Below are 258,988 nucleotides of genomic sequence, written 5' to 3'. Positions count from 1 at the left end.
CAGATCCTTGTAGCTTGCACCATTAATCATTTGCTGCAGGTCAACTAATTTCCATGCAATAAATGTTTTCTCCTGGTGACAACAGCTGAGTTTTCAACCACCAGCAGCCTTTACAGCTAAGAGAAAGTTTACAAAAAAAAAAAAAACAACCCACCCAGAGCGTCTTCTTATTGGGACTGGTGTAACCTGAGTTTTGAGCCAAATTGTCAAGGCCAACCTCAATGCTGGTGCTTTCTTGCTTTTGGACTTGCCTTGATTGCAGATTCATGCTTTGAAGTTTGAAGTGGTTTAACTAAAACCCTGTTTCACTAGTTTTTGATTGTTCATTGTACATAAAGCAGCCTCTATGGGACAAGACAGTTCCTTCAGTTGCAGAGAAGCAGCTGAGATTTTTTTTCCACCCATTTCCTTAGCAGACAACTGAAGCAATATTTATGGTTCCCAAAGACTTTGCTCTTGGAGAGAAGTAAATAGAAGTAATATGAAACAAACTTATTTTACAAATATTTGCAAGATTTTGAGCCACTGAGAAGTTTAATTTATTTTAAGTTGGAGCAGAGTGTGGAACACAGCAGTACACTGTGTGTACAGGTTCTGGTTCTCAAAGGGAAAGCAGAAGGTATTCTTCAGGAATTGCTTTCAACAAACAGCAGTTTCCTCCTACCTTGGCAGGGCTGTCAGTGATAATACATGGTAAAGCATTAGTAAGAGCATTGGTAATTTGTGAAACTTTTACTTTCAATGTGAGATGGTTAATGAGTTAAAATCGTGCTTTCACTCCAAGACTTTCCTTCATTGGGTTTGGTATAAAGCACAAACCTTTTTTGTACTACAATTATACCTCAAATGAGTTACAAGGACAAGGCCCTTTTTAGTTTCGCTGGTAGAAAATCCTAAATGTGGATGAGTGAGAAAAATTTTCCACCCTGTGGCAGAACTGCCCTGAGGACCAACTTTTTAACGTCACATTTTCGAAGGGGTAACTTGCTCCCTGTCCAGTGGAAACTGTGCTCAGGCCACACATTATTCCCTCCTCTCAGCGCTGCTCTGAACACCTTAGGGTCTGGCAGGAAGTGTGGTTATACAAACAGTAGGATTTACAAAGCACTTGTTACACAGGTTTCTTCTCATGAAGAGAAAATTAATTCTTCCTTTCTGTGAGATTTTGCTCAATGCACATGTGAACAATCAAATAAATCCCTGCACTCCCTAAAATGGGAAGTGATTTGTGCCCACAAGTTTAAAATAATGAAGTTAGTAATGCGCTGAACTGATTTAACCTTAGATCCCTCTGTTGATGATTTCTTACAGATTAAACTCTCCATTTCTGTTGCCCTCTTGGCCTCCAACAGCTGTTGATGGCATGAAAAATTTGCTGAAGTGCCAGTTGCATGCAGTCCTGCCGGGACTGTGTATCACAGTTTGTTGCACGAGGCTCTTTGCCTAAAGTGCTTTTCACTTCTGTCCAGCTTTGGGAAGCTTTGGGACTGTGAGAATAAACCGCTTGTCAGTGTTAGGTTGATGGTTGGACTAGATGATCTGAAAAGTCCCTTCCAACCTAGACATTTCTATGATTCTAAGGTCATAATTTATTAAACGAAGCACATATAAAATCTGGGTGAAGAGACATCCGCTTGGGTCAGGTACCTTCGCCTTGGGCTGTGGCAGAGGTATTTGTAGCAGGATCTGTGGTGAAACGCCCCACGACTCGGCGGTTTGCATTTTGACAATTTGCCCTTTGGTCATGGAGCAACATATTGTTTTCTTGTGGTCAGCCGAGCCCCATGTACACCCTTGCAGGTGTGTGTCTGGTGATTGTGGAGTCACAAGTCAGCAACAGGATGCTTTCTGTGTGTTTTATATACGAATGTGAAGACATTAACTAAATAACACATTTTCTTTCTTAGTCAGCACGGAGGCTCCCCCCTCTGAAAGCCCTAGATAAATGCAGAGGAAGCCACATGGATTAAAATTATATCCAAGATTTAGTTCAGCAGATGTCCCTTTCAGAGCATTCGCAGGCTATTATGGGATCAGTACATGACAGGGCAGATCTCTTGCCCCGTGATTCCCGAGGCATTGCGGGATCCCGCTGGCTATTGACTTGCGGCTGGCCCTTCCACACCTCTTCTTTCCCAGTCACTGCTTCACCTTGCACCCTGATATTCATAGTTAAGCAGAAGATTTGAAACAAGACACAGCCTTTCATGCTTTTGCCCGTGTTTTGTTGTAAGTCTTTATGGTGAGATAGCTGGCTGACTGCCTGTGTCAATAGAAACATCGGCAGCAGAAGCGTTTCCCAATGGCTCGCTTTGGGAACAGTAAGGGTGCGGTTCCCCTCCGGAGCTGAAATGGCAGTGCATGACCACACTGCAGGCTTTTCCTCGCTGGAAGAGAAGTCCCAATCAGGCTTTTATGGGAAGAGAACTTTTGCAGTAGACAAGCCACGACCATCTTATGGAGACTGGTAAACCGCAGTTAGTGCATCTACTTGCCTGTCCAGGGGAATAAATCCATTTGAGCCAGAAGTGTCACAATAAATTTACATAAAGCCATCATGTTCACTTCCTTAGCAATTTCCTCACCCCATCCCTGCCATTTTATTTTATTTTATTTTTTAATTATAGTGTTATACTGCTATTACAGACTTGAGCAAACAAACATTTAGAATTAGATATAGGAAGTGAATAATATTATCTTTCATCATTTTTAAGCCCCTTAATGAAGGATATTAGGTCTGTATTTAGAAACTTTTAAAGGCACTTGACTTTTTATGTTTATATGTAATAGAGCTAAGCAATTTGCCTTCTCTTTCAGCAAGCAGTAAATTAAGCCAGAGAAATCCACCTTCAGACAGACCTAATGTTTGGCAAATGCATCTTTAGTTTACAAACGGTTTTGCTCAAAGATGTGTCGTGGGCCGATTGAAAATACCAGGTATTTATTTTTTGAAGAATTGACATGTTTAAACTTTTAATTGTGAATTAATGTTCTCATTGCTTTTTTTTTCTAATTTGAAATATATGAACCATATATGAATCAATATATACATGAACCATCAAAAAAAAAGCTGTGTCCCTTAAAAACACCATCTGTGTGAATATAAGCACATTCTAACATTTACAGCTTGCTTTGTTTGTGCATATTGCATGATATGCAATGTTTATGATATTTTGTAAAACGTGTACAGAAGGGTCATGAATGCATTTGAAAGAAATCATCCATTCTTAATCAAACATCTATCCAGTGTTACTGTAGCTCTAGTAAAAGGCAGTGTTTAATGATCAATGAGATCATTAAACGAGCAATAATAAGATCTGCTTTTGAAGCAGAGCAGCTTAGACAGGTAATCAACTACAGAGAAGCCTGCAAATTGAGGGGTTTGATTTTGGCTGATAACTTTTTTCCTCTGCTTCTGTCAGCAGGGAGCTTTTGTGCACAGAAGAGTGAAAAGCGTCAGCTGAAAGACTGATCTTCAAAATGCTACATGGAGAGCAAAAGCAGTAAAAAGCAGACTGTTAGAAACAATTCTTCGTGTTCAGAAACGGTCTCTTGGGTTTATTCATAAGAAGTAGGAAAGTTCACAGGTACAGGTGGCTGTATATGAAAGACCCTGAAACTGGCTTAAGGAGTTGTGCTAACTTCAGCAGGCTCTTGTCTCCAGTGCTGCTTTTGCACTTGAGAATATGAGCAGGGTTGCAATGTCTCATTTGTTTGAAGCATTTGCAATTATTTTTTCTAGTGCATTTGCTTCAGTTTTTCATGTAAGTCATGTTCAGTCCTCAGTTAACAGGCAGACCATTTACTTGCTTTATCTTAGCACTCCTATTTATGAGAAACCGGCCAAGGTAAGGAAAACTCAGTTACCCTATGGAATGCATCTATCCTAACAGCTCCTCTGGCTTAGCAGAGGAGCAATGGCACTCTTCCCAACTCATAGGGAGTTACATGCATATGTGACATTTAAACGCAAATTCTTGATGAATAGCCAGAGGTTCCACCTGTTCAGAAGATGGAGTTCAGCACAGAGACAGAGAGCAGGAGGTCCTTGGCATGTCAGCTGATGGCTGATCCCTACCCGTTTCTGGCTTTGTACTGATGCTTTGTTTCCCATTACATCCTGCAGAAATTCCCTCATGGAACTGAAAAAACCACATAGCCAAGTCAGGACCGGTCAGCTGCTTCTCTTATTTCAATTAAAGTTTTGTTACCCCTCTGTAAAAGGGACGTAAGAGTAAAGAATTAAATATCTGTGTACAAGTTGCAGAAGATAAGACAGCTTTGTTACTCATTTTGTGCACGTGGTCCAAGTATTGATGAAAATTGGAGATGCTGCCTGCTTATGTTTAGATAGTTAAATCACGGGGTTTTGTCCACTTGTGGACCCTTGTAATTGTATCACATTGCAGGAACGGCTACGTAAAGGAATCAGATGTGCTTTATGAGCAGGAGAATAATCTGTAATTCACAGAAGTAGGCCAATGCAATTAGTGAAATGTTAAGCCTCATAATGTAATGTAACATGTGCTGTCTGCCCGATTCCATCCCCATCAGTTTCAGCATTACATTACACAAACGTGTTGCTTAACAAGCAAATATCAAAATCTTTTCAAGAGAAACCTTCTTAAAAACATTAAGCTGCTTCATCTGATGAACAAGTACTGGATGGTCTCACTAGGAAGCCCCTGACAAATCCTGAGGAGGTGCAGGACCTGGGCAGGGCAGGAATACTCCCTGTTTACAGATATGCACTGAAAGGCTGAAGGAGGAGAAATCCTTCACTTCAACCTTTAGAAATGTGAGAGTTCCCCCAAAAAATCATCTCTCCATGCTAGCCTTTGTGATTCAACAAAATGAATCATTCGATCTCACAATCACTTTCAAGGAAACTCGAGTGGATTAAGAAGAACTGGGTTTTAAAACTTTGTGGTTTGTGTGGTTTTCTTTTTGATTTTCTTTTCTAGATTATTGCTGTAGGAGAAGTTTTCTGTTCCTGGAAGTATGTGGGGGTGATCGGGCAAAGTGAGCAAGATGAGAGGATCAATATCTAAGCCTTTGTTTTGCTACCACACAATAGAGCTGCAAGTTTCTTGTGAAACACTTGAGTGAAATACTTCATCCTGCCCAAAATCCAGAATTCTACCTTTAAAGAAGCAAGGCATTGCCCATGGTTGCAGTAGTGACTTGCTAGCAGCAACTATTCAATCATGATAGAAACCAGTACTGGTAAATCCAACGCAAACACAGTGGGGTAATACTTGCACTTGTTTCCAAACGACAGGACTTACCCAGTTCCGTAGCTAGCCTACATCTAAAGCTTGCTGTGTCCCCAGTGTATTGGTATGCTGAAGGAGGTTAGAGGAACCATATGTAAAATGTATGTAGGAAAACCCTATTAAAAATACTAGGTGAGGGATGAACTTGTTTAGCTGAAACACCAGGTGTCTTTTATTAATGGTTAATCTTGAGGAAGAATTAATATCCAGTGACTGAGGCAGTTTCTGGAACTGATTGCAGAGACAGGACAAAAGAACAGTGAATCTTTGTCTCTGTGCACCGGAAACAAATTTTAACAAAAAAAACCAGTGAAGGTTTGAGTGTGGAAGTCAGTAGAAAATGAACAGAAGTGAACAGAAAATTGTCTTGGATTTATAAGTCAGGAAATAACCCATTTATTCTTTTGTGTTTAAGGAGAAAGGGACCCTGCAAAGGGACTGCTTCTCAAAGATCGTGGCAAAATAAAAATAATATCATATTTGGATTACTAACTGTTCTCCTTCCTCCTTGAATGGTCTGCAGTGCGATAGTCTGAAGTGCTTAAACTGAAGTTTCCCAGGTGTTTTTGTCTGATTTTATACTGGGCATGGAAAAAGCAAAGTAGGTAGGTAAAAAGGTGTTTAGCCTCCTCTATTCTTCACCCCAGTCATCTGTCTGATGGTTTCTGAAGCTGCAGACAGACAGTTATTGCCCAAGTGCAGCTTGATCATGTGGAGGGTGTGCTCCCGGACGAGCAGGGTGTGCTGTCATGAGCCACATGCAGCATGTGGTGATGCTTCTGGCTGGCTGAGGCTTATGGAGGCTTCAGTTGATGTGTGCTGCCCCATGGCGCAATCACTTGGCCTCCCAGCCTTTGGTTTGTGTCCTCTTTTGGGCTGATGCTGTCTTCAGACCTGTGGGCCTGTCTTTAAGGGTACTTGCTTCCAGCTGCTTGAAGCTCTGGGTGCAAAACTCGGGTAACACTGTGCGGTAGGCAGCTGCATTCCTGATTTGCCCATAGAAAGCAAAGAAGCACAAAGCTACGTGCGTAGACCTGGAGACCATTTCTGAATCTAGCCATAAATATTTTACTGCTTTGTCTCTGCCTTGTGCTTATTTGCAGTTGTTGAGGCCCAGGGGTTAAATATGTTAAAGCAATGTCTTTTGTTATCATGGCTTTAAGTCCAGCAGAAGGGGAAGGGAGCTAGTATTTGTTTGACAGGTGTAAACTGGAAAAACTAATTAAAAATTAACAAATAAAAGGCATGATTAGAATGAGAATCAGTTGGGAAAAGCTCTGCAGAGAGAGCAACAGAGGTTGGCTTTGGCTTCTGGCTCTTCCCTCGCAGCTCCTCAGACCAGAGGGATGTCTGCCCTTTTCCTTTTTCTCAGGGGCCAGAGAGCATGAAATAGCCCTGCCTGTGTGGTGCATGGAAGGACAATCTGGGTCAAAATGCAGTATCCAACAGCAGTTGTGCTCTATGTTCTCAGTTTGATAACCGGACACTGGTAATTATGAAAGTGCCAAGCAAAACTGCAAACATTCTTTCTTTACACTGCTTTTGTAGAGGCAAAATGGAAGAAATACTATTTTTTCTCGTAACATGCTTATTTTAGCTTTGGGGAGATATTTGCAGATATTATTAATTGCCTCGGATACATTTAGGTAGATGAAATTTTTCTATCAGCAATCAGCCAGAGGTATTTGCTCATAATGGCACAGTTTCCAAAGTGACAGAGATGGCACTGAGCAAAGTGACATAGCTGGAGGAAGTCACTTTTGGGTAAAATGATCTTATATAAAACCAATTCAATTACTGTTTTCTGTCAGTGCAAAATTATTCATCAGCTTCAGTGGACTGAGCTTTAATTCATATGAAGACCAGCACTTGGCCTGTTAGCATTCCTGGGTTTGTCATCTTTTCTCCTCCATGTAACAGAAAATAATGTGAAATGCCTCCAACTTTCCAGAGACGAGCCTTTCAAGGTCAATATCAGCACTTTTGTTGCCTTGCCAAAGTCAGAATGTGTTCCACCTTACTGTTGCTTCACTTACAGAAGTCTGAAATGATGGAGATTCCTGTTTGGTGAGTTGTTCCTAAGAGTTTTCTGGTTTTGAATGCTTGGTCCTCCATCAGTCATGATACCGTGAAAATGTTTATTTTTGCCTGCCCTCCCTCTTCCAGTTCTTTTCTCAGGAAGTGCAGATAGCAACAGTCCTTGAGAAAAATTAAGACTTCCGAATGGCCTACTGTCCTTCAGTTATTTGTCCCTCTCCTTTTTTCTATAAACTGCAGACTTTTAAGGAGTGAAAATCAGAAGAGAGCCTCCTGCTTTTGACAGATAGTGCCATATAACTGACTTCACGCGTCCAGCAAGTACTAATTGTGAGGACTCTAAAGGGTCTTACGTATATTTTGCTGTTAAATTTATAGCACTTTTTTTGTTGTTGATTCAGAAATATGGAAACTCTTACTGGCAAACTGCAGAGGTATTTGCACAGCGGCTCACTCTTTGTGTTTGTTGCGTGTACTGGGAGTGTTACCATTGCACTGCTTCGAGGGTTAAACAAGCACAACTGGCGCTTCCCCAAAAATGTTTCTGGGTTTGGGTACAACTGGTGTTTGAGAGTTCTTTGTTAACGGGAAGGAAAAACATAAATTAAAAGTGCACCATGTGAACAGACTGAGTTCTGCAGTGTTGTAGACATTAACATTTTTGTCATTGTCTGCTGAGGGAAGGAAAAATACTTGAACGTCGATATAAAACATTTGATTTACTCGTACATGCTTTGGACCATTCCGTCTACCCTCATAAAATCATAGGAAACCATAAATTCCTTGAACAACAACTATTTTGTTGTCTTATCCAAAATATTTGCTGCAATCTTAAGGCTTTTGCAACATCATCTTTATCTGTAAGTGTGTTTTTCTTAGCAAAAATAGATTTTTCCAAGAGCGTTAAGTGTCTGTGTAAGCTGTCCTTGTCGCCATGGTGGTTTTTTTTCACTGTTTTGATAACTAAGATAGTTTCTTACCTGAAATTTCGTGTGGAGTTCTGATTTATTTAGGAATGTCTTACTGCATGGCACGTGGTTTGACATACAATGCTGTTTTATCCTAAGCATCAAAATTGTGAACATGCAGCAGCCCACAAGCGATGGAGGCTCCCCAACCCTTTGTATGTTAAATAATCATGGCACTTCTACGGGGGACTGAAACTGAGACAACATAACGTGTCTGCCTGTTTTCTTTTTGAAGTGCTCAGCTTTTCTGGAAGTCACGATGAAACCACTCACCCCTTCAGACAACGTGCCCTTTTGTTCGCACTGATTGAGTGCCAGGAAGAGAGGAAAGCAGGTTGCAACATGGGGCCTGGAGGAGCTGACTGTGCTGTTAGGGTGGGGTGGGATATCAGATGTACAGTTGCACCAGGCCGGTTGCATGCCTAAAGATAAAGCAGAGGTATTTGTCCAACCCTAAATGTTACTCTCTCAGTCAGACAGCTTGCCTGCAGGCAGCTTTCTCACTGCTTTACCGATCTCCTGACCTGCCTGAATGAGTGATTAGGGGAGCTTTTGCTTATCCAGGAGTCTCCTGAAGTTGTTAGAAGTCACCCAAGCCATCCTTCTCTCCTTTCCATCTCTGTTTCCCTGCTGATCCACATAGAGCAAGAGCTGCTTCTTTCCCATCATGCAGCAAATGCCAGTAGCTCAGACATGAGATCCCTCCTCGAAGGGTGGCAGTCAGAGTGGGAGAGACACAGCCTACACTCATGGCCAAGTGTGAGGTAGGGCATTTGAGATCTCACAGGCTGTGCTGTGTCCTGCACAGATCATTGACTGTGTGCAAGCAGGCTTGCAGTCTTGGTGTATGCCTAAGAGAGAGAGGGACAGAGAGCATTGCTCAGGTACCGCTGTCTATGGTCAGATGTGATTTTCCCCTTATTCTCTTTTCCCGATTGTTGTGTTCCCCAACACGAGATGATACTCTATCATTTCCTTCTGTGCTGAGTGTGAAAAGCGTAGAGTCTCCTTAAGAGGTGAACAATATCTTCTTTTCACTGCAGAATACGTAATCCTGATAAATGGATTTCCTGTCTTCAGGCAATAGAAAAACATTGCAGAATATGTTCACCACGTTGCGTGAGGCTCTTCTTCCACAGTAAAATGTTCTCTATCGAGTACTTTCTGCTCTGAAATTTCCACTTTTGTTAAGATGTCAGTAAACTTATTAAATTCCTTTTAATTTTTATTTTAGCCAAACTCTGCTATTATACAGGCTTTCAGTAATACATTTCTGTTTTTCCTCCAAAGAAACAGCAAAAACTCTGGAGAGCTCTTCTGACTTTTTTAACCAGAGTACTGAAAGAAATGAAAGTAGCTTTGTGTTCTTGATAGTTAATATAATATTTTTGCAAACTTTTGAAAGCTGTTGAGTTAAAGTAACTGAAATTGAAGTTGTATGTTCATTTAAGGAAGTCAATATAAAAAAAAAAAGAGAATCAGTGTTATCTGCCTACACCTTGCACTGCTGATCTCTTACCGTGAATGAGGATAATTCTGTCCAGAAAGGAAATGAGAGGAGTCCACAGATGATAAAATCCATTTGGTGAGGTAAGGATCCCTCCTTTCTGAACTGGCTGTGGAGATTTCTATCCCCAGTAGAAGGTGAAGAGTGACATTTCTCTTTCCAACCTGAGATGGATCAGTTACCTTCTGATAGAAGTCAGAAGGGGTATGGGCTCTGAGGACACTGCATGAGACAGCGCAGTTCTCTGGAAGTACAGTAAGAGTTTAGCTGGGAGTAGCTGTATGTGTGTGCCAGTGTTTGAAAGCATGGGAGAATTTTGTGAGCTGCAGAAGTACATTTGTTCGTTGAGTTGCTCAGTGGCTCAGGACCGTATTTGCGTTCTTCAGGGGGAAAAAAAAAGATGAATGATATTGGCACGCATCCTCTAAGTTTAGCATAGTTTACACTGTCTCACAAGGTTTATTTTACATAGGTCCTGCTACTCCTAAGCAGAGAACTGAATAAAAAGCAATCACAGGCAATGCAAGGATTTTCCCTTTTAACACAACGAGTTGCTGTAAAGAGGATTTGCCCTTTATATGACTTTGGTTGCAAACACTTTAGCTGACCACTAATGCTGCAGATGACGTGTTTGTTCCATTGCTGAAGCTATCTTTGACCTGATTTCCTCGCATTATCCACCAACTAGAGGCTAATCAATAGGAACTGTTTGCAGTTACTTGTAGTCCAATGAAAACTACAGATGATGCAAAAATTGATGTTATATGTGCAGGAACATAGCAGTAATAGAATAATTTTTTAGTGTTGCTGCTGCAGATTATGATGTTAATATTAGAGTCACTTAGCTTGGAAGCGACCTATTGAGATCGTCTAGTCCAGCCCCCCTGCTCAAGCAGGGAAAGCTAGAGCCAGTTGGTCACAACCACGTCCAGTTGGATTTTTCATATCTTCACAACCTCTCTGGGCAATGTGTTCCTTTGTTTGACTACCTTCACAGTAAAAAAAAGTGTATTCTTGTGTTCAGATGGAATTTCATGTGCTTTAATATATATCCATTGCCTCTTGTCACTACTGAGCAGTTTGGCTCCTTTATCTTCACTCCCCTTCCCTTGGGTATTTATATATGTTGATAAGATTCCCTTGAGCTTTCTCTTCTCCAGGCTGAACAGCCCCAGCTCTCTCAGCCTCTCCATGTATGAAAGATGTTCCAGTCCCTTAGTCATCTTTGTGGCCCCGGGCTGGCCTTGCTCCAGTAAGTTCATTTCTTTCTTCTACCGGGATGCCCAGAACTGTGGCTGGAGCTGGTGAAGGTACACTCACCAGAAGTGACAACCTAAAACTGTTTGTGTACTTGTGCTATCCTCCGTTGAAAGTTTTGCTGCCTAACTAAATTATGCAAATTTAGGATTTATTCCAGGAAGGTGTTGCAAAATCTCAATTTCTGTAGCACTTGATGTGAGCTCTTAGCACTAAGCAAAAGACTTTTGAATCCTACACAACAGAAATGTGAAAACAGCGTGGCCTGTTTGTGATTAAGTTATACTTAAAACCACTTATTCCTAAGTGGCATCCTTGCAGTGGTCAAATGGTGATATTAATTTTTAATAGACTGAGCAGAGAAGACAGATAATGGATGTCAAAACCATTGACATTATGATCTGTAGCTATTTTTCTCCTCTTCCCTATTGGAACACAGTCCTGAAAGTGGTCTTTTGTCTGAATTTGAAATCGGTGACTATCTTCCTAGTCACAGGATGTGAGGGTTATTTAGCAAGTCCTGAATCACTCTTTGATTCTGAAGTGAAGGCTGAAGCCTGAAAGTAAAGTTTCTTTTTCTTTTGGATGACATACATGAGGAAATGTAATTCTCAGCTTATGAGCACTCTGTACAATCAAGCTAACTTATGGAAGTTTATGAAAGTGCTGCTACGTAAGTAGATTTGCCGGAAGAAATATTTTACCTAATTCTTAGAGATAGGTATCTTTCAAGCAAAGAAAACAAAGACTGCTGAATAAGTAATCTAGCTGTATTAGACCTCTATGCCTCAGAGAAATATTGGAAATTTATATTTAAATAAAATCATCTCCTAGTAGCACATAGTTTAAATAAAAAAATATATTAAATCCCTCAGCAAGTCAATGGAAACTATCAGTAATTTGGTGAGGCCAAGTGCTTGCTTGTAATGTGTGCATCCTCACTCCAGAAGAGTAATAACTTTCACCTTCCAGAAGCTAAGGATTTGCCAAATTGGATTATCTGGTCTCAGGTGTTCAGAGTGACACTCATTCCTATGAGACTCTATTTTCCAGTGCTTTCCAGCTGGCATTTACTACACTTGTAGCATGGAAGTTTTGCTGTCCTTCCACTCCAGGAGCCCATGGGGTAGGTAGGGCTCTACACAACACGCCAAACATGTTAGACCCCTTGGAGTATGAGAACAGAGGCTGTGTGTGAGCTGGTGGAACATGTCCTTTGAAGGCAGGTTCCCTAGCAGCAACCAATCATTGCAGTGGGCTCATCCCATTCACAGGGCCCTATCTGCCACAAGACATGGTCCTCCTCACGTGACCTCAGCTTAGGCACTTGGGATTTTCATTAGCTGGACAAATTTAATTAAGGCAGTTTCTCAGCAGTTAAGCAATGCAGGTGAATGTATTGGGCTTTGTACTGGGAAAGGCAGACAAAGTAGGAGTGAAGAAGCTTCAAGAAATATAACGTTTGTGTAAGGATCACTTTCCAGGAATGGACAGACATGAGACCCTGACCAGCAGAAACAGACCTAGCAGGGAGAATGTGAAACACTGTGGACTCCAGCTACCTCTGTGTAAAAGATAGAGGAACACCTAAAATGTAAGATACCTTAAGCTAGTTTGATATTAATATTTCCCCCTTGAATACTTGTGTTCTTGGTGAATATTACTTGAAAGCCATCCAGTCATTTGTAATTCCAGTCATTCCCCTGCATTGCCAGTAGGGTACTTGACAAACTGAGGTCAGGTCAAAGAATATTTGTAAATCACAGAAGAGAAGACCATGAGAGATTATCAACAAATAAGCCTAAGGAATAGTGGATAAAACTACACTGTATAATTTAAATCCAAGGTAAAAACCGAAACATTTATTATAGGAGCACCTATTCAGGAAAGCTAAGGTGAAGTGCTTTTTGGCATATGTGCATGACAACTCGGACAAAATTTAAGATAAAAACAGAAATACAGTTTTCCAGCCCGCACCTGTCGCAATGACTGTCTGAAGTAGAAAGATATAGGCATATTTTTTGCAGGGTTGAAGCTTAGCGAATTCCTTCTCTTATTGCTAATGTTACAATCTTGTTTGTCCGAAATGAATGTTTCTAGCTATATATTCATGGAAGTGCATCTTGCACTCAAATGCGTCATTCTTGAGTGCTTTACTGGATCTAGATGTAAATGAAAAACTTGATAGAGTAAACTATAAATAACTTCCTTAAGAATAAACTTTATTTGGAAACTCATGCTTAAGTGAATGATTCCTTTTTCCATAAACATTCACTCAAATTTCCAAGCTGCTTGGAAAATGAAATATTTATTGCAAAGCAACACAAATGCCTCATTGTGACTTAAATTTTCCACATGTCCAGCATGCTGTAATGTCTGTATTAATTAACTTGGTGTTCTGTTCTTAGTTTCAGCTTCTAAACTACCTCACTGCACTGAAGATGTTTCGGTTCTCAGCCCTAAGGAGGTTGAGGTCTTCTGTGGGGAAGTGCAAGTGCACTGGCAAAAGGTGATGCTGAGGATGGATTTGTGAACGGTACTTCTCTCTTTGTGAAAGGCTGTGAAGTCCCAGTGAAAGCAGGGCTTTTAGGCGTGCAGAAAATGCCCTTGGCTGGTACAATTGATCACACCACTTTGGATGATCAGGTGAACTCATTCATGGCATTGGTTTATATGTGCTGCCTCTTTTTAAAATAATGTTTTTTTCTATGCCTACTGTTTGGGGCTAGTACAAAATATCGTGACTGCCTGCTTTCTTTTGAATACCAACACAATGTGTTTTATAAATAACATCTAAAATGACTAGGCAATGAAACAATTAATCGATTTTATAATGAAGCATGAAATCAAATAGACTTTGAGATAGAGTTGAGAGAAGCTGGTGTCTGATCTGATTAAGATCAATGTCATTTTCTGCTCATTATAGCCCCAGGGGCTGCTGGTGAAGAAGTCATTAGTCTTAGTTTAGCGGTCATAGAACAGTTTGACAGGTTTTACTTAGTGATACACGAGCGATAGCTCAGTCTTAGGGGTCATCAGTGCAATAGTGACACAGTTGTTTTGATGTGGCCAGATTTATATCATGGGGAGAAAAATGGGACTGCAAAAAAACTTCACTGGGTGCTTTACCTTTTCATGACAGAATAAGTTCTTTGCTGAGTGGGAATGGTAATTCATTGTGTCCTTATGGGTAAATACATGAGGGTACTTGGTAGAAACTTTAGACTTCAGTAGACTCCTGAATTTCTTTGGTTTAAAATCACTTCAATGCACAGCACATCCAAAGGAAATTAAAATGCCCAACTGCTTTTGCTCTGAGATGTGGTTTTGTTTTGATTTCTCCATGATGCTTTCCATGCAAAAGTCAGCCTGAGAAGGATGAGTTTGAGAGGGCAAGGCTTCTCTACCTGGGAGAGGTTTTGCATCCCCCTGGTACCCCATGGACTCATGTTTGCACAATCAGGATATAGTCGAGAAATGTCTTTAAAAGATTTCTTGGATTTATAAAGTGATATGCAGAAATCTCAGCTTCAGGAAGTTGCAGTTATATCATTGAGTAGTAGCCTGAGTGCGGAAATGTTCTTTACCTTGAAGCATAAGCAAAGTGCTAACAGAAGAATTTCTAGGAGAGTAATAATTACCCTCACCTGATGCATGCTACAGAAATCTCTCAGACTGAAGGGGACTATTATGAGAGCTAAGCAGGATTTGGAATTGCCCTGCACAAGAAAGCCCGGTATTTGCATGCAGAGCTTTGCTGGTATGAAATGCTCGTGTTTCAATGTTTTTTTCCTGGGAATCAAAGTCCCCCAAAATCAAGAATTACCAGCGTAGAAATATTTTCAGTCTCAACAAGATACTTTAATACTTCAAAGCTCGTAAATTGCACGACTCGAATTACTGAAATCTCCCAAGGTACTTTGTAACTTCATTGGTTGTCCAGATTTTCCCATTTTGGTTTTGTTGGGAAAATGTCCTTTTAAAAAAAGTAATCTTTAATAGATATGTTTCCCTTACCAAAATAATTTTCCTGTGAACCACCTACTTTTATGTGTCTGCCACAGTTCAGCCAGAGAGAAGCTTGTAATGTCATCCCTAGATAAGAATGGGAGTCACTGTGTTTCCTCTGCGACAAAGGCAGAGGTAGTTGCCTGTTTTGTTAGCTGCCAGAAAGTAAATCCTGTCAGTCAGCTCAGCAAAATGAAATACACTAATTTTTGTATGAGCCAACCTGAAATTAAATACTACTGGGTTGGTTTTTTTTTTATATTCTAGATTAACACAGAAAATTTTCCATAAAATTTGTTTTTGCTTGGAAAAAGTTAACTGACAATGCATTTCTGTTTGAAATAACCCCAATAAAGAGCTTTAGGTTAGTTCTACATAATACATTGAAGATGTATTTAGTTCTTTGCTGAATTCTTGTTTTTAGCAAAACTTTGAATGTTGAGTAATATTAATATATCCTTGCAATATCACACTGATTATTTTTTTTTCATTGCATTACTGACTTTCTAAGTAATAACTAAGAAGCAGCATGAAATGTTTTAAATTTTTAGCCAGGATAGGAAATGGAAAAACCAACAACAGAGTAAGTATAGAAAATGTCTGTGAATACATTTTGTAAGACAGCTTAAGAGACTTCTTAAACAGGCAAGTCAAAGGGAAAAGTACTTATACAATCAAATATGGCTGCCAAAATTAATCTATTGAAATAATTTCTAGCATGTTAATACATTTTTAGTTGTGATAAACTTATAGTGATTCTATTCTTATTTACCCACAGGCTTTTAAAACTAGGCTGGATGGGATTTTGCTACTGACGGACAAGAACATGCCAATAATGCTCGGATGTAAAGTTAGCAGCAGTCCATTTGCCAAGGTAGGATACCTGTCATCTAGGCATGGGCTTTGAAGGGCAGACCATGTGATGTGTAAGGTGTCAATTCTTTTGTGAAAAGTCCCTCACAAAGAGTAGCACTATTTTAGCAGTGTAGCGTAGCAGATGCTTTACTATGAAAGAAGCAAGTGCTATCTCCGTAACTCATTGTTTCTTCACTTTTCTCAGGTTAATCAAATTTCAACAGTTCTTTACAGCCAGGTGAAATCATCACACTATATTTAATGAAGTCATATTGCTCTGTATTCACATTTTGAGCTATGGGTGAGTGCAAAGGAGTAGGTGAATGTAATACCATTTTATGAATGTAATACCATTTTACAAACATAATACCATTTTATGTTAGACCTTACAAACAGAACAGCAGTAGCTTTATTAACAGACTTGTTCTTTATACTAAGCAAGAATCTTGAGGGTTTAAAGTGTCATGCAAATCTGTTAGCTAATATGTGCTGGCATGTTTTAAGAAATGTGGCTTTTACAGCAGTAGTAACACTTTAAAGGTCTAAACAATTTTTTGTATAGTTAACCTTAGAAGTACATATATGGATAAGTTTTTGTTCTGAGCAAAATTAATTCCATTCTTGAAAAGCTGCAAATAAATCTCTGCAGTAAATTAATAGTTGGAAACCAGTGGTCTCATTTTGGGAATGTTTTGCTTTCTATAAAATGTGAAGGACACACCCCAGCTAGCATGCTCGCATTCAGAAATTCTGCTTTTATACTTCTCTCCAAAGTCTACAAATATTGATTTCTCCAAAACAGTGAAGGTTTAACAGTGTTTTTTTTTAACCTGTTAACCATGAAATTTATTTCTCAGTATAAGCACTGGGATAAAACATAGTTTTGGAAACTAAATCTAAAGCCCAGGCTAAGTTTGGTAGGTAGCTACTTCTCATACCTTGAAGCCAAAAGTTTTTTGGAAGATATTTTTGTAGCAGCATTTACAAAGCTAAAGTTATCCGTTTTGTGGCATCCTGGTTGTTAAGTGTGTGGGGTTACCACTTTTAAACAAAAATACTTTACAATCATTAAAGTAAATGTTATAAACCAAGAAATTGTTCTATGTTTTCAGAGTTTTGACTGTAGTACATCTTCTAACAAGCCAACTACTAAACTAGGTAAGTGGTTGTAATTTTTCTGCCACAAAACAAACAAACAAACAAAAAAATGCCTTCATCAACTCCTTTTCTTTGACTTTAATTCTTCTTTTCAGTTCTGCCTGAGATGCATTTTGCCTGCAATCTTTTCATGAGATGTATGACATCACTAGGAAATACCATGTCCAGAAGCAATCATATGGTATCAACTCATGCTTATATCTCCTTTTCAGATGTGACCACTTCAGTCAGGTGGATGTAGAGCAGCTGTGGGCTCAGAGGAAAGAGTTAGGAAATCCTGTGGAGAAAGCAGGAGGAAGCTCTCCAGGTGACACAAAGGCAGCAGTGATCTGGAGGCTGGGAAATGTTTATGCCGGGAAGGGACTGTAGAAATTGTTATACATGCCAAATCTGTCAAGACTAATAATTAGTATTAGCAATAAGTTATGTGATTATCATCAGATCACAGTGAAAGAGTGACAGCAGATTTAACAAGATGTTTGTGTATTTAATCCTTTGGTTGATGTATGGTTTATAAACATATGGCTACAATGGTAATGAAAATGTCATGCCTTCAATGAGGCCACTTAAATGAAAAAAAAACAAGTTGGTGCATGGGTAAAACTGAGGTTGTGCAATTTTGCACAGTGCTGCGCTATGTACCATGCTACGTTCCTCCTAGAACAAAACAGGATCAGGGAGGTCTGACGTGACAGGTGCTGAAAGTAATAAAAAGCAGGGAGAAGATCCAGCTTCAGCTGCATCTCAGGCAACACAGCCCAGGTGCCTGTTACACTGAAAAGTCAGCTCCAGAGGATGGTGCCCAGGAGGCAGATGGGTCTGGAGCTTGCTGTCTTGGCTCTGTGGGCAAACAAGGCCACAGGTCAGCTCTGGCAGACAAGACAAGATGGTGGAGAAGGTACACTGAATCACTAGCCTAGTTTCCCAAGCCAAGATATGCCTTGGAGAAATCTCTGGTCAGGCTAGAGGAGCAGACTGATGTTAGGTCTGTTCTAAGTGCTGTCATGGCAGTGGTTTTCTTTTCTAGCATTGTTTCATGCTGGTTATCCAAAATTTAAACCATGGCTTTATTGACTAAGCTCAGTGCTTTTCCTTTTATTTTTTTTTTCTCCAGCATTTAAAGTCAAGTCAGGTGACTCATGGGTTAGGCTTTCCCAAGCCCCAGGGTATGTGTTTCCCATACCACTTACTGGTAGGAAAGCTGCTTTGAGGCTCACTGGTATTTACATACTGTGAAACAACTCCCAACAGGAGACCAGGCAGTCAGCTGTTGCAAGAAGTTTTCCAGTTGTTGGGAGACTGAAGCCCACCTGGGTGAGGACCATTGGGAACTCCCAAGTCAACCACTTGAGCAGCCCTTTCTGGCTAGGTTTAGCTAGTATGAAGAGCCTCCCCAAGCAGAGGGGAGGAACTTCAAGCTGGACCCAACCGCAGATGGTGGAAACAGACTCTCAAGGGCCTGTATCACGTCCCTGTCCAAACAGGGACACTGCAGCTGACCTGGTTATTGTAACTTACCATGTTATAATTAACAGAGCAGCTGCATCTATGCTTCTAGCCTATTTTGGCTGCAAATTACCATGTGTGAATATGTATTAAAAATGAGATCTGGATACACAATGAACCAGGAGCAAAGGCATGAACAGCTCGTATTGCTCAACTGAGTCAGGAACTGATGAGGCTGTGGTAACGCTGTCAGGTGCCGTTGCTTCCCTGTATTCTGAGAGGCAGTCCCATGGCCAGTTGGTCCTCTAGGATCAGCAGATCATAGACATCCAGCTGCCTGCACCAAAATACATTTCTTCACCACCCAACATCACTGGGATTGAGAGAGCCTGGAACATTCTGGTCAAATTTCCTTTTATCAACTCTTGCTGTTAAAACTCTCAAATCATTTTGGATGCACACAGAGCTTTGGTGGCACCGAACTATCATCTCTGTGATAATTATGCGGTATTTGGTCAAGGGGAAAACTGGATCTTACATATATGGGAGTATTTCAGATCTCTATGGAGTTATCCATGGTTACAAAGGAGACAGAAAGCAGAGGTTTTTCTGTCATTCCATTATAAGTCTTACATAAATATGATCTTTTTGGCAGACTCATTTCTGAGGTGGCTGCTTTCCGAAGAGCAGCAATAAAAGATATACAAGGATGTTACAACCCATATTTGAATAGTCTTCGCGTATTCCCATGCTTGACCATATTTTCTCCTAACCCTAAATTTCTTCTGCAATCTGCTGCTTATCTCTGTTTCTTTGTCAGTCAGACAGAGGTTGCCTTGTGCTCAGCTTTTTCTCCTTACAGTTTCTTTGTGTCATGACTTTCACTTCTGTATCCAGTCCACCAGCCCAGCCAGCTTGTAATTTATCTCCTCTTTTCACTTCTTCCTCCTCCTTTACATACCTGGTAGGCTTTTTCTGGCTAGCTTTTCAAAGGCTTAATCTGCTGGCCATTTCATGTGGTACTTCAGTTCCTTCCAGTTACCTTTTGTAGTCCTGATCCTAGAGCCTTGACTCTCTTCTGAAGGATTCAGCTGTCTGTGGTCCAAGACCTTGTTGTGATAAAGCACAGCTGCAAAACCTTGGCTTGGACTTCTGAGAAAATTGCTTAATTCTGAGAAAGTACAGAGATCAGAGCCATGCAAGATAAGAAAGGTAAAACTGCAGACAGAAGCAAGATTAGCAGCTCAGGGGTTCAAGAAAAAAACACAGTCATATAAAGAGAAACAAAACGGAAGAAGAAGATGGGGGGCTGGAAGTTGTTAGGTCAGTGGTCTCGGGGACCAGCCTGCCCAAGCTGTGATGGAGGCTGGTCCTTACCCACCTGCCCGGCAGATCTGGCAGCAAAGGCTCAGTGGGCATCTTACTGAGAGGGGAAAGCGTAGTAATCCTTATGCTAGTAGCTCCTCAGCCCTAGCTAGCTACTGAATGGATTAGTTGTGTATGGGCTGCTCAACAGGTTTCTTTGTAAAAGTTGCCTAGAGGGGGGTGGCTACACGGCACGTACAGGATTTTGTCTCACTTCTAAAATCTGCACGGCACTGCCATGAAACATGAGCTGTAGCAAGGGCTTTTTTGTTGTTTTACAGCCAGTTTTTTGTAGCCTAATGTATTACTTTTCTTCTGCAATGCCGAGTCACCAAAACCCTTCTGTCTCAGGACGGTGGTTTTTACTGTGCAGTCTCTGTATGAAACCTGACCTGAGCAGATCTCGCTGGTGATGGACTGAAGAGTTGTTTGCCGGTCACTGAATAAAGATTTAGGGCAGCATACTAGATATACCAAGGAATCCCGGGCTCTGTTGGCAGGCAGCACTGACTTAGGTTTATCTAAAACTTTGTGTTGAAATTCAGAAGCCCTGAGAGAGCAATCACATTTTTGGTTCCTAGCACAGCACATTACTCCACAATAACTTTTAATTCCTTTTGGCAGTTAACTGTATTAGCCGAAATCACCACTTTTGCAAGCATCTCAGTATCTACTTAGGGTCTGTTGCTTCCTGGAAAATTTGTTTCCTCTGAAACTGGTGGTAGATTCTCATTTTCTTTCAGGACTGTTAGCTACTGCAATGCCCGAAAGTCCCAGCAGGGGCTTGATGAGAACAGCTCTGTCTTGGGCAAACTTTTGACTTCAGAAATTAAGTGTGGAAAAAAGCGAGCAGAGTGGAGAAGTTAGAAAAAGAAGGGGCCAATACTCTCTAAGTGAAGGCTAACAGTTAGTGATTTGTGCGTAGAAATAGACCCATCAGCAATGTGAAAATAGAATAAGGCTGTGTTTTTAATGTATGTGTGAAGATCAATGCTGTAGACCAACCTCCGTTCTCACTACCCTAACAAAAATACATAAGCCAAATGAAGCCTGTGATATAACAGTAGAATTTGGTTCCATGATTTAAGGAAAGTGATTTGTTACTCAGGGCTTGATGGATAAAGGAGAAACCGGCAGAAGGAATAACAAAACTGAGTTTTGCTGAAAAACATCTTAATATTTCTTCCATATCTCATACCAAACCCAAATTTGCCATCATTTGGCTTTATAGATTGAGAGATATTTTAATTTAATTTTTATTTTATTAATAACAAAAAACCCATGGCAAATCTTGCCAGTTGAGTGCAGGACTTTTTCCCTCCCTGGCTTATGAAACTACAGAGTTGCTGTGATGCTGCATGACGGGTCTTCATCTATTTCATTGGCATTATAGGTGTTGGTTTCTGATAGACCTGGTGCTGACCTTAGTGGTGTAACTGGACAAATACTACAACATTAAACATGCCTGAGAGCTCACAAACATGTCGTCCATCTGAAAGAATCTGCATTAGGCACTGGCTGATTTGGTACCTCTGAGGTAAATTTGGTAATTTCTTGTATTCCAGTTATAAAAATGAACAGTTCCAGCCTGTCCTTGAATGATGGCAATACTCTGTTTTGACTGACAGAGCTGACGAAAGAGAATTGAATGATTTAGCTGAATTTTTGTTTTCTCAGTGTTCTACTCCTTTCCTTTCATTGGGAAATTAGTTTGGGTAGAAGTAGAGCTGTTGCTAAAGTGTATAAACCTCAAAGACACATGCTTTGCTGCCAAAGTGTATCTCTGCCAAAGAAACATTCAGTTCCTTTTCTTTGCATCATTTGGGAAAGGGTGGTGAGAATACTTGAAAGCGTTGGGATAAGCTTAAAAAGAATAAAAAGAATTTACTAAATTCAAGAAATATAGCTGTATAGGATGACAGGGAAATAGTATTAAATAAAGTCTGACATCCCATTACTTTTCTGAGAGAGCAAAAAATATTTTCTTCTCTAGGCCAACTTTCTCCTAAACTAAACAGTCAGATGGAGAGTTCAAAATTGCAGTTGCCAGAAGAAATGATCATTAAAGGCACACTTAACTTCAGGAACGAGAATTATTCACTATATTAGGAAATAGGTTTTTTATTAAAATGATTTTTTATTGAAGTCTATATACGCATGCACATACATGCAGGCACTCCCAGCAGTTTTGGTTATATAATCTGACCTGCTTATAGCTCTAATCCAAAATTTTCTGTAACATTTATGCATAAAATTGTGGTCTAAAAAAACCCCACCCTCTATTTAAAATGTTTAAAAGAAATCTGAATCCTGTTTCAGATATACCTGAAGTGATCCTCAAAGTAGCCCTATGTAATTCCCCACGTCTCTTGACAAAAATCTCTTTTTAGCCCATTGTTTTAACGTCTTACTCCATCCAGTTCTCTCTCTGCCCTGCTGTTTTGAGCTTGGGTGAAGAGTATCTGTCTCTGAAACTCACCTAGAGCTGCTAGCTGCTTTTACATTCTGGCTATTCCTTATTCACTCTGTGTTTGGGGAAAAATGTTTAACTCATTTCAAAGCTTTCTTCATGAATTATTTCTAGAGGAAGTAAAACTTTGTCTCCTTCTCAGGCAACATGTACCTTTCCATTTTGGTTTCTGTGAGAAATGTGGTAAAGAAGCTCTGGAAGTAGCTGTTCTTGCTTATGTCTGTTGCAAAGGGAAGGAGGACACCAGCTGGTCGCAGAAGCCCAGACACTTGAGTCTCATTCCAACTTCCTTCGTGGTATTCATCACAGCTCTTTGTTTGCATGCCCTGCTCTTAGGAAAGAGGTTATATCTTAAATGTTTGATTTTAGTGAAGTGATGGATTTTCAGTAATATGTATTTTGCTGAAGAAGGTAACTGTAGCCTTATGACTTCTGAACCAGATGGGGTAGGGATTACAGAAACTCACGTGGCATTAGACCAAGAAAAGCCCAGAAATGGGCTCAGTCCGTGACAGAGAAGAGATTATAGACCAGAGATTACATGCTGGAGGGAAGAACAGGGTTTGGAGTAGACCTTTCATTCGTTTCTTCTGAAAGAAAAAAAAAAAGTGAACTCTCTTTCTAAGATGTTTCTTCCAAATTGTGTTTCTTTCTTTTCTGGAGCAGAATTGAAATTTGTGAAGATAAAAATCACAGAAGATCCTGCCAGAAAGAAAGATTAGATAATTTGAGTTTGTTTTTCTTTAGTTTTAGTACCCACATTTGAAAAACAGTCTCAGATTTATATGTCAAATTGTCATCCGGAAGGTATTACTGATGGTTTATTTTCAGAGCAGAGATGACATCCAAGTTTCTTCTCACTTTAGGATAAATGTAATATTATGAATCTAATTTAGTTAGGGTAGATGGTTGGACTCGATGATCCCAAGGGTCTCTTCCAACCTGGATGATTCTATGATTATTGCTTCTGTTTTCTAAGGTAAGAGTCAACAGTGTTTGCCATTGAGTCTTGAAGATATTTGAAACAAGACTCTAACCAAAACTTTAAAGGAATTTGTAGTTTAAGTGTTATTTTATTCTGAGTCAGACTTTGGTTTATGAAGAGCCATTCAAATCATAGGATTACTGGGCCTAAAATGGCTGAAGAAATTGTTATGTATTGGTCTTTGCACCACAGTAGATCTTGAGAGCTTCTGAAATTTATTAGCATCTCATACCCTTATTTTTTATGGGAACTGGATTTTAATTTCCCTGGTTTGAGAGTTGGCTGGTGGGAATAGATCATGGTGAAGGACCTGCAGAGCTGGAACTGGTGTCTGATCGCTGAGGTACTATCTGTCAGGGCAAAGCTCAAGAAGGTCACATCACAAGTGCTTCCATCCCATCGCCGTACTCTGCAAAATGCCATAGTTGGAACAGAGCAGACCATTACCTGCAAGCGTATTGCCCAGCGCACGCAGAGCCAGAGTGTTGCAATGTTACCAGGGACTGTCAGAGCTGTGTTAGGTGCTGTGGTGGATCCCCTGGAGCCATACTTAACAGGGCAGAGAATTTTCTGTTAAGTGTTCGGGGCTGGGAGGTCGGGGCGGTAGCATGGCTGCTGCCTAACACGTATTGCTTCTGGATTTTAACAGTTGTCTCCCTGGCTTTTCAAGGGCGTGCCGGTCATAGCTACTTTACATCTGAGTATATTCTTTCCTCCTTTAACATATAGAGACTGCAGACCTGTAAGTGCTTCTTTTTTTTCTGTGTGTCTCTTTTTAAAACATTGTTTGAATTAGGGAGTCAATACCAAGTTTGGGTTTCTTTTTCTTTAACCTCATTATCAAGAGCCTTTGTAAGCGTTGATAGGACTCTGATGCATTCAACTTCCAGGATGAAATTCTCCAGGCTGGCTTTTTACACAAAAGGATTTTGTTTCAAGCCTTTAAAGTGTGAAAATGTTTCCATTTATAGAAATAAGTCACCTTTGACCAGGAATGGAAAACTTCACTATAGAAGAAAACAGTACAACAAAAAAACATCTGTGTGGCTGTCACTGCCATGACTTTGACGGCAAAAGTTGTGTCTTTTTGGATTTTTCCATAAGTTGTTAGAGAAAACTTTTTGATTGAGTGGGGCCAGATGAAAACTTGTGAGTCAGTAAAAAAATAGCATGACTTTTCTGTGGAAAGTTTTGGTATAATAAAATGCATTTTTTCAACCAAAATGGGGATTAAAAGTAAAAATATTGTATTTTATTTACTGAAATTTTGTAAAACAACCAGAATTCAGGTTTGATTTACAGAGTTGGTAACACACTGAAAGATGTTGATCTGAGAACCCTGTTCCAGGTCAGGCAATGTATTTCCAAACCAGTTCAAACAGCCTCTCTAGAAGACATATAACAGAGCCATAAGAATCATAGAATCATAGAATGGTTTGGGTTGGAAGGGACCTTAAAGACCATTGAGTTCCAACCCCCCTGCCATGGGCAGGGACACCTCCCACTGGACCAGGTTGCTCAAAGTCCCATCCAACCTGGTCTTGAACACTTCCAGGGAAGGAGCATCCACAACTTCTCTGGGCAACCTGTTCCAGTGCCTCACCACCCTCACCGTAAAGAATTTCTTCGTGATATCTAATCTAAATTTTCCCTCTTTCACTTTATAACAGTTACCTCTCATCCTATCTCTCCACTCCCTGATAAAGAGTGCCTCCCCATCTCTCCTGTAGTCCCCCTTTCGGTACTGAAAGATCACTATAAGGTCTTCCGGGAGCCTTCCCTTCTCCAGGATGAACAACCCCAATGCTCTCAGCCTGTCTTCATAGGAGAGGTGCTCCAGTCCTCTAATCATCTTCATGGCCCTCCTCTGGACCCATTCCAACAGGTCCATGTCCTTCTTGCGTTGGGGGCCCCAGTGCTGGACACAGTTCTCCAGGTGGGTTCTCATGAGAGCGGAGTAGAAGTGGAGAATCACCTCCCTTGACCTGCTGCCACACTTCTTTTGATGCAGCCCAGGATGCACTTGGCTTTCTGGGCTGCCAGCGCACATTGCTGGCTCATGTTGAGCTTCTCCTTCACCAACACCCCCGAGTCCTTCTACTCAGGGCTGCTCTCAATCCATTCTCCACCCAACCTCTATTTGTGCTTGGGATTCCTGTGGCCCAGCTGCAGGACATTGCACTTGGCTTGGTTGAACTTCATGAGGTTCGCACGGGACCACCTCTCAAGCTTGTCCAGGTCCCTCTGGATGGCATCCCTTCCCTCCAGTGTGTCGACCACGCCACACAGCTTGGTGTCATTGGCAAACTTCCTGAGGGTGCCCTCAATCCCACTGTCCATGTCACCAATGAAGATGTTGAACTGGTCCAAGTACTGACCACAACTAGGAATCAGCATTTCTGTCACCCAGGATATGAAGGTGAGTGTCTCCCCAGGGGACTATGGAGTTGAATTCCTCTTCCCTCACCTTCTGGCCTTCTGATATCTGTATTTCTTCCATTGATGTTGTCTGTCTCCAAAAGAGATGAGATAACATCCCTTGGCTGTGGTGTAGTGCTGGAGTCCCTTTCCTGGGAGGAAAGGGAGCTTCAAAGGTCTCTAAGACCATAAAATGCGGCTGAAGCTTCTCTGCTGTACCTGAGAAAATGAATGTCCTCACCTGAGGAATGAGAGATTGAGACTGCATCTTGGCCAGGTTGTTCTTTCCATGGAAAGGACTCTGAGAAAGGATGAAGTTTCGAGGAAAAGTTGTGGCTGAGTCCTGGTAACCCATTCGTGCTGGTGGAATAAGGGGATAGGAGGGATATCAGGCCCTAATGGGGTAAGGGGAAAGAGACTGAGAGAAGGAGATAGGAATTATGCTGAAGCCCCTGTTTGAGCAGGGGCCATGATCTTAGATACCTCCAGATTCTCCCTCTCAGTGTGTCAGCAAGCAAGGGTTTCTGTCAGCTTGGCATAGGCAAAGTAGAAATAAAAGGCAAATGCATAACTAAATTCACCATTGGCATTAACATATGTACTCTGTTAGTGGGGAAAGAGAAGAAAAGGGTCAAGCTTGTACATCTTTACACTTTTGCTATGGAGGTGACCTGTACATAAGATGTATCCTAGATAAGCAGTGCCATGTCTTCTTTGTCACTCGTGAGCAAAGTGTAACAGTGAGACATGTTCTAATCCCGTGATTGAGTCTTACCTGTACCTTGATGTTAACGGGCTTCATTCATATCCTAAAGCTTAGATTATACTTTAGATGTTCAGCCATTGAAAAATTGTTTTTCCATGATGATTAACCCTACCTGAGACGCACTTTTCCAAACCCTCAAATTTCTACAGTTCTTTCATTCACAAGACAAGCTGGCCTGGCCCATGCTAACTCTTCATTTTTCTTTACAATTAAAGTGTTTCAGCTGCCCATGAAATATGTGAGACTTTTCAGAGTTCTCAGAAGCTCAATAGGGTGACATTGAGTGTTTGCGCTGCAGTTTATAACAATCACGAGATTAATTCCCAGATCAACATTATAACTATTTTGAAACAGTGGAAGATACGGACTGCTGAATGAATCCATTTTGCTCATTGGCATGTGATTCCATTCCCACTTTGTGTTTCACCCTTCCTTCTTCTACAGCTCAAAACACATTTCCAAACATGCCTCCGTGCTATCCCAAAATGAACATGTGACTGTAGACTATCCATCAGTCTTTGACATCCTAGCCTTTCTTTTGGTCTGACAGAAAATCTGGAAAAGTCTTTGAATGCAATTTCTTTTCCTTTTAAAGCTAGAATATACCAGTTCAGTGGCCGTGTATTTCTCTTTCATTACACTCTCTTCTTTCTGCCAAATTTTTGTTGGGTTTTTTCTTTCTTTTTTTTTTTTTTAATAATCATACTCTGCTCATTCAGTGATCATAGTATCAGTGGCCACAAATATGGCCATAATTCCTTAAAAGGACTGAGATCCCTGACATGGCTGTGAGAGAGAGGGAGTGTGAAACTCACTCCCATCCCACTGAAACTGTAGCCTGGGGAGCTTTTTGGTGCGACTCTGCTTCCTTTGACATTCTAGGTAATAGTCCTTAATATACACTGAATTTAGCCTGCTTTGCTACTCTATATTGCTAGTGTTCACAGATTTCTGAGGAGCTGGTGAGGCAGGCTGTTGTCAGACCCATGTGCCCCCTAGGAAGCAGCACTTGTGAATCGCCTGTTGGATGTAAAACACCTTTGAATCTCACCGTGTTGCCAGAAGTAATGTTTTTTTCTGGTGTGTCTATTGTTAGGCTGCAACGGAGGTAAGATGCTGCTAGTGAAGGAAGGCTCAGATCAAAGCAGCTGTTGAAGTGTGCAGCGCTTCTGGATTCACCACTGTGTCTGGCTTTGTGCCTGGATGTTTACACTCAGTCTTTGCTCTCTCCTTGTCCAGTGAATATAACACTCAAATGTTGCAAGTATGGGGGCTACGGGTTGTGAAGGCACCTCGCGCTGAGACAGGTACCCCGAGGAGATGGCTCATGAGAATGCCTGCCCTGGGCATGGCAGGTCTGCAAGGTTTGTCATAAAGTCTTCATCACCAGTGATAACTGGAGAAAATACTAGCAGCCTTTTCCCAACAACTGCTCAATCCAGGATTCAGCACCAGTTCCAGCTGTTGACAATTATACTCTCCCTGTAGCTTTGCTTAGATGCCGTGTTTGTCACAATAAACAGATACTGCTTTTTGCCTCAGCGGGGATGCCTTTAGTGACAGATAAAATGATTTCGGTGTACAGTAGATAATGTCCCTCAATTTGTTCAATTTGCCAAATGCTTTGGGGAGCCTGTGGGGGATGAAAGGTGTCACAGAAATGTAAAGGGCTATTATTCATCCTAAATGACTCTGCTCCATTTCCTATTTAAAAAACAAAAAACAAAAAACAAAAAAACCCAAAAAAGCCCAAACTAAAACAACAGGGATGTACACTTCTTTCCCACATTTTGTTCAACATTTGGTTGGTTTCTTTAAGTCCCTACATGGAACTATGATCATTAGTCCCTTAGCCTAGGATCTCAACTACCCTCAGAAAGGATATTTTTCTAACCTTTTTTAGGCAGTTATTTACCTTACCTATTTCTTTAGTTAGTAGAGCAATCTCTTTTCTGTGACTAATTTTAAGGCACCGATTTTCAGTGCTTTTTACTTAAACACATGGTGAGTTTTATTATGCAAATGCAGTTCAGAATGCACAATGAGGCCAAATTCATTGTCTGGTTGTACTCACTTGGTTGATTTACCATATTTTCCCATGTCCCAGGATTAATTACAAACAGCTGAAATAGCCTGACGAAGAATTAATCTTGGTGTAAGTGCAGGGAAGAGAGATGTGTGAGACAGCAATCCGGTAAGCCTCTAGCTGCAGGTTTAGTTTCGCCTAAACGCTGTCATTCATGGAGCCAACTCAAACTATCAATCAAAGTCCTGTCAGTCCAAACAAGTCTGAAGCTTGAAAAAGTGCTTTAGCCAGCATTTAATTTTCCCTTGACATCCAATTCTTAGCTTGAATTAGAATATCTCACACAAAATAGGGTTCACTTTGAGTCCAGCTCTGTGCGGTATTGTGTGTAGTGGTCTGGCCTCAGAGAAGTTTCAGCTCCACCTTGCAGATGTAGGAAAGAACGACAACATGAGCAACGTGAGCTGCTCCTCAGAAAGGACATCTCAACAGTTTGTCAGGTCTCTGATTGTTTCAGAGAGCAGCATTTCCACATTTCTGTAAGTAAAGAGAAAAAATGGAGCCCACCTGTGGACGTTAGAGGGCTGATCATTTCTCATGCAGCCTCTATTGCCTTAAAAAATATTTAAAACATGTTACTGATAAAATATGCTATCCGCCAACAAATTATGAATCTACAGGTTCTGAAACTGCAAAGACAGTATATAGTACTTCTGAAATTGTGTATATATTTTCCTCTGATAGCCAATCTTTATGGAAAAATGTTGTAAGATAAGCAAAAACTTTACGCCTCATCATACATCTAGAACATCAACACAATATTTTTAAGGGCAACAAAGGTAATCTAATGGATCACATCATTTAGGTAATAGAGAGACGCAATGAATAAAGAAAAAATAACTATGTAACTGTTACAATATCTACGGTATGTGCCATTTGGTGGATTTGAGGGTGGAGCATATAAAGCAATAGAAAGAACTGTAGTTTTCTTCCAAACCTGTCTGCAACAGGTAGGTCACAGAGATCAAATCAACAGGTTGACCTGAAAAATAAAGCATCAAGATGCCAAGGTTCAACTAACTGTAAGAGGCAGCAGCTAATACTGATCTTTTGTTTTACCGGACATCTTCAGAGGAGGGAAGTAGAACCTGTCAAGTCAAATAATTGAATGGAAATAAGGTGGTTCGATAAGGAATGAAAACCAAGGATGAAGTAATAAAGATCAACATACAATACCAATGTCTAAATATTTATGTATGACAATGATACCATAATTTTGGTTTTTATAATACAATGCTTAACAGCATATTATATTTTCACTGAAGTGTATATTATTTTTTTCTGTTCTGGTACATTATTCATTTTATTGTAACATATCCATCACGTCTTTGGGATTTTAAATGCCAAAGCAAACTTTGTTTTGAAATCTAGGCCTTCAAGTTAGGAAATTATGCTGTATTCTCTAACATTTACAGATTATCTGTATGCTATATGTTCACCATACTTGTAAGTTTTATGTCTGTAGTTGAATTTCTGTCATCTTTAGAAATTCTGTCATCTTTAGAAACACCAGTCAAAAGAACTAATCTTTCAGCAGAAATACTTTAAAGCTGAGACCACTGTAATGCCCTAGGTGGAGGGGGCACGTAAGTCCCTTGAATAACATGTTTAAATTGCTGTTTCTGCTCCTCTCTCTACTACTTCGAGCCTTTTTTTTTTCTCTCCAGACAAAGCTCTGTCTCACAAATCCTCTTCAGTCAGTCTTTCAAAAGGGGAATGCTGAAACCAATTATGTTGAAAATACTGTCAGTGCACTGAAGAAAAAAATATAGGGATAGCAATGTAGCTATTTTTGTGATGTCTTTCTGGCCAGAATGCAAGAGAAAGAGGCTCTCGAAGAGCATGCCTGCCATCAGATCCCTGCTCTTTTCATCACAATTCAGTGCCTCGGAAAAGCTCAGCGTTACAAACGTGACACCAACAAGACACTGTGAGGTAAGACATTCCTGTGTCCCATTCGGTGCCCTTCACTTTCTTTTCTGTGGTTATTCAAGCATCTCTGGGACAAGCAATGCTTTGAGATCGAGGCATATGCTGCAGAGGAAATTTCAGTAACTCCAGGGTGAGTCGCTGGGAAGTGATTTGGTTTTATACCCTGTTCCTTGCCAGCCCTGCAAGAAGCCCAGCTGTGGCTTTAGGCGTGTGACTGCTCTTATGTGGAGCAGGGCAGAGCCACCCTAACCATGCCGTGGGGTCTGTGGGCCATGAGGATGGAGCAGAGGACACATAAGGAGAAAGCCAGACCCGGCCTGCAGAAGCCGGGGGGGGGGGGGGTGGCACGGGGAGGGGAGAGGCCAGCTGCTGTTTTCAGCCACCTAAGGGGGTTTTACAGGGAAGGCAGATCCAGGCTCCTCATAGCAAAAGCATAAGAGGCGACGGGTGCGAGTCGCTGGGAGGGAAATCCCAGATGCCAGCTTCCATCCCTGCCAGCCCAGGCTGCTCACCCAGGACTGCGGGGAGCAGGTAAGGGGCAGGCGGGACACCGGGCACCGACCTCCCGAGGATGCACGGCCTCGGGGGTAGTGCCCTCGGGGGTGGTACTCGGGATGCTCCCGGGCTGGCCTGGGCAGAGGTAGCTGGCTGGGATGCCCTGGAAACAAGCTCCTCCCAGTATCCATCCTTTTTAAAAAAAAAAAAAAAGAAAGAAAAAAATAATAAAAATTGTGGGGTGTTTGGTTTTTTGCCTCTTTTTTTTTAAAGTAGTCTTTTTGCATTTGAAACAGTTGTGGTGGGGCCAGTCAGGCTGAATAACAGCATCTGTGGTTTGCTTGGGGGTAGCGCTGTGGTTCGATATGCTCCCAGAGCTGTCAGGCTGGGAGCGGAGGAGGGCTTGCTTGCGAGTGGCTTTTTAAACCCTGGGATTTCAAACGCTCCTCGGGATGAGGCGCAGCTCGGCAGTCCTGCATGGGGCGGATGTGCGGAGGGAAGGGAGATGCTTTCGGCTGAACCCAGAAAGTACGTGCCAGGAGGAAGGCTTTGGAAAGTGGGAGCTGGGCAGGGAGAAGGGAAGGGAGCGTTTCTCTCCTGTTTTGTTTCCTAAGGAGTGATTTAAATTAATTGCTTCTCCTTTAAAATGGAAAAAAATCTCATTGAAGTTGTTTTGATGTAATGAATTTTGGTTTATTCTTTTGTGCGGCTGACCCAACTCTCCCCAAAGGGAAGTGTATTTTCTCTGTGCTGTTTTGTTTACATTTTTAGGATAGACTTGGAGTTTTGGGTGATGGGAAAACTCTGGTTGTGTAGGGGAGGATGTAGCGGGTGATTGCTTATGATGGTACTTGTCACATCATTGAGATCTAGTTGCTTAAGCCTTATTGTGATCTGGTCATTAATAGCAGAAAGATTTCAATGAAAAAGGAAATATAAATGAAGTCCTAAAGCAGATTTCAGAGTTGTTATCTTTTTGTGGAGCTGATTAATGTAATGTAAAGTGACCTAAATGATGTGCTGTTTGTCAAATGTTTATATGTTTAGCTAGGATTATTTGAAAACATTCATAAAGAAAAGAGGATTTTCTTGTGCATTGCAAAGTAGTCCTGATGATTTGGGACAGAAGACTGAGGTGGGTCAGCAAACTACTTATTAAGAATTTGTGTACCCCTATCCGCTCACACACCCCCACCCACCCTGTCCCTGTATACCCGTGACTTTATACCATTACAATACTTTGTATGGATTTTAGGGTAAAAGATTTCCTCCTAAATCTTTGAAAACTTGCCTGGACTTAAATTCATTAGCCAGCCCAGCCCTGGCATTCAAAGAAGTCTACCACGAGTAATTGTTTCTTTTTCTAGCCTTGAGTGGAAGAGAAAGGGTTACGGGAATGGTATGGGAGAAACTCCAGCTTGGGAGGGAAGCTGTGAATGTCATCTCATTGCAACAGGTCATTGTCCTGGAATAAATAAGAAAGAAAAAAGTTAGGCACGCTTTTTGTAGAGTCCTGTTAAGTAATAAATACATGGCAAGTAAATCGGAGTTTGAGCACGTAACTCATAACTCCAAATCATTTAAATGCACTGAGTGCACTCTGGCACTGCTGCAGGTCTTCACTTCTAATTGATTTTGTCTTTTTAATCACAACTTTATCACGGTGGCTGTGTGGGTTATTTTTGCTGTTAAACTTTCTCTGAAGTATCATAGGAAGTCCAAGTTTTGTTCCCTGTCATTATTTACTTGCTAATTTTTTAACTAGTTCACATTCTGTATAACTTTCTCTTGCCATAAACTTATCTGTACAAAAAAATGAGTATATTTGCACATACCTCAGTAAGCTCATCGAGGGATTTAAAGCTGAAATATTTTGACATTGTTTGACTGTCTTCAGAGGTTGCAAATTACCCCCCCCATGATGTCCTGCACTTCCAGTGTGCCAGGGTGCCAGCCTGCAGAGAGAGTGTGACTGCTGAAGATGGCTTGCTTAATCCAGCAGCTCTTGGCCAAACAGTTTGAAGCAGAATCCATTGTACAAGCCAAATTGGGCCCAGAATAGAAATATGTATCTGCATATTGTTGCACGTGATTAAATGATGCTGATAACATTCCTGAACTACCAGAACATGGCAAAGTAATGTTACTAGATGATATGATTCAGCCTTTGGTATCGATGTACCCAAGAGTTTCTCAAAGTTATGTAAATATAACAAGAAAACACGGAATTGCAAGACATGGCAGCTGCAATACAAGTTAGGTTATTTGAGCCCTGAAAAGCAGGAAATCTTGCAATACTAGAGCAAGTGAAGTGAAGGAGTTACTTATAACACACCTGAGAGGCAACTGTCAGACTGACTTGCACAACATTACTATACACTACTAAAGCACTCAAGAATATGGCCACTAGACACCTTCTGTAAATACTGTGATAAGGAAAGTTACCCTGGGAAACATCAAAAGAAAAAGACATTTTTCAAACTTCACGTGTGGCCGTGGTAGATACTGGGACATGAGACGACGCTTAGCAAGTAGATAACTAAACAGTCAGAAATGTGCGATACTGGATGGTAGTCAGTAGTTCAACACACAATGACACGCCTTCAGGATGTACGGCATGGGTCAAGTGTGTGGACATGGGCTGCTGTGCAGCTGGACCACTACAGACCCCGCTGGGGCAGCTGGTTGCAGTGAGGTCCAAGCCTGGGGTCACCAAGCTCTCCTGCTGAGAGCAGACCCAGGGAATGGTATCAGCTGCTTTGTTTGACACCGTTTGCAAAGCTGAAACATACCCTAGTAGAAAGCCCAAGAAATAGGCAGACGGACCTTTCTGATGTTTGCTGTGAAAACAGAGAGAGCACTGCGAGGGGCTGCTGAGTTTAATGGAGATGGTAGACCAGAAGACTTAAATGTCCATAGAAATTTACTGACTACCATCAGCACAGCTGTGTTGCCAATGAAATGACTAGCTAGAATCCACCAAATCCATGTTGGTTAGACAATGATACAAGCAACTTAATTTAAACAGTTACAGTTAGTCTAGAGCTAAAAAAGCAACAGGAAGGAGCATGCTTTCTTTGTGCCCCATGAAGTCAGCAATGCCTGAAAAAGAACTTGATCTGAGGTGAGAAGGAAGTTTATTTGGGGTTTTTTTAGTTATAAAAAGACAAAGTACTGCCATTGAACTTTTGGCAAACTATAACCCTAGTGGTCAGGAAATTACTTGCCTCTCTTTTTTAGAAAGAAAAACATACATACTTTCTTAAATACCTGATATCTTTTGCTATGATTTCTATACTGAAACTTGTGATAATATTCAAATAACATAGCTGACTAAGCCTTCACCATTGTAGAGAAAGAGTGCGCATGGCTTAGAAACGCACAGCGTTGCCCTCACCATGCCCTCGCTGACATAAGAGGCTCCTCCCTCCACAGCATTGCGGTAGGGACCATCGCACAGAAGATGAGCATTAGCGAACGAAGGTTAGCGGTGACAGCAAGAGCACCAGGGAGCCCCTGGACTAATGCTGGTTCTTTGGAAAACTCTAGTGGCTCTGCTGCAGGTAAGTGCCAGTCAGTTAGTCCTAAAGGAGCTGATGAGGGAAGGCAGGTTGTCTTAGGCGCTGGAGGGCTTCAAGATCTGCAGTGTTGGCAGTGCCTCCTCAATAGTGCATGAGGTAGCAGTCTGATGGTGGCCTGGGTAATGCTTCAAGACCCTTAGGTAATCCATTAGCAATAGAATTATTTTGCATTCAGCCATAATGGCTGTACAAGTGCTGTGAAATTGCTTTTCAACTCTGTTATTAGCTCAGTGTTTACCATTTGATCACAACAAAACTAATAGCATTGAATTACTGTTAAATGTCAAGACAAGTTTGCAATTAACAGTAACTACTCGTTTTCAATGAGCTCTTTACTCGTGGAGGAATCTTAAATGAGTCTCTCTTACCCCCACAGCTGTTGTGAGCAGATTGTGACTTCATCTCTTTTTTGGTGGAGAGATGCTCTTTAGTGCGATGCTTTTATGGAGTTGGGTGGACTGAGAAAGGCCCGGTGTAGGCTTAAATATAATATGAACATGACTTGAGACACACACAATGCTATATCAGCCTTAATTTTGTTTGATTTGTGAGATTCTCAAGTGCATATTACTTTTCTGGATTGCTTCTATGCTTTTTAAACACAAAAGTTGAGAAGGAGCTACTTTTTGTCCGAGATGAGAGGTAGGGCTCTGCAGAAAAAAGCTTGTGTGGACTCCCTGGGGCTTTCTGACTTGGCACAGTAAAAACTGGTTTAAACATAACTGGCTTGTGGGCTTCTCTTTTTATAAAATGGCACTGTCTTCTTAAAACAGGAAAGGAAGCTGACTTGTGCTGGGATTTTCATTTCTGGTAGTTCATCATGGTTCCAAGCTGATGTTGCAAAGGCAATGTAGAAGTTGCTTCAAATGGACCCCAGATCTGGAGATTATTGTGAGGGTGAGGGGAAGACGATATTTCCTAATATAGATGTGCTAAACCTCTTTTACCTTTTGTAAAGTCTTGAAAAGTGGTCTGTGGAAGTTATTCAGAGTTAAAGAAAATTCTCTATGTAATTAAAAAAAGAGAATACATTAAAACAACCACATTGTCCCTGTTTCCAGTGTGCTACAGACGACAGTGGAGAGGGAAAGGATGAAGCTCCTTCACTGCTCTATCAAAGTTGTCTTGGTGCTTCTCCACATCAAAGATCACTTGCTTTTGTGGGAGATCTTCTTTCTTTCTCCAAGATGAGCACTGCCATGAGATAATTTAGCTTTCTGAGAGATACAGAAGTTGTTTTTAATATACACACCTATTCCCACATAATGTGTCAAAGCATGCTCCATTATTTCAGTATTTTATAAATCTGGGAGTCTTTTGATGGCTGTAATTGCTCTCTAATTATGCCCATATTGCAGTTCCTTGTTAGTTTGCCAGTGTTGCTTCAATCTTCCTCTGAAATAAGTACTGCAGGAGCTTGCTAATTGTAAATGGAGTTGCCAGTTTCACTTGTTCATTGGATGTTTGTCTGTTTGTTCCTTTAGCAATGCTAAATCCACAAGGAATTCATAACTGTTTCGCCCTCCAGGCAGCTAGAAAAGCAATGATCTCCTTCCTGGATGAGAGTTCATTTTACTCTTGTTTTGGAGAGTTAGGGGAGGTTGCAGTAAAGATTTGCCTTTCGCTGCAGAGACGGGTCATCTTGCACATGTCTCACCTGATAATTTCCCTCTCTTCCCAGTCATCTCCATTATCTCCATTACCCGTTGTGGTTAGGTGCTTTATTCTGAACAGAGTATTTAGAGTATCATCTAGTGTGAATCTGTTAGACTAAAAATGGTGTAGGCCATTGGACTAAACAAACCATTAGTGATCTGGTTAAATTCTCTGAAATTAATCAGAAAATATTCCAAAGCCAGATTTTCATGGTACTTAGGCACCTAACGGTGCAGATAAACACCAAGGACTATTTTCAACAACACAGGAGAAGAGTAGGCGTATTGCCACCAGTGCAATCAATAGATGTGAAGTGCCTAAAAACCTCTGGGAATCTGTCTTTTCATGTGAGACTTAAAGCCACAGTAGGAGAAACTGTTACAAATGAAGCGGAGCACTGGCTGCAGCTTTCCTATTCAAGAAATATGGTCCCAGTACAGATTACTTATCTATTAAAGCTAGGTGAAAAATGTACATATAGGTTCATTTGGCTTTTGTTGTGTGGCCCCAGTTCCTCATGAAAGTAAAAGAAGGTAGGGTAGGAAGATTTTCAGTTTACTGAGACAGCATACCTGTCCCCAATAACTGGAATGGTATTTCATTTTACTTATGGACTAAACCCATATTTTTTAAGTATATGTTTTGGAGGGTTTTACACCTGGCATCATGGACTATCTTAGGTTGGAAGAGTGGTTGTCAAGTCCCACCTCCTACTGCAAGCAGTGCTGACTTCAACATTTTGAAATTCTCTATGGATGAAGATTGTACAGTTTCTCTGGACCCCTGTTTCAGTGCTTCACCAATCTCGTTGAAAATTTTGCTGACTGCAGCTTGTGTCTGTTGCCTTTTATCTATTCACTGTGGACCTCTGGGGAGAGTCTGGCTCTGCCTTCTGCATTACCCCCTTCCATCCACAGAGGAATATTAAACAGAGGCAAGCAGATATTACATGGGAATAATCCTTGGCTTAGAGCGATTAGACATTTCTTTGATCTATACAGAAATTGAATGCTACAATGTTCATACTAATATCCACAAATATGCTTGAAGTTAACAGATGGAGAATGTGCACTTGCTGTATTCTCCATGTTCTTCCCCTAAAAGCACCTGTTGCCAGACACTCTCAGGTGTAAGACACGGGGGTTGGTGTAACTCTGGCCAGACTCATTTTAGCAGTTTCCGTGTATCTAAATGTACATCACGGAATGATGCAAATGGCATCAGGAGGCTGGAGGCTGATTTAAATTACCCTCCACCCTACTAGCCAGAAACACAATTTCTTGTTGAAACATGGAAATTACTCTACTTGATGAAGAATGTCTCTAATTTCATTTAAGAATATTTCCTGCAAAAGAAAAATCAGGTTTTTTTGTAAATAGGGAAATGTAAAGAGTGAGGTGGATTCTCTGGTAAAACTGCAGTTCTTTACACTCAGCTAATAAAAATTGTAAATAAAATTCAACTGAAATGTAGTTAATAAAGGAAGTGTATTTCTACTATTATCATCGCACTTCCTTCATCATTCAGTACAATTCATCATAAGTTACAGAATAGAAAAAATACAGAGCAGAGAATCCAGCAGCAACCAAATTACCATGTTGATGAAAAATATTAACTATATGTATTTTTAAAAGTAGCATTAGAAAGGCATATAGGATTAGTATAAGTTATTAGCATTTTGCCTTAACTATTTTATTAGTATGTATTTTCATTTTGTAATCATCTTTGAAAAGCTGATGTCAGTTCTTGACTTTTTTTTCAGAATCCTTAAAAATAAGCACGTGTTTTCATGGGATCTCTTTAACATGCAGGGCCCACTTCTCAGAGCAGTTTTTGCACACAGATCTTCTGGCAACAGCTGAAGCAGCTGGGTCTCCCTGAGAAGCAGAAGAGTGCCATGAAAAGACTAGTAACCTGTAGTCGAGATGCATAAAGCCAGAGGTGGCTGGTGAAGGATTCCCTCTGTTATCAACAGTAAGGAAGAAAATATTTTTTTTTCTTTTTTTTTAAATAAAATATAAAGTCTAGCTGTCCATAAGTGAGGGCAGGATGTTAGATCCACTGGCAGAGATCAGAATTTCAAAACGTGGTGCCAACATTCATGGAAAGGCAAAGACATTTCTTCGTGTTCTTCTGTTAAAACCAGTAACACGTGAGCCTCACCTAGCAGCCACTTGTTAGTGCTCAGCCTGAAGTCTGGGTCTGCGGGAGCAGGAACGGGCTCGGTCCAAGCAGGTGATGGGTGCTGCAGCACTGCGTTGCCATCAGCAAACAGTGGTATCCCATGAAATAGCTTTTGATGTGTGGTGGGCAGGCTGGAGCAGGAGCATCCTGGTCATAGGTATCCATGGCTGGTGAAACTTGAGCAGCAGTTATCTGGCAGCCTGGGATGAGTAAAATGGACCAAGAGAAGCTACAGGAGCTCAGAGGTGGTGGAGAGGGGAGAGCAGATCAGGCGAGGAGCACGTGATATGCCAAAGGGTTGCAGTGCCAGCGAATTCAGAGAACTCTCACCACGGAGTGGCAAACATGGAATAAAGGGGTTTGGGAGTTTTTTAGGTGCACTTTGTATAATTACTATAGAGTAGCAGTTAACAGTAAGATGCACAGAGGGAGAGAAATAACCTGTGAAAGTGTATGATGCATAATGCATGGGAAGATAAAATCTTAAATATTTGCTTTTGAGTATAAATTATTTCTCCCTGAAGGCTGCAAGATTTCCTATACCGAAGGAAATAACTCTGTTATTATGTTTTGACTACACATGCTTTTCTTTAACGTGCTCTAATGCTCTGAAAAATATATCCTGAGATTTCTGCCTACTGCTTTGTTGTTTTACCATGCTAAGTCATCCATTCCCTTGTGGACAAAACAAATATGCACTGAACTGTAATAGTCCAGATAATTTCGATGCACTGTTAGCATCGATTAGATTTGTTCAGTGTGCTGCCTGCCTAGGCATGCATAGCTGGTGCTGTAATTTGGGGGAGCATTTGGTCATAGCATCAGCCAATTTTGAAGGCATTTATGGCAAAGGGGACAATATGGTGAGTGTCTCAGTGATCGTGTTAAGGAAGTGGCTGTGCTGGCATGTGAGCCTGCTAGGGGTGAAAAGGGGAAGATGGACTGAGTCCCCAATTCAACTGAATACCAGCAGAATCTGGTAGTGGGATTTTATTCGCTTGTTTTTCCAAAATGCTAAAGTCATGGTTGAACTTGGTTCTTAGGTTTTGCATTCTCAGGTTAGATTCAGATGTGCTTAAATAGAACATAAAATTTCTGTGAAGGAAAATGGTGTGAAGACCTGGGATGATTATAAAAGTACACCAGTACTGGAACAGAAATGCCCTCAGAAAAGATGGCTCTGGTATCTTGCTTTAACACTTTCCAGTCTTTGGAACAAAATCCATTGCCCCAAGGTTTGATTATAGAAACTCAGATTAAGGCAGGGCAAAAAAAATGTACTAGTTAACTTGCCAATGCTTCCCCACAAAAACAAGGGAGCGAGTAACACAACGTTCCTACCAAGGCCAGGTTGTGCAGGCACACTCAGTGGAATCACTTGTAAGACTTTGAGTAAGCAGTCACATTTGCTAAACCCTACCCAAGTGGCACAGATAACACTCGAGCTGGAACACAAGCCAGCTTCTTGGTTTTCAGCTGGGCTGATTTTGTTGTTGTTTCATTATTATTATTTTTTGTACTCGGAGAAGGAAACCCGCCTTTTATCACTGATTTCAGCCATGCAGTTCAGGATGTACATGGAAAACTACGTGCATTTGCTTCCAGAATAGACTTTACATTTTAAGGTTCTGCTAGTCAGTCTCCAGAGAGATAAAAATATGCCCTTAGATAACGTTTTAATGAGCAGACAGATATTAACACTTCACTTATTTTCACTTTTATTGTTTACTGCTGATTGTTGTATTATTTGCATGTGAATAATTTTTATATCATGTCTTATTAATTATAAAACATGAGTTATTAATAGCCCTTGCTTACATCGACTCGTAAAGCTGGATATGTAGGCACCTGAGTTTGCCTACATTGTTGAGTATCTACCTGGTTTATTTTCATGACATTGAGAACTTGATCAGGGTTAAGAAGTTTAAGCAACGGATACTGAGGATCTGAAAGCAAGCATCTTGTCAAAGCAGGGGCTGTGGTTAATGTAATATCTTGAGGATATATACCCCAAGTGAGTCTTGAGGTCACCTATTACATGGCTGTTTTTGCAACTGGCTGTCCATCAGCTCAACAACAGCCCAGAAGTGTTCACTGTAATAGAATTAATTAGGTATATATTTTATTATAGAAAAAATTCTCTTTTCTTTTTCCTACAAACTTACGATCTCAGTCTGGATAAACACCTGCCTAGGTCTGGAGAAGGTGCCTGACTTTGGTACCCAGCTGCCTTTGCTATTGGTTGTACACATCGCTGGCAGTTCCTGTTATTGTTTGTCACTTTTGGATGAACTGCATCAAATTCACAGTTCAGTTTGCTCAAACCAATTGTCTTGTTGATTAAGTGCATGCTATAAATATGTGTTTGAATGCTTCTGGCTTTGCCGTGTGAACTGATTGGAACGAGCTGTGGAAGAAGAATGTCGCCTGGAGACTGATAAGAAAAGTCACTTTCCACATGTGGATGATTGTGGTTTGATTTGACTTTCTGAGGACTGAATTAATCTGTACTTACCGTGTGGTGTTGTAACACAGTTCAGTTAACCAGAGCAAGCAAAGTTGTTGTTCTGGGTTTTTTTTTGTTTAGTTAGTTTTTCAATATCCAAAGGTATTAATATTTTCTGTAAGTATTAAGTACATCATATTTTGAAAAATATCTGACCATCACTAGCTCTACCATAGTTGCCACATAGCAGTGGTCTTCTGTTTGCTGATTCAAGAATTCATATGTACAAGAAATTAATTAAACCCCAATTTTGTCATTTCAAACCAGATGGTGCTTCACACTGAAATTACCTCTTATATTGACCATCAATGAAATCACAAGGAACGTGGCAAGTATTACTTGGTAACTGCTTCAGTTCGATGAACTGCTTCAAAAACATCTCCAGACTGGCACAACACCTAAATATTGTTTATTATTTTTCTTTAAAATTTGCAAGCATGACTGTATAGACTTAAATTTTCTGTACAGTAAAATCAAACTTCTGCTCTGTGAATTCATGTAGCAGCTCAGCATAGGGAGGCTGCTATGCTGTTAATTCACTCTCTTGTTAGGCCACATTAATCCCCCATGTAAGCAAGTCCCTACTTAAGCTCATTTCAATGTAAATCATTTCCACAAGATGAGCTTGCATCCGTGACCAAAATCAGAGTATAAATAAGGCTTTAGATACTCTTATATCCACCTAATGCCAACCATACCACCATTTCTGAATTCCATCCCTTGTTTCCTACCCTGCCCTTGCCCTCCTTTTTTTTAATCACAAATTTTTGTTTTCTGCATTGCAATCTTTATTAATCTTACCAGACGGAAAACAGAAACAGATGGCTCTAATTATTTGGACATCTTTTTATCACTAAAAATCAAATTACAAAAGTTTTCATAGAATAACTTTCCTTCTCGGTTAGGTTTTCCATCTTTATTCTGGGAGAAGTAGACCAAGTTTATTTTTATATCTGGTGCCTGCTTCCTTTGCCAGCTATTTGAGGGACAGCTGTTAATTGTTTATCCTCCATTTGCCTGCAGATCTGTTAGTTACCCTGCCAGAAAAGCCCTCTAAGCAGCCATGTAGGTGACAGCGTTTTGATGTTGTAGTCACATCGCATATAAGGGTAAGGCCACATCATGATTTATGTGAGTTGTCAGGTCCAACATCTCATAGAGTGAAAACACAAGTGATTGTAGCATTAATTTAGAAGGAGCCAAACAAAGCGAGTACAGGATAGGCAAGTATGCCAGAAGCTGGCCCCAGTGCAAGTACTGGCATCTTCATGGGCTGCTTGTTTACATTTGTATTTTTGAGTGAAACAATCAGGTCGTTCTGGACAGTGTCTTTAAAATCTTCATTTAGGAAACAGATCTGTCTGCAGTAGGGTGCTTGGGATCCTGTCCCAGGACCACAAATGGAGGGAGGCAAAGCCAGCCTGGGAGAAAAAAGGACAGGTAAACACATCTCTGTTCAGCCGAGCCTTTGAAAAATCGCTTCATCCATTATATATTCAATACATCAGTTGAACAAAATGTAATGCCTTCCTTTATTGCCTCTGTCTTAAACCACATCATTAAAGAGAAGGAGCCAGGCTGTGCTTTATACAGAACAGGCTTTTCATTCTGTGTTATGTGGCTGCGGTGACACTGAGCACCCATAGACACAATTTATCGAGATAGATGTGCTGAATCCAGGGCAGTCGTGCATCACCATGGCAGTGTGAAAGAGCTGGAGCTGGGGGAGCATCTCACAGCACATCTTTTAGCTTTGTAAGGTTTCGGATTGCATTCTCAAGGGGTCTAAGTTCACTGTTAATAAAATGAAAATGAATAGCTTGAAGTATAACTGCACGGTGTATCCTAGCAGTTAGAGAGCGGTGGTGTCAGATGGATACAAAATCCACGCTTTGCTAAGTCTGAAAAGCAGGACCCTTCCAGTAGTATAAACTGATTTTTTTTTTTTTGCTGATTCATACCAGGTGTCATTGACCATACATCATTTTGGTGGTAAAAGAGGCTAATATAGACATATAACCTGGTAAGACGCAACGGTGACTATACCTATTGCAACCTGCTGTACTTAGCCACTCTCCTGGTTAGTGTGCCATTTGGAAAGACTTGTAATAGTTATTTGGGTTTTCTTGGGTTGGAAAGAGTCACAGCAACTTGAAATGTTCTTTTAGAGTTTAAATTTATTCTTATTACTTGGGAGAAACTAAAACCAGAAAATACATACAGTGGTAACACCTTTTGACACTATCAGCAAAATCAGCTTCTCATTAGAGTGTGTCAACCAGGCTTCAGAATTATTTTTGCATATTTCTAGTCCTCATCCTCATACAGTAAAATATTTACATTAGTAACTTAGCTTGTTAATCAAAATTAACAAAAAGATCAACTTGTTAGATGTGATCTTGTAGGAAAAGAGAAAAGGCTTAAATTTTGTGAATATCTCAAATCCTTGATGATACTAATGGTTTGTCTCCAGTTGGATGTTATTCTCTACAGAGAAAGGGTCTGTACTGGAAAAGCAATATTTGTTCAACAGAGTAGCCTTTAAATTCTCAACCTCAAGTGTATTTAAATCTTTATTCTTAAACTTTTCTGTTGTGAAATTATGAAAAATTAGTGAAATTGATTGTGTGACTAAAATGAGGTATAAATTCTCTTTGATTAACTTGTGCCATTTGTATTGGTTTAGCCTGTTTTCTTTAGAAAGTTTCCACTATTTTAATGAAATTATTTTTTATTGAAGTTGAGGTTTTCTGTTGAAATATATATATATATACACACATATAGATATGCATATTTATCTTCTTAAATCCAAACTACAGTGTTATAAATGGTTTTCTCTCTTTATCAGCTTCCCACATTTCACACAGCTGGATGCCTGCCACATCCCGCTGTCTCAGGGTAACGCCGACAGAGTGAGTAAGTAGCCGTCTTTTCATTCAGCTCTTAAAGTTGTTCTTACTGATATTAACATCACAGCAGAAGTGGCTGTGGTATTTTATGGACTCCTCTGAAGGCAAGATCCCTACTCCAAAGTCTGTGTTAATCTAAACATCACTCACTTCAGCTTCTCACTGAGATTGCAGGCTCTGTGTAATCCCCAGTATTTACTGCCTTCCAAATTCCGCTCTGTAAGCATCAATAGTTTATATTTCATCCAGTATTTCCAGCAAACTGTAATCTGAGTTTACAAATGTGTCACATGAGACATTTTTCAGCTTTTGACACAGCTCACCCCTGGTAACTGGATAAATGAGACTGTAACATCCAAGTCGGCTCCTCTTCAGCAGAGAGATAAGGCAAGACACCTTTGGGTGTGAAATTCGTAGTCTACTTCTCAAATGAGTTTCTGCAGCGGTGAGTTCCCATATGATGAAATAAAGCATAATGCATACAACAGGCAAGTGTCACTTGCCCTGAATCACAACATCTATATAATGCTCCTCTATATAATAGCCCTCTCATAGTGGTAAATCCGGAGCACGCTTAACAGATAAGCTGGAAAGGAAGCAAAAAAAGACCTTTCTCCTTTCTCCCCAGTTTAGCCTCTTCGGTATGCATTGCCAAAAACGAGGGAGGGTTCTGATTTAGCGCACACACACTACTAGGAAGATTAGGTTTGAGGGAAGAGGAAAGGAGTTAATCATGGTTAATTTGAGTGCCCAGGCAGCCCCACTCTGAAAGCACGGCGCCGTCTGTGCCTGGTGCCACTGAACAGCCATGGCTGTGCTTCCTCATCAGGCCACCTCCCCGTGTGCTGCCCGCTCTTACACTGCCTCTCACACCTTCTTCAAGGGTAAATGCTTCACAGGGTGAGGGTGACATTTTTTCTTGCTGCTTAACTGCTGGGAATGGCAGCGACAGCCCCCTGGTGCAGCCAGCACCCGCAGATGCTCCCTTTCGTTTCTTTCTACTTTTATGGCAATGTTATATTCAGTGAAGTGTCACGTTGGCAGTAGCCATTCTGTTACAGGTAGAGTCTCTCAGACCACTGAGAAAGCTTGAAAGCAGATTTCTGCTTTGAAGCTATAGCTTTTGTACCATTTACAACGTCGTTTCAGCCCTGGGTGCTTTGCTGTCACTGTTTCTGCTCCAGACGGGCTGGTTTCAGGGTGTGTTATGCATCTCCACAGGTGGTTCCTATCACCCAATGCAACCTGCCCTGGGAGCATCCCAGTTGGACTGAGCAGTCAAGGAGATAACGCCCACGGCTAGAACTGTTGTACAAGAAAGGAGCTGTAGTGCATGCACGTACAGATGAGCAAGGAGTAATAGAAGGCAGAAAGGCGAAGCAGCAGAGCAGGAGATGAGTAGCTAGCAACAGCAAGGGGGGGGAAAAAGCCATTCTCATCGTTCTTACCCCTTAAATGCTACCAGTGAGGGGGTAGTTATCATCTTGAACCTGTTCTGTCACCCAGCTCCTGCCCTGCAGGCCAAAATCAGCCTTGTCCCACACCCTGCGCAGTAGCGATGCAAAGCAGGTCCTCAGCTGTGACAAGGTGCCATACCTTTGACTATGCCATCCAGATCTGACCACATGTGTGAGCGCTCTGCATGGCTGAGCTGCTTTTGACTTGGTAAATAAGTCTGTACCAGGCAAGTCAGACTCTTCTCATCGATAACGCTAATGAGAGCTGAGTAGATTAGCTGTAGGCTGCCCTGCTGCTGAATTTAGCAGATGATAAATCTGAATTTGTTTAAAAGTAAAAAAATATGTAGCGAGTTGGTGGAGTTTTATTCATGTGCTGGAGATAAAGGGCAGTGAAAGAGGTGTCAAGAACATTTAATGTATTTGTGCTTACCCAGGCAATATTACTGCTACTGTTTTACCTCTGGTTTCCTACCTTTTCCGTGGGGACTTCCCAGGTTTTGCAGCACTAAGTTAGCGGATAGGGAGGTTGGGGAGACCCAGGGGATTTAATGTTTGTAAGTGTGGGATTTGGTGTCAGTGCTCCTAATAAAGTTGAAGTATGACAGGCTGTTCCTTGTTGAACTGAAGGTTGTGTTGTCAGCTGGCTCTGAGCCCCAAAGAGCGGCAGTTACCGAGAGCGAGGTTTAAGCTAGCAGGTCTTTGCCTTTTTCGCATCATCATCGCAACTTCCCTAGTATTTTTTTCCAGTCTGTTTTCCCTGTTTTGGTTTGTGTTTTTTATTTATTTATTCATTTATTTTTAATATAAACATGTACTGTTAAAGTAATGAAGGCTACTTGAGGGAAATTTGATTACAGAGGATGTGAAAAGAGTGCAGAGGTGTCTTTTGATTTGCATGAACTGTGGAAGCGAGTGCTCTGCCTTCCTTCAACAGGCTGATCATGTGTCCCCTGTGATAACCATCCTAAACGTGCTACGCTCTCCTTTTCCTCTGTTTTCCATTCAGGGTTTGAACATGGGCACCCAGCCACACCCTGTGACCAAGACAGAGGTCCCTGACCATGTTCTTTATACTGTAGGAACATGTGTGCTCATTATTGGCTCCATTGGCATCATCGGAAACCTCCTAGTTCTCTACGCGTTTTACAGGTACAAAAATTCCTTCTGTGGTTAGTCTGATTGGCCTTGAGTTTCACCTGTGCCTGTGTGCAAATGTTCTGCATTGGCTTCCTCTTGGCTTAAATCTCCAAGCAAAGGCTGATGACATCAAAAGGGAGAAGGCAGCATAACCCCTGCCCCCCTGCATCACTGATAACCTCAGTGTTAATTCCTTGTGTTTTAAGGAACCAAAGAAAATGAGAAAACAAATACCATGTTCTATTAACAATTCTGCTGAAAAGTTTAAAGAAGAGTTTAATACTCTTAATGATAGAAACAGCAGACTTCTTCACTCGCCCCGTAGAATTTGCAGAAACACTTGACAAAAACTGACGCTCTTTCCAGCAGCCCAGATGTCCTGGAAGGACCAAGAAAACAATGCACTACATGAAATGAGCTTATGCCATCAGTGTATTCCCTGCTTCAGGCAGATCATAGGTTTTCTGTCAGTTTTGTGCCCTCTTGGCTTCTGAGAGTGCAATAGACAGCCAAAGCTACTGCAGCCAGAGCATGCAAAAATCTTATGGAAAAAGTAAATAGCCGCCTTCTATCCCACATTGTGATGCTGGATTTCAAAATCCTTCTTGCTCACTGCTTGCTGTCATCATGAATGTTGATGCAGCGGTGGTTTACAATGCTAGAAACACCGGTGGGGTTATGAACCAAGCGTTATTTTCCTATTCTTAAATGTTTAAGAGAAATAAATTAGTTTAGTCATTTTGAATAGCTGGCTTTTAACATGAGATAGAGGAGAAATTGAATTCCCTACAACTGAAGGTACGTTTGTGATTTTTGAAATGCAGCACAAGCTCTCAATTTTTCTTGAAATTTGCTTGTTTTAGCTGGTGTAATAAAAGCATTAAATTGTCAAAGTAGAAATAATCTCCATGGGAGACATTCCCATGCACCGGTGAAGGTGCGAGCTCTGCACCCCCTCTCACCCAGTTGTTGCAAGCAGTTATGAGACCCAAGATTTTGTTAGAATTGCAGAAGTATCAAGATGGCTTTCTCAATTTCCTTTTCAGTATTTCTTTATCAGCCTGAGGAAATTCATGTTAGCTGCAAATATTTTAAAGCACATCAGAGAGGTTTCAGTTTTTCAACTTTCTACACTGAAGGAGGCATTTGGAGGAAAATTAAAAATTATTTCAAACTATTGAGAATTACTGCATGCAGGTTCCAAGAACAAAGCTATTTATAAAATTTTGCTTCTTCCCCATGTCTCACAGAGTGCGTCAAGTCAGTTCTTCTTGTATTATATATACCTGACACTGTGAAAAGTCCTGAATTCAAACTCTAGGTATCAAAGCTCTCTACTTTGGCATGCAACCAATACAGTGGTTCACGTTGAGGGACTACTAGTTCAGCGTTACACCTTCTCAGTATATGCCTCGAAAGTGCCAGTTTTAAGGCAGACTTGGGTGAGCCGAACTCACAAATCAATTTAACTTTCATAGTGGGACATACTATTTATCAGAGCAACAAGGGCACATTCCACCAAATAATCCTGAGTAAAAGCGAGAGGTTCTTTATCACATTACCAGTATCTTTATTCCTCTTAGCCAGACCCAAGGGCAATATTGAATACCAGCTGAAAGTTTCCTAGGAGGTTGTAACTCCAGATATCCCTAAGAAGTGAGACTAAGTCAGGTGGTGAGATGTGGGGGAAAAAATCTGGAAGAGATGTGTTTTTTTTTTTCTTTGGTTAAAGTTTGCTTGCAGGCTGGCTGATGCTTTTAAACTCCTTGTTGCAGCATTTGATGTTGCCTGTTCACCTGCAGCTGAGTGGTTTTGTTATCTCTTGTGAGATGCGTATGAACAAACGTACTTTTTCGAATCTCTGTGCATGCTTTGCTTGTGCCATAGCACTTTGAAAAGGGCTATTTAGTTGGTGGTGACTTTTCAGGCCAGCAGCTTTTGAAAATTCATTAAAAACAGGTCCTTTGGCTCTGCAACCTGCTTCAGATCCTGGTCTTGTGCAGTGCAGGACACACACTTAGTGTTACTGCTCTTATAGGGAACTGCTCCTCTCCTAACAAATCCATATTTTTCATCACAGCTGGAATTCTCCTCAGTTTGAAGAGGAAACAATCCATTTTATCCCCCCTGCTATTGTCAGTCACCGATTTGAAATTACTGTATCTGTAGCTGCAGTAATTGACTGATGATTAGCAATTGATTGACTGTAAGTAACCACTGATTCCAGCCTGGGTAGTATTTGTTTATGCTAGTAGGCAAAGTTATAAAGTTAGCTGTTCACTTTGTCTATTTACAATCACATATTTCTCATGTTTTTAAGCAACAAGAAGCTGAGGACTCCCCAAAACTACTTTATAATGAATCTGGCGGTGAGCGACTTCCTGATGTCGGCTTCTCAGGCACCCATGTGCTTTGTCAACAGCTTGCACAGAGAGTGGATACTTGGAGATATAGGTACTTTTCAGCACTAAATCGTACCTCACCAGCTCACACTGTCTGCAGCCTATTTTAGCCATAACAATTTCAGCTTGTGCCGTGGCGACAGCAGTACAAGACTCTTGAGTGACAACCCAGGTTCTCGGCATCATCAGTCAGTATGATGGGATGTGTTTTGTTTTATAGGTTTGATTCTTTCATCTTATTTATTTTGGAGAGAAAGAAGTTAGCATCAACATGTAATAGTGTTACTGTTTAGCTTGTAAGGGCAGATGTTATGGATGAAGGTGGGTAGAAAAGTTTTAAGTCATAAATATTTTTTCTGTATTAGTTTAAGAGGGAGTTAATATTTTTATTTAGTAATGTATATTAATATCCATTAGCATACTTCTAGGAATCTCACATTTAATTAAGAGATTTAAATAATGACAGGCAGTTGAGGACTCTGCAAATTTAAGCTCATTTCTTTCCAACTGCAAGAAAGAAAAGGTGAGATGCAGGCTCAAATTGTAGCTGAAATGTGAGTATAGCAAGTTCCTCAGAAGGCTTGATACTCTGCTTGCTATCGCTCATCACATCATTGGGTGAAAATTTGCACCAAGTAGTGGTCGTGTATGTGTGGAGCAAGCCCAGAGACCGTGTATTATTTCGCAGCACAAAAGGGCTCTTCTTTAGTTTGAGGATGTTTTTAGTCTTGCTCATCCCCTTAGATAAAATCAGTGTAAATTATCATGCCACCACAATGAAGCAATTGATTTGGGTTCTGTGAGATTTGATCCTTAATTGCAGGTTACTTATAAAGACTTTAGAAGAAGTCCGCTTTGGGGTTGAATCTGATCTGGTGTTTTGATTGCCTCCCACTCCCAGTGGGCTGTTGTCTATAACCACATAGGGCGATGCAAGATCTCAAAAAATGAATGATCATTCAACAAAGGTTTCTGGATCATATTAGGGACAGTGTAACTCTACAAATTTTCATCTGCTAGCACAATGCCTGAATGTAAAAAGGGGAAAACCCTGTTTCATGTAAAACTGTCAGGCTTTTAAGAAGTGCTGCTATTAAATATAGGAGCTGGAGCTATGTTTTACAGCTCATCTTTTAGCCATCAAATTTAAACCACTTTTACATTTTTAAGCCACATAAACCAAAGTCATTTTTCAAAACATCCATCTGTCATTAGCAGACAGATGTCTGCTGCAGCCTGTTATGATCAATATATTCGGCAACAGTCCAGGAAAATGTAACTTTAATTAGATTGGATTTTCTTTGAGGCAGTTTTCCATTGACAAAAGGTTCCCAGTTGCTGCCCACAATGGGGAGTAGGACTTGTTAAACACATACATTTGTATTTTATTAATATTTGTGGGTTTTTGTAAATATATATTAATATATATTGTATAAAAATATATTAATATATTCTATATTAATATTATATATAATATTAATATATAATATTAATAAATATATATCTTAAATAATAAACAATTAATAATTATGAAATTGTGAGGCTAAGAAAATTTTTCTAATGGAAGACAAGTCCTGAGCCAGGAAAAAATGGGAAGTTTATCATGTTAGGCTCAGACAGAAAACATGCATCTGTTTTAAGAAAATCCCTGACATTGCCATTTTCTGCTTCAGGCTGTGACTTGTACGCTTTCTGTGGGGCACTCTTCGGAATAACCTCAATGATGACTTTATTAGCTATTTCTGTTGACCGCTACCTTGTGATCACTAAGCCCCTGCGATCCATACAGTGGACTTCAAAGAAACGCACCATTCAGATCATCGCTGTTGTATGGCTGTACTCGCTGGGATGGAGCGTGGCTCCACTCCTTGGGTGGAGTATGTTGTCTGCTCTCTATTTCTTCTAGTGTTCCCTGTGTGGTCTGTTTCAGCCTTGCTCGGGGTATTAAAAAAATGAGATTTTTTTAATAAGTTCTCTGGTGGATGTCTCGCCCGCACTTGACGGTTCGCTGTCGTACCATGTATCTGCACTTACTGCAGTGCAGATACCCTCCTCCTCCCTACCCCCAGGTGGTATTCAAGCAGAACAAATTGAAGATGGAGTCTTAGGTGTATCTCAGAGTCTGGCAGTCAGAACCTCCTCTCCATGTGTGCATTTGTATTCTTAGACCACACATTTGATACAGCATGCATAGCTCTTGGAAACTATATCTACAGTACGGGGTGTATTTTAATTGCTCAGTTGTTGGATGAGCAACTGTGCAAGCTCTGGGTGTATAAGTAAATAATGTATTCCATGTATTTCATAGGTTCCTATGTGCCTGAGGGCTTGATGATTTCCTGTACGTGGGACTATGTAACCTACTCCCCTGCAAACAGAAGTTACACCATGATTTTATGTTGCTGCGTGTTTTTTATTCCCCTGATAATAATATTCCATTGCTATTTATTTATGTTCCTGGCCATAAGACGTACCGGCAGGTAAGCAATGCAACTGAAATAAGTAAATCTCCGTTTTTGTGTAGTAAAAGATTTTCTCAATTTCTTTATCTGCAGAAAAATCTGAATCAAAAATTAATCTGAATTGAAATTGGAAATAAAGTGGCAGATCATTAATAGCTGTAACTGGAGAAATATTTTTGCCAATATAAAAACTGGAATGGATGTATGTAGTTTGGAGTAGGGAAAGAAGTCTCTGGTGGTTCTAATCTTAGCCCAGAGTGTGGTAATTAATAGTGTATGAGATAATTTGATAGTTTGGATTATTTGTATTTTAGATTTACAATACAAGGAACACAGTCCCTGTGCATTCCAGCACAGTTTTCAGCCCCAAGGGATGATAAATAGCATGTAGCAACAGGGGCATCATCTGCCTTTAAGCTGCTCTGTAAACATAAGAGTCTTCATATTTTTTGACAGTTTTATTTAAGGCAGGCATCCCAGAAAACCTTGTGGTTCACTCAAGCATCACAACTGCACGCACAATATCTGGCTATGCTTGTTAGGACACTTTTTTTTCCCCCAAAATTCTTGGTCTATATTTGAAATCACATATCAGCAGGGTATTAGATCTGTAAAGTAACTTCATTCAGTCATTTATTTTTCTCCTAATGAGCACATGACTTATCTTTGGTCTGATCCAACACCAGCTGGAGTTGTGAGTCCTTCCCACTGCTCTCAGTGTCATCAGCTCTGATGGCTTTTCTTTGTGCCTATCTGTAGGCACTTGTTGAAGTCATTTGGCTTCACAAGGCTAAATTCCATTTTTACAAGCATGTTGAGATGCATGCCTAAATTGGAGTTCCTACTAAGCTGTATTTTTGGCCTTAGTCTTGGTTTTTACTTGGGTTTTTTTTGATACCAAGCGAAGCAGCAAAGAATGCATCCTTAAAACACTGGTATCCTGTACACCCATGAAGGACGGCGGCCGCAAGATTTTTCTAGGCCTTTGCTGTGGTTTAACCCCAGCCAGCAGCTAAGCACCATACGGCCACTTGCTCACTCCTGGTGGGACGGGGGAGAGAGAATCAGAAGAGTAAAAGTCAGAAAAGTCGTGGGTTGAGATAAGAGCAGTTTAGTAATTGAAATAAAATAATAAAAATAATAACAAAAAAAAAAGTAATGAAAAGGAAAATAAAAAACAACAAAAAAAGATGAATAAAATTCAAGAAAAGACAAGTGATGCAAACGAAAAACTATTGCTTACCACCAAACAACCGATGCCCAGCTTGTACCCGAGCAACGGCCCTGCCCTGGCCAGCTTTCGCCCTAGCTTATGTATTAAGCATGATGTCATACGGTGTATGGAATATCCCTTTGGCCAGTTTGGGTCAGCTATCCTGGCTGTGTCCCCTCCCAACTTCTTGTACAGCCCCAGCCTCCTCGCTGGCAGGGCAGCTGAAAAAGTCCTTGACTTAGTGTAAACCGCTGCTTAGCAGCAACTAAAACATCTGTGTGTTATCAGCATTATTCTCATCCTAAACCCAAAACGCAGCACTTATACCAGCTACGAGGAAGAAAATTAACTCTATCCTAGCCAAAAGCAAGACAGCCTTTTGCTCACTAGTTCGGTAAACTCACTTCATGAGTGAAGTAAACTCACTTCATTTCACAACACTGATATGTAAAAAATGTTATTTCTGTGCTAAATTATATACAGTGCTAAACCATTTAAAACCACTTTTTTAATAAAGTGTTTATCTGATGTTAGAAGATAATTTCATTGGACATTTTTGGCAAAAACATTAGGACTGCCTGTTGTACTCACCCCTGAAAATACTCTTCTCCAGTGAATAAATCTGCAGGGAAGTAAAAATGTCCTTGTAAGCATTTGGGGCCATGTTTCTCAGAGTAGTCAGGGTATTCCAGCATATGTTACCTTGTGAGCTGGAATTTCTGCAAGGTGCTCCTCCCTTGAAAAGGAAAAGCCATCAGATTTGATTTTGCATCCTGCTGTGCCTTTACTTGCTCCACCTCAACGAGCAATTAAGGGCAAGGGGTACCAATTTTTCACCCTCCCAACTTGAAACCCTCCTTGTGTCAGGATAAGGAGATGGACATCCCATCCTGTAGCCCCAGGGGTTCTTCTGGCTCAGTCCCATATGCGTTCAAAGCTCAGACGAAACACATGGGACCATTTTACTACATTAATTACATCCTAGATTTTTAAAGATCAGAAGACAAAAGAATAGAGCAGGGAAAGATGAAATCTGCTTCATTTTGCCTATTGTTGAGAATGCATTAGAGATGTTGCACCTTGTTTTTTCACCCTCCTGCTGAGATATCTGTATTTTTTGATCCTCATAGAGATGTTCAAAAGCTGGGGTCCTGCAGCCGGAAATCCTATCTCTCTCAGTCCATGAAGAATGAATGGAAACTGGCAAAAATTGCTTTTGTGGTCATCATTGTGTTTGTCTTGTCCTGGTCTCCATATGCTTGTGTCACCTTGATTGCCTGGGCAGGGTAAGTGGAAACGTAATCCAAAGAGCATGGGTTATTCTGAAGTACGGACAGTACTGTCACCCATAAGAAACAGATCTCCATTTGGAATGAGTTTTAAATAGTTATTACACTAGAAACGATGTTGTTTTCTTTGATATATCTTTGTAGATAAAGCCAGGAAAGGGGTTGTCTATGTATTTTTAAACTATTATGACTTTTTAGCTACTTTTTGGGTACACATTGTTCCCCCCACACAGACACCTTTCTCTTGTGATACTTTATTTGAATTAATTGGAGGAGTTACCTCTTTTCTCTCCTAGCACCTGTTCTCTCAAGAGGTTTCCACCATATACTGCTGCCTCTGACAGAGGGCAGGAAAGAGGTTAAATTCCCAGATTCACCCCTGAGCTCCCTTCTTCCTCCAGACACTTTCTGTTCCCTAGGGACCTGTTGTCTTGACATTGCATGTTCTTGATTTCAAGGTCAGGCTGGCCGGGACTTTAAGCAACCTGATCTAGTGAAAGATGTCCCTGCCCATGGCGGGGGGGGTTGGACTAGCTGATCTTTAAAGGTCCCTTCTTACCCAAACCATTCTGTGATTCTATGATATTAATTTTGATTATCCTGTTCCAACATTGATCACACATGAGTGACTGTGGGTGGTTAAATTCAAGAGGACAATATTGGTTTCAGACCATTCTAGTCCTCTCTTCCTTCTACAGTGTTTGCAACTCAGTCGTTGACATCGATTACCGTGGAGCACAGATGTTGCTGCTGAAAGATTTTTAGGTTTTATTCTGGTTTCTTTTTTATCACCATTCCCTTTTCCCAGAGGGTCACAATGGGGATTGTTTGGTTTTTTGGTTTGTTTTGGGTTTTTTTGGATTTTTTTTGCCTAGTGTAGAAACAGGGAAGGTGATTCTTTGTGTTCCTGCTCATTCTCAAGTAGATAACTAATTACCTGCATGTCTCTCATCTTCTCCAAATGAATGAAACGAAGTACACGCTGTCAAATGCAAGCCTTTCATCTGAGCAAAGAATGCATTTGAATGAATTAACATTTCAGGGGTATCTCTTATCAAGAGATCACAGCACAAAAATGGTCAAAAAGAGTAATGTGTTTTAATAATTTAGTATTAATTCATGGCATAGCTGTGTGTAATGTTTTTGCTTTGTTTTAGTCGAGGCAACACCCTAACACCATATGCCAAATCTGTGCCAGCAGTTATTGCCAAAGCTTCTGCAATCTACAACCCCATCATATATGCAATAATTCACCCAAGATACAGGTACAGTAAACATATAGGTATGTGTATAACTGTACATGCAAATGTGTTTTTTACAATGAACGAGCTACCCCCATTGCCTCAGCCTTGCCCCATGCAATGCATGTTCCCACTCTGACCACCCCGTAGTGGGATCCAGGTGGTCAGACCCTGCACCGCATCCACCTGATGCAGGGCAGCCCAAACTGCACATGGAGCTCCAGACATAGCCTCAGGGGAGCAGTCCCTTCCTTCATCTTTCTTCCCCCTCACAACCCTGACAGGAGGAGGAGGAGATGCTCAGGGACATCTTTTGCCATATCAGGGATGGCTGCTAAAGAGCACTCTCCAGATAATGGGTTCCAACCGGCGAGGTTCAAAAGTAATATCTTCCTCAATTTAAGAAGCTATATATGCATACGTTCGAGGTTTGGTTTTCTGAAGCACTGAAGTTATTCTCTTCACATCAACTTCAGTACTAATGTAAACAAGTTGCTGGCATTTTCATAGAAGTTCTGAGAACTGTGGGAAGCCAGTAAGCCAGACAGAGCTCCCTGCAAATGAGAAAGTTTTTCAAATATGCTGAAAATACTCCTTTTTCATTAGCAGGCTTGCTAACTTTGATCAACAAATATTTGCCTTCAAAAAACAAAGCAGATGCTTCTGAAATACTCTGTGCAAAAAAGTCTCTTCTGAAGGCTGTTTTCATATTTGTTGCCTTTAGTTGTTTCAGGGAAAAAAATTTCCATTCTTTCCCTTTTCCAAAAATATTAGCTTTGATTTAAAAAAAAGGAAAAACTTTTATACTACACTAATGGGGTTCAATGGGCAAAATGTAATGTTGATTATTTCTCTGAAACACTTCAATTTTTTTTTTCAGATTTGAAAGATTTCTTAACCTATGCCTTCATGAGCAAACTATACTATATTTCAATTCTAGTTATAATTACAGATATCAATTACTGTATGTTTTAAAACAGAACACTGTGCCAACCCAGCACAATTTCACTAACAAATACTCAAACACTGTTCAGTCTCAATAAACTGCATGGTTAGCCAGCTTTTCTTGCCTTTTATTTCCTTCTCAAGTCTCTCACAGCTGGTGAATGTGTTTCTGAGCTGAAAGGTATGAATTATGCTTTTTATCCAGGCCCTCTGACTGCAATAAGGTAAGGGATAGAGAGCATAAAGATAACTTGTTCCCACAGAGTAGATGATTAGAAAAGTAACAATGCATTGTAAAAAAAGATTTCTATACTGTTGCTTTGATAGGAAACCTACAAGATTATGTGAATAGAATGACAATTTTGCATACCATAAAAGACACTCTTCCAAAGAATCAGAAACTTCCCTTTGCAGAAGAAGGTCCACTAAAACCCCCTTTAATAACTTCTCTGGAGCACTCTAGTTGGTCTCCAGAGACCAGCTCAGCAGTCCCCAACATTTAGGGAAAGCAGGAGAAGGAATCATCTTGCATTTCAGAAAGATCATCTGCTCTTTGAGCTAGCTAGGACTGGAGGCATACATAGTATGGAGACATCAAAAATTATTATGTCTTCAGCCATGTGGTCCTAAAAGGACTTACAACATACTTTTGCAAGGGAATAAGCTGGCGCAGTGTTCTGCTGAATGGTTTCAAACAAGGATAAACTTACCCTACATTTATTTCCCAGACCCTATGCAAGCCAGAACTTCTTTTCTTGAAGTCAATGTTTTACTTAGAAATGTCCTCCCAGCTTCAGCTGAGAAACATGTACTGGCTACTGGCAAAGTAACTCACTTCTGTTAAAACTTCTAAAACACTTGGTTTCCAAAAATCCAGCAAAAATTGGTTTTGGGGGTTTGTTTTTTGAGTTTTTTGTTTGTTTAATGTAAGGAAAGGGATACAAATCTACTGTGTTCTCTGCCCTATCTCCAGCCTTAGGTGGGTTCCTAAATATATTCTTTTCACCTTTATGACTCACAGCAGTGTACTCAGAAGCAGCTATACCTCACATAGAAGATACAGCTTGGAGCCTGCAATTTCCTCCTGTAGCTGTACACAATGTGGTTTTGAAACGCTGGCAGTGAAAAACACTTTATCATATAAAAGGAGAAATTCTTGTAACAGAACTGTTATTCAGTGTATTTCGAGATTTTTCTGCATGTCTATCACAAAGGGATGCTGTATCAAAAGTTCAGATGAAACATGGGGATGCTGTGCTGATAAATGTATAAATGCCACTAGATGGCAGGGTCAGACATTGGTATGAGGTTTGTCTCACCTATGAAGAGGAAAAGTTGCTAGGTTATATTGCCTGAAAACTAGGATTTGGGAGCTGGAAAGAGAATTCATTGTTTTGAATGTCTCATGAGTGAAGTTGTGTGAGAACAGTTAAAGCTCCTCAGAAGGCTGGTAGAAATATACCCAGAAATGGTGAAAACATGTATTTTGTTTGAAAACATCTGCGATCATAACTAACATGGTTTTGCATCCTCCAAAAACCTGAGTCCTTCTTAGTTTTTGAAGACTGTAGAGTATTTCAGTTCATAGTAAGAGCATGACTACTCTCCAAGGGCTTGCAGAAGTTCAATAAGAAGATTTGCATGGCTGGCTGGCACAGTATGAATCTGGTATTTTTTTCTGACCCAAAGCTGTTGCGTTCAGTGACTCCTTATGTCATTTTTGCAAGGTCAAGAGAATGTTTTCAAAGCACATACTATATAGTGAACTTCTTCAATTAATGTTTTTTCCTACCAGCATGAGTTTTCCAAGTAGACTGTGTTAGGAAAAAGGCTGGACTCCACAACAGGATTTCAGAGACTCTCTTAAACTAGATCAGGGAGGGGGGAGGTTCCTGCTTCTTAATTTGTATTTCTAGACATATCAACAAGATGTGTGTTTATGCAGTTGTTTTGAAGACATTTTATACACTTGGGCATCATCCAGTCAGGAAAAATGTGTCCCTTGAGATGAACCAAGCATGCAGTTTTGAAACTGAAAAAGCAGCTACAATACTCCAAAAAGTTAGTTGGTGAAAACATGTTGGCAAGACCAATTTTGCTTGAACAGTGAATGATGAATATGTATGTAAAGATCAGCATTTCTGGATAATTTCCATATCTTCTAATAATTCACATTATGCTTTCAAAGTCATTTATACAGTGATGGATAATGGGGCAGTCTGTTCACGCCCAAGAATTAAGGCTTTGTGGGAGAATGAATTGCCATTTTGTATTGCAACTACTGAACTGGGTTAAATCTAAATTCTTTTCCAAGCCTTTCTAGAAAGAGGCACCTAGAAATCAGAATCTAAAGAGTTCTGATGTGGCTCAAACTGATGATGTAATGCTACCAAAGTTGCTTTTTTTTTGCACAGAGAATTGCTGTTGCTGCATCTTAACACCCCAACAAATCACACAAGTCTTTTTGTAGGGTTTTCTTACCTTAATCAATGAAAAAAGCACATTACAATGAGTGTAACTGAAAATGTAATAGTGACTTTTGTGCTAGCGTTTGGCGTTTAAGAACTCGTCTGAGAGGTTGTCATATACCCTCTTGCTTGCCCACTCCCCACCAGCATGAAGGAAAAAAACACTTCTTTCCCTGACAGGTATCACTGGAAGTAAAAAATGGGAGTGAGTAAAAAAATATATACAAAGTTTTAATTAATTAAATGCTGGTTTGTGGCGACCAAATAATCACAAATAATCTCGATTTGCAATATTTTCTCAAGAAGTAGTTTGCAATTTATTACATATTTGACTTTGGGTGACTTTTATTTTAGAGGATTATAAAAATACCATTAAATAAGCACCTCAGGTTTATACCTATTTTGTATTTATGTACAGTATTAAAACTCCCTTCAAAATCTGTACTTTCTTCTCAGCCCACAAAATGTCCCTCAACAGTCCTCCCAAATACTTGTAAAATTGAAACTCTGGTCCCTCAAGACATCAAAAATGTTCTTATGTTGTCCTTGAATTTTCACCATCAGACATACATTTCCTGAAACTCCAGTGTGAGGAGGTCTCTGCATGAAATCCCACTTAATAAGCAGGAGGGTATGTTTTACACCAACTTCAAGTTGTAGTTTAGAGCCCCAGGTAGGCTGTGACAGACATCAAAAGCTACGTCTATGTCTGAGGGAAGTGGTTCAGCTTCCCATCTGGGGAAAAAGCTGGCAGCTGCTTTTTCAGCACCAGCCTGAGATTTTCCACAAAAATTAACTTCTGGGGGCTTGGCATTTTCTTGTGTTCTGTAAATCCTTGCTGATTCTTAAAACTTTTTATTTTCTGCACAACGTCAGCTCTTTTTTATTTTAAATCCAGAACTATGGGGGCAGCCTCCTGCACCCCAAGCAGCTTGGTGGGGCTCTGCCAGCTCACAGGCAGGAATCTCAGCAGAATCAGGAATGCTGGTGTGGGCAGAAAGCCTTCTTCAGTCCTTTTCTACTCTGTAGGCACAGAGCTCCTTGTTCAGTTGCCTCTGAAGTTAAAGACATGTAGAAGTCTGGTATACTGAGAGTGCTGATGATGCTAAATACTGTGGTTTGGTGGTGGTGAGGTGTTTTGTTTTGGGTTTTGGTTTTGGGTTGGTTTTTTTTTTTGTATTGGCAAACTAGTGATCTCTGAGACTTTAACATGCGTGATCTTTTCTGAGAGTATAAATTATGATTTGTATGTTCTAGTTATTCAACAAACCTGGTAACTATAGAAGCAAAGACTTTACAATATACACCCACTTGGCTTGCATCTCAGTGTAAAGTCAATATACTGCCATCCTCCCCTGATCCATAAGTCCCGCGTATCAGTGGTTTTCCATATGCCTTGTTGCTGCCTCACTTCTTGACCTGTTTATTTAGCTTTGTGCCAGTATTAGCTTCATCTGTTGGGCTGAAATAATGGGTTGGGAGTCACTGAGGAAGGTGTTATACCAACTGCATCGCCCTGCCAGTCCTTGGTGGCAGTGAAGATCTTTCCGCAGCTGGCATTCTGCAGGGGAGGCTTATGGGCTCTTCTGCTCCATGCGGGGCTAGGGCTGGGGCCAGGAGGAATATACTCATACAACCATTACTGAGATTTTTGTTTAATGAATAAGGCAGGTTTTAAGTTCTTTGGGGCCTACGTTATCCTTCTCTTCTATGCTTGTACGGAGTGTTAATTTCCAATAGGAGTTTACAGGAGCTGTCACAATACAAATAAACAGTAATATCTGATTCTTCTGACCCTCTCCTCTTTCCTTTTTTCCACTCTTCCTGTGCCTTTGCACAGAGAAGGCCTTCATACCAGCTAACCTGAAAGTTTTCTGGTTAACTTTTTATTAAATCAGAAGCAATCATGCTTTTCAAGATATTGTCAGATCTTACTACTTATCCATGCAGCTCTTCCAGGCGTGTTTTGATTCAAGGCCCAGAAGCCACCTGCTATTTTCCTTTCAGCCTGTTGAGTAGTTTCCACTAGATGTACCATGCTGTTCCCATGTCATCTTTAAGACCTCCTCAATCAAAACAGAAGCTGTGATGAGGTTATGGAAAGAGATGGTATTTTCACCACAGGATTTTCAAAGCTGCCTCGTCAATGTGCCTTTTTTTTTTTTTCTTCTCCTGTTTTCCTTCAGAAAAACCATCCACAATGCTGTCCCTTGCTTGAGGTTCCTAATACGAATATCGAAGAACGACCTCCTGAGAGGCTCCATAAATGAATCATCATTCAGGACCTCTCTCTCTAGCCATCAATCTCTTGCTGGCAGGACCAAGAGCACTTGTGTTTCGTCAGTTTCCACTGGAGAAGCTGTAAGTTTTTTATCGTTTCCATGAAGGAAAGTGAGTATAATGTTCCCCTGACTCCCAAAATTAGTGAGTCTATAAATACATATTCAAAATTAGAGAATGGAAAAGAAGGAAGGGGGGGTAGCTAAATTTTTTTAGGTTGTATGAGGTCATTTCTGCAAAGCCTTTCTGGGACTTTCATGCATTATGATTTCTGATCAGCAAAAGCATCCAGGCCATCATATCTGCATGACTCAGAGGCTTACTGAGACCGTGGATATTTGGGGTAAGTCTTTAACGTGAATTAGAAAGAGCCATTGTCAGGCACTCCCCATTTCATCAACCCTTTGCTACATAATCCAGTATCTGGTGAGGCTGGAGGACAGGAAAACCATTTCCATCCAAAGTTTTCTGACCTATCCAATAGCTGTTTTATTGTTTTAAAGGAAGTCCATTTTCTGTAGACAGGGAACTTTTTTATTTGTTTCCCTGGATTTTAACTGTGAGGGGTGGAAGTTTCCCACACCTGGAGTTGGTGGGGTGTTTTGCAAGCAGCGTACCCCAAGTCCCTGTAAGGCTAGCAGTGGGGCTGAATCGTAGTCTGAAGAAGGAGTTGCCTATAGCCTGGTGGGTTTCTCTGCTGAATAGTCACAGGTTAGAAACTCAGGATGTGTAACCTGTTGGTTTGGGTTGCATTAGAGGTGGAAAAGGTGGAGTGAGCCCTTTCCCTCCTTCCCAACCAAGCAGAATTAAACAGAAACCAGGTCTCATAACAATAGGATTGAGGGAGTTAGAAATAAAAAGATCCCTTGGGGTTCTTCCCAGCCCCTCTTGGCATGACCTTGGCTGCCTCTGTAAGTCACAAGAAGATGGCCTTGCTCACAGAGGTGCTGGGGAGGCAGCTCCCAGGGAAGGATGGTGGCCGCAGCAGGGACTGGGCTGGTGTTGGACCTCTCAAACAGCTTGGGAGGTCCAAGGTGGGGACCTGCACCACTCAGCACTCACCTTGGGCGTATGATACCTCCGAGAGCGATGGCTGCAGTCCTTCCACGAAGATGTAAATCACTGTGACGGGCTGAGCGGCAAGCTCATGGCTCTCCCCTTGAGCCAGGTGGCAGAGGTCTGAGAAAGGACAGGGCTCGGTTACTTGCGTGCTGTACCCTTCAGGCTGCTGCTTTCAGGGTGCTGTTGCCAAGAGCTATGTTTCAGTGAAATCATAACTTTGTATTTTTGGAAAGACTGGGGTCCTTGGTTTGGAAATGGGCCTAGGACCACCAGGAAAACCAGCATGAGGAGTGCACCATTCTCGAGCAATGTAATTTTGCACTGAAGTTTCTGCTGGTTCCTTTCAGATAACAGCACCAGGGAGATTTCTGGACTCTTTCATGGCAGACAGGCAGTAAACACACCTGAGCAAAAAACTGTACTATTCACTGGGAAACCAGGCAGCCCCAGTCAATGCTAGCATGGTGCCCAGGGTGCTGACAAGAAATTCAGGCCTTCTGGCTGTGAAATCAAAAAGCAGAACTAAAAATCCACTTGAAGGGAAGGCTCACTGCCTAATGAAAAAAAATCTGACCTATTACAAGACAGGCTACTTTGCAGTCCATCCTGCTGCCTCTCATGCACAGTAACCATACAGTTGCATCAGGTAGACTTCCAGTTAAAATGATTAATTGCACACTACTGGGTAGCCTCAGCTGTACAGCTTGTGAAGTTGTGAACTGTTCGTGGACGGGGATCCTCTTCCACTTTGTGACTGTATATCACGTATCCCAGCAGCATTTCCTGCTGTCACGAAACAGCCTGCAGGTTAATGTATTACAGACAAATAATAATGATGATAATTAAAGATCATGTAATCACTTAAATGGGGTGTGGTTCGTCATTCAAAACTAGCAGGTGTTTAAATACCATGAAGTGGACAAGCTACTTCTCAGGAGAGACCTGGTCTAGAATTGAGAAACTTTTTCTCTAGTGTTTCATAAAATGTCTACCATAAAATTTCTTTTAAATTAAAACAATAAATAGAAGAGTGAAAGGCCTCTCTTAGCCTAGGCAAAGCCTTTTTTAGCAGACTGTTGTTCAGATTTGAGTTCAAGTGAATTTGAAGTGTGCGATTGGACTCTTGTGGAGTGTGACACTACTGTACCACACCACAGAGCATGAGGCCCCCCAAATTTGCTTGCCTGGGCTCTCATAGTCTTCAGGGCATGGGGAGCACTTTCATGTTTACCTCGTTGCTGCTATATTAGGGCAAAAAACCTCAATGAGATAGGAAAAAAAAAAAAAAAAAGAGTGACTCACTTTGTATGGGCTATGAAATTTAGCATTTGTCTTGTCTTTTGAATATGTAAATAAATGCATAAATATTTCTGTTGCAATGTAAATGAAAATGAGATAATCTATCCTGCTGATTTAATTCCATTCACAGACCACTGGTTACACAATGATGCATGAGGGTACCGACTGTGATGATTTCATGAACTGTAAAATACCCAGATCATCCTTGCAGTATGAGGTTAGTATATGTAACATGCCAATATCCTATCCAAAAAAAAAAAAAAAAGAGTGTATTTTGTTTGGGATTGCTTAACAGCTTGAACAAACAGAGCATCCACACATGCCTGTATCTCTCTTGAGATCATGGGGACTACTTGTCTGCTTACACTTGTGCTTCATTCACTGGTTGTAGATAGCACGTGTAGTGACATGGAAGTGTGCTGACGTTAAAACAGGGAGGGTCCTCATTTACTTATTTCCAACCTTTTTTGCCCCTTTAACTTGATTATCTCCCCATTAATCCTTGACTTGATTATCTCCCCATTAATCCTTTGTTTGATGTCATATTAGGTAATTTCTGCTGGATCACCTAACCTGATCCAAGAAGCTTTCTGTTCTCCACTCTTGTTCTTGACTACTTGGTTTTGGTTAATTAGGGGTAGCACGTTATTGTGTGTGCGTGGTTGCGGTTGCTGCTTAGAGGCGGGATAATGTGGATCAGAGACTTCAGCCTTTGGCACAACTTTGTCTTAGGAGTCTCCAATAAAACACCTGCTGTTAGCTATGTGTGGCACCATGTTGTGATGAGTTGACACAGCCAAAGGTAATTGTTCTTGGGGCGAGTGACAGCTCAGTGCAGCTGTACAGATTTTAGCTGAAACAGCAGCTGCTGGAATAAACACTAAGCTCAATGACTCTCTCATGACAGCAGCACCGAGTGAAATTTTGGAATGCTCCAATAAAGTATTAATGGGCAGGAATGACACCAGAAATACTGTAAAAGATGCAGCTGTTGCCACCAATGCTTTCCTCTGTGTCTTGTACACGTTAATGTAGGGAGCCAACATATTTGTCAGTCACATACAGTTGTATTTACAGTTTGGTGCTACAAGGGAGGAGAAATAAACAGGTGGCAAGACATAGATGTGTGAGCAAGGTGATGCAGTGGAATTATGCACTAGCTTCCCGCTTGTGTGGAGCCCTATCTATCTATCTATCTATCTATCTCTAAAAGCTGGTGTGGAAAATAGTGGAACGATCTCATCACTGATACTCAATGAAAAAGTCACCACAAAGTTAGGGGCAATGGATGACCTCTGCCCAAGCCTGTAAATAGAACAGCCTGGTTGCAGTGTCACAATTGTGCTCCATTACTGGCATGCTCTTGGAAAATTAGTGTAGAATCCACCGATTGCCTCCCATCCCTGGAAGTGTTCAAGGCCAGGCTGGATGGGGCTTTGAGCAACCTGCTCTAGTGGAGGTGTCCCTGCCCATGGCAGGGGGGTTGGAACTAGATGGTCTTTAAGGTCGCTTCCAACTCTAACCATTCTATGATTCTATGATCCACTGATGACGGTTCAGAAAAGAAGCAAGCTCATGGGGCTTGAGAAGCCCTGGGTGTTCTGGGTGTCCAGCTGGGATGTATACAAATGTGGGTTTGCACCTGTGCACACCCATGGTTTTGTACCAGCTGATGGTCATACAGAATGCCATAAGCCATATTAAACACATTGGTTGTACCTGCTACCATCTTTAGACTTCAGGTGCTATGCAGCCAAAAGCATTGCACAGGCAATGAGCTAAAAAAGGCTGAAAAACATCCTAGTGAAAAGAGATTAAGTAATTTTTCATCTTTTCAAAGATTTTTTTTGTTCAGAAAAATAGTCCAGGGCAAGTGACAAGATTAAAAATCAAGCCTCTCCCCAGGGGAATTTTGAGTGTGAGACCTGCGTTAGAGCAGCTTAACTTTTCTCTAAGTGTAGATGGTTTCTGCTAGATTATGAGAACTTCTAGAATTTGAGAAAGGATGTAACTGTGTGAAATCCTTCATCATTTATGATTAGACCTGGAGCGATGTAGAGCTTGACCCTGTAGAACCAGCCCATAAGAAACTGCAGCCTCGACGAAGTCATTCCTTTTCAACAAGTGTGAAACAGGAGAAGAGAGACCAGCTCCCAAAGACCTACAGCTGTGATGCAGCATCTGCAGAAAAGGTAAGGAAAAAAGTCTCTGCTGGGGACTTGACACTTTCCTGTTAATCTTGCTACAGTATGTTATCTCTGGAATAATAATTCAGCCTTCATACTGATCTCTTTCATCTGTAGGCTTTATTTGTACTGATTCTGATGTCATTTTCAGCTTTGCTGTCATTTCTTATCCTTTGGTGATTAACAAAAATGTCAATAATGCCGTATTAACTTTTTTCACTGATATGTTGCCTGGTTTTGGAAATCCAGCATGAGTTCATAGCTCTAAAGCTGCATTAAAGCACAGTCAATAGCATCAAATGTAAGAAGAAGTTGTCTTCTTTGCCTCTTTGCATGTGTATCTATCCGAGCTCTGGTTCCTTCCATCCTGACCCTCGTGTCTATGTTCTGACAGCCTCCTCTTATTACAAAATCAGGGCTGCAAACCAGAGTTCGACATAATAGAAGCCACCCTTCTTCCTCTTTTCAGTGTACATTAAAATGTTTTATTTTTGTTGAGGGGGAAGACGAGAAAGAAACTCCCATTTCTCCCTAAGGGTGGGAGAGTCTGGCAGCTGCCACCCTTCCCTCACTGAAAGAGGAGACGGTGAGTACTCAGCGCATCTTCTGCAGATGCATCACACTCATTGCCCAAACCGATGAGGTTTGGTGTCATGCAGTTGAGGAGCACCCCATTCCCTAAGGGAATGCTGAGGATGGGAGCAGTAAGTCACCATGAGTCAGCTTCTGCCAGAACCGTAACCTCAGTTTCAAAACGAGTATTTGTATGGGTGGCGCGATGTCAAGCATATATCAGTGTGGCATTTTCGAGAAAAGGCAGGACTTGCAATCCCCTGTGTGTGGCTGGACTGAGTAGCACCTGCTTTTTGATGGAGGCAGTCTTTCATGGAGTTACTCTAGTGTGTGTAAGCAAACACCCGCACCTTGGGCAGCTACAGCATCTGGTTCTGTCCACTGTGCTCCCCTCCAGCTCTGAGGCTAACTGCCTAGAGAGAGTGTAGTTTAAAGCAGGAGCTGCTCTGGAAATTTCCAGCTGAGGACCCCATTCCTGCATGCGTCTGCTCTGTCTTCTTTCATGTGTCTCCTTAAGATGAAGTCCTCTGAAACGTTGGTCTTTTCCTATAACTAATAAGTTGTGAATATAGTTTCCTATAACTAATAAGTTGTGAATAATATTGATGGAAAAAAAACAGCTTAAAATGTGGGGGCAGGCAACATGGGCTCAAATCTACTGCCCACCTCCACTGCCCTCCATCAGTGTGTCCAAGGTTGTAGGCAACTGGCAAAGACAAGAGATTGTCTCCAGGTGCTGGAGAACCACTGGCTTTCAGTTTCACAAGGAAGTAGAAGGAAAATAAATCCTGGTGGTTGCATAAAAGAATTCATTACTACAATAAATATTTCTGTATTCTGTAATGTAGTAGCTGTGTAGCCCACAAAAAGGCTCAGACACACTACTTTGTCTTTGAAAGACCTGTGTTGGATTATTTTGATAAATAACCTTTAAATGGAGTACCTTCATGCTGAGGCTTTCAGTGGTGTTCACTGAGATGTGTGGAGTTTATTTACATTGAATAATCAAAGCCTCATTTGCTTTTCTCAGTATTTTCAGCAAAGATTTCTGTGTGGTGTGAAGCTCCTTTGTGTGCTAGCTAAATGCATGAATATTCATTCTATCAGAGTAAATATTTATTTGTCAAGCTCAATCAGAGTGTTTCACCATAAGGCCACCCATTTACCAAAAGCCCAACCAACCCTAAAGAAACCCCACTGCATTTTTAAATATTTATTTTAAGGTTCAAATAGCGTTACTGGATTGCCTATGACTGAATTCCAGTTATGGCACTTCTAAAAGTGCCCACTTATGGAAATGTAAGTGTGAATTTGGTAAAGAGCCACCTGAATTTTTGATTTAACAAAATATGATGATTTTTTTTTAGGAAAAGTATCTTACACTTCCTTCACTTTCTTTAAGTAGATGATCTCACCAACATCTAAAAAATTGATGTACCTCTAAATTCTTTTCACAGACTGACATCAGATCACCTTAATGCACAGTTGCAGATGGGTTGACAAAAGAGGAGAGTCATCCCTCAAGTGAAAGTAAAAACGCTGCTCAGTAACCTGGGCTTGGTGCTTACCAGAGCATAAAAATGCACAGGGCTGTTTTCTGTGCTGCCACAAAGATATGATCCAGCCCCGTGACTTATTGCTGTTAGTTAGGATGGTAACAGGCTTGATGGACTGACACCTGGAAACCTGGCATGGCAGTGAAGGGGCCTTTATAGAAGCATTAAAATGCAGGCACGCGTTGTGAGGATAAGATAGGTTTGGATACTTGATTTCAAAGGAGAGTTGCCAAGTGTGCTTTCTGCATCCAGGTTTTGTGTCAAGCAAGGAATTACCCAGCGAGAAAAATATTAAAAAAACTTTGGAAGCGGTGTCCAGCCCACAAGCCATATCCAAAAGAAACCTGTCCTTCTGCTATGATGAAAACAGCACTTGAAGCAGGGAGGAGTGGTTTTAGTTTTGGGGCTTTTTCATTCTATTTTTATTGTTGGTTTGGAAGAACAGACTTTTCTTCTCTGTCACTTTTTTTTAGCACATTGTGCTTCCCTCCATTTGGGTAGGTACAGTGGCTGGAGAAATCGTTGTCTATAGGGATTAGTAAATGATTCCTGCTTGTGGAGCAGAATTACATTATGCTGCAGTATGTACCAATAACTAATTTTAAACCCAGACTGGCAGAGATGGGGGGAAGAGAAAGAGACCAAAAATTCTGGGGTTGTTCTTTTTTAAAAAAAAAAAAACAACCCCAAATTGAGTGAAAAAAACCAAAGTATTTGGTTTTCTGTCTCTAAAATCAGACATATTCTGACAGAACTACTTGCTCAGACTGGGGAGATGACTCCTAAAAAAAACCAAAACAAACCAAAAACAACCAAAAAAAACCCCCCAAAGCCCTTCCCTTTCTGATATAAGGAACCATTTGTCAGTATAAAGGCAGTGTCACAGGCCATGGACTAGGTGGAGATAAAGGGGGCCAAGATTACAGTCCCTGCTGGGCTCTAATCATGCTAGAAATTGATCTAACATTTTTAAAAGATGTTTCAGCCCCAAACCTCTATAAATCATGGGAATTACATGCCTGAACACTTCAAGACGACTAAAGTTGAATTCATGAGGATTATGACTGGAACAGGAATATCTACAATAGAGGAAAAAAATTTACAAAACTATTATGGGTAGCTGAAACTATGGAGAGACTCTGTAGCTAATTAACACACTTTACAATCATATTTAGAGAAATAAACAGAACTATGGTACTGAAAGATGTTTTATAACACTTTGGTTAAAGCTTAGTCATATTCTGAATTCCATTAGGCTTCATGTGAATACACATAATAATGAAGTAAAAACTGCATTTTACTTTAAATGTTGATTTTCGCCAGGAAGGAGGGACTTCTAACTTCACTCTATATCTGATTTTATAACCTTATCTGATTTTTATAATCTGAACTGTCATTTTCTAAAGCAAGCCAAAATTTATCACTCATGCCTTCCATTGCTGGTGTATTAACTAACATGTTCAAACTTTACTTAGTTTACTCTGGTTTTGCATATTGTGCACAAAGCATTATGGAAACGTGACAGGGGAGTTGCCATCAGAGCCAAGTTAGGAATTAGAGTTCTCTCAAAACAGGCAGATGAAAAACGGTTAGCAAAGCAAAATCACAGTCACTGTTTTTCCCTTCTTTGTTGGTGGAAGTACTGTCCAATGTATGAATGCGATCCCCTAGCTGCCCCAAGGCAGTGCCAGGAACCATTTGGAGACACCATGATAGAGATTGTCACAAGAAACTTTAGGCAAATAAAAAATATAGTATGCTTGAGGCTTATCTGAGATCTCTTTCATATGAGAGAGAGAAGTACAATTATCCAGTACCTTGAGACGTGTTAAAAACGGACAAATAAGTCAGATATAGGAATGGGCTTTTCTCTTCTTCTCTTTTTTTTTTTTTTTTTTTTTTTTTTCCTTTTTGGTCTCTGCTGATATTTGAGCACGTCTTCTTTTGCTTCATTTAACATCTGGCTTTCCAAGCTGTAGATGTTAACACTTCATGATTTTTCTCTCTTTCTAGTCGAAGGTTCAAGTGCTTAGAAAATATGACTGGTGACTCAAATAGCCACGAGTGGTAATTAATTTCAAATACTGGTTTCAATAGTCATATGCTGTATGACAACACTAAAGCTTATGTCTCCGTTCTAGGTTTCCCTCTCCTCCAGCTGCTTGGAGAAGGTGCTTGGGCGGTCAGTCCTGTGCAATCCCCCAGCAATGCTCGTGACCAGCTCCCTAAGAGCAGCTTCTCTGCCTGTGGGTTTGAATAGCAGCAGTGTCAGCAGAGCAGAAGACCCGGACACTTCACAGATGGCAACACAAGGAAGTCAAGCTAATGGACTCCTGGGTTCTATCATTAGCAATACAGTCCCTCGCATCATCATCATCCCTACCTCAGAGACCAACCTATTTCGAGAGGAACTAGAAGAGGAAGATACTGAATTATTCCACTTTCATGACAAAAAGGGCAATCTGCTGGACTTGGAAGGGCTTAGCTCGTCCACGGAATTCCTTGAAGCTGTTGAGAAATTTCTGTCGTAGGTTTGTCAAAAGAAAACTTTCCGGTAATTTTTTTTTTGGCATCTTCTCCACTTAAATATACCAAATAACCAAAGCCTTGTAGGTTAGATATCAGACTTTTTGTATGTTTATATGGTAGTCACTAGGCAGCCTTCAGATTTATCTTTGTCCAGACCAGCTCAGGCATGGGAACAGGCTTTCTTTCAGATTGTGCTGCAGGAAATGAGCAGTGGAAGATCTGGCAGCGTGATCAAGCAGCATCGGTTGAGTCGGCCACATGCTTCATGGGGCCCTGATTTGTAACCACAGATGGAGGTGCCAGCAGAAGGAAAAATGACTGAGCGAGAACAGGAGCAGCTGCTCAGTGTTTCTGCTACCTGTGCATGAAACAGCATTCCTGTTTTGGCAGCTCTCTTCTGGACAGTGATGGGAAGCGCCATGAGACCACAGCTTCCACCAGCCCCAGCAGTAATGCGGACAGCTAGATAATTGGAAATACCTTTTAATCAAATTATTTTCAGCATTGCTTTTGGTTTTCTTTTCTTTTCTTTTCTTTTCTTTTCTTTTCTTTTCTTTTCTTTTCTTTTCTTTTCTTTTTAAATAGGCAGCTTGCTAAACATAAATAAACAAACTAATGGTGTAACTGGGAAGTGACTGCTTGCTTTTAAAATTAGTGCTAGAAGTCTGAATTTTATCTCAGTATTAGTATGATCACTTGAATGTTGAAATGCAAGGTGCTATGTGCTAAAACACACATTACTGCCTGTAGAAGCATTTAGAGCACCTTCAGAGTTACAGTCTTGATTAAATATGTATGGATCCTAATGAGTCTGTGACTAAAAGGGTGAACATTCACAGCTGGCTTGACAAGTCATTGATAAAAGTAAAGCCTTGGCTGCTATACATTCACTTGTCTCTTCAGAGGAGATACTTTTCCTCTCCTCCTCTAAAATGACCAAGCAGATACCGTCTTCTACAAGTCATTTACCAGAGGCCTTCAGAGCAGGTAAAACATCATCCCAGGGAGAAAACTCCACTGTACTGTGGTGTTTGCTACCAGATCTGCAGTCGCATCATCATCTGTGATTACTGATTGTGCTTATTGTATCTGTGCTTCACATTATGGCTCAGGCTCACAAGACCCTCCCAGCATTTTATTCCTAAATGCATTCTTCCTTTCGTTACTCATTTTCCCTTTTCATAACATGTTCCCCACATCCTCCCTTTCAGTCTCTGACTTTCAAATGTAGACAGCAAGTCAAACTACATTGTTCTCCCCATAATATCAGTGTATCTTAGTAGAAAGCAGGCATTTCTCTGGATATAATAGCGCAAATATTTGGTCCAGTGAGTCTAGTAGCATTCAGACTGTGATTCTGTGATTCAGATATCCAACGAGAGAGTGGGAGTTTATGTTCATAGTCTCAGTTTATCCCCTTGACTGCATCGTACACTGTACAGAGACCACTGAGAGCATTTTCAGGTTTTGTGTATGCACTGCCTGGTCTCGAGAAGTAATTTCTCTTTTCCTGTTCTCCTGATGCAAAAAACAGATGGAAAGCATAAAAGTATTTTTTAAATTATTTTTTTTTATTACAAAAGAAGATAACACAAATCTTGTTTACAACTAGCTAGACAGGAACATCACTGAAGAACAAACTAAAACCCAAAGCAGCGCAGGAGAGAGAGGAATGTCTCCAAATTCGCAGGCTCAAGGCTTTGCAGGGTGTCAGCACAGCAGACCTTTGGGAGGACTGAGACACTTGCTTTTGGTATAGGCTCTGCTCTTTTTAGGAGAACAACCAACTCTCATGAGTTATAGAGGTGATTGCTGAGACAGGCTGCCTATTGCAGTGCTCACGTTCTTACTGCTGTTATTATTTGAGGTACTCTGCTGTCTAGAAACGAGGCCATCATGCCTCCTTACCTTGGGGAGAAGGGTGGGAAAGGGTGGTGGAACCATGTCATGCATGTGGTTGTCTGGGTGCAGCCCCACTGCGTGGCTCTGGGGGCCTGGGCTCAGCCAGGGCATCACTGCGCTGCGGTACCTGCTGCCAGGCTGCTGAAGGCTGTGCCCACCGGGTGCCAGCTTTTCCACAGGGGCCAGGCATCATGCCAAGGTTGTCTTCAATCAGCTCAGTATTTCCAAAGGCAGTTCATAGAATCATAGAACAGTTAAAGTTGGAAGGGACCTTAAAGATCATTGAGTTCCAACCCCCCTGCCATGGGCAGGGACACCTCCACTAGAGCAGGTTGCTCAAAGCCCCATCCAGCCTGGCCTTAAACACTTCCAGGGATGGGGCATCCACAACTTCCCTGGGCAACCTGTTCCTCCATTCCAGGACTGGCGCAGTGAGCAGGCAGCATGGGGCAGCTGGCGGGGACTGGGACAGGGACACGCTTGCCTGCAGCTCCTCAGTGCCAGGCTTTCATCCAGTGCATGGTTTTGGCCACAATGACTAATCAAACATTAATTAAATACAGTGTTCATGGAAAATGGGGGAGGCTTAATCCTAGGCTAAACTTAACTGTCCTGATGTCTCTGATTCTTTTCATTTTTTTGCTGAACCTGTCCTCTCTGATTTGGTGGTTGTTATTTTTTCCTACGTCATCTGTACAGTCAGTGACCTTTCTTCTTGCATTTAATATCCTCAGCTGCTGTATCTCCTTTCTTCTCGAGCCAGATGTTGGGAAGCAAGTATTCCTATAAGGCTTCCAAGTCTTATACCTGACTTTTACTGTTATGATTACTCTAAATAACAATAAGAAAATGCATTTGGCATTCCAAGAAATAAAAACATGCCCTGGAGCAGATTTTGCACTCAGACGTTGACAGACTTGTACTGGTAAGACTGTAAGCAGGATATTGCCATAGTTTCCAAAGGGATGAAGAATGTAAGACCTAAAATAACAGTTAACAGACTCCTGTGTATCCAGATAAAGTTTTGCATTCTAGTTGTTAGTCTAAAAGATGACTCCCCAGTGATGTCTTGCATATGTGCTGGTAATAATAAAGTGTCTCAGAAAACTAGTGGGCTTGAGGTATATGCAAAATATTCACTTTTATACTGTTAATGTATTATACTATTAGTACCGTTGCTTCTGAAGGTAATGTCAAGATTACTGCTTACTTCAAATGATGTAGGCTAGAATGCCAAATGAGATAGCACTAGAGAGATAAAACATAGAATTGTATGAAACAACAGATTTATTACATTCACTGTGAGATTTTTGCAGAAACATCAGTCACAGAGTGAATCTTAAATTGACTACCACAATGCAGAAAATTTTTGCAAACTTCTCTGTTGCCACATTAGAATAGACAGCACATAAAAATGTACAATATTAACTGTTTCTTCCCTTTTCACAAAGGAATGTATTAGTTCACTCAAATGGAATAAAAAATTCTCAGGTGTTAAACTAAACTATCTATTGTTTGGTTTTCTTATTTAATCATTAATTTCAGGAGCCACGGGGAGGAACAAAAAAGCTGAGTCAAAGCTTCTGAAACCTGTGCTCTGATCCAGTGAATAGTAAGTTATATATATAGCTTTATTTATATGAGCAGCTCCTTTCAAGTCATTTAGACTGCTCCCATGCAACCAAGCACCTGCCTACTTGAGTGCAGAGCATTTACAACGAGAGTTCACTGACTTGCTAAAATCTGAAGTTGCTCGGCAACTTTTGAAATATGATGACTTCAACTGAGATGTCAGGAATTGGGTGAACAAAATTGAAAAAAATTAACCAAGGTCAATACATTAGAACTGTGACAGCAGTCTTTGATCTTTGTCCTAAATCTGAATGACAGTTAACCAGCAATTGTTTGTTTCTGCTAAATCTTTGGATAACACCGTTAGAGGGTATGTTCCAGTTTTCATGAGTACAGAAAGTTCAGACCACAAGTGTAAACATTTTCTTTTACCATGGACAATGAATTTATTTTTTATAGTTAAACCAATGGTTAGATAAATGTTTCAAATAAGAAGGAAAAAATTACTTACTTGAATATTAATGAATCTTTCTGCCTTGGCTTGGTGTGAAGCAGGACCTATACCACTTTCAGAAAGCTCATTCAGTTCCCAGACACCCATCCTTTCAGGAGGCACTTCTGAACAAGAAAATCCTTCCACTCTGCTGTCTGAAAAATGCTTATGTTCCAAAGTGACATGTGATGTGCAAAACTGGAAAATACTGGGAGACAAATATACAAATATGCTCCTTTTTTATTTCCTTACTCCCCCCCCCTTTTTTACAATTGCTCTTTACTGATTCTCTGTGTATATTATCCTTGCTATTTTTTGTCTAGTTCTTTCACAAATACATAAAAGCCATGCAAGATAGTGGGGAGATGTGTATTATGCAGTCTTTTAAGTGTGGACTGCTTTATCACATAGGAGTAGATCAACAGGTAACTGCAGGATGAGGTTGGACAAGGTAGAAGCAGCTGAGATGTAACTGTCCCTCCTGGTCATCTCAACACAAGCTGGTGATTATTTCTTGCTTTTCATCTCGTCCATAGCCTCGGTCTATACCTCAGTGTTCTGGCTGCACACCTTGAATGGACAAGTATTTAAGTGGAAAGTTTGGTGCTGGGATGCTTTTATTGTGTCTGTCACATTTACTTGCGATTTAACATATATTACAGCTTACTAAGATTTCAGATATATGTCCATATATTTTATTTGCTTTATGATGTATCTGGGTTGCACTCATGTCTGTGCTCTGGTTGCACTTATTAGGGCTACAGGTGGTAGCAGTACATGAAAAGCTAACTGTAAAATGTCAAAGTCAGGTGTAAATCCACCGTTACTAATTTTCCCCTGTGCCAGTGTGGGATATAACTGCTTGTCAGCAATCCTGGTGCCAATACTTCATTGTAAAAATTCCTGAGAGAAAATTTCTGGTAAAGTCTTATACAATACATTGAAATTTTTATTCTGAAACATTTTTACTTTTTAGTTTGATCCCCACGGAACAGTCAGACACATGTGCTAGTGGGTGCACATGAAAATGTTATTTTCCAGAAATTTATAGGGAACCAAGTGTGGGTAGATTTTCATGGGGACAGCAGAAGATGTCTCCCTAGAGTTTCTCCTTGCCAATTTTCAGGTTCCTTACCACTGCAAGCAGGTGGTAAAGCTCTTCAAAGGAACAGATGGATGTATTTAACGTTAACAGCTAATTTTCCACAGGCGTGCTCTTGGAAACAAATGATCCTTATTTCCTGAGATGGAGAAAAAAAAAATTCCAGCCCAGAGCACACTACAAGTGTGGAAAATGTGAGACTGAACACATTTGAGTTCGGTAAATGTAAACCAAATGAAAACAGCAGCTTATAGTGGAAATTGTGGAGCCACTAGGAGTACAGCGAAATGGCCAACTCCATCTTCATAAAAGATGTAAAAAGGTGTATCCAACCAATTAATACACTCAGGTCTTTTTGTCTAAACCCATCTACGGGTAACCCAACAGAAATGAGATTGGAGCTACTGGCATTTGGTCAAACCTGGGTCACTGTCACCAGACTTGACTGCCTGGGCACCAACATGTGGAGGAAAGGGCGATGAAAAGTTTCTCTTACAAAAGCAAACTTCGTTTGCCTTGTTAAACGCAGCAGAAAAAGACTGAGGGGGCTATGACTGCTATCTTTACATGTGTCTTGGGAGGAACACAGGCTGTTCAAACAAAGTGTCAATTTTGGCACAGGAATAAGTTAGCATAAACTGTCTGAATTAATGTATTTTGAAAATTACATGGGGTTTTAAGTGCTGGGTTTTGTGGGGTTTTTTTTTTTCAGCCTGGGTCATGTGCATTGTGGGGACACAAAAGAAAACTTTGTTTTATACTGAGCTCAAGCCTCATACAAACGGTGCCATCCAGCCAGCTGTAGCCCCAGTGGCAGCCACCAGCAGCCAGTCTCAGACACTGATTGCTTCAGCAGAATAATAATAAAATTTTTAAGAATGCAAATACCCACAGAATCAAATTGTCATATTAAAAATGTCTTGAGATGACTAATTTGCTGATGGTTTTAAATAGTTTGGGGTTGTTTTGAGTGTCAGTGCATGGGTGGCTGTCAGGAGAGAGGACAAGGCAGGAGTCCCGTGGGGCAGATGCAACAAATTTCCTGACAATGTACAGCCGTCGAGCAAGTAACTGCTTCTGATTTGCTGAGGGGAAAAATTGCTGAGCGACTGGTAGGATCTCTTTTTGCAAACTTTAGTGGAAAAATTGTGGGTCCCCTGAGGTATTTTGCGATGTGGAAATAACTCGAGCTTCCATTGCCTGGAAGGGCCAACTCTGCGTTTTGTTACATTTCTCTTCTCGCCGTCATGCTGCCTAAAACCCACATGCTTTTCTGGGGCTGGGACTTGAGCTGGTTTGGCCTTTGCCTCCTGGCCCCAAATTGTGTTTACAATCACAGTGTAGCTTAAGACCTTATTTTGCATCATCAGAGAGTCCAGCAGCAAGTGCCGAACCCCCTGACAGGCCCCTCGGGCTCTCTGCTACATGCCTTATCCTCCCAGCCTTTAGTCTACCAGATGTGCTGGTCTGTGAGGCCAAGGGAAATGGGCAAGTGAAAAGAAGCCTTCTGTGGTTTTCCATGGTTTCACTATCTTGCCTATTTAGGGAGTGACTGGTTGTTTTTTTTTTTTTTTCTTTCTTTCTTTTTTTTTTTCTCATGGATGCCTTGGCATGCATCCCTGCTGGCATAGGATGCTTCCTCAGAAAGCCTTTGTTTTTGCGCTGGTCTGGATTTATTTTCCCTGTGTGATGATTGTTCCTGGAACAGCTTCTGAGAACTGCTGAAGGTGTCTGGCAGATGGTCCTTTACGGTTGGGTTGTTATGCCACACCCTGGTGCTGCTGATGCACCAAGACACTTGCTTTTAGGTGAAGCTCTTCCTGTCCAGCAAGAATTAGCAACTAAGATTTCCAGAGGAGAAACTCCCATGGCATGTTTCCATTTTGACTGAGATGCTGTTTCCAAACTTGTGTCAGAGAAGGGTTGAAAATGGAAAAATAGGAGGGTGGTTTTAACTATCCCACAAAGTCTGCTGGTTTGAATCTCTCTTCTTCACGTGCCTCTATTTCAGAAAAGGCTGTTGTGCCCTGCTGCAACGTCATCAGTGCTAAAATACTGAAAACTCTGATACCACAGGCTACAGAGAAATCAGCGCTTTCAATAACCCAAGGGAAAAAAAGAGAGAATATCAGTCTGCAGATGGAAATAAGTAGACATGTCAAGGTAAAGGACAGGTAGTAAAGAAATCTTCTCCGTTGTGCTCCTGAAGTCCAGGCCTGGACTGCAGTGGACACAGTGAGGCTCAGGATGGGTGACTGCAAACACTTAAACGAGACAGACTCTAAAATAATCATGAAACTGGTTAAAAAGCAGCAGACTACCAGAGTGAATTTTCATGAGTCTTGACCTTTACAAGCTTTTTTTTCCAGCCTGAATAGACAGAAACATAATTTTTTGCACAGAAAAATGAAGAAAAAGAATAATCATACAGACTCGGAACACTTGGCAATATCCTGTCTCCAATAGTACCAACTAGTGTCTAGGAAGAGATGCAAAATAGGAACCGATACTTTCCTGCTATGCTCTCCCAGCCTTCAGAAGTTTCACGCCAGAAATTGTATTTAATAAGCCTTCACAGACCTATTTTTCTTCCATGGATTTATGGGACTCATGTGAAAGCCTAACTATCAAAACATCCCGCAGGCTCTGTGACTTAATTGCAATTTACATGAAACAGAGCCTTCCTCTGCTTGTTTTGAGGTAATGCCTGGTAATTGCATTTGGTGCCCTCCAGTTGTTGTAGGGTTTCGAGAGAGCGGATGATTGCTGCCTTTGGACACCTTCCCTGGAGTTCCACTGAGGCTACATCATCTCCGCTGATGGTCTCCTCTCCCAGGTGAGGGGTCCTGCTCTGTCTACGTGAACTCAGGAGCTCCATCCCATTGGCACAGCAGTACAGTGAAGCCATGGGATACCACGGGTGAACTGCAAAGCTGCTTTGCTTGCTCATCCCAGGAGGAGGTCCTGGGTCATTTGTCCTTGTCCTTGCCCTTGCCCCTGGATGCCCTGCCTGGACCTTTGCCCTCTTCTCTCCCACCCTGGTGTACTCCTGCCTTCTCCTTACTCTTCTGACAGCATTGCTGGGAAGTCGGGAAAAGGCCTGAAAAACTTGGAGCAGAAATGTGATGTGCTCACAGTTAAAGAGTATCTGCAAAATATTTACAGACTGTTTAAGCAGTTGGCAAGCACTTTGGGGAATAACTTGAATAATTTATCAACAGGCTGTCTCCCAGCTCTTCTGGGAGGGAAGAAAATGTAATTATCCTCATTTAACATCAGCAGAGACTGGGACATAGTGTGAGAGTGTGCCCAGACGGTAGCAGCGTTGTGGCAGTCTCCTCCTCTCCCCACCCCAAGCCCAGAGACCAGACCCTTCACCCTCCCTGACTGCAGCATGTGGTCAAAATCACTAAAATACTTGGGTTTCAGCTGTAGCTATTACATAAAAAATACAAACCAAACCTCTAGATCCAAATACTGCAGCACTCGTGATGTTGGATCTCAACTGGGATCCAAATTTTGCCACTTAATATTTCTACCTGGATAATACGGTGAATTTCAATGACAGATGCAAACACATAGCTGAAATTCTCACCAAAACGTATGCCTGGGACCCACTCTAGGACATGACTAAATAGCAGGCACTGGAGTAATATTATCCTCCCTCCTTAATCTGGCTTGCTTCATGGTGGTAATGAGAAATTAATGTAAAAATGGTATTTCTAAGGGCAGAGTTTCCAAGCCTTCTCTCCCAAAGAATATAATTTTTTTAATAACCAATTTGGAAAAAGTGTTGCCCACGCTTCTCTTCCAGCCTATACGATGTTTCCTTTTTTGCATAGTAATTGAACTTTCTAGTCTCAATATTATTAAATACAGGGAATGACAGCTAAAGTCCCAGTATCTTGAGTGTGCGCTGGATGGGATGCCCTGTTAGAAAATCAGTATTACGGCTACATTGCCTTTGAAAGGAAACGGCTGAAGGGTGGCATAAGGATGAGGTCGCGCAGTACATCTGCCCGAATGTCCTCATACTGCCCTGGTGAAGCATGAGGAGCACTGTCAGTCCCAGCACTCGTCCTGCCTCCGCCAGCACGGTGTGCCCTGCCAGAGCCACTGCTGCAGGCAGGTGGACGAGGAAAAACCTTAGTCTATTTTTGGTGCAGCAAACCCCCAAAACCCAAAAGGTAAGTGGCTATAAGCCTGGAGTGTTTTTCTGCAGCCCAGCTGGGAGCATGGGGTGCCTTGGCAGGAGGTACTGGTCTCCCCAGGCCTGAGGCATGGGGAAGCGACACTACCCAGGGGCAGCCTCTGGGCCGTTCAGGTCAACTAATAACTTGTGAATGTATTTTCTCCGTCTGCTGCAGCTTAGGGAGAGACCATTGCTTCAGCATGCGTGACCCTTGCTTCCCTCTGCCCATGCGGCTCGCAGGGCTCACCCAAACACAAGCCAGCAAGTCAAGTCTTTCCTCCCGCGGGCTGGAAGGAGAGAAAGATAGGAGGCGAAGCTGCTCTATTTTTAGCTGCCTGAGACATGCAGACCTCATGGTGTTGGGGGGCAGATAATTACGCAATAAGTCATACTAAGATTTGCTATTTAAGTCGATCTGGCCTCTTCCTTATCTCAAGTGCTGTACTAGCAGTTCCCGCTCTGAATGCCCGTAATCAAAATATAGCGTGTTTTCCTGGAATTCATTACATGAAGTAATAGCCTATTTAATGAGTGGCTCTTCTCCACATGGCGTTCTTCCTGGCCAAGGCTTACAGCTAGGTGCCGTGATGGTGGCTGGATTGGTATTGCCAGATCTGTTGTAGCCCCACAAGCAAAACCGTGGAGTGAGCTAAAGAGGGTCATGAAGTGCCGGGGAAGGGGGCTTGCCTTTGAGGAGACTGTCAACTATTGTGATTATTGTCTCCACCCCGGTGCTGCCACCCCTATCAAGGGAAAGTGTTTGACAAAGAAAATGCACCTAAAAAAACCTTTTGGTCGATAACTTCAGCTTCTGTAGCTGCTACATCCAGGGTGCTTCCATGCTGCTGTGACCCAAAGTGCACCTCTGCACCACCAGGCTGGCTGCAAAGGCAGCCTGGGGCAGGCAGGACCTCGGGTTTAGTCTCTTTCCTTCCACAACAAGGGTATTTCAGGTATTTTTAAAATTTCTCATGATTGATTTAGAGATACTACATCATGCCTGAACCCCTGGCTATGTCCCACTAAGCCCCTCTCTACAAAGAGGGTGTCTCCACAACTACTTCATGGGGGTTTTTGCCAGTAAAAACACCTTTTCCAAGTTCCACTAGCAGGAAAAGAGGGGAGCGGTGAAAGCAAGGAGGCAGTTTTATAGACAAACGATAAGGGAAGCTGTCAGGCCCTTCAGTGGCATTATCCAGGGAAAAGCCACATACGTTACTGCAATTTGAAGCGGTGATATCTTTTAAAAATGTAACCTTTTATTCTCATGCTGCTCTAAAGCACTCAGAGGAAATAAGCACGTTAAAAATGAGGCACCAGCCTGCAGCTCCCAGGAATGTCTTGTGCCACATGCCACAAGGGTGCTCTTGGATTTCAGGTGACGCAGAGGCTATATCCAGCTCCCGGGCACTGGGGTGAATGGAAACACTTCTCGCTGCATTAATACTGAAGAGCTAAGCTCCAGCCCTCTAAACACAAGCAATTGGTTGTTTGGGGAGAAACCAGAAACACTGGCTGCAAAGATTTCTGTTGTATTGCACAGGAGCTGCCAGAGATTAAAAAAAAAAAAAAAAAAAGAAAAGTGGATGAAAGGTCTCTCTATTTTTATATAGCAGAGTGAAAGTGTTAGGTATCTGCGGTAATATTTAGTCTGAAGAAAAGTGAAATTGAATCTGAGTGACATACTGAGAAAGTGTCTGGCAAAGCCTGGTCCAGAGGAAAAGCAGTAGGGATCATTGCCTCCTTAAATGTAATTTTTAAGATGGATATGCAAGCGAACTGAAGGCTGTGGTATAGCTAACAGCTATTGTGTAGTGGAGGAACATTGTTTTGGGAGGAGAGACAGAGGTGTTGGCATTTTAAAGCATGAAATATATGGACCATGAAGCAAGAGAGAAAATTTTACCAGTGTCTGTTGAAACTTGGAGGAGTTGCACAGAAGAGAGAAGCGAGCAGGAATACAGTGGGGAAGAACCAAGTGCAGAATAGAGGGAAGCAGGATGAAAAGTGCCTAAAACTGTCAGAGTAGGGTAACTTGGAAAATAATTCCGTTGGTTTCAGGTCTTGAGCCTTTCTTTCAGACATTCTTCTGCTACAGCTCTGCCACTGTGGCAGGTGTCTCAAGTTAACATCAGGCAACAGCAGGGTAGTTTTGCTCCCCCTTGCAAACTGGGGCTGAGAGGGGCACTCCTGCAAAGGAAGGGTTTGAAGAAACAGCTCTGAGTCAGGTAACGTTTCTTTTTATTTCTCTGAGTTCCTACAAGAGATAAATAATGGAATATTTTAGTGTGAACAAGATGTGACAAGTGAGAAATCCTTCAAATATACTGCAAAGAAAGATTCAAAAGAACAGGCAAATTTGAGGGGGCAGATAATGTGATTACAGGTAGCATCCCTTCAGCAGGCAGCAGTCCAAGGACCTGCCTGTCAGTGCAGCCTTTCAATGTTGCACAGACATATATATATATATATATGTATACGCTCAAGTGATGCAATCAGGGAGAATTTTTTGGAGGTACTGATTCCCCCCTGGTTCTCTGTCTGGCTGAGCAGCATGCTGTAGGTCATTTTACCATGGACTGGTAGTTGCTACAGCCCTGCTGCCCCTGTTATTGCCTCCGCGATGGCCTGATGCAGGCAGCAAGGGGAGTTTGGGGGCACGGGAGCCTCTGCTGTTCCCCAGCTTACACAGGCTCTGGTTCGTGCTATGCCTCACTCTTTCCTCCTCCCAGCATAGATTTACCTCCCTGAGGCCCAGCAAATGGTGCTAAGAGGCTACAGGGCTATTTTCCCAGGAGAACATCTTCAGTATGCGTCTGTAGTTAAGCCCCTTTTCTTTTATAGGAAAGGCAACTCCCGGGTTTCTCAGCTCCTTTTATTAGTATAGGAGATACGGAAGAGATGTAGTGCTTTTTTCAATGTCACTCATAAACCACAAATATGAGGCCTGGAGAAAATCTCCAGTATTGTTTTCTAGTCTGTCCTGCAGCCCATGGTATTTTGTTACACCCGGACATTATTTATTTACATCTGGATTCAAAAATGCTTGGTGTTTGCTACCAGATGAAAAAAGATTCTTTCAATTACTGGAGCTGCAGGTGATAGGTGAGTTGAATTTCTTCTGCAAAATCACTGCTAATGATAACTTTTGCTGCAGCCAGCAAGAACTACAGAACTGGCTTCTAGCAACCTTGTTGCTACAAAGCAGCTTGGGAGAAAATGATCATGAAAATTATTAAATCCTATAAACAAGGAAAAAAAACCCCTTTTTTTCTGCTGTGGCTTTGAAAGCTTGCCTTTGAAATACTAATAGTAATACATGAAGCCATAAATAGGTCAGTAACTGTGAGATGTACAGGCAAATGAAGCTTTAAATCAAGATGCTCCTTGGTTATTGTGCTCTGCATCCCAGTAATTGATGTGCTTTGCAAAGCTGTCTTGCCACTTACAGTGCCATTATCATATTATTACTGCTGTCAACATGTGGTTGCAATCATACCAATGGGAAGTATGCTGGCAGTGACGAGGGGAAGACGAAGGGCAGATGAAGGAGTTAGACAAAATTTATGAAAAGACAGAAAGGTTACTCTGCAACTCCACTTGTCTGCTCTCCCAAGCAGTACTCAGTGCAGTACAAAAATCCCAGTCCGATCAGTATTCGTGGCCACCCATCATGCTGCTAGAAGATAACGGATGAGATAGCAGCAGTAGTTGTTATTAAAGCAGTAGGTGTAGAAAATGCAACTATTAATAACAGTTACTCATTTTTCCACTAATTGCTTTTGGGATCTTTTCTGGGACAGACTGCAGCTCACCATTAGTGTTGTTCAGAGATACAAGGGAGTTTATTAAGAGAAGAGCTATATGTGAATTGAAGAGCAATCGGTCTTCCAAAACCAGACTTTTTTGAAGTGGTACTTGATACTCTATTCCCAGTTTTGTGTGCTCAGACCTGTAGGAGAACCGATAGTGGCTGCACACCCTAAATGCAAACTGAGCACAAGCAAGAAAATGTTGAAATCAAATTGCTGGTTCTGGGGTTCTGTGCTGTGCTCTTTGAGGAGGAATCTTTTTTCTTTTTTCTTTTTTTTTTTTTTTAATAGAAGTTATTATTTGAGCATATTGCCCAAAGAGAAGCAATATTTCCGTGGGGATTACCAGACCCCCCCTCTTTTCCATTTTTAACTGGTAAAAATGGAAACATTGCTCCAAGAGTGTCTCAGGATCCCATCTGTTACCTCAAGTTGAGAGATGGAGGAACTGGAGGTCAAAGTTCGAGTTCAGCTTCCTGTGAGAAACCAGAGCCGAGATTCCTTAAACATGTTAAAGCTTTGTTTGTCTCCCAGTTCTCATGAAATACTCCTAAATGAAGTATTTACGTCTTAAAAGCATTCTTCCTTGGTTTTCATGCTGCTTCACTAAATGTAACAGAGTCAATTGCATCTATGGATTTGGCAGTTCTCCCTTTTTTTAATTTTTCCTTTTGCTATTTTCCAATGCTTTCCTAAACACAGCCAAATTTTGAAAAGCTGCAGCATAACAAAGCAAACTGATGGAAAAGGGTCTCTGGGCCACATAGCAGAGCGAAGGGGGCAAGCAGGAGGAAAGAGCACAACAGAAAATCTAGCCTTTTCTGCTTGGATGGAAAACAAAACTTAAAAAACCTCTTCAGAACAGAGTTTTATGCATTCTTTGTTCGGGTCTTTTTTTTTTTTTGGTGCAAAAATGGGATAAAAGAATAAACAAAAAAATAAGCCAGCTCTTATCCTGATCCATGAAATCTCAGCTCCCTTAGAGTTTGATCAGGAGCAAATTGAGAGGCAGTCTTAAAATGCTGATGGCCTCGCATGATTCAGGCAGCCGAACTAAGCTGCCTGGTTACATTTTTGCAATATATTATATACAGCATTGACTACTCAATTGCTATTTGCCTAACAGAAAAGAAAATGGAGAACACATGGGCAGACTAATAGGGAAAGAACTGGACTGTTTTTTCTTTTTCTTCTACTGGCTTGGTTCCACCTACTTTGATGGAGTTATTAATGATTTATGTTACCATGTAACATATAAAGCTAGCAGAGTAGGACTAAGGTAAAAGAACAGCGGGCATTTGAAGTGTACAAGACAGTTTTGGCCAGGGAGAAGACCTTAAAATAGTAGAGGGTACTAAAACTGTGCCTGAAGTTTGCTTTTCTATACAATAAGAAAGAAATTAGATGATACAGCATCACCTTCTCCCTCCTGTTATCTGGGAGAGGAGACCCTGGAACCTCTCCTCTTCAGAGATGGGCTCCAGGGCACCTGGCTGCCAAGGAGGAGCTGTACGTTGCAGGGAAAGAAGCTGTGGAGGGAGGCATTTCTTTCACTTAAACCGCAAAAGTTGAAAAGCTGCACCTTTCAGATTTAGTTTGCTTAGTTATGAAAAAACTCATGGGTTGTTAATTGACGTTGATGGGCAAACAAGAAAGAACCCAGTCTAACTGAGTTATTTGTAAGTTTGTGGCTTTTTTTTTCCCTAGTTCATTTGATCTGGAAATCAGTGAGATGCAATAAATAGAAAGCCATGAAGTTATCATTCACAGAGTCACTTTTCCTAGTAGAATCATGCTTTAAATCAGCAGGACTGTCAACCCCCTGACACAGCCAGGCTGTAAATACTCAGTCATCGCTTCACTCGGGGTGCAGGGGAATGGTGAGAAATGAATGACCAAAAGCTTTCCCAGAAATACGCTGCCCTGAGGATTCATTTGTTGAATAGAGGCTGTGCCAATGCAGTGCTCTGCCAGCCTTGCACCTCTATTGAAATGTCTCCGCTGATTTATTCTCAGCATATGCATTCCCACTTGTGAATTCTGTATTTTTCTTCATTTGCTTTCAAGATCTATAGACCTAGGCTGAATTTTACAGGATGCTGTGTGCAATGGTGCAAGGCAAAAACAAATTTGCTCTCTCCCCTTTTCAGCTAGTCTCAGTGCTCTTCTTTTAGGCTTTAAAAACATGTTGATTTGGGGTTTTTGTTTTGGTTTGGTTTTGGTTGGTGTTTTTAAGTTTGTAAAGCTTTATCCACTGTCTGTAACTCTGCAGGAATTAGCCTGGGTACCAGCCTTTTGCAATGCATGTGACTCGTCCTGTTTGTTTGGGCTGGTGCCTGAGGATTAAGAGATTTGGGAAAACTCATTTGTTCTTTCATTCTTTCGTGATCCTCCCAGTGGCTTTGGCTGGTTTTCTGCCTGCCCGAAGTGGGGAGATGGAAACAAAGATGTGTGACTCTCTACACCCATGCTCCTCACAACCAGCAAAACCTTCCACTTGGCAGGAAGCAGCAGGACTCCTATATGACAGGCTTGCGCCCAATCTGGCTTTTTCCTAGCTGCGCGTTTGGACTTCATGTCATAATATTGATGTTGAGTGCTTCACATCAGCTGAAAAGTCTGACTCCGATTTTTTTTTTTTCTACTATGCTATTGTACAGCTGCTAAATAGGCCCTGTCAGGAAACACAGTTGTATACCTGCTGCTAAAAGTGGTCACTGTTAAATTCATTATAGCTGCTTCTTCAAACTAGTTAAAAGAGAAGTTTCTGCTCTTAGGCTCATTATACATCCACAGTCAGAAGCCCATTTCTTCTACTGAAGATCAGTAGAAACCACTTCTTGCACCTCCAGTGGTTTTTATTACCAGACGCTGTTACGGGTTTACAGCAAACGTAGTCAACTTGGAAGTTGCATGTTACTGTATCCAAGGCTGTGATTCGCTTTTTATACAAGTGAACCTCCTTGCACAGACATCCTGTAGAAGAATTGGTTACCAGGTTGCTGGGAAAATGGCAAAGCTTGTAATTGGTGGAGTTTCGTGCTTTGTCAGCAGATGTGAATTCCTTGAGGTTCGGTCTCCTTCCCCGCTGACATGATGGCAGCGATGTGGTTTTGGTAGCTATTCTTCATGGACGTAGTTGCGAAAAAGTGAGCCCTTCAGTATAAACTGCAGCTTCACCCACTGGTTCTCTTCTTCCAAGGCCACCTGTGGGAGGAGAGGCCTCTTTGGTACACTTTAAAGAAATCTTCTCAACTGTGATTTGGGAAAACACTAGGTGTCATCAGTGAGGTTTCTTTTTCCAGCAGTAACATCTGCATTTGAGAACCCACAGCAATGGTCTGGATAGAGTAGCCGCCCAGGATCATGATGCGTTTTTATAGGAAAGCCAGGAAGAGTCTCTGAAATCCCTGTCTCAGACAAGTCTAGCCAAGAGTTCAGGTTGTCCAGTAAAAACCATGTCAGGATCAGGTTGACTTTAAAGTGCATAGAAGGCTATTGTTTAAAGCCTACTTTTATGAACAATGAAAACATTATTAAAATACCAAGAGAAATAGAATTTTTTCTTTATTTGTTTTTCAGTTATCAGTTAGATGTTAGTGAAGAATTTTTTTCCCTTTTTCTCTCTGTTGCTCTTTCTCCTCTCTGCATGAATCTCTCCCTGTTGCAGTACTGTGTCCCTAAAATAAAATGGGAATTACCTTGCGGTTCAAAGAGGCTCTTTTCTGTCGTTGAGATGTGAACAGCAATGTACCTGCACAGTTCAGCCTCCTGGTCTAATAGGAGGGCAGGAAACTCACTAAAAAACTAATTTAAAAAAAAAAAAAATCAAACAAACAAGGAGAACAGAGACAAATGCAAAGAGCTGAATCTGCCCCAACAACTTTCAAAGGGGTTAAAACTCCTCAGGCAGGAAAAATATCTCCTATTTCCTCTTCTCTGACTTCAGACTTCACTGTCCCCTGCTGAGTCCTCTAAACCCCAGAGAAGAAAAGGGGCTTTTTGTGATCACAAGGAGGAGGTCACTTTTTTCATTCTAGATAATGATCCTTTTTCTTTTTCTCTCCCTCTTGGTCATCTGTGGTGCTAAGATTACAAGAATGCAAGCGGCAGCCAGAAAGAGACAAATTCCAAAAAGGGAAAAGTAATTTTATCTTTTTTCTACTTCTTTTCCTAGACATGTACGGGTATTATTAATACGAAATAGAAGAGTCTTTTCAGTATACTCTATGTAGCTAGGATTTTCATTTTTCTTTTTTGGGGAACCGCTTTCTGAGCTGCTAGGAATGAGTGAGTTTCATCTGTTTGTGTTTAGGGATTAAACCCACCACAGATGCTCCAAATCCTCAAGTAAGTTCTTGCAGGTGTCAGCTGTAGTGCCACTAGAGACTTCCAAATCCTGGCACCCACACAGTCTAGCCATAATTTAGATGCAAAAACCTCCGTTACATCACATTTCACAAGACAGCATGCACTCTGGGCTAGAAGAAATCCCTTTTGCCTCCCCTCCAGCTTTGGCAATTACCTAAGACCCCTCTATAAAAGGAGCATGGCTCAAGTGGCAGCATCTATACAACTAAGATCTATATTTAAGTTAAAATCTAATCTAGCTTCTGTGAAACTAAAGCAAACTCTCTTCACAGAGTCTGAAAAGTAAATATATGGCCTAACACAGTTGCCCTTAGCTGACTGGCTCAAATCCTGGATTAGAAAGTAAGAATACACTTAATTCATGAACAAGCAAGAAGCCATTCAGGAAATTGCAGTGCATGAGGAATTAGCTGTAAGTAGAGGAGATGGCAGCATCCGTGGGAGAGAATGCTGAAATGCCACAAATAGAAATTCGCAAAATAAAGCTTGGAGAGTTGCAAATGATAAAATAGCTTTCTTTCCATTGTGGTTAAGCAGAGAATCAGGTTTTGGGTTGACCCTGTTAGGAAAAGGACCACCACGTAGAACATTGTTAACTGATGTGATCCTGCATCATGCTCAGCAGTTATCATCCAGTATCCATAGCTACTTCCCAACTAAAATGGTTTCGAAACAGCAGTTTTTCCTCCCCATCCGATGAAGAAATGGATTTTGGTCCATAGTGTGCTTCACTTCTCCAACCTGAATGATGCTAAGTAGTAATTCTCAGCCGCATGTGCTGCTGAGCACTGGCTGTGCTTCACAAAATCAGAGAGAAGGTGGGCAATGTGGCTCTTGAGATGCCTGCAACTAAGCATTGAGTTAATTTCAGGAAAAGGTCAATGCTTCTGGATAAGGAGGGATGGGAAAAAAATCATGATTCACTGTTTGCCTCTTGCTCTGTTGTAGATCTGGCCATTTTTTTAGTTCTTTGCCCTTATGTCTGTCTCTGATTCGGCTCTCAAGATAGTCCTTAACTAACAATGTGACTTACAAATCACTCATAAAACAAGAGCTGCACAAAAACTGTTGTGGACCTATGGGATGCATTACCACAGCCTTTTCTCAGCTGCTTTTTTCTCCTTTAAACTTAGCTGGAATAAACTTTTTATTATTATTATTATTATTGCTCTGAACTCTCTGTCTACAGGGATGATGGGGTTGCCCCTCACTTAGATGCCCCAGCTGGAGAACAACAGACAGTGGAGTGAATTGAACAAATTTACTTCCAAACCCTGTGATGTCTTCTCCTCCACCCCGACATTCAGCACACAGGTAAGAGGCTTTGTTTCTCTGATTCTCATCTGCATCTTCAGCCTGTTTTCCTTTTCCCTCGCTCTGTTGTTTCCATCCTTGTGCAACTGCTTCCTTTAGCATTTTAATACAAACAAGAAAAAAAGCTAAAAGCCCTATGACATGATCCTCCTCCTTTCTTATCTTTCTAGTAAGCAGTCCCTACTTTTAAAGTAGGAAGCATTTGTGTTGGACGTAGGAAGCCCTTTGCTGTTGTTCCTCTGTTCCTGCTGAGGTTGCTGGGGTTGGTCCTTTAAGGTGTAGCTTTACTCATCTGCAGGGGGAAGAAAGCAGTTAGCTACCTTTGAAGGTGCTCAAGATCCATTTTTGAGAAACACCTATGCGAAAAGGAAGAATTTCATTCAATTCCTTTTTCACCTTATCTACCCCAAGAGACACTGGGGCTGGTGGCGAGACCTTGGGAAGAGATGACTGTTCCTTGGTAGAAGGGCTTGTAACCAAATGTCAACAGAGTAACTTCACCCAGTCCCCTTCAAATCTTAAAACTGGTACTTTTTGCCTTGCTTTTACTGTAAGCAACAGGAATTTATGGACATTTATGTACATGGCCTAAACATGCCTTTGAGTGGAATTGAAAGATGAGGGTGAGCGAAGACATAAAGAGTAAACACTGAGAGCCTAAGGAGATGTCTTTTTTTAAAGTACCAAGGACCTACGTCTATCTTTCCTTTAAATTCCTTTTGTCACTTGGATAGGCTATTATTAGAATAAAGGTACACAAAGTCTCCTGCATTCATTACATAAAGGCCACTAATATAAATCTTGTTCAGTTCCTTGCTGGCCAATGCCATTTCTCAGTAGAGCAATTTCATTATTGCCCTGGTGGTTGTTGACTGCGTCTCTGGCAGTCTGCAGTGGGAGTAAAATGCTGCCCTTCTGCTGTGGGATCATTTGGCATTTGCTGTGGGGATGTGTCCAAACGAACGTGCAAGCAGCAAATGGAGACTCACAGCCTCTGCCTACGCATGAGCTTAGATCAAGCAGCAAAACTACCCCCAGTTTGTATATAAATAGAATTGTATATAAAATCCCAACACCGTTAGCTTACACAAATTGTGTATGCCAATCACTCTAAAAATTCTTTCCAAGCAAGCAAATCCTCCATAAATCTAAGAGATAATCAAATACAATATCTTGCGGTCACTTTACACCTTCGGTGACCCCATCAAAGCATGCCAGTGCTTTGCCAAAATCCATGACTCCGTTTGCAAACTTTAGCTGTTCCAGAAAGTTTGTGCACCTGATGCAATGTTACTTTTATTAAAACTTGGTTTAGTCCTCCTTTTAATTTAGTTAGGGTCAAGCCAGGTTTCTAGCCATCGGAATAAAGTTGAATGTGAGGAATGATCACTACTGGAATGATACAACCTGTATCTTGTCCTTAGCTAGAGAAATTGATACTTTCCAAAGATATGGGAAAGAGGGAAAAGCCATAAACTAATATCTTATTCCTGCTATTTTAAATGTTTCAGGATTAAAGATTATGTTCAATATCACAAACTTTTAAGACAAAGTAAAAATGTAAAATTATTCAAGGCCATTCCCCCTCTGAAAATAGCTGTCCTCCAAAACCAATTAATGCATATTAAGGGCAAGTGTATATTATTATTCCCAATAACAGATACAACAGGTTCCAGTTTTATCAATGCCTGCGGTCTGAATGATATCTAAGTATCTCACAAGGTATTTGTCAGACCCTATTAACACCATCTCAAGCGACTGATTACAATCCCTGTCTGCTAGGAAATGTTCACAATTTTGGTAGTCGCATTTTGGCATGCCCACCTTGCCCAAGGCTGCTTCAGTCCCAGTGGCTGGCTCTGGTGATGACAGCTGTCCCCAGCAATGCAGGGACCTGCCCCAGCCCCTGGATCTGCACCTACACAGGGATTAGGGCATTCTTGGTACAGACAATTTCCTAGGAAATCACTCATCGATTTAGCCGGAATATGCAAGTTGTGCAGGTGGACTGCCCAAATCATTGAACAGCGATCAGCGAGGCAGGGTGGGGAAAGTTATGCAAAAGTTTGGCTAGACAGACCCGAAAAAAAGAAAAAACCATAAGCCCACACCCTCTGTCTGGCGGTCCTGATGACTGAACAACAGTGGAAACACATTTAGTTGCCAAAACGAGAGCTTCACTCCTTACAAGGAGCTGTGTGCGTTCATCCTGGTCTTTGTGGTCCTCTCAAGCGCTTCTATCTCCAGTGACAGGAATGAAAGGCTGGTGGAAATTCGTCAGTGGAATGAAACGCGAGTTTCCTGCCATCACTCATCCTTTACATCTTCCTTTCTTGCTGAATAGATAAGGAGGTGGTTCACTCCAGAAGGATTTGTTTACTTTATGAGGCATTTCTAGCAGAGTGCCCGAGGCTGTGAGGTTAACGCTGTGGGACAGGGCATATTGTTCTCAGCAGTCAAGTTCTGATTTGTGCAAGGAGGAAAAAAGTAATTTCTCATGCTGTTTTCCCTCCTGCAAACAGAGCTGGTTAGAAGCAATTTTGCAAAAGTTTTGGTGAGGAATGGAAAATGTGCTCGGTTCTCTCTTCTTGCAATTGGCTCCTCTCATCTTTTTTTTTTTTTTTTTTCTTCTAAAAGCAGCTATTTGGAAATAAGTCTGATTAGCCCGCTCCTAGGATGTATTTTGACTTAAGGCATTTCAAAATGTTTTATGGTATGCATGTACCGCATACATGACGTGTTATTTTCTTAAATCTATCATCAATTATTTTTTTTTGTTTTAATTCTGCCCTTCCTGTCAGTTAAACAGAGATAACTGAATCTGGATGTAAATTCTATGGGTGGAGAGGGAAGGAAAAGAGGAGGTGGAGGTGGAAGGAGCAGCAAATTGTTTTGCAAAAAGCCTCTGGGCTGGAGCCATGCTTTTGTTTGAAAACACAGATATATATAACCAGTGACTGCTAGTGTTAAAAATAATGTAATGGTAATAATCTATGAGAAGGCCTAAGCTATATAAATTAATGAAAAGCTCCTATAGTTCCTAGTGCCTTTTGCAATGAGTTTGGTTCACAGTGTCTCAGCCCACACAGTTTGTGGGACAAGGAAAAGTAGCCCATTAGAGGCTAATCTGGTAATTCTTGTATGTGCCCCTGTCTCCCCAGAGAATTGTCATTAACCTGATGGCTAATCCACTGAGAAACAGGAATTGAGGTTTGGTTAGTATTGCTGCCCTGCTAGAGCTGCCCTGGTAGCAGGCTGGGGTGGGAACAGGAGAGCAACCTGCCTTGGAGAGGGCCAGGGTCCACACTCAGGGTCTGGGTCATGCCTGCGGAGGGAGGCTTTTCAAGGAGATTTTTCCCTGCTAGGCAAGGAGTGGTGGAAACCCTGCCCACAAAAGAGGGGTGAAACTTTTTATAGCCGCTTGTGCTTGCAGTTCCCTGGATTATTCAGATACTGCAATGTTGAATGCGGTAACGCTTGCAATTTATTCAGCTACTACGGTGTTGCAAGCTATATGAGGTAATACGGAAATATTCCATTCATTTCCAGGGACCAGCTCACTGGCCCTATTCCAGCAGCACTGTAAACTTGTAAAACTGCTGGATCGGTTTCCCAAGGGTCTTTATTACTGAGACTTCTGACTTCTCAGCAACTGGAACAGCCTTGTAAACTATTCAGACCATGTAAAATGCTTAAAATAAGCCTACAATTAGTGTTCCCTAGGGTATTGTGCTGGGCTTCTTTTCCCAAAGACTCTCTTCTGTCATATTTAGCACAGGAGAATTGGATGCAACTCTCTTGGGGCTTATCTCTGTTGACAGGAAAATGACACTTTTGAATGAAACTAAGCGCTACCGCTCCCTTCCTCAAGGCAGAAAACACTGTAATGAGTGTAAATTATGTCTCAGGCCAGTTTGACAAATCCCAACCTTTGAGATGACTTGGACCTGGTTCCAATAAGGCTTAGCATAAATACGTGTATAATTGAGTTTCAAAATTAGTTCTGCACACGAATTAAACTCTACGAAACACTGTTAACTTGATTTTTGTCATATAAAATCTGGACTGATGCGTGCCTTGTGTCTCCCTCAGCTGTTCTGCTTTGCTATCCCTGTCCCTCCATGTCATTCAGGCAATCAGTTCCCAAGTGATGCAGTCTGCTGTTTGGTGATGTGCAGAGCACAGACCAGGTACAGCACCGTTACACATGGGATACAGGATTTATTGGGTCTGGTTTTTTTGTTGTTTTTTTTTTTTTTTTTTTTTTAAAGAAGTGTTGTCTTTAGTGCAATTCCAGTTTTGAAAGATGAAGCAATATTTAGATATGTATATAACATAATGGTATAGTGATAACTTTTTTTTTTTTTTTAAGCAAAAAGGTGGTGGTGGGGGGAAACAACACTACCCATGCATGTTTCTGGATGATAAAAGCTGTCCCCCCTCCCCTTCAGTTTCAGTCAAATAAAAATAAAATGGGAGCAGAGAAACCACTTTGCTCCTCTGCCCTGCCCCTGGGTGTATAAATAGCAGGCGTCCCTGCGCCCGGGGTGGCTGCTGAAGTGCCTCTCATTCCAGAGATCTTTGGCTACCCTCTTATCAAAACAGAAAGGCTGACTTCACTCCCGCTCTCCACTGATTGATTTCATGTTGGAAACAGGTAACACGACAGCCTCCATTGTCCTTGAATTAGCCACCTACTTCCCAGAGGTCAAACAAACAGGCTGAAGGTCCAGAAACTCACTTCAGCTAATTACTGCCAAAATTCCTTCTCTGTGAAATAAGCAGGGGCTGGAGCAGTCCTGGGCGACAAATGTTCTCCAGAGAGATGGACAGAAACCATCCTGGGTGGGCTAACAAGGGGTATCGAGCTACAGGGCTGGGGAAGAGGCGAAATGCGAGACAAAGCCCAGTGCCAGCTTTAAACTTAGAGCTGCAGAAAGTTTCTACTTGATTTTAATAGGGTTTGAAGTTTCGATCAAGCTGATGGTAGAGCTGAGCAGTAGCATTAGGATAAGGCTGGCTGATTCCCTCCTGGTACTCAGGAGGCTCAGTTTTACACCGGGCACTGCCATGGCCCTTTATTTGCTGAAAGTTTTCTACCAGCATCAATGTTTCCTACCAGTTTTCTGCTTTTGTATTTTTACAAATAATAGGAGTTTAGAGGCAATGGGTGGCGGCTGAAACTTTTCACTTTTTCTCTTCACATTTTTTTTTCCTTCCACCAGCTTTCTAGCTGTTGCTTTAATTAGTCTCTAATATATGTTTCTATCATGTAGCACAGAAACCGTAGCTACTGCTGTGCAACCTGGGTCACGCATTTGAAGTGTATGCCGTGCCAAAGATGATTGATGCCATCCTCCTGTCACTGTCATATTTTCTTTAAAATGAAAGCTTAGAGAATGAGGGGATTGTATTGCTGTGCTTTGGAGAGTTGTCCTCATAGGAATAGATGGAAAGCACAGGCCCGTGCCCGGCTAATACATTGCAGGCACTTCACGCTCCTCCAAAGTACTGTCAGCTCCTCTTTATCCCTAGATTGATTAATCTGACTACATGTCCCACCTGTAGCTGCACAGATGCTGTGGACTGCACAAGGCAGCACGTAAAGCAAATTGCATTAGGTCCTGCTTCACTTGCGGTTATTTAAATAGTCTGTCCTCTACAGGAACTGACTTGTACATTTTTCCACAGGTGGGTATTGTAAATAAGCTCTCAGAGAATAACCCAGATATCCACAATTTTGATTCATCCATGTTAGGCCACCACCTTGCTGATAGGAATCATGGATGAGAGATACTTGCCTCTCAACAACAGCTTTTTCTTTCTTTTCCTCTTTCCTTAACATGTGTAAGGGAGTTTTTTAACCTTGTTTTAACAAACCTAAACCAAGAATAAAATACTGTTTTCCCCATCTTTCTTTTGTTCCCTGTCCTGTTTTGAAACAAACTGCTGTTGACACCGATAAATTCTCTCCTTCTGCTGCCTTGCCAACATTGGCACAATAAAGTTTTGTATCTAAGACATCATGAAACTTCTCTGTATTTTAATACTGACCCTCTCTCTTTCATTCTTCATTCAGACCTCTGAGTGGCCTTTGACTTCTGCTGGCTCCAGTCTGGACATCATTACAGACAGTTCTTGCAGCACTTCTGTACTTTCCTCCCAGCAAGGCTTCCTGGACTCTCCAAGGGCAGCAAGGTGTCCGACTAACCTTACAGCTTTCTTCATCACTGTGATTATAAACAAAAGGAATGTGTCAGATCCCATTTGTCTTGGCTTTAGGACAGCATCTGACATCCTGCTTCAATCCTTATGCTGCTAAAGGCCATCATTTTTATGCAAGGTGAGCAGAAAGCATTACGTGCTGCAGTCTGCAACAAAAAGTACCAGGCAGAAAGGTAGTTAATGGAGTTTATATATGTGCATATATATAATTATAAAAATACATGGTTATGAAATTAAAAGGTCTTGGCATCATTCCTGCTTAATGTTTTCATCAATAAACTAGGCACAAAGACTACAAGTTTTCTGATGACATTTGTGGATGACAAAAAGTTGGGAGGCACTATCAAGAGGGAGGAAGATCTGGAAAATGTTATAGGAAGAACAGAAATGCAGTTAAGATAAATTCAGAAGCATATATGACAGAAGCACACATATGGGGATTACTTATTAGTAAGCTGAAAATGGAAGAAAAGTAGAAAAAAAATTAATCAACTGGCCAACTCTCTTGTGCCTCTGGAGCACAGACAGGATTTTCTTTAGACAAGAAGGAAATGTCATTCTGGGACATGTCAAATGAGACGTTTCCAGTGGAAACACTAAATCCATTACAGAAGATGACATTGGTAAGGTGTCCTCAGGACACTATATATATTTTTATGTCTTGTGTCCAAGGAAAATACAAATCTGAACAGGTGTAAAGAAAGGCTACTGAGATCACCATGAGTGCCACAATCTTTCCTCACAAATGGAGGCAAGGCAAGTTCGATTTGTTCAGCCCAGGAAAATGAAGGTTGACAGGGGATACAGTTTCCATCTAAAAATATCTGGGAGTAAAACAGCAGGGAGGGAGAAGAACTATTTAAATTTGTCTGTGACTAAACTTAGTCTGGAAATAAGATGCAAGTTGCTGGCCATTAAAACAAACAGAGGCAAGGACTGCCTTCCGATGGGAACAGCTGGGACCAGAAAAGTGCAAGCGCTTTTAAGATGCAAATTCGATTGGGAAGAAACACTATAGCACCTCAGGAGGGAAAGGCTTGGGCTGGTTGACACTTCATGTTTATGTGACTCCTGGATCCACCCAGGGAGTGCGTAGAGAGGTGACAATTCCCGACTGCCAGCTAGAGATGTAGGATGCTTTTTGGCGCCTACGGTCCCTTCCATCCCTCCTGCTCTTCTTGATTTATGTATGGTGTTTCAGCCAAAAATATTGGCACAGTGTGGGTTTTGTTCTTCTGCTGGTGACACCCAGATCTATGTGGCAGCCAACCTTGCAAAGCCAACAAGGAACCAGCGTTTTCACAAACAGTAAGAGGGCTATAAATCATTGTAACATGTCACACATAAAAATGCCGCTAGTGAATGTAAATTTGGTCCAAATTCTTAAAATGTATAAATATGACCTTCTCTGGTAGGATTTTTTTTTTCTCCCCCTTCTCTGTCAGTTAAGATTAGACGTGTTTTATTTACTGTGGGAATAGCTATTAGGTGCTTTAATATTTTTGGTGGGCAGCAGCTAAAATAAGATCTCCTTGATGTGTTCTCAGATTGGTTTCATTATTATTATTATTTCCTAGAGAAATATAACTTTAACGTTGGTTCTAAAGGCCAACGGTGGTTTCTCTGCATGCAGAGATTTTTGTATGGATTTACTTAATTACAAAATCCAGGTCATTTAAGTCAATGCAATAGGAAAGCTATGTTGATTTTTTCTTTCTTTTATGTTTGTAAATGTATTGTTAGACCCATTGATGCACTGGAATTTCACTAGTTTGGACTGCATTGATTTTTTTTTTTTTTTTATCAGTTCCATTACATGAACTGGCTGAAGTGATTTGACTTGGTGAAGGTGACACTGGGGCGTGGTGGCGTCTACCAAGTGCCTCTGCCTGAGCTGTGGAACACACCTGTCTTGTGAAAAGGCTGTGTGAATTAGCTGTGCTTGTGTGAATTAGTGCTGTTGGTAGGAATAATGAGGGGAAGCTACCTGCTCCCCTCCTGCGAGGTCTGTCCAAACCCATGTTGCCGGGCTGCTCTCAACCCGCCAGGCAAAGCGCTCTTCGTGCCACAGCTTGCACCCGTTCCCTCCCTCGCTAAGGCAATATATTACATAAAAGATTATAGGCAAAGCTGCACCTCTTCTCCCATGACATTAATTAACATAAATAACTCCAAGGATCACTCTGAAAGTTTGGCTGTTTAACTGCCAAACCCTGCTTAATTGGTGTTCATGGTGTATGTCAAACGTAGCTCAAAGACATCAGTCAGCAAGCCTTTTCTGCACAGCTGATGGACTGTAATTAAGCCATACCAAGCCACAGATTTCTGCATTAACCGTTAAGGAAAAGGAAATTTAAGCAGGCGGCGTGCTTCAAGAGGTAAGTGCATGGATGACTGAAGGTGTCTCTCCTGTAACATGTGTCGTTCTGTCAAGAATGGTAAATCTGAAGTCTGTTGGGTTTTTTTTTATTTTTTTCTTCCCGTGCATTGCTGTGGTTGAAGCAGCAGGAAGGGCTATGTCAGCCTGGGGTGGGGTAGGGTAATTCAGTAGTTAGGAGCTGTGCAGGAATTTGGAAGAACTGGTTTCAATTCTTTATCTGACAGTTGATTCCTCACACATATAAATGTTTATTGCCTCTGGTCACCATCTGTAAAATGAGGCTAATGCTTCACAGCGGGGCTGAGGATGAAGCTGTCCAGGCTGTGATGTACTGAGAGGTTGCAGATTGGTTTCAGGCCTTAAAACGGGCTGTGTTTAACATGAGAAGTACATAACCTGGAGTTCCTCAAAGGCGTCTCATGTTCCCTGAAATTAAAAGATTTAGTTGCTGTTTCATTGATTTGGACTCACAGGGAGGAAACGTTTAACCTGTAGCACGGGCTGTGGCCCCCAGATAGGTGGTCCTTCTTTTACCTGAGAAGTAGGGAATAAGCCAGATTTGCCTAGCTTACAGCTTCTCCATGAATGACCAGGCTCTGGATGTGTCCGCTCAGTCACTACAAAGGAGTCCAGTAATAACATACACTTGTTTCCTTTGTTTACACAATTTACCAAGATTCTGGGGGACATTATAAATAAGGAGTATTTTATGAGTAAATATTACTTTTTCTTTAAAAAGAAAAGCATCAATAAAGAAGAATCAAAGAATAGTTGATAAACTAAAGTAAAGAAGAAACCAGGATACAAAAAAGACCATAAATCTATTTATAACATTAAGGGCTTTAATGGCTAAATGTCTAGAGTGGAAAGACCAATGCTGTTAACGTTTCCATCTGACGAAAGCCATGGGCTTGAAAACTGGCCTGACCACCAACGTGGTGAGTGAAGTGCAGGCAGAGAGGACGACAGCTACAGAAGAAGTAATGCAAGAAAACGTGCCTGGTGGAAAAACGGGCTGATGAAAAGTGAAGATGGCTGGCACAGCTGGAAGAAGAACCAGGGCTCTAAGAGGAGACAAAGGGCGATGACAAGTAAGAGTAAACTTGACCATGGGGGTTTTTTGGCTGACAAAGTTGACCCAAAGTGAATTGGTGGGTGTAGCTGTGTGGTGGTGTGCTCTCCCTGTTTTTCCCCCTTCTTCCTCCCCCAGGCTCCTGCTCAAGCCATAACCATCAGTGGCAGTTGTGATGAGTTGCACCTGGACTTTGGGGGATGGCTGGCAACACAGTGACAAGCTGGCCATACCCTGATCCTCTGGCTGGCCACTCTGTGCCCCACCGCTCTCCCAGCAGCTCTGCGCGAGGAAGTCCTTATGCTAACTGGAGTTATTGTGGTGGACAGGATGTATGAGAGAGGATGTAATTCAGCACTGGGTATCTTTCCAATCCAGGGACAGGAAAAAACAAAACAAAACAAAAAAAAAACCCCAAACAAACAGAAAAATAAAAGTGTTTCTGTGATACCAGTTCAAGGCAGTTTGGGCTTCACCTTGACCAGCGCATAACAGCTTGCCCTCTGTAGCTGTCAAAAGCCGACTGCAGTCCCTGCTTCTCAGAAACACTCGGAATGTATCTAATTTATTTCGTTGTTTGGCCTGAGAACTGTCTTGGAACTGGAAATAAACTGTGAGGCTATAAATGATAATCACAGTAACCTCTCGTAAGAGAGGGTTACTTTATGCTGAACTCCCAGCTATACACTGAATGTAAATATTTTGCCTTAGCTTTACCTCGGGAAGAAAAGCAAAAGTGAAAGTAGGAGTGCAGCAAAAGCACAGCTGGTAGTTCAGTGCCTTAGCACACAGAAAGCTAATGTTAGATCGCTGCTTAGTTGAGAATCATTTTACTGTGCGTTGTTAATCTGTTCATAATTTATGGGCTGCTTTTCCCATTTATGAGTGCCTTTCTGTAGACCGCAGGTGATATTCTGTCAGAGTTTTGCAGTGCCCATTATCTGGCACCTAAGGCATTTCATTAGCATTTAAACAAGACTTAAATGCCTGAATAATTTTGAGATAGGCTGTATCTGCATAGCTTGCAGATTACTGCATTTAATTAATTTCCAGACGTCTTCCTTCCTTGTTTAGAGGGGAAAAATGCAAGCTCTGTCTAAAATACGGTGGTGGTAGGAAGAACAGGCAGGCCACAGTTCTGGCTGCTGCTGAGGTTTCTTGCTCAACTTGCTATCTCTTATTTCACTATTCAGCTCTAATGAAAAGCTTTTTCTCAAAGAGGGGAATATTTGAAAAGTGACCAAGAACGGAGAGATCTTGAACTAGTGAGCTGCCTCTAATTTCTGTACCCTGTCTCTGGAAGCAAACAGATTTGTTTGTCGCAGACTGATCACGCTGCAGAGAAGCGACGACAAACTTAAGACCGGCAGCTTTGGGCTGGGAGCGGCACTGGCCTGGGTGCAATGGGTGGGTATGGTGCAGAGTGCATGCAGTCCCGCCAAGGGCGAGACTTAACGGCAACGCCTACCAGCAGAAGTCTCTCTGCAAGTTCTCCTTTAGTCCTGGTGAATGAATGCAAGCTGGCCTTGAGACGCTGCATGTTGCAGGTAGCTTGGGCAAGCTACTCTTCCATCAAGAGAGGCTGAAGGCCTTTAAAGAGCTGAAGTGGGAAAGGATGTTTTTCGCTGATGTGGCTAGCTGGTATTCCAGGCTAAGACCACAGGCTGTTCGTTCTGGTGAGTTGAGAGCAGATTGCTGCCCAAGCAGTCAGCACAGGGACACGCTGACCTTGAAGATGTCACGTGAGTCATGTTGGGGAGTGGGGTCCTGGAGCTTTTTCTGCTGTAATAAATAAAACAGCATGAGAGTGACCTAAGGCCCTTGTGACACAATGAAAAATCCCTGTGTTGGGGAATTTTTACTTCCATGAATTAAAATCATGTGAGAGATCTCACACACATCATCTGTGTGTGTGATGGGGATTTTCAGTTTTGCCTGATTAGAGATACTTAATAGGAAAAGTGCAGAGTAAAGAAGAAAGATTTCTGAAAGAGTGGTTTGGCTACATTAGTGTGGGACTTAGATGCTTTTATTTTTGAGATGTGTTTGGCCTAGTCACAGCAGCTGACAAGACATGCAGCTCAGCGGAACAGTGTTAAAATACTCCTATTAAAATTCACAAAACTAGGTACTTGCAGAACTGGGCTGGCTCTAGTTTCATGCACACTGAGGCACCTACCCCAGCATCACCTCCAGCCTGGGGAGGTAGCCACTTGGGGTAGCCTGTGTGGGCATGGGCATAGCTGGGCCAAACTTGGGCTCCGGGTCTGTGCAGGTGACACGAAGTGAGGGATAGGGCTGCCCTCCTCCTAATGGGGCAGAGGGGCTAGGCAGGGCCATCTATGATAAGGACTGCCTGTTGTGCCAGCCGAATATAAGCCAGCAGTGTGCCCAGGTGGCCAAGAAGGCCAACATCATCCTGGTCTATGCCAGAAATAGTGTGGCCAGCAGGACTAGTGAAGTGATCGTTCCCTTGTACTTGGCACTGGTGAGGTCCCATCTCGAATACTGTGTTCAGTTTTGGGCCCTTCACTACAAAAAAGGCATTGAGGTGCTGGAGCCTGTACAGAGAAGGGCAACAAAACTGGTGAGGGGTCTAGAGCACAAATCTTATGAGGACCAGCTGAAGGAACTGGGGTTGTTTAGTCTGGAGAAAAGGAGGCTGAGACTTTATCACCCTCTGCAACTACCTGAAAGGAGGCTGTAGCGAGATGGGGTTCAGTCTCTTCTCCCGAGTAACAGGTGATAGGACAAGAGGAAATGGCCTCAAGTTGCACCAGGGGAGGTTTAGATTGGACATTAGGAAAAATTTCTTCCCCGCAAAGGCTGTCAAGCATTGGAACAGGCTGCCCAGGGAAACGGTGGAATCACCATCCCTGAAGGTATTTAAAAGATGGGTAGATGTGGTGCTCAGGGACATGGTTTACTGGTGGTTTTATCAGTTTTAGGTTAATGGTTGGTGTTAATGATCTGAAAGGTCCCTTCCAACCTAGAGGATTCTATGATTCTATGAATTTAAAGCTTTCTTCTGCACTCTTTCTCCAGAGTAAATCTATGCCTGAAGAGAGGACTGAAATCCTTAGAACTGTACTGCTGATGGTAGTGTTAATTAGATGCACATTGTTTTCCCAGCCACTATTATTTGTAATGACTTTTAACACATGTGATGTGTGACAGCTATGAACCTCACCTGGTTATGAACCTTCATCCAAGCCTCACCTGGCTGTGCGGTGCAGCTAAAGCTGAAACTGAAGTGCTATGGCTTCATCTTTGCCCTGTTCCTCCCTCCGGCGTGGCGGTGGCTATGCCCAGCTCTGTGAAGCTCAGGCTCCCAGCGAGTCTGTCCTGCTTCAGATGCAGCAAGCTCGTGGATCATCAAACCGACAGTCTCCGTGTTAAATAATTGTTCTGCTCGCAGGCAAGAGTACTGTATAAAGTAAGCTAATCAAGCGTCACCTTTAGAACCGGTTTGATTTCTTGCATCCACTCCTACGGCAAGGCTGTGCCAGAAACCTCCCGTTCCTCCTGACTGGCGGACCCCTACTAATTTCTGAGCCCAATTTAATTCATGGCCACTTTACAGCCATTTGTTCTTGCGCCAGCATTGTCTTTTAGCTCGAACAGCTCTTCTGCCTCACTGGCGTTTCCCGCTTTGATGTACTTCGGGAGGCGAGCGGTATCTCCCCGCCGGTCCTCGTCTTACTCCACGTTAAATTAACCAAACTTCCTCTTTTTGCAAGGTCTGCTGCAGGCTGTCCCTGCAGCCGTAGGGGCTGTACGTGGGGGCCGTGTTGAAGATCGTACAGCTGACACACTGGGGGCTGCCTGGGGGGCACTTCGGGGGCCGGGCACCGGCACAGCAGCCCCTTCCCTCAGGCCGAGGGCAGCGGCACACGGAGACGCGGCATCCCCTCCCGCCTTTCACAGGTGCGCCTTGATTATTTCTCTCTAAAGCAAAGCGGGGGGAAAAGTGTGCGTTTCTCTATTAAAAAAAAAAATCGGGACCGGCCGGGAACGGTGTTTTTGCGCCTTCCCAGCCCCTGCTCGGCCCCGCACCGCCGCCCCGTCCCGCCGCTGCCGGGCAGGGCCGGGCCGGGCCGGGCCGGGGGAGGAGCGGCGGCGGCGGCGGCAGCAGGCGGAAGTGAAAACAAGACCGGGGGGACGGGGCCGCCGCCGCCCAGACGCGCCGCCGGTGTCCTCGCCTCTCCGCGACCTGCGCCGCGCCGCACCGCCGGGGTGAGTGAGAGAGTGAGAGTGAGGAGAGGGGGGGAGCAAGAAGTCAGCAGGTTGGACGGAGTTTTTAAAGCCTCATGGTGCTTATTTTATATTTTTTTTTCCTTTAATTTTTTATTTTTTTTTTTTTTTCCTTTAAGCGGGACTTGCGGGGTTGCCGGTGGTGTCCCGGGCCCGGGGGCAGCGCCCGTGGGGCGCCTCGCCCCGGGCCGAGCGTGCTGGGGTGCCTGTGGGGCTGCCCGGGGCTCCGGGGTGCCGCGGTCCCCAGGCTTTGTGGCACCCGTGGGTGTTACACGACAGGCTGCCTGTGGGGCTCCTGGGGCTGTGGGGACGCCTCGGACCGAGACTCAGCCCGCTTGTGGGGCTGCCGAGTCCGTGGGGCTCCTCGCCCCGCGGCGCTTGGAGGGTTTCGTTGGGGCAGCTGAGCAAAGGGGGAGCAGGGGGTACGGGGCGCTGGCGCTGCCCCTCCCGGGCACAGCCACTGCCCCTCCCGGGCACAGCCACCGCTCCTCCCGGGCACAGCCACCGCTCTGCCGGGGGCAGGAGGGTCCCGCTGGCCACCGCCTGGTCCCTGGGGCTCGGCGCCCTGGTGGCAGTGGGCGAAGGCGAGCGTTTCTGCCAGGATTTTGAAATTCCCCCGTTCCAGAAGCAGATCCACCAAGCGTTTGATCGTCTGAGTGAAAGTTGCACAATTCCACCCGTAGCTGGTTTGTTTGCGCAATGTTGCCCACATGAAGCCGGGTTGGTGGCTCGCAATACCTTCTCTTAGATGTTGCTCTAAGCGCAGTTTAAGAAATTTGCTAAATTAAACTTTGAAGGGATCTCCTTTTTCTGTTATTCCTTGCTGGTGTATCTGTAAGCCCAGAGATGCAGACACGGCAGAATCGAGGGGGTGAGAAAGGAAAGATGAGCGATGCTGGGAGTGATGCATGGCATTCCAGCACGCAGCCTCTTCCCTCCTATTTGTAGTTGCTACAAATGAAAAAGAACAGTCTCCTTTTCTAATATAACAATTTTTCCTAGATTTTATGTTGTAACTAGCTGTTACTCAGATTTGTTTGTTTGTTTTAAAAAGGGGCCACACTATTGCTTCAGTTTTAACTGGTAGGTAAGGCTTTCTGCCTGTGCCGTTGAACGGCGTGTGTGCTTGTCGCTAGATGTGGTTTGCTTTTTGCAGTCTCTAATTTATAGTGACCTGTCACTGCGGTGGATTTCATTTAGAGGGAATGACAAGAATTCCTTTTTTTTTGGTACGGGAAGAAATCTGTGACTAATTTAAATCCTCTTTTTATAAGGAATTTGGTGCACAGAGCAATTAAATGAGTCGTAGTTCTTGCTTTAGTGGTGAGCGAGTCCCCTAAGAGTCCTAGCTCAGACTTGGTGAAGGCTTTTTGCTGCTTTTTTGTTTGTTTGTTTGTTTGTTTTTCCCCCAGCCACATGAGAGCTCAGCCTGTTCATTTTCCCCCTCTGAAAGCTGGTACTTGTTGAGGCTTTTAAGGGTGGGTTGAGTCAGCACCTGGGGCCAGAGCTGCCCCTTTGCTGGGTACCACCAAGCAGGGGCATGTCAGAAGCTGCTGAGGAACCCAGGCACCTCTCTTACCAGCTCTGAATTATGCTTTTTAATATATACCTTGTTCTGCCCAATGCCAGCAGCCCCATTCTGGTTACCTGAGCCGGTGTGAATAAAGTTTGCCATTTGATTTAGACACAGGTCTGAGCAGCGGCTCTCTGTGGCTCTGGAAGGTGAACCCAGAAACATGTGTGTTACAGGCTTTCTCCGGGGGTGACATTAGATGTCCTTCCCTGCACCCACAGGGGCTGTGGGACAGCCCCGCTCTGAAGGTGCGTGACGCTGGGCTGTGTTTGTAAAAATTCACTGCCTCCAAAAAAAAAAAATAGCACACACACACCCCCACACACCCCTGCAGTGTATGAACAGGTAAAAGCGGGCTTTGCAGAGCTCGATGGGGCACGCAGCCCGCTTGCTTCTGCTTGACTGAAGGTCCACCTTAAATGTCCCTATACGAGTATGGAATCTGGCTGTGCCCCGGTGTAGTCTTACACCAGCCCGCCCTGGTGTGCTCCTGCCTGCCTTCAACCATACAAAAATAGACGGGATCCACTACCTAAGATGTCATTGTAGCACTACTTATCTGAGGTGAAACTGAAGCCCTTATCTTTGACGCTGAACAGCAATTAAGTGCTTCTGTTGCCTTTTAAAGGTAATTTGTTGCCCGCGTTTGTGGGGAGAGGGGGGAGATGCTTTGGTTTTGCTGCCTCAGCGTTAAGTTGTGGCTGTGTGTATTTTGCTTTAGTTCACAGCTTTCATTTGAGGGTTGGTTTTAATATCAGTTTTGTCTGTAGCATTGTTCTACCAATATGAAGCTATGCTATAAAAATAAAGAAGTCACAAGGATTTTATTTTCCTCTGATTAACTTCAAAGTTGTAATGTTTTGACATCGTTTTGAAGCTGTCAAGACATAATGTGTTTAGAAACAAGCTTTGAGCTGATGACATGGCAGCATATGATACTCATTTTGTTAGAAGTGAATGTGCCAGTAGTGCTAATTTCTTCCATACTTGGATTTAAGGGATACTATCAATTCATGCTTGTCTCAACATTGACTTTTTTTTTTTTTTAAGATGAGCTTTAATGTTGGGTGGTTCTCCCCCCAGCCCTCCCACAGTATTTTGTTAGTGAGAAGTAGCTGCCAAACATCTCAGCGCCAGAAGTTCTCAAAGTCCCAAATCCATGTTACCAGTTCCCTAATTATGTTTCTTCCTAAGGTATGGAGGAAAACAGGTGAGGAATAAAAGCACAAGTGATGACAGACCTGGTGTGGGGTTTTTGGCTGTTTTTGTGGTATGCAAAGGAACACAGACAAAGAAAGAAGGCTTTCAGAATGGTAGACAGTGCCTTTTGTTTTTATCGTCTTTAATTTAAAGCTCTAATCCTCTTCCGCAGGCATCAGTTCTTTGGATTTGATCCTTGAATACCAAACACCATGAGCAACTACAGCGTGTCTTTGGTTGGCCCGGCTCCTTGGGGTTTCAGACTTCAAGGGGGCAAGGATTTCAACATGCCTCTGGCTATCTCTCGGGTAAGTACATTTGCCTCTTTGCCTGCATGTGGGTAAGCTATGCTGTGGCCAACCTGCAACCTTCAGACATAAGTATGCAAAGCCATTAATTACAGATGCTGGGGCTCAACTTGTCTTGTGGCATGGAGGGCTGTTGGGGAGGAGAGGGGGGCGCAAAATGGGGAAATAAATCTTCTTTATTGTCTGAAGGCTCTAACAAAATTGTCCTAGGAAGGATGTGTTCATTTGAACTGGTTGTTTTATCTGCACTTATTATGCAACAAACAAAAGAAACCACGCTTGAATTGCCCTCCCTGCTCTCACCCAGAAGACAGAGATGCAGAGGTTGGAGGCTGGCAGGAAACAGGCAATTTTCTGCACAGGGCTGAGCTTGTGCAGTTCAAATGGGAGGCAGTGGGGAAAATCACTCATGTTACCCTTGCTTATTCAGCAGCTCTTAGCAGCTTGAGGATCTTCTGATGTCTGTTTTTGTAAATCCCAATATTTACAATAAAAAGACACTTGAGTTACAGCAGTTGTAAATAGCTGTTCATCAATATGTGCGTGAGTGAATATGCCGCTTTCTCACTTTCTCTTTTAGAGAGTATGTGCTCTAAACACATTCAAAGCATTTGAGGAACTAAGTCGAAACAAATGTGATCTTTGTACCTGGGCACTATCTAGGTAGTTTCCTACTTTGAAACCATGTTTTCAGGGAGGACTCTTTAAGCGTGGGCCAAGTTTCAAAGCCTTCCTCAGATGGCTGAAGTACTTACATGTAGAATATAGGAACAAACTTTGCAGTATTGAATTTATAGGATCATTGGAAATCTCTGGGTGAAGAAACTGGCTTCTAGTGGCTCTGTACCCCAGCAGCTTTAAGTTTAATTTGCAGAGTGGAAGCATTTATGCACAAATGGCACCTTCCCTGTCAACAGCTCTCCTCCCCCTCCTGCATATTCATGTAGTTTAGTGACAAACATGAATTATTTTTTACACCTGTTAGGACTGCAGAATTGACACTGCCCTGGGAGAGGGAGCAGGTTTCTATTTGGGTTTATGCATCATGGCAATATTTTTAGCTAATCTCAACTAGCAATTCAAACTGTGCCAGTTCATTTAGACTTGCCTTGTCCTATTCACCTGCAGATTATGGTGGTGAAATAAAAATACAGTTTGGCTCTGCAAAATTATTTATATGGCTAAAATGGACTAGAGAGCTGTACCAATGCCTGTGTACATTTGAATACAGCTGATAGCTGAGCCAAAAAGGGTTTGAGAAGCAGTTTATTCCCAAACTCCGGGGATTTCCAAGTTAAACTGTAATTCAGTTTCTTGTTCGATAGCTGATTACTCCTACACTAATGAGAAATTTGAACTGGGGATGCAGATAGCACTGTTCTGATTTGACAGTACAAGTGCTCTCATGATTTGCAAAAGCATAGGTTCTTGCCCACACAGGGTACTTGTGCATGGTACTGATGAGCAATTAAATGCTGTAGGTGGTAAACCGTAGTAAACAACTGGTTTTAGGAAAAGGTAGTACTTTCTTGTAGGAGCTTCTGCTGTCTGGGAGATGCAGAGTGCAGCCCCACTGTAAGCGGTCTTCCCATCTAAAAGCTTCTAAAGAGGAAACACACGTTGAAATTAGCCTAGACTACTACTTTGTTGCAGGAGTCAAATATGCTGTTGCAGGGAATAGCCTAGGGGAATTGGTCTAAATAGCTACCTATAAAAGCCTTAGTTATGGGATTCCCTAATGACAGATGTCAGCACCCGCAAGAGCAGAACATAATGAAAGATGGGGATCGGAGTGGTTTTAGGACTTTAATTTGTGCACGGGAGGGGGAAGCACAATGTCCAATTCACCTATTATACCTCAGCACTGCTCCTCAGCTGAACTGTTTCTTCTTATTTGCGGATAAGAGTATGCAAATATTAGATGACTGCCTGCTGCTTTTTCTTTTTTTTTTTTCCTTTGGATCAAAAAAGTGCTTAGTTCTGGTATGCCAATCCAGCTTTGGCCCGGTAGCTGGAAGAATTCAATGCTGGTTCCTGGTATGCTAGAACAGCATGTACCATTCACCTCCTCAGTCCTTCTTTTCCTGATGAAGCATAAATGCCTTCCTGTATTTGAAGATTGCTAATTAAATTATTTTAGCAAAACAGTAATGAGACAGCAGAATTATGTTCTTTGGCAAGGAGGACATTTTTGGTTTTCTTTTGTTTTTAGTTTGTCCTCTAGATGCTGAGGATGAATCTGGCTGCGCTGCTGAGGGCTAATTTCCTGCTTTAGTTTAAACTCCTTGAAATCAAGTTCAAATAAAGTACAGTTTACGAAGAACAGAAAACATAGTGGTTTCTCAAGCTGTTTATCTGCAAAGCTAATCTCTTTTTACTAATGATTTGAGCAAATTAAGATGTCGTACGGTTCCTTGGAGAAAGTTGTTAGTAAGTCATTTGGCTTTGTACAGAATGCAGTTTAAATGGGCGTATTCCTTGTTGCCTATGTAAAGTAAAATGAGCCTGTTTTGTGTTCTTCAGTTGAAAGTCTTAATGTCAGCTAAGGTGTAACAGGTTAATATTAATGCAGTAACATTAGATTTCTCATAAGCTGGTATGTTGTAGACTAGTTGCAACATCATAACTAATAGCAACAGTTATTAGGGGGTTATGTCAGCCACTTAATAGAGCTCTCATTGCTTTAAAGTCGCTACATATACAGCTGTGCACATTTCATGGTAAGTAATGTATGTGTGTTATAGTTAGTGGCTTAAATGAGTACAACAAAACCATGTGCAGTACTTGTTACATATACTTTTATCTGGCTGGACTTCACCAGGATGGCTTTTCACAGTCCACCTCCTTTCTTTGCAAAGGCGCCTGTGTGAACCCTGCAGAGTGCCACTGCACGGATTGGGAATTCCACGCCAGGAAGCTGATGTGGGGTGGGAGCGTGGTGGGTGGTATGGCTCTCACGAAAGAGGGGTCAGCGGGAAGGAAGCTGCTCTGAAAGTAAAACAACTTGATCTTTACCCTTCAACCAGGAATAAAGGGTGGGCTGAGTTTGTAGATCTATATCTTTTTTTAACAGCCAAGTATCAAAGTGGCTCAGACCACGACATATAACCATCGTGTCAGGCTTCCAGGTAGTTTATTCTGTGGTGGTACTTGTGTAATGAGAGATTGCAAACTGTGACCAGTTAGCCTGCAGTGAAGAAGGCAGAAATTGCTGGAGCCGAAGTATGCAAATTTAGATTATTCTGAGTTGCTGTTCTTACTTTTTCCTCATGGCATTTTACCTTAATTAAAGAAGCAATTGTTCTTATTCCTTCAAAACCTATGTTGGGATGCAAAACTGAAAAATGGAAAGCTAGAGCAGATAAGAACAAATTACTGAGATGCAAGGTTAATTTTGTTCCGGTAGCTGTAAAGTAGCTGTTATAGGAAATGACTAAGATTCGGATGTTTCCCTGTGGAAGAAAAAGCTTAATGTCTAGTCATCCACCTGTAATATATGTAGTCACATGAAATGATATTTGCCATAATGCAGTTGTCTTCATATGAATGAATTGATTGCTTCTGAATCAACACAGACCACTGAAAAGGCAGCTACTTAACGGGTATCTCCACCTGGAAGATTTGGGAGGCATTGTCCCAATGCTCTTGAGTGTTGGCTACACTGCAAGAATTACATCATGGGTCCTCCTTGTTTCTCAATTATTTCCAAACAAAATTTATTTCCAAGTTGCAGGATGTTCTGCTAAACACCAGCTGGGTCAAAAAAAGACTACTGGACCAAAATAATTGCAGTTTATTTTGTTTTTAATCAGGATTGCCAATAATAAGGGATCTGCTATTGCTGATATCCATGTAGATCTACGATCTTGGATAAATTCTACTGAAGCTACAGATGTGTCCAGTTTGGGAATAACATTGGTCTACACTCAGTAGATCTTTATCTTCTAGATTTGTTTGTGCAAGTGTTTGTTTCTTCTGCTGAATTAGAATAAAGAAATGCGGTTTTGGAGGTAAAGTAGTCCAAACACACTACTAGGTAGGATTCCTGGAGTGGCTCTTAGGCATGCTAATTATTATATCTATAGAATTTGGAGTTAATGATATCTACAACATGGTCTATGTTGTTTACGTGCAACACAGAAGCTTTTAAAATGATGCACACTTCTTTAGAGTTGGAATTAACATTATATTTGCTTTACTTTTTGGGGAGTTGGTTAGTTCCCAATGCTTAGTTAACGTAACCAGAATGAACTCAGTAAGCATGACTGTAGCATTAGAATTGTCAAAACTGCTGTCCTCTGCAGATTGAAATAAAGTGTTTGGTATTGATGATGTATACATTATGTTGTGATGACTTGGGAGAGGCTTAGATATTTGTTCTAAATGTATGCTGGAAATGTTTATAGCCTATCAAAAATGTTGTGGTGCAGTCTCTAAACAGTGCTTGTCTCTGTTTTGTGGCGCTATTTACCACTAGAAACAAGGAAATACTGAAGTGAAACTATAGTTTGAACAGTAATGTAGCCTATGTGCAATATATACCTTCACAACTAATGCAAATACACACAATGTTTTCTTGTATTTAAAAGTTACTTTTTTGTTCAATCCTGGTGGCAACTCTAGATATCTTCCTTCAGAAGATGTTTCGCTATTTGTCTTTCTCCTCCTGTAAGAATTTAATGGAATACAGTTTTCTTGAAATCCTTGACCTGACTGACAGCTCTGTATTTCTACAAAACTTCTTTCAGTGTCCCCCTGCCAGCTGCTTTTTGCTTCAGTGGTCACTTTGCCCCTTCAAAAAAAACACACCAACAAAACCAGAACAAACAAACAAAAAAAAAAACAAGCCCCTTGGAAACAGCCCCTTCTTTTTGCAGTTTTCCAGTTTTCATTATTTCATCTGTTTCAGGTATTTTTTTCTGTGTTGTCGTCACAAGCTTATAGTTGATGGAAGGCTCACGATAGTGAACCTATCAGCAAGCAGTACACCCAGGGAGTACATGGGAGAGCAGCCCACCTTGGGATGAAGTAGGGAATGCATGTGCAGCACATCAGCTGCTCAACATTCATCCCATGTGAGCACACTGGCATTCTTCATGCTGGTATCAGGAGGTCACTATCAGAGAAGTCTCCTCTGATCTCCCACTTTCCTTCCTTCCTGCCCGCCCAGGTACATACCCACTCCCCAGCAAGTTGTCCACATGGACACAGCATGTATGATTGGTTTTGCACAGTGTTTGCTTATTCAGGGGTTTGGCCTTTGGCTGCCTTAATATTTGGAAGCAAGCTATTTTAAAGTCATTAACATCTGTGAAAATAATGGGAAGAGAATAAAGGAAAATGGTGCTTTGAATGGAACTAGAGCATGTCAGCTTTGATTGACTAGAGTCTGGCTGAGCCTCTTTCCCTTGTGTTTGTGTGAATTATTTTATTAAGCCATATGTGTCATTTCCAGTAAAATAAAGTTTTGCAGAAGTATGAAATAAGTTATTGCAGCAGAGGACTGGGGGAACTGTCTTGCAAGTAGGCACGTGAAATAGGAGAGAAACACTAGAACAACTGCTTGCCTGGCCAGTGATAATTGTGTTGGTAACTTTATGCTTCGTCCTGGAAGCTACTGAGAGCTACTAACTAAGCTCTAACTGGCAGCTGCTGGCATTGCTGTGCTGGTTTGATTTGTTACCGAGTTGTGGTTTGCACAAAATACAGCTGCAGATGTGTTCCACCACTGCAACTTCCTGACCCAGGGTCAGAGACACTGGCAGAGGTCACAGCACTGACCTGCTGATCCTGCTCCTAGGGCAATAAATGCTGCATATTACAGGAGCTATCAGTGCTTATGAAATGGATGGGATTAGCAAAGACATAAAGCAAGAAGTGTTACTCTGTTCTGTTTCATTCTGTTTACAAGATGTGGTTTACTGAAAAAAAAAATAAAATACTAAGAATGACAAATGAGCTGTGGGTGCCAAAGTCTGTATCCTCTCCACTCCAAGGCCTGAAGGAGCAGAGGGTTTCTTTGGGAACTGAGTGGAATATGGACAATTAAAAGCTCCCAGCTGCACAACTGGTTTAATATGCGTGAGTTTTCTGGAAGCCTGAAGAGTGATGGTTAGTGCCTCGGAGTTTGCATTAGTTGTCTGCAAACAACATCATCCTTTAGAGAGCTCCTCTGTTTAACTTGAAGATGGAGAGATTGGTTGGTAGAAACATAATTTCTTGATTGTCTCTTTTCCCACCACTGTTTAACCTCTTTATGCTGAAAATTGGGAAAAGGGCCATGTTTCCCCGTACCATTTGTTTTCCTTCCCTTGTCTATTCTGCTATGCAGTTTAAAGCAAGGCAGACCATCACTGGAGTGTGGTTGGGAAGAAGGGAGGGCATGGGGAAAAAGAGGCAGAAGAAAAGTGTCTGCATCTCGTCTGTTCATGACCTTATTTGTCAGACAACCTCCTCAGACCAAGTAGGAAGCTAACTTATTTTAAAATAGTTCCTCTACTGATGTCATTCCCCCAAAAGCGAACCTGGCTGTACTGGGGGGAAAAAGGAACCAATGAGTTTGTAGCTGAGAGATATCTGATGTGATGTGTGAACATACTCTTTCTACGTTAAAAAATGCTGGTAATTCATTTTCCCCTTATAAGTGACAGTTTAGTTACAGTATGATGAGTACAAGCTAAATATTTCATAATGGAAAAACTAAAGTATTTGTTTGCAGTGTCCGCTTCTTAAAGACAGATGTAGTGAAAAAATAAACTCTGATTAGATGTTCAGAGCAGATGCAAAATTGGCAGTCCTTCTTGAGGCCAAAAAGTGGGACAATTTATTGAATGGTAACTGCAAAAAAATTAGGCATGTTTTCTTTGCAAGTATCTGGCCCTGGAGGCCTGACAACTTCTGTCGACTTCCCCGCCATTTAGAGATGCTATTTTTAGTGTAACTGTTTTTCTCATTGTTCATTGGCTGATGGCTATCAGAAGGCATTGTGAGAAGAGACATGGCGTTGAAAGGTTTGTTTGTTTGGCTTTGGTATGGAGCCAGGAGATAACATTGTTGGCTTTTCTTCATTTGTTTTGACTTTTTAAGAATAGATTTCATATGTTATCAATATAAGGGAAAGTGTGAGAGAAAACTGTCTCTCATGTTCCTAAAGCAATGGAAATATGTGAAAGATGATGGTATTCCTCCTGCCAATGTTCAAAAAGAAAAAAAAAAAATGAGACTGAGGTTTGTTTGAACAAATATCGGAAATAGAAGTACACTTGCTTCCACAAGTGGCTGCTACAGGCATAGAGACAGAAGGAAAGGAGGCCACTGCTAAGGCTGGTATTACATGAGTCTCTGACTCAGGTCTTCAGGGCAGTGGAAATAGGGGGAAAATGTTCATGTTCCCTTTCTGTAAGAGGTTTTCAAGCTGCATTTGCAGAGAGGTACTATCTTTTCTTAGATGAGTTGATGTGGGTGGAAGACAACAGCTATGAACTTTGGGCACAGAGTCCTTTGAGGTGCAAGTAGCTTCAGTTACCATATTAACTTAAAGCCTTGCTTGTATTAAGGAGTTTATACTGTCCTGCTGCTCTGATGTGTGATGATGAAGACAGAGCTCATGGGTAAGAATTTGAGTATCACTAACTGTGCTAGACTGGTTTAAATGCAGGCAGGCTACTGCTGTCAGTGTGCCAGTAGGTGATTTTGGGCTATGCTGGTCTAGATTTGGACTATGATGGTCTTCTCGGACAAGTTTGCTTCCAGGAACTGTTCTTGAAAGGGTTTTCTTCAGGAGCATGGTCATGCTGGTAATGCTGTGCTGTGGGAATTCAGTCTCCTCCTCTTAAAAGGAGAGAAAAAAGTAGGGAATAGGAACTTGCGCTATGTTTATACTGAAGAGCAGCCCCTCTAATGACTTACTTAAAACTAGTTATGTGTGGAAATGAAGTTCAGAGAAGAGGAGGAAGATGCAACAGAGGAAGAGGGAAACGTGTGGGTACTGTTAGGTTTGGTACAGCTGTGAGGAGGGGCGGGTGCTACTCTGACTGCTACTCGAGCACCAGCCAGCTGCATATGCCTGTGGCCACTAAACACTTCTGCAGAACAGACTTAAGGTTTCAAGATGGGGAATGAAAGCCACCCTTACTGGACAGGCTGTAAAAAAAAATCTGATTTAAATGACTTGAATAATACTGCATAGGGAAATTGCCACTATCTTTTTCCATTTCTCTGCTTCGTTCATCACTCACCTTTCCCATTAACTGTCTGTTAATGGGATAGTGTCCCACACAGAGTAACTCTTCATCTTTTGTCAACTTGAGACACCAGTGCAGTTCCCACCACATAGTCTCTTGTGTACGGTGGCCTAAGGAGAGAGATAGTAGCGGGACAAAATAACATGTTATAATGAAGACTGTATCGTGATGCACACCCTTGAAGCAAATAAGTGATGCGCTAATGGAATATGCTCAGTGTAAAGCATAGTTAGCGGCAACAGAAGCTTCACCTTAAACAGTTAAACTTAGTAAAAGTACAAGCAAGAGAAAATTGTATCTGAGAGGTGAAAGTATTTGCAAGTATGAACTCTTGCAATTGCTGTCAGCTGTGCCTGTAACAAAGCCCTGTAGGAAAATGTAATGCCTTGTGTGGAGTCCCATAGGCTAAAAAGCGGATCTTGCCAGGTCTTTAGTAGTCCTGTTGGAAAGGTCAAATGGTTTGCATGTTAACTGGATATGAAAGAAGTTTGGCTTACCCTCGTCTATATTAAGGGATGACTTAATGTGGTATCTAGTTCTTTCTCTAACAAGTGATTGAACAATGTGAAGTACTTACCATGGGAAGGCAACAGAAACATTTTTTTGGTGTTAATTATTTCATAGTTCTTTTGAAGGCTTGAATAGCGATTTACATGCTAAGCCTGGATTAACGTAGAGTGTGTCAGTTTCAGGAGGGTAAAACTCCCTGTTTGTTAAGCTTTTGTGTTTATGAACGTAATCCGATCATCTTTAGATATTCTTACACTCAAAACTTATTAAACCTGTGGAGAAAATAATCGAAGTGTCTTGATTAAGTGTGATGCAGTATTGGCAGAAATAGCATTTGCGATTTTTAAAAAGGAATTGTGTAGAGCAAAGGCAAAATGCTGTAAATGAGACAAATTCAGACATAAATAAAAATACACTTTTGTTATTAAAAAAATTGTATCACCTTGGTTGAAACTATAGGACACTTTTGTTCAGAACCCTTATAAAAAAAAAAGGCAGCTTTTCTGGGCAAATGCTCCCTCTGCCAGACAGAGCAACTTAAACTCAAAGTTTATGGTACATCTGCTATTAATGCTTTTTCTTTCTGATGTATGTCTTACATATGATAAGCCAGGCATGGTCCTGAGTCAAATGCAGCTAGCAAATGAAACTTTTCTTTCTTTCCTGTGAAGTAAGAGGCCAAAATTGTTGTGTTTTTGGTTTTGGTTTTTTTTTTTGAGTTAGAGTGAGGCTCCCTTGCCAGTGGTTTCTACCTCTTCTCTTTGTGGTTCTAGACTTGGCTTGGCATTGCACAAGACATGGAGAGGTAAACTAATGGAATTGCTTGTCTCCAACTTGCCTCATGTATCTAAGCGGTTCCTTCTGTGCTGTTCTATTTTTCTTTACCTAATGCTTTTAAAAGGACGAAGAATAAAAAAAGGAAAGCAAACAAAAAAACCACAGTGGAGATGTACAAACCAGAGAGCTTGTAGAAGTTGGGTTAGGCTTGCTTTTATTAGACTGATAGGGAAATGGAAGGCTTGTAAAGCTTTAAACATCAAAGACATCTTTGGCAGAGTAAATTTTCTTGTTTCCTGTCAGCTCGCTGCAGCTCCTCGTCAAATCACAGTGTTTTGAGTTCAGACCAAATAAGAGTGTTCTCTGCCTAGTGTCTGAGGTGGCTTGTTAGCAATTATTCAGGAATGAAAAGGCATCCCCCAAAATATATATTCTGACAAATTGATATATTCAACCCTCAGGGGACAGTGTACTAGTTCTTTTCGAGATACTGATGGTCTGCATTCATGGCTTGATCAAATGTAATGTGGATAGTGATCAGGGGACGCAATCAACTTCAAAAAGGAAGCAGCAGCGGTTGGAGAGCAGACAGCATTGCATTGTATCCTGTCCTCTTTAAATCTTTTCTTAAAGCATGGGAATGGGGGGGGGCACCACAAAACATTGGCAGTTCATTAAAATGGGAATAACCTCCTGTAATATCTAACACTTTTCTTGTACGTGAACTGGCCCCCTCCCCTCTGTCAGTGGTGATCACTGGCCAAAGGAGGGTGGCAGAAAAAAAATGGTGATTGCATCTCCATGTCGGAGTTCAAAGCCGGCTCCACGGATGAAAGTTTTCCTCCACCGGTGCCTTAAGCAGGGATGGTAGGTGGGACTGGTGCAGCAGAGGCTCACACAGACCAGCAGACCTGGCTGCAGGAGCTGGGGCTGCTGGTATGAAGGTGGGGGCAGGTACCTGGGGACTGTACAGTCTAGAATTGCCGAAGCCAGACTTGCTAGGACATGTCTGTCTGTATACTAAGCTGTGAAAACCGCCACTGAATGCTTATTAAATTACAGCTTTTGTCAGCTATGGATACAGTCTATTCTCTCCACTTTCCAGCTGTCGTATTTTGGCAACTGGCTATCAGCAAAAGTCATTGTAGCAGGGGCTTACATGAATCTCCTCTGAGAGCATATTCAATTTGTAAATTAAATTATTTTTCTGTTGTCCAGATTGAGCATAATCCTGTGAATGCTAAGAAACCAAGCCTTGGTGCTGCAAAAACACTTGAGCAAAAGTGTAATTTTAAGCATATTAAGTTGTCTCCATAAGATGACTCTTGCGTAAGGCTCAGCCTATGTTGATGTGCATTGCTGCTCAGCACCCTGCAGTGTTGGGTCTTCAGACTGTTGTTGCCAGAAGGAAAGAAACATTGACTTGCTGGGAGGAGACAATTGACCTTGCCCAGCCAACTTTCTACTCTCTTAGAGGCACCACCCAGCGATTGTTAGCCATAAGAAAAATGGCTAGCAGAGATATTTGTATGACATCCTGAGAGCTAGGTTAGAAACAGACCTTAACCAGGCTTGGCTGGTGCTGGTCAGTCTCCATCACTAAAGCTATAAGGCTAAATCAAGTGGTTTAGTAGCATTTGGGGATGAAGAGTCTTTGTTTATTAGGTATGTGGTGGTGTTTCACTATCCGTTGCTCTGGAAATGCTGTAGAGATGCTCTACCTCCTTATCTCTCTTTGCAGCATGCAATTATTGCACTCTTAAGCTAGAGATTAGTACCTCAGAACAGGTCCTTTTTTTTGGGGTAGTTTTGTAAAACTGTCTCTTCTGAAATATTGATGAAAATAATTGAGCTTATGCACAAAATACAGATAAGTAAGTTTTTTGACAGAAAGAATAAATTTTGTTTTTATGTCTAGAAATGCAATTCACTTTCAATGTGAGAACCTGAAGATGGTTTCCTTGAGGTGTGCACTTAAATACCGGAGACTTGAATATCTCTCTGGATAAAAGTATCACCATCTCTCTTATGTCAGAGGGAACGTGATACTCTCTGGCCGGTCGAGTAGCTCCTCTGTGAGAGTATTTTCTTCCATTGACACATCTACACTTGAACTTTGAAATGTAGAAACTGCTGATTATTAAAACTTCAAATGACATTAATTTGTTTTGATACCTGACCTGATGAAAACTGCTGCTGTTGCAGTTGACAGCCCAGATCAGTTTATAACTCTGTCCTGGATGGTGTGGGATTAAATAACTGGAAATTGCTCACAGGAAACTCTGATCACAGCAGTCAAAGTAAGGATTTAGGGCAAACCAGTAGGTGTTGATGCTTTGCTTTGCAACCTCTTGCTGTTGGAGAGTGCTGGTGTGTTTTCCCCCTGCTTCCTCCTTGCAAATGTAAGGCACGCTTTTGGCATACTGATGAAGACAGACGGGTATACATGATTACATGATATGCATGATGGAGACAAATGGGTATACGTGATATATGTGATAGGTACATGATTTTTGGATGCTGTAGCCATTGACGTCAACTGGTTCCTGACTTCATCAACAAGATGGCTTGCCTTGAGTGCTTCTGGTAATTCTGAATGCCTCCTCTGTCACTGGCTTGCTGTGTGTGCAACTCTGTACTTTGTTTCATTGCATACCCTAATCTCTGCCTGTTTGGTTAGCTCAGTGGTTACCCATTCCTGCTCTCTGGCTTCTGTTGCACTCTATAGCAAACAACATATCCCTAGAGAACCACACAAGGTTTTGTAGAGATTCTCCTGTCCTGCTTTGCCCTGATAATGATTACCTAATACAAGTCAGCCTTTATCCTACAGCGTGGACTCATTCCCTTGAAAGAAACTCCTGTATGATTGAGGGGGATAGGGGACACTGAATATGGGGGATAGGTGAGACCTCACAAGAGGGGATCCCTCATGAAGAAAAGTATTATCCAGAATAAGGGGATAAAGATGGACTTTGTGGGTTGCATAGCTGCTGTGTTTCAGGGGAAGCGTACACTTGAGAGGGGTGGCATGCAAATAGTTTAGACTTAGATGCAATGGCATTTATGTAATGTTAGTATCAATTCTGGGAAAGGTGATGCATAACAATGGCCATTATGTGTTAGGAAATACCTCACTTCGGTATTTAAGATTGCTAACCACTCAAATTGGATCAGTTGGTTTTCTAGTGCCATTTTTTGAGTTTCTGCCAAATAGGTTTGAGTCTTTCAATTTGTCACCTGTTTTTCTTTTAGCACAAAGAAGAAGATAGTTTTGCAAGAACACAATTCGTACAGCCTTCAGTTTTTTTCCTCTTGTTTTCCTTAGCCTGAGGACATCTGTCTTACTGCTGAAATAAGTCTACTAGGTGTTTTTTCTGTTAGTTATCATTTAAGAGAAACGCCATTCAGAAGCCATTATTAAACAGGGTTTAGGGTTCAGAAAAGTGTATGACGGGCTAGGCATGAAGTGAATAATAAGAGCTAGATATCAAAAAAACCCCACCCAAACCCCAAACTATGAAACTGCACAAAACTATTAAAATCAAATATATAGGATATTTGTCAGAAGGCTCCAAATGACAAATGATGAAAGCTTTGGACCCTGTATACCAGATGGTAAAAGTATTTATAGGGATATCTTTACTCTGTTTTAAATTGCTTAAGTACTGCATTGTAAGTTTGTAGCCATCCTTTTCCTTCCAGTTTTTCCTTACTGTGGTATGTCCTCACTTTACTGTGCCCAGCACTGGGTTTCTGTTTAATCAGAAAAACAAGGCTGTGTGGCAGCTTTTGCTTTATTGGTACGGTTGCAGGAAATGCTTTAGCATCAAGAGACAAGCTGATCTTTTATGCAGAAGAGAGCACTTGGGTACCACTGGATTCCTGAACAAGCATAGATGCTGTTAGCAGCACGCGCGCACTTTGGGTTGCCAGCCCGAAAATCATCGCTGGATTCTTCAGGGAAAACTCTGTAGCTGGTGTTACCTGGGAGGTGGTGAGATGGGTCTAGAGGTGGCTTCTGGCTTTCGATCTCCTGACAGTGCGTTGGACAGGTGGTGTGACCACCCTGGGGTGTGTAGGCTTGACTACGTATTTCAGTTTCTGGCCACCCTGTGTGTGGGACTATCTTTCAGAGCCTGTCACAAGATCCCCGCTGCTCTCCCAGCTTCGTGCAACAGTAGCAGCTCTCCTCCTTCAGCCACTTTGGGCCGTTCTGATTCAGGAGAGCACAGAGGGTTTAGGTTTCACTTGCCCATGAGGCTGTTACGATGCCATAGGGCTAAACTGCTTTGTAAAGAAAGTAGCAGCTTCCTTGGGTTGATCTGTGTTCAGCAATAAATGTAGTCTAAAAGTGAAGTAGTGGTTAAAAATCACCCATAAGATACAACTTTGGCCATCCCCATCCCTTTTCTTCTCAGTGGTAGGAAGGGTAAAGGTTGAGTTGTTGTTGAAAGGCTTGAACTAAAACAAAGCCAAAATGTAAGTCATGAGAGGGGCCACACTGCAGTACAACAGAGCTGAGTTTGTTTTACCAGCCGTTCCATAAGGAGGAGGAAGCGCTTTGGGATCCTCACCAGTAACCCCAGCTGGACATTACTCAGGACCACCCATAGCTGCCTTTCACCTCTTTTACTGTCTTCCTACATGCTGGAGTGAATATTCCTAAAGCAGCCTTTCCAAGGAGGAGGGTCCATGGGACGATTGCTCCAGTCAAGTTTATAGAGGAACCCAGGGTTCCTTTTGCTGGTGCCGTTCTTGAGTGCCAGAGTAACTGAACTTTTGGGAAAGGAGTGGTGAGGGGTGCTGTTAAGCTCCCATTCCTTTGCATCGATGTGCTTGTATCAAAATCTGGATTCAATTTAAATCATCGAAATAATCCCTCAGTGTTGCATTGAAGATTCAAGAAAAGTAAGTTGAAAAACCCAGAGAAACCTCAGAGTGTATCTTGGCATTAAAATCGTGAGATTAAAAAACACTCCTTATTTCTAGGGCCTGACTCATGGTTTTTGAATGCGTGAGGGTGGCAGCGCTAGCTCCTATGGTTAAGTAGCATTATAAATATTTCAGGACTTTAGGGCACAGAGCTGTGCCAAATAGTTTTCTCGTGTTTGGGGTTTTTTTCTAATTCCCGAAACAAATTTTTGCAGATCTCTTATAACCTGGGTTGCATGTGTAATTACAGAGACAACATGTTAAATCTCCATGTTTCTGAAAACGGTGCATCAAATCCAAGTATTTAAATCAATTACGTAGTGACCAAAGTGTTGCTGACTGTCTAAAAGCTGTTTTATTGGGACATAGTGTGTGCAGTTTCATGTATATGCAGTAGAGGAAACTGAATTGCAGAGCAGCTGACTTGCTAGAGACCTTCTGAAATAAACAGTACGTGGCATGTGTAATAGAATTTGACCCTGTTAGGAAAATAAGTAGGGCAAAGTGTCTCGTTATTAGCGATGGCACCATAGGCAAAGCAAAAGGAAGGATGGGGGGGAGAATCAAGTGGGATTTGAATAATTCTTCCTGCCTTCCAGGAAGCCCTTGGTGCCCTAAAACTCTTTCGGCCAAGTCATAAATGAATTCTCCTCTGACAGATTGTGCTCTGGGGAAAGTATTTTTCTACTAGCTTTCATGAGGCATTGCAAGTTGCTGCGGGCCCAGAGTGTTAAAAGGCAGGGAGGGGCTTCTAGCGGAGGTGTGCAGGAATGTCTTGCTTGGGACTTCTTTGAACGCTGTAGGGTCACCTCTGGTGGCATGGGCAGGAGCGGGCAGCTGGGAGTGTTGTCCTCATGAATTTCTTGATGTGACTTGCCAGAAATGCTGAATGAGATCCCTCCATGCTTTAAAATAAGAACTAAACTGCTTATTTTCTTTCTCTGGTTACTGAACGTGTGGGTGTGAACAAGCTGTCCAGTACCCTGTTCTGTGCTGTGATGAAATAATGAGGTTGAGCACTGTGGATGGAAGGTGGTGGGTGGTGGGTCTCCTGCAATATGTCCAGATGGAAAAAGATGGAGGATGAATATGTGCACTTATTTCTCTATTTTTTCCATCATGAGCGTGCTGAATCCAAACTACTGTGCTATGTGGAATAAGCCCTTTAATGACTGAAGCTTTTGGCTTCTTTGTCCTTCAAGAATTCCTGGACCAGCCTCACTGGTTTCTTACAATCTGGGGGAGACAAGTCTTAAGCCAGTGAAAACTCTGGAAAGCTCCTTTGCTTGTTGTGTTTGCTGCCCTTTTTAAAAAAGTGTGTGTCATGTGGGAAAATCCTTGGAAGTAGGGGATGGAGCCGGGCAGACAAAATCCCAAGGAAATGTCAGAATAAGTAGATTAATGGATAATAGTGACCTGGACCTCTCTTGAAGATGTGTAGGAATTGTATTGCTTGATTTAGAAATTTGTAATACTTTCAAAAGACACTAAAACATAAAGATGCTGGAAGAAGGTACGGAAAAAGTCTGTGTCGTGTAGTATAAATATCTGAGCTGGGCCCAGTCATTGTAAACTGCATGGGTTTGTAATATAGGTAAACTCTCTTTCTGCTGAGGAGAATGATGTTTACAATACGTGTGTTATGTCTCCATATGCTATTGTTTAAAATGAGGTAACTTAGATAAGAATGTAACTAATGTGTAGGTACGGTACTGCACAGTTATCACTGGGATGTAATTTCGATTGGGCATCTACATGTCTAATGCATTTACTTTGAAAACTTAATTTCAGTGCGGGAATGAGCTTTATATCCTAAGTTAAACTAACTTTTGGATTTTTAGCTAACACATTGTGGAAAGAAAAATGGAATGAATACATTCCCCTTAAGTGAAACTCAATCTTAATGTCTTTTCCTTTCTTCATTTGGTTCACTCTCTATATACAGGAATATGACAGCTGGCCTGACGCCTCCTTTTTGAATTGTGCCGTTTAGCATTTCTGGCAGCTGGATACGTGTGGAAAGCTGTATAGTGACAAATCTGTTTCTCATACCTTTTGTAGCCTGTTTTTCATCAGATAGAAAAATGTTAATACCCACTGAACTTTCCTCCTTTGGCTCACCTAGACAGTAATTTACTCGAGCATTTCCTGTATGTTGTCTCTGGGTACGATGCTTGAGCTTTCCATCTCTGTGGCGTTGCAGAGCTCCACCGGGGTGCTGCCTTGGCCCCAAGCTTCTTGAGGCATTTCCTAGGACGTCTCAGACTTGTATGCTGTGGCTAATTGGGACAGTGGAACTTGTGGAAGGGAATTTATCCTGAATCCAAAACAAAATCTGAAGTGAAACTTGGAAAAATGCTTCACTTTGTGTATTTGATGCAATGCTACGGGTGTTTCCTGTGTATCTTAGCAGACTTCCATAAATTTCCTGGTCAAGCAGAAGTCTGCTTACAAAGAGTTACTGCTTAGAAAAGAAAAGCTTAGACAATCCTGTTTTTTCCACATGTTAAAATATATTTTGATGCTAGTAAATGAATATTTTCATAACTGATGAATAGAACCTTTGTTTTCAAGAGAATTTTCCTCGCTTTTCGTAATGTGCTTTGGCTTCAGAAACCTGCAGACAAATGAAGAATATGGCATAGAGCTGATTTGGCTGTTGAGTGAATATTTTCTGTTTCTTCAGGCTGCATGAGGAATTTTGTGTGATTTGTGGGCAAACTCCTGATTCTTATCAACTCTGCCCGTTGTGCTTTTATATTGAAGCAGGTGCTGAATTTTGAACTCTCGGACATGCAGGTATTGGGATCCATACGCATGGTCTGGAGTAGTTGCCTACTGTAAGCAGTCACCATAATGATTTTACCTTCTACTCCTTTTCTTCTTCACTTGGGCACTTAATACTAACCATGCCAGCACTAATAGTTCAGCTCAAAAGATTACAGTTACAGCTTTCTCAGCATCCCAATATGCAGACTTGCTGCAATACAGAGTGGTTTTTTTGCTGCTTGGAGGTCCCACCTTCAGCGCATGAATGGACACTAGTGATGACAGTGCCTTTTCTGACAGCAGATGGAGAGCCTTGTCTAAAAGTTTTACTTGGCTAACATGCTTTAACCACTTATTTATTAAAAACATGCAGCATTGAGCCCAGAACTTCAACATTTTGCTGTTGAAAAGCAACAGATTTTTTTTTTACTCAGATTTTCTTTACTAAAGCCACGTTTTTCTTTACTCTCCCTTCACTCTTCTTGCTTGAAAAGCTACTCTTTTTTTTTCTTCCCTTTCCCCACCCCCCACCCTCCATTATAGCAAAGCTGAAATAAGGTAGTTTTATCCTTGCAAATATGCCTTGCCCTTCCATTTCACTGCTGGTTTTGAATGCTGCTGAAACTGTAATTTGTTCCTCCTCTTGTCTCCTCCCTGCCAGTTCTTTTAAGACTTGGAGTTCTCCTCAGACCTCAAGTATTTTCACATTGGGGAAAAAAGAAAATCTTAGATTATTTAAGCCAGGCTAAAAAAAAAAATATAAATAAATATGCAAGGACCACAATGCAAACAGCCACACTCTTGAGGGGATGATGAAGTGTTGTCTTTCAACAAGCTCTTCCTCCTCAGCAGTTCACTGAAAAATTTACTTTGGTTCTCCTTAGAAAATGATTAGAGATACTAATGGACTTTGAAACTTTATTTAAGACACTATTTTCTTTTGTTAAGGTTGTCTTGAAGTTCTTCAAAAGCTAATTTGTAAGTTATTGCAAGGATTAAATGCTCAGGTTGACATAAGTAGCCTTTTATATTTATTATGGTTTAATGTAGACGTCAAAAATGTGTATGTGCATGTCCTTCTGCATGTTTTATTTTAGTGCTGCGGAACGATGAAGAGAGAGATGTTGCAACACTGAGTTTTTGTTCAAAGTACAAGCTGAGCTCGTGCCAGCAGGCACTGGAAAGCTGTCATGCAAGGCTGAAAGGGAAATCAGTGGTGGTTTCCTTAGTACAGTGTTTTATTGATGCATACCAATGCTGGAACAGAGGTGGTAGCAAATATCTGCAGGGGTAATGCCTTTAAAAAATTTTCAGCGCAGCACTATTACTAAAAATCTTCAGGAGCAGTACGTATTTATATTCTTCCTGAAGATTTGAGGGGGGTGGGTGTCTATGTGTATACTGCAAGCACCCACCACAGCCCTTGGTCCAGGATCAAGCACTTGCTCCCAAGAAAGCAGTATCTGTGCTGGCACCTTTCCGGGGAGGGGGTAAGGTGTGACTTGGGTCACGTCCTGTAGGGCAGCTTCATTCATGCAGCCGTTTACTATGGCCTGACCCTTCTCCTACTTGTCAGCATCGCAAAAAACGGCAATTGCTATATTGTGCTTTAATTTACTGTGAAGAAAACCAGCCTGGTTTGTGTGTTTGCATGCCCCTTCCCTCACTGGGGTCTCAAACAAGGAGTGGTGAGTTTCATTGTCAAATTAAATGCCGCTTGTAAATGAGTGGCAAAGGTCCCCTTTTTCTTTTCTCCTTTTGCTTGTTATATTGTACGTACCTAATGGAAGCACAGCATTTGTTATCTACCACACAAAGCAGCAGTGGTCTGCAATGTTTTGGTATTTTGTTCTGTTTTCACGTTGCCCTTTAACATGAAGTCTGTGGGCTGGTAATGCCATTGCTATGGGACAGCATGTCCCTCATCCTGCTGTCCTGCCTGACCCAGGTTTACGTGCACGCTGCTGGCATGGGTGTCCCCAGCCCTCCTGGCACAGCACTGGCACTCTCCCTCCCTGCCTCTTCTGCCCTCCTGCATTTTCTTGTACCTCTGGCTGAGGCTGGACCCGGGAAATCACACAAGCCCTTCTTTTTGTGCTAAGTATAGACCAGGTGGATACCTGGATGCTTTTCTTATTTCTGCATTGAAATGGGGTTTCTGTTTGTGGTTAGAAAGCAGTGAAGACTGAAGCTGTAAGTCAGATGCAGAGGCTTTAAATCAGAGTTAAGTTCAGTTGCAAGCTCAGTTTATTTCACTTACTCACTGTAAATTTTATCTCTGTTCAATCTGAGACCCTTTGCCAAGTACCTATGGCATTTTTCACATCCAGATTTGGCAGAAACATTAACTAAATCCTGTCATTCTTAAAACCCTAAAGCTGTGGCCCTCTGTCTGCTGCATTTCACCAGAGAGGTGGAGATGAAGCTAAAGGTTCATTATAAAGCAGAGCTGTAACATAATCTATAGGCAGCATATTAAAGTGACGTGCCAGCTCGATGTGCCGTGGTTTTAAATAACTTGCATTCATCTCCTCCGAGTACTAGATGAAAGTTTAGACCCTGGCTGAGCAGCCCACACCACGGTTGGAGCTTGCCATTTAACACGTAGGCTCTGGGGCGTGTGTGTCCATTTTGGAGGCTTTCCCCTCTCTCTTGCTCTTCTATTTCTCTTTTTTTTTTTTTTCTTAATCAGATTTTAATTTAGTTTTAAAAATCAAACACAAGTCACAAGTCTGGAGACAAACCTCTCATTTCCTTTGCCATAACTACTTGTAGATAAATGACTGTGAACCTTTTTCATTTCTGTTCCTTACCACCCTACTGTCTTTGGTATCGCTAAATTAGGCTGCAGTTACTTTATTTTTACTTTCAGATGTTTCATATAGAGGGAAAGCATTTGGCTGAAATTTGGTTTTTTTGGGCAACTGTATTAAAATATCTTAACCGGGTGACATTTAGATACTCTTTTCAAATTGTAAAATTACTTAATTATGCAGAACTAAACCAGAAGACTTTTATGCCAGTAAAGTTATCATCATCATCAACCAAAAAGGAGATCAGATTAGTTGGGTAAATAAATAAAAATGTTTTTCACTGAGGGTACAGTGTTGGTGAGCTGTGTGACTAGTATTAATTTCTTCATCCAGTGTGTCCCAGAAACTTTGAGTTGCCTGGGATTGCTTTTGTAATGATTTGTATTTATGTGGTTTACAATGTTACTCAAAATTCCTTTCCAGTTTTGGGGTGTTTCCTCCAGCATTGCGAGTTTTGCCTTTATGGCTCAGAAAGCTCCTCAGCCCCATCTCCAATAACCCTGAGTAGGAAGGCACAATCTCATCAAACCAGCCAGCATCAGTGTTGCCCCAAGCCTCCCATGCCCTTGACCCCATGTACCACCCCCAGCCCCTAGGCTACTACCACTGTTCATCCATTCACATGCTGTGCTGAAACAGCAGAAAGCATACTTTGTTTTCCTTTTGTTGGATAATATTGTCAGCTTTTCAATTAGTGTTAGAGATATGTGTATCCTAAAAACTCGGTCTCTAGGAGAGAGCTACCTGTAACTGCAGGGCATTGTGTTATTAAAGTGTCAAGTTTAATTATATAAACTGGATGTTAGAGCACATTTTTGTTTTGTTTTGGTGAGGTTTGCCTAATCCCACCCCAGGGACATAAAAGTTTCCCCATCTATACTGGGAAATTAACTTTGACTTGTTACTGGCATAAGTTAGATTTGGTGATATAAAGGGAGATGCTATGCAGCATATCTAACTAATAACTCTTTACTTAACAAGTATTTTCTTCTTCTGATACCTTCCTCTTCATCTTCTTGTGCACCCTTTTATATGCAGTGATCTGGGTTGCCCTCTCTTCCCTGATCTGTAATTAGCCAACTCTGATGAATGTGACAAGTTATTTTGTTTTCCAGGAGATTGTACTTGATCGCTGTTGTTCCAACTTGCCCCTTCTGCTGTTGAGTTGCTACATCAGTCTTGTACTCCTCAGGATGATGAAAACCAGCCTGCTTGTGTCTTCTCTGCAACAGGGGGGAGGAATGACAGCTATTTTATGTTCAGTGGGCGCTGTGGTTAGTGTTTAGGAAGCGCATGTGACAGTAAGGGAGAAACAGGGAGGTCTGGTGTAACCTCAGGCAGGTTAATCACTGTACATGTTGACATTTGAATGCAAACTTTCAGCTGCACTGGGATTTTCATATGTCTGCTTGGTATTTCTTTCATTTTTTGTTTGCATTCGTATTTTGGTCTAGTCTGGAACAAAACAGAAAGATCATGTTCTGCTTTAAGCTTTGTTTATTCGGAAAAGACATTTTTTTTCCCCTCAATTTAATAGGAATGTGGAGGAAACTCTCCCCTGGTTCACATCTTGTGCTGCTGTAATTTTTATCTGAGTTTTATGTGCTTTCAGTTCTCAAAGGCTTGAGCTTCCTCACTCCAGTTAAGCACTGCAGATTGAAGGGGTGAACTCAGTTTGCTTATGCATCTGAAGGGCTTGAAATGCAACTTCTTCAGCAGTTAATTTAGTGGTATCATGCTCTTCAATATGAGTCATTGCCACAAAATACAGCACTGCCAGTGCTGGTCTTTCCCCTGGCATGCTTAGTTTGTTTAGTTAATGAGAGAAGCATTTCATAGGTAATTAAACACCTTGTGAACTTCATGTTAGTAAGAAGCTCCTATAAATGGAAGGCTGAGGTGCTCCAGGGTGGCAAAATACCCAAAGGTACTGAGAGTGGCTGGGCTGTTGGCTACTGTGGATAAATGAGGGCCTGTCCCCTTGGGAGGACTGCTCTCCTGGGGATGCCATCCATATCTGGGAGATAGCAGGGCAAACACCTGGGTCAGAGACTTTGAATTCACCAGGTGACTGGTCCCAATGTGCAATGGGGGTTATTTTTGTGACTCTGACACAGGCTTGCATTTGGCTGGTAACTCTTAGGCTAACAAATATCTTTTGCTGCATAAGTGACTTCTTACACTAGGAGTAATTGTGGGAGCTCAATCACCCGCACACACAGACATGGGAGGGGAGGAAAGACCCTGTTACTGTTGCTCCAGTCAATGTGCATCTGAGTGAGAGTGCTAAAGTTCCCATAACCATCATCCTCCACGTCTGCTTTACCGTTTCATGCGTTTGAAAACATTTGCAAGGCTCCAAATTTCTCCCCTTGCTCTCCCCACAAGTCCTGGGATGCTGCTATTTCCCAGTCTTTAGGAATATGTGCAGCAACACACTTGGCTTGGTGTGTGGCCCTGGAGGAGACTGCGTTGCCTTTCAGTATCAAAATCCAGTACGCATAGATATTAATATTTTTTGTAGCCATGTCAGTGCTTATGCTTTTCTTCAAAATCTTATCACAATGTGCTCTTGTTCTTATTAATGTATGAAAACACTATCAAATGTATGTCTAGGTGTGCTATAATTGTGCTATGTCATCATTTAAATTGAGCAGCTTAGAAGATTGAGAAAACATCCCTCTGCTCTCTGGAAAAGCAAACCTTTTAGCGGATTAGAGGTGCAGGCTGTAACTGAACACTAGCGAGAGATATGAAATGCTTCCAGCCCCTTCAGTCTCTGGAAGAGCTGCTCAGGGACATGTGCTGTAAATCTAGGGCCTCCCTTTGGTAGATTGCGTCATTTTAAGCTATTTGATGCCTTCTAATAGGTGGCCGGAGAGGAATGTATGAAGGTGTTAATTTCAAGGAAAGCATGATGGATGGCTGTGTGAAGAGCTGTGTGTGAAGAGCTGTGTGAAGAGCTGTGTGAAGAGCTCAGATCCTTCTGTAGCTTTTTCATTGTCCCACTGAACCCTTTGGGCCTTTAGAATAAATAAAAATTGTATATTTATGAGGAAAAACCCTTCCCCTAAGGTTGTTTGTTAAACAGGCAGTAAATATGCAAACAGTGCATTTTAGGATTGGAGCAACATGACCCTTGGTGTCATCAGCTCATATGACATGAGCACATTGCTTGCCAAAGGTCACTGGCTGCACGTTATGTGTCACTTTCCACTTCCATGCCTGTGGTTTATTCCTGCATTCCACCTGCAGAAGCAGGACCAGGGATGCTATTGCTGGTTGGTGATTGATAAAAGCGCACCTTGAACGGTGGTCTTGGATGGGGAAGCTATCGGACCCTTCTGGTTCTGGTGGCCAAGCCCGATTCTGTGATGGCCTTTGAATAGGGCATCTTACCCTGGCTGTTAATGTTTGAGGAGGTGGGGATCAGACAGGACTGAAATATTTCTACTTTTTTTTTAATGTTCCCATAAACTGAAGGTGTAACCTCAGCAATTTTGGAGATGGCATCCCCTTTCCCACTTCAGTATAGGGGGGGTGGTTCGTCCCTCCATACCAAGTTTTGCAGCCAAAAGTTGGTTTCTTTTCTCTTGAACAAACGGTTTTGCAAATACTCAGTGCACCACTGCTCAATGAAGTCTTATGTCCCACCGAATTGAGTTACCTGCTTATGTGTCTTGTAAATCATGTTTTGAACACTGTCAAGTCACAGCAGATGGATGCATCTCTCTGTTAGCTATGGGGAAGGAGCAGATGCTGCGGAGACTCGCAGTGGGGGCTTGCTTTGCCATCCTCCCCATCATTGGCATCTCCTGTGCAGCAGTACTGACCTTGCCAGCAGTCCCAGCTGTGGTAAGCCTCCAAGCAGGAAGAAGCATGATGGCAGAGTAACCCTGCCAGGACAGTTCTCCTGCCCTGCTTTCCAAGATATTTCTTGGATATTCTCACTTCCTTTTTTGTTTTTTTTTTTCTAGGTAGATTAAGAGCTTTTTCTTACTTTTGAGAGGCTGTATTAGTTGCATAATTTTTGTAGGATTCGGACTGATGTGGAAAATCTCTTTTGAGGATAAGCTTTCAGCAATGAACATCCCTGATGATTTATTCTGAATACCTTTTCAATTTGAAAATGTCTTTCCCATTTTTCTTCTGGCAAAGGGTATGTAATTGCTCACACTCCCAGCTCTCACCAGAGCTTTGCCAGTGACCTACACAATCTTGAGGTACACAAAATCCATTAACGTTCAGGGTAGTATGGCAAGACAGAAAGTATTAGTCTTCATGGCTGTCACCAAAATAGTGGTCAAAAAGGACATTATTATAAAGGTCAGAAACTTTATTCTTCACTTGATACAGTTGATGCAGAATCCAAGCAAAAGCTTACTGAAAAAACCAATATAATTACTGATTTTTATTTATTAACTTATTTATAAAGCTCTTCCGAAGTGTTATTTCCAGAATTTCCAGAAGTTCTAGAAGTAATACGCTTACTTCTAGAAATTATTTGCAATCTAGCATGAGTCTTCCTACAGTAAAATTTTTTGTTGTTGTTGGGTACTTAGTGAAAAAATCTGAAGTGACATGCTTAAAAAGAAATTGCATGGATTTAGCAGGCTTGAAGGTAGACTCTATCATCATGTTTATCAAAAGCCTCCTGCTTGTGTGATGGTCAGGCTTTTATTCTTAAGTAGCTTTGGAGGCATTCAAGAGGCTGAGGTAGGTCTTAGAGGTTACGAGAAGAGCGTAAATCACATGGAAGCCAGTGACTCCTATGCAAGTGATCACTATTTCGTACTGTTATCAGCAATAACAGAGCAGAGAAGAGAAAATAAATATTAAAAAAAAAAAGCTACCAGAGAGCTAACATGACTACCAGGCTCTATTTTACAGGATTCCTTTGCAAGTCCAGGCATTGAATGGCCGGACACTTTCCACTACTCAGTGACAGGCTGAGAGCAAGTGACAGATAGACTGTTGCAGGGAGTAAATTTGAAGGGTTGAGTTTGCTTCATTGTTTTTACGGAGCTACTTGATAACCAGCCTTATTCATTGTTTAGTTGTGTGTGTAACTTTTGGATCTCCAGATGTCCAAGTGAGAAAAAACATGTTGCAGCAGAACTCCAACTTTAGGTTATTATGACTAGCGATTGCAGTGCACTTCTCAGCAGCGAAACTCAGAAGGCTGTTAAAATACAGCAGCAAGAAATTTAGACAAAGTTTGTAGTGGCAACGAGTACACTGGTGTCTTCCTCCCTGGAGCTCTAGTAAGGAGGGTTTATATTCAGTCTCAAATGTATGCGATGCATTTGGCAATTGAATGGTAAAGAGAACATACTTAAAATGAGGGTCTTCATTTTGCAGTCATGGTATTTGTTCTGAATAGCTGCCTGTTTTCTCTGGACAAGTGCCTTTTGTCATGTGCTGCCGAAAAAAAAATGCTGATAATCTTCATGTGGTCTTCTTGTATAGGTCCCCAGCAGAGAGGACAAATGCCTTTTTATTTATATAGGGGTGTGTGTGTATAAAATAAATATTTATACATAAATATTTACTTGAAGAATATATGTGTATAACACCATCTGTAGTAATACATCCAGTGTCTTAAATATGTCTATAAATAAATGTATATACAAAATGCCCACACCTGGACCTGTGTAAACAAATGATGTAAAAGTGATGTTTAAAGTCAAGTAAACGAAAACAGTATGGTGTGTATATATATATGTAATTTAGAAATGGAAAATTAAATTTGAAATTGTTATATATTCCCATGAGCTTTATTAGCTTGCAGTAAAGATTTTTGTGTCTTAGCTATAAACAGCTGGTATGAATTTATTAAACAATGTGCAACTCCTTTAAAATGTGTTTCTTGTTTTCTGAGGATTTTTTATTAGACTTTTTTTACCGCAGTATTTTATACTTCGGGGTTTTAGCCAATAAGTGTCTGGCTTAAAATAAATGTCTGCTATAATATTCCCTTGACATATAAAAGGCAAGATATCCACTAGGATTTATTAGTGTCTCCTATTTCTCTTTTATTTCTTTGTGCTAGAAGTTTGCGTTGGACTAATCCTAAGGAGTTTTCTCTCCATTGCATTAAATAAAGGCACGTACGTATAGGACTGTGCTTTCATTGATCAGGAGTAGTTCTCGGAACATCAGCATGTTAGCCATAATTGGTTTAATTTTACTTTCTATGCACTTCAGAGTATGCTTATTTAATGAGCTGAGTTGTCATCTTTCACATGTTTTAAGGTTGCCTTTTTCTTCCACCTTACCAAAGGGAAGTGCCGTAAACATTAGTGCCTTTATACTTACCATGTGAACCCTCTATTGATGGAGGATGGTTGAGTTGGAGAAGCTTCTGCACCCTGATGCATTTTTTCTGCACTCTCTCCTTGGGTGCTGAGACCAAAGGAGAGCTGACAAAAAATGTAGCTGAGTCCCCAGCCTTCTAGGCTGCTGGTTATAATGCTAACAGAATTTATTTTTTCATTTTTTTTAAATATGTGACTTCTAAGTGTGGCAAAACTGTCTGTGGGGAGTGGATCTGTTGGGCTCTCATTGCTGAGCTTGGGTTTCACCTTGAAAGTGGATTTCAGCTACAGCTGTTGCAGGAGGCCAGTTTGGGATTGCATTCAGGTGAGCTGTGCTCCCTGGACAGGTGATTTGTGCCAGTAAGCAATACTCACAGTGCCTGAACTTGCCTCCATTTTCTTCTTATGTGCTGCAGCTTATCATTAGCTCAATTCTTTGAACCAAGAGGGTTGTTTCTTACGTGTTTATGCATGCCTGGTTTGTTTCTGGATAGAAGAAAGTGAGACAATGGCTAGTGTATCACAAGTGATTCAATTTGTAGTAGCATTTTCTTGCCACTGGCTGTTTTTGTCAGATGAGTTTTTGGTTCACACTTCCCTACTTAACTGTCTCTCTGCTTTGCTTTCACGTGTGGGATTGCTTCATTAGTTGCATTCCCTTCTCACTGCTTCCATGTACGAGGCTTCTCTTTTTCCTGTGATAGGTACTCCAAGGCAAAGAAAAAAAATCAATACTTTTAAATTACACAGTAAAATATATTATTCTATTTGTATTCCTAAATTGCATGTTCTGGAAAGCGTGGGGCAGTTGCATCACATTTGATACAGGAAAGGCTTATCCCATTAAGAGGAACTAAATCATAGACCATGAAAACCAGGTGACACATATTGAGCTACTAAGGTTATTAAGGAGATGGATGTTGAGTTCGTGGAATTTATTTTATCATTTGTAAATGAATAAAAATAATCCTGTTTGGGAAGGGAGGAAGTACACCATTATATGCACTGCAGACATCTTCATATGTATGGCTTTTACAGTATGGAAGTGAATTTCTTCTTTGGAGGAAGCTGAGCTCAGTCCCTTCTGCCACTTGACACTTAAGCTCCATTAGAGAAAACTAATTGTTCTTTGGGTTGGGTTAGTTCAGGAGGCCCCAGCAACAAAACTTTACTTAGTAACTTTCCAAACTCTTTATTCCAAAATGGACAGACACTTAAAATTCTGTTCTGATGCAAATTGCATGGCTGCCTAGATGATGCCTCCTCAGCAGTCCCAAGTACTTGCATGCTTTGGTTGTGGAGTTAATTTGTGTTGGCTCTCCAAAAAACCCCAACCTATAACTGCAAGAGGGAGTCTACAGACTTGCAGCTCCCGAAAGCTAAAGCAGCCGTACAAAGTTTACATTGTGTTTCCAGCTACATTTTGATTCCATTTCCTCTTTCTGTCTCTCTGAGAAATTAAGTAGGCAGTAATTTTTACCCACTGGCATATAGTCTCCCAGGGAGAAATCTGAATTAGTTCTGTAAACTCTCCGAACAGAAGAATAATCTTCAGAGAGAAGACAGCCAGTTAAAATAAATAGGGCTCTAAGGCACGCTGGCAGCACAAGAACATGACTGACCTCCTTGAGCAAAGGCTTAGTGAAAGCTACTAATTTAGGGTCTTAAATATCTGCAGACATTGTGGCACTTGACTGTAAATCATTTTCCACCACTTAAATATTTGGAAAGCATATATTTTTTGGAATTGCCCATGTTCTTGCAAATATGATTTTAGATATGATGTCTGAATTATTTTGCCCTAGTCCTTTTGACAACTTGTTTTTTGACTTTGTGACATTATTTTTTCTCCAAATCAGAACATTAGTTGTCTCCTGTTAGGCAGGGGACCCACACCTATGGCTCATCCCATCTTGGGTCACAATCCTTTTATCTTTTTGTCCTCTTCAATGCTTCAAGTGGCTTGGAAAAACAAGACCAGATGTTTAGTCTTGTTAGATGGCAATAGAGATACACTTGCACAGAATGGTTTCTATATTCCTCATGCAAAATGAGTGTGAATTTTTACTCACTTTAATAATCCTTTGAATTCCAATTTTAACTGGTATGTCAGTACATGGGAAAAGTTTAGGCTACAAGTAAAATATGTGAAATGTATCCAAATGTATTTGTGTGTGTGTAGTTAACTGCTTCCATTTCATATGGGCAAGTTCAAAAGCAGGGATCGTACTTTCTAATAACTACTACTGAGTTTGCAGTGATCATGCTGTATTGGTGTTAGGTCAAAAATTAAAGCTGAAGACACCTTCTGTGATGTTGTTTGTCTCTGCTTCTTTATGTCCTGCAGCGGTTAGGCTGCTGTAAGGGAAGGGGGAGAGGTAGCAGAGATGAAACCTCCTGGAAGAGTAGAGCTGCAAGGAAACCATGTTCAGTCAAGCCATGACAAGTGAGAGATGGCACCAGCTAATAACCCTTCTGGCATCAGCATGTGGAAACTGTTCCTGCTCATTAACAACCTGTTCTGGGGCAAGCAAAGGAAGCTGAGGGCTGCTGCTTCTGCTTCACTCCCCTGGCATTGAAGTTCATCTGTTTAGCCTTAGTTGATTGAAAAATAAAAGGGCATGTATCCAAAAGGACAATGCATTTTACTCTATTTTGTAAATTTAGTTTATATTTTTGGATCTTTTTCTGCATCAACCCAATTGTGTGTAAGAATAATTAACAGTACATGGTGCCTCTTCTGTTTTTAGCAGCTAACGTCCTCTTGTGCTCCTCTGTAGGTGCATAGCTCCATGTCTGGTGCATGCAGGGATGGATAGAGTGATGGATGTGTATGTGTATATATAGCAGTTTATTTACAGTACAAAAGCAAGTTAAAATTTCTTCTTTGTGGAGGGCATTAGGTAAATATTAAGGGCTGAAGTACAGTAAGAGGAAAAATGTTAAGAAGAAAAGAGAGACGGTTGAAACTGAATCTCTTTTTCCTACGACCTGTGAACCCACAGGCATGCTCAGCCATGTTTATGTTGAGGGAATGCTCAAACTTTGTGTTAGGTTTTGCTTGATGTAATTTTTAATGTGGAACTACATGGCGCAATCACATTAAAACGTATGTTGTTGTCAGGGTTACTGCTGAGGATAAGTAGCAGAACTGAGAATGAAATGCAAGAGATGGTTTTGTGGGTTCTTCACTGGCAAAATGGCTGAGTGCCTGTGGGCTCTCCCCATCCTTTTCCCGTGAGCTGTAATGAGTCGAAGAGCTGGCTTGGGTCTGCTGCAACCAAGCCCCTGCTGTGCCTCAGTGAGGGAACTGCTGTGCGTGGAGGGAAAGGGATGAAGTGAAGCTGGAGGATCTGGGAGGACAGGCCAGAAGGCATAGGTAGCCCTCTGGTCAGGGCTGGGGTGGTATCTGCTGTTGGGATACGCAGCCAGACCAAGAAGTACAGTGAATTCGTACATTGCTTTATGCTTTTCTTTTTCTTACATGTTGTATTTAATGATTATTGGCGTCCTGTCCGTGCCTTGTATTATGGCTTAATAGGTCAGGATGGAAGCACCTTAAAGTTAGGAGGAGAAAATGAGGGAAGCGAAAACTTACAGGAGCATTCAGGAGTACGGCCTCATAGTGAGGTAAAGGCAAGGTTTCCTGGCAGTGATATGTAGCAAAATACTCTGATAATCAGAAGGATTTTTTGACCTAAGCTAATTTTGGTCCCTGCTTGGTTTGAGGAAAACCTTCAGCTTATTTGCAGGAGTGCCTCATAACCCCTTTTATAGCTGGTTGTGTCAGCGGTTTCCACTGCAAACCCCGCATTAGGGTTCTTACAACTCAGCTGTATGAATTTGATCTGGACTTTAAAATTGGCGTGTACATTCTTGATTTGGAAGCAAGTATCGAGGCTGGATGGCTAATCTGTTGGCTATGCGAATAATATTGCTGTAGTAAAGGCTGTGAGGAATATGATACAGCTCTCGGTTTCCATTGAGTGCAGAGGAAGCTTATTTGCCACAAAGAGCAGGTGCTGCCATGGTTCTTTTTTTCATGCAGAAGTGGTAAGCTAGATCCCAAGTGTATCAAACCTGTCGGGAGTCTGCAGTGTAAGTTGGGTTTTTGCTTCCTCCCTGGAGGGAAGGAGGTGAGGAAGGGCTTTGGCGGGCCGCCCCGTTAGGTAGGGTCTGCTGGAGCACACGGGTACAGGGGAGGTTTAGATTGGATATTAGGAAAAATTTCTTCAGTGAAGGGGTTATCAAGCATTGGAACAGGCTGCCCAGGGAAGTGGTTGGGTCACCATCCCTGGAGACATTTAAAAGAGATGTAGATGTGGTGCTTAGGGACATGGTTTAGTGGCGGACTTGGCAGTGTTAGGTTAACGGTTGGACTTGCTGATCTTAAAGGTCTCTTCCAACCAAAAACGTTCTATAATTCTATGATACCCGATTTGAACTGGTGATGTTCAGGTGTCAGAGTGGAGTACAGGGTGCTGCTCCCTCTGCGGGTTGCGTGGTGCTGGGGCCACTCATCAGGAGTCAGGTCAGACAAGCACAATTCCTGCGAGGGAGGCAGTGCAGCTACGGAGCATAAGTGTACCCCCCCTCATGTTTTGGGGCAAGGTTGTGTTCTCCAAAAATACAGTAAGAGCTGCTTCTCCAAGCTTGCAGTGATTCACTGAAAGGGTGTTTGCTAGCATACTTTGAGCTCTATGTATGTTTGAGAGCATGCTGTTAAAATACTGGCTATTGGTGCAAGGTGGTACTTTGGTCAGGTGAAATCAGGTTAGGCATAAAAAAGGCAGTAACAGATAATGAGTGTAAATATTTGCAGAAAGTGTACTACAGCAGGGGAGATAAAGCCCTTATGGTTTGAACATCTGTGTGAAAAGGCAGGGCGTTACTTGATAAAAGACTTATTTAATACATTGTATTATTTATTTAAGAAGAGGCTATTTTGTTTTGTGATTCTGCAAAGTTCTTCTGTAATGTTCTTTAATATAGGGAAAGATGTAGGCTGAAAGAGAAGCAAAAGCAGTAATGATACAAAGGTCATTGTCTGGTTGACTTTCATTGATTATGCCTGTCTTTAAACTGAATTGCTGAAGCCGACCACTTATCAGAAATGCTCGAGGGGTAAAAACCTGGAGAGATTTCAGATAGCCCAGGGAGATTTAAATTGGGAGAAATGAATTACATTCTAAGAGAAAGTTGCAGATGACATTGAAGGATGTTTGTATGATGGGGAGACCATTATTTACTTCAGACTATGAAATAGTTTCTTTGGGTTGTGACGTACTATCACACAAGCCAGTTTGATTCAAGGCAGACTGCATTGGAAAGATAAAAGGCAGCTTCCACCTCTAGACAAATAGACTTTTGTCTTTAGAGTAACTGCAGTTTAAGGGTTTCCTTTATTACTGCATGAAGGCTAAATAATGACAGTTCAAAGAAGAGATGCTTGTCAAGTTTTCTTCTTAGTCATGTGAGGAATAGATGATTGTAAGTTAATTAGAAATTAGTTAAGCTACAAATTACATTCATTCAGAGATAGATATACATGTGCATGCTTGCAATTTTTCTGGAAAGGATCTTTTAAAATATCTCATTAAAGCTTGACAGTAATAGTAAAAAAGCTTTTTTTTTTTTTTTAAATGTTGGCTATTGCAAAGTGAAATAATAGGCTGGCTGAAACTTAGCTCAAGAAAACAGTTGTATTCCAGCATGTTTGGGGCTGTTTCCTTTTAAAAACCTGAGGCGTAGATCTGTTCTGAGATTATTTTTTATACTGTTGCTTTTGAAGTTCATCCTGGATCGAAAACTGGTTTACTTTTGGTTTATCTCCATTTGGAACTTATTTTAGAACAATATTTGCAGTTTTGGAATTCTAATGTTTAAAATAGCAAGAATTTTTTTTTTTTTTTTTTTTTTTTTTTTTTTGTCAAACAAAACCGAAATCTAATATTGGATGGGTGATTTTATTTATGTTTGTTAGAAAGTGTCCTGAGCATCTCTGGATGGCATAGACTGGCTTTTGGCTTTCGGCCATGAAGCTGGTCACTGCTGAGGGGCGGAAAAGAGGTTTGCTGCTGGGGGCTGCAGGGGTGATTGGCCTCAGCAGGTGCCTGGTCATGAAATGTCCCTCCTGCTTTCCTCCCCCTCTGTCTCTAAATGAGCTTCCCAGAGTAGAGAGGCATGGAACTAAGTAGGAGGAAACATTCCTGGTTTGGCAGTTTTGTAGCTTTAAAAGCTGGTGGTTGACACTAGAAAAAAAAAAAAGTCTCATTATTTTGTAGCTTGATTCATGCTTGATTTTAAAAACTTGCCTCATATTGTAAATACAGAATTGAAACAGATCCATCAAGGATTTGAAGAGTATTTGTGGTACTTAGAAGTCAGTTTGGTTCGCAGGTAGACAGTTTTATCATTTTAGTGCTATACTCTTCTGTGCATACATCGTGTTGCATTGATTCCATTTATTTGCGCGTGTATCTTTATTAAAGGTATGTTTTAAGGATATGCTTTTTTCCTACTAGGAATTAAGTATTAGATGTTATTTTTGCTTTTGTCCACCAGTTTTCTAGTCTTTTGGTATTTAAGCATAGGTAATACTGTAATTCACAGATCTGACTGATGCCAGATAATTTTACTAAGCTAAGGTTAAATTTGCAGTGCAAGGATAAAATCACTCATACAGAACAAAAAAAAATTGTGGTACAAAAGTAGTAATAATTTATAAATACCATTTCAAAATTTCCTATTTATTAGCACCTATATCTTTTTCTTTCTTCATCTGTTGGATTTTTCAAAACTTAGGTGAAACCAATGAAAATAAATGGAGTTAGTTGCCATTGTGACAAGGAATATGGGGAACCTTTCTTTCAGTTTTGGTTCAAATACGTGCACAATTTTGCATGCATAATCCCAAGTATGTATCTGAATTTATAGAGTGTAAGAAGTGTCAAAACTGAGGCTCCTGGGGTATAAATATGTCTCCAGTGTGGAAAAGATCCTTTTTTGAGTGTTCCAATTCCTCCTGTTGTGTTCAGTGTAGATGTTTGTTTATTTTTATATACTTGTGTTTATATTCCTGTCGTGTCTGTGGTAAACTTTGCCCTTGTAGCTTCAGTCCCACTTCATTATAGGTGCCTCACAAGCCACGGATGCTGGCTGTGACTCTCAGGGAAGGCTTGTGCTTTGGCTGAGATTTCCTGGAAGTACCAACCTCACCTCTCTTGGTTAGTCACATCTCTTATCCGAAATCAGTAGGTGTTACTTGGAAGTCTTATTCACTGTATCTAGATAAGGAGATTACTACTCTGGCATCCCTCTGCAGTTCTTCACCCTCTTGTCCAGTAATTTGTTTGTTCAAGTGTACCTGTGACAGCCTCACCTCTAAAGCAGGTTCAGTCCCCTGCCTGCATGGCTTTTGCAGTCTTACTGCTGAATGTGTGTGTGTAGGTTGCTTTTTCCATCCCAAATTACAATGCGTGAACATCATGCTCATTTGTGTATGTTAAGAGAAAGCTAGGTTTTTATTCACTTCAGCAGTCCAATCACAAAGCACAGCAATCCGTTTGACCTTTAGCTTTTAGTGCCCTTATGTTCCTCTCCCTTTTCCAGATCTTGCTGACAAATGTCAGCATGCCGTAATGTATCGGTTTAGGGATCTGTTTATGGCAGGTTCCATCCCTCACCCAAAGGTTTGAGGAGCTTCTCTATAAATAGCTATGTACATCATAGCTTTCTATATGCTTTTAGGGTTCCCTGATCTACGTTTTATAGTAACTGGGTCTCTTAGCTCAGAATTTGGGTATGAACACTAACTTTTAGAGGAATGTTGGCTTTATTGTTCAAGCCTTTTGTAAAAGGATTCACCATTCAAGTTGAAATTCTGATAAATTTAGCAAGTCAAGAAGTTTTTCTAAAATTAGTGCATCTCTTTTTTCCCCTCTGTCTTCTACTTTTCTTCCTTGCATGGGACTTGCTCTGCTAACTTTCCGTTGATAGCACCCTTCGGTTTCAACCCTGGGTAAAATCGCTCTGTTGATCTATAACCCTGAAGGACTGGCTGCTGTTTTGAATCTGAGAAGTGACAAATCTTTCTACATCCCAGGCCTCCCCTTTCACCAGAATAATGTACTTGATAGCACAGGATTAACACCAAATGGAAGGATTTTTCTGGTTTTATTTGAATTTTTGAGTATTGTGTTTAGTTGCTAAAGATTGCTACTGCAGACGTCTGTGGGACATAGATTGGTGTTGAAAAATGCCAGCCATGATCCACTGAATGTGAAATTTCCTGCTTTCAGGCTATATGTTGTCAAATTATACATTTTTGGAGTATTGCATTTGCATTTGTCTTGCAGCATTAGGTGATACTTTTTCCTCTGTTTTTCCTCCAAGTATTTGTCTTCAAGATGCTGTCCAATCTGTGTGTCACAGCTGTCATGTGTTATAGTCTCTGAGGTTGTAGGAAAGCCTTAACCATATCAGGTAGGCTGATGGGACACTTTGCACAGGATTACTGACAAGTGACTGTTCATACATAAATGCCAAGACTGAGTCCCTAGCATTTCACTTATTTCTACCCCTTTGCCATAGACAGTTTTCAAGACCTAGCCTGACTTTTCCCTGTTGGAGAAAGCTAGGTGTGGAGACTGGTGACTGTATTCTGTGGTTGGTCATCGTCAATAGGAACCGCAAGGAATCAAAACTTCTTGGTCCCTACTGAGCGAACTAAAACAGAGGCAGTTTAAAAATACCAGAAATGAAAGCCTTCCTTCTGCCTCCCTTTGAGATGTCGCTTACTAGAGCATGACTGTGGCCCAAGGTGAACTCCACTTTTGGAAATAAAGATTAAGTAATTCTGCTGTTTGCAGCACCTTCCCTAGAACATAGCACTTCCTTCAAGGAACGCACCCATGCTTGCAGGCAAAGGAAAGAGTTGTAGCTGCTTGTGCTGTGCATACAAAATCTCACAACTTTTCTGCTTTAAGACAGGAAATACATCTGGAAACAAAAGGGGGATTTGCACCATCCAGGACTGCTCTCTTCAGCCAGCTATAAAGTGATTAGCAGATTGAGGACCAGGGATATAAATCAGTGCATAGATCTTACCATGTGTTGCTTTATTTCTATTTCTGTTCTTTGGAATGAAGCTAGTTGAAATTCAGTGGCATCAGATGAAAAGATTAATTGATTGTTCAATCGAGGTCAATAATGCGAACTTTACAAAGGTTTCTGTTGCAAGGCTATTTCATTCAAGTGGACCAAAGGCAATTGAACTGAACTTTGGCAGTGACCTTGATCAAAGAGGCAGACTGCTCAAGAGGCCTTTCTTATTCTGGTCTGAATATACTGCGAGTCGCTGGGGGCTATAAACCTATTGAGAGAAAGACAAAACAAAGTCCTGTACCGGTTTATCTGTGATGTTGAACTTTTGACTTTCTAGTAGTTGCAGCTGGGGAAAAGTCAGCTTCACTATTAATGAAGTCTTCCATGCATGTGACCAGTCACTGACAAATACATAAACTTTGAAGAGAGTGTTTAGATGGAAAGTCTAGAATGGAAAAAGCTGGTTTACAGCTTTCCTTTTTCCTCTTGTGAGAAAAATTTCATATATGAAATAGTGCACGTGAACAGCTTCCAGCCAGTAAAGTAGAAGTGGAGTTTTTGAAAAATAGGCAATACTGTGCAATACTTTTCCTGTCATCCAAGTGAAATAAGAACAAGAACCTATAAATAGTGCTTCACCAGAAAGAAAGATAGTACCGTAACTTTCACAGGGGCATATTCACAAAGGAGAAAAGATTAATTTTTTTCTTTTTTTTTTTTCTATGAAACAGCACTGTGAGGAAGATATTGTGGTCCTGTGTTCAGAGAATATAGACGTAAACCATCCAAGTTTCTCATTTACCATTCTTGTGATATTTCAGCTTAACGACGGTGGCAAGGCAGCCCGAGCACACGTGGGAATAGGTGATGTGGTTCTCACCATTGATGGGATAAGTACGGACGGGATGACTCATCTAGAAGCACAAAACAAGATCAAGGCATGTACAGGCAATTTGAACATGACTCTGCAAAGGTAAGGGACCTTTTTCTTTAAAAAAAAAAAAAGAGAATTAATTATCATGCTAACAGTTGTTTGGAGTATAAAGGCATGTAAGTGGTTTGGCAAAGTGCGTGGAGCTAAGTGGCTGCAATTGAAAGATATGCTGCTGTAGCCTGAAATGTGTCTTGATTTATAGCATTTTAGAATACTTATTAGGTGTTAATTATGCGAATCAACAAAGACCTTTTCCAACCTTCTGTCACCTGCTCTAAATTGAATGAAGTCTAGTTCCTCTTCCTTTTGAGCTTGAGTTTTGTTAGCACCTGTTTAATTAAAAACAGGTCTTATCCAGGCTCTTTTTCCCTCCTGTTCCCCTGATTGACTAGGGGCACTCCTTTTTTTGGGTCAAGTCCTACATCATCATTTTTATTGGCAAACAGAATGATGGATTTATTTAAACAGTTAACCCCTGAGCTATATGGATGAAAATAACTGCAGCTCAGAGTCCGAGAGAAGTGTTTCCCAAAGCAATACTAATGTTTCACAAATTAGCAGCTTCCCTTCACTAATTGCAGCATCTACTGTAGAAGTTACAGTTTGGTCCAGTCTCTCCGTTCCTGAAACATACAGTTTATTGAATTTCAGCGTACTGCTGTTAGCCTGCGACTGTGTTTTGGGGGGAGATGGAAGAAGGGAACAGGATGCTCACGTGCGGGTTATTGGAACTGAAGCAGGAAGAGCGGCAGCACAAGCAAGAAATTCCTTCAAGCTCTCAAAAGCCTCCTAGGGCTTTTTATATTGGCTTCTATTAGAATACTGCTATTTTTATTTAATGATGTGAGTGAGCATCTTGGAGGAGGATTGGCCTCACGTAATGAGACCCATCTTTTGTTGTTATCAAAGAAAACAACAGCAGTTGCACCCTGTGATTGCTGTTTGTGCCCACCTTCGGCAGCGCAAAATTTCTCGATGAGTGTTGGTTGAGGGCCATAACGGTATCTCTTCAGCAGTTAGTACCTTTTCTGGCAAATTATACTGCCCTTAATGAAAGGACCACCTCTCCCTGAGAGTTCATTGGGATAAGAATAGAAGAGGTTACATGGTTGTAGGTTTGACAGATGTCCAGTTCTCCGGGGTGGTTGTGCTTGGTCTGAGCCCTATGTGACGTGTAGTTGAATGGTTGTGTGAGTGCTTTCTTTTCTAAGAGGCTACAGTTCAGCCCTGCTTGTTATGTCTTGTTTTTCCTGTTGTCCTGCTGTACTTTGGTCCTTAGCTACCCTTAATAAGGGATTTCCTTTGCTGAGCCTCTGAGGAAAGAAGTATCTTGTGGCGTGGTTCGTGCCTAGGGCGTCTTCTCAAGTGAAACTTGTAAAGTTGGCATTAGAAGTTTCTTGATGAAACTCACCAGAAGAATCATGCGTTATATCTAGTGTGTCACTTGCTTTTCTGTCTCCCAATAAGGCAGGCAGGTCATTTAGAAATTCGCTTTCCAGGAGCCCACTGAGTCACTCCGGTAGGCAGCTGGGAGTGTAGGGGTTTGGCCCACTTTCTCCTGTTGCCATAAATTGATGGGCAGGGTTAATATCAGATATAGGAAAGGAATAGCAGGTGTGTCTTTGGTCAGGCAATAACTTGTTGGAGGCTGCTTCTTGTTGGGTGCAGGGATGAGTGGTTTGAAAATCAAATTAATCATGAGTTAGCCTGGTCCCCTCCTGTTCTCACCCTTCCTACCTAGCATAGCATCTGACTCATCAGTGTCGGCTACTTGACAGCTGAATGCTAAGTCAGGATCAGACTAGCAGAGATCAAAGGAATAGCCTCAGCCCCAGCATCTGGGGGTGGGACTGATGTCCTCTCTTGTGGCTCTACCAGTCTGCAGTCCCATGGTCTCAGCTGTTTCTAATTCTGCCCCGATCCCATGAAACCAAAGCCATAGACAGTGCTCTCCCAGCTCCTCTGCCTGTGAAAACTTCCTTGCTCTGATTGCTGTTTAGCAGGAGATTTGCTTCAGTTGTTTATTTGTTCTTTAGAGCCTGAAAGAAAGCACTTGGAGTCATACTGGCTTGTGCTAACTGCCCATGCTGAATGCCCATGGGAAGAATAACTTGAGAGTATAAACAGGGTAACAAGATAAGCCATTTTAATAGTGAGGGATCTCCATAATGATATTCTTCTGTTCCTGCCTCTTCTCCCAAAACAAAACCAAAATAAATAAAATATTTTGATCTGTGATTGTTCACATGAAAGATTAAATAGGACGCTGTCTATGTGAAACGATGTTGGCCTTCAAAATATGAGTTGATGCCATAGATGGGAAAATCTAAGACATATCTAATTTTGTTTTTACTGCTTTTAATTATATTTAGGGGTTTTTACACTTCTCTGAGCTTTTATGTATTTCCACACAGACTATTGATAATTTGAACTGCAATGCAATAATGTTGAGGTTAGGCTTGAAAGAGTATATAAATTCTTAGATACTGCCCTAGTTTGCTGCTGCTTTAAAGGAACCTGACGATCAGTTGGTTAGTGGTGTAACTTTGAAGTCCAAGAAAATTGGAAGATCATTATGGCTTGAGCTAACGGCCTTTGTGCTGTGAGCATGTCCATGTGGTGTTTTATGAAAGATGTGAAAGAACTCAGTTTGATCAAATTAGTCGTAGAAGCCAGAATATATTTTGTAAGTTCAATTTGGTACAGTTTTTGGTGGTAGCACCAAGTGACCTTTATTGATGACAAATTGTAAGAAGTACTGTGCACTCATCTATGGGTGCTTGCTTTACTCTTGATCAGTTATAATTTGTCACAGACTCACGTGGAATATGTGGAAATTAATATAGTGGTGCAGACTTAATTGTAATGTGAAGATAATGGCAAAATGGGGTGAAATGGCTATGTCTACCACCAGCCTCGTGGCATCTCAGAGGCAGGGCTGGCTGTGCTGTTTGCTGGGGAGGGACTAACCAAAATTAACAGGAATTATTTGAAAAAGAAACAGGGTCTTGCTCTGGCTTTTTAGTGCTTTTATTGTGTGTGTTGTGAGGATCAAAACCATAGTTGGTAGAAAAGCAGTGGTACACTCTAGGGATTACTAAGCCAGTGAATCTGAGTGGGTCCCATCTGAGGTTGATGGGTTCCAGCATCCCAGTTTGCACGGTGGCTGGGACATGGTGACAGCTTGCCTTTTAAACGGTGAGAAGGAAACTTTGTCAGTCTGCGTGGCAAAGGCAAGAGAGGAAATTCTTTATGATCAACTTCCTTATTATAAGTATTTTAACTTGATACGCTTTTATACTGTTGGTCAGGTTTTCACTTGACTTCCTCTATTCTTTATGTGCCAAGTGGAAAAAATAAAATTGAGACAAACAAAATAAAGGGCAAGAAGTAGCTTGCCTGGGAGGTTGGAAGGGATATTTAAAACAATGCCTTCAAAAGGTTTACCTACAGGTTTAAAGCAATATATTTATGGGGGCAGATGTGCATGTACCTCTTGTGGAAAACCAATTTAGATGTTTTGTAACATGTAAATGAATGTTGGCAAAATATTTGAAGGGAGAATAAAAGCTCCCTTTTTTCCTATGTAGGCCAATATTGCATGTTGGTTTTTTAAATATGGAATTGTTCTATGCCCCTGGAAGGAAGCAGAATTACAGCTGTCTCAACTGCAAGTCCATTTGCTTGGCGATTGCTTAAATACAACTAGATAAAATTGTGCTTTCCAGCCAAGTACAGTAGTAGGTGCCTAACATTTGCATGTGTTGGCAGGTATTTTCAGATATATGTCTTTAGAATTAATTTGTTCTGTAAACAAGTCTGTTTATTATGAAGGTTATAATTTTTAAGTTGTGTAATAAAAATCTAATTTTTGTGTGTTATTTGCTCATTTTTCAAATTAGCTACGGCTTAAAGATTGGGGGGGTGTTTTTTCTTCTTATTGTAACATGGAATTTTAGCTTCTTGATAGTTTGTTTTGGGGTTTTTTTTTTAAACATTAAATGCATTGCATAGGGAATTTTTCTTTGTCTATGTTTCTCTCTCCCTGAAATCTTGCTCTTTTGTACCCCAATATTTTATTTTTTAGTTAAAGCCCTTTCCTGGTTCCCATGAGGACAGATGGAAACCAGATGCTTACTTTTTGGATGTATTTTCAAGTTCAGTAACTTAGCATGGACTTTCATAAATAAATCTCTTAAGTTGCTGAACAGCTAAGAGCCACCACCTATTTTTTAAATATTGTTCTTGGGGACTGTTTCTCCAGACTCCTGCCTTAATGACTCTTTGGAAATGAGAAAGATAAAGAATTGTGTATTTCTTCCGTTACATGAGGTCATGATACTCATGAAACTTGTGGGAAAAGTGTCAGTGAGCAATAGAGGGCTTAAAAAAGGAAAAAAACCAAACCACCAACCAAAAAACAAACCAGAAAAGCCTGGAAAGTTTGGGGGTTGTTTTTTTTTTGTTGTGGTTGTTTGGATGGGTTGTTTTATTTTTTTTGCTTTTATAATATAGAGCTTATTTACCTCTTTATTTTGTAAAACAGATCTGGTCAGCTACAGTGTGCTTCACCTCTCCCTATGAATGTAGTCATTTAGGACAAAAGACATTGGGATGGCTCATCTTGGGAAGTGAAAGGATTCTCAAGGTTGTTTACATCTCTCTCTATTGCAGTGGTTCAGAAACCCTTTGGGGTGCTGTAGGTTGGCAGTGAGCAGTTACTACCATTCTGCTTCCAGCTCTTCAATGGATGACTTGCAATGGATTTCTGCAAATGAACAGGGGTGTTAGAAAGCAGTAGATGAATTTCAGTGATGGCTATAGGTTTTCTTTCCTTTTTTTCCATAAACTCTTTAGAAACACAGGGTTGCCCAAGTGTGTCACAGGTGAGGCAAGGGCCTGCTGAGTATTTTTGATGGACTCAGGACCATCTGAGTGAAAATTAAGATGAGACTTAAGCCGGTGTTCTGCAGTTGGTAAACTCAAGTGTTAAAAACCATGACACTTTTATCCGACTGCCTGAGTATGAATCTTTATCATACTGCTCTCCCTCATCTTCTTTTAGTTTTTCTTTCAGGAAACATGAAGTTTAGACTTCTAGCTTAGGAACAGCTGAAATGATCGTGATTTGAGGTGGGGTAATAGGGAAAAAATGTTATGGATCACTTGATTTCTATTTTTTAAGGTCATTTTTTCAAGTTATCCATTTCAGGAATGGTTGTCTGCAGTAAGACTAGCTCGATGTGCTTTTTACTTACTATTTGTATTGTTCCGACTCAGTCTTGCTTTTGTTATAAAATAACATAATGATATTACCACTTGTTGTGTTGAGAGCCCTGCTCTGCTTTGGAAATGCAGAGGAGGAAGAGCGTTTTGCTGTGTGAGGAATGTGTGTTCTGACAAACTACGTGGACAAAATGGATGATCTTGTTCCCATTTTGAAGATGGGGAAGTGAGATGCCTTGATGTAGAGCAGGTTTTAAAAGATTTGAGTCCATTGCTTCTCAGGTGTTGAAATATTCACCTAGTGTAGGTTAGCTGTAAACTAATTTTACAAAAACCCCAATTAGCAGTGCAGGGAATGGCACTGCGGAGCCCAAGAGCCAGCCATAGTGACTGTTACAGGGGGATCTGAACTTCTAAAATTTAAAAGTTTAAATTGTCTCCATAGAAAGGGGAGAAAAGAGTATAACTGCTAAATAAAATGGCAGGAGAGGCTGTTAAAAGAAAAATAAAAGAGGAGGAGTAAGCAGAAGAATACAAGTGTAGAAAGGATTTCAAACTATTAACAGTACAGGCTTCATTTTAGATGATGGTTAAAACTCATGCTTTCACGTTTATGACTCATGGGAACCTTGGGGTGGATATTTTGTTTCCATAAACCATATAAGGGCTAGCTTTAAGAAAGCTATGATAAGAATGCATTCGGAAGTCTTATATTTCTCCAACTTTGGTTTGTTAGTCATCATCATTTCCCTTACATAGGTATCTTGACTTTAGTTTTGTTGTTTGCTGATTTGCTTTTGTAGCATGTAGAAGAAAGTTGTTTATCCTGGCCCATTGAACGTAGGCAATAAATTGGTTGAAAGCATCAGAACTTCTGAGTAATTATTTCTAAACCTGAAAACCATTTTTTGCTGCAATTCTTTTTCCTGTAATGTTAGTTCTTGCATATCTCTTCTTTCAAGGATGTCAAAGCTGATTGGTGGTTGATTAAGGAGATAATCACCATTATCCCATTTTAATTGAGAGTTGAGACTGAAAAATTGCAAAACTCAGCAGAGGTCATATGGCTAGGAATATACAAACAAACTGTATATTTATAGTTTAGCTGCTAGTCAAAACCTTAGGCAATTTATTCCTCAATCCTAGATAGTTACCCTCAATCATTAATATTAGTTTTCAGTAATTATGCCTGAAAAGAAACTGGCTGGAAACCAGTGCCTCACAAACAGAGGTTCACTTCTCTTATTTAGCCAGGTCACTGAGCGTTGAGATGTTGGTTACTGCAGGTGGCTCATGCAGTGAAGGCGCATGGAGCCCTGTGAGACTTTAAACATTCCTGTTGAACTTTCTGTTACTGACCACAGCCTTTTCTGAAAGTTTTAGTAGAAAACACTTAACATATTTCTGATCTGTTGCTGATCCTAAATGATTTCAGCCTCCTCTCTGCCAAATGCCAGCGTTTCAGCAGCTTCAAGCCTTAAAGCTCATGTCTCATCAACTTTTTTAGAAAAATAAAGTAAGAATCGGTTGTCAAGTTTTCAGTAGCCAGTAAGCTCAAAGCAGTAGGGGCTTGGGGAATGAATCTGACTGGCTTAATGATGCAGGTACGGATCTGCCTTGCTCCTCCATGTATTAAAATTCCTGAGTCTCTTTTGTTTTATCATATTATTTTTATGGAGCTGCATGGAAATGTGTTTCCAAGGAAGCGTTCAGGTTACAAAGCCAGGTATGCAGTAATAGGAAAATGTGGTAATAGAAGAGTCTCCATTAAATCAAAAATATATTATTTACGGCTGCAGAAGAGAGCCTGCATGACCGGGCAAGAAATGCAATAAGGCAAAGCAAAGTAATACGTCCCTCTGAGTTTATTGGGTAAAAGTATCTGGTGACTTGTTCTGTAGTCCCTCCCGTGATTTCTGAATTCTCTGTTTCAGCAATGCTCAACTTGCATGTTCTCAGAAACTTTTGTGGAGGGGGTGGGAGGGGAGGAGAGCCGTGCCAGCAGGGTTTGTAATGGGGGGTCAGCCAGGAAGGCAGGTGGATGTGAATATTTGTATATGCTGCTGGCACGGGTCTTGGGAGCCGTTTTCCTTAGGGAAATGTGAAGGACCGCCTGTGGGGCTGCCTGGCCTTCATCATACCCGATTTGGGATTTGCTCCTTGGTGTGAGGTGCTGAACAGGGCTGAGGAGAGGTGCTGTGTGGAGCTGGGGCTTGCCTGGCCTGCTGCGCCCGGCGGTGGCCCGTAGGGATGTTCAGTGCATAGCTTGTTGAGGAAGAGGTAATCCAAGGTTGCATGCCTCGCACCATGAAAATCGCCAAATGCTTTTTGTCAGCCTGACCTTTGGGTCTGGAAGTAACCTGACCTGCAGGACTAAGGTTCTGTGCAGTGTACAGTAAGCAGGTGATGCTGAGAAAGTCTCTTTTAATCTGCAAATTTGAAGAATCCGTTCCTGAGCCGGTGTTTCTTTGAAGTAAATCCCATGAAGTCTGTGCAGGCTCTTCAAATTCTTGTGAGCTTTGTAAATGCCAGCTTCAGGACCTGGAGGCGAGGAGTTGCTGGTCTAGAGCCTGGTGGATTTCACCCCTCTCTCGGCTCTGCTGGTGGTGGTGTACTGAAGACATCCTTCTCTCAGAACGTGGGCTGGTGCCTTCCCAGACCACATCTGAGCCTGCGGCTGCTGGTGTCTGCCTAAGGCGCAAGGTGACAGCTGACCTAAAGCCTTCCAGGCTTCTCATACCCTCGCATCTTAACAGGAGCTTTTCTAAAGCTGAAAGGGTTTTGCGTGTGGCTTTTTATGCCGCACGTTGCAGTGCGAGCAACCAAGTCATCTTAAGTCCTCCTTTTTATCTGGTTTTGACATTAAGTGGCGTTGGGTAAAAAGTTGTCCAAAGAATTCAAAGCTAATGAAGATGCTGGTTTCTTCTCTGCATAGAAAGGTGTTTTGGTGCTGAAGTATATGCACTTTTTTTTTTTTTTTTTTTAAATTGGAGGCAAGATAGAAGGCTTTTGCTCCTAATTTAGCAGATGAACAGGTTTTGCTAGCTAAACCATGCCTTTGGAAAGCTTGCCCACAAACCAAATAAATGGAAGGGTACAGCTCCTGTTTCAGCTGGAATTCAAAAATCTTCTGTTGCGCACAGCACTTTGCTGCACGCCAGCTAGCAATTAGATGAACCACAAAACATGCTGCAGCGAAGTGAACCTGATAAACTAAAGACTTGCCTTGAAGTTCAAAGGAGAGTTGCTGGGATGAAAATGGAAGGTTGCAGGGTAAAAATGGAATTCAGTGACTTTTGCAGGATTATACCTACCCTCTGCCAGGAAAATGGGTGGGAGTGAGGGCTAGTTAAGCAACAGCAGTCTTCTCTGTGTTGTGTATCTTAGAGCCTTTCTGGGGATATTTGGAACTGCAAAAGACCAGGATTTGTAAAGGCCATTCAGTTTCTTGAGGTTGATACAGTATATAGCATAGGAACATAAATACAGTAGTAAATATACATAGTGGGCAATGCCAGGTGCCAAAGGTAGACCATTATTTACTGAACATCAAAATGTTTCCTTCAACTTTAGGTTTAAAGATATTTTTTACTTTAATTTCAGTTACATTTCCACCCCTACAATATCATTGATACCACCATGGGGGGGGGGGAGGCGCGGGGAAAGGCAATGAAAATGAAGCAAAGGAGCAGCCCTGGAATTAAACATTTAATTTGGTGAGAGTTTAAGAGGAAACATGTAATGTGGGTTTTTTACGTTATTTTTAATTTGTTTGCCCCCAGGAAAATGCAAAATACCACTTTTGAGTTGCAGCAACTGCAGTGAATTTACCATTATGCTTTTGGGGTTTTGTCTACATACTGTATCGTGATGAGCTGAGCCAGAGGGCAGTCAGATTAGGAGGATATTTCAAAACTTCACGTTCATTTGTATGAAAATAAGGAGGCCATCATGAAGTAATGACCTCTCACAAATTGGAAGCCCGTAAATTCAATTTGGGATAAATTTTCAGGATTCCTAACCTCATAATCCAAGTTCTGAACAGAGTAAGTGTTGGCTAATTGAGAGGCTGCTTGGGAGGATAGCTCAGATGTTATCATTAGCAAAGCCTTATAAGTAGCTGAGTGGGAAATCACTATTGGGGCATCACTATTTTTGAAGCGTAGTGAGTGCTTGTGGGAGGAGGTTTGCAAGTCTTGTGTAATCTGAGAGTCTCTCACTGAAAATGGAGGGAGAAAGTGTTGGATCCCAGAAGTTCCCACCTGTTTGCAATGTATCAAGTGGTTACTAAAAGGCCTTACTGCTCTCCTTGCTTTTTTTTCCTTAACCAGTGAGAAATACCTTTACTTTGTAGAAGTTGTTGCATAGGACAGACATCTGACAAATAGAGCAAAATCTAATTCTGAACTTTGTCTCTTAATTTGTGGTTGTTTTTTTTTTTTTTTAAAAAAATTGCTTGCTTTCAGAAAAGGAAGTAAAGATATTTAAAACAAAAAAGTAACATGAGTGATTCTGCTGACCCTATAGACGTTTGCTGTAAGGTCTGAAACCATGCATATCTTTCAGATATGTTGGGACTAGCCAAAGAATAAATGTTTATAACCTGCTGTTATTAAATGGGCTGTATTCTTTAATCCCTACATTTAAGATCGATATGAAAATAATTGCCTTCCATTATAGTTCCACTATAGGGATTAAACTACTCTGATGTACAATGATATGAGACTTTTTTAAAACAGAGGTTCAATTGCTGAAACAAAAAGTATACGGTGCAAAAGATTATACAAGTTTCAAAAGTGGTTTTACACAAGCAGATCATTAGAAAGATAATTGTTTTGGCTTGATGTTTAGATCAAAGAATCACAGAATGATTTGGGTTGGAAGGGACCTTAAAGATCATTGAGTTCCAACGCCCCTGCCATGGGCAGGGACACTTTCCACTAGACCAGGTTGCTCAAAGCCCCATCCAACCTAGTGTTGAACACTTTGAGGGATAGGGCATCCACCACACAGCTTAGTGACGTCAGAAAACTTGCTGAGGGTGCACGCAGTCCCACTGTCCATGTTGCCCACGAGGATGTTAAACAGCACCAGTTCCATTACCGACCCCTGAGGAATGAGGTTTCCACTTGGACATCAAGCCACTGACCACAACTTTTGAGCTATTCACTGAGTGGTCCATCCATCAAATCCATGTCTCTCCAATTTAGAGACAAGGATGTGGTGCGGGACACAAATTTGTGCTTTGCACAAATTGAGGTAGATGATGTCAGTTGCTCTTTCCTTATCCATCAACACTGTAAGCCAGTCATAGAAGGCCACCAGATGTTCAGACTCAATTTGCCTTTAGAAAAGCCATGTTGGCTGTTGCTGATCACCTCCTTATTTGCCATGTGCCTTAGTATAGTTTCCAGGAGGATCTGCTCCATGATCTTGCAGGGCACAGAGGTGAGTCTGACTGGCCTGTAGTTCCTTGGATCTTTCTTTTTCCCTTTTTAAAAGTGGGGGTTATGTTTCCCCTTTTCCAGTCAGTGAGAACTTCACTGGACTGCCACGGCTTCTCAAATATGATGGATAGCGGTGTAGCAAGTTCCTTCAGGAGCCCTCAGTTCCCTCAGGACCAGTGAATGCATCTCATTGGGTCCCTTCAGGTTCCTTAGATGGTTTTGAACCTGATCTTCCCCTACAGGGGATGGGTCCTTATTCTCCCACTCCCCGCCTTTGCCTTCTGTGACATGGGTGGTGTGACTAGAGCACTTGCCAGTGAAGACTTAGGCAAAAGAGTCATTAAATCAGCCTTCTCCATATCCTGGGTGACCAGATCTCCCATTTCCTTCTGGAGAGGGTCTACATTTTCCCTAGTCTTCCTTTTATTACTGACGTACCTGTAGAAGCTTTTCTTGATGTTGCCTGCCCTTGATATCCCTGGCCAGATTCAATTCTATCAGGGCTTTAGCTTTCCTAACCTTATCCCTGGCTGCTTGAACAATTTCTCTGTGTTTCTCCCAGGCAATCTGTCCTTGCTCCCACCTTCTGTAGGCTTCCTTTTTGCTTTTGAGTTTGTTCAGGAGCTCCTTATTCATCCATGCAGGCCTCCTGGCATTTTGCCTGACTCCCCCTTTGTTGGGGTGCATCGCTTCTGATTGGAGTTGGTGATCCTTGAATATTAACCAGTTTTCTTGGGATCCTCTTTCCTCCAAGGCTTTATCCCACAGCATTCTGCCAAGCAGATCCCTCAAGAGGCCAAAGTCTGCTCTCCTAAAGTCCAGGCTAGTGAGCTTGCTGTGCACCCTCCTTGCTGCCCTAAGGATCTTGATCTCCACCATTTCACGGTCGCTGCAGCCAAGGCTGCCCTTGAGCTTCACATTCCCCAGCAGCCACTCCTTGCTGGTGAGAACAAGGTCCAGCATGGCATCTCTCCTCGTGGACTCCTCTATGACTTGAAGAAGGAAGTCATCATCAACACATTCCAGGGACTTCCTGCATTGTTTGTGCCCTGCTGAGTTGTCCCTCGAACAGATGTCAGGGTGGTTGAAGTCCCCCAGTATGTGTAGTAGTTTATAAGCCTATTTTCACTCTATTTTAAAACTAAACTGAAACTGATCTGTGCTCCAGCTAATCTGAGAGGATTGAGATCTGTCTGTGAAGGCAGAAACAAACATTGGTGATTTATTCAAATATGTTTTATCTGAAATGGTGTGCTTCAGTAGGAAGTACCTGGAAATTAGAGAATCTTACTTGATCTCGGCATGTGCTGGATGGCCAGTATGCCTCAATATGTGAGATGCGGACCAGTTTGCAGTGCTCTGCCTAGTGATTAAAAGACAAGTTAATGATAATCTACTGCTTGTGATTTAAAATAACTTTCTGCAATACCAGTAGCCTTTTCCTGTCTTTTAGAATTTGGAAAATTCTGAGTTGAGGGAGTATCTTTGTGGGCAGCAGCGAATCACCTAATGTACTCCGTGTGGTTTGATTTGTGTGTTCTTACTGTAAGCAAGAGCTAACATTTGCAAGCTGAAATTTAATACAGAAAATATGTCTAGGTTGATTGTGGCGGTAACTAGTGTTATTAGGAGTCTGACCACTGCCTAACAGTAATCTTCAGGTTGCAAACTCCTCAAGTGAGTTTTGCTTGTTTTTTAACTTGATTAGTATTCCAGGTGTTGAAGCGCCTTTTCATTGCTATTGAAGGGTAGAAGCAGGAAATGCAATGTATGTTCAAACATCCCCACATTGAAGAGGTGCAGCTCTTCCTAAGTGGTCTTTAATAGCATGGATGCTCCTAAGTAGTAGACTGAATTTATTTCCAGAATATTGAATATATGTATTTTAGGAATGCTGGAACAAAACTAAGGTAATCTTCATTATGGGAGTCTCTAAAAATCTCTTGAAAACTACAGGGCTTAATTTTGCTGACTATTTGATACCAAAGTGATGTGCAATACAGCTTCTATTTAATAGGTAGAAGTGCCAACTGCCTACATGAGGGGAAAGCATTTACTGTCATCTGACGGTGCAATAACAAATCAGCCTTTCTGTAGTCATCATATCCCAGGTGATTGGGGCTACACCACCATTTTCAAGACCTGTAGTGGCCATAGAATTTCACTTTGTGCATTTTTTTTTTTGTTTTTCCTTATCTCTTCTCACGCAGATGATACTTGCCTTTTTTTTTGGGGGGGTGGGAGTTGGGTTTTGGGTTGTTTTTCAGAAAAGGGCAGAAATCAAGCCACTGAATATTTCAGATTTTGATGGCTGATAGGCTAGCGATATTGTTTGCTCTTAGTGTGATTTCCTGGTTAAGTCCTGCTTTTTAGTTATTCTGAGGGAAAGGTTCATAGCTATGTTTCAGGAACCTCTTTTGGTAACTGTTTTCCTCCCATATATAAATAATCCTCAGAGGGGGGTGTAGGGTTTTTTCTGTAATGAGTTACAGCAAGTCATCAGAAAAGTGATATTCTTAGGATTTTGTTATTTTTTGTTTCATTTGAAGTAATCTTCATCGTGTATTATTCTCCAGGAGGCCTTTGATGCATTTCTGGCTTTCATTTCCTTATTTTCTAATGGACTTCCGTGGTATTCACAGTGACAGTCAATGATACTCCATAAGCACTGCAGCATAATGTAGCAAAATGGTTCTTTTGTTTCTCTAATAATATTACCTACTGTGTGTGGCAGCTAATTACAGCTTTTTTTTAAAGATGCTGTATTACTTGAAAAATGTTTTTCATTAGTAATCTTGATATTTCAGGTGTTATTTGTCAGAACTGATCTAGGGGATAAGCATAGGTTTAAAATTCATGATGTCTAGTTCCATTTCTGAATTTGCAACAGACTTGGTTTGCCTTTAATGTTTTACTTCCTAAAACTAGAAGTTTCCTCTTTTTCTTGTGCAGATAACCTTTATCTACTGTTCAAATCTGATCTTACTTGATAGCTGTTGAGGCTCTGAGGACTTCAATAGAAGATATGAAGAAAAATAAAATATCATGATGACCATTAAATCAGGGCTGCCTACCCATCATCTTTGACAGTTCCTTGTGAACTAAAGTGTCTGCGTTATCCCCCAAATATTTGCTGGTTGTTAAGAACCCATAGACAAATATTGATTGTTGTACTTATTTTTACATTTCAGTGATGATGCAAATCTGCTATTGTTAAATAATATTTAGGTTTTGGTGTGCACAGGTTTCACTTCCTGAAGAGAAGTTTCCTGCAACCAAATAAAATAAGAAAGGTGTGCTCTTGGATGCTCTGGTGCAAAACACATTGTAGAGTTTCACTGCCCTGTAAAATAGACCTGAGAGTTTCATCTTTTAGTGCTCCTGCTAGTTCAGTATTTGAAGTAAAATCCAGCTTTGCATGGTGCTTGAATAACAAAGAGCTTTGTATGTATTGATTTTTACACCCCCACCACCGCCTCGCATTTTCCAATGGGACGTGTTTTGGCCTGACGCTGAATAGGATGTTTCAGTGCATGCGTTCTGGTCTGAACACTAAGCCTGAAAAATAATAAGAGGTGAAAAACTTCAGGGATGGCTTTGTCTTAGAGGAGTGTACTGGATCAGTGAACCTGTTCGGCTGGTATCCAGACCCGTCGTGGCTGGTATCTGATGATTCAGCAGACGAGGGGGAGTGAGGAGTAAACCATGCCTTTGTAACCCCTGCGTGGTGAAAACCTGGGAGCTTACACAAGAGATGTGGGTTTGATTATCATAAACACTTGTAACTAATAATTAAATCAGGGTCTTATGGGCGTTGTTTTGTATATCTGTCACCATGACTCTTGTCCCAGATAGGCTGACAACATCAAGGTGTTTGTGCTGTGTGCAGATGGAAAGTGTTTTCTCATGTTGTTTGTTGTTTTTATTTTTTTTTTTATTGCATTGTCCTCTAGCTTTGTGCAGAGTATACCCCCACTTTCACCGAATGCACAGTGAGTTATGCAGGAAAAAATTGTCAGTTTTCTTTACTCGCTTCTATGCACCTTTTCTGCTTTGGGCAGGTTCCACACCAGATGTGAGCCTTTGTCAACTCTGTGGTTTGAGACCTGAGCTAGAAAGTCTTGAGGGTTCACCTGACACTTCAATTTAGTCACAACTGAATCCTCATTCCTCCCCAGAAAAAAAAAAAAAAAATGCACTTTGTCTGCAGTTGCTCTTGTGTGCCTTCTTTCATTTGTGGAGATGCAGCAATTTCTAGTCCTGAAAGGACTTTGTTTCCCAGTTGGGGCAGAGCCCCAGTGAACATGCTTTCCTTCTGACCTCTGGTGGAGGCAGAGCCCTTCTGTGTTTGAGCCTCTGCCCCAAAAGTGCTTGGAAGCAAAAATTTCCCTTCTTTCCTGTGATGAGTAAGGAGGTTTGAGAGACCCTACCTCAACTTCGTAAAGGTTTTGAAGTGCCACTTTAACCTGCTGCATTTGTTTTCTGTTTGCTCCACAATCCTCCTCTGTTTTGCGCATGGCCTGACGCCACCAGCTGCTGCTGGAGATGTAAGATTCTTGCTCTCCACAACCCCAGGGGAACTACTCAATACAAGGGAAGTGTTCGATGCTGCCAGTTTCACGGAGCTCTGGGAATGGTGGGCATATAGATAGAGAGTATAAAGATGAGAGCAAAAGGAGCAGAGCAGGAGGGAAACATTTATTTTTGAAACATTTTGTTTCAAAGAATAAGGGAGCTTTTAAGGAAAGATAGTGTAACTTTTAGCAGAAGGAGGAAAAGAAATAGCAAACACTGGGGGAAAAACCAATGAAAATGATGTGGCACATCCTCAACACAGAGATGTTAGTGTTGTCTCAAATTGCTGAATGACCATCTCTTCTGCAAAAATATAAGATGACAAAGATTGCCTTTGCTTCTGATCCACAAGAGTTTAAAAACAAAACCAGTAGCAATAAATGTATAGGAAAAACAAATTATTGGAAATATCTCAAGAATGCTTTGGGTTGTAAATTGTCCGCTTAAAAATTGGGCAAGTTTGCTCACTTGCCTTAGATGCTCAAAGCAGAACTTCTGTAGCTACAGTGGGGGAGTTGTGCCTGCTTGAACCAGAACTGAACCTGGATGGATTGATTGATTGATTTGTACTTAATGGCATCTACTTCTCTTATAAATTGAGTAAACTATTCTTATTCCTGCTTATTTTCTCAGTTTAGGCTTAATTGAACTTGCTGTTAGCAAACTGTTTAGTGCATACTTTGTAAAATATTGGCGCAAATTTAGACTTTAGCTTTTTTCCAGCATTCTTGTGGACTGTGTAAGCTGAGCAGAGACTGTCTGTTAAAATGAAATTTGCAAATGATTTCAATCTCTCCTGCATTTAAATTCACAACAGATTTATGTGCCTTCATATTTTGGGACCATCAATATTCATCTTAAGGCCTTACAAATTCTAAGCTTATAATGTCTGCTGAGTATTTTCCTCCACAGTTTTGGCAAGCTTTGGTTTCCTAACATTTTGAATTCTGACCAATATACAGTTAAAAGATTACTTTTAAAAAACCCAAAGCAAACAAACAAACAAACAAAAACTCTGAAGATTTTAGAAGTTAGTTTTATGTGGGTGTGGCTGAGCATGAAATCTTCCAAAATAAAAATGGTGAAATTTGAGAGGCTCCAAGTCATTGTCTGAGTGAAATGAATTTCATAGAGAATTTATGTCAGGAGGTGAGACTGTTTCGAAGCCGGTGTTTGATGTTGCTTTCTGTTTGGAATAAGGTCTTCACTGGGCAATTAAATGGGTTTTCTGAGTGGCAGTTGTTGGCGGGGGGGCTTGCTTTTTTCGTTTTGCCTGTTGTTTGTGTTTAAGCTATGACTGATTGCTGCTGTACAAGAAAGACAGACGTGGCAGAAGGGAATGAATTATGAAAAGAACGTAAGCTTCGGCAGAGGGGACTTTTAACACTCAATGTGTTTTGGAGGGAAAATGACCAAACCCAGGGTATTTATTCTATTGACCATATAATATCCTTTCTAACTACTAGGCTTCTATGCAAAAAATGGAATGCAGAATACATTCTTCAAATGTATTACAGAGTTTAGGAAGCCAAAGCTCTAACGAGCACAGTGACTTCAGAGATAACTAATGCTTCTCGATTACTAACAGATTATTTTTCCTTTACATACAAAGCCACTTCACATGAGCAGACTATAAGTTTCAGTGACACATGGAGTCACTAAAATACACGTACTGTGCTAAGTATAATGTATAACAGTTTTTGCAAGTACAAAAAAGTGTAATATTTTCCATTCAGGGCCTCTTAAGTACTGAAATTTATAAGTGTGCCTGCTGTCTATAGTGATCTTGGAGTCCCTTGGCCAAAAGAGTTGCCAGTTATCTCCATTCCAAGTTTTGGAAGGAAGGTGGTGGTTCGACAAGTCAGTTATTTGCTACAAAGTCTTGTTAACCCGTAAGAAACCACCCTATTAATGTGATAGTTAAGTGACTGCTGGAACTAATGTTTATTGTGTTGCATTTCTTCGAGCTCCCTACAAAGGAGCAACATTGAGTAACTAAATTATAACAAGAGTATGGTTGTGGGATTTTTGTATCCTATGACGCTTGGCTGAAGGGAGCTTTCGTGGAGCAGAAAGCTCCTAGCGCAATTTCAACGAGTTGGAGCAAAGGCAGACTGAAGTTCCCCCCATGACAGGGCTGCTAGACTGAGGTGACACAGGGCTGTGAACAGATTTCTTGGGATAATGTGAAACTGGGGACATAATGAAGTTTCATAACAACTCAGGTAAACAATACTGTCATTAAAAAAAAAAAAAAAAAAAAATCAGTCAAAAATCAATCTTAAATCACAGTTACCAAGTAAAAGGCATTTTGCCAGGAAATGGGACTGAGGAGATGAGAATTGGATGTCTTGCTTAAGTGCAAATTGCTTCCTGCACTTCCTAGCCACCTGCGTGAAAAGCAGTTAGGGTTGGGATTTTTTTAAGGATCCGGATAAATTTCAGAAATAGTATTTTAAATTAATGAATGAAATGTATGGGTCACTTTATTTTTTATTATTTTTTAACAAAAGCCATATGATCCGAACTTACATTAGCTGTTGAAGTACTTTAGTAACACACAGTGTAGTTGTTGGAAATGAAGAACAAATACCACTTACAGATTCTGTTATGCAGAATGAGTAGAGGTGAGTGGGGTTAGCATGCCAGCGCTAAAATTAATATATCAATTCAATGTTATTGTTGTTCATTTCAAAGGGGGGGGGGAAAGGTTAGAGAAATCAGAACTACGTTTCATGTAGTCAGAAGGTGATATAATCAGGTAGACTTATCTTGGTAGGGAGGATAAGGTTAGGTTAGGTTCCTAACTTATGTGTTTGTTTATTTTTATACTAGAAATAACAAATGCATTTTGGAATAAAATACAGTTTTATTACAAAGTTTTTAAGTTAGATGTGGAGAAAAAAGGGTTCTTTGTTTAATGAGAAAGACTTCATCTGCTGTTAAAGATAATAGAGCCTGAGGCATTTAGCAGCCTTCCTGGAGAAACTTAATACCTTGCAGGGCTGGACCTGAACTGTTTCTGCCATAAGCCAGTAATTAGCAGACACAGCACATCTTTGATCAAGATCTGAATAAAGGACACTGTGAAACTATTCCTTTTGTTTTCCTTTTCTTTCTTTGCAAAAGAGAGATGGAGAAGGTTGTAGCTTGCTATGTGGTTTTGTCTGAGGATGTAATTTTATAGCAGATTTTTATGTTAAAGCTACACCTTTAATTTTAATCATGGATATTTTTCTTGGCTGAGTTGGGTTTTTTCCTTTTTCTTTTCTTTCCCTCTAATACATTAGCACTAGAGAATGTCTCCTTGTTAAGATGAGAGATCATGAATAGCTGCACACTGTGGGTGAGGCCAAAAGGAAGTATGAGGGTGAGCTGGAGTAATTGCAAACATTAGATATTTACTCTTCACTACCCTATTCATTGTATAATTCGCCCAAATGATTTTATTCTTAAAAAATGCTAAGAATTCATCTGATCCTTCTCATGACGCACCATGTTCCTGCTGTTTGGTTTTGTGTTTTTTTTTTTTAAACACCATGGAAGACTTCTCTCATGATGAGTCACCAAATTGTTAAGTTACCTCTTGACATTTTCAGCATTTTTCCTTTTTTGTCTGTCTTATCAATCTGAGTGGGGGGTTTTGTGGGTGGTTTTTGGTTGTTTTTTAAATTGCTTTTCCTAAAGAGGATCTGTCAGACTTTGCTCCTACCTGTTTAGGTAAAAATGCGGAAATGAAGATACCGTATATGCCATTAATGGTCTAATACTAGTCTTTGCTTTAGGTCAGTGTAGATTGCTAATGGTCAGACAGGGAGGCAAAAGATAAAACCGGCAGAAATAGGCAGTACCCAAAGGATGATCAGATTTCTGTGAAGGTAGGTGTGGAAGTGTTTCAGTGTGGCACTAGGGAGCTTTTGTGGTTGCAATAATTTCAAACAGTCTGTACCTCTGGGGCAGATCAAGCCTGTACGAAAGGCTTGGGTAGGCAATGATCAGCCCTGGTGAGAACTCTCCCAAAATCAGGTTTTCTGCATGTGGCTGCTGCAGCTGGATACTGCTGGAGTGAAGAAGACCATGGAATATCATGTATGGAGACTAGAAGGTGGCCAGCACTACTTTGTTGGTTTCCAAACCATCATACTCTACCCAAGCTTTGTTTAACTACACAGAATATTTTTTAGGACTGTGAAGAAATGATTTCTCATTTTTGCATGAGAATGCAGAAATCTTAAGCCTTTCACAGGTCAGTTGAAGTGTTTTTCTCCTCAGTCGTGGATGTTTCCCCTTGGAGATAGCAGCTGGCCCAAGAAAAATAATATCGGTCCCTCGTCTGCTTAACATAAATGTGTTATTAAGAAAAGATGTCTGAACAGCTGAGCTTTTCATCTTTGTCCAACGAGATCGCCCAAGAAGTGCAATTTACAGTGTGGAGACCAGTGTTCCACATCGTGTATTTCCTAGCTCCAAGTCAAATGTGTGCCTAAAAACTGTTGTAGGAAGTAGTGGAGACCCATGCCTTTTTTTTCCCCTGAAAAGATGCCCTCAGGTAGTAGACTATGGAGTTGCACTCCTCACCGTGACTTAACAGGACAGTATCTTGTACTGAAAAGCAACCGTATAACAATAATTTGAGGATCAAAATAGTGTGAAGCTGTTTGTAATAAACATACTCTGCAGTCCATCTTGTATTTCAGGTAAATAATTTAATGTTGCTCCCAACTCCACTATCAAATAGCACATTTTCTCGCTAATGCCTTTGAAAGAGTGTTTAGGTTCTCCTTTATGACTGGCAGCAATTTGCCATTCACCGTCTCAATTGAAACGTTTCTACCAGTTTCGAGTTTGACCTGTGCAACCCATCCAATACCTTTTTTGAAATTTCAAGGGCTCGTTAGCTAGCATGTCAATTGTGGTGCCATTGACCTCGCACAGTTATTTTCGGCAGCATCCATAGTTATTGAGTGAAAGATTTAAGGAAGCAATGTGAAGTTGGCCACAGTTTATCTTCGCTTCTTAAAATAACGCAGATACCTCAGAGAGTGGTGTGATCTTTCGTGACATTTTAATTGTTGGCACACTTTGAAATAGCCAGCTGGGGCATCAGAGATAGACTGCAGTTTTGAAGGCTTGCAGATACCATCTAAATGCCAAACTTTTGAGTAGCAAAATAATGCATTTATATATAGATTAAACATGCAGTAATCAGAAGTGCCTCATAATGTGTGCCAGTAATTGTGAACAGCTGCATTAGAACAATGCAGCTGTTAAAACTCCGCCATGTCCCACAATACTTGTATTTGTCTGGTCCAAATATTACTCATGGGTATATCTGTATGCTTTTTTTGACGATACAGAGAATTGTCTGGGATGCATTTGAGTAAATCGGTCCTTAATTATAGCCTATCAAGGGAGTGAAAGGTATAAGAAGACTCACAGACATTTAAAAAAAATAATCCAACCCCATTCTCGCACAGAAATGAACAGTATCCTGCCTTGAGGGTCTTTGCTTTGGTGTCTGAAAACAAATACTGCTGTAACAAAGTTGTATACTGCTTGTGTGTACCCTGTGTAATACACTGTAGTGCTACCTCCTCGCTGGCTTTAGCTGTATTTGCAAAATACACAGTGCTGCTACAGACATACATAATCCTCTATTTCATCTGAATTACTATTCTTTACTGTGTACTGTGTTTGGCTGCTCATTACTCTAAAGGGGATAAAATGCCTCACCAAATCTTGAGCCTGTTTGCAAGGGAGTGAGAATATTGAAGGACAGGGTACTCGGACGTGTCAACATAAGCTGTCTGTGTCCATGTGTTAGGACAACTCTCTGGCCCTTTACCATGGAGCCAGTAATATAGGCTCTGTGACGCCTTTATTGAAAGAGGTAATGATAAGTTTAGATATGGAAGAATTATTTTTTTTTTCTCTCAGAAGAATTGCTCCTCTTTTGTGGGTAATAAATTACGTCTCAGATTTTGCCCACTGTTTTTATGCCAGCTATAGTCATTGAGTTAGAGCAAGCCTGGCCTGTATGGGCAGTCTGAAAAGATTCACTTGAAAAAATGAGACCCGTCAAGTTTTAGGTACCAGCAGCTTAACCCAGCAACGGGACAGGATTTTATGTGGGATGAGGGTATGAAACACTTGAAGATCTCCTCCCAAGGCCATTGAACCCAAGGCTGAGAGGAGTCAGCTCATACTTGCCAAAATCTTTTTACTGTCTTAGGTGGCATATTTTTGTTAAGAAACACATAGCGTTACGCCCTCCATAAAGCACACCAAATTTGTTATATGACTGAGAACAGAGCCAGTTTAACTGATCGCTTTCTTTGTGTTTGTTTCCTACAAATGGCTTCATTTTACATTTATTTACATAGCCAGAGGTATTTGTTTTGTCCTTGTTACTTTTAATTTAAAGCATTAAAAGTAGGATGATTAATTAAAGATGAGAAAACTGAAGGGGACTTAATCATTTTACTGTAGCAAACCAGTAGCAAAATGGAGACAAGAATCCTGGGGGTGCTCTAGCCTCTTCAAGCATACCAATGCATAGCTATAAAAATTTTGGTAGTAACAGCTAATGTTATTCTGTGCCTGTTGCTGAGGTATGTTTCATGCCAGTGAGTGTTTGAGGACTGGAACATGAAGAAATTCTTTCACCATGATGGAAACCAGTCTTGTCATCATCGTTGTCATCATGCTGCCTATGCCTTGTTTTCCCCATGAGAGTTTTTATTAGAGGAAGCCTTCAGCAGCCTCTGATTCAGCTGCAGAAAGTTGTCATACAAAGGAGACCAAAAGCAAAGCTGTCAAGGTCTCAAACCAGGAAAAAGAGGGGAAGCCTGTGCTTGTGTGTGAGGAGCTGCACTTTGGAAGTCTGATGTGCTTCGTCTGCGTTGCAGCTTCCTCAGGAATACAGCGGTACAGATCTGATTTTGACTGCATTACCAATTTACAAACAGCCTGATTAAAAACTTCTTGAGACTGACATGACTGTATTGTTAGAAGTGCTTTGGGACTACTGGTCAATATTATTTTTCTTCCCCATATTAGTTATGTAAATAAAAATGTTAGTAAGAAGATATCAGAAAGTCAAGAAAACGATGACTCTCAGCCAATGTTAGGCAAAACTTTCTTGCTGCTGCTTTTGAGTCTCCAATGCCTAGTGTTAAATCAAGTGTCCATTGAATTCAATAGTTTAATGAGACTGCCAGAAAGACAACGAGCTTGAAAAATAGCCGTTTGACCCAGGTCCAAAAGTTTTCTAATCAAAAAGTTTCTAAAGCGCTGTTGGTTTACTTCCCAGAACCTGAAGTAGCCTTGGGATTTGGCAGTCGCTCAGCAGTCATGCGTGAGCAGTGGTGCTTCCTGTGCTCCTGGCCAAGTCTAGATAAATGGAAAAGCTTGCATTTTGGAAAGTTGAAACAGTTCTTAGAATATTATTCTTCTTACCTGTGAATTTGAATAGTATGTGAATATATATGGGAATGTAACTTTTGTCCCCTTTTTTTGATGATAGGGGGAGTTTGGATTTGGTATATTATCTGGATTGTATGACATGCTTAATGGCATTTATTTCAAATCTTCTTTTGAAAATTGACTTAATCTTGCTCCTGTTGTCCTGATGTTAAGAGTGGGGAAAAAGTAATTTTTACTGTGTTCTCTTTACTATGGGTTCCTTATGGCTCCAAATCTGGTACTGTACAGGCAGCTTACCTGACCCAATGACACCCAAGTCCATCCTACCTCAGTCCTCTGTGTAATCTGTGTCATTTTTTCCTTCATAAACACTCATTATCTCATTGTTTGGGTGCCACAACTGATGTTACTTGTCTCTATTTACACTTTTGTTTTTCAAGTACAGAATATGCCCCACACCTGTTGCTTTCTTTTGAAAAACACATCTCTCCGACATGCACAGTTTATGATGCTAACTTGCAGGCATTCTTTAATTATAAAAGGGTATGTGGTGATCTGTCAAAGGACAGTTGTCTCTAAATGGATTAAAAGAAGCTTACATGGTTTAAAAATGGGCTGTGCCCTTCATGTGCTGAAAATAGTTCAAGTTAGCTTGAACTGGCTAAATAGTGTGTGTATAGTACCTACACAGGTAGGTACTTACTTTCTTACTTTCTCAATTTCTGATGGTAACTTTTGCACCTCTGTGAATGTGGTATGTAAAGAATAGAAAAAACCCAAGGTAAACGTGTGAACCGACCAGTGTTGTTAGATAAACTGTTCCTAAGCATCAACCCACAGGAGAAAATGAGACACTGTTTAAATAAAACCTGTCCTCTACCATGCAAGATCATCTCTCAGCTGTTGAGAATCAAAATTGCAATGACCTGACTCATCAGTGGGGCACTTCCCACCTTCCTCTAGTAAAGAGTGGAATGAGAATAAATTAATGATTGGCTGTTTGGAAAATAAATGTCTTTCAGAAAGATAGTGGTAGTACCATGGAAGTGTGACAGCATAAGAAAGACGGGCTTTTTGGTAATGCTGGGAAAAGCAGACAGGTTTTCAGGTATACAGGATTTTCTAGAGGTCTCTAACAATGCTAAATACAAGCTGAGAGCCACCACTGGAAGTTTAACTAGATACAGATCTGTTACACCACCTAATAGAAAGGTAAGTGGTAGCTGCAGAGTCAAGTGTCTATTAATAGCTAGATTCCACTGCTGCACTGGTTTTGGGCTTGTTTTCACAGTCTTTTTGAAAAATTAATGCCTTTGAAAAATTGCAGGGTATTGTCAGTAGAAAGTCATGTCTGTGGCACAGAACCACAAAACCCCATGAGGTAATAAAAACACATATTGTGCCTGTCAAACATTGTTCACTTACTTGCGTCTTGCCTCAGAGCCGAAGTAATGTTTCCACATTGAGAAAAATCTCAACAGGTTTTGTGACCATCAGATGTTTTGCATCGTGATTAGTTGCCCACAAAAGCAGTTAATTGCTTCATATTCTGTGAGCGTGCTGTGAATGTTATCCCTGAAGTATTTTGAGCCAAAAAGGGTAAAAGCTACTTTTTCTAAAGCTAGGCTGTGGGAAGGGAAAAGTCTTTAGTTAGCTGGATCAGTTGGAGTCAGATGGGATTATTATTTTTTTCTCTTCTTTCACAGTTGTTGCGAACGACAGAAGAATTACAGCACTCTGTTTTATTCACCTTTACTTAATCAGTGTTAGAGTTTCCAGTATAGTTTGTTCCTTTTCCACTTTATTAACTACAGGAATTAACTATTTGATTACTATTGCTATTCAATCTTTCTTGCGTAGCTCTTGCAGTAAACAAAATTATTTCCAGCTACAACTCCTACTCTGGCGGTTGCCCTTCCACTTCCCTTTCCCTTAAAGGTGTGGTGAGAACTGGTGGCCAGGCTAACTTGAGGCCTTCTAGATGTAACGTTTATTTCAAGTAAAAGTTTTTAGATATCTAAAGCTATGTTAGACAGCCACGTTGAGACATAAATAGCTTTTCTCAGCACATTAGACCTGCAATGCATGCTGCTAAGCCAGTGACCTTAAATACATAAACATACAAACAATACACGGAAATGATAAAGGGCAACAAAGGCGAGGACCTGTAGTGGAGAAGTTCAACTTCTTCTGGCAAGTGCATGTTCATTAAACTGATCCTGTAATAATTCTTTAATGCAGTTTACGGTGCTTCAGCTCCGCTGTCCACAGCCACTACTACCTGTGGTGATGTCCCCTTTGGGGACAGGGTGGGAGAGCCCCTCTAAACACACTTACTGCAATGAAGACTGGTGCAGGTACGTGATGGCTACACTGTCCCTGTGGCGGAAAGGCACAAGGTAGTCCTTGTGGCAGCTTGCCAGCCAGGCCCTGGGCTTGTTCACCTCAAGGGTGAATGCTTCTTTCTCACTGCTGGTGTGGCATAGGAAGGAGGAAAGAGATGTCTGAGGGGCTGGATGGGAGAGAAAATTTGCTGGTTTGGTGGTGGGGTAGTGCTGAGGAGTCAGACAAATGCTTAATAGTATTCCTGACCTTAATTGGAAAGAATTAAAACCATAGTGTATCCTATTAAAAGCAACAGAGTTCATCCTTGTTAATATATTTAGCCTCACATATTTTTATTGGTTCTGCTATGTCCCTGGCTTTTCTGGACCAGTCCCAGGCTCAGAAGTTTTCCCGACAGCCACACAGTTGCAGCAGGCTCTCCGCATGTCCGTGCAGTTGAGATGATGAACAACTCCAAGCAGCACAGGTGGAAATTCAAAAGTTGTTGTGTTAGGTTGCTCATATTGTTCCCATATCACCATAAGTCAATAAGCAGGAGGTGTGTGAGGAAGCAGCTGTGATTTGGTCAAAGATGCCTGGGCAGGGCTTCTGGGATCTGGGTGGGTGACACTTCTTCCATTGCTGGTGTGCCCTAGTGAAGGACATAGCTCTTGTTATTGCTGCCTGACACCTTGGAAAGAGTTTTTGTCTCATTTGGTTAACTACACTTCTACTATATTTCTCACTTTTTCTTGAAGCCATGGATGGGTGAGCTGCTTCATAGAGGAGAGATGTGCTTAGCTCCCGTGAGAAGTAAAATGTAATAATTTGATGGCTCTCTAATTTGCCAGATTTTTCCATTTGAGAGTAAAAATACTGATATAAATGCTCATTCCCAAGCGTGCACTTAAGGGAGAAAAAGTAAAAATCCCAAATAAGGATATGTTGGGGATTAGGGAGCTGTGTGGCATGTATTTCCAGTTAAAATAGATATGACTGCACTTTCAAGCTTATTTGGGCAGTGTTTTAGACAAAGGAGGTAATTTAAACATTAGTCACCATATTGTGGAAAGCACTGGAAAAAAGAATTTAGTGTTTAGTTTTGAATCTCCTAAATTATAACCTAGATTTGATGACAGACTGAAGTCAGCATGAAGTTGAACTTTTATTTTTTTTGAGGGCTTTGGAGGACTGTCTAGCTAGGTCTGCAAGTCATTTAGACCTATGCTTTTAATTAAGCTGGCTATTTTTAAAAGGTAGCTTCACAGAATCACAGAATGATACAGGGTTGGAAGGGACCTCTGGAGATCATCTAGTCCAACCCCCCTGCCAAAGCAGGTCCACCCAGAGCAGGTTGTACAGGAACACGTCCAGGCGGGTTTTGAATGTCTTCAGTGACGGAGACTCCACCACCTCTCTGGGCAGCCTGTTCCAGTGCTCTGCCGCCCTCAAAGGAAAGAGGGTAGCTTGCTGTTTTAGAATTAGTATCTAATAAGCACTTCTAAAGAAAATCAAACATATACATTCTGCTTTATTAAAAGCCTGCGTATAGTTGTTTTGTCTCATTTGCACGTAACTATTATGTGGATACTGTTACTTGGCAAGGCAGCTTTAGGAAAGCTTAAAGGAAAGAAAAAAATCAGTTCATAACAAGGCATAACTGACAGAAATGACCACCATCACTGAAAGTGATGTGTAACGAGGTCTTGTATACAAGCCATTAGTTTTCCTATCTCTTGTGAGCAGCCAAGCAGTGGCAATGTGGGATTCATGCCTAGTGAACTCAGTCATTTAGACACGCTGAGCAACGACTCCTATACAGGCTGCTCTGTAACTTTTCTAGGACAACCATCAGATATCTGCCATGCAGGAATGTAAGGCACCAGCCGTACTTGGTACTGGAGGTGCTTTACCTGTTTGGGCTGTAAGCAGGGGGACTCATGGACAGGTATGGAGAGATGTACCCCCTACTCCAGTGATGATCTCTCCAGATTTCTAAATCTGTTTTCACGGGAGCGAGAAGCATGTTTTTAAAAGGCCCTGGCAGTCAGAAGGTAAGTGAGATAAATTCCACAGTATTTTTTTCTTAGATTTCTGTTTGGGTTTTGGTTTTAATTTAATAGAATAAAATATTATCTGCCTGCACTTAAACTCTCTTTACAAATGCATTTGGTAGGGTTGCCACAGACCACAGGAATGAGACTATGAGCAGTGATTGCCTTTGGGAGGTCTTGAAAACAACTAATCCTATGTGGGTAAGAATACCAAAGCAGGGGGCAGCTTGTTTCTCTCCTAAAATGTCAGCACTGTTTATGTTAACGCATAATGATGAAATCCCAAACCTTATTTAAATTTAAGAGGGGGGAACCTACGTTTTATTTGGCCAACTATCAAATAGCCAGAACATCATTTTTCTTGCTTTTACCTGACCTAGTTCTTCATTGTAATTTGGTGTGCTGGGGGAATGCACAATATGAGGATGTAAAGGTATTATGTAGTGTATAGCAAATGTAAAATGCTCACATGCGCATTATATTAATGCTCCCTCTTTAAACTTACGGAAAACATAGTATCTGTTGAGAGTGACTCACAAGCTCGTATTCCTAGGCTAAATATAATGAAGTTAAGTATTATCTCGAGGTACTTTTCTGTCAAGAAATAAATACTGATATTCTCAGCATACTCCATTAAATATACCTCACCAAAGGACATGAAGCCCAAAAGATATAAGCTGTTCAAAAATACTCTGTTTGAGTGAAGAGATCCTTTTCTGTCATTTCAGATACAAATGGAGCATAAGCAGAACTCTTCAATATTTCGTTAATGCTGAGACAACTTTCTCACACTGTTTCCATTTTAACAACTGAATTATTACATGTTTACAGCCTGTATTTTTAGGAAAAGAGGAGAAATAATGCATTTTTAATGTAAGAATTAGTTTGCAGAATGAGACGTTTGTACTAAGACTCCCGGAGATGTACGGTATCCGAAATTCCATTATGCATCCCGTCTTCTCTTTGGTTTGAAGTTGCCTTTTGCTCTCTTAAGCAGGCTGTCGGTGCTTAAGTCTGTGTTGTTTGATTGTCATTAACATTGTCATATTTTTCATAATTTGATATTTTCAACTAAATGAAACCTAAGAAACTAAACTAGAATAAAGAGAACGACTTAAAATGTTGTTGACAGGTGTATGTTGGTATGTTAGTAAGCACTATGACCAGAGTATAGATTTGAAAACATTAATGTGTTTATTAAGGAGACCAAAAAAGTAATAGCCTTTTTTCAATGACTGCAACAGATTCCAGGTCTCATTGAGTAGTACTTAGTGATAATTTTGCTACCTCTGCTTTGCCATGCACTGAGATGTGTGCAGGTTTGCAGTCTCAAGACCGCGTATCCTTGTGATGGCAAGGCTGCTGGAGCACTGATTTACTGACTGGTGATGCCCAGGGCAGTGTGTATGTTTCTATAGAACTGTGGGAAATGTAGTTATATGTTATATTATGTGTATGTATGGCAACCATTTCTGATGGTGTATAAGTTGCAACAAGAAGCAAGTTTAAGAATGTTTTTGCTTTTCTGTTGTTGTGAGCCAGAGCAAGGTTGGTAAGAAATGAATTATGTCTGCGACAGAGAAAGGGCTTGGGTCTAAGGAAAAAAGAAATGTATTTGGATTGTTCTTTTTTCTGTGCTTTAAATTACATCTGTATTTGTTTTCTTTCAGATAACCCCTAGTGAAAGTCATGGCTTGTTATATATGTTAAACGTTTTCTGCTTGTCATCTTTTTTCATGAGTTGGCTAGTTTATGAAAAGGAAGTGCATTTAGCTTTCTGCCCTGTCAACTGACTGCTCTCTAGAAATAAAACGAAGCAAATGAACAGAACTACAGACTACAGTGGCAAAGCCACTAAAAGATCAGGTTTTCGGAAGGAAGATCTGATCAGTGGCTTTTCAGAGATGTAGTATCTACTGTCAAAACTGTATCCTGATTGATAAGCCAGGAAAAAGGAGTTAGTTTTGAAAATGAGAGGGGTGGGAAAAATTCCTTCCTTTCTTCCTTCCTCCTCTTAAAAAGGTTCAGTTCAGTTCAGAACAACATATACATGTTAATATTGGTATTGTGTGCTCCTCTTGTTTATAGAGGGGCTCAAGAGCACAGTTACCTTCTTGTGATCTTTCCATTGAATTTGGCATCTGCTTTTTAAGTTATTAATATAATGTAGTGCATTTACTAAGGGACAGAAGGACTGGGGATGGTGGGACTTTAAATGGAGTTCAGAGAGACAAATCTGAAACATCTTTTGGATTTGAGGTTCAATGAAGCTTTATGGGTTTATTGGCTGAGGGTATGGGCCTCTGTTGTGTGGTTATGCATGCAGAATAGCTGAGACTTGTCCAAAAAATCTTGCTTTTCATTGAATTTGCTTCCATAATGCTAATTATTGAGATTAGTGTTTTCGTTGATGATCGGTCTTTGGAGATGATTTATCAAATTGTACTCATTGCAGAAGCATGAAATACTGTAGCTTTATCTTTAATAATGAGTTTTTCCAGTTATTGGCAATTATAGAAGGGCTCTGTTGAATCGCTTGTGTCTTTTTTTTTTATGGGTGAAATACTTGGAAAGGGAATGAATAAAAGGAGAATTTGAAGAATGAATAGTTTTTTCTGGGCATGTTGCTCACAGCAGAGAGCAGACTAATTCATTTTCCTAATAAGGCTGCACTGGAAGTTGGAATGTTTTGAATTGCATTAAATGTCATGAAAGTATTCATCGGAGAGGAACGGCTTGTGGTATGTTTAGAGAGCAAATTTGATCATGTTTGGTCGAAATGAACTGTTTACACAGGCTAAATATAGCTGCTTTTTTTTTTTTTCTTTCCCCCTGAAAGAATAAACGACTTTGATGTAGAAGTCTGTGCAAAAACTTTGTGTGCTTTCATTTTCAGTATTAGGCTGTCAGTAAGTGATGGCTGCTACTTCTGAATTTGTTGTCTGTAATAATTCCTATGAAGCTTGAAACTGTAACTGTTTGCCAAGGTCTTTTGTGTTCATTGTTTATAATAAGCATTTATACCAAGCTTTTATGTCTTTACTTTGTTTGTATGTAATAGAAAATATTGCATAAACTAATATACTGAACTGCTAGTTTTAAATCATTCAGAAAATATCCGGCTTCCAGCCATCCCGCTTTTCTAGTAAATAGTAACAGGGCAAGCGTGTCATCTCATTTTGAAAGCCTTTATCATCAGTTATTCATACATTCAACATGACCAAACCAGCATGAAATCCTAGTATGTTTAATTGCTAGGTGGCAAGTGAAGTGCTAACAAGAAAATGTACAAGATTCTCCAGTTTAATTATTTTTGGTTTTGCCATGCAGTTTGGTAGTATCTATCAAAATCTTAAGGGAAATAGCCCTGAAGGAAGTATTTTCTTAAATGTGTGTGTTGGACGTGTTTTGCTTTTTCAGCTTTAAGTGTGCATTTCCTTTTGTGCTGTCTTCTCTAACCACTATGCATTTTTCACATTCAGATCTTGGTGGCTCAGTTTGCTGGGTGAGCATTTTCTGTATACGATACAGGATAAATCACAGGTTCTAGTTTGATTATGGTCTGTAGTCAACAAGGCCAAGTTAAATTGTTTGAAGTATGTCTGGGACACACAAATTTATGTCCTTGTTTCAAGTATGTTTGGGTGAAATAAAGTAATGTTTTGCTGTCTGACTCCAGTGTTAAAAGAACATTGGGAACATTTCAGTTATCAAGCCTTTTTTGCACCGTTTTTTCTTTTTCTTCTTTTTCTGTGATATTTTTGAAGTTGAATTTTGAAGAGTATGTCTTTCAATCATCTGGAAATAGTGGTTTGAAATTTTTTTTTCCTCAGTGCTGTATTGATGAATGCAGAGCAATCTTATCCATTGCAAACTCAATTTTGATTATTTTGTAAAAACAAACAAACAAACAAAATCTAAGTACGTTCTGTTTATGAGACTGAAACTTCAAGGTCCAGCATTAGCAAAGAGAAATTTTTTTCTTAAGCATGAAATATGGTAGATGACTTGAATAGTCAATGCCCTTCTACTTCTTACTGCTAGATCAGCTTAATAAATATACAAAACATTCCAAGTTAGTTTATTAAAAAATGTGTACCTAAGATACAGAGCAAGATATATGTTTCCTTCTAACTCTGGTCTTAAAAAAGAAACAAAAGTTTCCATATGTATTGGCATTTTTTTTCCCTTCTTGTTGCTTTTGTTGCTGCAAATTGACAACTCCGCAATTAGGAGTGATTAATGATGCGCCCCAGCGCTTTGGAGGGCCGGAGGTCAGTCTTCTCACAGGATGCACACTCTGTGGGAACGGGGAGAACGGACCTGTTCCTCAGAGCGGACAAAACCCTCTCTCTGTTGAGAATTACTGTTGATGTGGACATAATGTGTGTCAGCAGCGATGCACAAATGGTGAAGGCAAAGCGCAGAAGATGATCTTTCCATGAGATGTTTGTATTTGTGGTTGGTTGGGTTTTTTCTTTTCTTTTTTTCTTCTGCCAATATAGCATGTGGATTATATGCGTCTCCCTTTTCATAAGTTAGTTACTGAACCTGCTGCAGGATTTCTGTTGTTCGAATCTGATAAGCCCCGGGGGCCAAATGGCTTTGAGGGAAGGAATACACATTTTGAATGTAATTAGTGAAAAAAAAAAAAAAAAGGGGAGAAAGAAAAAAAGAAATAGGGCAAGAAGGAAAATAAAAAAGGAGTTGTTAATTAGACCGAGTGTGCCTAATTCAAATCTAGCTCTTCATGTTTTCCTGTTAAAAATGGACAAGCTGTTTTCTGTGATAGAGGTGTTTTAAATTGTAGCCTCTGTTAGCCCATCTCCAATTAGACAAACCTCTTTGCCTCCCAGGTAAATTATCTTTTGGAAATGAGAATCCAGCTTCGGTTCTTCAAAAACCTACTTAGATGATTCATCAAAAATCAGGATTGTGTGATTTCAGGCAAGATATGATTGCTGGTTCTTGGATCATTAAGGTGCCAGCTTTTCTAAGCAGCTACCAAATATGGTCAGAAATGTTTTGAAATGCGGCAGGAAGACACTTTTCTACCAAAACAGCATGAAAAGACTCAAGTGTATCAGCAGCATTGTCTACAGACAAATTGTTCATGTGTCAGATTTTTTGCTGGGTTGTTTTGGGGGTTTTGTTTTGGGTTTTTTTGTTGTTGTTGTTTTTTTTTTTTTTTAAATTTTGTGTGTGTTTGTATTTTTGCATGTAAGTATATGCAAATCTGAAAAAAAACCCCAACCAATCAAGCAAGATGCCTTTACCTGTAACACGTTGGCAGTTCACTTTAGGTATAGCAAAATCTGTCAATTCTTTATCATCTTCATCCTTTCCATTGTGATACTTCCTTTCCTTCCCACCACCTCATAGTAGTTTCAATGCACCCATTGTTTGGAAGAATTTTTTTTTGCCATCTACTGTGGAGTTCAAGTGACATTAACCCTATCTTTGAAGACCAAAGACTGTGCAAAAGGTTTCTGTATTATTTAACTTGCTAAGTCCTTCAGAAGGATTTTTTTTGTTGTACTTTAAGGAAGATTTCTGTTTTAAGCCTGAATAAAGTTTGTGCTGTTTAAAATCCGGTTTGTCTGAAAGGAGCTTTTGAGTTATGTGATGTACTTTCTTATGAATGGATGGAAAACAATAAGCAAATTGGAGCTGAAATCTCCTAACTGATGATACGGTATATGAATTTATAAATGAAATAGCACTTGATGATAGATGCTGGAGTTCCTAATGTTGTATCTGGGTAAATTAATCCAGTTTGGTTTTGCCTTTTCCTTGTGTTAACAACGATGTTGTAGGTCTTACTTGAATGATTCTTATTTCCTTTAGAGGAAACAAAATGAAATATTTTATGTATCTGTGGGTGGATGTGGTGAGTTGGAAGAGGGAAATGCTTAAACATTAAAGAACTTGTTTTTTACCATTATGTGTATGTTTTTCCTCTTCCAGAGTGGCTTCTGTACCAAAACCCGATCTTATTAATGTACCAAAGGTATGTTCATCATCGCAACCAAGAAATGTAGCATGTGGCACTAACTGTTACCCATCTGTCAAACCCTGTTGTTGATAAGCACTGTCATTCAAACTTTCCTCTCAATATAACATGCTTGTTTTCCATGTTTTACATTAAGAGTATTGCAGCCCTTGAATCTCTGAGTGATTTTATTTTTTCCCCTAATAGGGAATTGAGAGACCTGTGGATAAATGATTATCCACCAAAAAAAAAAAAAAAGAAAAAAAAGAATAAGTGTTATCTTCCAACATTGGAAACATTTTTTCAGAAAGATATTGCTGAAGTTTTTACTCTGTCCCTAAGAGATAAAGAGTATTAGGGTTTTTTGGTGGTGGGTTTTTTGGTTGATTGGTTCCTTTTTTTTTTTGCTAACGGGCACTGAAATCTTCCTTTGTATTTGGAAGAAGCTTATCTAAATATTAGAGTTTCAGAGAATAATTCCCCTTGCTTTCCTTAGAGCCCTGGGGATTTATTTGTTCTTGAGTTCTAATGTTCTGTTCTCAAGCAATAGTTTCAAACCCCCCTTTTTGGCAAGAAGGCTATTTGCAAACCTCAAAATGCCTACAAATAGCCTTTACTTTAAGGTCTTCTCCAGTGGACATCAATAATGTGTAGCATATTACTTTTCTGCTGATTGTGATTTGAAAGGCCATAGTTTGAGAACCACCATGTTAAAACATAGCTCCTGGGGGGGTGGAGTGGGGGATCAAGGTTTTTTTAGTGTTTTGATCTGACAAGGGTATATGAAGACATTGGGGCACATTGATGGAGTGCAACTGGAAAAGTTCACTGGGTCCCAAAGCATGGGTCTCTAATAAATGAGCACCAGGGCTCTGGTTCTGCTCTTAAGGGCCGTTACCAACGGATCAATATGTACTCTGTGTGTGTGTACACATGCATATGCCGTTTGTGTATGGGGAATTTGCATATCTCGAATTGGATTTGAGAGGTGGAATGTGGATTTTTATAAAAAGCACTGATTTTTTCCACATGAGTTACCCGGTGGGTTTTGCAATAGGGTGGTTCTTCGGTTTGTCTTGAATTTGATTTGTGGGATGTCTGTTTTGGATATGATGAGAGGAGTTAGCGTCATGGGATTTCATATTGATTGTGCATACTTGGATCATTCCTAAAATGCATGGCTCACTTTTTTTCCATACGTTTCATGGCTGTGGTCTCGGTAAAGCTTGCTTCTGTGCTCCTTGGTTTCACACTAGGTGGGTTATCTTCCCTAGAAGCAGTGAAACTACCTGCTGAGGAATGTGCATGCGTTTGGTGTGGTTTTGTGTGTTTCTTTTTTGTTTTTCATCTCGCATAGGGAGAACCTACAGAAGTAGTTAAGCCTGTGCCCATTGCTTCTGCTGTTGCACCCAAAGTCACTGCCACGTCGAGCGTGGCTTACAATAAGACACCGAGGCCATTTGGAGCCGTAACCACCTCCAAAGTCACCTCCATCCCATCACCGTCCTCTGCCTTCACCCCGGCCCAGGTGGCGGCTGCCACCCCGGCCCCATTTGCTGCACCTGGACTGCATGTTAACACCAAACCTAATGCTGAGCAGTGGTCACCCGTGCCAAGCGCTGCTAAACCTGCAGTTAATGTCCCACGGCAGCCCGCCGCCCACAATGCTGCCCCGAGCGACGGCGCCCAGGATGTAGCTGAGGGGCCGCGACGAGGATTCAGAGAAAACCAGGGGGAGAGTAAACAGCAAAATGGGTAGGTGGGATTTTGTTTTTGCTGTGAGGGTCTTTCCTCACAGGAAAAAAGCTGGGCTTGTTTAAGGGCTAAGTAAAACACAGCTTGGTGGAGTCGTTTAATCCTCAGAAGGGAATCTCTGAGGAAGTACTCGCATCTTAAAAGGGATGCTTCGAATGGCCAAAGCAGACTTTGGGTGATGATTTTTCTTGGGAGCGACACATCAGTTTAGAGAGCGTCACAGCTAAATTGAATGAGGACTACAAAATGCTTTACACGAAGGGTTGTATCACGATGTGTTCTGGACCTTATAACAAGCCCGGTATTAATTTCGATGTCCGTTTCTCACTGTGTATTTTGACTCCCAATACGGTGACCGAAAGCAGCAGGCACTCAAAAATGCAGAGTGATGTGTCAAGAAGGGTCGGCGGGTGCTGTGATGGCTGGGAATATGAGATGCTCTGAAGACCAATTGTGGCCCCAGCAGGACTGGTGGAGAAAGGTTCCTGAAGGGAGGCAAAGGGACAGATGTTGCATTACTTCTCTGCACAACACGCAAGAAACTTTAAGATGCATTCAAGGAAGCTGGCAAGGTTGAGCAGATTTTTTGCAGCATTATAATGTAAATGCCTCAAATTTAAATGTTACCTTTACCCTAAAAAGGTAACACAGATTTAAAATTTGAGTCACTTTTATATTCAAATAAATTTTTATGTTAAAGTGGATATCGGAGACCCAACATTTAGGAGACTGTGAGGCTGCATAATAGGCTTATGCTATATCTGGTGTAGCATCTAGAACTAGTAAACAATAGATTAGTAAATTAACGTAAGCCCAGCAGCAATGCTGGGCACTCAGACCTGCACCGCTGCCTGTTTCAGCGGCATGCTTTTGGCTGGGGCCACCTTGGGCTCTCCCAGAAATTCCTGGGCAGGGCTTGGGAGATGCAGCGCCTCAGGGGCTGGTTCCCACTGGCTGCTGTGCCAGGGGGAGAGGAGGAGTCTGGGCGCGAGTGGTCCCATGCCAGTTGGCCTCTGTGCCCAGTCTCAGCGTCCGGCAGATTGAAGTAAGTAACAAAAAGGTCAGGAGAGGAACTGTAGGTTTCTCTTCGATCTTAAGAATGTAAAACTTATGCTTAACACCTAAAAGCTGTGGTTACTATTTCCCATCCCTCAAAGGAATGGGGCTGGAGGAGCAGGCCTAGTGCCTCTCTCCTCTGATATTCTCTCAGTATATAAAGTATATGAAGAACCCTACAGAAAGATAAACATCCACGTCAACTACAATACAGAATAAATTGCAGTTTCAGTTGAGCTTCTCATGGGGGAAAAAGAAACTTCTTTAGGTACCTATTCCCTTTATATTGCAGTACGAATATTTTCCGTATGTGGACTCATATAATGCAGTCCATGTGCATTTTATATCACATCGTTGTCATGGTAACTTCCAGCCCTTTCTTAAACAGCTGATGGCAGGAGTCCATGCTGCATAGAAGTGGGATGAAATTGGGAGATCCCAAGGACTTGCTTGAAGCTGGTAGGCTTGTTGAATACACTTCGGCAAACCATCTCTTATCTTTCCGGGTATACTGTTTGAGCAAATAACTGTGTAAGGAGTACTCAAAAGCAGCAATTAGTACTGAAAAAGAGAAACAATACCAACAAAATTAAGTCTCCTGGAAGGAAGTTCTGCAGACGTAGAGTACACTCTTGACACTCAAGAGAGGATGACTGGCTGAGCACTGTTACATGTCCCACCTTATGGATAGGGGATGAATAATACCGACTGAAGAGTATCACAACAGACAGGTGAAGAAATCCCTGTCTTGCTGCCAACTTTGCAGATCTAGTTTGGAAAAGCTTGAAAACGTTTAGAGCTGTAAAAACCTACTTTGTTTTGCTGTCCTTCTTACAGTAGTGTGTTTGAGCCGTCTTAACTGTCTTGCAGTCCTAAGGCAGAAAATAAAAGTAAGCAAAGAAAACCCCCTTATTATATTATATTGGTCTGCTGCTACACTACTTAGTTCTGCTTAGAAAAATCGCATTTCCACAGTGATGCTTAACTGTCTGCCCATTTAAAATGGAATCAATGACATTTATGAAATATCAGAAACATTAATGTTTTGAATAATTGATCAGCTTGAAATAAATTCCATTGTGCTTCTGTGGTTTGTATTATTCATTTTCTCTCTCAAAAAAAAAAAAAAAAAGCAACTGGTATCTTATTCATAGATAGCATCGCTGAGCTAATGCAGTTCTTCAGACACGCACTGTGTTGTACTCAGAATTTCCTGCCTTTCTCCTGGCTCCCCTCAAACCAAATTCAGGATATAAACTATTTGCCTTCACTTCAGGATGGGGAAGGAAGTTTTGTTTCCCTTGTTTAGTCCAGGCTTAGAAAGAAAGCAATTTGCCTTCATTACGCTGAGTGCAATTACGCTTTTATCAAGACCTTCTTGCCAACTCTTGCATGAAAACGTGCCTGCTGCTTAAAACAGGTAAGATATCCACAGGTTTCACTCAGTTTAAGCTCAGCTGGACTAAATTTTTCTCTTGTAGGTTCTCTTGATGGTTGTAAGTTTGACTTACATGATATATGGCTTTACCAGAGCTTGGATCTGGAAACTCCTGTAATATTTCAAGAAGTAAAGAATGTATTAACACATCAAATACTTTTTTTTTTTTTTTTTTTCCCTTGCAGATAACAACAGTGACAAAGTTAGTATCAACAGCACTGGAACTGAGTTATGGTTATTTTTCCTGTTGGAATAACCAGCATGTATTCTTGTTTTGCAAAATTATAGCTCTTACAGAGTTTTATATTTAAATTTTGCAAAACAGCTTCAGCTTTTCTTAGTAACTTCTTACTGTAGTACATGGTTTTGTCTGCATTGGACATGATGTGATCTTGCTTTTCACTGTGTTACATTTTGCAGCTTTTTTTTATTCCAGAAAACATTTTCGTGGTGTTGATGGGTATTGATAAATTCTTGGTCCACCTATGACTTATTGGTGTTGGTAATACAACTAGTAAATTGTGAAATACAGCGTTAAAGCAAAAATGGTTTGAGGACTATGGAATGAAGGGCTGGATACTGAATTAAAGCAAGCAAACAAACAAAAAAAGAGTAACATCCATATACTGTGATTTGTACATATTAGGGGTGATAAGTATGATTGAGGCTTTATTGGCTTGTCTCTTTCTCCCCTTGCCTCAGGGCGGAGTTAAGGGAGAGCCTGTCTCATTGCCTTTTCCTTTGTCTCTGGCACCACCTTGTGCCTCAACGAGTCATTACTAGTAGACTCTTAAGTCTTAAAAAAGGATCCACAGGAGAAGTCTGCAGGATATCTTGTTTATAATACCACTTTCAACAAATGCGAAAGACTGCTTATTTCACCGTGGTAGTTACTAGAATGCAGTCAACTGCATGTAAATAATTACATGTCCATGTAGTTCCACACCTTTAATCACTGCATTAATTTTCAGATTTTATTTTTGCTATTAACTGCTTTGATGTTTTACTTCATTTTTTTTTCTTTATACTTCTTGTACTCCATCCTGGGAATACCACTGTCTTTGTTTTTGTACCTCTCCCTCTTTTAGTAACTTTGCTATGTGATACATGTACTTCACTAATATTGTGTGTCAATAAATTCAATCTTTTGATATAATATCTTAGGATAACTTTCACATCATTCTTTCAAGCGTTACATATTCTTTTAAGCTTGAGTATTTACTAATGCATTCATTGAATGGGCCTAATTCTTACTTGTTGACAATTAATCGATTCCTATTATTCTTGTTCATATTTTCCACCTTTCTTCACCAGAAGTACTTTGGAAATTAGAAGTGCAGTGGGGAAGTAGTGGCAAAAACAAAAATTACTTTTAATGTTTTTTTGTTTTGGTTTGTTTGGGTTTTTTTGGTTTTTATTTTTCTTAATTAGAATTGTTATGTCTTAGGAGCTAGTTTTGCACAGTTAATCTCCTGTAAATCCTGTAAAAATAAATGTACATTTAAAGGGTATAAAAGATTAATGCTTTGGTATAACAAATATAGAATTTAGGAGTAATATATATAGTATGAATCTTCTGTTACCTTTTCCTAAACTGATCAGTGCTATTACATGTTCTTTACATCAGTTACTCAAAGCAAAGCTTTTAATCCTATATTCTTGCAAGCCTGCTAGTGCAGGGATTGATAATAGCATGTAGGTTACTGTGGGGAAAATTTCCCGATGAAATGATTGTCCCACTTTTTTGACTTTCAGAGAGGGTATCAAGCATCAATATCTCCACGTTATTCTCCAGAACATTGCTACTTACGGTTTCAAATGGCCTGGTTCTGATCCAGGCTTTGCCAAACGCAAAAGGCTTGGCATGTACTGGGTGGCCCTTGCACACATCTAGTGCTTTGCCTCTTGTGAACCAAGGGGAGAATTTGTTGAGGGGCACATGATCCAAACTGAGTAGACTACCCTGCTTTACCAAAACAAATTCCACTATCATCCCTGTAAGGAAATGGCTGTGAGTTTAATTTAAGTATTGAGAGTTCTGTGCTGCCATTTTGGTAGTAGAATGAGAATATCACTATTAATTGGATTTCAGTGCCATTTCCCTCAAAACTAATTCAATAGAATAATTAGCTGCACTTCCGTTTCAACTTTCTGACTTTCTTTTCTTTTTCTCCTTCTCCTGCTTATGCTGGGAAAACTGCCTCTTGCTGTCTTACTTTGTCACCTCCAAGGAAAACCCCACCTAAACGGTAAAGGTTTAAACATGCAATGTCTTGATAACACTGTCTTTTACTGTTTCAAATGTTCCAGCAGTGAAACAAGGAAAAATATTTCAGTTGGGTTAGAGTAATTATAAAGCTGTGTTTGGTTCAGAGAACTGAATCTGTGTTCAGGTGTGCCTGTAGTGCTCACTGCTGCACATCTGTAACCAAACGCAGAAGGTGCCTTTAAATGCTGTGAAAAGTCACAGTTCTGCCCATGTCTTTGTAGCTACCCCAGCCAAGGTGGTCTCTAAAGCTTTTCCTCTCTGCTTTCTCCTCTCCTTGACGCAGCCCTCCGCGGAAGCACATTGTGGATACCTATACAGAGTTTTACCACACACCCACCCACAGCGATGCCAGCAAGAAGCGTCTGATTGAAGACACCGAAGATTGGCATCCCCGGACAGGCACCACCCAGTCCCGCTCTTTCCGCATCCTTGCCCAAATCACCGGCACTGATCATAGTAAGTAGTTTGGTGTACATGAAATAAAAGTAATGTCCTTGGGCAGATAGGTGTTTTTAAAAGTTGGAGGTGGGAGTGAATAGTAAAAGGATTCAGTCATATCTCTTGCATTTCCCCTCTTGGATAATAAATCCAGTAGGCAGAATTTTGATGAGCTCTTTAAAAGAAAAAAGTTTGAGAAAACTATAGTAGGAAAATATTTTTGTAAAACTCCTGCAATAGCTGAATAGCTCAGGACATGTACATTACTCAACATTATTCCTGATTGAGTTGAGTATTGATACATTCCAGATAAATCTTAAAATTTACACTTCTACTGCCAAAGACATTGGCATATATGTTGTTGTTTCTTTCCCCTCCTGTATCACCATAATGGTGACATTCCTGTTCAAATTTAATGGTCCAGAAAAACTAAGGTGTTTTCACATAGAAAATCTTCGACAGTCATACAAAGCTATGTGATCTGCAATGATTTAACCAATCTGAAGCATAAATCCATAGTTCCTCAGTTTTTTTTCCCAGGTCATGTTTCCATCCTGATTGTGCTGTGGTGGGATTACATGTATTGTGGACTGGAACAGATGATACAGAGAAGGTTATTCCCAGTCATATAATTTGATGGTAAAACTTCAATTTTGCATCACGCTCTCAGTTACAATTCATTGGCTGAGATCTGTAATACTGTGTTAAAGCCGTCAGAAGTGTCATCAAGAGATTTGAGCTCAGTCATGTTCAGGCGGAGGCAGTTAACGTAGAGGTGATTGTTTCATTTTTCTGCTTTTCACAGCTAGTGCTACATTAAGGAAGCCAGTGAGGATAATCTGACCCCCTCCCCAGGGGCAGATTTGATTAAATCAACTATCAGTTCCATGGCAGAATTACTGCAAAAGCCAATGATGACACCTCCTCAAATAAAAATTATTGTCCATGTGTGATAAATAGTCTGAACTTGGACAGTTACCTGATTGTTTTGTGGTCCTATGCTGCGCTGGTCTGTTAATGGATCATTGTCTCTTTGGATTCTCTTCATTAATCCTTTTTAGGGCAGAATATGAGACCCGAACATCAAATAGCATGGCATCTAGTACTGATGAATTAATCGTATTGACAAATAGTATTAGAAAGCGACTGCAACTAGATTTGCCAAACTTAAAAATCAGGGCTGGGAATTTACACTATCCCATGTGCAGTCCTCTAGCCACCTCAATGGGTCAGAGCTTGGCTGCGAACAGATGCTTGGATTATCACCTGATATAAACCCACTGGATGTTCGTCCAAAAGAAATGCCTCCCAACCACCATTCATCTTCCCTGTCTCAACTCACCTTTCTCAATGACAATGTGGAGAGTGGGCCAAGGGAAAGGGCAGGGACCAGCAGAGCCGCCTTTCAGCAGTCCTGCTGGCAAAGGGGCTCTTGAAGTTTATAGACATATCCATTTCCATTGGAGCGTATTTAGAATCAAGGAGTCCTAACAAGCCTTGTTGTAATTTTCTGCTGTGGTGGATGCATTGGCACAGAGGAGAAATTCAATGTACAGTGGTACAGTGCCTTTGAAAATAAAAATTTTCTGGGTTTTTTTGCAGTGAAAGAACCAGAACATGAATCTGCAAAGAAGACTAAGTGAGTTGATGTTTTATACTTTTATTACTTTAATAGCATGCATGTCCTAATTCTTAACTGACAGTGTTTGGTGCGTTTTTGTGACATCTGGATGTTTTTAAAATGCGGCTTCTTTTTTTGCCTTCTACTTCGGCATGTAAAAATCAAGATCTTTTTCTGCGTAGACCGACCTTTTAAAATCTATTGGTGCAGTCCAGTATTAATGTTTGTGCAGGAGTTTGAGATTTTCCGTAAACTTGGACTGTTTTGTTTTTCTGTACGAGGTCAGCTTGTCGACATGTTATCCTGTTCCTAAATCTAACCAGGCGTTTTTTGATATGTGAGTGTGGATCAGATTGCAAGGCATAGCTGGGAAGTATTATTGTTCTGGACTGCTAACGAGGGTCAGCACTCTCCTTGCTTTGGGATAAGCATTCTTCAGAAAGAGGATCCAACCAGTGGCTAAATCCAATGGTTCCTGCAGTCAGTGGGATTTTTTCTACTGACTTTGCATAACACTGGCTCCAGTTTTAGACAGAGAGGAAGGCAAAGTGCAGATAGGAATAGTGCATGGAGATTGCATGCTCGTTTGTGAAACTGCTTAAGATAAACTTTCTTTCTTTCTTTCTTTCTCTCTTATTTTTCTTCTATCACTTCTTTCCACAGGGAAAAGGTTCCCATCCACGTCTTTAGCCCCAAATATACAAAATTACGTGACTGGCACCATGAAGTCTCAGCACGTGTTCTTAATGTCCAGTGATTTTACCCAAGTTGCAAAAGCAAAATACAAACACTTCCTTCCTTTCTTCTTTTCCATCTGCTTTGCAAAAAAAACAAAAAAAAAAAAGAAAAAAGAAAACATTTCACTAGCCTTACTGCAAGAGAAATTCTAGCCTTTTCTATACTTTTCTAACACTTTCCTACTGATGTGTAAAAAATAAGATGAAAATGTTTTTGCGCTAATCACTAGTTGACAAAAAAAATACGGATTTAAAACAGAATAACTTGGGTTGACTGAATCTCCCAACACAGGGGTGGAGATGGCTGTTGCAGTTCTTTTTTTTGCCTTAAAGGAGTCATTTGCATTGCTGAGTTTGATGTAGGTTCTTAGAAAGCAGAAAATTATGAACAAAAGAATAAGAAATTGTATTACTTTGATTTTGGGGCTGGGGGAAGAAGACAAAGAGGGACTGTATGCACTTATTTCAAATTATTGTACTTATCAAGATAATTATCTTGGATTTCAGTAGAGTTCCAGCAGGTCAATTTTAGAGTGGTTGTAAATGTTTTACAAAGTAGAGCAAGAAGGCAGACTGCTTTTGAGCAAATAAAACATAAATAATAAAAAAAATGTTCTGATGTTGCGAGTCAAAGTGCGAGCTCAATATAAAGATGCTGCTGCTTAAACCAGAAATATGTTCACATTGTGGGAAACTTAGAAAAAATTGAGCACAATGTTGCTGTGTACCTGTAAGAGCTTCAATGCATCCTCTAACCAGAATAAGATAAGACAGTAGTATTTATTTATTACAGAATGAAGCTCATAGACTTTCTTGTGTTTATAAAAGCTTCGTGGCCCTATGGTTCTCCTGTAAAATAATGTATTATAGTAGCTACACATTCATTAATTTATGCTTTCTGAAGCTTGAAGAGTATTTTAATAAAAGTTGCTTTTATCTTAGCTCTGTCTGTTTTTCTTTTGAGTCTGTCTGACTCCTGGAATAGTCTTCTCATGCACGGAGCTGTAATTTCATTGCACCTTCACAGATTATAGTAAAAGAAACAATTATGTCCCTGTTGTGTAGTAGAAACAACCTGAATTGTACAAAACTATCACAGTAACAGAGTTCCTGATCATGTTAAAAATGGCATGTGTGTTTGTGTTGTAAATCTCGTGTTGATTTTGACAGAAATCGTAAAATGATTGACCCTTTGGGGGGGCTACAGGAGTAAGAATTGTACTGAGTGAAACTTGCTCTCGGCTTTTGCAACGGTTTACTGAATCAGAGCAGTTTCAAATCTTCAACAGTGAATTGTGAAGCACATATAAAAACCCAGTCTTTCATAATTGCTTAATGAGAACCGTTGCAATTGGCTCATAGTTTGTGCAGCTGACCTACACGCTTTTCTGATGGAATTGGTCCTGCTAACAGATTGATGTCCAATGCAAATGCTGCTGTAGACTTGGAGGAGTGTTGGGTTTTTTTGTTGCACAACTTGGAAAATTGAAAGGAATAGAGACCTTCGGAAGCATTTTAAGCTTGTGTTTCCTTTTCAGATGGTTTATACTGCTATACAGTACAGCAGTAGCTTATAGTATTTGTCATTTTATCTTTAGGAAAAGCCAAACAGAAAATGGAGACATCAGGTAATAGCCAAGTTATCTAACACTAACCATCACCGATGTGGATGCTTAGCAATGCACAGCATAAAGTACAATTAAATTTGCACTGGTAACGATGGACCAAGTCATATCACATCTTACACACCTTTTGGGTTAACTCTTTAGGGACAGTAGGGAAAAATATTCCCTTTAATAATTTCACTAAAGACTGTTTTGAGGAGAAGTGCCAATCAGTTTGATTCCCCCCTTCCCTCCCCTGCCATCGCGTGACTTGGTAGTGAGTACTGTGTTACTAAACCCAAGTGTGTTACTGAGTGCACATACACCACAATATAGTAGTTTGATAGAATACTGTGTATTAAAGTAGGAATGTGCAGTAGTGTATTAAATTTTTTTTGCTGGGTTTAAAGAATTTTTTATGAATGAAAAGGAAGACGGGAGTTTCAGAGGACATCAATTCAATGAAAAATGAAAGGTTATCACTTAGACTCTCTGTAAAGTTTTCTTCATAAGGACAGAATGGTTTGACCTTCAAGTATTTTTATGTTTTGGAGATGTCCCTAGGTAATGAGAATATCTTCACTTTGGTATTTAACTTACCGTTATGTTTATCTCTCTTACCAGCTCTTATGCCTTTGAAGGGTGAGTTGCTATAGCAAGAAATGGAAGAAAAAGCCTCTCTAAATAATCCAGAGTATATAAGCCTCTGTTTTGATTAAACACAGATAGTGATAGAGTCTATCTATTGAAGATATGAGAATAGTTTGAGAAAGGCTACAAAAATTATTAGTTTCCTATAAACTCATAATAACAAATCACTAGTTCCAAAACTGTTTTATGAACATGTGAAATGAAATTCATTTACTGCTTTAAAGATGTCATCTCTTTGCCCAATATCCCTATTGCACAACACTTGTTGAACACTTGTTGCCATTAAATTTTGGACTTTGTTACTGTTTCCAAAACAATGGGCTGCTTTTCCATTTGCATGTGGATAAAATGCCCAAACTCATGTCCAATTCTCGGCATACACCTGATCTTTGACAAAATATTGAGTGTTTTTTGATATAAATTAATAAGCTTACATTTATGAGATCACCTAGAAAGATGAATATGACAAACAATGAAATAGAAACTTCTCTTCCATCAGTAGTCTAAAGATAAATATCCCCATATAATAATATTCAACTTTTCAGGCGGAGATTCCAAGACAAATGCCCTGTCGATTTTATCATTATTGTTTATCCCTAAACTGTAACCCACTAGGGATTTTTCTGTGGATAAAATAGATTTTTCTTTTCAGCTACTGGAAGGACAGGAAGCAGAAATAGAAAGCCCCTCACTGTAATGTCTAAATTGCAGCTCTTAAACCAGTTACTTAAATCTTACAAAGGCGAAGTCTAGCTTTTATGTAAAGTTTATTTCTGCATTTTAGTAACTGATTAGTTCTAATTCTGCAGCACCCTATTTCTAAGTATGTTTTAGATATTCATTTTTAACCATCTCCTTTTGAGCAGCCAGCTACAGATTTGGTTTTGGCCTTAAGTTCTGTAGTCGCTTCATTGTGAGTGAATATAGGTCTGAATTTTCCAGATTTGTAGTTTAGCTAATCCATAGCCACTGGGAAACACTTGCCCTACTCTCGGTCATTCCTGAAACAACCTGTCGTAAATAATGCTTTTATTTTTCCCTCCCCATGTCATAAATATCTTTAAAGCATGCCTGCAGATCTACCTAATGGAGCAGGAGCCCAGGATACCTGTATTAATCTGAATAAAAACTTGGTAGCTGCCCAGACTTTGGAGATGCCAACTGTACCAGAACTTCCATCCACACCTTTACTACCTATGAGGTCTGCTCCCTGGTCGTTCCTAAGTCTGTTCAATAATTTTCAGCACTTAAGGCTCCCAGCTTTATTAAGATACTTAATTCTGCATGCTTGCATATAGAGATATAGATATATAGAGATACATATATATAAAAGGCAGCAATGCCTACTCCTCTGGCTAACCTAGTCTGATAAAAACTTGTGGTTGTGTTTGCTCTCTACCTCATAGTTTGCTTTTATTTTTGTGTATTAGTGAGATGTCTGACGAGCGCTATTCTTCAAGTAGAGGCTTTTAAGACAACATTGTCTTGATTTATTTATTTTTCCTATCACAACTGAAAAAAGTAAAGGATATTAAAAAATATTGACTAAATATATAGACTAACCTTCACAAAACTAACACCCTAAAGAAGTTGCAGCAAAAAGTGTATAAAACTTTGGGAGTGAATCTCACTAGCACTTGTGTCTGTTTCTTTTCCGGGATTTTCTAAAAGTTTTCCATCACATAATGTAGTACTAAATATATGTGTCCCATCTTTGTAAATCTAAAATACTACTTGACTTTTTGAGTTTATAAGCAGCAGGACACTTCTCAACCCTTGCTAAAAGTGTGACACTTCCTAAGTGTATTGCGACTCATTTTATCCCCCTATTTGTATTTTGCTGTAAACTCCATATTTGGGGTTTGGTTCTTGTTTTTTGTTGGTTGTTGTTTTTTTTTTTCCTATTTACTAACACTTTCATGCACAGTGGCTCCTGTTCAGCATACTAATTTAATGTGGATTAAAAATCTTTCTCTGTGTGTCTCCATTTGGTTGTATTACTGTGAATGTAGTGCAAATGGTGCTAGACCAGAACCTGCAGCCGCTCTTTTGCCGATAGCAGAGTCCTCCTCTGGCAGTGTCCCCTCTCCCAGCCTGCCTGAACACATTGCCGCAGCAGCTCCTGGGAGGTAAATCATTCAGAGGGGGTTTTGATTCAGTTAATGATCTATCTATATGTTGTTCTAGCCTAGATTTGTCTGTCTTGGGGGAGAGAGGGTTGTCTGTCATTCACTTAAAATAAATTTATTAATCAGCCGTGACGAGGGATTTTCCTGGAAACAGTAGGAGAGGGAAGGAGAAGAGAAATTAAATAAAGCTGAGCAGATTCATGAACAGTTGTGTGGATACCAGTTAAAATAAGACAAAATATTTAGCATGTGTTGGTATGCTGTCAGTGGGTGTACACCCTGTCACCTGGATGGAATGACTTTTCAGTGGTCTCAACAACACAAATGAATTCAGGGTTCTTCAACACATGGAAAAGTGCCTTTAAATATATGAAAATAATTTTTTAAAAAGTAGATTATTTAGTTTATAACATTGTGCTGTGTTGTGTTGTGATGCAATCAAAGAAAACTAGATGATTATCTGGCAAATTTCCTGTCATTGGCCTTGGGTAACTTCACAGGCACTTATCTTGGCAGATTGATGGTGTTTTGGAGGTCATCTATGGGTACTAGACAGTGACAGTAATTTGGAGGGTTAGGATTCTATTATTGAATAACATTTTCTTATGGCTTGTGTATCATGGTGCAGGAGTGTTTTTTCATTCCAGGTAGCTAGTGTTCATTACACATGCACAAGCACAAAGTCATACCACAAAACAAAGTTGCTGCTTTAAAAATGAGAATTGAATGAACAGGCCTGGTCCTGCCCAGCCCCTAGACAGAGACTCGTCCTTGTGAAAAGCATACAGGAATATGCTATTGCCATACCTGTGTGGGCTTTCTGCAACTGGAAATCTAATACTAAGATTTGGGATTGACAGTTTCCCCTTTAAAGCAATAGTCTCAACCAGCTGAGAAAGATGAGGCGAAACCTCACAGCAGAATATGTCAAGTCTGTTTTGTTGGAGTGTCTTTTGAAAGCTTTTTTTGATGTCTGGGAGAAGGAGGTACCTTCGTGACCTAAAATAGGACTAGTCAGGAAGGGGATGGTGGGTGATGACAGAGGTTTGCTTGGGCAGCCGGCCGGTACCTTCATGGTGACATTTGGCTTGAGCGAACACAGGAAAGAAGATTTGGTTGTGATGGTTTCAGCAGCACATTCTCTTAAATCCCAGGAAGCAGATGGGGTGAGTAGTTTTGAGTCACCAAAGAGGAAAAATGCACACGGAAGTTATATGGCAATATTCATGGTGGTAGGGTTTGTTTGGGGTTTTTTTGTTTGTTTTTATTAAGCAGAAAACCTAGGAGGAACAAGGCAGGGGGAAAAGTACTGCTTCCATAATTAACTTTAATGTTTACCAATGAAAATCTAGTATGATTACACCTACTGAGCTGCAGATGCCTTGCAGATACAGCTGCAACTACTGTGTTTGGATTACAGAGGAGTTCCTTCTAAATCCTAGCTCTGGATCTGTGTCCAGGGAAAGGAAATTTCAATCTGCTCTCACTCAAGACCTGTGGCTCTAAGTTTATTATTGGCAAAATTAACCTAGCAAGAGAGCAGCTTTAAAATGAGCAATGGGAAATTGGAAAGGACAGCTGCATTTGTGGTGGTTCAGGATGAGAGTTGACGTATTTGTACAAATAGTCAAAAAAGTGGATGATATTTTCTACTCAAGAAGGGCAGAAATCTGAGCAGCTTCTGCAGAGCTGTAGAAGTGAAGGATTAGCATTGAGTGTGGGAAGGAGAACATAAATTATTTGACAAAGCTATGTAGTCTTGATTCTCTCCTGAAATGAGATGTAATCATTGTAGCAACTATATTTGGGTTTTATGTTTTGTTACTGAGACGATATCGCTGCTTTTATAACACTCTTTTGGGTGGGGAATACACCCAAAGCTGATCTCCAAAACCCCTTTTTTATGAAATGGCAGCTGTCAGAAATCTGTATGGAGCAATTGGTGCATGCCGTGTCAGACTTTACTTAGTAGAGTAGAACTGGGCCATCCAAAGGTCATAGACTTGCTTTTGCCACTAAAGCCTCGCGTTTGTTGTTGATGACTGGCATAGGTCTTTGTTTTCCTAATGGTCTCCGTGTTTTCTTGGCTGAAGCTCTGGTGATTTGTACCACCCACTACTGAGCCACCAAGAAGGAGAAAGAACTTGCTGTGAAATGTATGAAGGATCTGGATTTGATTACTGGATCAGAGTTAGGTTCACTGCTTATAAGGCAGACTTCATAATATAAACCATAATGCTTTTTTATTGTCGTTCTAGTTCTTTATTGAAAGCCTAAACTAGTCATATGGCAATGTAGCCAACTACTGTAATTTATAGTGTATTATTACTCAATTTCATATATGCAATGTCCTCCTATAACTTCAACAGTAAAGTATTTAAAAGCAATTACAGCCTTTCCAGAAAGTTGCAAAACGTCATCTTAAAAAGTCATCATGGCAACTTTAAACCATGTAAGCCACAGAATGTGGCACTTCCTGAGAAATATATAACTAATATAAAGTAGATCCAGTGCCAGCAAGTCCTCAGATTGCTCTTTTATATACATGTTTTTTACAGTCATACAGACCTACTTTTATCTTTTCTTTTAATGGAGCTATTGCTGATAGTTATAAATTCAAAGGCTTTGTATTTAATAGCAGGTATCGATCCTGATTTTTGTTGTGTACATTCTGATTAGTGGACAGCCAAGAATATGCTCTGCAGAAATTGTGATCTCTGAGAGTAATTTCTTACTCCTTTTCTAGCTACTGCCAAAGCAAGTGAAAAATGGAAATGCAATGAGTATGTACATATGAATAAGATTTGGAGTCAGCTTGCTCTCCCTTTGGAGCATATACCCAGTGTGATTTATTCCCCTTCTCCTCGCCTTCTTCAAGGCCTTTTTTATGTCTTATAAAACATCTTCATAAGGCTGCTGTATGAAGATTTGGAGAACTTGAGGGCAACTCCAGGAAAGGGTGTAGTCTCTGCATACCCCTCTTCTGTCATAAATTGTTTTAACTGCTGCTGTACTCTCCTCAACTCAGCCAGATCTCCTTTTTGGCAGGGTTGACGTTTCTACATCAGTTTTCCTAAACAGCTTCCCTCAGTTGTAGTCATCATGCAAAAGGGAATTTGAAAAGACAGGAGCTGTTTATTTAATTGGCAAATGAGCATCAGGCTGGGGAAGACAGGAGGCCTCAGACTGGCCAAACTAAAGCTGACAGATCTTTTATGATTGTCTTGGTTTGGTGACAAGCAAGAGGAAGTAAGATATGGGGGGGAAAATATGGTGTTCCTGTGGTGAATGCTACTTGTCCTTCTGCTTTGTTTTACTTCAGAGAACTTTTGTTTGAGAATCCTTTGGAAGCCTTACCTAAGTGCACACTTTATCCCTCTGAAATTGTTCAGGTTTTGAATACCTGCAGCCAAGTAGCCACAGTGTCTAAAGTTATCTACTTACATTAGGTAGAGTTTCCAACATACTGGTTGTGCTCTCGTTCAAGTTTGTTGTCGATGTTTTGAGTAGCTACTTTAAACCACCCAAATACTTTGGGTTTGTGGTTAAAAAAGCCTGGCTCTAACCTCTCAAGCTTCAGCTGTAAAAATGCCCCAAAGAACCAGTTTCAGCATGGTCTGATTCCTAGGGGATGAGTATTTGGTTTCTAGCTAATTAAAAAAAGCCCTCACATGCTACTCACTTGTTCTTCTTATGAAAGATGCAAGAACACCAGCTAGAAAAGATTGTCCATTACTGTTTGGTATTTTTAATAAAAAGAGAAATTTCTTCTCTGTATGTTGTCTTGTGAAATTACTTGTGAAATTAACATCAACTAGGAAAATAACTGCAGAGTTGCCTGCTCCAGATGCAGCAAGCTTTTTGACAGCTGATAAAGCACCTCTTCTGCCCGTGATGTACGCTGTGGCCACGCAGACCTCTAAGATCCCTCTGCCCACTGCTGCGATCGAGTGGCCACCTTCTGCAGTTCCACTGGTGGAAACAGCCCTTGGGCTGCCTCCCACTCCTGCCAGGTACACCCCAGCCAGCTGCCTTAAAAAGGCACGATTGAGAACTAGAATTTTACATACTATTTCATATGATTTTTGATTTTTTTTTTTTTTTTTTAATGATGCTATCAAGGTGGAGCTGCCCACAGGTGTTTCCTGACCCTCACACTGCTCTGGAAATTTGCATAGCAATTAGAAATTGAAGTAGCTTTTAGACAAAAGATAGAAAAATGATTAAAAAAATTAAAGTGGCCCCTAGATGGAGGTGGAGAAATCAGTCATGGGTAGGAGATTTGGTTGGAAGGTGACTTTGTTGTGAAAAGCGGGTGGTGTGGGGTAAATATATAGTGTCAAAGTATGGAAGAAGGTTTTTGGGGGAAGGCACAGCAGTGTGTATGTATGGTCAAAGAATCATACAAATAATGTATGATTCTTTGATACTACACATATTATTCACTTGGCTTTCAAATGTTAGTCACCCTTACTATAAAATATGTGGTTTTTAATTGTCCAGAAACCTGAAGCTTTTGGAGGAGAATACAAGCATTAACTTTTGTAGTGACGGGACATCTGGAGTATAATGTTTACCAACAGGGAGAGCAGTTCCCTCAATAATTAACAAGCAGGGCTATTAAACCATGCCTGTTGGGGTTCTTTTATGGGTAACAAGGGCTTTTCAAAATTCTTAAATGAACTATTCCTGAGCTTTAGTTAACATTTCCAGAAGTATAATAGGTGTTTTATTAATGACTTTTCTTCTCTTGCTGCTTTTGGGCAGGGATGATGCATCTCTGCCTACTTGCAAAACGAATTCTTTCAGTAAAATCTCAAGCTGTCAGACTAAATCATCTGTAAGTCATACAAGGTAAATCTTTTAAGGTATATCTACAGCAGACTGCTTAGGTGTAAGCAAGGTTTTCAGGCAGCATTTTTGCATTTAAACCCGAGAAGTGGTGTAAAGTATAGTTGCGTGTTTGGAGTGTTTTGTTCACTTTGAAATGATTTTAAAAAATGCACAGCAATACTGTGGGTAATCTTGAAATTTTAAAATAGTCTGGGTTATGGAGTCACAGAATCACAGAATGATACGGGGTTGGAAGGGACCTCTAGAGATCATCTAGTCCAACCCCCGTGCCAAAGCAGGTCCACCCAGAACAGGTTGCACAAGAACGTGTCCAGGTGGGTTTTGAATGTCTCCAGAGACAGAGACTCCACCACCTCCCTGGGCAGCCCATTCCAGTGCTCTGCCACCCTCAAAGGAAAGAAGTTCCTCCTCATGTTTAGATGGAACTTCTTATGTTCCAGTTTGTGCCCATTACCGCTTGTCCTGTCACTGGGCACCACTGAAAAAAGACTGGCCCCATCCTCCTGATGCCCCCTCTTTAAGTATTTATAAGCATTGATCAGATCCTTCTCTTCTCCAGACTAAAAAGACCCAAGTCCGTCAGCCTTTCCTTGTAAGAGAGGTGTTCTAGGCCCCTAATCATCTTTGTAGCCAATTGTGTTACCATTGTAGAAACAATTTTGGAGCCAGTGTTGTTTTCTTTCACTTCTTTTTTTTTTCGCTTGTTCACATTCCTCCCAACCCAGATAATAAGTAGGGAAAATGACAAGGGGGTTAGGAGCACATCAGATTTGGTAAAGGCAGCTAAAAGTAGACCTACTGAAGTTATATCACCAAATATACCAAAGCTTTCCATGTTTATTGTTTATTATAAGGAGGAGGAGAAGCTAAAAGATCTTCAGGGCTCTTTCTGTCAGAACCACAGAGAATTAGATGGATCTACGTGGAGGGTCCTGGAGTTCAGTGGGAATGACCCAGGGGTGCGAGGCAGAGTCTGGGATGGGAAATTTGAAGGCTGATAGATGCTGAATCCAGTCTTGATGAGGGGAATGTTTTATTTGTGGGTGAAATAAAAATTGCTGTTAACTACATTAATATTCAAGTGGCTAATACATTGCCTGACGTCTTTGTGAACTGGGAACCTACAGTCACATAACTTTCCAGTGGTTAATGTAGTTGGGTATCATACCAAGTCTCTGTCAATCTTCCATGCTTTCTCTGTTTTCTCCTCTGTTGTCTCAAAGCTTCTGTGCGAGAAAAGTTCTTCTGGAAAGTCCTTTGGGAAGTCTGCCGAAGTTAGGACCTGCTCCTCTTCCTGTTCTTTCTCCTTCCAAGCAGAGATCAAAAATTAAGAGCATGGCTGCTGCTGCCGTGTCTGCTGCCATTGCTGTCCGGGCCAGGTAGACATCAGCTTTCAATGGAACATTTTATGGCTTGGTTTAAGAAAGTTCAAGCTCACACAAGAATAATCGGTTCCTGGCAGGGTTGCAAAATCAGGTCTTCCACAAGAGCATGGTTGACAAGTTGTTAGAATATGTCCAAGGCTCCCATGCCCTATTTTTAGCTTAGCTCCAGACTGCTACTCTCTACTTTGGTGAGTAATTCTATCTTTCTGATCCTCATGATACCCATTTTACAGTTCAGTCAGTAAACTAACTGTCAAAAATAATTATGTTACATGGGTGACAAAGAATAATCTGCATCTTTGAGTAACTTTTGGATGCTTGAAGACAGTAACTCTCCGAGTTGCGTCTAAATCTTTATTGAATTGCTTTTTTATAAAGGCTTACTTAGACCAGTGGTCTCAAGTTTTTTAATCGTGCACCCATATCAGTAAAAAATTTTTGAGCATGCATCTCCAATATATTTATATATTACTAAATTATATAAATGTTCTAATGTACTAGTATATTATGTACATTATAAAACATACACAAACCTAGAAATTAAAAAAGGATGAGAAAAAGATTAAATAAACACTAGTTTCAAATATATTTTCTATTTTATTATTGCTAAAATAAAATAAATTTCTTCTCATGCCCCAATGGGTTGTCTTGTGCGTTCCCTGCGGTGTGTCACCTCCACTTTGGGGACTGATTATTTAGACATAATTTCTACATCGTTTGTCCTAGGCTGAGTTTCTCCATACTGCTACAGAGCTTACAGGCTTTTCATAAGGGATTTTGGGGTTTCAGTGGTCCCAGCCAACTTGAACTTTGTTTGGTCACCTAGTTTGTTTACATGGTCTTTGGCTTTGGCTTGCTAGACTCTCCGAACCTAGTGTCTACCGCTCTCTCTTGGATGCCCTGCTCATCACGCCTGTCACTAAGCCTCCTCTGCAGGCCATCGGGCCCTCCAGGAAGTCCACAAGTGCTCTGGAGTTGCAGAAGAGCAAGAGGTATTGTCCGAGTGCGGCACGTGGTTGGCACTGAGGACTCACGAGGAACTGGCTTCTCCTTCAAAGCCTGTTTCTGTTGTCTGCACGCTTGAAGCAGTCTGCCTGTTGTGGTCTTTGGCACGAGGTCACCAACGCCAAATCCTGCTGGTTTTCACCTCCTTGCAGAACTAATCTGCACCCTGGTCCTGGCAATGGTGTTTGTGCAAGTTCACTGTACTAAGCAAAGGTTTCCTCACACTGGCATCAGGGGCCTCTCTGAGATGCACACTGCTGTTCATCTTGTGTTGTGAACCTCCGAGGGAGGCACCGTCACTCTAAATGGCCAGCTGGAGAATAAACAAGGTATTCTAGCTTGAAACCTCTATCCAAGTGAATTATTTGCAACAGTTTCATGAGCAAGTAAGCGGCATGTTAGGCTGCGAGGGTGCTCTGGGAACAAAGAGCTGCTATTTTTCAAAGCTCGCCTTTAATGTATAAAATCAAATAACTGGCATGCGGTGCAGCAAATAACTATTTTGAAACTTATTTGCTGTCTAAGTCCTTTGTTCCAGCGCTGATTCTGTTCAGTGCACAGGACTTTTTGTTCTCGTTTCCTGACCACAGCTATGTTAACGCTGTAGAAAGTTGCTTTTATGTAATGGACTTCAGCCTCAAAGGCAGAGATCTATTTGGTGATTTTACAGGACAGTATGTTGTGCTCAGGAAGAAATAATTTGTGGGCTTTTGTGTACTTATTTGCATTTTCACAAAAGTAAAAACCTTCTAGAGATAAGGCCCAATTATAAGTAGAGCTTGATGTAAAAAATTTCTGTTGAGTAAGATGTATTAGATCTTTTCCTCCTGTTTCATGGCTTCCAAGGTGACCTCAGTCACTGGAAAAGGCTAAAGTAGCCCTAACTTTGGGGAGAGGAAATGGTAGTTATTAGACACCAACAGGCAATCTTAAGTGGTATCAGATTTTCCAATGTTGTGATATATCTGCTTTAAAAAGAGAAAAAAAAATAATATTGACAGAATTATAGTGATATAATGCAACCTTAAATACTATTTTTCTTTTTGCCACTGAGTGATACTTACGAGGAAATTGTTTTATGTGCACATTCAAAGGGAAAACCTCTCCAGGAGTTCTGATACCTGCGCACCACGGGTGAAGTCCAGGATGTGCTGCCAGCAAGACTATTCTTTAGCTGTGGTGTTTGTTTGTTGATACGTTAGTAGAGCCAGTAATGGTGCTGACTTCCCTTTTCTTTTTTTCCTTCACTCACTAATGTGCATTGTTTATGGCATAAGCTGCAAATGAAGATAGATTGTTTCAAGAATGGAACCAAACCCCTTCCTGACTCTGAGCCGGTTGCTCTATGTTTATCCATCGTTTGCTTACCATACTGGGAGAAATTCTCCTCGTTTTGAAGGTTTATTTTTGGAGATGCAAACACTTATTTCTGCTAGAAAGTCGAGATTCCCAAACTGGCTCTGTCCAGTTCCTGTCCCTTGTGAGTACCTGGCATTGCCCATCAGGAAGGGTAGCAAGCCATGGAAGACTTTTCATCCTGCCATGAAGGTTTTTCTCCATTTATCTCTTCCAGCTGGCAGAGCTGAAAAGAGATGTGCTGGGGAGCCAGGAGGTATACGGGGAATACAGAGACCATAAAAGCCTGCCCAAAAGACCTGATCGGTACTAGATATATCAAGATCCAGGCTGAACATCTTGAAATAAACATCCACAGATTATTAGGGTTTTTTAAATGTTAGTTATAAACTTGTGAAAAACGAATTTTCTCTTAAACCTTTGCAACAGCCAGGTTATCCTGATTTAGGTTGCTGCGTACAGGTGGTGGCGTAAGGCCATACAGGAAATTTGTGATTTTCAGGCTGTTAGGGACATTCCAAATTGGGTATGACCTAAAGTTTGAGAAATGTGATGTAGCAGTACCATTAGTCTGGGGACGTTACACATAAATAGCGTTTTTGAAGGATTTTTGCCAAAATAGCTGGGGTTGATCTGAAGTTACTTTCAACATACCAGGGCAATGATTTCTGTTTGCCTTACTATCATCCTGAACTGCCAGCACTGGCAAGGAGGAGGGGGTTGCCAGCAGATGAAGCTGTAGGAAGGAAGCTTTGTGCTGCTTCATCCCGGTGAAAAAAAGAGCACAGCCCTGTTGTATGGATCCAGAAACGTAGGAAAAAGAGAGAGAAGACAACAAATTATGCTTACAATTTCCTGTCATTAAGTATATATTCTCATTTAAGTTCAACAAAGATCAAGCAAAACTAATCAATTATGTCAGAAAAAAGAAGAAAAATATAATTGATTTGAGAGAAATGTACCCAATGAATGTGAGAAACTAGGTATTAAAATGTCTTTGCATTACTGCCTATCTAATGACATACTGTAATATGTGTACAAATATAATGCTGAAAAATTATTTTAAGTGGCAGCTCACTTCATCCCCCAACACAATAGCTGATAAGGAAGGAAAACTGAAATCTTATGTCCTATAACTAAAGAGGTGAATATATGACATTGTATAGTAGAATCACGTGATCAAAAACCAGCTGGTTCAACCAAGAAAGCGAAGTAAACAACTTTGGGGTTTGTGTTTCCCAGTTCTAGTTTGTGCAACTTTCATGAAAAGGTAATGAATCTATTTTACCAGGGTAGCTTATGCTTGTTTCCACTATCTCCAGGGAAAAACCTCTAGAAGGTTGTAGCTATACCAAAAGCAGGGTTTCCATTTTGTTGTGCAGGAGGGTTGCTCCCCCCTCTTGCACATAAAAGGGAAATATTTCCCTTTTATCCCTTTCACTTCACCGACTCTGTTCCAAAAAGCTGGCTGTCTTAAACTGCTCTGTACTGGGTAGCTTCCAGAGAACTTGACCTTTGTCTGACTTAGTATCTGTTATTAACTGGCCTGAAGTGGTACTGAACATTCACGTGTTTTTTTCCCCTGCCAGACTCCTCAGAAATTGACTTTTTTTTTTTTGGTATAGCAGCCATGGAATCTTTCACTAAGCTAAGCATTCATCCTGATGGCACCAGAGATAGCCTTAAGTTTATGGGCATTTGTGTTTTTAAACAAACTACATATACGCAGCAAAGGAAATGATGTATTTAATATCTTGCGTTTCCAAGAATTGGAGCTCTGCCCTCAAATTAAATCGCATGGCAAAAATGCTGGGAAATTTTGGGAGACAGTAGCAAGAATGGGCATTGACTTGGCTTTTGCTTTATCTACCTGAAACTATGTCACATACAATTACTTGAAAAGAGGATAGTCTGACCTTGTGAGATAAACACTGGTCTTTATTGTGAGAGAATACATTTTCTGAAAGATGCTTTGAATTGTTTCTGTGTAGAGCACTGCTTACAGCAGGATTACATACGCCCTCACTGTAACTTGATATGGAAATACCTCCACCCACACAACTTTCCCTGCCTTTTCTTTTTATTATTTTATTTTGCATTTTCTTCTCTCTTGCAAGTTATTGGAACACTGCTAGGTTAACAGAAAATGTAACCACAGTTTTTAAAAGCTGACCGAGACCATGGGTTTACAGTAGGGGTGGGAACAAGGTCAGCACTCAGTATTTCTTGTCTTCTGTTTCTCTATTGTTACATCAGAAAGCCCTCACAAAAAGGCATATGTATTTCCCCCATTCGTGGGGTTCGGCATCATTCTCATACCTGGCTTTTTCTGGTTTCCTATATATGTCTTCAGCTAACACGTATTTTTATACTGGGAAAAATACATCATGTGATGTGTACGACTCAAACAACAAACATAGCTTAAAGCAAGAATTTGAGATCTAAGATTCAAGTTTTAAAACTGTTTTAAAGCTGTAAAACTTTGGAGAAGCATCTGTGTAACGGTTTACTTGGTCTTAGGGCAAGCAAACTGTTCTTTCCTTATTATGAAGCTGCAAGTTTCCTTAATAGAAGTGTTTCAAAAAGTTTGTATTAAAAATTTCCTTTCTTTTTTCCCTTCAGTATGATATCAAGTGCTGTGTGTATATTTTAGAAGCCATTTATTCAGGTTTCTGCATCCTGCTTAATGCCTTCTTGGGGTTAACAGACGACCAATAGGCAGCAATGTGTAATGCAAGGGAAGTCTTACTTTTTCGTTAAACTATTTGTTTTAGAAGCCATGAAGCAGAATCAAGGCTATCATATTCCACTTGGTTGTGCCAGAAACCAAGAGGAGTGATTTGCTCACATCTTCACTTTTTTCTTTTTTTCTTTTTTTTGTCTTGTTTTTGTCTTCAAAGATTTAGTGTTCTTAAGGGAAAATAACCTCACAGAATTCCTGGCCATCTGAAGAAAGCATTTACAGACTGTCTCTTAGATACTACATGACCTCTCCTGTCAGCAAGCTTCCTCAGACCACAGGGGACTTGTTTCTGACTCAGGCAGTCATTCTGGACAACAAGTAGGAGTTAAAATATCATTTATAATCCAGAAAACTATTAGGAAAATACCGATGTACCAGACTGAGTTGGGGCTCAAGTGATAATGTTTACAGATGGATAACCTGGTAACTTGGGCTTGTATGAAGAAAAAGTCCACCCAGACGTCTTGAACCTGTTTGGGAAAATCTGAGAGACTTGCCCGTTGTTACTATTTTAGTGGTGTTAGAAGTTACACAACAACAAGCTGTATTTCATTTTTGTTAGGATCATGGCTTCTCCTTTGGATAATAACAACATGACACATAGTTATCTTCTCTAAAGTGTGTGCGAAGAAATTCTAGGCAGCATTATATAGATGTTTCCGTGGAAGGATGGAGCAAGGTTTAGGCATCCGTAGCCCTAGACCATGTGTTTTTCTTCTCTTGGATTTTGGGGGGAGAGAGAGGGGCCTCAAAACCTCTAACTACATTCAGAAGGATTTTCCAGTGCAAATTTCTTAAATGCCTTTTAAATGTGTTCAGCCTTGTCTTGATGCACCTGATTTTGGGAAGGAAGGGGGTGTGGTATGGATGCAAATATTCTCTGAAATTCAGTCTCTGAAAAACTGGAGCTCATTTCACGTATGACCTGGACACGCTTCCTCCCCCGCAGGTTCCTTGCCCATAGCCCCTCTTACCATGTTTAGTGACGGGGCAACCATCTGGCAAATGTTTTTTTCTCCCTGTTCTCCCACCGGAAAAACAGGGTGTAATACAGAGTTTGATGTTTGGGGAGGTAGATGAGGAGGAACAACAGAGGAATTATTACTTGCTTTTAAGTCTATTTTGCCTGTTTCCACAGGGCTTTTGTTGGCCCAGGGCAGGTAAATCTGCAGAACCTGTTGTGAGCTCTGGATAAAGTTTGCACTGGCACTGGAGCCCTGTGTGTGTCCCCACACACTGGCCCCCTAGAAGGTTCATTCTTTTCCATACATACCCTTAGGCATAGGGCTGCACTGTGCAGCAGTTGTTCTCCATGGGAATTCCGGAGATTGTGGTGTGTATGCTCTAGCATGTGTCAAAGACAGAGAGGTGTCTTCAGCTCCTTCTTTGCTGGACTTTTTTCTTCAGCTGTTTTTGCAATCTGTTTCCCTTGCAGGATTATTTTGATTTATCTTCCCATAATGTATTAATTAAACACATCATGGGTTTTCAGGACACGAGACTCTGTGTCAGTCAGGCTCACATTCCACCATTCCTTCATTCTTGCAGTGTTGAAACCCCTTGCCCAAAGCTTGACAGCAGAGCATTCACATCTTGCAAACAGCATTGTCTTTCTTGAAATGGATGTGACTCTTGGTTGCGTTAGTTTTCATCATGGTAAACTTTCATTTTTGCTGTAAGTAAAATGGAGGAGGAGGAATCGTTTAAGAGATATGAAACAGAGTTAAAAGGTTAAAGGTGGAGTTAGAAGGTAGGCTTGTCATTAATAACAGTACAAGTGTTCTGGCATCAAAATGTGCTTGACCTGAACCTGACCTATGAGTGTCATCTGGGAAGTCTGAGAAAGCTACTCAGGCGGAACTTGGTAAATATGTAAGGTTTATCATTCCTCCTTCAGTTTTCCAGTGAAGACACTGAAAGCGGATGGGAATTGTCTTCCATAACCTATTCATTTTCTTGAATTTCTGTATATATTTTTGTCTCTTTCAATCCATATATTTTCTAGGTAATTAATCTTGGGTCATCGTTGTACAATATCCTAGTGAGTTACAAAATACTTGTAGGGCTAATTGTGGGTATTGTACAGCCACTTTGTAGAAGGTAAGTGCACTTCTGAAAGGATACATAGCTATATTTATGAGGAGGATAAAAATAATTGGAGTTTGGGTGTTTCTCAGTGTAGAAGAACAAAATAAAATGTTGAGGAATTAATTTTGAAGCAGGAATTTGAAGAAGCTTAGCACTTAAAAGGTTGAACATCTCCAGGGTGCAGCATTTCTTTGAAAGAGAGATGAAGATGGATCTGTCTTTCTCTCCAGAGAACACTGCACGTGTGCTCCCAGGCAACTGTGTGATTAGAGGCTGTAATTCAGGAAAACCAGTGTGTGAACTTTTTCCTGCAGCCCACCATAGGTGATAATATCTCACTGGAGAGACTTGCCAAGCTGAAGTAGCAGCCCATGTGTGAAATTAACAGGCTGTAGTCCTGGCTTAAGTGTATTCAACTCTTGCTTGAAAGAACCAGGCACAGAGTACAAAGGGTGTCCAAGACCTATCAGGAGTTTTCCCCTGATGCCAACATGATCCCCTCTGTCAAGAGCGACTGCTTCAAGCTTTTCCCTTGGGAAGCTTCTCTCTAGGATAGGCGACTGGCACATAAACCACTGGCACATAAACAAAAATCACAGGTGGTTTTATAGCTGGGTTTATCATTGCCTTTTAGTTTGGAGTCATTAGGATTCACCTTTCCAGTCTTTTCGTTTTCTAAATGAAAGTCTAAGTATCTCCAATAGTCTGTTGTTTCAGGACCCAGTATGCCATGTCATGCACAAGCCTCAGCATTAAACCATGAAAATGGCAATGGTGGAAGTAAAAATTGGCATTACAACTAGCCTTGTGGCTAGTGTCAGTGTACTTCCTTGCCTATTCCTACTATAAGGTTGCAGTTTGCCAGCAGCACACCTCAGCTATTTCTACATTTTTCTGTCCTCCTTCTGCTGAAGGATTGTTTGTCTTGCATCCATTTTTGCTAGTTAAGCAGCCGCTTCTGCGTGAAGACAGCTACTGACTCAGCAGGATTTTTCTTATTTATGAAAGATGATTTGTATGTTCCAGACAGAGGCAGTAAAGAGGTGCTAGGCTTGAAAAGTGATTTGACAAGTGCGATGAGTCTTTTGGATGGAGAAGGAGGAAACTTCCTTTTCTTTTTTTTTTTTTTTTCTCAAGAGTGTTTTGAGGAATTCTCAAAGTTGTGATGGGGCTCTGGCCTAGAGTGGGTTTGGTGGGTTATGCGTCAAATGTACTCAACGGTATAGAAGGAGATATCTTTTGCAGACACACACTTTTTTCATAGTGGAAGCCAGTCCTAAACTACCTCCTCTTCAACTACTGAGCCTGCTACTTAATGTCAGAGTATGTCTTCCTGTCTTTTTTTTTTTCAGTCTGCAACAGTGCTTTTATGCAGTATTATCTCCGCTGCCTCAAAATCTGTTGTTAAAAAGACTTGTATCCTAAGCCTTTAAGTCTAATGTGTACCTTAAATGGCTCCATTTGCACTATACGAATGCCTTTAAATGTCTGTTAACATTTGAACATAACAGAATGCCAGGTCTCACTTTGTGCTTCGCTGGGCTTGTGCACTTTGCATATAGCAAATCCATCAGTGTCAGTTCGGCACAGCCACTGCTGTTATCAAAAGCCTACAAATGCAGTAGCTGTTACTCATTAAACTGAGCGTTCAGATATATTCTCTAAACGCTGAATCTTTTTTTGTGCCTTACCCAGGAAAAGATTCTAAATACATCAATTATTAACCCTGTAAATCTAGAGACAAAAAAAAAAATATCAAGGTTATGAATTTGCGTTTTGGCCTCACAGTGTGTTCAAGTTCTCGCATGCGGTATGGGTAAGGCAGTGCTGTGCGTGTGCAATACTTGTAAAGTAAAAAATAGCCCCAGGATTTTCACTTTACGAACTTGGCACAATCTCTAATTCTCTGAATGACCCCGGTGAAATATGCACAATGCATGTGTGCTGTAAGTTTGGTTTTCTCCAATAGAGGAAAGAACACAAGAAGGCTTGTAATGTGTTAACTGATAGGTTTCCAGATTGCACAAAATATATATTTGGAATTGTCTTGGATGTGTTTCACACAGTTGTTGAGTTCATTTCCTGTTTTTGTCATCCTCTTAGTTTGCAAATGACCTTCATTAGTAATTACTCCTCTACTTTGAAGATTTTTAATGAAAATAATGAAAATACTTGTTTTCAGCTTCCCAAAGGCAAATATCCATTATACAAATACTGTTACACTGCATAAAAATTTTGTTATGATAACTTTCTCATTCTTGAACAGCCTCTGGAAATGAGAAATGAAAAATTTTCTCACTTGCAATGTAATTAGTGGCTACTTACAATCTATGTGAGTTGTGATTAAGTGCAGTTTTCATCATGCATGTTTTTAAATAGCTAAAAGAGTTCTGCTAACCCTTAAAATATAAAAGCAGCTGTAAACTGCTCTATATAAAATATTATGCATGTTGTTTAATGAATAAAGAAACTTACAGCTCTTAAAATATTTAATTATTTGGGGGATCAGTGGTCCATAGAAGAAAATTGCATATAATTAAGTCACTTTCAGATTGAAGATTTTTATTAAGATCTGCAATTATAATCTGACTGTATGAGTATTTGCCTACTCTCCAAAAAAAAAAAAAAAGTATTGAAAAATTCTGGGAGTGTACCAAATTTACAGTAAGGGTTTAACCTGTATCGCACCAACACTTAATTATTTTTAAATGGAAATTGTGAAGGGATTTGGTTGTCTATATTGACTTTTGGCAGGAATACTCAAGTGTCCAGCTCTTAAAAAGCAGCTTGAAAATATAACTTCCACAGCATTCTCATGGGGTGATCCCCCCCTGCATTGGTGATGACAGGGTAGTGGGTGCTGCTGTGCTACACCAGGGTGCGGAGATGTCGCTCCACATCTCCCTTTCACAAATTCTCTTGTTTTAGCGAGAAATGCATTTTCTTTTTTTCCTCCCTCGTCTCTGAACAGTGATTCCCTGGAGGCTACCCAGCCCGCTGCTTTTACAGCGGCCTCAGCGAGGAGCATGCCCGCCCGCCAAGAAAACGCCGAGGTGAGACCTGCTCCCACCAGCGCCACATCTGCTGCAGCCCTCAAGCCAACGGGACCCCCAGGTGCTGCCAAGTACTCCGGCTGGCAGCCCACAAACCAAGCAGGTAACTTGCAGTGAGGCTTTTTCTTGGTTGCTTTAAGACCTTTGGGTAGCTCAGGGAAAATATACTTCACCGTGGGTGTTAAAACAGCAGCCTTCAAATGACCGTTTGTGTGGGTTGAGTACAGGCCAGTTTGTTTAGAAAAGAGGGGAAGAAAAACGGATTTAGTAAGTATCCTCATGGATGTAAATGGCTTCACAGACAAGTAAAATCAGGTGTCTCTGACCAGTATTAAAAGCATATATACCAATCAGATACATATACACACTTCACAGTTTCAACTTGGCGCTTCCCACGTGACTGTAAATTCAACAGAGACTATTCCATGCCTCGGGGTGAGAATATCAACAGACGTGTGTTTTCCAAGTGATCTTTTCTGAAGTACGTATTAATTGAAAAAAAAAAAAAAAAAAAGAAAAATAAAAAGAAACCTTATAGAACATTAGAGTGGTTATGTATTTGACATTTGTAGGTTTTATTTGAGCAAGGTACCAGAGTATTGCATAGGTTTGTGGTACGGAGATTTGTTAAAAGGTAGGTTCTTGCAAGGAGTATTTACACAGCTACTACCTTTGAATGTAGTTTGGTGATTCTTGCATGTCTTTTGTCTGGAAAGCAGGCCATTTGCTTATGAATACTCCCATGTTATAACCATATCTGTATTACAATGTGCAATATGTGAACTGTGTACCTATGTTTTCGTAATATCGCATGCTGTAATTTGGGGTAATCTGTTGATTTAACTTGTTTCTTAAACTGAACCAGTCTTTGGTGCTGACCTGAATTTGAGTAGTAATTTCAAAGGATCTGGGAAATCTGTATTACTTCTTAAGCTTTAAATGCAGATTTTTATTGGAACATGAATGTTCTTGATTCACTTTCTTACAGGATCTAAGACGCTAAATAGCTTTTTTTCTTTCTCATTTTAGTTTTACTCTTGAGGGTTTTTCCCTCTTTAAAAGTACATCCAGTCCAGAAAAGGAACTACAGAGGCCCTGGCATAAAAATAAAGATAAAACGTATGGTGCTAATGCTGTGTGGTTTATAATGATTTTGGCACATTTGGCTAAATTACTGTTGAGCCTGGTAACAAATATAGTCTGTTTTGGACATGCAGTTCTGCTAGCAAGCCTCAAGATGGCAATACACTGTCATTTCTCTATTTCCCTGTCAAATATAGAGTACATTCTTAAGGACAAGGTAAAGACTTAAATTTAGCTCAGTTTAATTCTAGCATTGTTTTACTACTTTGAGTTAGCTATCATCAGAGGAAAAACACCCAACTCTTTTTAAAGTTGCATCTTTGGTAGCATGTGTACTTAAGGCAAATGTTTGTGGGAATATGATAGTCCTACCTTTTGTAAGCTACTGATTGTGCTCCATCTCTGACGTAACTCCCTTTCTGTCTTACCAAGTGATAAATTTATTTCACTTGCACAGAAACCACCTGTCAGCTTGGGGTTTCAGTAGTACCACACCCATTTTCCATATGTTGGTAGGTGTTTCCCTGCTAAGTCCTAAGCATGCTTTACTATTAATACAAGCCTAATGTTTGAAATAGCCTTTTTTTTTTTTTTTTTTTAAAATGATGGACACACGAAGGACAAAGATTTAGAAGGATGAATTAAATTACTCTTGATCCATACTTCTCTGAAAATCTGTGCCCATGCTCTTGGATAATGTGAAAAATGGCTTTTTTCACATTATAGGTGCCAAGTAGATAGGTGAGGGGGAAAGCCAGCTGAGAATTTCTGATTACTATGTTCCAGAATAGCTTACAAAAAAGTTGCGAAATTCATACTGATAGAGAAGCTGGTGGAAGGCAATGGTTGTGAGGATGTCAGTTCCTGCTGCCTTACTGTGTAGGGCTGTGAGATGTACTGCTTAACTTCCAAAGAAGCATTATCCCCTTCAAAAATATTGGGGGAGACAGAAATAAATACTGTAGGAGAAAGAGGCATTGAAAACCCAACATTTCCTAAAATGGGAAAGTGCCAGGAGGAAAAGGCAGCAGTGCGAATGGCAGCTGCCCAGGAATTAACAGAGGCAGTAGAAGGTTTGATGTCCCAGGTGCTGGAGGAGCTTCAGCTAGCGTTTGCATCTTGGGGGCACATGGAGTCACAAGCTGCCACAGGAAGGCGGTCTGCACTCGTTCCTGGCTCTTAGAGCTGCTCACTCAAACTGTGAGGAAAAATGGACCATTTGGAGATGTCAAAACGCTCTTGGGTTTTGTTCATCTTGGGAATTATCTGACGTCGTCAGTCTGAAGGCATCTTCATCTTACAGAAGAGCCTGCAAATGAGTGAAGAAGTGACATACCTAGCGCGCCTGCTAGCCCAATTTCTGAGTGGATAGGAAGCATTTCATGATTTGTTTGAAATTCCAACAGCTTCCAAGGTGCCAGAGGCTTGACCAAAGGTTATCTGACAGGTTTCACTGCTGGTCTGCCCCTTAAACCTGCCCTAGGCTCACCTCAGGTTTTGTGTGCCAAGTCATTTGAGAAGTTGGTAGTGCAAAACTAGCAAATGGGAGAGACCTAAGCATGGTTACAACAGAGGTGGGATCATCATCTTTTTCTCAATATCCAAGGTTTCTCGAATATCCAAGGTTTTGCTCTATCTGAGCTTGCTCAAAAAGGCCAGAACCAGCAGTCTGACAGGTAAAACTCTTTTGGCAGTTGAGATAAAATTGATAAAATTTGATAAAATCAGTCAGATATTGAAGAAAAAGAAAGACTATATCCATTTCAGGGCATGTTTGGACTTCAGTCATTAATTCTGCTGTTTGTTTGCAGTCTGTAAGCATAAAGTTTTCTTTAAAGTAAAATTGTCAGTGCTTCACAGGCCAAACAAAATTTGGTTTCGTAGGTCATAGGCCTGACAAAATTTTAAACAATCAAAAATCCTTCCTTTTGAGTCTGATTGATTTCATAGTTGAAATCTAGCTTAGGAAATGATTGGAAGGAAGACATAATCTTATGCAAATGTGTACATCAGTATGCTATTAATAGCAGAAACTTATTTGGAATACAGTTTGTCACTCTAATAGCACTCATCCTTCTAATGAATATTGTATATAACACCAAGTTGTTTCCATAGCAAAGCTGACATGCCACAGGATTTTGTTTGTGTCTGGGGAAGGTGTAATCTGCTGTTTTGTGGCATGGCGTGAATATTACCAGTGAATTTATTTATTAAGATGTCTGACTACATTTGGTCAGACAGCATCTTTTAGTTTATTAGCTGGAATCTTCTGTTGTTGGATCTTCCTATCAGAGAATAGTCATATTTTCAAAAGTAGCATGGTTTCTTTTCTTGCTTTTGGTTTAGGGGTTGGGTTTTTTGGGGGTTTTTTTTTAGGTTTTTTGTTTTGGTTTCTTTTTTGAGATTGTGCAGAGATTTAAAAAGTGTCGGAGGATTTTTGTTAGAACTGAAGTATGGCCTCCGTAGATCTCTGCTTCACGACTTGGCAAGAAAAAGGTGTGGAGGAGAAAGATGGTCTAAAATGAATGGCTGAGATAGTGAACCTGGAGATGCTTCAAGCACGGGGTTTCTCTGTACAGAAATCAATCTTGATCCAAGTGATCTCGCAGTGATAGCACCTTTGGAGCTGAGCTATCCTGATCTGCACTCATGAGGTACCCACAAACACTACTACACTAATTATCCACTGTGACAGTAACAGAGGTTTTATCCCTCTCTGGAATAAAATCCTGGTATTACAGGATTCCTCAGTGGTTTGGTAGAGGAAATGAGGAATGGCTGCCTCACACTTTCTTTTGAGGCATGGGTAAGAAGTTTGATAAGCAGGATAAAAGCCTGACTTGTCAAACTAATGAAAAAAGTCTGATCTTTGGTTCATTGGGTGCACAAAGAATTGAAGATGGGAGACACGTGGGGTGACACCATGCAGCAGTGGCATCTCCCTGGACAGAGGTTTCCAAATAATGCATTTGCTATCAGCCTCTCTTGTCTATATTGTTGATTTTTTTTTTTCAGTTGTTGAAATAAGTCAAATTACGTCTGTTACTGTGTGTTAAGTGTACAGGCTAGAATTTATAATGGTTCTCACTTCATTTTTGTTGAGCTATGATGTTCTGTTCACCCACCAGAGGGAGAAGCTTTTTACAAGATTATATTCAATTTAAAAAAAAAAAAAAAATTGCCCACAACATCCCAGCTACATTGCAGTTATTTGATAGCTAACTATCACCCTACGCTTAGGTAGCATTGCTCACCCCTAAGGAACCCCAAAGCGTTTTCCAGTCTTGGTACCATGTGGAAGCACACATTGCACATACAGGAATGGCTTTCACCCACCACTGCCATGCAGTCACTTCTTGGGTGAAACGTAACAGCTGCTTGTCAGCACGCTGTAACACTCCATGGCATCTTGAAAGGAAGTGAATAGTACCGTGGCAAATTGAAACTGCTGGGACAATTTAAGAAAGTATAATTACCCAATAAATGCAGTTACACAAACTGGAGTTTGGCCAGGAGACGAACTGTTCTTGCGGAAAGCGCAGCAGGATCCATGGTGGTCAGAAGCGGTCAGGACTTCCAACGTTACGTTTCTCATGCGAAATTGCTTCCGCTTCCCTGGCATCTTCAAAACGCTGTGGTTGGAGGGGGAGCTGCTGGTGCAGTGGAGACCATTGAGGCTGGGAGCCAGGCACAGCACTGCCAGCACCACGTCCTGCCTTCTCATGCAGGAGCTGGGCAGGCAGCATCCTGCTTCGCTTGTGGAGGTCTGGTGGGATCGCGGGGGTCCCGTGGTGAGCTGGTGCAGCTGGTGGCCAGAAAAGCTGGTTTGCTGCTTGGAGAGGAGGGTTTCATTGCAACTGATGATCTTCATTCCTCCTGGGCTTGGCAGCTGAGTTACAAGGATGGGGTTGGGGAAGGTTTGCGATAGAAGTGTCCAAAGCTTGCTGTTTTAAGAGACCTGTTACCTACATGTGCCAATGTCCTTATTCCCAAGGTCTCTCTCAGCCTGATACCACTGGGATATATAATCCCTTTCCAGTAGAGCTGCTTGGGAATGTCAGCATATTCTGCAATACCCACAACTGTCAGTTGCCTAATCCTGAGCCAGCACATGTGTTAAGCACATGCTCCCTTCAGCGGAGGGAACACACTTGGAAGCTGACTGTAAGCATAGAAAAATTGCTCCCCAGACAACCTTGTTTGAAAAATTCTGCTATTTCCTTGCAGTTGTTTTCATGTGTTTGATAGACTTGCATTTACCATCTCTGGAGTTATCCTTAGCATGCTGTCTTGCTGCATTTTTTTTCTATTTCCCATTCCCTCGATAATATTAGAACTTTAAAAGCAGAAGAAAATAAAAGCCTGCTCCTAGGTGTGATTTGACATCCTGTCCTGTGTATACCGACGGTTTAGATCTTTGTCTCCTTCCTTGCGACTTATTCGGTAGAGGTTTACTAAGGCAAATGGGTAAAAAAGGGTAAAAATCCAGAACACACCAGACTGTGGAGTTTGGCCATAAAGTCAAACAATATGGAGCTGGGGAGAGGCAAGGAGAGAGGCACCGAGATCTCATGTTATCGCAAAATGCTTGTCCTGCCAGTAGTGCCTTACTTAAGATCCATAAAGGGATGGACTGTCACACTTTCTGTCCTTGTCACCTTTGTTTTTTCTGTGTTTTGTTTGTAACTAGCCCAGCTCCTATCTCAGTTCTGTTGACCTTACAGGCCACGCTTAATGGGCAAGTTAAGTTGATGGCCCATCGGCTTTGGAAATACTTTTGCATGGAAAAGGCAACTGAACTATTCTGTCAGCATCACCTTGTTCATAAAGTTCTGCAATTCTGTTTTTAGGGCCCTCTCATCCCTTTGTAGAACAGGAAATTAAAGGAAGGAGTAATTATTATAGGGGTTCAAGGAGCTACAGGCCTGTTGAGGATCTTCGTCTGAACTTGGGGAGGAAACTGGAGTAGAGCTACAAGTTGTTAAGGCAAATCCTTTCATTGTTGGTAAGGCCTCTGCTAGAAACAGTCCCAAAATATAAACAGTTCCAGTATTTCTCACTGAAAAAGATTGTTAAGGATGGCTCCTCCACGATGCAGTCACCATTCATAAAAACAGAAAGCCTTGTCCATAAAAGTGGTATGATTGACAGGTTAAAACACAAAAGCTTCCTGATCCTGGTGTATGGACTGTTATTCTTATTAATTTTTCATCTAATCTAAATGATTATATCGTCATGTGACAGCAAACCACAAGAATTTATTCTTACAAGTTAAGTAATGTGAAGTCACTTAGCCAAGCAAAACCCATTGTGAAACCAGAGTAATTTATAAATGTCAACCTTAATTTGATGGTAGTATGAAATTGTAACTCCTGCAGACATGGTGAAAAAATTAATATGTTTTTAAAGCTTGAATGTTTATATTTAAGAAGGGGCAGTTCATAGTAATGATGCAGAAATGTACCACCTACATTTTGGAGGCAGAATGGCTTGGTGTACCTCACTACAGGATCTGCTAAACAGAAACTCAGCTTTCTGTTACAAATATGACCTTTGACAATTTTCCTATGTTTTGATGTTGCTAAATTTATGTGCTATTGCCGTGTAGTTAAACTAATTGCATACATAAATCAGATAGATGCATGTTCCTTTCTCTACTCATTTAAACAGAGGTGAAGAGACTATTTGTCTCTGTGGTTATTTCACACCCATCCAGTGGAAACATTCACCAACTTTCAAAATTAGATGCTTGTTGCCTTTGATTTGGTAAAAAGCAACTAGCCTGTTGTCACGGACTGACTTGCCAGATCCATTCCCCTTCATTCACTACCACCAGCTTAAAGCAGTGATGTGTCCTGTTCAGATGTACAGGTATAGAACATGCAAGATTGATGCCTAATATTTGTTGAACAATCGAATAGTCAGTATTCCTCTGGTAAATGCATTCTTATCACTATTCAATGTTAAACATCAGCTCCATGAAACTGGCAGATAATCTGAGTGTGGGACAGACTGGACGTTATGCTCTCTGCAGGCAGAGTCAAGCTGTCAAGGTCAGAACAGGAGCAAAAAGCGAGGGACATGAAATGTTATCTGCGGAAAACTACCAAATGGGTTTCTAAACTGTCACTCCAGAGAAATTAAACACTATTGTACAGGTCTTCGTTTTCTCTTTCTCCTCAAGACACGTTTTCGGTAAAAGTGATGCCAGTTGTGCCAAATTTGTGACGCTCCGTGATGTAACAAATCACAAGGAGACAGGCTGAGTGAGCCAAAACCACCATACTCATTTTAATTAAGATGCTTTACAGCTAATTTAGCCGGAGCCTTTCCAGTTGAAAGGCTGGTTGCTAGCACAGGAACTAGCCCCTCGAGTTGCAAGGGTTGTTGAAATTGGGCCAGGGTGGCACCTGTTGTGATTTTCCACGGGTGCATACCAGCCTTCGCCGGCGTTTAAAGACATGATAATGGTTTAATCCTTCCTGTTCTGCCTTTAATCAGCAGCAGGGGTTTAGCTCTGACTGCTCTTCCAAGATTTCGTAGGAAACAAAAGGAGAACTGCTGAACACAGGGATTTGGGTTCTTTTTTTTTGTGGTTTTTGGTTTTTTTCCTCCCCGCTTGCTTGTCCTGTAGCTTTCTCCATTGAACTTGTGCGATTTCATGCAGGCCTGGGAGTGGATGGGGTGTTATATACGGCTAATGTAACGAGCTGACAGCCAAGCTTTTCAGACACGTTGCTTCATCCGGCCATCTGTTTGGTTTGGAGGGAAGGAACAGGAAGATTTCTTACTGTACAGATATATTAAGAAAAGTCAGAAAATTGGACATATGAAGCTTTATATTTTCCATTTATAATACAGTAGTTTGATAGCAGCGTATAAATCACTGAGTTAGAACACTTTAAAATGAAGTTCTGGCACTCCCACCGCTTAAAGTAGCATTGTTATTTATAGATATTACATGAAGTCTGATGTTATGTTTAAGTGAGCGTTAAACAGTTCAGGTTGTTGTATTGTTGCTACGCACCAGAGAACCTCTGTCAAAGTGACTTTGGCACCGCCGCGTATCCGCCTTTCTCCCTTTGTCTTCCAAGCCTTTCGCCAGTGTTTGCAGTTATCCATGTGCTCAGCGATGGAACAGCCTATTGTTAGTCTAACAAGGGCAAAGTCACACTGGGATTTTTGAAAAAGAAAAAAAGCCAGTTCTTTACTTTGCCTAAAACTTTGTTAAATATTAAACTAGCCATTCCAAGGAGTTTAGGGAAAGTAAACACTGAGGGTTTGCTAAACTTAAACCTAATAAAGTAGAAAGTTAATAGTCGGGTACAGAGTGTTTTCTGTGTTAGAAAAGCCAGCTATGATAATACACAAGTGCAAATCAACAGTGCTTTAGAAGGTTTCGTTAAAGAGAGTGAAGGTAAAACGAAGTCTGCAAAACTCTGAAATTTGGCCACAGAGTGACTTGTGGAGGACCCAAACCTCTCTGGCACTCAGGGTAGAATAGCTCCTGATGGGGCATATAATTCTTTTTATAATTCGTTTTTATAATTTTTTCTTTTATTTATTTATTGTATTTACTTATTAGAATTTGTAATTCTTCAGAGCACCTGTGAAAGTTGCTGTGCTCTGTCCCATTTCAAATAACAAAGGTGACACCCAGAAAATATGTGGTGAGATTGTGTCATGAGACAGCTGGAGTGGTTTCCTTTCCCATCCCCATGCAGTCATCGTTTGCAATTAAAAATGTGCGTGCACTTGGGTATCGCGCACCTCCCCAGCACTCTTTGAGAACAGAGCTGCTAATGGGATCCAAAATCATATACATAAAATGTAAACAGCAAAGTATAAAGCAGAAACCACAGGAGGGCTCAGATTGATTGCCAAGAGTTGAGGGGTCTTTGCTTAGATTGAGTGTAATAATTTGTACCTACCTTGTTACTAGTGGTATGCCCTGGTAAAAGCTTCTCATTGCAAGAAAAAACACCTGAACAAGTTTTCTGGGCCTGATGTTTTTCTGATATTCTTAAATCATGTGGTTTTGTTTCAATCTGAAAGGTTTCCAAGGCAATAGGGAAGAGAAAGTAGCGGAGGAGAATGCAGGAACTCTGAGAGTTCTCTGAAGTGTCCCCTTCCTCTCTGCTTGCAGAAAAAACATCTTGTCCAGTACCAGGAGTATTAAACTTGCTGTTTAAGTAGAAGGAATAGTTGGGAAACATCAAAGTTCAAACTAAACAAGAAAACAGACCTAATATTTGAAATCTGTAGCTTCAAGTGGTGGAATATTGTTGGGAAAAAGTACTGAGAATTCATATAGGTTTTAATTAGGCAACTGACATTGGGGTTTTTTAAATAAAAAAAACAAAACAAACCAACAAAAATACTACCACCAACGAAAAATGCTCTGTGGGTTGCAGTGAAAGTAATGAACCTTTGCTAAAATTACTGGAGTGTTAAAGGAATGTTTGTGGCCTATGGAAAGACAAAAGTGGGCAAAAAAAGCTGTCCTTTGGCTGGTGTTCAGATGGGAATAAGGAAGATAAGACTGATGCAAATCAAGTGGTGAGAAGCGGGGAATGATCAACGGTGAAAAAAAGTCTGGCAGAATAATTGTAGAAAGTTTACAAAGAAACAAGTATTTATAATAAATGTGAAATAGCTATTACTGTACTTTACTGGTGTATTTTGTTTAATAAGAGCATGGATCTAAAGGCAATGCAAGCAGACTGACTCCTGTTCTTTAGGATGAGAAATCTGAACTGAAATAAACTTGAGCCCACTTCAGAACAGGAATAGAGGGGAATAATGCTGTGCAATGTTTTAACGTGAGTACCAGCCAAGAGAACAATATCTCCTTGAGAGAATGCTGTGGGGACACATTGTGAGTGTGGACAGGGAGCTTCCTGGCTTTACACTGTCCTCAAGAGATGGAAGAAGAGAGAGTATTTAATAAAATGCTTTAAGGTCTTGCTTTTCAATGATTTTTGAGCGGAAGGCAACCTTCTCTGTCTTAGTTCTCAACTCGATATTGTTCCTGTTATAGTAGACCAAATAGTGACATAAATTTCCAAATGACAGTTGAAAAGTCTTTTAGAACTTAGTTTTTGTCCAGTATCCAAAAATATTCTGGCAAATATAGAAGTATCTGAAGGCTTAGAGCTTAATTGTTACTGCCCTTATTTTGTTTGCATTGTGGCTGTGATCCCGTGGGAGTCCTGCATCTGCTGGAGATCTGGGCGTTGAACTTGAGTTCACCACTTCCAATGAAGCGGTCCATCTGTCTTTGCTGGTCCTCAACACTAAATTCTCAGCTTGTTTTTGCTTAGGCCACAGCTCTTGCTTAACAGAGTACAAATTTGTTTCATTTATAATATGGTTTGCTTAAAAGAGAATTTTTGTTTTAACGTTGGGTCATTAATAGACCAAAGTTATTTTCCAAACTGATGGGCTATCTCCTTCTCTCCTTTTTTAGTGCTTTGAATAAATCAGAAATGACTGATTTGTCTAGCAGCTCTGAGAGAAAGTTTATGTAGACAAATCCTGCTCCTGGCCAGTAGTAACTTTAAAGTTGAGTAGTGTTCAGAAAAGCATCATTCATAAAACCAGCATGAATGAAAGCTGTAATGAGACCAAAGCAAAAGGAATAATTGTGGTATTTGTACTTTTTTTTTTTTTCCCCTTTAAGCAAGCAGAAGGACTTCTTAAAACTATATAGTGCAAACAAGAGCTAGCTGATGTGTCTGAATGGGCTTTAGTATTTAGTAGATAACTCAAACAGAAATTAGCAATATACTAGAAGCTGCACTGCAGTTTGATTTATGGCAAAAGCAGTCTTCAAATAGATTTGTTTTTAGCGTGTATTTTTGTCTTCTCATGAAATGGGACCTGAAAATTAGAAGGCCATGTGTGATGACAGAGGAGGAAGGTGCTATTAATCAAAACCACTTTTGTTCATGTCTTCAAAGCCTTTCTGACACCTTTTCCATTTTTATCTGTTCCTACATTTTCAGTTTAGCTGCCATTTATAATATTAAATGAACTACAGTAGCAGAGTGACTTGATCGAGTGCTTTTATTCCTAAATACTTTGTACTCAGCAATGCTGAATGTTTCTAGAATCAACATGTTATTTTTCAAGAGACTTCAAATGAATTAATTATACATTAAATATAAACAATAGTCTTACATTTAAAAACAAAACACAACAAAACCCACTGATGAACTGGTATAATTTTTGCTAATTCAGATACTGAAAATGATCCAAAAACATGTCAGTCTTGAAATGACCTGATTCAAGAAAATTTAATGTACGAGCCAGTTACACAAAAAAGGTGTATGACTATATTGCTTCTTTATACAGAGAAAGAGTAAGCAAAAGTAGATATTGAGCCCGTATCAGTGGATTAATACCAAGCATAATTACAATGCAAAAGTATTGGTGTTAAAAAGATTTCTCTTCCAGCTGTGTTGTCTTAGCTTACAAACATGTGTGTGAATGGGCTGAATAGGTGGAGGGGAGGATGTTAATTAAAGTTCACTGGATTGGTTTGATTAACTTGTGTGGTGTGTGGCTATCTCACTTCTGTTAATAGTAGAGGATTGCCATTTGTGTTGAATTTTATGTGCATTTACTGTCACTTAAATTTCTCTTCTCTGTAAATTAGTATGCCACTTTCATTTGAGCAGGGAATGCAGTATTTTACTTGAAACATATTTGCAACTTTTCTGTAGGGCGGAGGCTGATCAGCATTACATTAAGGGAGATAATGATAAATCTTTTTTCATCTTTTCCCTGGAAGATGGTCTGAAAGGTGGGAGAGGAAGACTTAGCACAAAGATTAACAACTCCACAAATTAGTTTTTTTGCAAAGCTACATACCGATGCCCTGACCTTGTGTTGGAGAGCTGAATCACTGCAACAGAAGCATCATCCTGCACTGTTTGATGACTCTGTCATTCCTTGGTTGTTTCTCTCCGAGCTTCCACCCAGATCTTAGTTTCATATTTTAATTTACAAGGTTTAGTACGGCCGCACTAAAGCCAGGACACTGAGTAAACACTTATGCTTTCTCTTGCTGGTGGTTACAAACAGAAGTCTATGGAAATGTGGGGTTTTTATAGTGTACTTGAAAAAGAAAAAGAATTCTCCACTTGACAGAAATAACTGCTCCCATAAACTCGTGTTGCTGTAGCTTGTACGTTACCAAGGTACATATATCAATAGAGGAGAAATAAAAGGAGAGGACTGTTTGTTTCTTCATTACCCTTGGCAACAGTATCGTCTGTGCCTTTCATTTTTGTAAATGCATTTTTCGTACTCCATAAAAGCTTATGTCTATTCTATGACTCTGAAAACCTGAGCACAAATGGAAGTGTGTGCATGTATACATTTCTGAAAACGTCAGGTTTTTATTTGTGTCTTAACTTTTATAAAGAGGATGTCAATGTGGCCTTTGGAGTGCTTCAGATTGACAGTATCGAGTGAGCTAGACAAGTGTTTAAATTTGATTTAAAAATATGCTTTCCTTACACAGTACTGTATTTTAAGTCCCTGGACATGTTGTATTGAATGTGTATTCTTGTTTAATCTATCAGTAATGATGTATGATCTATTGCACTCACTGTAAAATGTTTTGAGGAGGCATGTCATATTCTCCTGTCTCTGTTCATACACTGATATTTTTGGCTTCAGCTTTTGTATCTAAAGCAAAATAATGCCTTCACAGGTTGTATATTCTTTCACATAACTTCTTTAGTATGTTGAAATTTGTCCACTGCTTCTATAAGTTAGCAAAAAACATTCTGTGTTATTTCACAGACAGTTCAGAAAGTAGGTGGACTTAATTGGAGGGGGAGGAGGGGAAAAGAAGTGCTTTTTAGTTTGTTCCTTTAAGTAGGCAGGTATACACTGGACAAAAATGTTAGGCAAATGTTGCTGGTTGCTTGTATTTCAAGCTAATTTACTTGGTACTGAAAGACAGTCTTCTAAATGCTTTTGGTGCTGTTTCCCCAGCTCCTGCCGGTGGATGGACATCGAACAATATTAAACCACCTGGAACAACTGCCCCAACTGAAAAATCTGCGACAGCACCTCAGCTAAATGAGCAAGACACATTGGTTCAGAGGGCAGAGCATATTCCTGCAGGAAAGCGTACTCCCATGTGCGCGCATTGCAATCAAGTCATTAGGTTTGTATCTATTCATTGGGATTACTCTTTGCTGGGTAAAAAAACTGGCTGGACGGGTGAGCCCAAAGAGTTGTGGTGAATGGAGTTAAATCCAGTTGGCGGCTGGTCACAAGTGGTGTTTCCCAGGGCTCAGTGTTGGGGCCAGTTCTGTTTAATATCTATATCAGCAACCTGGATGAAGGGATCGAGTGCACCCTCAGTAAGTTTTTGGATGACACCAAGTAGGATGGGAGTGTTGATCTGCTTGAGGGTAGAAAGGCTCTACAGAGGGATCAGGAAAGGCTGGATCAATGGTATGAGGTTCAACAAGGCCAAGTGCCGGGTCCTGCACTTGGGTCACAACAACCCCATGCAGCGCTACAGGCTTGGGGAAGAGTGGCTGGAGAGCTGCCTGGTGGAAAAGGACCTGGGGGCATTGGTTGACAGCTGCTGAATATGAGCCAGCAGCATGTCCAGGTGGCCAAAAAGGCCAACAGCATCCTGGTTTGTGTCAGAAGTAGTGTGACCAGCAGGACCAGGGAAGCAACCACCTCCCTGTACTCAGCACTGGTGAAGCCCCATCTCGAGTACTGTGTTTTTGTGCCCCTCACTACAAGAAAGACATTGAGGTGATGGAGGGTGTCCAGAGAAGGGCAATGAAGCTGGTGAGGGGTCTAGAGCACAAGTTTTATGAGGAGTGGCTGAGGGAAATGGGGTCTTTTGCCTGGAGAAAAGGAGGCTGAATGGAGACCTTGTCGCTCTCTACAACTACCTGAAAGGAGGTTGTAGCGAGGTGGGGATCGGTCTCTTCTCCCAAGTAACAAGAGAATAGGACAAGAGGAAATGGCCTCAAGTTGCACCAGGGGAAGTTTAGGTTGGATGTTAGGAAAAATTCTTACCCTGAAAGGATTGTCAAACATTGGAACAGACTGCCCAGGGAAGTGATTGAGTCACCATCCCTAGAGGTACCCAAGACAAATAGACATGCCACTTAGGGACAGGGTTTAGTGGTGGACTTGGCTGTGTTAGGTTAATGGTTGGACTTGATGATCCTAAAGGTCTTTTCCAAACTATATGGTTCTAAGAGAATGCAGGAAACTTCAGTGCCTTTACAGCATCTGTAGTTTAGGAGGGTTCACTGATGTTCCGTTCCGTGGGATCTTGCAGCACAGTCTGCAGATTTCTCCTGAGCAGCCAGCCTCTCCTCTTGGCCCTTAAATAACTTGCTGATACTCCCTGCTTTCCAGCTTTGATCACCATTAAAGAGGAGATGAGGTCCAGCCCTGTAAGTAGGTTGGAGTTCCCCCAACCTTTGCTCCTTAGGGGATGCATGAGGAGAAACTCTGGAGCCCTACTTCACAGTACTTAAGCCATTGTCACCTATTGTAAGTGACACCTCATCATGACTAGTAACTGATACCCATGTCTAACTTCTTTGTAATTTGCTGGTGGTGTTTTAATCCTTACATTTCTTCATATGTTAAATGCCATCTCAATTATTAAAAGCAAGCATTGTTTCATTTGAGGATGAGTTGACATGCATTAATCAATGCCAAATATGCCTCATGTTCACAGCATACAGTGGATTTGAAAGATTGCAATGGCATTGTGAATTCAAGTTTTAGCATAATTACAGTTCATGCCCTTAGCGGTAGCATTACCTATGAAAAGGTAGGAGGAGGATCAGGTGACATTGTATTGTACATCTGTTTTGAAGCCAAAATGCGTTGTGGGGTTGGTTACTTTACACTCAGGCATAGAATAACCATGGCTGGTTGAGCCAAAACCATTTCTTAGAGACGTCTTATAACTTTTTAATATATCTTTAATTATTCATACAGTAATTGCCTGAAGACTCAATTTTGTTCCAAAGCTTCATTAAGTAAACTTGTCTTTCCATGTCTAAAAGAATCAAAGCTGGAGGCAAACTAAATTTCTCGTGGTCTACTTGCTGTGACAGTCTGACAAACTTCTGACATTTCCTGATGAAGACTTCTGGTTCCCAGGCAGTCTTACCAAGTGCTGCAGTGCAGAGTTGGCTCTTCCTTTGAAGTCCAAATGTGTTTTCCCTGGATCTCCATTGAGAATGTGCTCTTTGGCATGTCTGCTTGTGAACGATGATTTGGCTTTGTCACCTTTTCATACAACTTAATTGTTTTTAAAGGCAAAAGGGAAAAAGTACCAGCAGTGCTTTCCTTCAACATCTCCCATACAGAAATTGTATGTTGTGGCATTTTCAAGTGAGGAGTAAAAGAAACAGAGTGTAGACTGCTGTATGGTTAACTGTAAAGTGATTGGCCTGCTTAGAAGATGTAGAAATCCTTTTGATCTTTCTACCACCAAATTTCAGTTCTGGCTTGCTATCATAATAAAAGCCATATGAGAAGCTAGATTATTGGCATACTAATACATCATGACCATACTGATGAAGTTGTATTTAGTTGCAAGTGTAAAGATAGTGAAATTACAATTTTATTCCCTGTACATTATTTACTTCTTCCAGTTTGCCCCAGTATCATTGCTACATGCAGAACCCAGGTGTTTTAGGTGGCTACCAAATTTATGTACCTGGTGATCCTTTGGGGCAAAAGATTCTGTAAATATTCTTGTAAATACATCAGAGTCCCATAAAAAAAATTACTATTTGTCCCCATCTGTGAGTTTGGTTCACGTGGTCTAGATGGTGATGCCAGAAGTTTGTTCAGCAGTGCACCTCAGATAGAGGTGCATTCATAGCCAATTGTTGCCAGTTGGATCATCCCATATCTTTGGATGGAAGGAACATGGGTTTTTAGCACCACCTTGAAAAATATGTTCTAGTTGACAGAGGCATGAGGGATGTTTTATTGTCTTTTGACTTTTAATGGGGAAGGAACAATGAAGCCATCTGCATCCATCCTCCTGGCATTTCATGCCCTAGCTACTTCCCATCAGGTTGTGTGAGTGTGGGCATGCAGCCCCCTTACTCAAATAGGGGCTTTAAACTACTTTTCAAATGAACACAGCAAATAAATACCTTTCATTACTGGAAGCTATCATTTTGTTCACAAAAATATGCAGAAACCAGGAATACCTCCAGGTTCTGAATATCATGTTTTAATGTATTTTACGTGGCAGGTGTTTATTTTTTTTTTTTTATTTCTTTCATGTGTTTTGGGGCAGCTTTTAAGTTGCTGGTATCATTAAGCTGCAGCGTCAGCCTGACATGTTTAAACTACAGCCTGATTAAAAGTAAAATTGTATTTAGAAAGCGTTCTTCTGGACACGTGTGTGCAGGGAGCCAGCCCGCTAATGGAACACCTCAGAGACATTGTGCAGGGCACAGCCACAGCTGCCTGGGGACTTTGGGAAAGAAACTCTGTAGATGCACTCTCAGGCCGTTCCCCATCCGCCTGGGCTCCTGCTCGCTGTCCTGAATGTCCTCAACATGTCAGAGCTGTAAACTCTGGAGAGCTAAATGCAGCAGATGTTGTAAAAATTTCTTCCCCTCCCATCACTAGCATACTTGCTTTCCATTGAAGAGCTAGCTGAGCCTATCGTTTCAGTGCAGATGGCCAGAAACTCAATCCTACCTGGAGCCGGGAGAGCCTCTTTGGTGTCAGGCCCGTGTTAATGAATCTGTTAAATTAGCCTGCGCTGACACGGCGCACTGAGAGCACTTTGTTGTACATAAGGGCTTGTATTGTTTGATCAGTACATAACTGAAACGGCATTGATGTAAAAAGGTGCTTGTAGGGCGGCGGGAGGGTATCGGGTTAGGTCAGTGTTTGCACTGCTCAGGCATCCGCTGGGAGCTGGGGCCAGAGAGCTGTGCTCGACCCCAGCTCCTTCCTTAAAGGGCTACGAGCTGCTCTCCAGAAGCCCTTTTTCACTGCTTGCTTTCTGATAGTCAGAGGTAAATAGAAGAAACTGTTGCAGATTAAATGTGCTCATCACCGCAGAAGGCATTTGAGTTATCCTAAATCTGAGTCCCTTATTTTTGACTTCTTATCCTCTTGAAAGTACGTATCATCTCCAGAGAAAATGTAGAAGAGAAATGAAAATAATTACCCCCTACTGTCAATGACCTCTGCCTGCTTATATCCCCGTCTTCCAGTCAGTATAACCCTGGAAGCAAGTTTTAAGTTTTTTGGTTTTTGTTTTTCTTCTCTGTTGCTTTGTTCATATGAGAATCTTATCTTACACAAAAACGTTCTTGTAGCTTACTCGATTTTATAAAAAAAAAAAACCATTTAGCAACAGAGTGGGGATATTAGTACCTTACACATTTTTTTTGCAGTGAAGTATTAGATTAGAAAAAATTTATGCATTACTGAAGAATGGCATCTCTGTTGGTATTTCAAAAACAGGAAATCTGGTGAGGAAGATGAACTTGAACCACAAAGTTCACCTGAAATCTGTATTGTGGAAGGTTGAGTGTTGTTGGGACCTAGGATGCACCTCATTAAAGTAAATAAGTTCATTAAAGAAATTAGCTTGCTGAATATGTTTTCAGATGAATACAGATACAATGGCATATGCCTGGGATTTATGTTACAAACTGAGAAGTTTTTGTTGACTGAGAAATAGACAGTTTTTTCATCTTGTCTACTAACCTTGTTGCGTTAGACAGACAAATGCTATAAAAGCATCATTATTGTGTGTTTGCAAATAGTAGAGGAGGCTCTATATTTGGAGAAAAATGGTCATATTTTAACTAACTTCTGTAGGGGGGTAAAAACCCCAAACAAACCAACAAAAAACCCCAACCCAACAACTGGGATGAGTTATCCTGTAACAAACTTGTTGGATAAGGACAGCGATTGAATTTTTGTCTCAGAAGAAACTGGTTGTATCGACTTCTAATGGAGTCAAGACTACTTCAACATTTGTGGCCTTGATATACAAATGCCCGTTGAAAGAGAGCTGATCATATCACTGAGTGAAGTGTCACTTTGCAATAGATGGAAATAGTTGGGAACATAGGGAACGTCCTTCTTTTTCTTTTTTTCTCTAGCAACCTCTTCAGAACTGTATTTAATGTAGTTCTAAAATAAGATTTCTGAAATGCAGTGAAGAGAAATAGTCTTTATTGTGGTCAGGTGTTTCTGGGGTGTAGTTCAATGGGAATAGATCTAGTCAACACTTGATGCTTTCTTGAGCCTGTAGGAGGAAATGGGGATGGAGCAGCAGTATAAGTTTGTGAACAGTGTAAGAATGGCACAGATGTATTGCAGGTTAAGCTTATTAACAGCTTTTGCAGGGGCCAACACAGTGGCATTTGCTGACAAAGTCTCTTCTTTCTAACCAGAGGACCCTTTTTGGTGGCTTTGGGGAAGTCATGGCATCCGGAGGAGTTTAATTGTGCTCATTGCAAAGCCTCCATGGCTTACATTGGATTTGTGGAAGAGAAAGGGGCACTGTATTGTGAGGTCTGCTATGAGAAGTTCTTCGCCCCTGAGTGTTCAAAGTGCCAAAGGAAGATACTAGGGGTAAGTGACCAGAAAGTGGCTTTTTTTTCAGTGTGAACAATAACCACAGGGTTCAGTGGTTCTCTGCAATGAAATTCCTTTTTATCTGGCCTAGTCTGCATTCCTCCAAACATACCTTTTTAGCTCCCATCACATACAGAATATGTCTTTGGCTCTTCTTATGTTGAGCCTTTTCAGTCTCTTTGAGAAAAGGTGTTATAGTCTCCTTGGCTCTGCCAAGTTAATCTCCTGTTTTTATGAAGCTGTTCTGTAGCTGTTGTGATTGCTATATTTTCTTGAGCAAACTGCTATTAATTTGCAGGTTTTTACAAAATGGAGGGGGGTGGGACGAGATGGGAGAAGGGGGAATCAGTAATCTTCCTTAACTGAGCTGAGAGCTGGGTAACATGCCGGTTGGCTAGATGTGAAGTACTGAAATATTCCCAATGGTGATCTAGATAGAAAGATGCATTATCCTACTCGGCACTACTATTGCTAATTTGAGCCTGCCAGCTGATTGTCCGCCGCTTACTGCAGACAGCAATATGTCTGGGCTCTTGTGTAACTGGGGTCATACAGGGCTCTGGCAGCATGATTCTCAAGTCATATTTGGCACTATAGCGTCTTCCAAAACAACACAGAGCAGTCATAATTTTCTATGTGATGTCTTCTGATTAACTATTCACAGACTTGAGGAGACATTAGAGATGCTGCTTTTCTTATTTCAGGGGGCTGGTATGGGTGAGATCGTAATGAAAATGGAAAAGGTGAAAAAATCAGTTGTTAAATCTGTCCAACTCTACGTTGAACCTTCCAAAATATGAAAGGTTGCTTATGACAAATAAGGAGATGTATCATAAGTAAAGCACCTCATTAAATTTAACATCAGCAGAGATTGCATGCACAACCCATTTTCAAAGTAGCAGTAGGAAACAAAGTATTCCTGAAGCGAATCAAGTGTGGAGGCATGGTCACCACAATCTAGTCATCACATCAAAATAATGTGTTAATAACACTTTTTCTAATCCCCACAGGAAGTAATAAATGCTTTGAAACAAACTTGGCACGTTTCCTGCTTTGTGTGTGTGGCCTGTCATAACCCCATCCGCAATAATGTCTTCCACTTAGAAGACGGCGATCCCTACTGTGAGACGGGTAAGAAGCAACACAACCGAAGTTTACTGCAGCTGTGCAGGAAAGCAGAGCTTAATAAGGTTGGAAAAAACAATAGTTCCTTTTTCTTAAACTTCACTTCAGAAGAAGTGTCCCAGCAAACTCAGGTAACTGTGATATTTCAATTCAAAGCAGCGGCAAATGCTGTAGACACTGAGTTTGCAGCAGGAGAAGTTGGTAAGAATTCCTTCATCAGCTTCGGCAGGAGCAGGGTTCTTGTCACTGGTTTTACTTGTACCTGTTAAGCCCTCAGCAGTAGGTATCAGTGATACAGCAGCGTTACTTTTAGGGTGACTTTCTGGTTGGCTTTAAAATAATCTGGAGTCTATGTAAATCTGTTTATTTATTAAACAAGCAAATGCCAGTGGAGTAATGCGTTTTACTCTGAATAGCCTTGTTCACAGCTGGGAGGGCCTTCCAAGAGTAAGCAGCCTGCCCAGGAAGTTTTTTTTCAGGATCAGGGATAACATCTGTTGAACATAAGCTTGGGATAAAAAACCAGGCTGTTAGGGGGAAAACAGAGTGATACGATTATAGCACTTGAAAGCCTGATGAGCAATATTACATGAAAGATGCGGCTTAGAAGTTCAGAGGGATTCTGGTTTGGTTTTTAGCACTTCCAGCTAATCATATCTTTTTTTATTAATATGAGCAGTTTTATTTAGGTTGGTTCCCTAATTTCCTTTGACTTCTGGGCTAGGAGAGAAATAGATAGTATTTGGAAAACAATTCCACAAAAATGGAAAAGAAACATGATTGCATCAAAATTGCCTGTTTTCACACTGCACACTGTTGACATCCGTGTTAGAACCATCATTTGGACCTTTTCTGTGTTTTTCCTTCTACTGTAAGAAGCACTGTAGTTTAACTAGAAGTGGAAGTGAATTGACCAGGAAGAGGTTTAGCATAAAATCCTAGTGACCTGTTTGGAGCTAATATTTCCTTCTGGGTTGATCCTGCAGTTGTTCGCAGCAGGTGCGATGGAGAGTGCCAGGTACTGAAAGGATAAGGAAAGCAGGCAAAATGAATCCAAAATGTCTCTGTCAGAGTGGCTTTAATGAGGTGTTGGCAGACACAAAAGGATGCAGTAGGTTATTGCTAACTCAGTGACACAAGTAGGGTAACGTGTTGCTCCTATTGAATTTGTGGAGCAGCAGAGGAAATGGGTATACGAGCAGCATCCTCCAGTGTGACAGCACGGTGAAATTTCATCCTGAAGCAATCTGAAGCCCCTAATCTTGCAACCATTTGATGATTCAAAAATAGTACTGGAGGAATCGATAACTCCCCTTTGGGTGGAAAGCTTGTGACCGGGTTTGTTCTGCTAGTATTGAATTCTTGTTCCTGCCACCAAATGACCCGTATGTTGTGTGGTGCATTGATTTGTGCTACTGTTACAACTCCTGTGCACAAATGCACACTTTTCTATACTGTGGGCAGGAAACACTGGGATAAAACGTCAGGAATACTACACTTCTCGCGAAGTTTATTTCTGAGATAGAAAGTTGCTAGCACAAGTTAATGTAGACACATTCTGTGAGGTGTTACTGGCAGTGATACGTTGTAATGGCTCTGGCTCGCTCAGTAGATGTTAATTTGACATATACTCATTCTTCAAAGGCTTTCAGTCCAGCTGGAGTTAAGAGTCTATGACTAATTTTAAAGAAATAAGGAGTAAATGTCATTGCCAACTTTCCTTATTCCTAAGGCAAAGGAGGGTTCTAATTTTAAATCTGCATTTGAAATTATAACAGCATCAGCTATTAGTATTAAGGGGGTTTAATCTGCAAAACATTCTGGGTTTGGATTTCAATGCTAAAATTAAAATAAAAATGCAAATATCTACAATTTTGAACTTTTTGAAGAGCAGAGTTAGTAACCTAGTTTTTAAAATCCTGTGTGCAGTAAGCATTGATATATGACTATGAGAAGTCTGCCTTGGAAGGATTCTTTGGTATCACAATTCAAGCACGCAAAAGCAAGAGAAAGCTGATGCCCTTCATTCTGCCTTATCATTGTCCTTTCTTCAGAAGAAAAGCCAATAAACTTATCAACACAAACCACAGGCCAACTTTCAAAAGGCTTTAACTGCTGGCACCAGGAAAATATCAGTAAAAGATTCTGTAGGAACACGAATGCAAAGAGCTGAAACAGCACGGTCATGAGACCATGTCCTTCAGGGGTTTTGCACAGAGGTGTTCTACCATTTGACATTTTTATTGTCTGTCTTCTGCTTAAACGCTTGCAAATTCATGCTAGTAGCATGGATTAATGAAGGCGAACAGTGGAGCTGTTTCTTGCCACTGGCAGCCATCATGGGCTTTGCTTTTCCAGAGCACTTACGTTCCCTATTCTGCTGAGATGCCTCCTATGATGATGCTTTTTTGAGCTCATCACACAAAAGACTGTCTTACTAAGCTGAAACAGTACTCTTCCCTCGTGCTTGACACGTGTGATAAGCCTCCGTTGGCTCTGCTGCAGCAAGCACTAGAGCTTCAGCTCTAGTAGAGAAAAATATCTCCTTATACCCCACTTGCAACTCCTTATAAGGCTCCTTGAAAACAACCCCTGACATCTAATTTCCCTGTCAGAGCCAGAGTGTTACTATTAAGAATGGAGTCCAAAGCTTCATTATGGTTGTCACTCTGTAAGTGACGTGATGTTGTATGACGTTATGTATTTGGCATGACAGCATGCTGATCCCAAATTCTCTCCTGTTGTAGCACTAATGCTGTTGTCTTCCGTGCAGGAATAAAACATTTCCTCCTCAGAATGGGGTGTTTGAGAGTTGAAATAAGTGGAAAAGGCCAGACAACTTGGGGTGAAATATAGGTCTGTGCGGGTGGGCAATGGAGGACTGTGGTGACTCGTAGCCCCCTCACTGCACGGGGAAGCGAGTGTCACACACTGAGACCGTGGGGCTGGGGGTGGGTGTCAGTGCCTCCCACCCAACTTTATGCATGTATTTTATTCTGCTAGTCTGCCCTGCTCTTTTTCAAGCCCTGCACTCGGTGCAGAATATGAATGGTTCAGTGCCCTCGGTTTTGGTCCCTGCTCTCTGAGACAGCTGGAGGAGCTTTTCTCTGCTGACTCCAGGGGAGCCTCCAGAGGCACAAAGTCAATCCAGTACCAAAAAATGAATGGTGCAAATACCATTCAGTAATAGCAGTCACTAATAACCACCCTAATACCCTACTGATATTTTTTTGTTAAACGCAATAAATATACTGGCTAAAGCCTCTGGTTTGTTTTTGGGGTTTTTGTTTGCTTGTTTGTTGGTTGGTTGGTTTGTTTTGTTTTTTTTTTTGTGGTGTGTAGTTTTTTGGGTTGGTTGTGTTTTGGGTTTTTTTTTGTTTGGTTGGTTGGTTGGTTGAAAGAGCCATGTAATAAACTCCAGTGACTAGAAAACTATTCTGACTTGATCCAAATTGCTAAACTCCATTTAGGACAGAGGTGTAATGATTGCATGATTTTATGTAGTGCAGTCTGGGGCAAATATTGTGCCAGAATGTAAGCAAGGAGTTAGTTACTCACTGAGGAGGTCTATTGTGTGAATAGCCAGGGTATGGTTTCAGGGCAGAGCGAGAGAGAAGGTAAGGAGCCTGTGGAGCCCAGACAGGTGCTCTGCGAGGAGTGCATTTCCCCCCTGTGTGCACTATTGATCTCAAGGAAATGAAACACCAGGAAGGTGGAAGTATTGCTCACTTGAAAGGATAAGGAAGGGGATGAAAACTGAATTAGCAAGGAAAGGAGAGCATCCGTGTCTTTCTGTCTAGGAGCTCTTTATTCAGCGTACCCAGTATTATAAAACTCAACAAGCGCAAACCCACTGCCGTTGAAAGAAAAGCACAAAGGTCTCGAAGGGTCAGTCTCACTTTTCTGCATATGCTTCACCTTTAAAATCTGTTTGTGTTTGTTTGCAGATTACTATGCCCTCTTTGGTACTATGTGCCATGGCTGTGAATTCCCCATTGAAGCTGGAGACAGGTTTCTTGAAGCCCTGGGCCACACTTGGCATGACACTTGCTTTGTATGCTCAGTAAGTAAAGCTAGCCTAGATTTTAACCAAACCTATGGCAGCAGCGCTTGTGCTAACCTGACTGATATGGGAGTTAACAGCTGAAACTCTTTTAGTTCTCCAAGCCCAAACAAAAAGCACTTTCCCAGTTAGTTTTGAAGGTGTGTTGCTATTGTGAGCCTTTGGCACTAGTCCAGAGAAGTTGGCCTGGATTGCAGCCATGTGTCTGAGCATTTAACCCTTGACGTTTACTTCCTCGGAGCAAGAGTTGAAGGCCATACAGGAACGGGCTGTGCTTCTTAAGTAGCAGGAGTGCTTTTGACATAAAGACACTGTAGCCAAAGTATCACCTGCAAATATTTTATGACAAAAGAAAAAAGTTCCAGTCCTCATGATGTGGTATTTTTTTAAAATGATGAACCTAACTCTGCTGCCAGTTAAGAACCTGTTGACTTAATGAAAGGAAGGTTATGCTTACATCAGCCATAAGTATTACATCTTTAAGAGTATTCCTGAGAAAAAGGTAGTAATTTTTATTCTTTGAATATATTTGTGCATAGTACAGTGCCATGATTTTGCATTCTGATTAACCAATGGTGTCATTAATCTATCTGAATTGGATGATGTTTTCTCTTTTATCCCATTTCAGGTATGTAGTGACAGTTTGGAGGGTCAGACTTTCTTCTCCAAGAAGGACAAGCCACTCTGCAAGAAACACGCTCACTCTATCAACATCTGATACTTGGAGCTCATCTTGTGTAACAAATGTACTGAGCAAAAAGAGAAGTTAAAATGTCCATGTCCAATAATTGATTAAAATTATTTATATATGTTTTTCTAAAAACGGAAGAGAAATGTGGAAACTTGGGGGTGTTGTACACTAATTTTTGGAACATTTATCAGTTAGGGTTTTGCTTTATAAAAAGATAGGAAAAGGGAGTTGCACCAAAGACAAACAATTAGAGTGCCTTTACCTCTATACTTGGCACATTATTGTATTGGTTTCATGATTTTATGGCCACATTTATATCTGCTTCAGTATGAGAAGAGAAAATTCTATAAAAATAATTACCTGATATTAGAAGTCTTGGTTTTGCTGCTATTCAACAAATAAAAGGAGATTGGCTTCAGTGATCCAGATCACTTTAATGTGCTGGTGTTTTTTAAAGTGTGTCTAGAAGTATTGCAGCTAAACTCCATTAAAAAGGAACTCAAAGCAAAGATAAGATTTCATGGAATATATAGTTCAACAATTGCTATTTTCATCTGATACTCATATACATGAGGCCTCCTGCACAATTACACATACTTGTGCCTTTGCAGTTAAATCTCTGATGAGTCTGCAAAGGATAGAGATTTTTACAAAGCAGTTAAGTGGAGTGGTGGCTGTGCTGGTGAACAAGAATAGTTTAGAAGATGCCACTTAAAAGAAAACATAAATGGGATACTCTTCCTTAATTCATGTACTACCAGAACACTAGCCCCAAAAAACCTGCTAGTGAAGGTGTGTTTGACAGGATGGAAATGTCAGATCAGATCTTAAAAATAAGGGAGAAGGTTACACTCTTACATTTGCAGTTCAGGTTTTTAGATGGATTTAAGTGCCTTTGAAAGGGGAAATTGCACCGAATGTGCAGACAACAGTGTTTTATATGCAGAATGTGAGACTCTGGTGTCGAATGAGAGAAACTGCTGAAGTGCAGCTGAGGACATTGCTTCTCTCTCAGTACTTTCTTTACCATGTATCTCATGAATATGTATATTGGTGGTGTGCCAGGTAGTGTACCGAAAACTTAATTTCTTGCTCAGCTGTTATGATTTTTATTAGTTTAGGTTTTATTTCGCTCTTTTCTTCCAGATGTCAGGAATATATTGTTGAATAATATAATATTGAGTTGGGCAGCTCGGTATCTCTCAGTTCTTGCAAGGGAGTGGAGAGACAATGCTGTCGTTATGCATTTACCACAAGCCAGGAGATGTAGCCACTTCTGTGGCTTGATATGAATTTCGCCTCCATACAGAGAGTCGGTACAAGATCTGTGCACCAGCTAAGTCCCACTTAACTTCAAATTAGGGCTTAAGTGGTATGGAGCAATTGTAGGCAGATAGGGAAGAGGTGGTGACCCTCTGCACGGGGTGAACTTCGCTTCAGCAGAGTTGCACAACAAAGAAGGAGGCCCTCTCTGGGCCGGATCGGATTCCTGAAGGAAACTGAATTTACATGCTATTTAATTCAACTGGGATGTCAGAGCTGAATCATTAGTCTTTAGTGCTCTTTCCAGTAGACATTAAAAGTAACTATTTACTGGTTTTGTTGTGGTGGTTTTTTGTTGTTGTTTTTTTTTTTTTCCCAATGATACAAAGGACGGGTTTATACATAAAACCATGGGGAAAATCACAAGAAATTGCCATGGCTGAGTAAAGCGATTGTAATAAGGAACGTCAACAAAAGAGGGGGAAAGAAATTTCTGTACTGAAATACGAAGGTATTTGGCTTTCTTATCAATTCAGCAAGACAGGTTCACATTGTGGGACTGTTTCACTTTATTTCCTGGAGTTGTTTTTCTTCAATACTACCACGTTTCTTTTTTAACTTCTGGTGGTACAGAAGAAATGGCATAACGCTGTTTAAAATGTTTACAGTCTTGTAGATGTACCCTTTTGTGAGTTTGGCTGCAAATCAAAAGGGTAGAAGCAGACTGGACAAGATACAGCAAGATATGAGCCAGGTTGCTTTTGAAATTAGATGGAATGTGGAGAATTGAGACCTAGAGACTAGGTTTCAGTGGAGCTATATTGCACACGCGTGAGGAAAGAGAATGGGAAAGCACAGGATAAGGTATTTGGTAATTTCTGCAATTGAAACTTTGCTATTTTAAAGTAGGATAGAAACCTTTCAGTTTGTCAGTGTCCTTAAAAACAATTTGTTTTTTTTTTTTTTTTTTTTTAGTTTTTTAATTTTAATTGGAATGATATATATATACACTTAATCCATATGCTCTAGGGTTTGAAATTTTGCAGTCGTTAATGAATTTGAGGACAAAAGCCTGGAAGGCTCCAATAGTACTGCTTCATTTAGCTGCTTGGGCTTTTGATTTCTGCTTTTATGTATTTGTTTAAAATTTAAAAGGAAGCATAGAGTCGCTAATACATAATGAATATTTAATGGCTCTACCAAATTATATAAATCAACTAAAAGGAACATAATTTTTATCGTTATTTTAATAAGTGAGATTTTAGTAGAGCACTTTATAATAATGCCATGTATCTCACTGAATATTTATTGCCTTTTTTTGTTTAGGACTATTTCATACTGATATCTTTGTATTTTGTTTTATTGTAAGCCTGCATATTTACCTCTAGAATCCTTTGGGGTGTGAGTGTGTGTATGTGTATGTGTTTATATATACTTCTCTATACATGCACACATATGTGTACATTGAAACAGACCTATATATGCACATATACATATGTATATTTGACTGCAGACTTGACATAGCAAAAATCAGCCCTGTTGCCATCATCATTTGGGGATTTCATGAGATTCCCAACTACTTTTCATATAACACATGTATAACATTCATGATTTGAGGGAATGTTAGAAAGTCAGGAGAGTCCTGTTAGTAACCTAACTACTGTAGTTTTTTGCATGCATTTTCAGTCAGTAATTATTTTTCTTCCAAAACTGCCTGTAAGAGAATCAGCTTTAACTCTGTTTGAAGGTAGTAAGTCTTTACAAGTGGATAATTGAATCATGATGACAGTTTCAGTATATTGTAACTAGGTAATTCAGAATTATGTGTAAATATAAATGCTTAATATAACAATGCAATAAACTTAAAAGCAAAAGTTGAATTGTGTTTCAGTGTGTTCATCTGTTCAGTTGTGTACCTGTTTCTTCATGGAGTTACTCGTGTGGTCTAGCCATATGAGTGGCTTTGCAATGAGTAAGAAGGGGAACTACATCAGTTCACGGATTGTTTGAATTTCCTTTCTTTAGATTGTTTTACACTAAACAACCAGCTGTTAAGTCCTGGTGATTTCCTTACTTGTGTTTAGTGGTCTTTGGCATCAAGTTTTGGCTGTTCACATTTGCAAATTTAATTATAATCAAAAACCGAAACAAACAAACCCAGCACAAACCCCTAAACTCTCTACTTGTCCTCAGTTGTTTTGTGGTTGTTGGATGTTTTCTTTTTCTGAATCACAGTCAGTAAAAGAAAGTCATGTTTGTACATATGAATAGGTGTCATTTGAGTTGCTTGTTCTTCAGTTTTTTGGGGTAGAATGAAGATTTGCTTTACAGAAAAGGAACTAGGGGTCCTACTGGACACCAAGTTGACCATGAGCCAGCAACGTCCCCTTCGTGACAAGAAAGACAACCGGTCTCGTTGGGGTCTATTACCAGCAGATTGAGGGAGGTGGTCCTTCTCTGCTCGGACTTGGTGAGACACACCTGAAGTGCTGGGTCCAGTGTTGGTCTCACCAGTACAAGAGAGACATGGATGTACTGGAGTGAAGAGCTAGGAAGATGATTAAGGGCTTGGAGTGTTTGTCATACAAGGAGAGGTGGAAAAGCTGGTACTGTTCAGCCTAGAGAAGAGAGGGTTCAGGGGGCAACTAATCCATGTGTACAAATACCTGGAGGGGAGAGTAAAGAAGACAAAAACGAAGAAGACAAAAACTGAGTCAAACTTGGCTCAGTGGTACATAGTGACAGGGCAACTGTGAGGATGTCCAAAAGCTAGCACAGGTTGCTCAGAGAGATTGTAGAGTCTCTGTCCTTGAAGATACTCAAAACTCGACTAGAGACAGCCTTTGGACTAGACAAGGTCACTTGCTTAAAAGGTCCCTTTCAAGGTCGGTGTATCTCTGATTCTCCATCTTTTCTCAAGATGGAATAAAAGATGGAAATACAGTGTTGAACACTCTAGAATATGTAACAATGTAAAACTCAATATTGGCCAATTACTATTTATTTGCTATCTTTACTTCATTCTACCGCCCATCTAGAATACTTCGCAATGCTTGTTTAGAAGTGTTTAATATTTTTCCTAAAGTTGAGACTGTTCAAGGAAATACTGCTTGCTCTGGCAAGCATTATATGATACTGTACTTAGCCTTGGCACGCAGCAGTCTCCCCTTTCACTGCAGGATACTTAACTGTCTACTATAACATGGCCAATTACTTCATGATTATACCAGCCTGGTAAGACTCTCCTTAGCTGAGTATCTCTTAACTAGGCAAATGCACTGTTGTTTTCTACCTTTATTTACACAAGCAAAGGAAAACACTGCACACAGCTCTATAAAATTTAGAGGCAACTTTACAGAAAACTTGCCTCCCCTTCAGTGTTTAGGCTATGTATGAGACAAACGCAAGTCTATTTGCAAACAGTATATTAAACTCCAGAAGCCAAACTTTTAAAGGCATCACGTCTGCATTTGACATTTTAATGGCAAAGGTTTGGTTTCTATCAATCACAACGTCATGTAACATTAAAATGCACCGACAAAAAAAAAAGAGATCTGTCATTCATTCATTAAGACACTGTAATCCAGTGTAAGATTTATAGGCTTAAAACTCAACGGTGTGTTTTCACAATAAATCCACTTTCACTGCTCAGCACAGAACAAATCTCTGTGTCACTCAAAATGTTTGCTGGTCAAAATGCCCTGTATGAGATCTTCAAAGGGTTTCTCACAAAATTGCATATAAATCCTTTTACCAGCAAAGGCTTAATTTAGGTTCAAGTTTTACTTTCTTGGGACATTGCTTAATATCTTGTGCTCAGACAAGATCTTGGTTATATCAGAAACACATAGGGCCTAATTTATTATTAGCAGTCTGGTGTTAATTAGGGGGAATTACCAGAAATAGTTTGCTTGATGGAAATTTATTATGGGATCACACTTTACTGATGGCAAAATAGGAGTCACTGAAAGAGTGCAGCTCCTTCTCATAACCAACTAATTAATAAGGTGCCAAAATTCCTCTGAGAAGGGTTTGGTCCTAACTATGGGAACCTCACAGAGCAAATGGTTCCTATGCAGTATTTAAAATTTAAAAGAGGAAAAGAGAGGAGAAAAAGCTGCCCAGCAGAAATCTCAAAAGTGGTATTGCTTTTTCTTGAATTTATGAAAGAAAATATTTAGCTGTGTTTCCAAGCTCATTAAAGAATTGCTTTTCCCAGACAGAAAAACAAGAGCTAGTTTATAATCTCATTTGGTATGCTTGAACTTGGTTTTCAGTTTTACTTGTGCATACTGCACACTACAGCTTGTAATTTTATGAATTGAGCTTTTATATTGCTCTTTATTACTTTGCCTAAAGGTCTTTTTCATTATCATTTGCCATGAAAGTCGAGGTTGCATAGATAGGAAACTTGTGTTGATGACTGAAAACCAGGATAAAGTATTCACATATCTGATAAGACCAAATCTAGTGCGTGTATGGCAGTTTGGGGATAGAAAATCAGTCTGTTGTTGTTAGGGGTCTCGTGAAAGTCTTACCTGTGTCAGAATGGCATGTTATTATAATAAGATGGAGTGCAAGCAAAAATGTCTCTAAAGAAATTTAAAATCAGCATGCTAAAATTTACACATGGCTGATTTGGAAAAATATTTTCCATAAGATTTTTTTCAAAAATATTTAAGATGGTAAGGTATGCAAGTTGTAATAAAGAGCTTTTGTATTTGTACTGGAAATACCTTAAACTCTTTTAAAAAATCCAGCATTTTGGGTATGTTTTAAAAGGTTTCTCCTATACTGTGAAACTAATGATTGTGTCATTGCGCTCTGAGTAATATTCACACTTTCCATAGAATCACAGTGATTTCCTTTTCAGTATTCATGCCTTTGCTTCATTTTTTCTTACTGCTGGGCAGTGCCATTGTTTTAAAGTATTTCAGTACAAGATAATCCTGTCAGGTGTGTCCCTTATTTCTCTTTGTGATGCATCAATGAAATGTCAAAAGTTCCTTTGGTAAATATAAACTTGCAGTAAATCTTGGCACACTTTCTGAAGTGTCAAGTTTTCCCACCCAGAAGTTTCCGCTGGAAAAATAACTCAAGATACTAGACCAAAGCGGTAATTATATCCCACATAAACTCTTTCTTTCCCTTGAAATCCATCAAGCAAAAGGGAAACACATGAAAACAAGTGTAGGGCCAAAATCATTGAGCATTAACCTAAGCAGATACAGCCTCACTGATTTCAACTTATTCCCCTCCAAATTAAAAATTACTGGTATCAAAGCGACATTAATTTTATGCTTATGTTTGCCCAATGAGTGAGAATCAGAATTAAGCTAAGGATCTGGGCCCTTGGTTTTAGCAGGATTTCCATTAAGTGTCACAAATCTCTCGTTTGGTAGATGACAAAACAGTTGAGTACCACGCTACCCAGAGACAGGAACTACAAGAAATAATACCGCTTCCTAACAGTGTATTTCATTTCTCAAATCTCAGATATTCAGTGTCTCTGGACAGACGATAACAGGTTAGGTGAGAAAGTGAAAATCTTTTCGTGATACTAATCTGCCTACTCTAGCACCTTGCTGATTCAATAAAATTTAATTGAATTGTTCCATGCAAACAGAACATAAAATTTTTGTACCCTTCCTGGGCTTGGATTGGTATTCTCTGAGAATACAAAGGATGGTAAATTCATAAATAATTTGGCTCTGCATGAAAGATGAACTATTGGTATTTGCACTAAGTTGAGGTACACTCTGCAGAGTTCTTCAGCTTTTCTTGCCATTTATGTTGCCCTAGCAGCATTTCTCCAAATTATGCAAACCCTCCAAAGTGTCCGTTAAGGGTGGATTGATAATTATGCAGATCTCTCAAAAATTACTGGAGTATATATTTTTTAAAATTCACTTCCATTATTGAAAATGTTGATCACGACACATGAAGCAATCACCCTCTCCTGCTGTGTGTAAAGAGTAAATTACATTCTATAGGGTAGCACTTTTTTTTTTTTTAATATAGGCCCTACTTTTCTTTGTATGTCCTCAGCCTGTGCCTGTTGGTGGAGACAAGGTAGGGTATAAACCAGAGCAACTTCGTATTTACAACACCGGGGGTCCAATCTTGGACTTACCGTACTTGGCTTTGAACAACATAAGTGCAGTTAATCTGCTGTTTGACTTTTTTTTTTCCCATGTGGTACCCCCTGACAATCAGTAGAGGATTACTGGGAAATTCTGACCAGTGGTATCTGGAGAAGCAAATAGGCTGGGTTTTCTCTAAAATAAAAAGTGTATTTCAATAGAAGTGAAATGATACTACAGTAAGGCTGCAAATTTGTATAGTCTTTAAATCTTGCATAGTCTTCCTTATTTATTTATATATTTTCCCAAGTATGTGGCTCATCAATTGTTTTTTTCCCACTTTTAACAGAACACATCTCATAGTTGCCTAGAAGTTCTCTCTGCAAAATTTGGAGATGTTATTTTTTTGATGCTTTCCTTTTTCATTTATTCCAATTTGGATGTCTGTGGTGTCTTGGTGGAGACCAGCTTCTAGGATGCTCTGATGAAGTGTATAATACTCTCTCCAAAAATCAGCAGTAGCATATTTGGTTGTTTAAAGCCTGTCTTTTACGAGGTCTCCAGAGCTTTGACACAGATTTCCGAATACCGTATTCATCTTTCTAGGCAGTTACATGATTTTTGTAGAAGAATCTTGTTTTTTCTGCTTAATGGCAATTAGTATTTAAGGATCGTGGTGTATTGTGAGAGCATTAGATCACTAGTTAGACAATGTTATTGTACTACCTTGAAACCAAGTCATAATTTGGAACAGGATGGGATAGATGCGGTAATCATAACTCCGCTTTTCAAAAAGAGACGAGCAGGTAACATTGCTGTTTACTTGAGGTAACCTGGACATGATGTTACACTGTCTATATAGTTCATTAATACACATTAAATATTGGAATATTGTTTCATTTCAAAGATTAAGTTATGTGTAGTTTCTTGTGCCCGGAAATTAAAGGAAGTAATCACACCTAATTCCAGCACTCAAGCTACTAACATGAAGTTTTTTTACAGAAAGTTATCTATATTGTAAAATTGTAACTTGAAAAGAATCAACTTTTATATTTTCATAGTTTTATGAATTGTAACAAGCCAATACATTGAGAAAGGATGTATCACTTGAAAAATGTGTGGGCTGGTTTCAATGAACTTCATTTATAAAAAAAGAAAATTCACCAAAATTTTTTTGCAGTTACTTGGATCTTAGTCATTTCATATTTTCTTTACAGACATGGGGAGAGCTGCTTCCAAAATGTCCAGAAGGGGATTTTTCTTCTTTTTTTCCCAGAAGAGCAATTAGTGAAGGTGGGCCAGTGCTGACCACTAACCCAGACCAGAAACTAAGTCTCCTTCAGAAAAGGCAAAACTCCTCCAGAGCTTTAGTACCTTTGGGCATGGGCAGCAGGGAGCTCAGTCTTGGCTTCTTGTAGCCATAGTCTGTGCACATAAAAGGTGCAAACAGTTAAATGAAAATCAATATATGGGAGCTGTGGATTTCTACCTGCATGCAGGCTCCAGCTCCTTTCCCTGGATAGACAATTTTTCTTACACTGAAGGCACACCAGCCTTGCAACATGCAGGAGGATGTCTCTTTCCTCTCCTGTCTCCCTGTGGGCTGAGTCCTGCTGTCCTGCCGTCCTGCCAGTCAGGCCAGTTTATCCCAACAAATGCCTCTGCTCACCACCTCTCTGCTGTTCATCTCCTGTCCCTCCACCCAGCAGCACCCTGCAACACTGAGCCTTTGATCTCCCACATCCAGCAAGCCAAAAATGCATCTTTGGAGGCTTATATATAGGTTAGATTTTCAATTAATTTAGGTTCAGGGTTAATCACTGTTGAGTGCAAGTGTGAGCCTACTCTATCAATATGTGTATGAGTTAACATAAATTATTTATTTTTCAGGGACAATGTTGAGAGAAGACTCTAATTTTTTCATGGCAGGGGTTTGCAGAATCAACCAGGATGGAAATTAGCATTCCAAATTACTTTCTCCAAACAGTAACGGTGCTTGCTATTCTGTCCTTCATGTCTTCCCATGATACACAGTGACCTCCTGCTTTACTCCTGGAAGGGAGAAAAGGAGTGCTGGGCAGCAATTTTTAGTTGTGTAATTTTTAGTCCCTGTAAAGACAAAGGAAAAGTGAGGTCCAGCGGAGGCCAGGAGACGGGGCGCAATGACGGGAGGAAAGAGGAGGTGGCGGCAGGAAACAGTTTTAGTGTTTAGAAAAAGGGCAAGAGCTCATGCCACTCACGCCATTTTGTCAGTTGTGTCTTGCCAGAGATTTATGAATTCCTGGTCTGAAAAAGGCAATGATTTGGGGAGCGCAAGGTAAAAAGGCAGACAGAAGCATCGTTTCATTTGGGGGAGCAGAGTGGTCCAGCCCGGCAATGGCAGGGAGCAGGCTGAGCCACAGTTGGCAGGGTGCAGTGGGGATGCTCCCAAGGGGGACACAGACCCTGCAGCCTCAAGGGAAGGGACTCTCTATCCTACATTTTTATTCATCACCAAATTTGTGCATTTTTTACCTGCTGGCTTTTTACTTTGAGGTCAAATAGCTCTTTTGTCTTCACAATGTGCATCGGAGCACAAACAAATCCTATTTTGGCATCAGCTGATCCTGGGCTACCCAGAGGCTGAAGAGAGTGTTTTTTAACATTACTGGTGCCAGCTGCTGCTTCAAATTACACCGTCCCATCCTGTGCTGTCTGTAGGCAGCAGCCATACCTCAAATCCTCCCAGGGCTTTGCTTTTCCGAACTTCTTCCAGCTCCTGGCATGGCCACCTCTGCTGAAGTCCATGTGGAGATTTTGCAGAGCAGCTCCGTGGGTCTGAGTGGGAAATGCACCTCAAGCTGCTGCAGCCCTTGTGCAGTACCATAACTTGCAGGGGGTGATTTTCCAGGTGGACTAGAAAAATCTCATCTAATCATTAAAATTAAGCTTTTGAGTTATTGCTGTGTGCAAAGTTGGAGCTGCTGTTCTCCACATGCTGCTTAAAACACTGCACCAAGCATCTGAGCTAAGCCATGCCCAGGGCGAGTGTCATCCAGCTGCTCCGGGAGCTTACAAATTTCTGGAAGCTCTTTGCTGTGGCTCACATTTAAACAAGTACATCGCTCCTTTTGGTCCGTGGATTATGTACCTTGTCCAGCACTACCCCAGTGCATAGATTTCATATCCTCCTCCATGTCAGCCAGAGATGAATAACTGCATGCGGATCTGCAGAGCTAATCCGCAGCCTGATGCCCTGCTTTGTCATTTTTGTCAGCGCCGCCTTGTTTGGAGTTCCCGTCCATCTGGAAGAGCTCCCCGGCCCTTCCCCTCTAGCAGTATTTGCAGCTGGGTGGGCAGGGATGAGGGAGCCGGAACAACTGCAGTGCGTCTGCTAGGAGCCGGCTTCTGCTGCCACCGGTGTCCGTGCTGCTGGTTACCTGCCCCAGCTGCTGCTTGAGATGGCTGCAGGCCACTGGCTACTGCCTATGATTCAACCAAGAGGTTAGTCGATGAGGATGCTGGAGGAGTGAAACACCTCACCTCTCGCAGGCCTGGCCATCTCCTGCCTCAGTCAGGCTGGTACCCTTGACCACGGACAGAGGAAGCCCCCAGGAGCTGCTGCTTTTCCCTTCTCATCCAGGTTTCTTTCTCCTGCAGCCTGCCCAGCCCCGGCTGGCTGTCATGAAGCAAGGTAGGGATGGTGCCTCAAAGCGCACACAGGATGAACCTGCAGCACACTTTAATATACAAAGCATTTTCAGTGTTTGGGGGTGAAAGACAGCTTAGCTCAGAGAAGTGTATTTAAGCATAGAGGAAGTGGGATAAAAAAACCGCAACCCCAAGAGTTTAGCCACCAGTGTGTTCTCTGTTATTCACAAATGAACGTGGTAATATGACTGTGTTTGATAAGCCCAACATTCCCTATGATAAAGACTGTTTTCTCTTTCTTATTATAAACAGTTTGACGAATAATAACTTAAAAAAAAATAATGGAAATAAATTTTGCTTTTTATACATCAGCTTTCTGGGGGTTTGTTCATTTGAGTCCTAGTGTCATTGCATCTCAGCCAACACATGCCATGAGGGGGATCCTACCTTTCAGAGGTGTTCTCATTTTGTTGGGTTGAGCTGTCCTGAATGAGCATGGATATGGAAGTAGCTACAGAATATACAGTCAGGTAATCAAAGGTTGGGTCTGAAGAAGACTGAATTGGCACTATCTGCTTCCTAACTTTGGAGTCTTTGACTTTTCAACCTTACTGATGTTCTTTAATGGAATACAATCTGTACAGCGAAGGCACACTCTGGTGTTTATAGCAATGCTCTGGTCTGGTTCAAAGCTCAAACTGTTCAGAGGTTTGGAGCATAAAAATAAATCCAAAGAAAGATTTATTAGTAGACAAAGGCCAGGCACAGTAGTCAATGGTATGACCAGACTAGTGCAATATCTGTGGCTTGTGTGTGTGCATGCAGTTACAGAAATGAAGGCCTCTACAGTAAAAGATAAACTGAGCATACTCTTCATTTCCCACCCCTAGGAATAGATCACACTATGCAGCAAACAGCATGGGAGGAAAAGGTCTTCGAGTGTTAGTTTGCTCTAGGTAGGAAGTAATTAATAGAAGGGCATGTCAAGCTCCTCTAATGAGCAGAAATAAAGTTGCTTTAAATTCTCCCAGAGATTTTGGGCAAGCTTAATTCCAATATTCATGTTAAAGTTAAAGACTTGATACATTAGCGTGAATACAAAAAGCTAGAGTAAAACTCACATGGCTGAAGCGGAGGCTAATTGCACGGCCTTTCTTGTAAATGGAAATTCTAAGTAAGGACTTACATACTTTTCTGGTTAATTTAATAAAAATCATCCTGGTATGTTGCTAGACTCAGTTGGCCAGAGGAGATGCATGGAAGAGAGCAAATAGAGATGGAGAAGGAATTGATGATACTGGAGAAGAAGTGGTGCTGGCAGTTCAAGCAAAACAGGATCAAAGAGGAGATTGCTTTCAGGTGAGGTAAGCTAAATATTTTGCTTTTTTTTTCTATTTTTTTTCCCTTCACAGCTTAGACGGAAGCATTTGCTTCACTTTTCTCATAAGATAAATTGGCCAGAGATATTAAGCACAGTGTTTATTTTGTATTAATTCCAATCAGTCTGGTTTTAATTATATTTCTTCTGTTATGGTTGTCATATGGATAATACTATGCAGATGTATGCAAAGAATAGAAAACCTTATGCTCTGACTCACAAAGGCGTTGAACATAAAATGCAACCTGCAGCCCTTCTCTCATTCTTGGTCATTGGCTCTGGATGGATGAGCTCCATTACCACAATCTGTACAGCTTTTTGCCCTGGGAATCTGGACCCAGGGAAATGCCCATTGGAATAAGGTAGAGGCTGCAGGTAGCACAATGCTTACTGCAAACACAATATTCAATACCTGGAACCCAGCAAAGTCCTGAAGCTCGTGCTTCCTCTTAAACATGTCAGAAGTCCCCTTGAAGATAAGTGCTTTATTAGGCTTTGACTTCAAGCAGTCTGTCACAGACATCTTTAAAATAATATTTGTAAGGCAAGTTTATCAATGTTTATATTCCTAGCCTTTAAAAAAAAATATTATTGTTTTGAAATTGAGCAGGCTACTTCTCTACCTTACAGACCCAAACAATAGGCACACTTTCTAAGCTCCTCACATCTGTCACTTTACGTAGAGGGTTTGGGGTTTTTTTTATCAAAATGAATCACAACATTATTATTCTGCATGGCTGAATTTGTGGAAGGTAAGAAGTTTAAGTGATCTTGAAGCAGTACAATTATTTATGTGAGTCTAGTTCCAGTATGAATTTTGTCCTGACAGTCATAACTGCCAAAAGCCAGCAGTGGCAGTTTTTAATTCTGGACCAGTGACATCTTTAGCATTTGACATGTTATATCTTTGCATAGCTAAAACCAGCTGCAGTCATTGGGACTGTGCTATCCTGATGCTTCCCACATCCATATCTACATGCCGTGCATCCTGTGGTGTAACAAAGCTATCCTCAAGTCAACAGCATCGACCTCTCAGTTCTTGTTGCATGGAGGTCTAAGATGTCAAACCTAAAGCATGCCACTGATCCAGAGTTGGGAAGATACAAGCTCAGGGAGAAGATTTATGCTGGAACCAGAGGAGGAAATAGATATTTATAGAAGCTGTGAAGAGAAAAGAGGCCACCTGAAGCTGGTCAGGTTGCAGTCTGGTGCAGACACAGCAGCCAAGAGGGGAACCATGCCCTGGCAGTGCAGGGCCCTGCAGGGCTCAGCAGGAATCGCCACTGGGCTTGGCCTATATGGCTGCACTGGTAACCACTGCACCTTCTTATGAGAAGGCAGCTGCTGTTTTTCTAGGCGACATTTCAAAGCACCTTGTGTTGTGTCAGAGTTTCCCTGCTCGTGTTGGAGAGAGTCTCTGTGCATCGTGTCCTTAGCTTTGTTCATCAGTAGGCCCATGGCAGGAGGGGTTTCCCTTCTGCAGTGCCATGGAGGAGCCAAAAGCGGTGCCATCGAAATGAGTCCAACAAAGTGTCAAAACAGGTTGTATGCTGATAGTGCCGAGCAGCTGTTTACCTGTCAAGAATCACAGCTGATAGACCACCTTCATGTGGGAGAGTTGGCTTTAACTTTTAAAACCCCGTGTGAGAATTACACTGCGTGCAAGAAACCCATTCCCTGCAGTTTTACAAGTGAGTCTCTGGTGCCCCCAATATACCAAAGCACAATAAGAAATAAAAAGTTTACAGAGGAATTTAATCCAGTGGCAAATAACTCTTACAAACGAGATATCCCAGAGCTTGCTGGATAAATTGCCAACTCTGGCACAAAATCTTTGCAATAAGGCAAAGAAAGACATGGATACCTGCAAAGAAACTGGGTTCTGTAGCTGTGGTTCCTAATTCAAGCTCACCCAAGGCAGGATCAGCCTCATAACATTTATCATGTGTTTGCATTTCAGGGGTGGTTCAGGCTGCCTTTGCTGTTTCACAGAGCTCCCAGCTTTCCTTCTCCCTAGGAAAAGCACAAGGAAGATGTGGTGCCTGTAAAAGGGAGAGGAGACAGTAAAAGTTTGCATTGTTACGCAGCTCGCATTACAGATGCTCTCCAAGCCTTCCAAACTCCTCTTCAGCAATGAGACAGTGTTACAGTGCATTTGCACAGGGAATACCTAGGAAGAACCAAAATGGAATTATTTAATTGCAAAGGCTGGAGACTTTAAAAAAAAAAAATACACCACAACAAAAAAAAACCCAAAAAACAACCAACCCCAAACGAGCTGCAGAATTGAGAGAAGTTTGGTGATTGTTTCTTTTTAAAGAGACTGTAGGTAAAATTGCTATGTAAAATTATATTCTATTACATTCTCTCAGAATTTGAAGCCTCTGTAATATATACCGTCTGTTTAACTTATAAATGTCACAGCCCTTCCCAGCAGATTTCACCTGTAATATATTTAATGTATGGCACTCATGCATAGCCAAAATTACCCTTCCTAAATAAGTTTCAGCAGGGATTTACAGCCCTTGTTACAAGAATAGTTCACGCTGGCATGTGGTGTGAGTTTACCCAAGTGGCCCGAGATGAAGGGAAGCGTTACCTCAGATCTTGATACGATTATTTGCCCATCTGTGTAGTCCTTCTTTGAATATTGCCAGGATAGGAAATATAAAATGGCTTCAAAATGTCAAAGTCTTTAATTAAAAAATAAACAAAACAGTGAAATCTGAAGCTAATATTATGGGGAGGAATAAAAATAGGAACAAAAGTGTAGGTAAGGACTTTGATATCATTAGTCAAATGCCAGTGAAGCCAAAACTCCAGCTCTGAGTGTATTTCGCAGGAAGTAGTTAAAGTGATGGCTGCACTGATTGCTCGCTGAGTCCTGGGATTGTCAGCAGGATTAGGACTGGGTTTTGTGCTTTGTTCCTGAAATACTAAAATTGAGAAGCTGGAACGAGAAAGGTGGTTGGGGGTGCACGGCAGCTCCCAGGACTCCCTGTCTGCCTGTCCTGGGCAGAAAAGGAGCCGAAAAGGAGCACCTCCACTCCGTTCCACAGGCTGCCTGGGCAGTGGAGGCTGAAGCCGAAACCTCATGTGTTGCATTGCCGGTGTGTTCCCACCCTCACCAAGTGTTACGAACTACAGAAGAAGGGCAGATGGGAGAAGTCCAGTTACGATTATCATTTCGTCAATGAACATTTCGGTCCTGTTCTCTCGGCCATGTGCTGGGCTGCCGAGGCAGGGCAGGAGCCAGCCCTCTGCTCCCCGGTGCCTCCTGCACCTTGCACCAGGGCGGCTGTCCCTGCCTGCAGCTCCCGGCCAGAGAAAATATGCCCCAAAAGGCAGAAAGGTTAGCTCATCTGTTGCTTATAGCCTTCAGTCTTTGTTCACGACGGCTACTATATTGGGAGTTTTCTTGGAATACGTAGTTATAAACGGTAATGGGAGTTCTCAGAAATATCATTTCAACTCCCTGCGCTTGTAACAGATGCCAGCACATTTGGGTTCTGATCGTGCTTTCCAACCTTGGCCTCATCTTTGAGGCACTCTGCTTCCTTCCTCCCCACAGACAAAAGATGCCGGGCTATGAAATGCAGGGGGCAGTGACCTGGCAGAAGAATGAGGTTTGTCATAAGTGTTTCAATGCTTGTCACATCTCCCAGGAGATGCTCGTTAGCCAAGCTGAAGTGACTCCATTTGCATGCAACGCCAAAGGACAAACGTGCCCTTGAAGTGATCAGCCTGAAAACATCCTGTGCTGGTGCAAGGGAAAGAATGATTTTTTATATATTTTTTTTCTCGATAGAGAATGGAAAGTAAAATGGATTTCACGGGAGTTTTTCTGAAAGCAAACCAATTAGCAGAGAAAAAGTTCTTTATTTAGAAAATGTCGTTGGCTATTTGAGAATAGAGAAATGGGAATTGAAAGGGATATCACACTTTAGTTTTAACTAGTGGTTTGCAGTCACTTTCTTTGGATATCCTCTTTCCTAGCTGATATTTCCTCTGATTTATTCCACTGCAGAAGTGGATCATTTCAGTGAGTTTTATGTAAGTCCACTTGGCTGTTTTACAGTTCTCTGCATGTTTCAATATATTCCACTGTTAAAAATTTTAAAAGTAGGTGGGGAAAGAGGAAATTTCTGGTTAATATATAACAATTTCTGAAGTCAATGTGCCTGGACTCAATTTTTTCAGGGCATTTTTCCAGACATCTAATGATGCCAGAAAATAAAAATAGCCAACTAGCAGGACCTTTCCTACAAACTCCTCTGCAACCCAGCATAAGTTTCACGGCCCTAATCAGGTCCCTTTCTACTATCATTGGGGAGAAACTAAAAAACTATCATAGGCACACAAAAAAAATAGAAATGCTGTATAAAACTGCTATAGATAACTAAGTCTGCTACAGAAGAAAGAGTTCAAATTAATATGTGAGCTTTTTGGTAACATCAGAACAACCATGGTTGACCAAATGGTCCAGCTGAGCTCTGCTTGTGAGAATACTGGAAACTTCAGCTGAGCATTTGTATTCATTTACAGTCGGCCACAGGAAGGGCAGCAACCTTGGCACAGGCACCAGGCTGGTGCTATTATTAGTGCTGTTACACACTCAGTGGACAAATAGAGGTACATCTGGAACTAGTGTGTGCAATTCCAGGGGTTTCAAGTAAGTTCACACCCAACTGATGAGAGAAAAATCTTGGATTTGAAAAAAACCCTACTCATTTTCAAACACATGCATATTTTTGATCATAAATAAGAACAGCCTCACATTGATAATTTTTAAAGAGTTCAATTAATGAAAAATTAAGTGGGTGAAAAATGGAAATAGAAGACCTGAGATGGGAATATTTTCAGTTATTTTAATTCTCTGGCTTTTGAGCAAATGTAGTAAGAGTCTGTACAGTTTAAAAAGAATGCAACTTGTGGGTTTGCCCATGAGATTTATTGCATTGTATTTAAAGAATTTCTACCTTATTGGGTTATTGGGCTGTGTAGTCTCCATTCTTGAAGGTTTTTGAGACCCAGCTGAATAAAGCCCTGAGAAACTTGGTGTGACCCAACTTGGAGCAGGAGGTTACGCTAGATACCTCCTCAGTTCCCTTCCAAACTGAATTATCCTGTGATCCTATCAAGCAGACAAAGAAGGATGACTTTTATTTCATGCTTTTAGGCAAATTTTGTGCATTTGTGTGCGAGAAGTGCTTTTCTTGATGGAAAGCAAGGACTTAACTGGATTCATATATAATTTTACACACTTTCCAGGAAATGTTGCTGAAAATATCATATCAAACCACCTTCCATTTCATTAATAGCCTTCTATGATTTTAGGTGTGAATGAAAATATTACAAAATGTGGAAGTTAAATAAATGACGAAACACAAGAGCAGTTAATGACTGAGTAGTTTGGCAAATGAAGTAACAGGATAGTGTGAACTATATTAGCTCAGTAGATTGAGCTACGCATATTGTTGATAATATTCTATGCCCGATCAACATTATGGGCTCTGCAGTTATTGCTAAAGCAGAAGAGCTGATCTGGAATAATTCCGAGACCACCTCATTCATCCCACCTATGAGTTATGCCAGCTGCCAAATGTTCTCTATGAAACTCTAACTCATGTCTGTCTTTATTTTTATTCTTGGTTTGGCTGATAAGACAATATCTGTGCTGTTAATCCTTATTATAGAGTTTTTTCTGTCACTTACCTTGTGCTATTACTACTTATGCATGTTTCCGATAACATATCTGAAGAAAAATGGATGTATAAGAGACTGAATCTGAAAATGTATGCATGTGTAATTCATAATATTTCAAATATTGTTTCGACTGGTCAAAGCCGTTTTGAAGAAAGAATAAGCACAGGGAAGAGGCTCTATATTCTTGCCTCCATGTGTGCATACATCTTCTTTTAAACTGACTGCAGCCCTACATAGTAATGTTCATGGAAAAACTCCACAAAGGTAACGTTCCACATATTAACTTAGCAGCTGAAAGATGAGTAAATTCAACAGCAAGAGAAAAATGGAATTAAGTAAAGGGAAAAATCAGCCGAATACTTAATGATTCAAAGTCACTTAAACCTCAGCTGTTTTGGGTTTGAACACAAGAAAATGAAACTACATGGGCTTTGTGTGAAATCTCTTCCATCTGGTTCAAACAGGAAGCCAAACTTTTTGTCATCTGGTTAGCTATGAATTTTTCAAACGTTTTTCATAGATCCATTCTGAGTTTATTGTGATGCTTTCCAGAGGTCATGGCTAAAGTCACTGTAAATATATTAAATTACTGCTCTTGTACAAAGAGAGGAGTGTATACAGTCACTGGAGTAATCCCAGTCTACTGACTTCCCAACCCTTTGTGGTTGTTTCAAATACCAAAGTGAAAATATTCATCTGCATTTCTTTTGCCTTTGGATTTTTCCAAGCAAGTCATCCATTTCCCCTTCACCTGCACAGAGCTATCCAAATCCTCTTATTTCATCATACTGACTTATTTTAGACTGATACTAAAAGGATCCAAACTAACTTAAAGTCAGAGTGACTCCAGGAGATATTTTATGTAATTTGGGTTCTTAAATAGCCAGTTGACTTCAGAATAACATGACAGAAGAGCACCTTGTCATCCTCCAAGAGGTTAAATCTAATTGACTGCAATTCAAGTGCGGCAAAGAGGTTGGTGTACTGTGGGCTGTTGTTGGCATTTAGTAGAGCATGTGAAATTTTGCTAAAAGATTAACAATCTTTACAAGGAAGATGTGAAGCAGAGAAGATGGACTAGGAAGCTTGAAGAAAATAATAACTTGGATTCCTATTGTTTTCCTATAATTATTTAACGTTCAGGGCCTGGCCTGTCTCTTCTGGCTACATGAAGAGATAGTAGAGCAAATACATTCAAAAGGTTTGAAGTGTGCATTACTGCAACTAGACTTATGTATAGTATTAAAAATGGAAGTGTTAGGATTTAGAAAGAGGCAGACCTAGGTTCAGGTACAGAACAGCGTCTGGAATGGCCTGGTAGCACTAGATATAAAGTTTACTTTTGATAAAGAATTTGCAATAGATGCCATTAAAATGCAATTTTAATGGTTGATTCTGGGATTAGGATTTCATTTTACGAATTCGCTGCACAAGAGATGGAAAAATGCATGTTAATACAGATGGAGTAATACATGTCTTTTTTTTTTTTTAAGCTATAAATAATCTCTGAGATAAAATAAGAAATATTTGTGTCTAAATTTGATCTCTGTCATTTACAGAACTGGAAAAAAAATCCATGTCCCAGGACTTTCCAGTGCTCAGAAGAAATTCCTTTTGGAACTGTGAGATGCTCCTTTACATCTGCCTGTGGACAGAAACTTGCTCAAGTGCTAGAGGTGAAAATAATGAAGAAAAGAAAAGGATTTCTTTTACAGGTGATTCGGGTTTCTTAAAGTAACATCAGAATATACTCTGAAGTTTTAAATTTTAGAGACATTTTAAAGAATTACATTATTGAATTGATACAGGGCAGAATGTTAATTGATTGTATCATATCCCTGACAAATTATCACATGGGTTCTACCTCCCATATCAGGTGTGCTTGTGTGTATAAATATATATATAAAATATGTACATGTATATATGTGTGCATATGGGATTCTGTAAGATGAAACGGCCTATATACTTTTTCCTGGGTTATGCCCAGTACATTCATTTAATTATTCAGCGAGGACATACACCACCAAGTTCTCGGACCTTTTTCTTTTATTTCTTTTTCTTTGTAAAAGCTTTGATACTTTTTGGCACTGGTTCATATAGTCAGTAGAGTACATTTAATGGGCCAAAGGCATTTTTATTACCCTTTAAAATGTTTAACAGAGTTTCTGTATAATTTCTCAACATGGTCTATTTGTTTATTTCTGTATATTTTTGGTATAAAGTGGTAACATTATGGTGTTAGGTTTTATTACATTGGCACTGTCATCATTAAAGATGTATCAATCCTTCCATTATGTGCCCATATTTTTAGGGGTTTATATTCTGGACGTGGAATTTCATTCCCAGTGGGTGTCTCAATGCAAATGCCCCAGTAAGATGCAAATCATGATTTTCTTTAATTAAGTTTAAAATAAATTGGTTTGGCAACTTTTAAATAGCACAAAATCTGTTTTGAGGCATTTTTTCACAAGTGCAATAGAAAAAATATAGTTTTTATTTGAACAGTTATGGGATTGATCCATCACTTCTCAAGCACTTCATTATCTTAGTTGTAATGGGACATAGTTTGAGACGAGACTGAAGGTTCAAGCTCCAGAAGTGACATTCTTTTACTGAATAGCTTAGCCTTACTTCTACCATTATGTGAGAAATGCAAGTGGACTGGACACTAAATATAAAGAAATAGTTGTTTCATATGAAACAGATGAAAATTGAAGTGCATGGAATCTGGATTTTCTCTCATACCACAAATGGGAAAAATAGTACACATTTGGTTTTTTGAGTTTAAAATAACAGCAACATATTAGTCACCAAAATCATATGCATTATCTGCGTTTCTGTTTGCACCACTGATCATTCCTCCCTTTTTATGTGTGGTTATTCTGCCAGTTAAACATTCTGATTTTGATTCAATGTAGATTTTTGACGTGGATCGATCAGTAACTAAGACTTGGTTATAGAATTCACAAGAAGAAGCTGCACTGAGGTGTTGGTTGCTTGCATGCAGAAGTCGGACATCAATATCTGAGTTTTGCAAGTATAGACTTCTTATAAGTTGAGTGAATGTGAGCATAGTAGACCACCTTCTAGACATCTGGTGGGTGGCAACACAGGCGCTTTTTTACTGCCTGAGTTCCAGTCTGTTTCACAGCTCCATAGAAAGAAATGGTTCATGGTTAAAACAACTTAGAGTCAGATTTCGTTTCTGACTCTGCTGAGCTTTACCTTTCAATAGGCAAAGGGGCAGCTACAGCAACAAGCTCCTCAGCATTTGGAATCTCTTTCTCACCGCTATGTGTATTTTGCAAGAATTTCTTTTTTTTTTTTTTTTCTTTTTGGCAAAGAACACGTAGCAAGAGGCCAGCAGCACTGTTATCCTGCAGTCTGCAAGTCCTCTTCCCAAATGGTGCTGAGAAGCTGGAGTTCTGCAGATGGAGAAAACCAGCAGATGTGCGGTTTGACCCTGGACTCTCTCACTCCCTCTTTTATCATATGCAGAACACAGAGGTTCAAACAAATACTAGTAAGATCAGTGGTCAAGTCCAATAATAAATACAGCAACTATATTACAGAGCCCAGAGCATTACCAACAATCAGGGCTGGTATCTGGGTATCAGCATCCCAATGGTCCAAAGGTTTCCAAGAGTTCAAAAGCCAGTTTAACTTTCAGTTGCTGCAGACAAGGCCCACCAGTGATTTCAAGTTCAGTGCTATTCCCAATTATGGGATAACTCATTAAAAAGGCCCAGTGCTTGGAAAGAGACCAGCATTAAAGATATATTCATATATTCGCTACTCCTCTGGTCTTACTGAAGATGGCTCCTCCGTTGGAACAAAATGGTCAATGTATATCCATTACATTTTAGATGCCTTCTGATGGCACAAAAAATATTCCAGAATGCAGCATATATAAAATTTATGAACATGCATATATATATACAGATAAATACATACATATAGAATCATACAATCATAGAACGTGTTGAGTTGGAAGGGAAAATTAAAGGTCATCTAGTCCAACCCCCCTGCCACGGGCAGGGACATCTTTAACTAGGCCAGATGGCTCAGAGCCTCATCCAGCCTGACCTTGAATGTCTCCAGGGATGGGGCCTCCACCACCTCTCTGGGCAACCTGTTTCAGTGTCTCACCACCCTCATTGTAAAGAACTTATTCCTAATGTCTAATCTAAACCCACCCTGCTCTAGTTTCAAACCATTGTTCCTTGTCCTATCACTACATGCTTTTGCATGTAGTGATACATGCTCACTACTATTAGTGATACTACAGTCCCTCCCCAGCTTTCTTGTAGGCCGCCTTCGGGTACTGGAAGGCCACTATAAGGTGCCCAGGTCCCCAGAGCCTTCCCTTCTCCAGGCTGAACCCCAACTCTCTCAGCCTGTCTTCATAGGAGAGGTGCTCCAGCCCTCTGATCATCCTCGTGGCCTTCCTCTGGACCTTCTCCATCAAGTACATGTCCTTGTGCTGAGGGCTCCAGAGCTGGAGACAGTACTTCAGGTAGGGTCTCACAAGAGCAGAGTAGAGGGGGAGAATCACCTCTCTTGATCTGCTGGCCACGCTTCTTTTGATGCAACCCAGGATGCAATTGGCCTTCTGGGCTGCGAGTACACATCTTGGCTCATGTCCAGCTCTTCATCCACCAGTACCCCCAAGTCTTTTTCTGCAGGGCTGCTCTCTATCACATCATCCTCCAGCCTGTATTGATAATGAGGATTGTCCCAACCCGGGTGCAGGACTTGGCCTTGTTGAATTTCATGAGGTTTACATGGGCCCACCTCTTCAGCTTGTCCAGGTCCCTCTGGATGACATCCTGTCCCTCTGGCATGTCAACCATGTCATTCGGTGTCAACTTGCTGAGCGTGCGCTTAATCCCACTGTCTATATCATTGATGAAGATACTAAACAGCACTTGGATATACAGATATCCAAGACATTAGAAGCGGAGGTAAAATGTGTAGGAGGCCACTACATAGCACATCTTACACAGTTTGCAGAATGAAGCATTATTTGTGCATCTGTTCAGGAGAAGCTGACGGAAAACAAGTAGCTTGCAGTCAGTTACTCACACTACAGGATATCCTAAATTGATGGAAGGTGACTAAGTACAGCACCAACTACTTTTTTCCCAGCTAAAGATTTACTCTTCATATCTCTGGTCAAACACCATCCCCTCTGGAGTGGCATGGAGCCTTGTTCCACATAAGTATTAGCCTCCCCATAAAGCTGTGTGGCAGTGCACAGCCAAGAAGCAGGTCAGAAGCTCCTCTTGTTTGTCACTGTTTTCCCTGCCTCAGGAACAGCTATAATCCTTGCCCATCCTTGCATGCTTGGGATCTGCAGTGTGGAATATAATGGTTCATAAATCACAGCATATCGACTTTTGCTGATTGTTTAACTACTGGACCCAAAAGTCATGTGCTGTTGATGAAGAGCCAGTCTGAGCTCAGGCAAGTGAAAGAAGCCATCAGGTTCCTGCTGACATTTGGAATCTGCTGTCTCAGAAGCCGTCATTTTTAATGCATTTTAAGACTGAAAGCCTTATTTGAATTAGGGGTCTGTGCCATTGGCTACCAGCTGTGATGTTGTGGAGTTTGCTGTGACAGGGTACTCCCTTTTCCCAGACCAGAGTCTCCACTCAGTCTCTTGACAGTCTGCCAAGCTTCACAACTGGAATGTGTGAAGTTCAGTTTAAAAACAGTTTCTTTCCATCATTTGTGCCTGTTTTGATCTAGTATGTGAAACAGGTTTCTACTTTTGTTATAGGATTCTTGTTCATTCTTGGCAGATTCAAATTCATTATATAATCTAGCAGCATCAGATGACTGCCTAGGAATGAGTAGCAGACGCATCTCCTGAGATACAGAATTCCTTGCTACAGCTGTGCATTGGTGACTTGATAGCCACCACTATATGACCGGAGTGGTGGCAACAAAGGTATCATGAATTTGATAAAACCAATACCAGACATAATAGACTCTGAAAGGGTGTGATACAGAGCTGGCCTCCCACACCTTAAGAATGATGGGGAAAGCATTTGTTCTGGAACAACCACACTGTCATGGTAATACTTTCCTGCCAGAGCACAACTCAGGACTATCCTCCCTGAGGATAGTCATAGCTATTGTCAGTATTAGTCTGGTTTCTCCATTTACACACTGCCGTGCTGTGAGCAGACTCTGTCTGGCTGATGTACTGCTAAAGAATGTTACACATCTCCTCTTGTGGCTAATCTACCAAGGATGACCACTGATCCAAGTTAATGGATAAGGTCCTTTCATTTGAGGGGCTTTGAAACTGTTGTCTGGGCTTTCATTCCCACTGTTGGCATAATGAGAAAGAAGTTACAGGTGGTAATGCTCATGCCAACTGCTGTGCACTTCAGAAACTTGGAAAGAACTTCTGAGAAAACTGGCATGACGTATTTTCCATCCTTTTTTTTTATAATAATAATCTACAAAAGGCAGCTGTCTACTACTGCTACCAGCAAGCAGTGCAGTGGCTAAGGCCATTAAACAGTTTAGGAACCTCCACTCAAAAGCGCTCTGAAAAAGCTGGCTAAGCTGCTACTAGACTTGGGTACCTGAACTCTCTAGGAGCTTTCCTGCTTGGTGTTAAGTTCTCCAGGTGCTACATCTGAGTATTTCACTCTAATCTTCACTGGAATGTGCAACCCAGCTGTTGGTATGGAAGTGAAATACATCAAGCTCTTTAAACGGTGCATTCTTCCCCTGATGTCCTCAGGAACAGTTGATCTCGTAGCATAGGGGTCCCCAAAACGGAGCATAATAGTTGTCTGTGCAAGCCAGTTAAAAGTCTGAATGGTGCTGGCAGATTTTACCATCAGTGGTGGTACCTACTCCCATCAATGGAGATTCCCTCAAAAAAAAAAAACCACCAAAAAACCCCCAAACAATAAAAAGCCCCAGTAGTGGTTTTACTCAGTTGTAGGCATTCTCAGAAAATGTCTGATACATGCTGAAAGGATTAGATTCCTCACAAAATGAAGTCACAGCCGCCAGTGCCTTTTAAAATATAGCTGGAGGCAGAGAAAAAGGCCTTCATTTCCATAATAAAAATTCCAGATTCATTGGCCCAGATGAGATGTGTGACTTCATAGCCTATAGAGTAGAGCTTCACCATGCGAAAAGTCTTCGGTTCTTATCTCATTATCCCAGATCATTTGTGTATTTCACAGCAACCAGTCCTTGGACAAGTTGCATGGATGAGTCCTTCCAGCAGTCTAGGTAGGCCTAGACCCTCTTCCTTCCCTCTCCAATCCATCTCATTGTTGAATGAGAAGGGTCCTACTTAAGATGACTACCTTTTAAGTAAAGGATTATGAATGGGATGAGACCACTCCATCCTCTGAGCCTCCTCACTCTGTTGGGTCTCAGCTGCTTTCACTCCAACTCTGACACCCCAAATTCTCTCACTCCATGGTGAGGTACTGGTGCTAGCATACTTGATACAGGACTTGTTGTCCCATGGAGCTTTAAAGTCCTTCACTGTGTCCCTAGTTATCTAGCTCAGCTAGTAGAGGTCTGTCCCTGAATTGTATCCTGGGATAGAGATCCTTATGCCCTATGGGTGTAACCACGGTGAGAAGAAAGGGTCTTTCTTCTTAGTCCATCACTGCATTTTGCAGAGGCATGCATAAACTAACCCTTACCTTTGTATGCCAATGTTTATTAACAGTTCTTCAAACAGATGTTAGTGTGTCACAGATTGACTATACACAGTCCTATAATCAACCCTCACTAAATTATTTGCAGGTTTCTCTTGTAGATCGACAGTTGGCAAGAAGTTTTCCAAACCTGACTAATATATTATATGCATTGTCTCGAGGATAATAAATGGAAGAACACCTGTGCTTAATACTTTTCCTCCTTTCAGAAATTCTCCACATTCCACAGATGTGAAATGAGATCCTTCCTAAGTGAACAGTGCTTTTGAATTTCTTTCACAGCTAAAGAGGTTAATAGCCTGACAACCACAAGGAAACCACTTAGAAGACAAGGCTTCTTTGGCTAGTAGACGAAGTAATTAAATTTAGTAATAGTTGTTGCTGTATAAAAGATCCCTATGTATTGGTCATAGTTTTTCTGAAGGGAAACCAGTACTAAGGGATCTAAATGTGATACTGGCACATATTGTGTTTGATGGTTGGCTATGAATGTAGCAACTACCAGAGGGTTTTATAGGTCTCAGCTGGTGATTCTCACTCTGGTTATTAGGGGTGCCCAGAGTTTTTGTTTCAGGTGACTCCAATTATCATGAGTGTCAAAAGCAAGTTAAACCAACCTGGGTGAGCAGACATGAGGGATAAATGGGGGGATGAACATCATAAATTATATGACTTCAGTCAGCTAGTTCATCACAAATGGAAAAGCAGAAGGAGATATTTGGATGTTGAATTCTGTGCTAGGGGTGGGTCGCTTCTTGCCTCAAGACAGAGGGCATGTTGTAAAGGGTGCTTTGAACTGTTTTGAGGGCTGTATGCTAAGATTACTCATTAATAATTGGTTTCTTTCATTCTCATTTCCAGGTAATGATTGCTGAGTCATAAAATGGAGCAGAAAAAGCAATATGCCACAATGCTTCCATAGCCTGGCTTCTGTTCTCTACCATGTATGAAGGACAGCAAGCAGGTCACCCTGTACAAGGTGCACCAGTTTCAGCATACACTGAGACAAAATTTTTGGCATAGAGTAAATCTGTGCACTCAAGGGTGAGGACCTTTTGTTGCTGTTGCCTGAACACTCGTAGAGGGTCTAGTTTTAGCCAAAATATAATTGTGTATAGCCTATGATTCCGATGAGTCTGCTTGTAGTAATTTAAGAGGGACTGCATGAACGCTGTCTCTCTCTCCATCAAGAGAGAGAATTTCCTCTACATTCTCCCACTGCAGAAGATGAAACAAGGGATTCAACTACTATAGGCTACATAGCAGCACAAGACCTCATCAGCATGTACTGAGGTCTCCTGACACAAGCCCCACTGCCAAATCTGGCAAATTACTCTGCCTGCTTCCTGCCAAGTTGCTGACTTGATGGGAGATTTTCCAGGACTCTTCACCTATACAAGTATAAGCAAAGCAAGAAACAAGGTCTTTTACATAATATGGACAGCTTTCTGGCACAGGAAGAAGGGAAGAATGATGTACAGTCAGCAACTCAAGCTTCAGCGATAGCACTTCTTATTTTCTGGTGACAACACTAGTTTGGCAGGTTAGGCATACTAGACTGACACTCTTCACTTGGTGTTTCTGGTCTTAAGTCATCATCTGGCTGATTTGAAATCAAGGAGGGTTTTTCTTCTGTGGTCAGTTGCTCAGTGCTTTGCTGGGCTAAACTCCTTGCCTCAGCAGTTGTCAAACTGTGAGAACACCAGTGACTTTGTAAACTACACATCGTAACAGTACAAAAGGAAGCTGTCAAGTTAAAGTCACCATGTGGCCAGATTTTCTGAGAGTATCTTTATCCCATGACCTTGGATACAAGAAACATTGTTAGGCATATTAGTAGCCCCAGATTTGCTATTTAGCAGATATAGCTGATGTTCTTATCAAAGATATATTTTGTATGTATAAAAAACACTGTTTGTTCTATGTCAGAATTTTTCAATATTTTGAATGTTGTTGAGCCACTAGGTTTTTCCAGTTACAATGAGGATCTTTTCAGAAATTATGCATATTTTAGATAAGTGCATACGAAATTTCTTTTTGTGTTATCCTTTTGTGGTCCTCTAGAAGTAATTCCCCACCCTTCTGGGTTAAGAACTACTTATCTGCATGTATTGCTACACTGGGTTGGGTGTGCTCTTTTTACCAGGAATAAACAATCCCTGGTAATGAATAAGCTGTCACAAGCAGCTTTGGGAATAAAGAGCAAAGTGAGGGAAAGCGGAAAGCTATGAAGGTTCTTTTTGTCAATGCTCATATTCATGGTTCATAAAAATCTAATTCAGAATGTTAATTTACTCAAAAAAATAATCAATTCACACACTGTGCGTTTGTCACTTGTGAGCCAGATGAGAACAATCCTGGTATTGTCCTGTCTTGCAGTCTAAGAAAAATCAACTTTTATCTTATGAAAAATTATTTTATGTATGTAAAATATTGTGATTTTTTTTTGGGGGGGGGGGTTGTAATGCCTTCCTATATTACAGAGTTAGTACAGTAATCTGTCCTTTGATGGTTTCATGTTCATTTTTAACAGATAAAAAGAAAATAAAAGCAATGCATCAGATGCTGAGGTTATGGTAAGACAAACTTCTAAACGATAGTGAATTCAAAGTAAGGCTCCTGCTATGCATTTCTTATTTGCTAGCATGTTTCTATGTGAAAGATCAGAGCTCTTTTTTTTCCAGTCCTGTGCTAACACATGCAGAGAGACCAGTACTCAACAAATTTAAACCCTGAACAGAGAAGACGGATGGGTGGGAGGGGAAATGGAGGCACAGTAGTGGAAGTGCTTGGGCCAAGCTATGCAGCAGCCACTGACAGAGCTGACCACAGCATCCAGTTTGCCTGACTGGAAAAGTAAAGCTGCTGGCCTTCCATGAAGATGTCACCTTTATCTTAAGCCAAGTATTTATTTAGGCTGATTTCCTTATCTGGAGATTTTTATTTTATATAACCAGGAGGTTCAGTGATACAGCTGCAGAAGAGGATCAGAAAGCCTTTCTGATATTTCCTGCTCTTGTGGACAGTTGTGGTAGCAGGTGCTGGTAGCTAGGATGACGGAGAAATCCAAAGGGTTCCAGGGGGACCAAACATTAAAACAGTTCTTTTTTTTTTTTCCCCAGAAAAGCACAAAAGAAAATGCTCTCAGTGCTGGATTTTTTTTTAATCTATCCCACTAAATTTTATGGCAAAATATGAACTGCATGGTCTGACATTTTATATATTATTTATCAATGTTTTCTTACCTGTTGCTCTGTAAG

The 258,988-nt window shown here is 40.8% G+C and overlaps 2 protein-coding genes and 1 long non-coding RNA gene across 14 annotated transcripts; 2 read left to right on the top strand and 1 right to left on the bottom strand.

Moving 5' to 3' along the window:
* Positions 1-46,340: 46,340 nt before the first annotated feature.
* LOC141464745 (melanopsin-like) lies at positions 46,341-69,969 on the top strand. The gene is made up of 10 exons (XM_074147835.1): positions 46,341-46,474; positions 48,783-48,916; positions 50,538-50,741; positions 51,173-51,344; positions 53,670-53,825; positions 54,986-55,093; positions 60,669-60,843; positions 63,254-63,340; positions 65,166-65,315; positions 69,580-69,969. The coding sequence occupies exons 1-10, from the start codon at positions 46,341-46,343 to the stop codon at positions 69,967-69,969; spliced, it is 1,710 nt and encodes a 569-aa protein (XP_074003936.1).
* Positions 69,970-83,327: 13,358 nt separating this feature from the next.
* LOC141464756 (uncharacterized) lies at positions 83,328-102,475 on the bottom strand. Its single transcript, XR_012463261.1, has 3 exons — positions 101,593-102,475; positions 94,780-94,955; positions 83,328-83,516 (listed from the first exon to the last, which is right to left on the bottom strand). It is a non-coding gene; the product is annotated as an uncharacterized lncRNA (long non-coding RNA).
* PDLIM5 (PDZ and LIM domain 5) lies at positions 99,849-233,106 on the top strand. Of its 12 annotated transcripts, none has more exons than XM_074147846.1 (21): positions 102,533-102,638; positions 105,602-105,737; positions 142,028-142,179; positions 175,160-175,202; positions 176,836-176,939; positions 181,665-181,682; positions 181,986-182,158; positions 183,743-183,779; positions 186,097-186,126; positions 187,820-187,954; positions 188,766-188,882; positions 192,701-192,895; positions 193,650-193,736; positions 194,960-195,115; positions 195,982-196,113; positions 205,285-205,469; positions 218,459-218,633; positions 223,903-224,083; positions 225,097-225,217; positions 229,159-229,274; positions 229,903-233,106. In XM_074147846.1, exons 2-21 carry the CDS (start codon positions 105,642-105,644, stop codon positions 229,990-229,992), a joined length of 2,343 nt encoding a protein of 780 aa, XP_074003947.1. In that variant the 5' UTR covers positions 102,533-102,638; positions 105,602-105,641; the 3' UTR covers positions 229,993-233,106. The 12 variants fall into 12 exon arrangements, with proteins under 12 accessions (XP_074003957.1, XP_074003952.1, XP_074003953.1 ...); XM_074147845.1 differs by lacking the exon at positions 102,533-102,638 and adding an exon at positions 104,880-105,423 and having other exon boundaries at positions 176,542-176,939; XM_074147851.1 differs by lacking the exons at positions 102,533-102,638; positions 186,097-186,126; positions 187,820-187,954; ... (9 more) ...; positions 229,159-229,274; positions 229,903-233,106 and adding exons at positions 99,901-100,078; positions 184,425-185,438.
* Positions 233,107-258,988: the final 25,882 nt, after the last annotated feature.

This window comes from Numenius arquata, chromosome 5 (assembly GCF_964106895.1).
Source record: "Numenius arquata chromosome 5, bNumArq3.hap1.1, whole genome shotgun sequence".
NCBI lineage: Eukaryota > Metazoa > Chordata > Aves > Charadriiformes > Scolopacidae > Numenius > Numenius arquata.
The sequence above is the reverse complement of the archived record's forward strand: the minus strand, read 5'-3'. Positions and strand labels throughout refer to the sequence as shown.

Excerpts from the sequence above, each read along its gene's own strand:
- LOC141464745 (XM_074147835.1), top strand. The coding sequence starts at position 46,341 with ATGGGCACCCAGCCACACCCTGTGACCAAGACAGAGGTCCCTGACCAT. Across the intron at positions 48,917-50,537 it reads GTGGATACTTGGAGATATAG|GCTGTGACTTGTACGCTTTC; the intron begins GTACTTTTCAGC and ends TTTCTGCTTCAG. Across the intron at positions 55,094-60,668 it reads ATAATTCACCCAAGATACAG|AAAAACCATCCACAATGCTG; the intron begins GTACAGTAAACA and ends GTTTTCCTTCAG.
- PDLIM5 (XM_074147845.1), top strand. The coding sequence starts at position 105,642 with ATGAGCAACTACAGCGTGTCTTTGGTTGGCCCGGCTCCTTGGGGTTTC. Across the intron at positions 195,116-195,981 it reads GCCATTGCTGTCCGGGCCAG|ACTCTCCGAACCTAGTGTCT; the intron begins GTAGACATCAGC and ends TTGGCTTGCTAG. Across the intron at positions 196,114-205,284 it reads GAGTTGCAGAAGAGCAAGAG|TGATTCCCTGGAGGCTACCC; the intron begins GTATTGTCCGAG and ends GTCTCTGAACAG.